The 272472-nt window shown below is 44.6% G+C and overlaps 6 protein-coding genes, 1 long non-coding RNA gene and 1 pseudogene across 7 annotated transcripts; 6 read left to right on the top strand and 2 right to left on the bottom strand.

Annotated features, from left to right (window-relative positions):
* Positions 1 to 34166: 34166 nt before the first annotated feature.
* Positions 34167 to 35909, top strand: LOC136470433 (putative plant UBX domain-containing protein 14). Its single transcript, XM_066468285.1, has one exon. The coding sequence runs from the start codon at positions 34167 to 34169 to the stop codon at positions 35802 to 35804; it is 1638 nt and encodes a 545-aa protein (XP_066324382.1). The 3' UTR covers positions 35805 to 35909.
* A 13345-nt stretch (positions 35910 to 49254) lies between these two features.
* On the top strand, positions 49255 to 50896 carry LOC136474407 (salutaridine reductase-like). The gene is made up of 5 exons (XM_066471987.1): positions 49255 to 49354; positions 49499 to 49742; positions 49845 to 49910; positions 50016 to 50210; positions 50323 to 50896. Exons 1-5 carry the CDS (start codon positions 49320 to 49322, stop codon positions 50707 to 50709), a joined length of 927 nt encoding a protein of 308 aa, XP_066328084.1. The 5' UTR covers positions 49255 to 49319; the 3' UTR covers positions 50710 to 50896.
* A 55369-nt stretch (positions 50897 to 106265) lies between these two features.
* LOC136474410 (uncharacterized) lies at positions 106266 to 108282 on the bottom strand. Its single transcript, XR_010762920.1, has 2 exons — positions 107480 to 108282; positions 106266 to 106502 (listed from the first exon to the last, which is right to left on the bottom strand). It is a non-coding gene; the product is annotated as an uncharacterized lncRNA (long non-coding RNA).
* Positions 108283 to 109160: 878 nt separating this feature from the next.
* On the top strand, positions 109161 to 110876 carry LOC136474408 (salutaridine reductase-like; annotated as a pseudogene).
* An 8769-nt stretch (positions 110877 to 119645) lies between these two features.
* LOC136470432 (uncharacterized mitochondrial protein AtMg00810-like) lies at positions 119646 to 120047 on the top strand. The gene has a single exon (XM_066468284.1). The coding sequence runs from the start codon at positions 119646 to 119648 to the stop codon at positions 120045 to 120047; it is 402 nt and encodes a 133-aa protein (XP_066324381.1).
* A 5908-nt stretch (positions 120048 to 125955) lies between these two features.
* LOC136470431 (uncharacterized) lies at positions 125956 to 126708 on the bottom strand. Its single transcript, XM_066468283.1, has one exon. It carries the CDS (start codon positions 126706 to 126708, stop codon positions 125956 to 125958), a length of 753 nt encoding a protein of 250 aa, XP_066324380.1.
* A 2072-nt stretch (positions 126709 to 128780) lies between these two features.
* On the top strand, positions 128781 to 242711 carry LOC136470430 (probable indole-3-acetic acid-amido synthetase GH3.9). The gene is made up of 5 exons (XM_066468281.1): positions 128781 to 129164; positions 130956 to 131021; positions 236263 to 236690; positions 236743 to 237651; positions 242486 to 242711. Exons 1-5 carry the CDS (start codon positions 128781 to 128783, stop codon positions 242709 to 242711), a joined length of 2013 nt encoding a protein of 670 aa, XP_066324378.1.
* Positions 242712 to 247072: 4361 nt separating this feature from the next.
* LOC136470429 (cytochrome P450 CYP94D108-like) lies at positions 247073 to 248692 on the top strand. Its single transcript, XM_066468280.1, has one exon. It carries the CDS (start codon positions 247073 to 247075, stop codon positions 248690 to 248692), a length of 1620 nt encoding a protein of 539 aa, XP_066324377.1.
* Positions 248693 to 272472: the final 23780 nt, after the last annotated feature.

Genomic DNA, 272472 nt, shown 5'->3' with positions numbered 1-272472 from the left:
TATGGTAATTCTGTTTCCATTCTTGCATTAAGTTTTGTTACATTTCTGTTGTTTACGGATTTCACCGCTTGGTTAGAGTGCTCTAGTCTTCTTTCATCGGGATCCAGATTAGAGTAGTAAGCGCATAGATTAAGCGTGGTGCTTAGGCTATACCTTACCTGTGTTTGCGGCTAAGTCTCCGAATAGATAGTGGGAGGTGGCAAGTGATGACAACCTTGTCCATCCTCTGTATTCCACCACGATAGGCTTAGTTATTAAATCGTATGGCTCGTGGCAGACTTTGTCTAGTTAACACTCCTGGTTGGTAGGCGGGCTGTGCCCCGAAGTAAACAACTGATATTTACCATTCCTTGTTAAGTAATAGTTACAGAATAACCCATGGTTTTCCACTCCTTTCCTCCCCAACATCCATAGGAATCCATTAGTTCTAGATTTAGATCACTCCTTGTTCCCTGTGGATTCGATACCCAGGATTACTCCTTGGTGAAAAGCTACTCTCACAACCGTGCGCTTGCGGTCTATTCTGTGTGCCACCCCTGGTGTCAACAATTAGCGCATAGAGAGTAGCAAGTGTGCATCCACTATTCTCATTAGGCTTGGTTGGGTCAAGTGAGAGTTCGTGCTTGTTACTCTTGGTGATCACCATCACCTAGACGACTCGATGGTGATTGAAAGCTTGCTGATCATGCGACAGAGCTTATGGATGACCCAAGTCATGGTGTGAGCGGTTGTTGGCGATTTACCATGACAGAGCGTCAAAGAATCAGCCCGTATAGTGCACTCGGTCCTTGCGCGGATCGAGGGGAGCTACACCCTTGCGCGGGTGCTCCAACGAGGACTAGTGGGGAGTGGCGACTCTCCGATACCTCGGAAAAACATCGCCGTGTTCCTAACCATCTCTTTACTTTAAGCATTTATATTTGAACAATTTTAATTGTGTTTTACATTCCTAGAATTATCATGATAGAATAGGGTTGGAACTTAGGGTGCAAAACTTCGTGCGGTAGAATAGAAATCACATTTAGGCACTAGGGGTGAAATGAGCTAAGCGGTAGGTTTTAATTGTTGCGAGCAATTTTAGATTAGCACAATTCACCCCCTATTAGACATCTTATCCTTTCACCATTGTTTCCCACAACCACAAGGTTTTGGGATGGAGTTTTTAATGAGGCGCATACGCGTAGGTTGCGAAGGGCGATCCTCACGATCAGGGTTCTAGTTCTGCTTGCACCTCATCTAGTACGAGCATCTATTAGGTTATGTTGTACCATCCATAGCCCAAAAGTTAAGGGGCTACTAGTGTGGGAGCCCATGAGATATATGGGACAAATCTCCCCTTAGAAGAGGCCCAACTAGTAGCTAGAGTCAACTTGTAAGTAGCCATTTCCTATATAAGTGTCAAGGGCATTAGGGCAAGAGACCTCACCTCTCACTCATTCTCACTTATTAAAAAAGGAAATGGGAACATGACGAAAAAGGAAAGATAGCAGTCGTGCCGCATGCGGTCTGATCGTTCATCGGATTCCAGCCGCATGATCAACCGCTAAAATGGAATTGGGTTAAAGTTCCAATGTTCCTAGTTGGTTTGGTTGGTTCCTGATCTACTATTCGTGCCGCCACATTTGCTAAGGAGATCTCGTGAATTGATACGATATCTTAAATTACGATGAAGTTATGCCGTGACCGGTCGTGCGACCATCTTCCTTCTCGTGCCACTCTGCTTGCGCCACCCCTGCCTTCCACGCCCACTGCCCCCGACACGTGGCTGCCTCACCGCCCATCACCCATCCCTGCCTTGGCCCTATCCTCCCCTAACCTTCGCAGCGACGCCTCCGCTACCTCTGTCCCTGCCTCTTAACCCTGCCCTCCCCTAATCATAGGGCAGGTCGCCAACAAGCTCCGCCACGACGCCCCAGCGGCCAGCCCCGTCCAACCCACCATCTCGTGGGTGCCACCACCGCCATGCACTACATAAAAACGGTTTGTAGCAGCGGGGCAAATTTTTTGTAGGGGCGGCTAGTGATGGAGCTGCCCCTACAGTGGTGTGCTCGGGAGCTCAGAGACTAGCCGCCCCTAGAAATAGAATAGCAAGGGCGGCTGGTCATACGAGCCACCCCTATAAATGGGTCAGATTTATAGGGGTGGCTCACTCAGCAGCCGCCCCTGGTATAGCTATTTGTAGGTTCAGCTGGTGATTGATCCGCCCCTACAAATGCCCGCGTATAAATACCTCCAATTTGTAGGGGTGGCTCAATCACCAGCCGTCCCTATAAATGACCCACATATATAGCAAACTGTAGCACCTTTTTTCTCCTCGGGTCACTCACTCCAACCCATGAAAGAAAGGTGGGGAGGCTTTGGACACCTCCCAAAAATTACTCTACTAAGGGGGAAGGTTTTGATCTTAAATCCTTTGATGGAGAGGTTGTAGACGGTAAGAAAATGCTATTCCACACTTTTTTGAAGTTTTAATGGTTGGTTAGTGAGTAATTAGAGTTTTGCTTTTCTCTCTCTTCTATGGTGATTGAGCTACTTATGAAGCAAATTAGACTCAAGTTTTGAATGTACTAGGGTAAATTAGGGAGGGGAACAAGATCATACCCTTATTTGGTCCATGTTTCTTGATTTTAGTGAACAATTAGTTAGTTTTATGGATCTTTCATGTGCATGTAGATCTAGATCTAGCGTTTGGTTTTTTTTATTAATTTTGGTTTTGTAAATTTGTGTTTGATGAAATTGGACTAGGGTTTGCATGAAAGATATTGGGTAAAATATAATTGTTGCTAATTGTTGTCTTTGAAATTATATATTGTAATCAACAAATATGTATTTTAATTATTTATGGATAAATGGGCCATTAATAATTTTTCTTCTACCATGGTGTGTTTGTATGCTTCATATAATTATATTTGATTTATATTCATATATATCTGAAGTATATATAATTATTCTCAAGTAATTATTAATTTGATCCATTTTTATATATATCTGAATAAGTAGTCCTTTAATGTTTGTTTTGTTGTTGTTGTAAAAGATGGAGTATAGAAACTCTTGGATGTATGGTTTGTTAAGGTTCAAGGCAGGTTTTCGTGAAGAGGTGGACAAATTTATTGAAGCCGCAAAGAAGCATACAACGACATTGACAGAGAATAAGGATACAATTATTTGTCCCTGTAAAGATTGCAAGAACCGTATGGCATGGATAGATGTGACTATCATCAGATCACATTTGATTATGCGAGGATTTGTTGAGGACTACACAGTGTGGATTCATCATGGTGAAACAGTTATTGTTAACGGCGAGGATGAGGAGGAACACGACAATGAAACCCTAGAATCTCTATCCCAATATTCAGCAGAGCTTGATGCATGAATGGATTCAGAGTTTGACAATGAATAAGCTGGTGATGCTGGTGGTTGGGATGGTAATGATGAAGGTGGTGCCAATAATGATGGTGGAGCACGTGTTGGGGATGAAGATGATTTGGAGGACATGATTCGAGCCCTTGGACCAGAGATTTTACTAAATAGCTTGAAAGGTCTAGAAAATTTGAAAAGGGTGACAAAAGCATCGAAGGAGACTGTGTATGGTGTTGAAAAGGGCTGTCTAACACATTAGACATTGCTACATTTTGTGCTTGAGCTACTCATCCTGAAGGCTAAGTACGGCTGGTCAGACTATAGTTTCAATAATCTGTTGCATCTCCTGTCATGGATGCTGCCACAACCAAACTCAGTTCCCGCCAACACATACCAAGCGAAGAAGGTCATAAGTCCATTGATAATGGGGGTTGAAAAAAATCCATGCATGCCCCAACCACTATATACTTTTTTATGGTGAAACATTTAAGTCACTGGATAAATGTCCCTGGTGTGGGGCCAGTCGGTACAAGAACAATGACCTTTCCGGTGGGGACAAAGCCTCCATAGGAAAAAAGACGAATCAGAAGGGTACAAAAAGGTGGTACAAGAATCTCAGCCCCCAGAGGACACTCCATTAGGCAACGATGCAAAGCAGAGAAGAATTCCTTCCTTGGTAATGTGGTACCTACCAGTGACCGACCGCTTGAGAAGTATCTTCCTAAACCCTAAAGAAGCCGCACTCATGATATGGTGGGATGATGAGCGCAAGGTGGATGATGATAAGATTGCACAGCCGACTGATTGTAGTCAGTGGCAAAGGTTCGATGAGAAGCACAAAGAATTCAGCGATGACCCAAGGAATGTATGTTTTGGCTTGAGCACCGATGGAATGAATCCCTTCAATGAGAGGATGAGCGACCACAACACTTGGCCAGTGATCTTGACCATGTACAACATCCCAACATGGTTGTGTCAGAAGAGAAAGTACCTTCTCCTCACTATTCTTATTTCTAGTCCTAAACAACTAGGCATTGATATAGATGTGTTCCTCGAGCCTTTGATGCAAAAAATGGAGAGGCTATGGAGGCATGGGGAGCCAATGTACGATGCATTCTGAAAGGAGGACTTCATATGTAGAGCAATAATATTTGTTACTACCAATGATTACCCCGCGCTGTTTGCTTTGTCTAGACAGATCAAAGGGAAGACGGGATGCTTGGTTTGCTTAGATGGTACTACATGGGTGTACCTGGATGCATCCAAGAAGATAGTTTACCTAAGGAACCGACACTTCTTAAAGACAAGTCACAAGTACCACAGCAAATTGTTCTTTAGATTTTATGACAACACCCCGGAGATTGAACCCCCTCTGGAGAGACGTCATAACGGAGAACATGTGTACAAAATGATAAAAAAACATACACATCGTCTATGGAAAGAAGAATCTAGATGGGACAAACAGAGATAGAAGCACACCTCTTGTCGAAGGCGTACCTTTCAAGAAACAATCGATCTTCTTTCAGTATCTGCCTTATTGGCCAGACTTGGAGGTCCCCCATGCCATTGATGCTATGCACGTGTAAAAAATGTCTTTGAGAGTCTCATTGCTACCTTGATGGACATAGGCAAGTCAAAGGATGGTCTAAAAACACGTAAAGACATGGTACAGCTAAACGTGATTCCACAGCTTCACCCGGTACCTAAGGCTAATGGAAAATACACTCTGCCCGTGGCGTACTTCAACCTAACACCAGACGAGAAGGGAGCTATATGCACTTTCCTGAGGGGGGTCAAAGTCCCGACTGGGTTTTCAGCAAATGTGAAGAAGCTAGTGTCGATGAAGGACTTGTCAATAACACACTGCAAGACTCACGATTGTCATGTGATGCTGATAGTGTTTCTACCTATTGCAATCAGGGCTATAAAGCCAGAGTTCTTGAAAATGACCATCACCTGCATGTGCTACTTCTTTTCGAAGATCTCATAGAAGACGATTGGCAAGCAAGAGCTAAGTGACCTACATGAATTTGTGGTGGAGACACAAAATCAACTAGAGATGTGTTTACCTCCTACTTTTTTTTGATATAATGCCACATCTCATGATTCACATGGTTCATCAGATACAGGCACTGGGCCCTTGCTACTTGCATAAAATGTGGTCCTATGAGCTGTTCATGTCGGTTCTAAGTCGATACGTGCATAATCGAGCATACCCAGAGGGCTCCATGATAGAGGGTTATAATACTGAAGAAGTCATCGAGTGCTGTCAAGAGTACCTAAAAGTATAGAAAGGGATTGGTAAACCCGATTCTTGTGACAAGGGTAGGCTAGCTGGGAAGGGCACCAGTGGTAGAAAAGTGTTCATCGACCATGATTACAAAGAGGTGAGTCAGGCGCATTATAGTGTCTTGTAGAGTACACAATTGATGCAACCGTACATTGATGAACACTTGGCTATCATTATGGTGGTGAGAAATGGCCGTTCGGATGATTGGGTCATGAAACAACACAAGCAACGACTAACTACATGGTTGAAAAACCAAAACATACTGCTTGGAGAAACCATAGACTCTATTACCATCAGTAGGTTGGCAGAGGGGCCATTGAGACAAGTGACATCTTGGAATGCTTATGACATCAATGGGTATACGTATTATACCCACGCAAAGGATAGTAAATATGTGAACCAAAACAGCGGCGTTCGAATAGAGGCTCTTGATGGATTGGGGCAAAAGATCTAATACTTTGGCATCATTGAAGAGATATAGGAACTTGACTATGGAAGGGATATAACGGTGGCCATGTTTCGATGCCGCTGGATCAAACAACACCAAATGAACAAGATCGGATCGAGAGTCCTAGACCTCGAGAATCTAGGCTACCAAGATGACCCTTGGGTGCTCGCTTCACGTGTCGTATAAGTTTTCTATATGTCTGACCCACAAAGTTACCTCCCCCGAAGAAGAAGACAAAGCATGTGGTTGCCTCCGGGAAACAGCACATTATTGGAGTTGATGGCGTGGACGATGTTGAAGCTTACAATAACTACGGTGAGATGCCGCTATTCACAGACTTTCCTAAGAAGATCAGTGTTGTGGAAAAGAACTTACCCAAAGACATATTGCCATGAGAACGAAAATATGTCAAGGGGAAGGTCGTTACACTAGGCTAGCTAGTTGTTGAGCGTGGAGTGTTTTTGTTAGTATGTGTTTGTAAGACTTTATTTATACATGCGTGTGAGACTATATATTTATGTATGTGTGTAAGACTACATATTTTTGTATGTGTGTGAGACTATATTTATGCATGTATGTGAGACTACTCTTTGCAACATCTAGATGAATCTATTTCAACATCCACTCTATTACTACTAAAACTTTATGAAATCACTTAACACTGTTCAAATTTTGTCAAATAAAAAGATGACCAAAATAAAAGTTATAGATAGTGATGTGTTCAACAACTTTTATATTCATCACCTTTACAGCTGAAATAATGTATTGGTTGAAAATCAGGTTTGAAGCTGTCATTTTTTGAAATTCAAAATTTGAATTGTTCAAAATTAGTGACAAAGATAGATGACTAGACTAAAATGATAGAGCATAATTTTAGAAAATTTTAGGGAAAAAACCATCACATTTGGAGTTAGTTTAAGGGAGAAAAACTAGTTACAAGTTTCAGCCATAGATTAAAAAGAGAAATCACACTTGTTCATCATTGATCATCATGAACAGTTGTGATTTTTCTTTTTAATGTCTGGATAAAATTTGTAAGTAGTCTTTCTCCCTCATACTAATTCCAAATGTGATGATTTTTTTCCTAAATTTTTCTAAAATCATGCCCTATCAAGTTATTGTGTTGATTTGGTCATTCTTTTCATTTGACAAAGTTTGAGCACTTTAATTTTTCAAATTTTAAAAAATGACAAGTTCGAACGAGATTTTCAACCATTAAATGATTTCAGCTAAAAATGTGATGAATACCAAAGTTGTATAACCCATTAATATCTACAACTTTTATTTTGATCATTTCTTCATCTGACAAAGTGATAGTAAACATTGTTTACAAATCAACATGTTTCTCGTATAGTTCATGAAACTATGAGTCATATGTGAATTTGTGAACAATATTTATAATACTTTGTCACATGAAGAAGTGACCAAAATAAAAGTTGTAGATAGTGATGAGTTCAACAACTTTTATGTTCACGACTTTTATTGTTGAAATCATTTAAGATTTGAAAATTTTGTTTGTAGTTGCCATTTATTGAAATTCAAAATTTCAACTACTCAAATTTGGTCAAATGAAAATATGATCAAAATAAAAGTTGTACATGTTGATGAGTTCTACAACTTTGGTATTCTTGAGTTTTTCAGCTGAAATCATTTACTCTTTCAAAATATTGTTTCAAGTTGAAACTATTTGAATTTCAAATTTTGAATCGTTCAAACAAAGTCACATGACAAGATGACCAAAATAAAAGTTGTATATATTGATGAGTTATACAACTTTTATGTTTACAACATTTTCATTTTATTTCATTTAATGTCATAAAATTATAGTCAAAGTTTTAAAATTTAAATTTTTAATTTTTGTTTTTTGTTTTCTATATTGTTTTGACTACAATTGTTTTTATATATATTTCTGCATATATAGAATAATACAAAATATTATATTTGTGCATATATATAATTTTTTATATTACTTTGTGTTTTTTGTGACATAAAAAATACATAATTAATAATTTAATAAAATAGAAAATATTTGTAGGGGCGGCTGGATCAGGAACCGCCCCTACAAATTGTCCTAAGTATAAATAAAAGGGCGTATGGGTGAAAATGTGTTGGGCGCTATCTTCTTCCTCCCGACGTCGTCAGGCTGCCCATCTCCACGGTGATCTCTTCTTCCCCGCAGCCGCCGCCTCCCGGACCTCTCCCGACACCTGTGCCCCCTCTCCGCACCCGCGTGCCCCATCTCCACGGCGGCTAGGGTTTTAGAGCCCTCGGTCGCCGCCTCCTCCCCATCTCCGTGTCATCCACATCCATGACCCGGTCCGCCGCCGCTTCGTTTCTGACCTTGAGGTGCCATGGGCCTGCTCCTCGCCCTCCTCTGGCCCAGGTGCGTCGGCGTCCGTGCTCCCTCCCACGGTGAGCGGCCACGGTGCCTGAGCTCTCCGGCATCCGCACTCCTTCCCTAGCGTCCACATGTCCAACGGTGGGTGGCCCGGCTGCCTATGCTCTTCGACGTCCGCGCACCTCCACCGATGTCCGCGCTCTTCCACAGCTTCCCCTACACCTGACAGGTAATTTAGATCCACCTTGTGTTAATTTAGCTTTTGTGTTAATCAACCTTGTTGGCTTTGTGATAGTTTATTTATTTACTTAAAAGCAAATTCCAAGTATAAATAAATGGGATTAATGTGCAACGGATTTATTAAAACTTAGTGTTGACTATTAAGTTTTAACATGGTGTGTGTGCGCCATTGCATGTGATTGGTTATATATCGTTGCTTCCTATTCCGCTAAACATCATGGTTCATAGAATCTAGAAGTATTGAGTCGGGTTTTGGTGGGGTTTTCCATTGGGTGGTGGCCATGTGTGGATGGTGCTTCCGTGCGTCAGAAGTTAATTTATAGCCCAAACCATGAGTGGTGTGATGTTTGGTTCTAGTGCAAGCGGAAATGCCCTTTTGATCATTGCTTTTCTCGAGTCCTATAGATATAGATCGACTAAGACTGGTGACTTAGTTTTTGTAGGATCCTATTTTTCTGATGATTGATGCATGTGTCACGTGTGTGCTTCTATGTGTACTGTCGAATCTAGTTTATGTACCAATTAGGGACAATTAGGTGGCTACCACCTTTGCATCCCATTCACTGAACAACTTGTTATCTGCTAGTTCATGGATTTTGCAGCTAGACCTTTGCTTATGTGCTTTGGTTATGCTCGTGGTCTGAATTCTGGTGTCTCTGATGGAGGATCGTTCATTCTTATGGTCTAGTATCTGCATCATAGTACTTTATGTGATTTCCGTACTTTCTAGATTTGGAGTTGTACATATTATTAGTGGGTCAGAGGAAGTATGTTTCAGTGCTCTCGGATTTCCTTACTAGTCTTATGTCACTGAGTTTTGATACGTCAATATAACCTTTAAGAATATGCCTACTTGTCCACCCCATGTTTTCAAGCTAATTGCAACTTCCTTTTTTTTGGATTAGTGGTACTTTGATCTCGTATAGTTTATGCAGCATAAGGTTATTTGTAGCTAAATGCATGTGCACTTGGGTATTTTATTATACAGGAAGCTGAAATGCCTTGTTAAATGTGGCCCCTTACATTAGAAATTTGTAGCTAAATGCATGTGCACTGGGGTATTTTATTATACAGGAAGCTGAAATGCCTTGTTATCTGTGACTTGCTTTCTAAAGTGCTAGATTCACTAGATTGGTGTAATAGTTTTAGGCCCAGAAGTTGTATACTGTCTACAGTAATTGGTCATTATTTATGGAATATGAATAATCTGTAGTTAGTAGTCTCCACTTGCAATTGAAATCTGAGAGTATGATCAAGAATTAATAGTGCTGCAGTAGCATGTTGTATCAGCTTCAGCAACCTTAAGGAAATAATAAATTGCATTGACTAAAATGTTTGATGTGAGAGAAGTATTTTACATATCATACTGCTAGAATATAGACGTGTTGCTTTCTGATGAGAACATTGTTATTTATTTCGTTTGTGTGCCTGTTATCAATTGGTATAGGGAGGTTGGTTGGGTCCTTTCTTAAACAAAACTTCGTAATTTCGTTGCTGTTAGTAATGGAATCTGATCCTGTGTTTCTTAATTCTAGTATCTAATGAAATACTACAATGCTGGTATATTGTTACTTTATAGTAGTTAACGGTTAGAGTTTCAGTTTCTTAATATTGTTGTATTTGTTTTCTTTTGTGTAGTGCAGCAGCATGTGTTAAGTTTTGTTAATTATCATATTTTCATCTAGCTACTGCTCTACCCTACTCTATACTACTACTGTTCTACTACTACTCTGTACTACTCTAGTGTTGGCAATCTAGTTATCTAAGTGGCTACTACTACTGTTCTACTACTACTCTATACTACTCTAGTGTTGGCTGCTGCTCTGCCCTTTTCCCTATACTACTAAGTGGCTCCTGCTATACTACTATCCTACTACTCTACTACTCTCAACTGCACTACTAAGTGGCTCTGCTCGTGTGCTACTCCTGCTGTACTAGTGTTATACTACTACTCAACTACTCTCTACTCTACTACTACTGTACTACTCTCTACTCTACTACTACTGTACTACTCTCTACTCTATTACTACTCTACTATACTATTGTCCTACTACTGTCCTAGACTACTCTGTTGAACTACTACTACTCTACTTGCTACTGCTAGCTACTCCTACTACTACTAGCTGGCTGCTACTCTACTCTCTTCCCTAGCTGCTGGCTGCTACTCTACTCACTTCCCTATATTACTAAATGGCTGCTACTAAGTGCCTGTGGGGTGTACGACCTCGGATACCCACGACAGGCCACATGGGCTGCGCCCCTAGGGGTGGCCTAGCCCACAAGACAAAGCCTTGTGGGGCATGACTCTGCTCGGCGCCTACCGCAAGACACCAGGAAGATATTCTGAAGATCTCACGCTCCTCTGTCGACGATACCCCTCGGAGGACTGCCGACGATATTCTGTCGACAGTTGGCACGCCAGGTAGGGGTGTGCGTGTTGTTTCCTTGTCGAACAAGATGGCTTTTTCTATAGGCTCTTCGTCCCTTCCGCAGCCCGGCCAGATCTTCATGGTTGGATCCATCTCGTGGGTCATCAACGCTAACGGAGTCGGAGAGCTCCTCGAGCCGGGGCAGATCGGTTCTTCGCCGACCACCCCTGCGCCTGCAACTACAGATCCGATCTCGGAGCCGATTCTGAGGTCTCCTTCAGCAATGACTCGCCGTCTGCTTCCTCGCTACCAGAGGAGGCAGATCAACAACGACGATTTGATCAAATCCATTGATTGGGTCGGACTAAAGCTTGCTGATTGTCTCTCCATCGCCGAATCAGCTCTGGATACTCTGGTTCAGCGCTGACCACCCACTGATCCAGATCTATCGGAGGCTGCTCGGGAAACTATAGGGGTTAGGCCCTACCCTTCGGGTTCACCAATGCCACTGCCACCGCTTACCAACACGCCCTGAGGGCCAAACTCGCTGACCAGGTAGACTGCACCTGTCTACTTGCTGACCAAGTCGCCATCCAGCTTCTGCCAGCCGTCAACACGCTGCACTTAGGCCAAAGCCCCGGGGCGCCCCTCCAGACCATATCAGAAGAAACTTTGGGCTCCGAGTCTCAGGGCTCTACGGAGACCCTTGCCGAAACCTTCTCCGAGCAATTTCTCCTTACACCCTTTCAGGGGGCACGATCTTCAACGTTAGCATCAACAGCCCTCCTCGGAACGGTGAAACCAAGGAGGAGCACGTTGTTCGGGAGAACTGGAACGTCAACCGTGCATAGCGGCAAGAAAATGAGGCAGCCATTGCGAGGGCCGAGGGCTGCTCGGAATAATTGGCTCAATTCTCAAGGAAGACCGCTCCCGCTTCACCGTGACCTCGATGAAGAATTTCTCCGCATTGACGGCCACGACGTCTTCAAGACTCCAAGCGCCAATTTGGTAGTAGCCACCAATGAGCTCGCTCGTTTCCCTCAAATTCCCGAGCTCACCAAGATCACCGCCATGCTTAAAGCGACTCACTGTTAGGTCAATGGGATTCGTGAGGATTAGAGACCTTCGTGCTCCACGAGCATGATTCACCGATCAGCTGTGTCGAGATCCAATCATCGCCCCAGTCAAAGCTGTTTCGCTGACCAGTCACTACCTATCTAGGGGGGAACCGGGGGCATCGCACCGAACACTATCGCCAACACGACCAGGAGGTTGAACAGGACGCTCGAGTGCATCTCAGCAACCTCTAGGATGTATGATGGCATATTGAGCAACGTCGCTTTGGTTGCCATGAAGATGAAGTACGTCACCGCCAGGAGTACGAAAAGGAGTACGGCAACCCGGGCTCAGCCCTCGAGCCTATCCCCAATCGCAACGCCGTAGACGACGGTGTCGACAACCCTGAGGGGCCTCTAGCTTTCACAAGGGCACTCCAAACACTTCAGTGGCTCCATGGTTTTAAGATCACCGGGGTCAAGCCCTATGAAGGAAGAATGAACCCGACTCAGTGGCTGTAGGCTTACGCCACTGCTGTCCACGCCACCGGAGGAGACACCCGCGTCATGGTGAATTATCTCCCCGTCATGCTCATGCCACCCACCATGAGCTGGTTTACTAGCCTTGCACTAGACTCCATTGGATCTTGGGAAGAGCTAAAGAAAGTCTTCACCGACAACTATATGGCCACGTGTACTCGACCCGGCATGAAGCATGATCTTAGCCACATCAACCAGAAGCCATCCGAGCTCCTCCATAGCTACAGCCGATGTTTCTCCGAGATGAGGAACTCTATCCCCAACATCACGGAAGCTGAAGTCATCACCGCCTTTATCCGAGGACTCCACCATCGTGAGCTTCGCTCCAAATTCAACCGCAAGCTGCCCACCGGTATCGGTGAAATGATAACTACCACCAACCAGTACATCGATGTCGAGGAAGCCGAGGTGCACTTCAATGAGGATGCATACACTCATCGCCCGTCTCACCGCTACGATGATCGCCCCGACGACTGGCGCCACAGCGACCGCCGCCCCGATGATCGTAGCTACCATCGTGACAGCGGCCATGATCAGATAGGAGGACATAGGCCTAGCCAAAATCGTCACCGCCAGCCAGAACACATCGTCGCCGTCGTCAGTCAACCTCACGCCAAGTGCAACTATGATGAACAGTACCAAAAGATCCTCGACGGCCCATGCCCTCTTCACAAGAACGCCAACACACAAGATGAAGGACTGCATTGGCCTGGCTAAGGAGTTCCAGGACAAGAGGCTCTATGACGACGCCAATGATAGAGCCGGAGGTCGCCGACCACCTAGGGGCAAAAATAATGCCTTTCAGGACCACGATAAGGTGGTCGCCACCATCTTCGGGGGCCTCGCCTCCACTGAGAGTAGAAGAGAACAGAAGCTCACTGCTCGACGAGTGCTCACCATCGCTTAAGAGGAAACCACCGCCGACCCCAGTTATCACCCATGGTCCGAGGTCCCCATCACCTTCAGCAGGGCCAACTAGTGGGCATACATACCCTACATAGGTCGTTTCACCCTTGTCCTTGACGCAACTGTCTAGAAGGTGCTCTTCAGAAAAGTCCTCGTTGACGGTGGCAGTGCTTTGAACCTACTCTTTGCCGGGGCCCTAAGGGAGTGGGGCCTTGCGATAACAGATCTCACACCCTCAGACTCCTCCTTCTGGGGTGTGTTTCCTGGAAGGGCATCCAGACCACTTGGAGAGATCATCCTACCAATACAGTTCAGCACGGCAAGCAACTACCGCGTCAAGCATATCAATTTCTACGTTGCTGACTTCGACACTGCCTACCATGCCATACTTGGCCGATCAGCTCTGGCCAAGTTCATGGCCGTATCACACTACGCATATCTGGTTATGAAGATGCCTTCGCCTGTAGGAGTCCTGGCTCTACGGGCCAACCTCTCTGTTGCCTACGCCTGCGAGACAGAGAGTCTCACTCTCGCCAAAGCCACCGACCTCTCCATCTAGATGGCTAGCATGGTCGCCGAAGCCAAGACAGCGCCCGTCGATGACATGGAGATCCTAGAGCTGGAGCTTCCCCGCGCCTCCGCCAAGTCTAAAGAAATCAAGGAGGTCGGCCTCGGCCTCGATGACATCTCCAAGACTGTGAAGATTGGGGCTCACCTTGACCCCAAATAGGAAAGCATGCTCGTCTCCTTCCTACGTGCCAACGCCGATGTGTTTGCTTGGAAACCTGTAGACATGCCGGGGGTACCACGGGAGAAGATCGAGCACTCCTTGAATGTCTTGTCGACCGCCAAACCGATCAAGCAGAAACTCTGTCGATTCACGCCAGACAAGAAGGAGGCTATTAGGGTAGAAATAAAACGGCTCTTAGCTGTCGGGTTTATAAAAGAAGTGTACCATCTAGATTGGTTAGCAAACCCTGTTCTCGTTCAAAAAAAGAATAAAGAATGGAGAATGTGCGTTGATTATACTGATCTTAACAAACACTGTCCTAAAGACCCCTTCGGCTTGCCTCGGATAGACGATGTTCTAGACTCTACCGCCGGCTGTGAACTACTCTCCTTCCTTGACTGTTACTCCAGCTATCATCAGATCTCCCTCAAGGAAGAAGACCAGATCAAGACATCGTTCATTACGCCTTTCGGTGCATACTGCTACAAAACTATGTCCTTCGGACTCAAGAATGCCGGGGCTACCTATTAAAGGGCCATCCAGATGTGCCTCAACCAACAGATTGGCCACAACGTCAAAGCCTACATTGATGACGTGGTCATCAAGACCAAGACAGCCGACAACCTTATCACCGACCTCGAAGAAACCTTCGCCAACCTGAACATGTATTGATGGAAGCTGAACCCTTCAGAGTGTGTCTTTGGAGTTCCATCTGGTATACTAATAGGCTACATCGTCAGTGCTCGAGGTATCGAACCTAACCCTGACAAGGTCTCCGCCATCACCAATATGAAACGACCGACATGCGTCAAGGATATACAGAAGCTTACAGGCTGCATGGCTGCTTTGAGTCATTACATATCATGCCTCGGCGAAAAAGGGCTACCATTCTTCAAACTCCTCAAGGCCTCCGAGCGGTTCTCCTGGTCGGAGGAAGTAGACTCAGCTTTTGAGCAGCTCAAAGTGTTCTTAACAAGGCCTCCGATCATGATGGCGCCATGTCCAGATGAGACTCTGCTAATATACATCGCCGCCACTTCTCACATCATGAGCACAGCTATTGTCATCGAACGTGAGGAGGCCGGGCATGCCTATAAAGTACAACGTCCGGTTTACTTCATCAGCGAGGTACTTAATGAGCCCAAAACTCGTTATCCTCAGGTACAAAAGCTGTTATACGCCATTCTTATTACGTCGGGCAAACTCTGACACTACTTCGAATACTACAAGATCACCGTGGTCACTGAGTTCCCTCTAGGGGACATTCTCCACAACAAAGAGGCCAATGGCCACATCATTAAGTGGGCTATTGAGCTTGACACATATTCTATCGAATTCAGAAGTAGACCTACCATTAAGTCATAGGCGCTCATTGATTTTGTCGCTGAATGGACCGAGATCCAAGAGCCCATCGCCGCTACTTGCCCTGAACATTGGGTGATGTACTTCGACAGCGCCCTTAACATCAATGGTGCTAGTGCACGCATTCTGTTCATTACGCCAACCAAGGATAAGCTACGCTATGTTCTTCGGATACACTTTTTGGCCTCCAACAACGCCACGGAATACAAAGCATGTCTCCATGGTCTCTGTATAGTCGTCGAGCTTGGCATCAACCACCTCATGGTGTACGGGGACTCCGTGCTGGTTATCAACCAGCTCAACAAGGACTGGTCCTGTTCCAATGAGAAGATGGATGCATACTGTGCCGAAATCAGGAAGCTCGAAGGAAAATTCTACAGCATCGAGTATCACCATGTGGTACATGACCAAAATCAACTCGCCGATCACTTATCGAAGCTGGGCTCTTCTCGTGCCATGATCCCGCTGGAGGTCTTTGTTCAAGATCTCCTAGCGCCATCCATCAAAGAAGATAAGGAAGTCAAAGAGGTTCCCCCTGCCGAGCAGTTGGTACTTACCGTACCTTCGCCGATCACCGATTGGAGGGTGCAATTCATCAAGTACCTCACTAGCGCCGAGGTACCCGTCGACAAGACTGAAACTGAACGCCTAGTTCGTTGAAGCAAGCTTTATGTGCTAGTGGATGGCAGCTTGATGAAGAAAAGTGTCAAGGAAGGGATATTGTAGAAATACATCACCCAAGAGGAGGGAGTAAAGCTACTTCTCGAAATTCACTCTGGTTTCTGCGACAACCACGCGGCCTCGAGAACACTGGTTGGCAAGGCTTTCCGAGTTGGTTTTTATTGGCCCACAGCCATCACTGATGCAGAAGACCTCGTCCGACATTGTGAAGGATGCCAATTCTTCGCTAAGCAAATACACGTGCCAGCGTAAGAGCTGTAAACCGTCCTAGCTTCCTGGCCCTTCACATGCTGGGGACTGGACATGATTGGGCCTTTTAAACCAGCACCAGGTGGTTTCCGGTACATATATGTCGCCATCGACAAGTTCTCCAAGTGGATTGAATATAAACCGCTCGTCTCGACTACTGCAAAGAAGGCAGTTGAGCTCTTTGAAGATATCATCCACAGATTTGGTCTACCAAACAACATCATCACCAATCTCAAAACTACGTTTAGTGGCCATCACTTCTGGGACTTCTGCGAAGACCTGTAACACCCCGGTGTTATGCCTACAGTTAGGCATTGCTAATCATACATATCATGCATCATCAAGCATCCTAGTCATACATACGTAATCTTGCATATAACCACTGAAACATTACTTCGAAACATACGAAACATGTTTGTGAAAAGTAAATGATGCATACACTTATTAGAATTGTTTTGCCCTGAAATTTTCTTGCTAGGTTAGTAAAACATGTTTGGCTGCTATTGTAAATCAGCTAGCCATAATTAGTTCAATTTTTGGAGCAATGTTTGTATTCAAAGTAATTCAAAATTTTGCTTTCAAAATAATTCTCCAAAATGAGGGTTTTGAATTAAAATTGACTTTGATTTTATAATTCAAAATCTAGATAGAATTGGACTTTGGTCATAAAAGCAAAGTTGTAGGGAATTAAATTCTAAGCAACTTTCATTTTTGGTACATTTTCAAAAGAGGTCATTTTCTTGCTCAAAATAATATTTGAAAATTGTTATTTGAAAATTTATTGAAAATGGAAATTTAAAAAAATGTTTCTGTTTTCGCGGGCCGCCGCCTCCTTTAAGGCCCAGCGGCCCAGCGAAGCCCCCGCGCGCGCCTCGCCCCGGCCCAGCCCAGCGCCGCGCTGGCCTGCCTCCGCGCGCCTGCTCGCTGACGCGCCGCGCCGCGCGTCCCGACCGCGGCAGAGCTCGCCCGCCGCGTGGCCGCCCTGCGCTGGCGACGCACGCCGCGCGGCAGCCGTGGCCTGGCACCGCGCCCACGCGCCCGCCTTCACCTACTGGTGCCCGCGCGCTCGCTCACTCACGCCCGCACTTCCTCTCCTTCTCCTCCCGAGCCACGAGCCCCGAGCTCCGCCCTCGCCGCGCCCGAGCTCCGCCGGCGTCAAACTCCCGCACCACCGCGCCATTCTCCAATTCCTCGCGCCCGCAACTCCGCCTCGCCTTCCTTAAAGTCACGCTCGAGCTTGCTCCGCCTTCTGAGCACAGGTCGGGCCTCCCCGCGTCTCGCCGCCGACGACCATGGCGCCGCTGTGCTCGGCCGCCATGGAATCCGTCTTCCTTCTCCCCTCCAGCCTCGCCTAGCTACCCTACCGAGCTCGCCTTCTCCTCGCATGTCTCCTGCGCTCGCTCGCTGGCGCTGCCGTGGTCGGAGACGGCCGCCGGCCGCTGGCCGAGCCGCGTCGTCGCGCCAGCGCGCGCTCTGGCAAGGCGCTCTACCTCGGCTGGCCAGGCCGAGGGTTGACGCCCTGTTGGGCCGTCTTCCTTCCCTCGCGCTTGGGCCACGCAGGCCGGTGATGGCCGTGGGCCAGCTATTCCCTTCGGGCCGGCCCAGTAGAGTTTTAAAGAATTGATTTTCATTATTCTTTATTATTTGAAATATGAAATGGTTTGAAAAATATTTGGATGGTCAAACTTGCTCCAAATTTGTTGAAACAAATTTTTCTAGGTTCCTTATCCTCAGATCTACTTGGGAAAATTATTGCATATCATTTTTGGGCTATTTTTCTGTAGGATTTTATTTAATCATGGATATTGCTAATAACTTGAAAAATATGTAGAAAAATCTATAGGCTTCAGAAAAATATGATTTCAAGGTTGTTAATCTTATTATGTAATGTACTTCCTAGGAAAAATATATTTCATGCATGTGCTGTGGAAAAATTTTGAGGTGTAGTTCAAGTACCTTTACTGGCTAAATTTTGTTATTTTTGCTAGAGAGCAAAATTTGTATAAAACATGCATGTGGTAATTTTTGTACAGTTATTATTGACTGTTTAGAACTTAGGAAAAATACTAAATCTGTTGGTTGACACTTTTCATAGTACAAAGTAATTTCATGCTCATTTTTATGCTATAACTTGTCATTTTTGTGTAGGATAGTTTACTTATCCAAATGCCATGAAATTTTTATGGTAGTCTGTTTAGGGTAGTATTATGCTACTGTAATTTTCTCAGATTTTTAGGAGCATCAGAAATATATGTTGCTATTCAAACCTATTATTAATTAGGGTTTAAGCAAGTGTTGCTTTAAGTGTGATTAAGAAATTAGCAAAGCTTTGGTGTATCTTTGAAGCATTTAATAAGATGTGTTGACTTAACCTATTAGTAGTAGAAGAGAATGCAGTAGATGACATGTGCTTGTAGTATATTTTCTTGGATGATGTGACTACCTTGCTTTTCAACATATCCATTGCATTCATCTCATTCGATGCACCGATTGCATAGGCACTTACACGCATTGCATCATACAGGATCGCAAACCGAGAACCCAGTCGTCATTCTCGAGGAGTCCGAGGAGCAGTTCGAGGTGCAGCAGCAGGAAGTGACGGAAGCCGAAGAGGACGTTGAGGAACTTCCGGAGTGCCCCGATCACCGCCCGAGCTCCTTCGAGAGAGGCAAGCCCCGGAGCATTTTTCTCCCGGTTTGCAATGATTTAATTAAATGCTTTACTTTAATTGATGCATTACGTTCAGGAGTTGTTTGCAACCGTTGCTGCATTATACCTTGTTTACCTTTGTTATACTATATCCTTGTTACCCTGGTATCCGCAGTCGAGTCAATGCTTAGCTGGCTTAGACCGGTAGAAGTCGGGTGATTTCCTGTCACCTGCGAGCTATAGGTGGTTACCTGGATCTGCTTGGATGACTATGAAGTCATGGTATAACTAAGTGTTAAATGAAGTTGAGACCGGACGGAGACTTGCAGAGTTTTGGACTGTAGTGTTTCCGTCTGTGTCGATTAAGGACCGACCGTTGTTGGGCCTCGAGTCATGTTGAACGCATGCCTTACATTTAGCTGGCCGGATAAAGTACCTTCCGACCGCGAAGCTGGGAGATTTTTCGGGCCGAGTGGATTGCCCGCAGCGCACTGTGCCGAAGCAGGTGTGGTAGGACACGGGGGCGGGATGATAAGGCCAAAGTGCAGTCGGTCGGCCCCCGGGTACATGTGGTTCCTGGCAAACTCGAGATTCCTAGAAAGTTGACTCGGTGATCAATATCTCACTTTAGCGGGTGAGTGAGGTTTGTGTAAGGAACAAATCACCAGCTGGTTAGGAAACGATTCGAATCGCCATCGCTCCTGGATAGTGAGCACTTGACTTGAGTTACTTTATCGTAGTAAATGTTATGGAACACTTGGACAGTTATAATGAATATGACAGTATGGAAGTTGTTTAATGATCATTGCTTATCATTATCTGCTTAATCACATGTTTACTCTAGTATAGGTGCAAATCTAGTTGACAGGTTAATAATAATTAACTTGGCAATAATGCTTTTAGAAAGGTTCTTGAAATGCTAAAAACGCTTCTTTTTGCAAATGAGTCAGCTACCCTACTATAAAGCCCTTCATAATCCTTGGTGTCAATTATTTTCGGTTATGTCGGGTAAGTCTGGCTGAGTACATTCTCGTACTCAGGGTTTTATTCCCACTTGTTGCAGATGGGCAGATGTACTATGGCTACTGTATCAACTGCCTGTATCCTGCGATGGGTGATGCTTAGGACCATGGGCATGGTCGTTCCTTATGTCTCATCTGATGCTTTTGTTGGAGATGATCATTCGCTGGCACTATATTTGAACTCCGTGTGAGTGTGTGTGGTTTTAAACAAATGACTTCCGCTACTTTTGTTCGAACTTGTTTTGTAATAACTATGTTTAAACTCTGATGTATCTGTTATGCAAACTTTTATGTAATATGTGATTGGTGACCGCTAAACTTATTACGATCATGGCTAGGACACGAGTTGGTTTGAAATCCTTCGTGATTTCACGGACTACCGGGTTATACGGGCTTAAGTTTGCTCAATCGTCTGCTCTGGTGGATGATTTTCTTACTTAATTTCGTATAATTGGTCGGTTCTGTTACAAGACCGTTGCATCTCCGTCAAATATGTCTCTGTTGCCCATCCAAGAGCCAACGGCCAGGTCGAATGGGTGAACGGCATGATCCTTGATGCCCTCAAAAAGCGACTGTATCAGAAAGAAGAAAAGCACCTGGGCAGATGGCTCAAGGAGCTTCCAGCTATAGTCTGGGGACTATGTAGTCAAGCTAGTCATAGCACCGGCGTGACTCCATACTTTTTGGTCTACGGCTTAGAAGCCATACTACCAGCGGACATTACTTGCCGAGCACCTAGAGTGGAAAACTATGATGAAGAGCAGGCCGAGGCTATTTGGTCTAAGGACGTCGACAGGGCCGAGGAAGAATGCCTAATCATTTGTGTCTGTATAGCTAAATATCTAGAAGGCTTGCGGAGGTACTACAACCGAAACATCAAAGGTCGTTCATTTGCTGGCGGCGATCTCGTTCTCCGTAGAAAACAAAAAACTAAAGGGATGCACAAGCTCTCTTCCTCTTGGGAAGGGCCTTATGTCGTCAAAGAGGTTACTCGACCAGGTTCTTATCGCCTAAATGACTTAGAAGGAATCGATGTTCCCAACTCATGGCACATTGAACACCTTATACGTTTCTATCCTTGAAACACTCCAGATATGTACTCTCCAATTTTATATTTAGTAAAGTTTTGTTCTCCATAACTTGTCTCTGTTTTGTCTCTATTGTGGTTTAACATCCACTTGCGGTCACCGAGCTCCATGCTACTTCATAACGAACACCAATACGTAATCGCCATAACTGCGCTGACCACGTTTCTCCAAAATCGCCGAACACGATTTCTCCAAACATAATCGCCAAACATGTTTTCTCCAAAATCGCCGAACACGATTTCTCCAAACGTTATCGCCGAACATGTTTTCTCCAAAATTGCCGAACACAATTTCTCCAAACGTTATCGCTGAACATGTTTTCTCCAAAATCGTCGAACACGATTTCTCCAAACGTTATCGCCGAACATGTTTTTTCCAAAATCGCCGAACACAATTTCTCCAAACGTTATCGCCGAACACGTTATCTCCAAATCGCCGAACACTTTTTTCGATCAGAGAGCAACATCCTTTTTTCTGTTCTCTTCGGAGATGACCTAGTCTCTGATCTCTCCCTACACGTGCTATGAGCTCCGCGCTCTGCGTTATGGGTGGTCGGCTGTGGTTCCTTGGTCACACCTGTTTGTCCTACACGTCTACGGGCTCCGCGCTCAACGTTATAGACTATGGGTCAGCCAAGGCCGAGAGTTCAACATAGAATACATTGCTCAGATGCCGCTTATGCTGCCTTTATCTCCAAGTTCGTACAACAACTACCGAGCAGCACACTTTCCGTGCTGTTTTTTTATAGAGAAGACCCAGTCACCGATCTCTCCCTACACGTGCCACGGGCTCCACGCTCTGTGTTATGGGTGGTAAGCTATGGTTCCTGGGTCACGCCTGATACTCCTACACATGCACGGGCTCCGCGCTCGATGTTATGGACTATGGGTTGGCCAAGGCCATAAGGATCAGTAGCAGACCAACTGTTCAGACGTTATTTGAACTACGCATAATCGCCTCAGGATTGAAACTACTGAGGTTTTTTCGTCGAAATACAAGCAAACTGCATATATTGCATATACATGCACTTTATAACATTTATTCGATAAATAATTGTTTCTTGTGCTTTCGCGCTTTCTAATTACACTGTCAAGGGTTTACAGATGATAATATATTAGCAGATTACTAAGCTCTGCCATTACCATCCGTCTCACCAAATAGATCTATATCGCCGGCCAGCATTAGTGTTGCATCCTCCACCTCATCCTCTAGCTGCTGGGTCCCCGCGTTGCTCAGTCCTTCAGTGAACCCACCCCCTATTGACTGAAGATCGATGGTCGGGTAATGGGACCGAACAACCGCGAGGACATGGGTAGCGAGGTCATAATGGCATCACGGTTGAAGGTCTTGAAGTTCTCCCATGCTGCTTTGCACCTATGGATGACGGTGTCAGGACATTGCTGCCTGCCGTCGTGCTGAGTGGCTAGTTCTAGGTCGACGCAGTCAAGCACCGGCTTAATTGCGGCGATTATAGCATCGAAGTTCTCCTTTTGGACCTTGGCCTCCTGCACCAGCATGTCAAACTGTGCTTTGGCTTTATGACGATAGCCTGCAAGCGTTACAATGATCCATTATACAAAGAAGCTACTTCAACAGTAATTCCGATCAGGAGGAATTCACCTTTCAGCTCCGAAGCAAGTTTGTCCGCCCGCTCTGTTTCCTTTGCCTTCTCCCGGCGAAGTTGATCGACAGCCTAGTGCATTTGGCCGAGCTTAGCGTCTTGCTCTACAAGCACAACAGTTATCACCAAAATGTGGCTGTTTAGCAATACAAAAGTACATTCGTTGATATCCCGTACCTACTTTATGTTTGGATACACTATTGAGTTGTTCGGTTTTCCTCTCCAGCTACTCGGAAGCACTTTTCAGTTGGCTGGAGACGGCAGCCAACTGCTTGGACTGGTGCCGCACCTGCTCAGACACCGCAGCCTGCTTTTTGATCAAGACCCCCTTTTGGTATTCCAAGTCCCATGCGTTGGACTCTGCACGGTCTTGTTCGCGTTGGGCCCTCTAGATATTCTTCTCCGAGAGGTTCCTGGCCTCTTTGAGTTTTTTGTTCTCCTCAGCAAGGGGCTCCATTCGCTTTATCAGCTGGCGGCGCTGCTCGGTAACTCAAGATATTTCCTGCAAATGAACGATGACAGTATCATTATCCAATTCCAATAAACAACCAGGACCTTTCCAGAGGTAGTATTAACCTTGATCTGTTTCATCACAACGGTAAGGGCAGTCTCTAGTCTCCTGAACTCCTTGGTGGTGTCCTCCTCTATGACAATCACTATTTCATCACTGCGCTTTTGGAGGATCCAGACTGCTTGGGGTCGAGGCTCGTCATGCACGATCTCCTCCACCTCGTCCTCCTCTATTGTAGCTAGAGGCACCACCTAGGGGCTCGATGGTTGGATAGCAGGTCCGACCATGCCCTCCAAAGCAACAGGGACTACCGTCTGCTCCTTCAGCGCTGCAAGCTTTTCCACTCTAGATTCTACCGTTGCTGAAGGTGCTGTCGCCGCCTCGTTTACTATTGTAGACAGTTGTTCGCTGCAACCAAGCCCACTAGGGGCAGCGATTGGCTCCCCTGCATGCTCCCGAGCACTTGGGGACTCCAGGATGGGGTCTACTGGCATCTCCCTCGCTCCAGGGCTAGTTTCTGGTTGCAGCTCAGTCTGAGCAGGCGGGGCTGGATCTGTTGTTCTCCTTGCACTATATCAAATCAGTTATTCAGTCACCACAGAAGTAAAGAAAATACAGCAAAGTAACTTCAGCACAAGGACACTTATGGTTTGGCCTGACGGTTCAATTTCTTGAACCGGCGGTGCTGGCCTGAGCCTCTGGGCACAGCTGCAGGGTTGACTCCTATGCTCGGTGGGGGAATTCTCGGCTCTTCCTCGGCCGGCCTTGTTTCTGCCTACTGCTCTAGGTCTGCTTCCGCTTATTTCTCGGGGACTTCCGTTGCTCGCCCCACGGGGACTTTCATCGTCTGCTACGCAGAAATTCCCTCTGCTTGCTACTCAAGGACTCTCCTTGTTGGCGCTTCATGGACTTCTTCGCCTACCCCGAGTTGTTCCTCCGCGCGTGGGCTGCGTGGAGGCTTTTTTGTGCTCGAGGGAGGGTTCGCGATAATCTCATCGTCATCAGACCAATCGAATATTGCGGTCCTTCATGTTCGATTGGTCTGATCATCATCAAGTGAGATGCCGCCTGGTTTGCGGGGAGCAGTAGCCGCTATTTTCCTCTTCTTCTGGGCCGGCTAATCTGCCGCTGGCCTCTTCCCCTAGATTTTCGCCGACATCGGGTGAGGACTCTCCATCCAACCAGTATCCATACCTCCGGATTCCGAGGAGACGCCAACGAAGATTTCTGCAGGTTGAACTGGTCATCGTGCATCCACTAACGGTGGCCAATCGTTTCTCAGCATGCCCGAGAAATACACTGCCCTGTCCTGCGAATGGATCTTCACATGTGTAGGATCAGTTTATTGCTCGGCAATGACAACATATAAAACAAAAACTTCTCAGAAACACATAGTCAGGATATTCACCTGAGGAGGTAGATTCTTGTAGTTGAAGGGCTTTGTGTACCCTGACAACCTAAATGAGGCCAGCGGAGCGAACAGCTCGGTAGTCCGCTCTTCAACGACATTCCTAGATAGTATTTCTAGCCTCTCTTGGGTACTGTCGGTCTCCCCTTTGAATTCAAAGCCTGGGTGCGCCCTATCTTTATAGGGCTAGACGCGGCGCACTATGAAACTTGCCGCCACCAATCCGCCATTGGTCTTCACACCCTTTATTAAGCCGAGGAGTTCATTCACTTGCTCCATATTGTCATTGCTCGGCAGCTCCGACCAACTCCTCTGGCTTTCTAGGATGTGGTCAGCGTTATAGCGAACCACTGGGTGGCTTTGTTTTATGTAGAACCATCTGGTGTTCCACCCCTTCAGCGACATGTTAAGTGGTACAGTAAGGTATTCACTTGTCATTCCATCCTACAGCTAGAGATACACCCTGTCGACCACCTTGGAACCAGCGCCGCCTCTCTTCTTCAGCCAGAATAGGTGACAAAAGATTAAGATTCCGAGGTATGCCTCACTAAAGTGGATGAAGATTGAGATGTGCAAAATGGTATTGGGGTGGAGATTGCATAGAGTAACCCCCCAGAGCTCCAATAGATCCCTTAGAAATGGGTGAACAGTAAACCCTAACCTGTGCCAGAAATAGTCCTCGAATACTACTGCTTCGTCAGTATGAGGTGTTGGAAAGGACTCACCAAGGGCTGGCTACCATCCGGCGGTAGCACGGTCGGGGAGAACACTGGCTTTCACCAATCGGTTTAGCTCCGCTTCTCCTGTTCACAATAGCACCCACTCCTTATCGTGTCGGGCCACGGCGTCCGTCTTCTTGGGACTCGTCTTCTTCGATTTCGCAGCTCCTTTCTTCGGCGCCATCTCTCAGATCTGGTTAGGGTTTGGCAGCGGAAGCAAATGTGGTTGCAGATTTGGTGGAGCAAGAGATGAGGAGGAAGATGAAGTGGAAAAGGTGGGAACGGGGTATGTGGCGGCACTATTATATAAGATTTTCCCCAATGTTCCGCATTCAAGGGTTTTTTTGGAACCGTTCCCACGATCTGCGCTGCTCTGATTTCTTCGATGTGGCATATGGGCCGTTACCTAGGCTTCTACGCAACCGCAGCCCATGTCGCTCATTTATCACTGCCATTAGTTGCTACTTGCCAAAATATCGCCGACTTCTTTGCCATTTATTGAGGCTCAGTAACAGACACTGTACAACCGTTACTCCGGTTTTTTCTCCATGGTTTGATTTCTCCGTTGTCTCCACCTACAGCTCGGGGACTGGCTGCCTACTCCGCTGATCTTTGATTGTTTTTCTAGTTTTTGACCCTGGCACCACATGACTACATCATCTGCTGTTAGGCTCGAGGACTAAGTGGGCACACATCACCTTGCAGTGAATGTGCTTTCTCTCTTTTTGGGCCATGCCCAGGGACTGGCTGCCTGCTCGGCTGATTTTTTTACTATTCTTCTAGTTTCTGACCCTGGCACCACATGACTACATCATCTATTGTCAGGCTTGGGGACTAAGTGGGCACACTTCACCTCGCGTGAGTGTGTGGAATTTTTTCTCGACGACTACATGCCTATAGAAGAATATTGACTCCTACTGCTTTGTTCGGACTCTAAGTGGGCACACTTGGTCCACTGCGAAGCAATTTTCGATTTTGAACTTGAGCTCCTTACACCCTTATGGCAAGCCGTACTTGGGTCACACTGCTCGGTGATAGGTTACGCTGCTCAGCGATGGTTCACACTGCTTGGCAACATGTTACACTGCTCGGTGATGGTACACGCTGCTCGGTGATGGTTCATGCTGCTCGACGATAGGTCACGCTGTTCGGCAATGGTTCACACTGCTCGGTGACGGTTCACGTTGCTCGGCAATTCAACACGGTGGTTGGACCATGAGTTTGACTGCTCGGCATTATCCACACCTACTCGACGAGCTCAAGATGGCGTTGCACAACGGGTACAAGGCGCTCGGGGACTAGCTGTGGGTTGTACGACCCTGGATACCCATGACAGGCCACATGGGCTGTGCCCCTAGGGGTGGCCTAGCCCACAAGACGAAGCCTTGTGGGGTACGACTCTGCTCGGCGCCTACCGCAAGACACCGGGAAGATATCCTGAAGATACTACAATATCTGTTAGGATATGTATGATTCTAAGATTCCTGTAATCAGTTATTACTTTCTGGTTATCTCTCAGATCTAACCGACTTGTAACCCCGCCTCCCGGACTATATAAGGCGGGCAGGGACCCCCTCTAAAATCACGGCATATCATACGATAGCTAATACAAACCAACAGACTATAGGAGTAGGGTATTATGTCATACTGATGGCCTAAACCTATCTAACTCGTGTGTCTCTATTACCTTCTTGTTCTTGATCTCACGCTCCTCTGCCGATCAATCTACCTTCATGGGATACCCCTAGGAGGACTGCCGATGAAATTCTGTCGATAGTGGCTCACTTCTACTACTCTATCTACGACTACTACTGTATCTAAGTGGCTGCTACTCTTAACTACTGGCTGCTACACTTCTCTACTCCTCCTCTACTCTACTCCTCTACTATTACTCCTCCTCTACTCTAATCCATTATTTACCACATCTAAGTTACCAGGTTTTGATCTGCACGGGTCTTCCAACCATGTGGCAGCAGTCAACTCCTATCCTCTATGTTTGGGAAGCAGCAACTACTTTTTTACACCTTTTTCCTCTCTATGTTTGTTAAGCAGCTGTTGCTTTTTTTTTGCCAAATCTCCCCTCTCCTCCCCTCTCCTTTGTTTTGCCAATGATGAAATTGTCTAAGTCCATACATTATATGGAATATGACAGATGATCAAGAACTTGTGAGGAACTTGGCATCATTAGTAGCCACCCCTACATTACCTTCTCCTCTCTTCTCTGTTATGATGTCTTGATGCTCCAAGTTCAAGATCAGATGATGATTGACATGTTTCTGAGGCCTCTACTACTGCTACTACTCATTTTTTGATATATTGTTGTTTTATAGGACTACTTTGGTTTATAGACCTTTTTGATTTCTTATACCTTCTCGCGTACCTAAAAGCACACTTTCTTGCATCTATTAGAACAAAGCACAAAATAATGTCGTGAACACCAGATAGTGCAGCCCGATGCCCCGAGCATGATGAGCAGCCAACCTATGAGGAGCAAGCACTAGAGGACCAGCTTACTCAGGAGCAGTTCGATAACGAGGTAGAAAAGGATCTAGAAGTGATGCTTACTCAGGAGCAGTGTGATGAGGAGAAAGGGGAGCAGAAGGAAGAGCAGGAGAGGCTGCTGAAGGCGAAGAAGTTGATGATGATGATGATGATGATGAGGACTCAGAAGAGGGAAATGTAAGTGCCAATGATCCTTTCCCACGTGAAGCCAGAAGGAGGCCAACGAAGGAAGATTTGGACAAGGATTTTGACCCGAACGAGGAGGTAGAGAAAAAGCCTTAGCTTGTAAATTTTGCTAAAGCTTTGGCTATGTTACCTCTGCTAATACTTTGACTTGTCGTATATACAGGTCCATCCTAAAACTCAGAAAAGACGATGTCAACGTCCGTGACATCTCGCTGGACAAGACGGACTAGAGGAAAGAAGAGTAGAGGCAACAGCCGCAGAGACGGATCACGATGCCTCTGCTCCACAACCTCAAGACACAACCATGACTACCAAGCCTAAGAAGAAACAAGGGGATAGAAAAATAAATCTATATCTAGATAAGGCATGCTATGTGATAACGGAGGTCGGGCCAGCAGGGGAGATCCTTGAGCCAAAGGAATTAAGAGGACAATTCTGTAATACGATCGGGGCCCTAGTAAGAGATAAATTGAACCTAGCAATCCCTAACTAGAAAGAGGTACCAGAGAACAAAAATAATGAGCTATGGGATAGGCAGCTGAAGCTCAATTTTAGATTTTCGGAGGATAAGCACGAACTGGTAAAAAAAATGCTTTCAGGATGATGGGAGAGTCATTCCGACGTTGGAGGTCAGAGCTCAACAAGAAGTATATCCAAAAGGGGTTAACTCCCTTCAACGAGTTCGACAAAATAACTCCTAGTCAATGAGAGAAGCTCGTGGCTCAAAAGACTTCACCAGAGGCATTGGAGCTCAGTGCCTGTAACACCGAGCTGGCGAAGAGGAACAAACACCACCATCATCTAGGCCCCAGTGGCTACTATGCCAAGGAAGAGCAGTTTAGGAAGATGGACGAAGAGGCCATAGCTGCTGGGAATATTGATGTGTCGAATTTGAAGGTACGCTCATAGAATTGGATATATGCGAGGAGTACAGAATCATCCGGGAGTAATCTTAAGTTTGATAAGCCAGAGACCCAAGAGGCAGTATCAAGGATACTGAAGACAAGGAGACGGGCTCATTCAATCCTTCCAGAGAGAGGGACGAGCTTAGCCTTGGCTTGAAAAACAAGGAGCACACAGGCCGCACCATGAGGCTAGGGAAAAGGATGACCTGGAAGCAAGGATTCAAAGAGGATAGGAACATGTACAAGAAACATGGCAGAGACCGGGAGACTAATCTTGAGCTCCAAGTGAAGGCTCTAGTTGCGAAGGCGTTGGAGGCGCAAGGACTGTCTACAGAGCCATGGATATTAATGATGCCGCTAGGAGAACTAGCATTAGTTAGCAGCCCTCTGAAAGTTCCTAGCAGCCAAGGTTCCACTACAGCCACAACCCCCGTCGATCACATACAGGAACCAACTAGTTGCACCTTGGTGTTTCTCAGCGGTCGGCAGAACACTGTGATTGAGGTGACAATGGGTGTGGCACATCCTTCCGGTGGCTTACACCATAATAATAAGATACCGCCGGACTACACTAGGGTCAAGGTGCATATCGTAAAGCCCGAGTTCATACAGTGGAGGATAGACTACGCAACTTCTGAGGGACTGGTGTTACTCGAAGACGTTATGGGGCAGTTCATCCTCTGGCACAAACAGGACATTATATTGACTGCTTCTTCGCCGCATCCCTCTCCCAAATTTGGAGCGAGTTGTTGAGGTCAGGGAGATATTTTCACCGTCTTGTGACCACCACATTCCTGAGATGCCACATTCTTCCCCGCCTCCTAGCGAGCATGTGCCTGATGAGATGCCACAACCTTCTCCAGCTCGTACCGAGCAAGTGCATGATGAGATGCCACAGTCTTCTCAACAAGCATAGCCGATACATGAACAATGAGTACCTCCTGAAGAAGGTGATGCACAAGAAGATGAGGATGTGCCTGAATGGGAACTTCGAAAGAAGCATCCAATCACCATAAGGCCAGTTTTTGTTCCGATGAAAGACGTCTCGTCGGTGTCCAAGTGGTATTCACATGACCAGTTCAAGCCTAAGAACCAAGTTAAAGAAGTCCCATAACAGGGTTCTGAGGAGGTCGTCACTAGCAAACTCTACCAAAGTGCAAAGCAGTATCCAAATGTTGATGCCATCAAATGGTCAAAGGATTGCCCGAAAACATATAAAAGAGGCAAGCCCTTCCTACCAAACCGGGACATCCAGCGCCTACCACTTGGAATGAGAAGGTTCTATGATTGGTACTTGCGTGTTCTCCCAACGAGCATAGACCTCATACAAGCATGCTTCCCAGCCGGCACATTTGGAAGCCTAGCCAAGAAAATTGTCTTTGACTTCAATGACATGCAGACATGCTTTCACCTGGGAGAAATGGAGATGAATCTAAGTCACACGTGGTGCCTGTAAGTCCTTGTCCTCCTGATATGATATGAATGTAATCTTTGAATTTTGTTGTAACTAACCCACGCCGTGATTTGTAGAATGCAAGTGCACATTGTCAAACAAATGCCAAGTGTGAAAGCCGGGTATATAGACCCTCAAGCTATAGCCCAAACAAATTTTAATTACCCTAAACAGTGGAAACTAGATGCCAAAGAGCTAGCTGTTGCAAAGACTCTTCGGAAGAAAGTGCACATCCGTACGGCGAAACTAAGGGAAGAGTCCCTTAAGGTTGCGGCATATATTGCCCTGGCTTTCAAAATTCTCCAACTGCACTCTACTATATGGCTACCATACAACTTCGAGTAAGTTCAACACTATACTTAAAGCTTTGTTCAATATATTTTATTCGATGCAAAAGAGCTTATCTAATTCTATGATTAAATCCATGCAGCAACCACTGGATTTGTATAGCCGTCGATGTCGAGAGGAGCATGGTATGGATCTTTGATTCAATAGATAGGGACCCAGTGACATACAAAGACTTCATATCGATTCTCAAGATGTATACATATCGACAATTCTCATTACCTTATATATTTGTATACATACTTGTAACGTTCACTTTTGGATACTAACAAGTTGTATTTGCTAAAATAATTCGAATATGGCATTTAGGTTCTATGTCACTAACCATCACGGAAGGCATGATCCAGCAAGGAAGGAAAAGCTGGCTATAAAAACACTATGTGCGGTAAGTGTAACTTACTTCTTTAGTACTCCATTACATGGCTGTCAAAAGCATTACTTAACATTTTCATATGCAAAACACACAGTGCCCCAAGCAAAAGCCTGAGAGTGTACATTGTGGATACTATATATGTTCTATGATGAGTAACACCGGTGCCTACAGAAGACACCCCTTAAGGGTAAGTGTAAGGAAAATGGACCCTTGGCCCATTTACTTTTGATTTTGGTGTTTGATGTCCAACACAACCAAATTGGACTAATGAATTTGCAAGTGTTTGTTTTGTAGTCCAATAGGGTGTAAGACATGACTTGGACGAAGGCGACGTGATGATCTGATGATCAACACCTCAAGCAAAGTCCAAGCATGAAGATAGGAACCAAGCCGTACGCAAGATCGCGAAGAAACGAGCTCGCAGAGGCGACCGGACGCTGGACCGGATACTGGAAGCACGACCGGACGCTGGACCGGTGGCTCGGCAGACAGGCGACCGGACGCGAGGACCGGACGCTGGCGGCAACCGACCGGACGCAGAAACGCAGCGTCCGATCGAGTACAGAGAGGTTCCAGGCGCGCGAAACTGCGACCGGACGCGTCCGGTGGTGGGTGACCGGACGCTGGCAGCGTCCAATCGATAGTTCGCGGCTGCAACGGTCGGGACGACCGGACGCGTCCGGTCAGGACGATTCAGCGTCCGGTCAGTAGCAGATTTGCGGGAGTTCGACCCCAATGGCTACTTTCTCAGTGGGGCTTATAAATACAACCCCCAACCGGCCATTTGAGATGAGAGGAGCTGAGGAAACATACCAAGGGTGTTGATACACCATTTTAGTGATCTCCACTTGCATAGTGCTTAGTGTTTCATCAGGTGATTAGCGTAGGTGCTTTGCGAAGTGCTTAGGTTGATTAGACCACCGCTTATGCGCTTGCTCTAGGTGTATGCCTAGTGTTTAGTGAGGTTTGCATACCTCTTGCCACCCCGTGCTTGCGAGCACAAGAGTTGTACATCGGAGAGGCTTGAAGTCTTGCGAGATCGTACCAACCGCGTTTGTGGTGCGGCCGCCACCGTGTACCGAAGGGAACAAGGCCCGCGGCGTTTTGGCTGAAAGCTTGATAGTGAAGACGGCGGGGAGCATCTGGGAGAGGCTTACCGGAAGGCACATCGGAGACCCACTTGCGCGTGGGGAAGGCCCGAGGCTATCTACGGAGTTACCCGACCGGGAGCTTGGCCCTTGCGATGGATTCCTTGCGAGGGGCTCCAACGAGGACTAGGGGGAAGCTTGCGCGCTTCTCGATACCTCGGTAAAAATACCGGAGTCGTCGACGGGAGTTTGCATATCTCTACCTTGCTCTTTAAGCTTCCGCATTTACATTGATCATATTATTATCATTTACGGTAGAGATAGCAACACACTAGCAAAACCGTAGTTGCACATCTAGATAGATTATCTTTTGCATAGGTTTTGCTAGAGGTAGAAAAAGAGGCCATAGTTTGGAGTTAGATTTTTAAGTTGCCTAATTCACCGCCCCTCTTAGGCGTCCACGTGTCCTACAGTAAGTTTGAACCTCTTTACCCGTAGTATAAAAAAATCGTACATGGTATGAAATACTAAACATAAACTTATTCTCTTGTAGTGGAAAGAAGAGAGATAAATGAAAAGAGACCCATACAAGGATGATCAACTCTTAGAGCTCGTCGGCGACCTTTGCAACTTCATATTGGACCAGATTGTACACGTCAAAGGCGCCTACTATGACCGAGAGTCTGACTTAGATAGTAATCCTCAGTACCAACACCTTCGTGAGACTGAAAGGCTAGCTCTAGGACGTTGATAACAATGTGTATGGAATTTAACATTGGTTTTACCTTGTGAATTATGTCTATTTAATGATGGATTGTACATATTCTTATGAATTGGACTTGTAATTGTAGTTTATATAATACTCTTGTGCTTGTAGTCTAAGGGGTTCGGAACGCTGGTCGCGGGGCGTTCGGCAACGCGAACGCAGTTCAGAACGTTGGTCACGGGGCGTTCGGCAACGTGAATGCGGTTCGGAACGTTGGTCGCGTGGCGTTCGGCAACGCGAACGCTGGATGAAATACGCGGAAACAAACAGTGTTCTGGTCGAATTTGAATTGTAAATTTGAATTTTTTTTACGGAAAAACGTACTGTAGGGGCGGTTCTAGAATGAACCGCCCCTACAAATAGATATTATTGGGGCGGCTGATACTACAGCCGCCCCTACAAATTGATTTATAAAGACGGCCTGAGAACCGTTCCTATAAATATATGATTTGTAGAGATGATTAAAAACGTTTCTGTAGTAGTGGTGTCACGTCCCCCCCCCCCCCCCCCCCACCACACACACACAAAACCTGTCTAAGCCCGCTGTAGATGGACAGAGCACAATGGTTGCGTAGTAGAGTTTATGGTTGAATTGATATACCGTAGTAGAGTTTATGCTTGAATTGATATACGGCCGAATCGGAGTGCGTTTGGAACTGTATACAGTGCCAGTATCCGTTTCCCTGTTATAACCGTGTCGAAACACGGTTGGGTAGTTGGGTATCGGCTACCGTCCGCTATCCCTATCCGATCACGTTACATTTTTTTAGGGGAATCCGATCACGTTACATATCGATGAAACCGTGCGAGCTGAGACTTGGCTCAATAAAAGGAGAAGCCCCTGTGTGACTTCGCTCCCCGCTGAGAGCCCTAATAATAAGTTTGTAAGAGGAGACGAGCGCCGCCTCCGCCGCCGGCCAAGCCCATCGATCAAGATGGATAAACAGATGGTGTCTACGTTCATGGAGGTCACGTCTTGCGAGTCCCAGGCGGACGCCGTGCAGCACCTTGGCTCGTGCCATTGGAATCTGGATGAGGCCATCAATCTCTACTTCAGTAACGCCAGTGGCAGCACCGAACCGCCGCCAGGTTCGTCCGCCGATCCAATCTTGTCTGAGGAGAACGCCACCGAGCCGCCGTCAGGTTCTTCCGCTGATCCAATAATCTTGCCTGAGGAGCACGTGCCGACGAAAGAGGACAAAGACCACGGCGATGCAATCGACGGCGACTATGAAGACGACGTGCGCGCTCCTCAGTACTATGGCGACCGCAGCACCGCCGTCGACGCCCCCTTCGTCATGGAGGTGCCATCTCTTTCACTAAGTGAAATAGTCCCCACCGGGTGGGGAGAACCCGGAGTGGAAAACGTCGACGGCAACCAGCAGCTGTCCCACGACGACGATGCTGAACAGGACGACAACATCAGCACGAAGGAAGACGACGGCGGTAGCATGCATAGCAGCAACGGGGAGGAATACAACGATGAAGACTACAGCAATATGAGCTACAGTGAGGAGGAGGATGATGATGATGCCTACTATGCCTCTCTAGCGGAGGAAATAGACGGGGATCGGCCGGCGGTGCAGCCGCAACCAAAGGAGTCGCTGCGAGAGCTGTTCCGGCATCCGTACGAGCTGATGTACCGCGGATCCTTCCACGACGCCAAGGTGCACGCGGCCAGGGGGGACCGGTTCCTGCTGGTCAACCTGCAGACATCCACAGGCGCCGGCGATTTCCCGTCGAAGATGCAGAACCGGGACCTGTGGGCGGACGAGCTGGTCAAGAAGGTGGTCGAGGACAGCTTTGTGTTCTTCTTGCTTCAGACGTTGAACAGCGACGCACACTTGGACGAGTGCGCGAAACTGGCTAGCTTCTACAAGCTCGAGAAAGATCAGCTGCCGGCCGTGCTTGTCCTCGACCCGATCACGGGGCAGTTGCTAGCTAAGCGGAGCGGCGCCATGATGCCTGACGAGTTCATGCAGTTTGTTGATGAGTACATTAAATCGAAACCGAGCGCGATATCCATGCCCAAGTTCGTCGAGAAAACGCCGGTGTTCCCTGCACCTGTGGCTGTGGCTGTGGATGCAGGCGGCGAGCAAGAGTTGGCATGGGGATCTGCCGCAGGAGCCGTCGAACAAGAGCCGCCAGCAGTGCCCGAGAGCCCTGCTGCACCTGCTGACGATGAAGTTGGCGAGCAAGAACAGGAAATTCCTAACAACTCTGCAGCTGCCGGCGGTGCCTGCAGCGAACAAGAACCAGTACCGGTGCCTAATAATACTACTGAGTTGCCCGCCGAGATGGTCGATGCCGCCGCCGACGAGCCCATGGAAGACGAGGAGATGTACAAGCTGAGGATTCGGTTCCCCGACGGCACCATGGTCGCCAAGGAGTTCGGCTGCAAGAGGAGGGTCGCGTCGCTCTTCGCGTTCTGCAGATCGGCCCTTCACGGTGGAGGGCAGCATGCGGAGGAGAAGAAGGCGATCCGGATCATGAGATTCGCTGGCCGCGCCTTGGTGGCGATACAGGACGACGATGCTGGTGCTACGTTTGAGGATCTGGGCCTCAACTTCGCAGCCGTGTCAGTTGTTTTCGATGTCTAGCTGGGTCTTGAGAACCGCAATAACATTAGTCGAGTAGTCGACGTTTTCCTCGGTAAGAACTTGTGATACATTTGTTACAATTAGTCGAGTAGTTGACGTGTTTTCGATTTACTATTGATGCTATATTTGCTTGCTAAGTTCGTATTCACCTGTGTCCTTTCTTTTTGAAAGGAAGGTCCGCTCTGTCTGCTGAGTCGAGCATGACCTCGTTATCGCCGTGCGCATTTCATTACTAGCTGTTTTTTGAGCACGGCGTCGCACACAACGCGTGATACCCCGATACATCTCCTCTCCTGCAACTAAATTTAACAAAAATAAGATAATTTTTTGGTACGACTTTTTTTAGGGGTTGCTTCTCCCTTCCGGCCATACGATACCCCGCGTGATAGAAAAAGAAACTGTCATCCCTATAATCTCCGTCTGCTTTGAAAGAAACAAATCGATCATATGAGGTCACATGCATGAAAGCAAACAATAATCATGTATGGAAGGAAACAGTCTTGCATGGAAGGAAACAATAATCATGCATGGAAGGAAACAATAATTATGCATGGAAGAAAACAATCATGCATGGAAGAAAACAATCATGCATGGAAGAAAACAATAATCATGCATGAAAGAAAACAATAATCATGCATAGAAGAAAACAATAATCATTTTACTCTTTTTTCAAATAGTGGTCTTCATTTCGGAGCCCTTCACGCAGTTTAATAATGGCTAGGGAGCTAGGCTTGCGAGAACTTACTCTTAATTGGGTTACGAGCTAGGGATATAGCACTTTAATAGGTGTCTTGGTTGAGTTCTACAATTGCAAAAAATTGATGGTGCTGATAAGATTGACAATCATGTAACTCTGCAGTACCTTTTTTTTTCAAAAAAAGAAGGACAAATGCTACTTATGGTTGAATCCATGTTCTTTTTGTTGTTTTGATTTGATGCCCACAGCTCACAGCCCATATGTTAACTTTCAGATGTGTTTGTAAAGAATCAAAAGGAGTTGACCTAATGTCAATCTTTCTCGTCATCTTTTTTATTCTTTATATTTATACGAGATAGCGTGCTCGTGCGTTGCAATGGGATAACTAATAATTTATACTAAAAACACATAGATCGCACGATAAGATAACAATACTGTAAAAATTAAATACCAACGTTAAAGTGACATTTAATCCAAAAGCAAAGTTTATAAATTTAACACAGTCACGAAGTGCGCGGCGTTGCAGGCTCACAAACTCTACTTTGTAGACCTTTCTGTGATGCAGCTAAGATAATATTTTATATTGACAGGAAGAAATCTCCGATATCCATTTCTTTCATTGTAATCCATTTATCTAGACAATGTTTGAGGTAAAGGCACGGTTACAGTTTTTAGTAGCTTTGCGATATTGTCCGAAGCTATGAGATGATTGATGTCTTGCAATGATCCTTTCATTAATTTAGTTTTCTATCCATGTTTAATTGTTTATTCAGTCTATTTTATAGACACGCCGGTAGATAATGGATGACAAAATTCAAGCATCCATAATTTATCTCTTTGACTTTGAGCATGAGTTTTGTTTTTATTTTTTAATTAATATATTGTTATTTTGTTTTTACCGTAGCGTTAGCACGAGCATACATGAAAAAGGAAGATGTCTTTACACTGTAGAAATCTTTCAAGAAGATCATGCATAGATTATTCTTGTATTGAATATTATATATATACAATAACCTAAATATTCTAATTAAACTACAAAATTTTAAATTAGGATACGAGGTAAGACATGCAAACAGATATTTCAAAACTACCTGTAGAGTCCAAAAAACTTAATAAATAAATTCTTCTGGAGGCAATGCAAATTCTCTCTAATATTTCATTTGGTGTAGTTAGTGTTATCATAGTACCCGTATGTATTCATGGAAAATAAATCGTGGACAAAATGTAGACACTTTTTGGTGCGACATTCCAACATAGGTTCATCATCCTGCCAATATCCTTGAGGCAGATCACATAATGAATAAGAGTCCCTCTATAAAATTGCTCACAAGAGACTCAAACTTATATCTGATCATGGTAATGTTGAACTGCTTTGCATCAAAAACATCGGCAATGATAAACGGGAACATAGGTTTTAGTATGCATAGTGGAGGAAAACTCAACCTTGGTCTTCTCAGCAGCTTTTCTGAGCCTTTACAGTGCTAACTTGTCCTTACTCATATAGTCAAGAGGCGCACCATAAAATTATGCACCACTAAGAAAAGTGTCACATTTGGTTGCCTTAACCTAAAAAATGTGTCGAAATTAAGAATTACAACACCTAATTCAATATTTTAGAACAGATACTCAAGTGGATACCTTATTCTACAATATATGTCTGTGTGGAATAGTCCTAAAGCCACACATATTTATACGATGAGTATAACATACTTTGTTTTAAAATTTTATGAGAGATTTTTTAAGACACGCAGTATTATCCATATGACAGGCACTAATATTTACATATATACTCGAACCTGTGTGTACAAGATTATATAGGGATGTAGCGGAACTTATTCATAGATTTATTGGCGCATGAAAGAAATAGATATCGGAGAATTCTTTCTGCCGATATAAAATATTATTTTAGCCATATCATGAAAAAGTCTATACAGTAGAGTTTGTGAGCCTACAACGCCACGCTCTCTGTAACTATGTTAATTTCACGAACTTTGCTTTTTGAATTAAATGTCACTTTAATGTCGGTATTTAATTTAACAGTATTGTTATCTTATCGTGTGATCCGTGTGTTTTTAGTACAAAAGATTCAGTTGTCCCATAGCAATGCACGGACACGCTACCTAGTAATCGATAAAGATACATGCCAGACGTCCGGACGGACGGACGTGGTCCTCCACTCAATTTCAGCATCCGCTCATTCCTCCCACCCCCTTCCGCCACCGCGGCATCTCCACACCCGCAGCACCCACACCGTGACACTCCTCTACCGAGCCGCGCTCCCTTGCCCTGCTCCCACGTGCGTCGCACGAGCCACACCCCCCGTTGCCTCCCTCTCCCTCCTGCTCTGGCGTGGCGGTGGCCCCGGTGCGAGCACAAGCTCTGTTCAACACGACCACCCCTGGCGACCCTCTTCCTCTTCTCCGGCTAGTCACCCCCGGCCTCAACTCTGATGCGGGGATGGGCGCGACCCCGGCGGCGGCCCCAGCACGGGAGCAGATCCAACGCGGGCGTGCAGCCTTTCTCCGGCATGGGACGCACAGATTCGGCATGGGTGACCGGTGCAGCCTCCCCCTCCCCTATGTTCCTCAACCTCCGGTGGCTCCTTTCCCCACCCCAGCGTCCTCCTCCCCCACCCTGACGGCGCCCCTCCACCCACACCGGCGTCCACCCCACGCGGAGCCCCTAATGCCCGCACATCCAGCGGCCATGTCACTCCCCGTGCCAGGCTCTCTCTCTCTCCCCCTTTCTTGTAATTGTATGTTTCAATTATTTCAGGCGTTTCAGAGGTACGTTGCATTTGTTTCATATTAATGTTGCAAAAGTAGATGTGGGATGTTGCACATGTTGCATATGTTGCAATTGTTTCGGAGGCATGTTGCAAGAGTATGTTTCGAGTGTTTCAGATGTTTCAGTGGTATGCTTCATCTGTTTTTTTGGACGCATGTTGCAATTGTGTTTATCTAGATGTTGCATATGTTCCACATATATGTTTGCATGTGTTTTATTCGGATGTTGCGTATGGTTGCAATGGTTTTCAAGTGTGTTTTAGGTGTGTTTTTCAAGTATTTCATAAGCATGTTTCCACTGCCTTCAGACGTATGTTGCAACCGTTGTATTTGGATATTTCAAAATTAGATCGGGTGTTGCATCTCTCCTCCCACCTTCTGCTGCATTGTCCCTCTCGGAGCTGACAGGGCATCTGTACAGAGGGATGGGGTGATGGGAGCGGGACGAGGGAGCTACCGTTATTTTTTATTTAAGCGTATGTCGCGGTTGGGAGCGAGATGCAGGCACGGGCGAACGGGAGCCGCATCCGGACGTAGGCCTAGGGCCGGACGTTCGGGCGCTAGGCTTGCCATAATGTCTCTAAGGCCTTTGGGCTTTCTGGCAGCTTTTAGACGTCAGCTCTGAGACTTTCCAAAAACCAAAAATCTCTGCCAAAAGCCAAAAAGGGCTTTTGGCTAGTGAGAGTTTTTTTTCTTTTAAAAGGTCCTAAAGCTGAAGTACAAAAGCTTCGAAAAAGCCGAAACGAACATGGCCTAAACCCTTAAACCAACAATTTTCTGTGAAACTAGTACTAGTTCAAAGATTGCTAATAATTTTGCGTGCCCCCATGCGTGCATGTCTAAGTAACAATTGACCCAACATAAGATAAGATTGACAATTTATATAATGTAATAGTCCATTGACATAGGTTTAAAGCATAAGCAACATATCGTTCTCAACTATGCTTCTGTAAAAGAATTAAACTCTGGATTTCCTTTTTTTCATAGTAAGAACCCTAAAGCTGATCCTCGTCTATTGTTGTCAAAACAATAATATAAGCCAATGTTTTTCATTTGGTAGCAACTAATAACAAGAATTGCACTCTTTGATATAAAAGATCCCTGACATATAACGAGGATAAAATGTATTAGATGTATGTGGGGGAAAAGTAGAAGAATTAGACAAACTTCACTATTTGTTGCTGCAAAAGGATCATTAAATTCAAAGAAGATCCAAACCAACCAAAACCTGATATGCACCATCTCGCACTGCACCAAAACTTAACAACAAATCCAGATAAGGCCTTGTTTGGATGTAGTCGGATTCACATCAATCCATATATGCTGAGGTGGATTGGAGTGGAACTTGAACTAAATTCCACCCCAGTCCACCCCAACACATGTGGATCGAGGTGAATATGACCGCATCCAAACAAGACCTAAGGGGAGAAACTAACAACAAATCTAGATAAGGGGAAACCCCATCTCATGTCAGTTAATGGGCCAAACAATAGCATAAAGGAATTATGTAGGGTTTGTCCAAAGCTAGCAATCACAGCAAAATTGACCACTAATCAAACCAACCAAGAATGTCGAATTTTGGTTCACCAAGCCAGCGACCAAGGAGGCATTCCGCTCCGGTGCAGTGCTAACATATTTCGTTTAAATCTACATAGAAAAAACCAGAGGGAAAAACAAATCCTTTGTACGACAAATGAATGGTAGATATCTTTACAAAAGAAACATGAACAACCAAGATTATAATGTGCATAAGATTTTTTACCTACGATAAAGTGTATGAATAGAGCTTGGGTGAGGAACATCCCGGGAGTTATCACAGTCCAAGTGGTCGTCGAATACCCAGTGCCGGCCCTTGAAGGGTGCACGGGTGCGATGGCCTAGGGCCCACGAAAGGGGGGGCCGCCCAGGACCCCACGTATACACTATACATGCAGACAGTCACTGTAGGCCACCAGTGTCAGGCCCTTTAGCGGTCAGCCCAGGAGGCCAAGACGGCAGGAGTCCCCCACGTATTAACGTATACAGCATGATAGGACACGCACTCATTACTGTAGGCCAGGCCACCAGGCCCTTTAGGCTTTAGCGGTTGCCTTTAGCTTGTACGCGTCGCGAATGCTCGCCCTGTCGCCCAGGACCTGCGCCGCCGTCCGTGATCTGTCTCGTCGAGTCGCCGATTACCGTGCCGCGAGTCGGCGAGTGTGAGGCTGCGACCTGCTCCTGCGAGGCTGCGACCAGTACTGCCTGTGACGCCGACACGCCGACTAGTGCGACGATCTAGGTATTTTTTTCAACCGTTTTTAATCTAAATTAATTACTTCAGACTTCTATTACTCGGTACTCATATAGTCGTGCTTTTGTTCTAATTTAGGTGTCAAAAACTTAAAATGTTACCTAAGAAACATTTGTCGGGGTCTCAGAAAAGAAAACGAAAAAGAGTAGAAGATCAATTTATTGAATCTCAAAAAGGTGCTATACATAAGTTTTTTTCAGCTTCAAGCAGTGTTGTGCCTGATGATAATCCTGTAGATGCACTTGATATTGAAGAACAAGGACAACAACAGCAACAAGTTAATGATAATTTAAATGAACAAGTTGATGACATTGATGATGCTACAGAAAATAAAAATTTATAGCCTTTCTCTCAACCTGAAAATTCAATTGATGATGTGCAAGAAGCTTCTATTCATGATGTCTTTGATCCTAAAACTTGGGGAAATCTTGATAATAAGGGTAGAGATATATTGATTGAAAAGGGACCGGTGAGAGAATTGAATCTTGAGTTCCCTGCAGATGCTCTTAATAGACATTTTTCATATGCTTACTACTCCAGAAAGTTAAGCAATGGTGAGGTGGTTGATAGAAAATGGTTGGTTTACTCTAAACATATGGACAAAGTTTTTTGTTTTTGCTGCAAATTGTTCAAATCAAGTCAAAGCAAAAGTTTGCTAGCACATGATGGATTGAGGGATTGGAAACATCTTAGTCTTAGACTCAAGCAATATGAGAATAGTGTTGAGCATATAACAAACATGAATACTTGGAATGAACTTAGGCTAAGGTTGAGCAAAAATAAAACAATTGATGATGATTTGCAACGAGAAATTGCAAAGGAGAGAGAGCGTTGGAGACAAGTTTTAGTAAGAATTGTTTCTGCTGTCAAGTTTCTTGCTAAGCATAATTTGGCTTTTCAAGGGAAAATGAGAAATTATATCAAGATAGCAATGGCAACTTTCTGGGCACAATTGAAATGATGGGTGAATTTGATCCTGTGATGCAAGACCATATTAGGCAGATTCAAAATAGTCAGATTCATCATCATTATCTTGGGCATAAAATTCAGAATGAGATTATTTCTCTTCTTGTAGATTGTGTGAAACAAACTATACTAAAGATCATCAAAGATGCCAAATATTTTTCTGTGATTTTAGATTGTACTCCAGATGTGAGCCATGAAGAACAAATGACTCTAATTATTCGGTGTGTCAATATGTCGAGGAATATTCCAAGGGTAGAGGAGTTCTTCCTAGAGTTTTTGAAGGTAGATGACACATCAGGATTGGATCTTTTTAATGAATTAAAGAATGTATTGGTCTCTCTTGATTTGAATATTGATGATGTGAGAGGACAAGGCTATGATAATGGTTCAAATATGAAGGGTCCTCACCAAGGTGTTCAGAAGCGCTTGCTTGAAATTAATCGAAGGTCACTATACATGTCGTGTGCATGTCATAGTCTGAATCTTACTCTTTGTGATATGGAAAAATCTTGTAGGTAAACTATTATTTCTATTATACATTGTTTTCATATAATATGGCATGATTTAGGAAAAGTTTCGAACTTACTATTTGTTAAATCTTGCAGGCAAGCTATTTCTTTTTTTGGTCTCGTCCAACGTATATACATATTGTTTGCAAAATCTACCAAAAGGTGGAAGATTTTGGTGGACAATGTCCCAGGATTGACAGTTAAGTCATGGTCTAATACATGTTGGGAAAGCCGGATAAAAAATGTTCAAGCTATCAGATTCCAAACTCCTCAGATAAGATCAGCTTTAATAGCGCTAGAGAAGGCTTCAACTGATGACCCAATGGCAGTTAGTGAATGTCAATCTTTGGTGAGTGCACTGGAGAATTTTAAATTTTTAGTTGGTTTGGTTATTTGGCACGATATTTTATTGTCTATAAATAAGGTGAGTAAGAAGTTGCAATCTAAAATTGTGAGTATAGATGATACTCTCAAACATATTGAAGGTGTCATATCATATTTTAAGAAGCATAGAGATGAAGGTTTCACTTCTAGTATGGATACAACAAAAAACATTGAATCTGAAATGGATATAGAGCCAAAATTTCGTACAAAACGTCAAGGAAAAAGAAAGAAACATTTTGATGAACAAGATGATCAAGATGAGAAAATACAACGGTCTGCTGTGGACTCATTTAGAGTAGAGTACTTCAATGTTATGATTGATGCTACAATTGCTTCATTGACTAGTAGATTTGAGCAGATGAAAAATTTTGATAATGTTTTTGGGTTCTTGTTCAACTCAAAAAAATTGAAATCTTTGGATGAAGTTGATCTTTGGCTGCACTGCAAGAATTTTGTGGAAACATTTTCTTAGGATAACTCATCCGATGTTGAGATCAATGATTTTTTTTAGAATTAAAGGTGCTACAAGTGACTTTGCCAGATTCTTTGATGTCAGCGCTTGAGATTCTGGAGTTTGTTATAGCCGCAGATTGCTATCCAAATGTTTCATTTGCCTATCGAATCCTCTTAACTGTACCCGTGACTGTAGCTTCGGCGGAAAGAAGTTTCTCAAAATTAAAGTTGTTGAAGAACTATTTGAGATCAACTATGCCACAAGAAAGGTTAAATGGATTGGCTATGTGCACCATCGAGAGGGATATCTTGGACACTATTGATCTCAATACCGTCCTTGATGATTTTGCATCAAGAAATGCCCGAAGAACTATCTTTTTATGAGAAGGAATGTATATTATGGAGTTCTATTCTTCGTTAAGGTAATCATATTAGTTTTAATCTATATTGTTTCTCGATAATTATCAAACATATTAAATTAAAAATATATCACTAGATTTGTTTTCTCTTTATATGAAAAATTAGCACTTATATATATTATAAAATTTATATATAGTTTAGAGGGGTCCTCGCGACGAGTTCGCTAGAGACCCTCCAAAACCTAGGACCGGCACTGCGAATACCTTCGCCTTGGGGTGGTGTGCTGGAGGCCGTCGTGCTACGGCAGCAGGCTGAGGACAGGTTCTGTTGGCGCTTTAGCTCTGATGGTGTCTATTCAGCGTCCTCGGCCTACAAGGCGATGTTCGTTGGTTCCTCGACGCTGAGGAGTGCAAAGGAGTTATGGAAGACCAGTGCACCTCCAAAGGTTAAATTCTTTTTCTGGCTAGCAATTCATAACGGGTGCTGGACGGCGAGTCGAAGGAAGAAAAGAGGGCTGCAAGACTGCGATCTTTGTGCCCTTTGTCATCAGGAGCCGGAAACGATGTGTCTATATGCAAGAGGTTTGGGCAAGGCTGCGTTCTGCACTGGGCTTCCAACAGCCAGAGCAGGTGGCATAGATGGTCGTCGATCACTGGCTTTCGGAGAGGAAGCTGATGCCGAAGGATTTGAGGAAGGCGTACGATTCATTGTTCATGCTTGTCTTCTTGTTAGTCTGGAAGGAGAGGAACAGCCGTGTCTTTGACAGATTTGGAACCATTCCGGCTTGGCTATTGCCGAAGATTAACCTTGAGGCAGGACAGTGGGTGGCAGCAGGGTTTAGGAGGTTGATGCCGCTTTTCGTTTGTTGGTCGCAAACTGTGTAATTTCGACTTTCGCAAACTTTGTGCGTTTCTCCTTTCTTTTGTTTTCTTCCTTCCTCAGCAATCCGTGGCTTGCCTTGTGTATTTGTGTTGCTACCGTCTTAATGAAAAATGTGCTCGTTGTGGCCGCGAAAGAAAGATAAAGTGTATGAACCTAGGTTGACATAATCAGATACTTTGGTTGCTACCTTCCCCCTAAAATCATCACAATGCATAATAGGAGACACCAATTTCTATACAACATGACAATGCGCCACAACTAATTTCATAGCCACCAAATGAGACATAATCTACTCACATCATTCTGTAGCCCAAAAAATACAACAATAAGGAGAAAATAGAACAACAACCATTGGCCCTGAAGAATCACAGTAGGAGGCCCGTGAAAATAAACGTCCGGGGTGGATCTGACCGACACTTTCCTAGGCCCCAGTCTCGGACCTACATGCAACGCAAGCGCAAGCGGCTTGGCCCCATCGCCGCCATGCCGCAGCGTGCAACAGGCCAACAAACCATGGGGGCCTGGCCCCATGCCGCTCGAAACCACCTAGGCCCTGTTCGCTTGGAGAAATTATGAGGAATCTGAATGAATCTAGAGAAATTTGTGAGAGTATAAATAGTGAAATTCAACCATGAACAGTGAAAATCCGACTGATTTTTGTACCAGCCGAACAAGTTTCTACAAAGCAGCACCTGTCTGCTTGAGTGCTTGGGACGAGGAAAAAGGACGTCGGCGCCGCTCTCGTCCGCCTAGCGGAGAAGCTACTTGATGCGGCGGCAAAACCTGGGAATGGTCTGGAATCCAGCCCAAAACTGCACCAGACCAATTCTCTGAGGTCACGTGCATCCAGTCCACCCCACCCCACTGTTTGTGTTCCTTGACCCAAATCCAACCAAACCCACCTTCTAATTTAAAATCAAACCAAACTGCACCTACTACTCAGACTGGTTTGAATCCATCTCAAACCTGTTTTCAAGCTTCCGATCAAACGTTTTATGCCTTGGTTTACTAACCTGCTACCGTACATATGAATGTGAGCATGCATGTTAAGACATCAATTCTCATACTGTCATACAGATAAATTGAATAGCGTCTATTTACCATTGGATCACCTAAGTTTACTTACATTATAAATTTACAAAAAAACAAATAGACCTAATTAATTGAGTGAGTATTTAAATAAAAAAACAAAATGTGAGGGGAATCTAGATAATTTAAAGAACATAAATGTGAGAAGAATATTTAAACACAGCTGCTAGTGTCCGGACGTCCGCCCGCTCGGACACTAGCATGGGACTCCTGCCAGCTGTATACTCGGGACGCCTGCGGCAGTCGAACACTTGCATGCGATGCCTATGACATCTATATATTCACCTATCACATTGGATGACAGCTAGTATATTTTAAAATTTCCACAAACATTAATATGGTGTTGCAAGCAACACCCATCATTATATCTTTTGTGGCGCCGTTTTGCTCAAGTCTGCTGAAACATTGATGCTATGTTGCAAGCGTTGAACTTTAATTGGGCTTGGCCAATTTTAATTCAATTAAAATCAAATAAATCTAAAGGCCATATTAAATGATAGACACAACGAGCGAACGCCCCCAGCAGCGGGCCTGCGTCGCCCCGGACATCGCCCTCGTCGCCCCGGACATCGCCTGCGCCACAGGCCGCTTCCCACACGTATCCCATGTGCAACACCCGTTCTATTTTAAAACATCTAGATGTAGCAGTTGCAACATACAAAAGAAGACAGATGAAACACTTGAAACAAGCGTCTGAAACACTTGCGAAAACGCCTAAAACATTTAAAAACCATTGCAAACATATGCAATATCCAGATGCAACAGTTGCAACATACAAAAGAAGATAGATAAAACACTTGAAACAAGCGTCTGAAACATTTGCGAAAACGTCTAAAAACACTTGAAAAACATTGCAAATATATGCAACATCCGGATGAAACACTTGAACCATATGTATGAAACACCTGAAACACTTGAAACATATCCTTGCAACATGGATGCATATGCAACATCTAGATTCTACTTTTGCAACATTCAGATAAAACACGTGCAACATATGTCTAACACAGATGAAACATTTGGAACATACACTTCAAACATACGTGTATAGCTATTACAACATGTCCAACATTTCGATATGCATTGCAACATCGATATACAACACTTGCAACATACCTCTAAAGCATACGAAACACTTGAAACATACTCTTGTCACATGCGCTTTTAGCTTAGCATCTATCTGCTGCTTGGACGAGCAGAAGCTCGATGCCGCGGAGTGGCGCGGGGGGATGCCTGCGGGCGGGCGACAGCGCGGCTGTGCAGCCACCGACGAGCTGTTGCGCGGCTCCCGGCGACAGGGCTGGCGGGTGCGGTCCACCACGGTGGAGGCGACAGCGCCGCTCGCGGCGAGTGTCCCCCATGCTAGGAAGGTGAGTGGCGGGAAAGCGGCGTGGTGGAGTCAGCCGCGAAAGACGCATGCGTGCAGTGAAAGAAGGCCGCGACGAGAAGGAATGGGGAATCGACATTTTTTTATGGAGAAACCGAGAGCATGCTCCGTATCAAACTCCGTAGGCCCATGAACGGCACGTCCGGAGCATCGGACGCCCTGAGGAGAACATTTCCGTAGATATTTTTTTATAGAGAGGTGGGCTAAAAGACACTTAGATCCTAGCATTATCTTAAACTTTTGTAACTTGGCTAGGAAAACAATGAAATTATGTTATCCTATATAAATGAACTATATATTATGAAAGTATTGCTCGTAATAAGTTTAATTATAAGGTTAACTTTAAAAATATCAGATATTTATGGCTAAAGTAAAAAAATTGACTTAAAACAAACCTAAATGTCTTCAAATTTCCTAATGTAGTTGGTATCTAGTATAACTCGTCTACAAGTTTGTGGTAAGTGCCATGATGTTCTTTTGATATGCGCGAGGGCAAGTATCATATTTGGTACATGGTCTAGTAGTAATATATAGATACCCACTCCGTCCCAAAATAGAAGTCGTTCTCGCTTCTCGAGAAGTCATCATTTTTCAACTTTGACCACTTATGTGTAAAAGAATATTAATATTTATAATACATAATTAATATCATTAGATAGATCGTTGAATATACTTTTATAATAAACTTATTTAGAGATATAAATGTTACACATATTTTCTACAAAGCTAGTTACAGATGAGAAAATTTGATCCACACACATCACGTAGCGACCTCTATTTTGGGACGGAGGAAGACATGGAGTAGGTTCTAGTATAAATAATCTATATTTCTGTTTGGCTATAGTGATAGCCAACTAGCCAAAACAGTAGTTAAATGTGATACGACTAGTGGCACAGAAATGAAAAAAGCCAGAAGGAACCACAGGAGTCAAAAGTAACGTCACAGCCACGCACGGACGGGTCGTCCGATGGAACGGACGCCCGCCTCCGAGCATTTCCGATATTTAAAGACCATAAGCTGCATGGCGCCGACGGTGAGGGGCCAGGTGGCACAATTGCAGATCTCATTTCTGTTCGTGTCGCCCAGGACTCGGCCCATGTTTTTTTTGAGAGGAGGACTCGGCCCATGTTGAGTGTTCAACCTTTGTGATAGGGACGGGCTGAATTTTGAAAAAGGAGCGCGGCGTTTTTTGGGAGAGCCGTCTCTTCCCGTTAACCCGTTTCCTACCCGTGACGATGGAAGATGTCCTTTTCTCAATTCCCGACCTGACGAATGGTGCCTCCGATGATCCCGTCGATTGTCTCGCTCGCACGGTTGTACTCGCGGCCCGTAGTCCCTCGATGAATCAAATGCCCCAGGGAAGAAGCAAACCGAAGTTGCCAATTCAACATCAACTTTGACAACAGATTCATGCATCATGCATGATGCTAACGAGAAGTTGTTTTCGCCCATGTGCCCAGGTAAGCTCGCCCTGCCCCAACCATCACCTGCGGACCTGCCAATTGCCCGAGTGCTTCTGACTTCCAGTGCCTTCTTCTGACCCGCATCCTCTCGTCAACAGACCACATCAATACTAGTACTGGGATTCATCATCAGTATATAAACGAACCAGAACCACCTGTCTGTCAGCAAACACAATCGTTTGAAGCCTGACTGTCCGTCGCTGCTCGACTACCCCTGCTCTGCTCCTGCACCAGGTCAGCTGAAAATCATGGAAGGAGCCGTTCCCAAGCCATCGGAGAAGAGGTGCACGCAAAGCACGCCTTTAGTTTCTGGCCGATCATTGATAGATCGGCAGCAGCTTGAGTTCTGCATCTTTCCGGCCTGCTGCATGTTTTGATGTGCGCTTGCCCTTACCTCTTCGATGGTTTATTTTCTTGTGGACGTCAGGGTGGCCCTGGTCACCGGCGGGAACCGGGGCATGGGGTTCGAGATATGCCGGCAGCTGGCGTCCAGCGGGCTCACCGTTGTCCTGACCGCGCGGAACGAGACGAGGGGAGCCGAGGCGGTCGACAGGCTTCGCGGCCTCGGCCTGCCGGACGTCGTGTTCCACCAGCTGGACATCACGGAGCCCGCCAGCGCTGCTCGCTTGGCTGATTTCGTCAGGAGCAAGTTCGGCAGGCTCGATGTGTTGGTACGCCTGGCTCCCTGCTACTCCTACCTCTGACGGTCGTCTTGGTGTGCATAAACTGGTTGCTTGCTCGACGTGATGCTCTAATCGATTCATACTCTGCAGATCAACAACGCAGGAATACTGGGAGTGACGATGGAGGTTGGAGATGAGGCAGCCATCAAAGAAATGGTACGTATACCGAGGGGGAAAATGCTGGGCTAGCATGTTACTCCTACTAGTACTATCAGTACATTTGGTGTTAGACACTTACGCAGTTTGGCTGCATCGAAACAGATGGTAGGCAAGGACCAGAACGAGATTGCTCAATGGCTGAAGCAGAGGACCACGCAGAACATCGAACAAGCAGAGGAATGCGTCAGAATTAACTACCACGGCACCAAAACCGTCACGGAAGCTCTCCTTCCGCTCGTGCAATCCTCCTCTGACGGAAGGATCGTCAACGTCACTTCAGCCTTTGGGCTACTCAGGGTACGTGCCCTGATCATACACAACAGATCATCACAATTGTAAGAGGGGAAAATCTGTAAAACCATCCAATCCAATGCAATCTTCTTCATGTATCCTGCTCTTTTTGGTGCAGCTCTTCAGCGGCGAGGAGCTCCGGCAGGAGCTGAGCAGCATCTGCACGCTGACCAAGCAACGGCTGGACGAGCTGTCGGCGCTGTTCCTGGAGGACTACAAGAGCGGCAAGCTGGAGCCCCGTGGATGGCCGACTGACCGGGTGTACGCGGCGTACCAGGCGTCCAAGGCGCTCGTCTCCGCCTACACGAGGATCCTCGCCAGGGAGAACCCGGCGCTGCGGGTCAACTGCGTGCACCCGGGCTACGTCGAGACGGAGATGAACTGCAACACCGGTAACCTGACGGCCGCGGAAGGCGCCCGGGTCTCCGTCGCGGTCGCTGTCGCCGACCACGGCGGCGTCACCGGCGCTTACTTCGACCGCACTGAAATAGCTTCATTCGTGTAATCCTGGAATACTAGGTGTAAAGAAGAACACGTCTTATCTTAGCTTGTTCGGTTGGCCAGTTTGTATTGGTTTGTGAAGAAATATGGTTGATTGATTTGGGTAAGAGAAAAATAATATTTTAGCTGTAAGAGAAAAATAATGTTTTAGCTAGAAATTTAAGAAGTCCTATTGATTGGTTTGTGTTAGAGAAAAATAGTGTTTCTGCTGGAAATTTAATCGTTTACGACAGCCACAGCCAAACGAACGCGGCTGCTCCTCGTTTTTTCGGTTCACCTCCTGCCGCTCCGTCACCCCCGCTTTGCCCTTCCTCACCGTGATGGCCACCCCCGCCGCCGCACCTGCACCCCACCTTGTCCTCCCCCACCGTGACCCCCACGCCCCACCTTCGGTTGTGGAGCCATGGAGCACGAGGCGGGTCTCCGGCCGCTCACGCAACCGCAGCGGTGACGGGCGAGGGACGGCCAGGGGCCGCTGTGTCGCACGGAGGGTCGGAGGGATGCTCGGCGAGGCTGAGGCCGGCGACGGCGCCGGCATGGAGGCAACGAGCTGCCACTACTGCGGAACCGCGGCAGCGGCGGTCTGCATCGAGTGCCGCGCCGCCGGGGTCTGCTCCACCACGCCTGCGCCCCGCTCTGTGCCGAATGCCTCGCCGCTGGGGCCGTCTTCCGCCGCGCCTCGTCTTCCGCCTTCCTCTGCTCCAACTGCGACTTCGGGAGGCACATGTCCACGGCCGCTGCGCCGTGCTGCCGAAGATGGTGCTTGGTGGAACATCTAGGAGGACGAGGAACCCCAGGTGCTGAGCTTGGAGAATCTGAATATCGGATAACGCTGTCCTCGCGACCTCGCCCAAGGTAGTAGCAATGCGCATGCACTGCCTTGTCCCCTTAATTCTCTGCTCTCATTGCCCACTGAATTTTAGTCATGCCTACATTTTACTCTGATTTCTGTGATGTAAATTCTCGACTGGTTATCAGTCAGGTTGGTTCACATGCCTCTGCTCAATGATGGTTGTAGATATGTTTGTGTGCTAAATCATATGAATTTTTGTTGTTATTTCGTTGCTCAAATGGACTAGATTGATCTGGATCGAGGCACTCACTGAATGTACATATGTGAAAATACATGTATAAGCAACAGGGTAATAAAGAACTGAACTGCATCAACCTGCTTGTAGACCATTCAGGTACCGTTTAGTTTTTTCCATTTTGCAAAAATTTTCAAGATTTCCCGTCACATCGAATCTTTGGACGCATGCATGAAGTATTAAATATAAATAAAAAATAAAACTAATTACACAGTTTAGACGAAATGCACGAGACGAATCTTTTAAGCCTAATTAGACTATGATTGGACACTAATTGCCAAATAAAGTGCTACCGACGCACGGGCGAGCGCGAGCTCCACCGTCGCGCGGCGACTGCATAGCACTCCCGAGGCATCACCGCGGTGGCAACCAGACCATCTGTACCTGCTACTTGGCCTTCTACAGCTCTACACTCGGAGGAGTTAAGACGACAGAGAAGCCCTCGAAGGAAGCCAAGGGATCGGAGCAGGGGTGGCGCTCGTGGATGGCGCATCGCCTCGCGCGGGCGTGGATGGGCTCCGCCGCTGCCACATAGGGGGGCGAGCTCCACCGCGGCCTTGCCCTCTCCTTCCCGACCACCGGTGAGCCCTAGGCGAGAGGAAGAAGAAGTAGGTCGTGAGGCTGACGAGTGGGGCCCGCATCTAAGTGAGAGAGACTGACGAGATGGTAGATGATGACAAGCCCATGGAAGGCGAGAAGATGTACAAGCTGAGGATGGATTCGTTTCCCAAATGGCATCATGGTCACCAAGGAGTTCGGCTGGAAGCGGAACGGTCGCATCTCTCTTCGTGTTCTGCGGATAGGTCTTACGTGGCGAAGGGCATGCAGAGGAGAAGAAGGCGATCTGAATCATCAGATTCGTCTGACGCGCATTGGAGGCGATGCAGGACGATAGTGGTGCGCATTTGAGGATTTGGGCATGAATTGCGCAGCCGTGCCAGTTTTTATCGATGCCTAGCCAAGTCTTTAGAACTTCAATAACATTAGTCGATTAGTCAAAGTCTTTAGAACTCCAATAATAGTCAGACCACACTGCTTTTAAAAATACTAATCCTTCTACATGGCTTCAGTTTTTCAGTGGTGAGGAACTTAAAAAGGAGCTTAACAACGTTGATAACCTATCAGAACAAAAATTAGATGAACTGTCAAAATCGTTCCTCAAGGACTTCAAGAATAGCCAACTAGAACCCCACGGGTGGCCGATTGATGGAGGGTACACTGCATATAAAGTGTCCAAGGCTCTTGCCAATGCTTATTCGAGAATCATTGCAAAGAAGCACCCAACACTATATGTAAATTGTGTGCATCCCGGCTATGTCAGTACAGACATCAACTTCCACACCGGAGATCTCACGGTCGAGGAGGGTGCAAGAGGAGCTCTGATTCTTGCTTTCATACCGAAGGGAGGCATGACCGGAGCATACTTGGACTACACAGAGGTTGCATCCTTTGTGTATCTCTTATGTTGGTGATCGGCCATAGGATGGGCCCCTCATGTTTGTTTCAAACACACAAAAAGGGTTAGCCACAGAACACAGTTATTGCAATATATAGTACTCCCTCCGTCCAAATTATAAGTTATTCTAAAAATCTTAGAGAGTCAAAGCATCGCAAGTTTGACAAAATTTATGTAATAAGATGATAACATTTAGGGTCCCTAACATTTATGATACCATCTAAGTATCATTAGATCTTCATCAATTATATTTTCATGGTATACCTATTTCATGTCATAAATCTTTGTATTTCTCTCTATAATTTTAGTCAAACTTGAGATATTTTGACTTTCCAAGTTTTTTGGAATGACTTATAATTTGAAACGTATGGAGTACTAGCCTATCAACTTATGCTTGTACGATATCGATAATTGAATGAAATGAATGTATAAGAGTATAAGACAACTTCGTAACAGAATCACCATACAAATGTTCGACATTTAAAATGAAGACATAGTTTTTTACATGATTGCACTCTTATGCTGCACAAACATAATTGAAACTTTATTCTTCAAAGGTTGGAGAAACATGACTTCATCTCCAATTAAAGTGATATTTGTTTAGGAAACTACTTTATGTACAATTACTTTGGAAAAAGTTTTATTCGGACTTTGTATTTAGTCATGTGATTTTTGGGTCCAGTTTCGATTCAAAAGTTAGACCCGCATAGGCAATGAGGTAACCAAAGCCTTAAATGAAGTCCATGCTGGAGTGTGTGCTACACACAAAACTAGATCCAAAATATACTACTAGCTAAAATATTTTGGTTACTATTGACCTACAATATTTGATGATTCCATGAGATTTGTAAAAATATGCCATGAGTGTCAAATACATGGTAATTTTATACATCAACCACATTAACCTTTGCATCCGACTAATATGTCATGACCTTTGAAATTTAGAGTATGAATGTAGTGGGGCCGATAAATTCTCCATCGTCTAAGGGCCACAAATTTATCCTTGCCATGACCGATTACTTCTCTAAATTGGTAGAAGCCATATCACTAAAAGAGGTCAAAGTAGAAAATGTAGTTAACTTTATAAGAACCAACCTCGTATATGTCACACCCGGTTTTATAAACAAAACCGAATGCACATCACAAGTATGCTAGGATCTATTTATTCATACCTACGACAACAATATAGTGATACAAATCAGTGTTTATTACAAAAGTGATTACATATTCCAAACTGACCAGAAGGTCTAAAATAAAAATTACATCAAAGTATGAGTGAAGCAGGGTGTCCATCCCCGTAGGCAGCCGACCGGGGGTACATCAGCCTAACAACGACACCATCTTCAGAAAACACCATCTTCTAGTCCGAACAACCGGGGATATATCAGTTTTATACTCTGCAGAAGTTGCACACTTTCACCATGAGTCATGTTTCCCTATCACACTTCACACTACCTAGTGCTTAGCGGGGTCACACTATAAGGCCTTTACAAAGCCCCTCCAAGCCTTTTTTACACCTCCACTAGTGTCAGATATATGGGCCAGGGGTACATGCACCGCCCATATATGTGACCAACACCAGGCTATTGGCCCGACAACCGCCAAGGAGGAGGCCCGTGAGGGCTAACACGATCGACCAACGTGGAGATCAAGGTAAACCAAGGCAGGCGGATCTAGACGATAGCTATGATCAATTTGTTGCGCATATCGTGTAACAAACTAGAAAACTAATCTGTTAGCCCGGTTGCCCTCTCTATAGCCCTACCCCCTCTGCCTATATAAAGGAGGGTAGTGACCTTAGGCTCGGGATCCATCTTCCGCCGTTCTAATCTACCTCGTAGCTAGGAGCAACAACCCCTATAATTGAGTATATGAATACAAGAGCACCAGCACCACTGGAGTAGGGTTTAGCGTGCCACCACGCCCCGAACCAGTATAAATCCTTGTGTCTCGTGTACTACCATCTAGATCTGTCTACATGATCACGTTGCTAGGCATTGCCGGAGCAGAATCATCCAACAGTTGGCGCGCCAGGTATGGGCCTTTCGCATAAAAACTAATCTTGTGTTTCAGATGGGAATCGTCTTCAACTTTGGCGACGAACCAGAAGAAGAGCAGCCGAGCAAGAAGATCACATTTGGCAAGCTTGACTTCATCGCCAACCAGTTTGGGGACCTATGCCTCTAGGAACCCGAAACAACCGGGGAGGGAGAACAGCCCCTCTAGATCCGTGCTTTCACCGCCGGACTGGAGGAGGCTATGGATGCAGGACCAGCCACCCTTACGAGACACCTAAAGCGTTATGCCCATCTCTTTGTTGAGGATGGGCGAGAAGGTGAGCCTGTCTCCACTTTTCATATTAGCAAAACCATGGATCTCACCCCCGCTTCAGATCCGATACCGACACCTCGTCGTTTTGCTTCCCAATATCTGAGAAGATCGGGACACATGATGACAACTTGTTGTGAGACACTCTCATAGGCTACAGCGAAACTCTCCGAACCTCCCACGGAGGAACACCAGCTTACAAATCCGACAGACCAGAACGAGATCGACAACGCCCCTTGTAACACCTCTGGTGTTACGAACCTGCTTAGCACCTAGGTTAAGGCCTCGAGAAATCTAGCCGAACGAGTTTTCAAATTTTAACGAGTTAAAACACACATGAAACGAAAAACAATTTCTGTAAACAGAAACAACATATAACGTGTGTATAGTGTTTATGTAAAAATGATGAGCAAATAGTGTAGATAAGAGTGCAACTTTAATTTTTGGGAAGTGAATATTGTTAACTAGCGTTTTTGGGAGCTCAAACATCGAGTCCGAAATTTAAACTAGATTTTTTCGTTTAATCGGCAAGAAATTGAACTTATGTTTAAAATGCCATTTTGGTGAATTATATAGAGCAAAATAGTTAAAATGGTGCTTGAATGTTTTGCTCCTATGGGTTAGTATGAAGTATGGACTATTGTGTGAAATGCTTATTGGTTGAAATTAATAAGGTTTAGACATATTAAAAATTATGATGAAAGTGTTAATGGTTGTTAGTTGTAACCGAACCTTGCCCTTTTCTAAGTCTAGAAATGATAGTAGACAATGTCGTTTTGACATTCAAATTCTAACAAAATTGTTTAAACACTAACATCATGTTCTTGTACTGTTGGTTGCCTCTAAGTGAGTACTTGATCATGGCTTAGGTGGTAGTGGTGTTAGGTGTCATGTTGTCCTCTTAAAAATTTCCCATGCTTCGCTAAAACGTGTTGAAACCGCGTGTTGGCGATCCGTTCGCAAACTGGTGTTCAGAGCGACGAGCTCATTTTGGCACCCATCTATCTCTTTCCCTGGTTGCTCTCTGGTCATGGCGATGGCGTTGCTAGGTCGTTGGCAATGTGGAGTTTACAATAGGGGAGTTAGTTGAACCTCAACTGTGATTGTTAGTAACTTTTGCTACGCTTTAAAATACGTGCATGTCACCTAGGGTAGCCGTTCGGACTGTGTTCGCGGTCATCGCGGGCACAACGCGGTTGGCGTCAGGGTCACATCACAACCAAGCCATGGCCGCCAGCCCGCACATGCGCCAGGCCAATGCCACGCTGCACCTAGGCCTTGCGTGGCCCGACCCGGCTGGCGGTGGTCTGGTCCCACTGCTGCGGTCTACGCGCGCCAACGACCAGCCATCGAGCCGTGCGTGGGGTCATGGTGGAGCTACAGCCATCGCCGCCTTGATGACATGGCGCTCGCCCCACCCTTTGTCCTAGCTACCGCGTCGAGCCTCTGGACATGTGGCGCTGCCGCCGCATCTAGGTCAACGACCCCGGTCACCATGGTGATGAGATGTCTCCCTGTCCTGCCCCGCTAGCCGATGCCGGTGCAACCTGCTCAGGTCTGCCCGCTCTAATTCAAGCGCGTCGCGCTAAGCCCTCCCTAGTCTCATCACCTGTGCACACGTGCTCATACTACAGCTATCGGTCGAAGCCGCCGTCTTAATCCACTCAAGCTCACTCATGTGCCTCTCCACGACAAGACCATAGTGGGAGCACCACGTGCTCTGCCTTTTGATTCACTTAGCTCGAAGCTTTGCAGTTCAATTCCTTGCACCAGCAAGTGGCCTAGGGACTCGACTAGCCAGGCGACCCCTATCAAGGCCTTGCCGTGCCTCAGCCCGGACAAACTTAGTGTTTCCACGGCTGCCGGTCATCTTGCCATCGTGGATGGCACGTTTGGGGGGTAAGTCGCTATGGTTGATTTTCGCAGTTCGTGAAGCACTCCTTGGCGCACTCGGGCGACCACACGACCACCGCGCCGCGGGAGCCCATGCGCATGGAGAACACCGGGCCATGCCACGCGGCGAGGCCGGCTAGCGCCTCGTGGAATGGCGTCTTGATGATGTGGAGATGGCGGAGGAACGGGACGGCGGGAGGGCTAGGAGGCAGCCGCTGTGCAGCCTTCCCCTTGCCATTATTGCCCTTGCGGCCGTTGCCGCCAGCACAACCGACGAGGTAGTGGAGCACGAAGAGGAAGGCGAAGGAGAGCACGGCCACATAGGCCTTATCCATGGCTGTGGAGCAGGAGATGCAGTGGCTGAGGCTAACGAGCTTTGATTGACTGACTGATTGAATGATTGGTCGAGCGCTGCTTGGTGTTTGTTTGTGTCACCATCCTGCATGGCTGTAGATATATATACACACCACTCACACCTAGGCTGTGTTTAATTCGTGAAATTTAGGAATTTGGATACTGTAGTGTTCAATCATGGACTAATTAGGCTCAAAACGTTCGTCTCGCGATTTCCAACCAAACTGTGCAATTAGTTTTTTTCCGTCTACATTTAATGCTCCATGCACATATCGCAAGTTTCAATGTGATGGCTACTGTAGCACTTTTTGGGAAACTTTTTGGGAACTAAACACAGCCCTAAACGATCAAAGATGTGGATGTACGACGACTTGAAGGAGAAGATTGTGATAGAAATATTGCAGACGCAATGGCTGACATTTGGGAGGAGGGTCAGGATCTCGGTGATCTTGTCAGGGAGACTATGTGGGAGAGAAAGCGAGACACCTGGATGCGCCTGTTAGCATGGGCGCCTTGTCTAGTTGTGTTTTCCAGGATGGCGCCCACGATCGGCCGGCACGCACAGATCTCGCAGTACGAGTTGGCCTTTGCGAGCCCATGAAGAAGATGCCGTCGCCGTCCGAACCATAGGTGGTGGTCGCCGTCCGAACCGTAGGTGGTGGTCGGTCCCTTAGTTTGGTCAGAACGGGTTCCTTTTTGCTCAGTGCGACCGTGGGTGGCCTCTGATCGCCGCGCCGTCATGCATGAGAACGCCGAGGACCGCCCCGTTGCAAAGACGACATGGCTCACGGTGATTTGTGCAAAGCTTGAGTCTGCTGTAATAGTGCTTCGTTGTTCCGCTTAAATATCTAAAAGCCCGAGCCCTCTTTTGCAAAAGAGCCACGCGCGCGGGCTCCCCTGCCTTGGGCCGTTGCTGGGCCGGTTGCTGCGCACGCCCGCTCCCCACGTTGGGCCAAGCCGAGCTGCTGGGCCGAATGGTTGCCACTGGCCCTTTTCCTTTTCTAAGCATTTTATAATTTAGTTTCTAAGATAAAATTGTAAATTCAATATAAAATTGTGTAGTTAAACGAAAATTGTGAAACTAATTTTGTTCAGTTCATAAAATCATGATCTATCTGCTAGTGTATTTTGTTCACATAGTTTCATAGAGTTTTCAAGAGTAATCTAATTAATTTGAAGTACTTAATATTGTTAAAACATCAACTTGTAGGAATTATTGTGAGAAATTGGTAGTAGTGTTGGCTCTGGAATTTTCACAGCAAATTTCTAACATTATTAGGAGCCCACTGTAATTTTTGTAGCTCCATAATAATTAGTTTGCTAAGGTAGCTAAATGAGCCCTAGTTCGAATATATATTTAATCAATAAAATACCAAAACACTTTGGGGTTGTAGAACTAAAATATTTTTCTAGAGACAAAGCCTTACTTGATGACGTGGATACGTAGCCTAGTGCGTTAGTCATTAGAGCTAGCTCATTAGCTTGCAGAGCGTTATCGTATTTTTAGAGTTGCAATTGTCGTTGGTTAATTACGTATATCATAATAGAAATAACAATGGATCATGGAGTCGACCAGTGAAACAACAAAGTTGGTGCTTTGGTGATCATGTCACCACGGTGGAATGCTAATCCTTGGTTATGTCTTGCCTAGGCAAGCCCCGGTGCATAACCTCTATTATTCAGCACTTTATTTCATGTTTGTGCATTAAGTTTTGAGGAGTTGAATGAAACTCACTTGCATATATATATATATATATATATATATATATATATATATATATATATATATATATATATACATACATATCCTATGAGTCTTACTAGTATGGAAGGATCATGTAAATTGCTATGCTATAGGATCCGGTAGAAGTCGAGTGATTATCTGTCACTCGCGAGAGATAGGAAAAACATCATTATATACTATCACCTGAAATATATATGGATGATAATTGAAGACCGGACTAAATGATACTTTGGATCTAGACTTGGTTAGGCATTCGAGCGAGGCTCAGATTGCACTTGTTCCGCCTGCGTCGATTGAGGACCATTCGTTGCTGTGGATGGTAGTCAGGTCACAAACTTATTATCCTGAGCACATACTTGCTTATGGGAGCGGGAAGACTTATCACTCTCATGTCATGGGTTTTGGCTCTTTCCGAACCAATTTTTAGGGGTGGGTATTAGGTGAAGGTCTGAGCACCATACTAAGACCAGGTCTCAGGTGTTGGAGGCTTGTAGTCCAAGTTTGGACGGAACCTGGACCCCTTGATAGGAGTGGGATGAGTTGGTTCCGTTTGTGCCTGGGGTACAAGCGGGGCGTGTGTTTCGGAATACCCAGGTGGGATACATTGATTCACGAATCACCGTTTCTTTGAGATGGTACTGACTTGGCTATCGTCTAGCACCGTAGTAAGAATTAGAAATTGAAAGGTGATAAATTAGTTCTGATTGCTTATCCACATGCTTGAAAGTAGCATAGGTGCTTACCTAGAATGATTAGCTAATTAAATAAAAACAACTGCTAAAAACTTGGAACATAAGGATGCACTATTAGTAATGCTTCCTGCAAGGGCAATTGTAACACCCTTGGTGTTACATTGTACTATTTTTGCTAAAACGCTGCATGAGCATCATACTTATATGCAAATGTGTGTAATATGAATTATAAATCAATGTAGGATACTTGAAACGTTTATCCAAAATAAGAAACAAATGTTATGTTTCATGTCGCATAATATCGTTTAGTATTCTAAGCGAATTTTTTATCGAACAAACATGCGATAGAACATTTATGCGAACTTTGATAAAGTTTGTAGTATGTACTTCGTAGGTGACGATGAATTAGGTGCGGTCGAGGACGAGGTTCGATAGATAGTATATCGAGTAGGTCAGAATTGGAATTCAACGCGAAACCGTTCGAAGTTTAAGTCATTTCGCGTAAGTTTGAAAATGGGTCGACGAAGTCGCGTTTGGCAATTTTTTAGAGCGATTAGCTTAAGAAGTGGCATGATATCGTGGCTTAGATCGATAGCTCTTTGTACCCACTAGAGTATAGAAGAAGTGGTTTGACGTTTGGACCTTCGGGTAGGATTTTTTTGATAGCTTTAAAAAGCGTGCATGTCACCTATTTTGAACAAAGCCAGCACTCGTCGCGGTCACCGCCGCTGCTTGCCTACCCAGCGTGTGCTATCGCTCCGGCCACGTCCTCACTGCTGCCCTTGTGCTATCACCTCACGCACGTGGTCCTTGCGCTGCTGGCCATGGCCGTCGGTAGCCTCGCACTGGCGCGCGGTTCACACCACCACTGCTGATGCGCCCCATCCGGGACATCGCCCGCGCCCTGCCTTGCGCTGGCCGAACACGCCACTGGGTCCCGCGCTGTAGCTTAGGCGGACATATCTACCCAGCACTCAACATGCACGCACGCAAGCACACTGCGCCCAGGTCCTGGCAGCTCTGCCTCACCATCGCGTCTCACGACACCCTGGTCGCGCTACGCGCCATCCATCGCCATGCCCAACACTGCTCCCGTTGACTCATCGCAGCTGCATGCACGTGGGACAGGTGCCTACATCGCCAGTGCATCCGTGTCCGCTGCCACGCTACGCCACGGCCTCCCCTGCCCTGCCAGCCTTTGCGGCGACAACACCAAACCAGCATGCCTAATTTTTCCTGCTCCTCTATCACCGGGCTGTGCCATGATAGTGCGCAGCGTCAGCCAGAGCAGGGGATTGCGTATGCCTTGGGATGGAGTGAGTACTTAATCACACGTCGAATGCGTCCGCTGCGATGGCCGGCCGTTGCCCAGCCTAATTTGGATGGTTCCGTCGCCGTCAGCCGTTTTAAGACCCGCAGCAGTGCCGTGAAATTCCCCTTACCCATGTCCACCACTGTCCAATTCCTTGACACTAAAGCTTCGCCCCGTTCCACTCTACCACGTGCGTGCCCTAGTTCGCACTGTTGTGGCTTGCCCAGCGCTGCCACCACAGTCGCACCATCGCCGCTATCGCAGAGTCCACCGGGTGTGCGTGGCTAGGTCCACTCGAGCAGCCTCCGGTCTGGACACCAAGGCCAGTAAGCTCGGGGTGAGTCACTATTGCCTATCCATGAGTTGGTTCGCGTTGTCGATGGTGTGGCTCACGGGAACGCATCCGCCGTCATAGGGAGAGAACCATCGTCAGGGAGGGAGCTCGAGACAGCGCCCCTGTTCGCCATATCACTTCCAGTCACTGCATGTTGACATCAAGGCAATCATCGGCCCTTAGATAGGAGTTGGAGGGTCGGATGGGGCCGGCGTAGCCGCCCTATGCTCGCGCCATCGCGCTGGTGCGCGCACGGGTGCTGGGGGACGTCGCTGCGGTGAAGAAGGGAAAGGAGAGGATGGTAGATGTAAAACCTATGACTCGGCGTAATAGTGCTCGGGTTAGTTGTGTGAATAGGGGAAATCACGGGGGCTTCTTCGCTAATGCGCCAGATGCGCAGCTCCGCTGTGGGCCGTCTGCGTTGGGCCGCGTCGCGTGACGTAGTGTGGGCCACACCGGTGGCTGCGTGCGCGCGCGGGCAGGAAGCCGGGTTGGGCCAAGCCGGCGCTAGCGTGGACCGTGAATTCGAAAGCAGTTTCATCTTTCCAGTGAATTTGTTAATGTTTATTCAATTTAGTTTTCAAGCTGAACTTTGATAATTTGTAGTAAATTGTGTAGTGGTCCAAAAATAGTGAGACCAATTTTGTTAGGTTCACAAAAATACCATCTACTTATTAGTACAGTTAGATTATAGTTAGCTAGGACGATGGTAGGTTCATAAATTCAAACTAGAAAGCTTAATATTATGTGGATTAATAATTGTAGGAATTTTCGTGGTAGATTGGTGATAGATATGACCATGAAAATTTTATAGTAGGCTCACTAGATTATGAGGTGCTTGCTGTAAATTTTGTAGTCCTAGGGTAGGTTGATAAGTAGAGTAGCTATTATCCTTGCTTTATTGTATATAGCGTAAATTAGCATTAGGAGTAAGGATAGCTATAGTTGCTATAATAATGAATGCCATACTTCATAGTTGTTATTGATAGCAATAGATAACTTAATACCGTGTTCAGTAGCACTAGCATAGTAGTTAGATAGAGGTACTTTATTTTAAGAGCTGTTGTTGCTAGATTACTAAGTATTGCATCATTATTTCATGCATGTAGATCATGAGCTGGTAGAATTCATGCCCGTCGACGAATAGGAGTATGATGAGGTCATCAAAGAGTACGAGGAGGAGATCCTCATGCAAGAGGGAGCCCCGGAGCCGTTTGGTGCTGACCTTACTGACCCATCGCCTGCCCAAGGCAAGCCCCGGTGCATAACCCTTATTTTTATGATCACTGAATATATATATGATGTGTATTTACGTTACAAGCATTTTATGGAAACTACATGCATAAATATATCTACCCGTGAGTTCTATTAGTATAGGTCGAGTAGATGCTATGCTTAGGATATCGGTAGCGTGAGTAACCTACCGTTACTTGCAAATAGGTGATAAATATGATCACTCATGATAAAATGGTGGAAAGGAAAATGGTGACCGGGCAGAGATATGGTTTGGGTACTGGTGGGTGTAAGGGGTTGTGTCCTACGGCCAATAGGGCATAGCTCGGTTATAGTTTTTCCCTATCTGTGTCGATTAAGGACCGGTCGTTGCATAAGGCATCATGGGCAAGTCACAGATTTATTGTCCTGAGCGCATACTTGGGTATGGGTGTAGGGAAGACTTGTTGCTCTCTTGTCATGGATCCAGCTCATTCTAGACCGACTAATGGGAGGAGGGGATGGTGGAGGTCCTTACACTGCACTAATTCTGGGACTCAGGAGTGGGGGCTTGGAGTCCAAGTTTGGGCAGGGACTTGGACACCCAGGACAGGAGGGCGATGGGTTAGTCCTGCTTGTGCCTGGTGTACAAGCGAGGCGTGTGTTTTCGGGGCACCCAGCTGGGCACATTGATTCATAAATCACCGAGCGATCTGGTACAACTTGTTTCGTGTCTAGCACCATAGTAAGAACTGAAAGATGAAAGGTGATGAAATGAAACTGATTGCTCAACTCTTGCTTGAAAGTAGAACAGGTGCTTACATAGACTGATAGATAATAACTTAATACGGCTGATCATAATAACATAAATAAGGACTCACTATTAGTATTTGTTTTCTGCTAAAAGAAAACCAGCAAACCATAAAGCCTATCATATTCCTTAGAGTCAGGAAATTATTCCCACTAGTCGGATAAGTCTTGCAAGTACATTGTGTACTCAGAGTTTATTTACCCCTATTGCAGGTGATGCATGAGAAGTACTCTTGTGTGGAGGATTCTTCTGGTGGGCTCAGACGGATCCTCATTCTTATCGCTAGATGTTTATTTTAAATTTCACTATTTATCATTCCGCACTCTGATATTTTGTATTGTAATAATGTACTTTTAAGAAACTCTGATGTATGAAATGGACAAGTATTGTAACTCGTTCTCATTATTGGATCCTTGGGAAAATGTGGATCTTTCGGGTTCTCCCTTGGGGTGTGCCCGACAGATACCGCCTGCTGTAGCTTGCTTTCGGAGTGCTTAGTGTCTGGTGGAAGACGAGCACCTCTGTAAGCGTGTTATTTCGGGTGATTCTGCCACAACAATCAACCAGTAAGCCAAATAGCCTTGCATATCCTTGTAGTCTTTTACTTTCTTCTGTCCGGTAAGTCTCGCTGAGTACAATCGAGTACTCAGGGTTTTATTTCCCCTGTTGTAGGTGATAGATGGATGGTAGATGACTTTTGTGTGTGAAAACCTCCTGGTGGGCTCAGAGAGGATTTCTTTCGTGCTACGCTCATAGTGTTGTTTATAACCCTCACTAAAGGTTTTATAAGAAAACATGTATAAACTGCTAGCATATCTTGTATGTAGATGGTTACTTGTTAATGCTTCACACATCATTAAATAACTTTCTTTTTTGCTGAAACTCTAATCACATGTGTAATTCTATTATTGTATTAAACAATGTAAGAAATGGCTAAAGATGTTGTAATCTTTATACTCTCATTTATGATCCTGATGAAAAAATGTGGATTTTTAAGTTCTCCCTCGGGGTGTACTCGACAGAACTGCATAATTTTATGTCCTCGCTTGGGTTCCAAAGTGTCTAGTGGAAGACAAATACCCTTGAGAGAGCATTAGATTAGGCGGTTCTACCACACCCCTGATCAACAAAATTGGTGGGATGACGCCGACGTATCCGGACTCATCGACCTAGAGGCCTTCCACCGCTTTCTCTATAGCTGCTACCAGCTACTTGAGAATCTGGATTCTGATTGTGACGACAATGAGGTCATCTCAGGCACATCGGGCTCTACTTCCAAGCCATCACCGGACAAGCACCTAAAACTCTAACAGTCCCCTTTGGCAAAAGGGTGAAACCCTCCCCTAGTTGGGAGGGATAGCGGGACAGGGCAACCGATTACTCGAGCATCGACCCTGCATTGAGAAACTCCTGATTCCAACAACACGTTTTCATCAAGCGGTCAACGACTGCAAAGAAGTTGGGATCACCACTCTTCCTTCATCAGAAAAGAGGACCCCGATGAATAACAATTACGAGTAGATCTGTTTGAGCGAAACTCATCCGACCATGGGTGCCTTCTGAACCTATCAAAAGTTAGAAACTCTACAAGCTGATCTCAACATATGACTGCATGACTGTACCAGTCCACTTGTCACATCTCTCCAACCTAAGGGATCAATTGCTCACGACCTATCGGTTGCTCGGGTTGGAAACCCAGAACCGGACGGACCCTCCACTTGTGACATGAGGCTTCGCCTGCACGAAGAGGGTGACAAAGAATGACGAAGGTAAAGGCAGCGATGTCACCTCCCTCAACTCTGACTCTATTGCCAACTCTTGCCCTAGGAGATACACTCCAGCAGCGAGAACCCACCGATGCTTGGAGAGATAGCCAACAACCATCAGTTATGTCAACTTCATCTTTACCTCACTACTTTTTCTGTTTGCATTACATTCTATGAGAATATATACACCAATACCCCTTGAGTGCCTCAAGAAGAACTCCTATGGGATGCTCAAGGGCTGACTGTTTTGAAATACCCAGTCACGGGTGACCACAGTTATTACGATAATGGGTTATGCTAACCCATTAACACGATCACAGACTGGGGAGACGGTCACCACGGACTGCATGCTTACATTTTTTTCCTATTGTCAATCGAAGTCTCATAGAACTTGAAATGGTGTGAGCAACCCAACAAGGTCTTGCGTGGATTTGTTCGAGACATTTTGTCTTGATGAACAATCCTTAGGTGGTCAGGGATTAAAGCTTACACTAGCATCAAATGCTAAAGACAAAGAGAGACAAAAGACAGGAAAAGAATGTGAAAGCCGTGCAGAACATAAACTCTCTATGGGACACACCAGGCATTGTTCTCCTTAGAGTAAATTGGGTGCACCACCCCCACTACTAACAAGAAGCCTATTTCTTCAGTCGAAGACAGCCACAAGGCTAAGCCTCGACATGTCAACGACACTACTCATGATTGAATTCGGGCTAGCCCCGATCCAATCGAAAGTCACCATGAACCAAAGCAATACAACCCTAAAACTTGAGAAGCTACCTCCTCAAAACAATCAAGGGGTAAAAGCCTTGGTTTCATGTGACAATACCAAGAAGCACCTCGATCCTAAAACGCCCCACAATGAGATATTTAGGGGTCATGGAATTAACATCGGCACAAAAACATTAGTGTAGCCACGCTAATCGGTCGATACACCACCCGAGGCATGACTATGACTAGTCAAATGAGGATATAAACGCTCAGGGGCTAAACGTGCAAGAACAATACTTGTTCCCAAACCAAAGGGCGATCTCAAATCGACGATCTACCTTACTCAAAAAGGGAAAAGCTGATCAAGGCCCCGATGGGTGTTGTGCAGCTTCAACTCTTGGATGCTTTATGCTAACCCAACCGAGCGTTCGGGAGCTACTACCACACACAATTATCACATACAGAGAACTCGACTTGCAAAAACACCAAGAAACTGCAAGATCCAAACTTGATTACACCTTCCTTTTACAAAGATACACGATCTACTCCTAAAGGGGAGCGTCCTTGATGATCCGCTCCACGTCAACGACAGCGGCGATCGCCTCAGTGTTACCGCTAAACTTGGCAATCAACCGCTCGACATCAATGTCATTAGGAAGCTCCTTTGCCACCAAAAACCCAGGTGCTATCCTACGTAGATCCATCTGGCAGTGAAGAGAGAGATAGGCCGTAGTCAAGGCTTCCACGGCCCCATGGTGTACGCCATGAGCCACCACCTCCTTGATCTACGTCAAGAGGTAGCGGAGCTGATCAAGAACGCTCATCCCCACTGGCAACACCATTGTGATTATGGCAACCATCGAATCATGAAACTCTGAATAGCGCTCACCGTTGGACTTCCCTAGGGCAGTTGAAGAGCGCACCCAAGGAGCCACCTCGTTCTGCCCTTGGGCGACCTCCACCAACTGCCCAGCTAGATCTTCGTTGACCTGCCATAGTCCCACCACCTCGACCTATGTGGCAGCTAACCGCTCCCAAACGCCTAGAGAGAAGAAGGGTAAAACTCAGAGCTACCCCACCGAGATGCAGTTTGAACAAATCCCAAAAGGAAACAGAGTTCAACTCACTGGCAAGCTCTGCCTGGGTCACCACCGCTACGGCCTTAGCCTCAACAGCCTCTCCATTCACGGCGTCAAGTGCCGCCTTTGTGACTAAGGTATACTCTCTCAATTGCCTCTCCTCCCGAGTGACATCATGAAGTGCTTCACGTGTCACATCGGCCATCGGCACTACGACAAAGGATAGCTCCTCCATCGCTGCCTTGCCTCGATGGAAGCTACGACAACAATGGAGCACCCCCACCAATGGGGGGCCTTGGAGCAGGATGTGTAACACCCTAGGTGTTTGTCACCAGTTGAGCAATGGGTTTGAGCTCAAACATGACATGTTAAGTGGTGATGAAGGTGTCAAGATCAAATCTACAAGAGTGAGCTCCAACGTAAACTTGGGCAACACACCTTTGCTTGCATATTGGCCCTTTTTAGATATACACCTAAGTAATGTTGAGGGTGCTTCTTTCATGTGCCTCACATCAATTTTCCACCCACATGGATGATTGGAAAAGTTTTGTGAAGTTTGGAATCGAGAAGTCACATGAAATGATAAGTTATAATCTTTCTCGGATTGCTTTATTAGGTGAATGAGAACATGTGAAACATGACTTGTTATTTTACGTTTTCCCCATATGTATGCTTATGATCATGTGTGATTGAGTGCATCTGGTTGATGTTGGTCACTAAAATACCTTAGCTACACTTAGAAGGCCTATTGGAGCAATGTTCATGTGGATCACTTCACCTAATTAAGCTCCTAAGTGATGATATGCTTGGTTTGACCTAGGATTTACATGTGATCCAATGTATGAAATGATTGTGGAACCATAAGAATGCTTATAACATGTTTAGAATGTCACTAGGAACTATTTTGGTATTCATGACTAAAGCTAGTTTGTTCTCTAAGTCATACCTATAGTGTGAAGTACCAATTTCATGTGGTATGTTTGACTGGAGTTGAATTGCATTTTAGAAACTTTGCATGGATGTGCACCCTAAACAAAGTTGTAGTACTTGAGAAGTGTAACAACTTTTATTTTTGGGTCATAGGCTAGTTCAACTCCTAACATGTTAAAATCCCGCCAGGGACCTTGGGTTAAAATTCGAAAGAAAGTAGGGGCACAAATACACATCTATGACTCATTTGAATAGTGCTCATAAGGACCTCTTCAATGGATTTTAATTTGTGTTAACTGCAGGGTCCCTGATGCAAGATTTACATTCCTTTTCTTTTGATTTTGGCAGATTTGGATTATCAACTTTGAAAACTCATAGTAATTAGTAGAAAAATCGTAAAATAGTAAATGAGGACTTTTTGGAATCCTTGTGAAATTATATATGCATTAGATCTATAATATGACTTGTTTTAGTTTAAATCTTTTGCTGTAAAAAGAGATTTATGAAGTTAGGTTCTTAATACTAGTTGTGTCTTGTCTTTTTTATAACTGCTGTTTGTATGCTCAAATAAATATGAAATTTATATGGAGTGCTAATAAGGTGATGATTGATGCCTGGTAAAAATTTCAGGGGTTTAGAATTGATAGTTTAAGATATATAAAAATAACAAATGCCATGTGTTGCTTTGCTCCTATTCTAAATAGGCCTGCATGTTTGAGTTAATTGGCTTAGTTAAGTTATGAATCATGACTTTATGATAATACATGAGTTGTATTAATTTTCTTAATCTTTTCAAAAAGCTAAATATCATAATTTTTGGTTAAGTAGATCTTGAGTTATAGTTGCTTAAATCTCTATGGTTGTTTCTGCATAAACCCAGATAGGATTGCTTTGTTGGTACTATAGGGCCTTTTTAATAGTAGAATTAGCTCTAGGTGTTTATAACAAAGTTGTTTGGAATTTTCTAACATTTCTAAAAAGTCTAGAGCCACCTTTATTGGACATGCAGAACTCTAGTTATAGCTATTTAAAGTGGCATGTCAGATTCTATCTATGTTTTGGACAGAGATGCATTCAGTGGATTAATTGACCTTGTTAGCTGTAAAATCATATCAAGATGATAATAAGAAAGTTGTAGACAACTTACTAATCTACCTTGTGTTAAATTTTCACAGTAATTGGACTTAGGGTCTAGCTGTTACAAGTTTGCTGTCCAAAATATTTACTTTCTGGATAGATTTGATTCAATGATTTGTTTGCCCCATATAACTATTGAATCACAGTAAGAGTCTTAAAAGAGAGTTGTAGACAATTTCTAAAGCTTTCTAGAATGTCTAGAACCATATGATTTTGATGTATATAACTCCAGTTATGAGTAAAACAAGTAGCTTCTGTTTTGTGGTGTAGTAAATGAATTGTTGAAGTGTTGATTAAGTAATCAAGAAGAGATATGCACTTACTCAGTAAAATGCGATGCACTTGTTATTACTTAACACCATGCTATTAAGAATACTTACAAGAATGCATTCATCATGTGTCATCATACTATACTTGTTAGCATGTATGCATTCACAATATCTTATGCCGTATTCATGCATATAGGATCGACAGAGGAAATAACGTTGCTGGAATTCAACGAAGGAGAGGAAGGAGACCAACAGGAGATTCCTCAAGCCACAGCTCCTAAAGAAGAGGAGCAGACCCTAGAAGAGCTTCCAAAGTGCCCTGACCACAGTCCCACTTCCTTTCAAAAAGGCAAGCCCCGGAGCATTCTAAGTCTCCCAGTGTTTTATAAAATACTACTTGAGTCCTTTATGATTGATGCATTAGGCTATAAGAGTTGACTAGAAACACTTGATGCATGGAACTACCTTGTCTAGATATATACACCTTAACCCTGTGTAAGGTCTAGGAATGAATATATGCTTAGCCATGCTTAGACCGGTAGAAGTCGGGTGATTTCCTGTTACCAGCGAGATAAAGGTGGATACCAAAGCACGGTTGGTTATATTTGCTATCGTGGAAAAGAACCATGGGGTAATGTAAATGGAGGCCAGGCGGAGTCTATGGCAGGTTGACTCATGTGATTCTGTTTGTGCCAATTAAGGACCATACCGTTGTTGGCACTTCTAACAAGATTGAACGTATGACTATCACTTAGCTAGCCGGATAACTCATTTCGACCACGAAGCCGAGTAGCTCAACTCAAGCTGGGCCCCGCTCTATAAGAGTGCACACTCTGGATGGTAGTAAGGATGTGTGGGGAGCTAGACGTGAGCCCAAGGGTAGGCTGGGCCTGAACATCCTGGCAGTTGGCTGTCCCGGATTGTGCAGCGCTAGGCGAACCCACGAAATATGTACTTGAGTTGTACCAAAGGTGACCTAAGGTGACCATTGATCTGGTCTGCCTAGGTTTATGTTAGGAAAAAGTTCCCAGCTGGTTGAAATCGATTTGAATCGCCGTCTCTCCCAGATAGTGAGAAACTTGGCTAGCTCCGACATCATAGTAATTGTATTATGGAATATGATGGTTTGGATAAACATGGAATTACTATACCTGCTATGGTTACTATTGTATGCTCTTAAAATGATGTATCACATGTTTCTCACAAGATAGTTGCTAATCTAGAGATGGATAGTTATAATTAATTTGATAACAAAACTATAACTGTATAACTGAGTTAATCGCTTTTTATGCAAAATGTTGTCAAGCTACCTCCACTTATATAGCCTTGCATAATCCTTGGAGTCAATTTATTTCTGGTTTATGATGGGTAAGTCTAGCTGAGTATATTCTTGTACTCAAGGTTTATCCCACCATGTTGCAGGTGAAGTTCTTGGCCTGCTAAAGATGGTGGCTAACCGCCGATGGGCTCGGTGACTCTATATTATTTCTCATCTATATGCTTTTATCTGAGGATGTCACTTATGCTAGCAATGTATTTGGAACCTATATTAATGTAATCATTTGAAAGCTATTTGTTTTCACTAATCGGTTTTGAAACCCCAACTTGTAATATTATTTGTGAACCCATTTGCAATATTATTTCTGCTGCAACTCTAAGTATGTGATGTGTATTTGCTTAATCATGCAATCTTGGTTGTGATGTTGATTTACTAAGGTCCTGCGTGACACTCGGCGGACTACCGGGTTTATATAAGTGAAAGTATGCGCGTGTCAACGTGTTAGCGGGGACAACCGTACTTTATCTTGTATAAATTAGGCGGTTCTGTCACAGCTGGTATCAGAGCAAGATTAAGCATAATACTATCATGTACTTAGTTTTCAAAACAAAGTTTTATTTTAAAAAGCCTATTTTGACTTAAACTTTAGCTACAAGCAAATTTGTCAAAACTAATTTTCAACACTATGCTAGCGACATCCTCCTTTATGCCCAGTTAAGGACTACTAGGTGGCAATAAGTAAACTAACACTAACTATGGGGGTTTACTTCTTGTAATTTTTACTTTCGTCGTCCATACGGCATGCTATTGTATGGATATCATTCACTTGAATGGTAATGTATGGATCAAGTGCCTCTACACCTAGGTAAGTGTGAGTTGTGAGAGCATGACCATCCAACTATCGGTCTAGGGGAGAGTTAGTTGTGGTTACTGGAATATTTACATGTTACACGCATGTATATATGAAGGTACTTAATTGTGGGTATATCTATCAGGTAGCTATGGATACCGAAGTATATATATCTAGGGATGTATATATAGAGAGTATCTTAGTTTACTGCTTTCATTGTGTGCTTATTTATCTCTTGTGGGGATGGGCTGCAATGAATTTGCTTGTAGGTACGCTAACCACGAATGCGTAGATCGAATGTAGCTGATGACTAGCTATATATCGAGAGAGTACGTGATATGCCACTGACATAGAACGTGATTGCCGCCTTAGGCTAGCAATTTTGTGAGGATAAATAGGATGAGCATGCATCATGATTGTGCTTGTGCATAAATATGCTTCCATCACCTTGTTCTAATACTAAGTAACTTGTGATCATGTGAGGTTACTATCTTCCCTGTGTGAAGCTAGACAAAATGCCTTGTTCCATGTCTCTTGAATAGCTATGCTTGAAGATAGGGTGTGATTAGCTTTGCCTTGTATGTTTGCTTCCAAAGGAAATAGATGACATGTTAATAGTTAGCAAAAAGTTCACCTCTTTGAAAACTAAATTGCTAAATGTAGGTAAAACTTGTTTTGTAGAGATATCCACCTACTCTATAAAAAGGAAATAAAGGATAATAGTACCTTACCACCATGTTTTGCATGATATGTGTAGTGGTGTTGCTGTAGGTGACTGCTTGTTATGTATGAGCCTTGTGCTTAGTAATAGTCGCTTAAGCTAATTAGCTTGAGTGTTTCAAAATGCTTGCTTAAGACCATGATGTAGGTGTGAATGCTCGTTATCTAGGTAGTGCCGTAGTTGTCACCCTTTTGTCCTCGATAAGCATACGAGTGTTGAAGATCGCTATCCTAGAACAGCGTCCAAGTTTTGATAATCTCATGATTATCGTCTCCAATTAAGTTCTCTCTTAGGAGCCTGAGCCTATTCATGTGGTTGCTAGCCCTTGAATGTTGCGCTACGAGGACCTTTATCCATGCCTTTGCTTGACCCTAGGCTCAAGCTTAGTTCCCTTGAATGCCTACATATGTTGTGGTTGTCTCGCTCCTGTGTGGGAGGACCCTGCTCAAAAATCCTTGTTAGAGCTCATTGCTTCTTCTTCTACTGATGATCTAGTGCAACACTAATCGCTATCTACCCTACCTTAGAACCTTTTCCTCGCAGATCATGTCATGGCTTTATCAACTGAATCCTTAGTCAATGCCTTGGCTCTGTCCCTCGAATCTCGTTTGTTTTGTCTCCAACTCTTCCAAGTCTTTGGATGTTATCAGTCTTGATCTCATGTTGCTACTTGGCAAGACCAAATCCTATGTTCATCTCTACCTGGTAATCACCTTGGTGGACACAAGGCGTATATGAAAATTATGCAAGAGTCCCCTGCTTAGTTGTCTTCGGCAATTAAGCTATGTTCTCTTGCACTATGTTTTGATCTTCATATCACCTCCTTGTTGATTCCTAACCTTGTGACTATCTTTGTTTGCTATCCCTCCTTCGCATGGTGCTTGCTCCTATACAACCAAATTTGTACCATGTCAAAATTCTTGTGGGTTGTATGTTTAGTAATGGTGTTATGAGTAGCAACTATGGTGCCATGACGGAACCTAGGGCCTCCTTGTGGTTGGTCGGCACATGGTTGTGCTGCTGGGTGCACGCTGGTATCGAGGTTTCTAGTCATGATCCATTGCAGAACTACACCGATGTGTTATTTTCACATGAGCTCTTCCTTAGTTATCTCTCCTTATCTTGTCTAAAGATCTGTACGTCGAACCAGATACAATAGGACTTCCTTCTGAAGTCGTCCAAAGGATAACCTTTGAAGAATAGGTCACTAACAGGAACATAAACAGACTGCAAGAGATGGTAGACAAGTGACTCTACTTGACGGTCCCTATAATGATGTCGATCATCTAGTGAGCAACTTATGTCATCCCTGTTGGATCAGAAGGCTATACAATATTTAAAGCTGGACAAGTTATCAGTCAAATGATAAATGGACCAAGATATTATGTCCTATAATCAGTCACCTAGTGCTTATGAGCTTTCTATCTTAGCCTTGATCTTTAAGTGCAAGATGATCAACCGACCTTCTTCGGTGTGACCCCTTTCTGCTGACTTCAATGGCGACCATTTGTTTATGCTTTGACCACCATTCTTATTATCAAGAGTGGAGAATTGGAAGCTTTTTGGTGTTGAGAGACAACTACTTAGTTACCGATAGGAAAGTTCGTCTCCATCTAGGTAACGACTCTTTGGTAACTACGAAGGTCAGGTCTCACAGAACAATGCTAGGCAAAGAAACAACAAAGCCAGTCAGCAATGCTAGTACTACTTTCTTCTCTAGACCATGTGTCATCAAGTCAATTCCATCTAGACAATCACACAGATAGTGCAAGATGTTGTATCAGCTAAGTAAAGAGCTAAAGAAAGGACGTCCCTAGTCTCGGTCCGCATCATTATGTATATGGTGCTATCAAAGGATTGTTCTGGATTCTATGGGATGAAGCACAGAAGGGTAATCAGAGATGTTTCCTTATCATGTAGGATTGCCCCTCCATGTGAGTATGCATTGTGCCCTGCAAAAATAGCCCACCAGTCCAATGCTTGCGCATCGTCGAGTTGGTGCCTACATCAATGGTTGAAGTTGTTCCCTAGGAAGCATGTAAGGATAACCCTAGCCTCCATCCTCAGCGAGAAAGCTACCACTGTCATAAAGTGAATTAAAGAGTGCAGAATAAACTCCACAACGCGTGAAGCAAAGAAAAAGAAGAGCGAGGAATTTGTCAAGGTTTATGGCACTCCACTAGTTATCTTAAGCCAGTGATTAGTGGCTCAAACATGGTTCACACCAAACTTGGTAATCTCATTCCTTGATTAAGGTACTTTGATGTCTTAAGTTGGTTTGAGGATTGGTTGAGTAAAGCATCGGATTTGAGAAATGTTTTGATAGTTCGGTCCCAAAATTTCAGAACCGAGCAGTTTTGGTAGATAATTTGTTTGGATAGTCAAACGGTGTTCGTTTGAGCTAAATTTTGGTCAGTAGTTAAAGGACTCTTGGATCTAAATGCCTACCAAAATTTGTGCATAATCGAGCAGTATTTTATAGGATATGAACTGATTACAAGAGGTACAGAATCTATAATTTTCTCGTTTGACTACTATCATTCTTTGTATTGGATGATTGTGTTTGCAGTTCAGGTCATATTGGCAATGTGATGACTATTAATACTTTAGATGCCCTAGAGAAGACTCCTGGCACCCCTTTTTGCCTCGCTTTTGCCCTCTCATATCAACAATGCTGGAGCAGTCAAGGTGTTCTACAAGTCAATTTGTGCTTTTGCGAATCGAGAACAATTTGAAAAGTGTCAAACAACAGATTTCAGGTTTTGCTTATGAGTTGTTGATTGACATTAGAAAGGAAGCTTCAATGTCCAATGAAGTTCAACAAAGTTAATTTTGTGACAGTGCAAGTCAACCCAACTCACTGCGCCACTGCACCATGAAGGCAAATTGTGCTCAACCTGCTTAGTAGTGTACTGTTTTTCTAGTTAGTGTATACTTGCAACTCTCGTTGACCTTCAGACCTCGCTATCATCCTTCTTCAGCAAGGATCTCCAAGGCAGACTTGTCCTTAGTACATTCCATGTGTTTTTACCCATGAGGTTGCCTCAGATTCAACCTAGATAACTGTTGCCGCTTGGATACAAGGATTCCCTCAAATAATGATCGTCAAAAATGCTGAGTCAACAGAGTCAGCTATCACATTCACCGCTCACTCAACAAACCCAAACAATATAGTGTTATCATTAGAGAAAGAGAACTACACCCATGGAACATTATGTAGTTTTTTGTCGGTTGACATCTGAGTGATTGAACGGTTACGACCAGCATAGATATTGTCTGTTGGCTACTCGGTTTCTCACAACCTCAGAGGATGCTTACCCCATCTATAATCACATTCCTTATGAAAGGTTGTACTCAAGCCACTTTGGTAGAGAACTACTTTTTGAACTTTGTGAATGAACATGGAACCATTGGAATGAGTAGCTTTCTGAAGCTTGCAGTGTAGTGCAAAGTTCACATGGTCCATGCTATATTCACTAGGGAAATAGAGATTATGGGTAATTTGTTTATGCTCTGTAGTACTCTCCGTATCCCGAGAATGAAGTATTGTGCTGTCTTGGATTCATCCCAAAGTAACAATGCTTCATTGAGGCCAACGAAGGAAGTTCTTCAGACAAAACTTACTACAAAGGGCAAGTATCAGAAAGTGTCTTGACCAAATTAGCCTCTCTGATACTCCAAAGTTATGTACCCTAAGGCTATCATTGACGTTGGAACAAGAATGACATACTTCTCTTTCCTTAAAAGTCTTTCGTACCAAATCTCAGGGCGAGATTCTCGTAAGGGGGGAGGGCTGTAACACCCTAGGTATTTTTCACTAGTTGAGCAATGAGTTTGAGCTCAAACATGACATGTTAAGTGGTGATGAAGGTGTCAAGATCAAATCTACAAGAGTGAGCTCCAACATAAACTTGGGCAACACCCCTTTGCTTGCATATTGGCCCTTTTTAGATATACACCTAAGTAATGTTGAGGGTGGTTCTTTCATGTGCCTCACATCAATTTTCCACCCACATGGATGATTGGAAAAGTTTTGTGAAGTTTGGAATCGAGAAGTCACATGAAATGATAAGTTATAATCTTTCTCGGATTGCTTTATTAGGTGAATGAGAACATGTGAAACATGACTTGTTATTTTATGTTTTCCCTATGTGTATGCTTATGATCATGTGTGATTGAGTGCATGTGGTTGATGTTGGTCACTAAAATACCTTAGCTACACTTAGAATGCCTATTGGAGCAATGTTCATGTGGACCACTTCACCTAATTAAGCTCCTAAGTGATGATATGCTTGGTTTGACCTAGGATTTACATGTGATCCAATGTATGAAATGATTGTGGAACCTTAAGAATGCTTCTAACATGTTTAGAATGTCACTAGGAACTACTTTGGTATTCATGACTAAAGCTAGTTTGGTCTCTAAGTCATACCTATAGTGTGAAGTACCAATTTCATGTGGTATGTTTGACTAGAGTTGAATTGCATTTTAGAAACTTTGCATGGATGTGCACCCTAAAATAAAGTTGTAGTACTTGAGAACTGTAACAACTTTTATTTTTGGGTCATAGGCTAGTTTAGGTCCTAACATGCTTGAATTTGGATCACAAAGATCATTGTATTACTGTTTGAAAACTTGGAAATATTTCTAAGTCTTTCAACGCTTTTTAGTTTTCATGTAGTGTACTTTGGTGCCTCATAGTTTGAAAACTATGGAGTTTTAGATGATGTTGATATTGGCAATGTTGGAGCTTACCTATAGCTCTACAACATTTGTTACTACCTCTCGTGCGAAAACTAAACGGTTTAGGAGATAGAGAGTTGAGAAAATGGAGGTTTAGTCGTGTGTTCAGACATTTTTGAGCTAGCCTGGAAATTTTGAACGTGGCCGAAATGGACAGAGGCTTGCCGCCGTGTGGTTCCTCTGTGCTCTCCTCACTTGCCACCTCGCCCCCCTATGTGCATGTAAACCGAGCGCCCAGTGCCCTCTGCTCCTCACTCGCGCTCGCCACCTCTCGCTCTTCTACACGCTCTCGTCGTCGCCGTGCACGCAGAACGGTGTGCCACCACCATGGCCGAGCAGTGAAGCTTGCCACCACCGCTATTCCTTGCCTCTGTGCTTCCCCGCTCCTAGCCAGCAGCAGCACCACCTCCTCGTGGGTTCTCCGAACCCGTACCACCCATCCCCGGCCTTGCCATCGCCGGGAGCTCCACCGCCTCCAGGCAGTCACCTGCTGCGGTCGCCTATGTGCATGGCCAGGCCACCTCGGGCCACCTCCTAGCCATCCGAGACCACCAGCGTGTGTGTGCGGTCCCCCTTGTGCTCCGTCGCCCCTTCTCCGTCGCCAACGAGAACCCCCACGGCCGGCCCCAACTTCCTCTTCTCCAAAATCCCGCCAGGGACCTTGGGTTAAAATTCGAAGGAAAGTAGGGGCCCAAATACACATCTATGACTTGTTTGAATAGTGCTCATCAGGACCTCTATGATGGATTTTAATTTGTGTTAACTGCAGGGTCCCTGATGCAAGATTTACATTCCTTTTCTTTTGATTTTGGCAGATTTAGATTATCAACTTTGAAAACTCATAGTAATTAGTAGAAAAATCGTAAAATAGTAAATGAGGACTTTTTGGAATCCTTGTGAAATTATATATGCAGTAGATCTATAATATGGCATGTTTTAGTTTAAATAGTTTGCTGTAAAAAGAGATTTATGCAGTTAGGTTCTTAATACTAGTTGTGTCTTGTCTTTTTTATAACTGCAGTTTTTTTGCTCAAATAAATATGAAATTTTTATGGAGTGATAATCAGGTGATGATTGATGCCTGGTAAAAATTTTAGAAGTTTAGAATTGATAGTTTAATATATATAAAAATAACAAATGCCCTGTGTTGCTTTGCTCCTATTCTAAATAGGCCTGCATGTTTGAATTAATTGGCTTAGTTAAGTTATGAATCATGAATTTATGATAATAAATGAGTTGTATTAATTTTCTTAGTCTTTTCAAAAAGCTAAATATCATGATTTTTGGTTAAGTAGATCTTGTGTTATAGTTGCTTAAATCTCTGTGGTTGTTTCTGCATAAACCCAGACAGGATTGCTTTGTTGGTACTTGGGGCCTTTTTAATAGTAGAATTAGCTCTAGGTGTTTATAACAAAGTTGTTTGGAATTTTCAAATCTTTCTAAAAAGTCTAGAACCATCTTTATTGGACAAGTAGAACTCCAGTTATAGCTATTTAAAGAGGCATGTTAGATTCTGTCCATGTTTTGGACAGAGATGCATTAAGTGGATTAATTGACCATGTTAGCTATAGAATCATATCAAGATGATAATAAGAAAGTTGTAGAACTTATTAATCTACCTTGTATTAAATTTTCACAGTCATAGGACTTAGGGTTTTAGAGTTCTAGCTGTTACAAGTTTGCTATCATAAATGTTTACTTTCTGGACAGATTTAATTGAATAATTTGTTTGCCCTATATAACTATTGAATCATAGTAAGAGTCTTAAAAGAGAGTTGTAGACAATTTCTGAAGCTTTCCAGAATGTCCAGAACCATATGATTTTGATGTATATAACTCCAGTTATGAGTAAAACAAGTAGCTGCTATTTTGTGGTGTCGTAAATAAATTGTTGAAGTGTTGATTAAGTAATCAAGAAGAGATATGCACTTACTCAGTAAAATTTGATGCACTTGTTATTACTTAACACCATGCTATTAAGAATACTTACAAGAATGCATTCATCATGTGTCATCATACTATACTTGTTAGCATGTATGCATTCGCAATATCTTATGCCATATTCATGCATATAGGATCGACAGAGGAAATAACGTTGCTAGAATTCAACGAAGGAGAGGAAGGGGACCAGTAGGAGATTCCTCAAGCCACAGCTCCCAAAGAAGAGGAGCAGACCCCAGAAGAGCTTCTGGAGTGCCCTGACCATCGTCCCACTTCCTTTCTGAAAGGCAAGCCCCGGAGCATTCTAGGTCTCCTAGTGTTTTACAAAATACTACTTGAGTCCTTTATGATTGATGCATTAGGTTATAAGAGTTGACTGGAAACACTTGATGCATGAAACTACCTTGTCTAGATATATACACCTTAACCCTGTGTAGGTCTAGGATCGAATATATGCTTAGCCATGCTTAGACCGGTATAAGTCGGGTGATTTTTTGTCACCTGCGAGATATAGGTGGATTCCAAAGCACGGTTAACTATATTTGCTATCGTGGAAAAGTACCATGGGGTAATGTAAATAGAGGTCGGGCGGAGTCTATGGCAGGTTGACTCATGTGATCCCGTCTGTGCCGATTAAGGACCGTACCGTTGTTGGCACTTCTGACATGATTGAGCACATGCCTATCACTTAGCTGGCTGGATAACTCATTCCGACCACGAAGCCGAGTAGCTCAACTCAAGCCGGGCCCCGCTATATAAGAGTGCGCACTCTGGATGGTAGTAAGGATGTGCGGGGAGCCAGACATGAGCCCATGGGTAGGCTAGGTCTAAACGTCCTGGCAGTTGGTTGTCCCTGATTGTGCGGCGCTAGGCGAACCCATGAAATGTGTACTTGAGTTGTACCAAAGGTGACCTAAGGTGACCGTTGATCTAGTCTGCCTAGGTTTATGTTAGGAATAAATTCCCAGCTGGTTGAAATCGATTTAAATCGTCGTCTCTCCCAAAAAGTGAGAAACTTGGCTAGCTCCAACATCGTAGTAATTGTATTATGGAATATGATGGTTTGGATAAACATAGAATTACTATACCTGCTATGGTTACTATTATATGCTCTTAAAATGATGTATCACATGTTTGGCACAGGATAGTTGCTAATCTAGAGATGGATAGTTATAGTTAATTTGATAACAGAACTATGTCTATATAACTGAGTTAATCGCTTTTTATGCAAAATGTTGTCAAGCTACCTCCACTTATACAGCCTTGCATAATCCTTGGAGTCAATTTATTTCTGTTTTACGACGGGTACGTCTAGCTGAGTATATTCGAGTACTCAGGGTTTATCCCACCATATTGCAGGTGAAGTTCTTAGCCTGCTAAAGATGCTGGCTAACCACCGATGGGCTCGGTGACTATATTATTTCTCATCTATATGCTTTTATCTGAGGATGTCACTTATGCTAGCAATGTATTTGGAACATATATTAATGTAATCATTTGAAAGCTATGTTGTTTTCACTAATCGGTTTTGAAACCCCAACTTGTAATATTATTTGTGAACCAATTTGCAATATTATTTCTGCTGCAACTCTGTGTATATGATGTGTATTTGTTTAATCACACGATCTTAGTTGTGATGTTGATTTACCGAGGTCCTACGTGACACTCAGTGGACTACCGGGTTTATATAAGTGAAAGTATGCGTGTGTCAACGTGTTAGCGGGGACAACCGTACTTGATCTTGTATAAATTAGGCAGTTCTGTCCCCATTGGTCAGCGGCTGTGTTTTAGGGTTTTTGCTATTTCTTTCATAGATTTAGATGCAATCTTTGAAAAATGATAAGTTGAGTTGTAGGGATCCAAATCTTGTGAAACAAATTTTGTTGTGTCCCTCATGAAGTGTAGTGTTTTGTAAAAATATAATAGGTACAGTTTCTGATGTTTTTATTAAGGATTAAAAGTGCATTTAGATAAATACTTTTTGTATATTTACAATTTTGTAAATTAGATATCTTGAGCTAGAAAACTCCTAAAATTGTGATTTCAATTTTGTGGGTTTTGTATTGACATACTCTAGCTAGGAAAAATAATAAGCTTGCTGTGAACTTGATTTAAATATGGTCTTTCTATTTAATTATTAATAAATGGCATTTTCTAAGAAAATTTGTAAGGATAAAAATATGTAATATATTGCTATGCAAATTTTTGTACAGTAGTACGACACTAATATGAAGATAGGAAAAATATATAATATGTTGCTTGACACTTTTCTATAGGGTTTACTATTTTCACTAAATTAACCCTTGCTAGCTTATCATTTTTGCATAGGATGTTATAAATGTGCAAATGGTATGAAATTTTCACACTAGCCTGTCGTGAGCATTAGGAGTCTACTATGATTTTCTGAGAATTTATTGTGCACATTTGGTGTATGTTTATTATTTACCCTAATTATTTAATTAAATTAATAAAGGCATTTAAGTAATTAAATTGGGGTTCACCATGATGCTTTCTATGATTCTTGTGAGGCATAGTAACTGTTGATGTTCATAGTAAGGTGTAGAAGCCATTGATTGTATGCAACTAACTAATTATCACTTTATAATTCAAATACAAGGCTGCATGTATAGTTTTGATTGTGTGGATGATTTCATATGGATAATGGTCTTTGCTGTAAAACTTGTTAATAATAAAGTTGTATATAACCTACTAATCTACCTTGTGTTAAATTTTCATAGTCATAGGACTTAGGGTTTTAGAGTTCTAGCTGTTACAAGTTTGCTGTCCGAAATGTTTACTTTCTGGACAGATTTGATTGAATGATTTGTTTGCCCCATATAACTATTGAATCATAGTAAGAGTCTTAAGAGAGAGTTGTAGACAATTTCTTAAGCTTTCTAGAATGTCCACAACCATATGATTTTGATGTATATAACTCTAGTTATGAGTAAAACAAGTAGCTACTGTTTTATGGTGTAGTAAATGAATTGTTGAAGTGTTGATTAAGTAATCAAGAAGAGATATGCACTTACTCAGTAAAATGTGATGCACTTGTTATTACTTAACACCATGCTATTAAAAATACTTATAAGAATGCATTCATCATGTGTCATCATACTATACTTGTTAGCATATATGCATTCGCAATATCTTATGCCATATTCATGCATATAGGATCGACAGAGGAAATAACGTTGCTAGAATTCAACGAAGGAGAGGAAGGGGACCAGCAGGAGCTTCCTCAAGCTGTAGCTCCTGAAGAAGAAGAGCAGACCCTAGAAGAGCTTTTGGAGTGCCCTGACCACCGCCCCACTTCCTTTCTGAAAGGCAAGCCCCGGAGCATTCTAAGTCTCCCAGTGTTTTGCAAAATACTACTTGAGTCCTTTATGATTGATGCATTAGGTTATAAGAGTTGACTAAAAACACTTAATGCATAGGACTACCTTGTCCAGATATGTACACCTTAACCCTGTGTAGGTCCAGGATCGAATATATGCTTAGCCATGCTTAGACCGGTAGAAGTCGGGTGATTTCCTGTCACCTGCGAGATATAGGTAGATACCAAAGCACGGTTGGCTATATTTGCTATCGTGGAAAAAAACCATGGGGTAATGTAAATGGAGGCCGGGCAGAGTCTATGGCAGGTTGACTCATGTGATTCCGTCTATGCCGATTGAGGACCGTACCGTTGTTGGCACTTCTGACAAGATTGAACGCATGCTTATCACTTGGTTGGTCGAATAACTCGTTCTGACCACGAAGCCGAGTAGCTCAACTCAAGCCAGGCCCCGTTCTATAAGAGTGCGCACTCTAGATGGTAGTAAGGATGTGCGGGGAGCCAGACGTGAGCCCAAGGGCAGGTTGTCCCTGATTGTGCGATGCTGGGCGAACCCACGAAATGTGTACTTGAGTTATACCAAAGATGACCTAAGGTAACCGTTGATCTAGTCTACCTAGGTTTGTGTTAGGAATAAGTTCCCAGCTGGTTGAAAATCGATTCGAATCGCCGTCTCCCGGATAGTGAGAAACTTGGCTAGCTCTAACATCGTAGTAATTGTATTATGGAATATGATGGTTTGGATAAACATGGAATTACTATACCTGCTATGGTTACTATTGTATGCTCTTAAAATGATGTATCACATGTTTGGCACATGATAGTTGCTAATATAGAGATGGATAGTTATAATTAATTTGATAATAGAACTATAACTGTATAACTGATGTTAATCTCTTTTTATGCAAAATGTGTCAAGCTACCTCCACTTATACAGCCTTGCATAATCCTTGGAGTCAATTTATTTCTGGTTTATGATGGGTAAGTCTAGCTGAGTACCTTCTCGTACTCAGGGTTTTATTCTCATTATTGCAGATGGCATAGTATATCATGGATATTGTAAGAGTTGCTTCTATCCCGCTGTGGATGAGGAGTAAGCCTTGGGTAGGCTTCTTTACTAATCCCTCTATATGCTTTTGTGGACTGTGATCGTATGTTGGCAAATGCTACTTTTGAACTTAATTTGCTTCCGCTATTATCTATCAAACTTGGTTTGTAATAACTTTATTTCATACTCTGATGATAGAAATGTATTTGTGAACTTTATGTAATAAGTGACATGTATGTTGAATCATGTACGATCTTGGTTGTATGTGGATCGTTTATTGAGACCCATCATGGGACTCGACAGACAACTGGGTTTATATGGGCTCAAGTATGACAGTGCGACCGCTTGTGGGCTGCCATTGTACTTGTGCTCTTATAAATTGGTCGGTTCTACGACAGGGTGTATGTGATATCCGGCCCAGTTTGGAATTTGGCCCATAGTGGCCCATATGCAAGTTAATGAGATATTGTGGAGAGTTTAGTCCTACCTTGGTTGTTAAAGGTGGGATAGACCAATATATAAGGCTTCTAGAGTCCATCCCACCATCCCCGGGTTAATCCTTTTACGCGAAGCGAGGATGAAAGCATAAGTGGGATGGTGGTAGGTGTGGTTCGCTTAGTGTGCAGAGTGGATTTGAGCCGTTTGGTCTCTAGGGCGTTACAGGACGCACCGTCGAGATGGCTCTACAAGCAGATGACTTACTAAAATCACCCTTCTTCTTGACAAGACCAAGGGACGGATTAATACTCACCTGAGTCACACCAACTCCTCGTGAAGAAGAACAAGGCCCTAGAACATGTGCTTCCCAGCAGCCCCCTCCTATACAAATATACTAGAACGTAAATGCTCAAGTTGTAAACCCAAGCAGAATTTGGTTTGACCCAAATCTTTCATTTCAAACTCTGTCTTTAAATGATGACGTGCTTCATTAATATCGGGTCCATTGCCAATGATATTAAGATCATCAACGTACACCGATATGATACAAAATCATGTTGATGATTTTTTAATGAAGACACATGGGCAATCATCATTATTTGTGTATCCCTTTAATTTAAGGAATTCACTTAACCGATTATACCACATTCAGCTCGATTGTTTCAAGCCATATAATGAGTTCTGCAACTTGATGCAATACATGTTGCGATTTTCCTTAGGATTCGATATACTAATTCCATTAGGAACTTTCATGTATATATTAGAATCCAATGACCCATACAAATATGCGGTCACTATGTCCATCAACTACATAGATAGACGATTTTGTACTGCCAGCGATATTAAATATCAGAATGTTATTCCACTCATTATCAGAGAATAAGTTTCATTGAAATCAACGCCAGGTCTTTGCGTAAAACCTTGTGCCATAAGCCTTGCTTTATATCTCACCACTTCATTGTTTTCTTTCTTTTTATGGGCGAAAACCCATTTGTATCCCATAGGGAAGATACCTTGGAGTGTATGCATTATAGTCGAAAACACTTCCCTTTTATAAAGCGAGGCAATCTCTGTTTCAATTGCTACCTTCCACTTATCCTAGTCCGAGCGCTTCTTGCACTCAGTCATAGACTTAGGATCTGAATCAGTTTGAAGGATATTTGTAATTTGTTCAGAGAAATAAATGTTGACTATTATGGACTTATGATTATAAGACTCTCCAGTTTCTACAAAATTTATAGCAATTTTGTCTACCCTTAAAGATTCATCATGACTTCTTGGTTCCGATGGATCTAGGGTCTTCTGATGTTCTAGCCTCAGTGTTTATGCACATAACTGAGATAGATTGTGGATCACTTCTATCCACAGGACATTGTATGTCCTCTAGGTGTCTTTCAACCAAAGGTTGAGTTGCATTTCCAGTCTTCTTTTGCTTGCCAGCAATCACATCTTGCCTCTTGGAAGTCCTTCTCCCCCTCTTGTTGCCAATTTGAGGGTGAGTGGTTTTATTTGGTATCTCCACTCTTTCGGGCACATTCCTTGCAGGATGGAGAGACTTTGTAACACCTTTATAATTAGAGAAAGTGTCTAGCAGATTGTTCGCAATATTTTGCAAATGAATAATTCTTTGAACTTGTAGTTTAGTTTCTGTAGTACGTGGATCAGAAAATGAAATGCCTTCTGCGTTCCAATCAATTTCATGGCATTCTTTTTGGTACAATTCTCCCTCTAATGTTGGGAAATGATCCTCATTAAAAATACAATCAGCGAACCAGGTTGTAAATAGATCCCCTGTCAGAGGTTCTAAATACTTAATAATCGACGGAAATGAATATCCCACATAGATCCCCAGTTTCCTATGTGGGCCCATCGATGTCCGCTGAGGTGGTGAGATGGGTACGTATACAGCGCACCCAAACTTGCGCAAATGGGAAATACTCGAAGGATTCCCACGTACTAACTATAAAGGGGATGTATCATGATATATAGTTGGTCGTAGTTGGATCAGGTCGGTAGCGTGCTGGACTGCATGACCCCAAAACGATGTAGGCAATTTGCAATTCATCAACTAAGGTCTTGCAATGAGCTTGATTTGTTTAATCAACGATTCAGCCAAACCATTTTGAGTATGTACATATAGAACAGAATGCTGAACCTAAATTCCCAATGCCATGCAATAATTATTAATGGCACGGGATGAGAATTCAGCAGCATTGTCCATTCGGATAGATTGAATCCGATGTTCAGGATAATGTGCCTTCAACTTAATAAGTTAGGCCATTATTTTGGCAAAAGCATGGTTACGTGTCGATAAAAGAGACACGTGAGACCATATAGTAGATGCGTCTATCAATACCATGAGGTACCTAAATGGCCCCGATAATGGTTGGATTGGACCACAAATATCTCCTTAAATTCTTTCAAGGAATTTGAGTGGTTCAGCTCGAATTTTAAGATATAATGGTCTTAAAATTAATTTTTCAGTTGCACAAGCAGTGCAATAAAATCTTTATTTGGGAGAAATTTTGCATTTTCCATATCATGACCAATGGCATTGCCGATAATTTTCTTCATCATCCCTATTCCAGGGTGCCCAAGTCGATCATGCCAGTTTCGGAATGTATCGACATCTTGAAAAATTATCTTATAAGCAACATATTCTATGGGCTTTATGTATGTAAAGTACAATCTAGTTTGGAGTGAAGAAATCTTTTCGTGGATTTATTTGCCATATCTAGTAAGTTTGGTAAAGAGAAGAAATTCCTCTTTATTATCCATATGTGTTTCCACATGGAAACCATTCTTACGGACGTCTCTAAAACTTAGAAGGGTACGAGTCGAGTCGGGATACAACAAGACATCCTCCATCACAATTTATGTACCCATAGGGAGAGTAATAATGGCTCTTCCTAAACCAACTATTAATGCATCGTGACCAGCGATGGTCATAATATTTCCTTCTCTTTTCTTAAGAGTCTAGAAATATTTCATCTCTCTAAATATAGAGTTTGTGGTACATGAGTCCACAAGGCATAATTTTTCCTCCTTTGGATTGAGATCAACAGACATCTATATGTAAAACAAATGTAATTAAAATACTCAAATATAACATATAGAATTATATATATAATATATTCAATATCAAGTACAAGAGTATGATATTACAATAACAATGAGTTGGTACAACTTAACAACAATATAAAGAAGTTTGTACAACTCTCAAGCACACTAAATAATGCAACCCAAAACAACTATATGTTTGTATGATTTAAACTTTTACAACATTTATCAAGTGAGATATCAAATGTTGGACCGATATTACTCTAAATCTCTAAACGTGTCTCTAAAACCAAAGTCTAGGAGCATGTTGTCCATCAATGGAAGGTTCTCTTCAATGTTCAGAGAATTGTTGTTCACTTGTTCTTTTGGCGCCTGATTGGAACAACCCTCTTTCGGGACAGACTCAAATGCAAGATTGAAGTGTGCCTCATATCTTGTGTCTCCTGCTGGCTTGACTTCCTTTAAGGACTTTTGGTACAAAGCAACCAGATGCTTAGGTGCATGGCAATTCTTGGCAAAATGTGAAAAAATCTCCACATCTATGACACTTATTGTCATTTTTTGATTTCGCATTATCCCTCTTCCTCTTGTTTGAATTAGGCCTTTGTCTCCTGTTGTGTTTGTGTTTACCTGTTTTATTCTTTGGAAAGGATTTGTTGAACTTATTCCTAGAATTTTTCTATGCGTTGTGAACCTCAGGCAGAGGCATCAAACCAACAGGGCACTTATGATGATTCTTCAGAAGAAGTTCATCATGTTTTTTCTGCCTGAGTCAATGTATGAATAAGCTAGGAATAAAGCTGGTAATTATGAGCCCTGTATTACTGTTGCAATACTCTATCAGACGGAAGCATAGGAGAGAGTGTTTTCTCTATCTTGTCTGCATCTGTTGGCTCTTTCTCACAAAACTTGAACTTAGAACAAATCCTATGAACAATGTGATTATAGTCTGCCACAGATTTGTTATCTTGGAGACGTAAATGATTCCATTCATGATTGGCCTTAGACCAAATAAGTTCTTTTTGTTGTTCATATCGCTCCTTAAGAGCGACCCATAATTCGCGATGATTTTTAATCATACGGTATTCAGATTTAAGGTCCTAATTAAGAATATAAAACCGTAGCAAAGCCAAAGTAGTATAAGTATGCTTATCTTGCAGGACAACCCCAGTTTGTGGTTCCTGAATTATAGTCAAAAGACTATGAGATGCAAGCGCTATCTTGATATCAGAAGCCCATGTAGGGTAATTGCTTCCATTTAACGCGAGTTCCTCGAACTCCTTAGTGGCCATGATCCTACGTGGACAACCATGGATTAATTAATTTACCATATGGTAAATTAAAATCAACATGGTAATGTTGTAATACTAAATGCAATATTTTTAAAGTTTATATCTTATCACAGTTTTGGGGTGTTGTAGGTAATCACAAAGATTGTGTATACCATACAATAAATCATCATAAGTTTTAATATACACAAGACAGATAGTCTCTAAGTCAAAGACAAAGAGTAGATCTTTATGGTAGGCAAATATATTGCTGCCTAAGCACGATATCTAGGTAGGATAATTCATAAGTGAATTAAACACATCCATTGCTTAGGTCTCTACCACCTTGTGTAATAACAAAATAATCTGATGAAAATGGATGTAGACCATTTATAACAAGCCAAAACCATTATTTTGGATAAAAACACAGTATAGATAATCATCAAGTTTCAGAGAAACAAGATGTAGACCTCTTAGTAATGGGTGATTTAATCACTGCTATGGCACGGTCTCTAGACAGGATAATTCACAAGGAATTAAACGCAGCCAATGCCATAGACTCTATTACCTTGTGTTAATTAACCAAAATAATCAAGATATATATTGTAATTTTAAACCTACAGAAATTAAAATTTTCTAATTCTGTGGATAACTTTGTTAAATTGCATCTAAGTCACTAGCTAATTTAACATGTATGTAGTGCAAAAGGGATTTGGGGGCACCAACTTACCCAATTCTATTATAAAATTACAAATACAACATATATGTTGGTGCAAAATAGGGGGGTTTGGGTGCACCAACATATTCCAATTTAATAATCAAAGTTATAAGTGTAATACGTATGTGGTGCAAAATAGGGTTTGGGTGCACCAGCATACTCTAAAAATAAAATAGCATCACATATTGCATTGTAATATAATAAAACCAAACACATTTATATACAATGACAAGGTACAACAGGTATAGAGCAACATCAAATAATATAGTTAAACTGATGTTCTGCAGGGAATTAAAATCTAGCTAAACTCGAAGCTACAATAAAAATACTGCTGTTCATACTAAAATAACAAAGAAAACTATTGTCAGGACACAAAACGGAGCAATTAAGCCCAGGCGAGCAACAACATGCCCAGCAGGGGGGCAGCCCAGCCAGCCAGGCGCGCGGGCGCGTGGGCGGGCCAGCCCAACAGCAAGGGGAAGTGCGGGCGCCAGGCCGCAACCTGGGCCTGGGCCGCCGTTTTGACCCAGCCAGCCTTCCACCACCGCAGGCTATAAAAGGCCGGCGGTTAGGGTTTGGCAAACCCTAACCGCTCGCCTGTCGCCGCCGCCGTTCGCCACTGCTACCTCTATTGTTGCTCATGCCGCCTAGATGCACGTAGTGGCCGTCGTGTGCCTCCTCTTCCTCCTCACACGGCAGGCTCGGGCCGAGGCCCTAACTCTGGCCATGGAGGCTGGCTGGTGGGGAAGAACCTGGCCATTTTCGGTGAGCTCCGTCCACAGGGGCCGTCGTTGCAAGCCGAGAACGGTGGATCCGCCCCCACCAGCACTTCCCAGGCCGCTCAGAGGCGGGGAAATGCCCCTCCTCATCCAAGGAGGACATGAACCCGGCTCCGAAGGCATGAGCGAGTGGGAGGGCATTCCGGCGCAGGCCTTAGGTGGCGGTTGGCCGTCACGCCAGCGTAGGAGCGCGGCCCGGACGGTTGAGGTGGCGGTGGAAGTGCGACGTCGAGGTCGTAGGCAAAGCCGGGCGGCCAAGCCTCCACGCTAGCGCTACGGTTGGGGAGCGAAAGGGCGCCATGGCGCACGGCCATGGAGCCACCGCCTCTGTTACATGGTAGCGCGAGCGGGGACAGCATCGTCTGTGGTGGTGGCGGCAGCAGCGTCACCGCCAGCGCTATGGTTGCAATTTCCGGCAGCGTCCCCATGCGCCTGACGAACATGGCCGAGCCATGCGTCGGGCAGACGCCGGGGGCAAACTACAGCGGGGATGACGGGCGCGGCGACAGACGACAGCCACTGCTCCCTCTTGTGCAGATGCTGTGGAAACGGCGAGGGGGGATGTTGTGGTCATCGATGGCTCGGAGGTCACGGCGGATGGTGCCCCTGAAGCATGATGCGGCGAAGGCCTCCGACGTGGTGGCCATGGTAAATGGCGAACTCCACCGCGTCGGTGATCGAATCAACAATGGCATTCATGGAAGGTATGGGGTTCGTCATCTTCTACCTTGGGTAACAGTGACGCCGGCGAAGTCTCCGGCGAACTCCCTTTTCTCTCTTGGCTTCTCAGCGTCAACGGTCTGAGCGTGCGGATAACGTGTTAGATGAAAAGCGGTCGGTGCAAAATGACCGATTTGTATTCTCATTGATGAACAGTAATGTATATATACAATTGGCAGTTGCCTTGTCAGTGACTCAGATGAAAAGGTGCATATCTATAAAAAGGTGCCTATCTATTGTGTCTACAGGTAGGGATGGCAACGGGTACCCGCGACCCGTTTACCCACGGGTAAAAACCCTATTAGGGTACGGGTTTAGGGGATTTTGCCCCCCACGGGTACGTTACTGGGTGATTACCTCACCCATCGGGTGAAGCGGGTATGGGTGCGTTCTTGTATACCCCAAACCCGTTACCCGATGGGTCCCCCGTTTGTGTATGACACATAGGTCCATCCAGTCATTAAATAGTATATAGAGAAGAAAACCCTAGCGTTCCAATTAATCCTCCTCATTCAGCAGTGCCGCAACCCAGGTGTCTCCGCGTCTGTTCGCATCCGCTTCCTGTGCCGCATACTTGCATGATCATTCTGAAATTTTTATGATGTTAGCTTTGTGAATTGTGATATTGTATTATTGTTAAATGGGGATGGGTCACCCGATGGGTACCCGTTACCCACGCGGGTGATGGGTCTGGGTAAATTTGAGACCCGTCACGGGTGACGGGTACGGGTGACGGGGTGTTTGAACCCTGATGGGGGCGGGTGTGTTCTTCTGCCCCCACCGGGTTTCTCACCCGTTGCCATCCCTATCTACAGGGAACCATCTGCTAATAACGAGATTAACAATTCAATCACTTAATTAATTAATCTCAACAACGTCAATGAAACTTAAAACGAGAAGGGACAAACATTATTTTTTAGTTTCCATTAAAAACAAACAGTGAAACAGTTGCATACCATAATTTTTCTCATTGCTTCCGGCTTACCTTACCTGTTTCACATGAGAAAAAGTAACCAAAAGTGTTGATCCTCGGTAGGGGAACAATTAGGAAATCAACATGTACGTACCTAAACAAATCGGAAACCATGCATGTAAGTATGTTGGAGAAAAATTAAAAGCAAAAAATTGCTGCAAATCAGAAACCATGTACGTACGTATACATTGAGAAAAAACGGTAGAAAAAAATCGTGTAAAGCCAAAATTGCACTCGTGACTCGTTATTGCTTCCGATTATCTGTTCCATAGGAAAAAGAACTACTTACAAAATTAAACCAAAAGTGCTGATCTCCGGACACACGGACGCACATAAATCATAACTGGACTCACGCGGACATCAAAGGGAAAAAACATGGTACGTATATAAATTATACTCGACTTCCACCGTCTACACACCAAGTTAGATAGAGGGAGGTGTCCTTCTGGATGCTCCGGATCAATTGATCTTGATCGGACACAAAATACAATCCAAGATCGGTCACAATTGAAGATGTTGACTTTTATTATTGTGGAAGTAAATTGGGTCCTCTAGGCCGTACGGTTCCATTGCCAATCTTTTTCCTTTCCTTTTTTCGTGAGCACTTGCTCTTTGTACCTTCTGTTTTTCCTGTATTTTCTATACTTTGTTGGTCTTTCAATAAAATCTTGCCCCACCTGTTTCTTTGGAATTGGATTCCTATTCATGTTACCTGGGATTGATGGATGGGCTGAAATTTATAGATATAGATTCGGAATTCTTCTTCTATTCGATTTAGAGCCACGTAGATTCATAGTTTCCTTCAGGACTCCACGAGGCAGACAGCGTGCTGTGTTCGAATCCAGATACAATTTGTTTTTGCATGGTTGTTCCACATCAGGTACTATAAAATCACGTACAATTAGTTAGGGAGGACAGACCAAAATAATGCTATGAAAAAAACGGCGGAAATTTTGCATCTTTATTATTAGGGACAGATTGGTGGCTTCAACCGAGATTAAAGGTGTCATCAACCGGAAATAAAGGACATTTAGTCCCGGGACGTGGCTTCAATCGGGACTAAAGGTCCCTACCCTATATATAGGGCCGGCCTTCTCTCTTTTCCTGCCCTTTACGATCTTCGATCGATCGATCTCCTCCGAGCCACCGCTGGCGCGCTTGCTCGATTGTCGTCCCCATGCCACCGTCCGCCATTGTCCTCGTCGCGACCGTCCACGTCATCCACGTCGCGGCCCCCTACCCCACCGGTGCGCCTGACCAAGCTTCTCCAACACACGCCGCACCATCTGCACGCGCCTCACTAGCCCTGTCGTCGTCGTCTCCTCTCCTGCCCCGCCGTCTACTCCTCACCGGCCCCGCAGTGGATCGGCACCTCACCGACCCAAGCGCTGCCACCGCTGTACGTTGATCCCGCCCGAACCCAGCTCGTGTCCACCTTGTGCACCCTCTTGTTTTCGCCGTCGTTGCTGTCTACCCGTAGGTCCACCGCCGCGCCCCCCCTACCCCGCCCGTGCGCGCCCGGCCAGTCAGCCTCTCGCTCCCATGCGCGCCGCCGCCGTACATGTCGTCGCTGTCCTCCGGCGCGCGGGGGGCTGTGTGAGTACACTGTGTGTGTGAGAGTGTGATGATGATGATGTGTGTGTGTGTGAAAAATTAAAATAGATAGAATATATATAGAAAATAGATGATTATTAATCGCATGGTTGTAGAATTTTGATATATTGACTTTAATGATATATTGTATATTGTATATATGCCTAAACCCTAAACTCGGCCTAAACCCTAAACGGCACAACCAAAAGCACAATAGTGAAGTACATTTCTTGTGCTATGTTTTTCACATTGACATAATTTGAAGTTTATGAGTAAAAACATTATCTAAAAAGCCCCCAAAAAATACTAAACAATTAAAAGCACATTAAGGGTTTTGATAATTCTAAGCATTTTCTCCACATTTCTCCAACATAGACCCTAATTATTTGTCACACCTGATTTTAAGGACAAAATCAAATGCAAATCATATGTATGTCGGGATCAATTTATTCATATATATACACTAGTAGAGAAACGACCTTTGATCCCACCTCAAAATTTGGCTTTAGTCCCGGTATTTTTCGCGCCCGGAACTAGAGATACCTTTAGTCCCGGTTTATAGCTCCAACCGGGACTAAAGGACCCTGCCCAACGGCAGGCTTTTGCTGTAGGGGACCTTTAGTCCCGGTTGGAGCTACCAACCGGGACTAAAGGTTAACTTTTACTCCCGGTTGGTCCCTCCAACCGGGAGTAAAAGTCTACTCCCGGCTGGAGGCTCTGTCCGGGACTAGAAAGGGACCTTTAGTCCCGGTTTCTGTCTCCAACCGGGACTAAAGGTCCCCTCCTATATAGCCCTTGTTCCTCCCCGAGCCCGAGCCACTTCGAGCTCAGTGTTCTTGCTTCATCGCCGGCCTCTCTTCTTCCTCATCACCGGTGCATCACAAGATTTCTTCCATTCCTCCATCGATTCTTCGGTTCCGAAGGTTACCAACTTTATACTCTTATGTTTCATCAGTAGCTTATTTCATTTTGTAGACTAGATATATATGTGGTTTTTTTATGTTAGATTTTTTTTATTTGTAAGCCAATTAAGCTCAAAATCACTTTAAAGTTTGCGTATTTGGATGAAGGAAGGTTAAAGTAGTTATTCAAAACTAGTATTGAGTTTTCAATTCTAGCATGCATAGCACACTTCATGGTTTGGAGATATAGAGAATTTTAGAGTTTTTTTAATTTTATTTTTTTTTATAAAATGAGAAATTTATATTATATTAAAAATGAGTATAGAGAGTAGATGGCAACTACTTCTGGGTCCTCGGCCTCTCATCGGGTTCCAAAGCGACTGAGGCCGGACCTTCCTCTCATTGCATGTGGCAAGTGTGAGGAGAAGATTGTGATGGAGTATCGGGTGAGGAAGGAGTGTCCCAACAAGGGCCGTATCTTCTACAAGTGTCCGGATCGCAATGTGAGTTATTTTGTCGCATTTGATGATTATGGTTAATTTATACTTATTTTCATGATGATTGTGATTAAAGTTCTAATTTTTTGTTTTAATTGCACTGGATGTTCAGGCTGGTACTGGGAGGAAGAGTATGTTGAACACGTGCAAAACTCTCTTGCACAGGCGGCTACGGCGGCTGATGAGGCAGTGATCCTGTGGAAGAAGCCCATAGATGTTGAACAAACGCATGATCTATCTATTTTAGTTGGGATTGGTCATGAAATCCTTATGCAGCTGAAGTGCATTTTAGCTTTAGTTTTTTTAGTGGTAGTTGGGATTGTCTACATTGTAGCGAGACTTTCATAAATTAATACCTTGTGTGGTGGCATGCATGTCGTATAATTAACTGATTATGTTTTAGGTTTTAATATGGTATGTATGTCATGTAATGCAGATGAGCCGGCATTGGATGTACAATGCTGATCGCCGCTCCCAAGAGTTCATTGAGGGCGTGCATTCTTTCATACGTGTGGCCGAGGCAAACAATAGCGATGGTTTCATGTGCTGCCCATGTGTCATATGTAAGAATTTAAAGGAATATGCTAGCTCAAGGAGTCTTCATTCACACTTGTTGAAGTCAGGTTTCCTGCTAAACTATATTTGTTGGACGAAGCACGGAGAAACCGGGGTTGTAATGGAAGAAGGTGAAGAAGAACAATGGGACGATGATGACATTATTGCTGAATATGGTGCCTTCAATGATACTACAATGGGGGAAGCTGAAGAAGAGGTAGTGGCAGAAGATGAGCTCACTGATGATCTTGGTCAGGCCATTCGTGACGTACAAAGAGAATGCGAAAGTGAAAAGGAGAAGATCAAGTTCGAGCGCATGCTAGAGGATCACAAGAAATTGCTATACCCAACTTGTGATGCGGGACAGAAAAAGTTGGGTACCACACTAGAATTGTTGCAATGGAAGGCAAAGAATGGTGTATCTAACAAGGGATTTGGGGAGTTACTGAAAATCCAAAAGAAGATGCTTCTAAATGATAATGAATTGCTCGTCACTACGTATGAAGCAAAACAGGTAGTCTACCCTTTGGGATTAGAAATCCAAAAGATACATGCATGTCCTAATGACTGCATCCTCTACTGTGGCGAGGAGTACGAGAAGTTAGATGCATGCCCGATATATCATGCATCGCGGTATAAGATCAGGCGAGATGACCCTAGTGATATTGAGGGCGAACGTCCCACGAAGAAAATCCCTACCAAGATTATGTGGTATGCTCCTATAATACCACGCTTGAAACGTCTATTTAGAAACAAAGACCATGCAAAGTTATTGCGATGGCACAAAGAAGACCGTAAGCTAGACAATATGTTGAGACACCCTGCTGATGGGTCCCAGTGGAGAGCAATCGATAGAGAATTCCCGAAGTTTGCAAATGACGCAAGAAACTTAAGGTTTGCTTTAAGTACGGATGGTATGAATCCTTTCGGGGAGCAGAGCAGTAGTCATAGCACTTGGCCTATTACTCTATGTATCTACAACCTACCTCCCTGGTTATGCATGAAGCGTAAGTTTATTATGATGCCAGTGCTCATCCAAGGTCCAAGGCAACCTGGCAACGACATCGATGTGTACCTGAGGCCACTAGTTGAAGAACTTCTACTTTTGTGGAACAGACCAGGTATACGTGTGTGGGATGAGCACAAACAAGAGCACTTTGACCTACGAGCATTGTTGTTCATAACAATCAATGATTGGCCTGCTCTAAGTAATCTTTCAGGACAATCAAACAAGGGATATAATGCATGCACGCACTGTTTCGATGACATTAAAGGTATATTCTTGAAAAAATGTCGAAAGGTCATGTACCTTGGCCATCGTCGATTTCTTCCTACGAATCACCCCCTAAGAAAGAAAGGCAAGCATTTTAAAGGTAAGACAGACCACCAGTCCAAGCCAGGCAACCGAACTGGTGAGGATGTACTCAATATGGTCAAGGATGTGAAGGTAGTATTTGAAAAGGCACATGGCAGCGAACCTATTCCGAACGACACCGACGATCATGCACCCATGCGGAAGAAGAAGTCCATATTTTGGGAGCTACCCTATTGGCAAGTCCTAGAGGTCCATAGCGCGATCGACGTGATACACCTGGCAAAGAATCTTTGTGTGAACCTGCTAGGCACCATGGGTGTGTATGGGAAGCCTAAGGACACACTTGAAGCGTGACAGGACCTACGATGTTTGAAAGAACGAGACAACCTACATCCAGAGAAGACAGATGATGGACGCCATTACTTAAGTCCTGCCAGCTATACTCTTAGCAAAGAAGAGAAGGAAAGCATGTTTGAATGCCTAGCAAGCATTAAGGTACCATCTGGATTCTCCTCGAATATAAAGGGTATAATAAATATGCCAGAGAAGAAATTCCTAAACTTAAAGTCCCATGACTGCCACGTGCTCATGACGCAATTGCTTCTAGTTGCATTAAGAGGAATTCTACCTCCAAATGTATGTCTAGCCACCGTGAAGCTATGTGCATTCCTCAATGCAATTTCTCAGAAGGCAATCGATCCAATGGATCTAGCTAAACTATAGAATGATGTGGTTCAATGTCTTGTTAGCTTTGAGTTGGTGTTCCCTCCGTCCTTCTTTAATATCATGACACACCTCCTAGTTCACCTGGTCAAGGAGATTAGCATTCTCGGTCCTGTGTTCCTGCACAACATGTTCCCCTTTGAGAGGTTCATGGGAGTCCTAAAGAAATATGTTCACAATCGTGCTCGGCCAGAAGGAAGCGTCGCCAAGGGCTATGGAACAGAGGAGGTCATTGAGTTTTGTGTTGACTTTATTCCCGACCTTGACCTGGTTGGTGTTCCTGAATCGCGACACGAGGGGAGACTAAGTGGAAAGGGGACACTAGGGAAGAAAACATATATTGGTACGTAGGACAATTATTTTAATAAAGCACACTACACAGTTCTGCAAAACTCCTCCTTGGTGGATCCGTATATCGAGACACATAAAGAGTTGCTCTGATCTGAGTTTCCAGGGAAGTCTGAAGCTTGGATTACGCGTCGGCACATGGAAACTTTCAGCGACTGGTTGCGAAAAGAATGTCAGGGTGATGAGAGTATTGATGAGCAACTATATTTGTTGGCTAGGCAGCCATCGTGGCATATCCTCACATACAAAGGGTATGAGATAAATAGGAATATATTTTACACAGTAGCCTAAGATAAAAGGAGCACCAACCAAAACAGTGGTGTCTGCATAGATGCCACCGACCCTAATAGAAATAAGCAAACATATTATGGCCGCATAGAGGAGATATGGGAACTAAACTATGCACCTACTTTTAAGGTACCTTTGTTCAAGTGCCAATTTGTAAAGGCTACTGGAGGCGGGGTAGTAGTCGACAACCAGTATGGAATGATAACCGTGAACCTCAACAATATTGGATACAAAGACGAACCATTTGTCCTTGCCAAGGATGTGAATCAGGTGTTTTATGTCAAGGATATGTCTACAAAACCGAAGAGAGGGAAAAACAACAACGACCCAATCTATGAGCCAAAGCGCCACATAGTTCTTTCAGGGAAAAGAAACATCGTCGAAATTGAAGACAAGTCAGACATATCAGAAGATTATGAAAAGGATGAACGAATTCCACCATCCACAGTGAACAAAGACCCAAGCATCCAGCTAAATGATGAGGACACTCCATGGTTACGACGCGATCATAACCAAGGGATATACGTTAAAAAGAAGTTCACTACTGTGCCCGCTTGATATATTTAGTGATGTATTAGACCTATTATGTAATAATTGTGACTTCAGATTTTTTTGTCGTGTTTTCATATTTTCTACGGTTTAAATGAATTTTCTGCTAGACGGTGGATTTCCCGTGGAGAATGTGTGATGAAAAACCAAATGATCAACGCTAATAAGATGTGAAAACTAATTTTCTATCAAAAAGCAATAGTTTTAATGATTTTAATTAAGTAGTATATTTTTGCATGGTGCAAATTGTAATTATTATTTACACTATGTCAAATATTCATACAGTAAAACAAAAGAGTTTAGGTTACAATTTTTTGTTGTGTATAATAATGCAAAACCAAGTCCAGGATTTTTTATAATTTTTTTCGTAATATTTTATTTATTAGGCAATTAATAACTCTATGCATTTTTATATAAAAGAAATATATAAAAAAGGAAAAAACTTATGGAAACCGGAGAAAGCCAACTGTAGACCACATTTACTCTTGGGCCTAAAATGCCCTTTACTCCCGGGGCGTGGCTACACCCGGGACTAAAGGTGGGTTGCGTTTTTGCAGCCCGCCAAAATGACCTTTACTCCCGGGCCGTGGAGACACCCGAGACCACCTTTAGTCCCGGTTCTAATCATCACCCAGGACTAAAGGTGGGCTACGTTTTCACAGCCCGCCCAAATGACCTTTACTCCCGGGCCATGGCTACACCCGGGACTAAAGATCAGACCTTTAGTCCTGGTTCTAATCATCACCCGGTACTAAAGGGTCTTTAGTCCCTGTTCGTAGCAGCAACCGGTACTAAAGGTCTCCCTTTATAAAACCTCTCTGCCTCTGCCAAGCCTCATCTTCTCCATCAGATCGATCCAGCAGCGCTGCCGCCCCTAGGCCACCCTAGCCTCGCCTCACGCGCGTACGCTGTCACTGGCCCCGGACCCAAGCAGTCTTCTCTAGGTTTTCTCCAAGATCCAGCAGCGTCGTCCTCATCCCCGGCCCACCTCGCCCCCAAGCAGTCTTCGCCGGCTGCTGCTGGACCCTGAAGCTCGGCAGCACCGCCGGCATCATTTTCTTCTTCCTCAGCTAGCATTCCCTGGCTAGACAGGTCAGCAAATCAGTAGACTCCAGCCCCCCCCCCCCCCCCCCCCCCCCCCCCCCCCCCCCCGTCACATTTGTTTGAGAATTCAACAACACATTAAAGAGAAAAAGGAAGATGCAACAGATTTCACACCAGATCGTTTCATGATGCAACCGATAAACTCAATTCTTTGCCAGCTACGTACAATCGGACAATCCAATAATTTTCAATTGGACTTGATGTACGTGACGGCTAGTATTTCTGTATTTTACTAGTACTTCATTCCTATTCTTCCAATATTTTTACCTCATCATTGTGTTTCAATGAATCAGTAGACAATTATATATAGCAATGGGAGAAGTGCCGGTAGCTAGCAACTGCTGAGGGAATCCAGGCAGCTAGGGTTTGCTCTAAATTTCTGACCACACGGGTGAAATGAACATTGATTATTTTTGTGGACCATTAAACATTTCAATTGTCAGACAATACATCCTGTAATCAGATCATGAGGTCAATCAACTAGAAGTGTGTCCTCGCCCCTCCAAGAAAAAAGAAAGTCCAGCCTGCTGACAATGTTATATGGTTTTAAGCTTCTAGTTGGTTGACCTCATGATCTGGCAAATGAAATGTTTAATTGGCAAATGATTGAGATTAAGCTAACCTCCGAGGAGTTCCCTTAGGCCGTTGCATGGTTATATTGCGAGTAAACTAACCGAGCTGCTTCGGTTGTGTTTGGAACCGATAGAGCTGAGCTGAGCACCACTACTACTCCATGCATGGTTTATGACTTATTATGACTAATGATGAGCTTATTATTGAACCAGTGGCTGCAATCATAGAATAATCTAGGATAAACAAAAGGGTTATAGGATCACAAGGAAGCATGCATGTTTTTTCTCAATGGTGGTACAATAATTTCAATCTCGCAGCGAAGTGTCATTCGCCACATGCATGTTTCTCTCCTTACTGTGTTCCTTTGGCATTTTCTATTACCAAATTAGTTCGTGTTGCGAATCTGGATAGGCCAAGATCTAAAATTTTGGCGTTCTTATTGTTGTCCAGCAAAATATTAGCAGGCTTTATGTCCAGATACAAAATAGGTTTCTCGTATATAGTGTGAAGGTGATTGATACCCTCACATGTTCCTTTGATAATTTTGTAACATGTGGGCCACTCAAGATCACAGGAGTCATTCTTATATACCTACGCTGAGGTGCCATTCTTATAAAAGAGGAGTTTTTTTATTGTCAGTTTGCTAGGGCTATTTGATTAATGATACAAGTGGCTTCATGCTTATCTATTTCTCATAGTGTGTCATACTTGTTTATGTTGGGTACTTCTGTAACATGTTTTTTTAGTAAAGTCTAAGTCTCTAACATGTTTTTTGGCTGCACGAGCTGGACCTCACGTTTGACACCTTGGATGTGAGCCACCGCCGCCACCATATATAATTTGTTTATTATGGATTAATTGCTCTAACCTTTTGTAATCAGATGGATGCGTGTGCCGAGCCCTCGTGCCGGCAATCTTGTAATGCGACTAGTTAGAAAATTGTAGAAAATCCATACTAGTTGAACTTGCGGACCGTGTTCAGCTCGGCGAGCATGTTCTCTGCCGAGCGGTAACGGATGTCAAGGAGGAGCTTTGATTCTACGAGGGAGAGCGGCAACGGTCGTGGAAGACCGTGTTCCCTTCCTCATAGAATCGGAGCTCTTCCGTGGCCAAGTACGGTGCCGCCAGGTGGAGAAATGCTCGCCGAGATGATCACGTAAGCAAGGTCAACTAGTATGGATGGTTATTTATTCACACGTCCTGATATCGTCGCAGTAGTCTGTCAATCACCGTACCCAAATGTAGTATATATATAAATATAAACGATAATCGATTGTTATGTGTGTACACTCATATTCTTCTGTTAATTTGTGGAAATATCATGTGAATTACTTACCTACCGCAGTAAAAGACGAGAACACAATGACCATGGCCATGGCCATGAAAAATGCCAATGACACAACACTAGCAACTTTCTCGACAAGCAGAGTAGTGTTAAACGCTCTGGAAACCTTTAAACTTTGTCAGTTAAGATTTCCCCTTCAAACAAGCTAGGCACTTAAATAAGGCTTATGCTAGATTCTATCACTAGTACAGATACAGAAATGATTTTTACAAATGTTACTATCCTTGAGGTGGCATGTCTTGCAGGAGTTCATTTTATAGATATAGTTTTTATTTTTTATAGATATATCTGGTGGTGTAAAAGCTAGATGGCTGCCCCGAGAGACAACATGGATGAAGAAATGATGAATATTATCAACACCGACACTCAATTTGCCGATGGTGTCCAGCAGGATGTAGATGACGGGAGTCAATACCTAGCTCTTGAAGATAACCAAGAAAATATTGTGCAAGAAAATACAGGCGAGGTATATATATTTATATATATATTTGAATATCTATCATCTATTATACGTAGCCCTCTGGATCGACGACAACAACGGCGAAAAGCAAAAAAATTCGAGACCCAAAAAAGCCATTGGAAGGGCGCTACATAATATCGGAATTCAATATCGAGACAGGCGAACCACTTGGTCCACACGCAAGGAAATTCATGCAACACTGTGGGTGCCTTGTAAGGGATAGACTTCTGATCAGTGCCCGTGAATGGAAGCAAAAGATCAATGAGCCTCATGTTAGTTTTGTCTCTGATCTTGATAAGAATTTAATTTGGGATGATATTCTTCAACATTTCACGTTGCAAGTGGATGATTATGATGCTATCAACGATGATGAATTGAAGGAACTAGTTCGAAATTGGGCTATGAAGAAGATGGCCACACAATTTCAGACTTGGAAGAAATCCCTATACACGAAATACGTCAAGAAGAACGTAACGCCCAATTTCAATACTAGTGGCCCGCTCGCGAAGTTGAGGCCCTACTGGAATGATTTTGTACAGTACAAGACATCGGAAGAGGGTGAGGAACGGGTGAGAAGGAACCAAGAGAATGCCCGACGGAAGGTATACCACCATGGCATGGGATCTGGTGGCTACGCGACTGCCATTCCCAAGTGGGAAAAATGGAAGTGGACATTCTTGCTAAGGGTATCACACCAGAATCACTCAATTGGCCCAAACGCGCGAAGAATTGGTTTTTCGCTCATAGGGGAAGACTAGACCTAGAGACCGGGAAGCTGGTTCATGGCTCAAAACTCGAAAGAGCAACATAAAGATTATCTTATGCCCTACAAGCTAAAACTATTGGTGCGTTCAGGCCCAATAGAGAGAAGGATGAACTAACGTATGCCCTCGAGACCGCTGAACACAGTGGCCGAACGAGATGTTTAGGACAAAATATTTCTTGGGAGCATAGTTTCCCTAACGACAGAGATACCTACAGAAGCCAGCAGAGAAGGAAGGATGAGGATGCAGCACGGATCAGTAGGTTGGAGGAATTGGTTTGTGAGTCACAGGAGGCGTTGCTTCAAGCACAGGAGCGTGAAAAAGACATGCAAGCTAGAATGCAGGACAAAATCATAAAGCAAGTGCAAATAGCAATGAGTGCCTAGAGGCAGGCATCAGATCTAGGAATGAACATTAATATTAGCCCCCCTGATCAGTTGAAAAGCAGCTGCGCTTCCACGGAGTTGCCAAATCAAGATGATGCAATGCTACGTTTCCCCGTGGATGACATCACTGCACCATTTACATCATGTGAGCTACATATTCCAAAAGAGAATGCCACAATCATGGTGGCTCTCGGTGTTTTTTCTCCTCCAGATCCTACCAAGACACCAAGAATCCATGGGGCAATAATACCACCTGGATATGTTAGCGTCTCAGTTGATAGAGTTAACAAAGGTTTTAGTGACCTGCCTCTTGACATTCTAGGAGGTGATGGGGAGAAGACTCTAGGAGAAGCAGAGAAAACATTCATACTATGGCGCAAGCGCTACATCATTATTCTCGGGGTCTCTAGTCCACTGCCGCTTCCTCAACTGTCAGACAATAGGTACGGACAAAAGTGAACGAAACAATTTTTTCACAAACTTTCTATTAACATGCATGATTAATAATAACAATTTCTTATACCTAATTATTCTTTTTTGTAATCACACAGCAGGGCCTCCGCCAACCTAAGTCCAATTATTCAATCTCTAGATCATCATAGTGCTCCGGGCAATCAGGTGGCAACGCCGCCACCGCCGCCACCTCCAAGGAGGTCTCCAACGCCTCCAAGGAGGTCTCCAACGCCTCCAACGGCTGCCCCGCCTCCCTTGATGACTAAGAGGAAGCCAGCTCCTAAGAGGTCCGCCCCGCAAACAAAGTCGTTGTCCCACCAGCCGGCAAAGAAGAAAGCCTCATCTAATCCAGTTATTCCTCAAAAACTATCTTTCAAGAAAAGTGAAAAGGAATTAAAAGCTGCAGTAAAAAAAGATGTGGACAGTTTCTTCAAAAAGTAAAAAAGCAACGAGAAGAGAGGGAGACCCCGGAGAAATCATACTTCTACCTACCTCCAGATCTTCTAAGAAATAAGGTGGACTAGAAAAAGCAAGAATTTCAAAAGACCCGGCCAAAATCGGACTACGACCGCTCTCTCACCAAGTCATTTGAGGCGGCGTAGAAAAAGACTAGACCAGGGAAAGGTGTTGCACAACTCGGACAACAATCGCAACAATCAGTCCCCCCTCTTGTCGTTCGTAATCAATATGGTTCGAACTTAGACTTAGACGTCGATTTTGAGGAGCTAGCTCGGTTTTACGAGGGAACTGGTTTGGACCTTGCCCAAGTGTTCGCTGAAGGACCATCTACTCCAAAAGTGGATCCTTGGAAGAAATTTGAACGTGGAAAGAGTCTATACAACCCTGAGGCCTTAGGTGAGCTGGGTACGCAAATGTACCTGCTAAACAAGTGGTACATGGCGGCGTGTGAACGGGGAGAGGCCTTTGTTACTGTCAGAGTTAGAAACCAACATTACTTCCATGGCGATGACGTTATATATGTCGAGTTTGAAGAATTACACCAACTATGCCACCTGGACTCTCTTGACAAAAGTCTCATTAGCTGCTATTGTCTGTAAGTGTGATTATTTTCTACTATTAAAGTGTGTATATATAAAGCTACATGTATATATATACATTATATATCCTCACACTATATTTTTATATATGCAGATATGAGATGACAGAGCTCAGAAAGAGAAAGGATAATGATGTTGGTTTCGTTGATCCAAATGTCGTATTCAAACACCCTAATCCCCCGTCTCAATGGAAAGCTGAACTCGAGAAAAATCTCATGAGGTTCTTAGTGAACCAACAAAACAAGGATATACTCTTCCCCTACAACTTCAAGTGAGTGTTAAATAATTAATGACGATTATATGGACATTTGTTCAATTATTTGCTTACTAGCTAAGCTATCTCCCATATATATACATATATGTTGACTCTAGTTAATGTCGATCATATTTGTGTATAAAAACATATGCAGCAATCACTGGATATTGATGGTCATCGATATGGCCAATAGTCGGTTGAGAATCTTAGACTCGTTAAGAAAAGAGCAAATAGAGTACCAAGACATGATAGATATTATCCAAGGGTAATATGGTCTCTCTAGCAACTATATATACCCCGATCTCTTAACTGCAACAATTATTAAAGACCAAATTAATGTTTTATTTTATTGGACGCAGTGTTTGGAAAAGTTTCATTGAGAATCGCCACATGAAACATTACAAAGCGCCACTGGATGTAATCGCACACAAAGTAAGTACTATCTACATTTATATATATATAATTCAATTAACACCGTGCATGCTTTCAATTCATCGGATCTTTTTTCTCGTAAAGGTGGGTTCTGAGGCAAGAACAGGGGAACAACTACTGCAGATACTATATTTGCGAGTTTATCAGGGCGTACACAAAAAGAACTCCTGAAGAGATCCTCAAAGTATGTTATATAAATATATTCATATATTCACAATTTCTTTTGTTGCTCATATATATAAGTAATCAAGTGACCAACACACACATATATATATATTAATACTTTTCCTTTAACTTTTATTGAAGACTCTATGATTGAACAAAAAATACGACGTGACCAACTGAAAGCAATTCAAGAGACCATAGCAGGATTTCTTAATGACCAGGTCCTCAACCCCGCTGGCGAGTTCTACAATGACGTAAACGAAACATGGAAGCCAAACTAGATGGAGTGATTTTGTTATCCCAAGGATATGATAGAATATACAATGCAACCTTTATTTGTAATATATATATATATACACATACATACATATTATATGTACATAAAATAACGTACAATATATGTACATGCATGTTATATATACGTTAATTTCATACTTTAGTTTGTACAAAATGTTCAAACATTATAAACGTGTAGAATATGTATATTATTAGTAGTGTAGAATGCGTATTCAAAAACCTATTCAAAAACCAAAACGAATCATCAATTGAAAATAGAAACAAAAAAAGAAAAAAAGGAAACCTTTAGTTCCGGTTGGTAATACCAACCGAGACTAAAGGGCCGCCCCACGTGGCCAGGCCAGGAGGCCCTTTAGTCCCGGTTGGTATTACCAACCGGGACTAAAGCTGCAACTTTAGTCCCGGGCACGAAACCGGGACTAAAGGAGGGGACCTTTAGTCCCGATTTGGTACTCCCGGTTCCAAAACCGGGACTGAAGGCGGTTGAGAACCGGGAGTATAGCCCGTTTCTCCACTAGTGATATGATGACTTCATTACAGTATGATTGCAATGTTGCTTACATCATCGATAACATTATTACAAAATGACCCATGGGTCTGAAAGAAAAACTCATAAACTACTAGCGAAAAGGGACGCCATCTCCACAGGAAGGTTGACCGGGGGTACACCAGCCTAACAATGACACTGTCTTTAGGAAACTCCGACTCCATCTTCTAGAAACTCCGTCTTCTAGTCCGAACAACTGGGTGGGGTAGCAAGGAGGACTAAGAGAAGGGTGAGTACATCGAAATGTACTCTGCAAGTGTAGGAAAAATATGACATGTGAGCCAACATAAGGAAAGGCTTACAAGGTTTGACACAAGCACTTAAGCGACACAGCCTATTTTCCTTAAAATCCTTAGCACCTATTTACTAAGTGAATTCTGCCTTCTCCTCGGAGAATCAAACCAACACTTGGATTCCATCCAAGCACCACACTTGGATCCCATCCAAGTTCCATCTGAACCATCCATCCTCAACCACCAAGATCCACTAATCTCAAAGAAGTTCAAGCCGCTCTTGACCGTGAACACGACTGATATACAGTTTTATACAATGCAGAGGTTGCACAATTTCACACTACCTAGGTGCTTAGCGGGGTCACACTACAAGGCCTTTACAAAGTTGCGGTTCCCACCCCTGTGCATTCACTAAGGATTCACTGATTTAGGCCCCCTCTTGTGCCACCTAACTCTCCACAATGCACAGAAATGGGCAGCTAATTACTTAGCCAGGGCCAGAGCCATATAGCCCTCGTGGATGCCCTGTTAAGTCGGGTTATAGGCTTCGAGAACCGGTCCTTAGAATCCAGGCAGAAAAAGCACAAACCCATTCCACCAATTCCAACAATCCACCATAAAACATTTACCCAAAATCTGGCAAAATACCACCACCAAGACTAACCATCCTGCTAGATTCCTATCCACCATGTTGCTAAAAGATTACTAACCCAAAGTTGCATAGATCATTAGTCAGTATTAACATTATAGCCTTCTCAACCCAAGACTGCAAGCTAAACATAGACTTCTACCCATTCAAACCGGGTTTCAAGGATGATATAACAAGTTCTAGTAAACCTTAACATGTGATTCAAATTATGACTCTGCATGCAACTAATGGTCTAACTACTCTGACTCAAAGTAAAACAAATATCGATGCAAGAGGGTCAAGGACACTTGCCTTCAAAAGCTATTCTTTCCTTCTGATCAACACTTATTCTTCTTCGAGAGCGAGATAGCAACCATAGGAACAAGAATGACAAAAGAACCCTAAAAATAGTACATCAATCATAAGAAAATATACTATAAACAGTTCTAACGTGTAGGGCTTGTTTCTACGATCCCGTGAGCGCAAAAACCACTAAAAACGGAGCTACCATTGAAAAGTTACAAGCTTTTGAAGTTTTAGGAGCAAAACTGTAAATAAAAGGATGACTGGTGATGTGGCGATCTCTGATTTGCTGTAGGAGGCTGACATGGCGAGGCGGGTTGACTGTGTTGACCATGGGTCAACACGGAATCTGGACTATCCGTAGAAGATCGGATGGCACTAGGAGCATCTCCCTCCTCTGTTTTGTTGCCGCGCAGGGGAAAAACCACCGCACGGCGGGCTCGCCGGAGCTCGGCCGTACCGGCGTTCCGGTGATCGGAGGTCGACGGCGAGCGGCGGATGAGGGAGAGGAGTACAAGGCGAGTTATCCGGTGATGCTCTCTGTCGGCGGGAGGGTCTGGGCGGCTGGTCCATCGAGAGGAGCGGGGCTCGGCGGCCATGGAGGCACGGCGAGCTCGGAGGGGTCTGTGGCCGTGGATTGATGCCATGGCGTAGTTGGGCAAGCTTGGGGTGTCCTTGCGAATCCAAGGGAGGAAGAATGAAGGCGGGGGAAGCTTTTTCTGTGGAGATCGGGAGCTCGACTCGAGGTCGGCTATGGCGGTGGCGGTGGCGAGTGTGGGCGCTGCGGTGCGGGAGAGAGAGCGCGGAGCCACTGGGAGCGGTGAATCGGATGAGGCGCGCCACCGCGGAGATTGGGCGCCATTTATAGAGGGAAAGAGGGCAGTAGGGGCCGAGTCACGAAGCTCGCCAGCTCGGGTACATGCCGTCCATGGCGGCGGGTGCGGACTTGACCGAGCTGGGGGAGAAGAGAGGAGGGGAGAATCTGGTGATGCGCGGCGCGTGGATCTGGATCGGGAAGGAGGGGAGGAGCTCGGTCCGCGGCTTGCTCGGTCGCGCGGTCGGGCTCGGTCCTTGCGGGTGCCGACGATGGTGGAGGGGAGAAGCAGGAGGTAGGAGGAGGCTCTGACGGGTGGGCTCCACCTGGCAGTCGCTCAGGGACGGGCTGCAGGCTGCCCTACTGGGCCTTAGCCCAAGGAGGCAGGGGCGCGGGCGGTGGGCAGGCCTGGTGGCTGACGAGGTCCAGAAAGAGAAGAGAGAGCGGGAGGGGAGCTGGGCTGCGGCCCAGGCGAAGTGAGAGAGGGCGCGGGAGAACAGGTTGGGCCGGCCTGAGAAGGGAGGAGAGGGGTTTAGCCTTTTCTTTCAATATAAATCTATTTTGAAGTTCAAATTCAAAAACTTTTGAGCCAAACTTGTTTTTCAAATGATTTATGAGTTTTGGAAATTGAAACTATATTTTGGAGATAAAACTTTTGAATTTATTTTTAGATAAACATTTAAATACTTTATTGGTAGAAATAGAATAAAACATATTCAAGGCTTAAACGAGATTTTGAAATTCATTTTTCACACAATAAAAATTAATGCAAGACATTGTTTTAGAAATCACAACTCTTGTCTCTCCACAAACTCTCTTAACATCGCTTTAGAAACAACACACCTAATTCGCACAAAATCAGCTCTCCAGTCATACATGGAAGGAAACGTATGCGGGCAATATGAAAAAGAGTGAGCATTTTGGCATCTCTGTTTTCTTCTAAAATATATATACTCTCATTTAGAAAAATAGCTGTATATAAGCAATTTATATTCCAAGGCAAAAGTACATATGATAAATTTATTCATAGATATTCATTTGATGTGTATCCTAAAGCATTGAGGATTCTTTTCTTTTAGGGTTGCTGTTGTTACTGGAGGGAACAGAGGAATTGGATTAGAAATATGCAGGCAACTTGCTTCCAAAGGAGTCACAGTAGTACTGACAGTGAGGGACGAGAAGAGGGGTGCAGAAGCAGGTAAAAAATCTTGCAGCGCAGGGGCTATCCAACGTCCTGTTTCATCCACTGGAGGTTGGAGATCTCTGAAGCGCAGTACGTCTTGCTGACTTAAATGCCTCTGTTCGCTTGGCTAATAAGCTATGACTGAAAGTACTGTTGGACTGATTTGTTGTGAGAGAAAAATACTATTCATTGGCTGAAAAAAGTACAGGCTTATAAGCCAAACGAATAGGGCGTTATCAGGGAGCAGTATGGCAAGCTGGATATATTGGTATTGCCTCGTGTTTCTTTTCCAACATCACGAGTACATGTGAAGGATGTTGTTTCTGAATTTATCTTAAATCATATGTTGGTAGTCACTAGTTTGATACTTTGATTCTTTGCAGGTCAACAATGCAGGAATTGTCGGGACAACAACCGAGATCAGCGACCCAGAATCTTTTAAGCAAGAGGTTAGCTAGCTAGTTTATGTAACTTCATAAGCATTTCAACTGTCACTTCCAATTAGTTATCTTTAGAAAGTTCTAATATATTTATCTTCTTGATATATAGCTTTCGACACTAGCTAACAACTGTTTTCTGCATGTAAATAGCTTGCAGATATGGATATCATGGAAAAGCTTGAATGGATCAGGAAGCACACTACGGAGCCTTACGACAAAGCAAAGGAGTGCTTGATTACAAACTACCATGGCACTAAAATTGTCACAGAAGCACTTCTTCCTCTCCTACAGTTCTCATCCCATGGAAGGGTTGTAAATGTATCATCTCATTTTGGACTGCTCAGGGTAATGCCTTGAATAAATGGCAAAATACAGATACTAGAACTTGATTTAATAGTTAGACCACACTGCTTTCAAAAAAATACTAATCCTTCTACATGGCTTCAGTTTCTCAGTGGTGAGGAACTTAAAAAGGAGCGCGTTCAGCTGGCTGGCCGACTGGGGCTGGGCTGGCCAGCGTACTCACAGCGATACTGTTCATGTGAACAGTGTTTCCAGAAACAGTGTTTTCCCTCATCAATCAGCCAGAACAGTATTTTGGCTTATTTTTCAGTCCTGCCGAACAACCCCATTGACAGCCTATCTGTACAGAGATTAGATGAACTGTCAGAATTTTTCCTTAAGGACTTCAAGAATGGGCAACTAGAACCCCATGGGTGGCCGACTGAAGGAGGGTACCCTACATATAAAGTGTCCAAGGCTCTTGCCAATGCTTATTCGAGAATCATTGCAAACGAACTATGTGTAAATTGTGTGCATCCCGGCTATGTCAGTACAGACATTAACTTCCACACCGGAGATCTCATGGTCGAGGAGGGCGCAAGAGGAGCTCTGATTCTTGCTTTCATACCCAAGGGAGGCATGACCGGAGCGTACTTGAACTACACAAAGGTTGCATCCTTCGTGTAACTCTTATGTTGGTGATCGGCCATAGGATGGGCCCCTCATGTTTGTTTCAAACACACAAAAAGGGTTGCCATATAACACAATTATTGCATATATATAGTACTAGCCTATCAACCTATTGTACGATAGCGCGATAATTGAAAGAAATGAATGTATAAGAATATAAGACAACTTTGTAACAGAATCACCATACAAATGATAGACATTTAGAATGAAGACATAGTTTTTTACATGATTGGCCTCTTATGATGCACAAACATAATTGAAAATTTATTCTTCAAAGTTTAGAGAAACATGACTTCATCTCCAATTAATGTGATATTTATTTAGGAAACTGCTTTGAGTACAATTACTTTGCAAATTTTTGTTCGGGCTTTGCATTTAGTCATGTGACTTTTGGTCCAGTTTTGACTCAAAAAGCTAGACCTGCATAGGCAATGAGGTAACCAAAGCCTTAAATGAAGTCCATGCTGGAGTGTGTGCTACACACGAAACTAGATCCAAACTACACTACTCGCTAAAACATTTTGGTTACTATTGGCCTATAATATTTGATGATTCCTTGAGATTTGTAGAAAGATGCCATGAGTGTCAAATACATGGTAATTTTATACATTAACCGCATAACCGTCTCATGCGACCAATAATATGTCATGACCTTTTGAAATTTAGAAAATGAATGTAGTAGGGCCGATAAATTCTCCGTTCTCTAAGGGCCACAAATTTAACCTTGCCGTGACTGATTACTTCTCTAAATTGGCAGAAGCCATATCACTAAAAGAGGTCAAAGTAGAAAATGTAGTTAACTTTATAAGAACCAACCTCGTATAGATATGTTTTGGCTCAAATGATATCTAATAATGGTCTAGCAGCTGAGCCCCATGGTTGACATATCAGAAAATGCCATATATCCTCTCTCTCTCTCTCTCTCTCTCTCTCTCTCTCAAACACAAAAAACTATAATGGGGTCCCAACCCATGAACCGAAATTGCAGGAGATTGGACCTCCACATTTGTTTTTTCTCAAACCAAACATTATCTTAGAAAAATATATAGAAATATTTTTTGGATATTTTCCTATATTGACATACATAGGTAACTTAGATTTGAAGGTTACTTTAGTTTTTCTAATAATAGCGGAGGTGGCTAATGTAGAAGCAAACTAGAGAACTGTTTTATATTATTTTTCATAATGGCATATAAGATTAATTTAAATGAAGATTAGATATTACTTTATATTATTTTACATAATAAGAATGGTAAGCAATTGAGATCAAGATTTAGGGATTACCATTTTTTAGAATTACACATAACAATGCACACGCTCACAACGCACGTACACTCACCTCTATGAATACACACACACAAACTCTATTCCTATGAGCATCTTCGAAGACTGAGCCAACAAAACCTCAAAATTGCCTCGCTATCCACAGGAACGTCGCCTACCATTGAAAGCACAAAAAGCTCTTAAATCCTAAAAGATTCGCTCCCACTAGGAGTCAAACCCAGGACCTGGGTGCTATTGAGGCTCCTATAACCCGTAGGCTACATGCCCTTTCGCATTTAGGGAGTACCCTAGATTGTTTTTATAATGCTAGAGACATGCGTCTTTTTGAGAGAAAAAAGGCTAGATCCTATGAGCAACGACTATTATTGCGGATGATGACAAAGTCTATTGAACATATGGTTTTTTAGATAATTTCTAACATTTGTTTTTTTTTCATAGCACGCTTAGTGAGGATTGACCTAGAGTTTTTTTAGTCTTCAATTAGTACGCCTATATGTTACTGTCTTTGTCTTAGAAAACTTGATGTTCTAGGATTTAAAACATGTCCTGAAAAACTTGTTTTAACTCTTGATAATAGATTGGGTCAACTTGAGATTGCGGCTGCATGCCTCTAAGGGTGTGTTTGGTTTGAGGACAAGGTGGATGGGATATGGCCATCCATGGAATTCGGGATATGGATATCCATGTTGTCTGTTTGGTTGGATGGATAGGGTGAGTCATTTTTCTGTTTGGTTGGATGGATGAGATTGCATGAGATTAGAATACTTGACTAATTATATCTATTATTTAAAAATAATAACAACTAATTATACCCTAATAAATATGCACTGACACTAATCTTGTCATTATAATCACTAATTAAAAATAAAATATGTTAATTAGAACTATATTACTCTAATTGTCACACAAAACATGCGCTAATCAACATGTGGATATCCTCACCTGCCAGATTTTTGCGGGCCAGGATATCCAGCATCTACCCAGAATATTCCATGTCGTAGATATCCATGTTCAGCTTGTCCATCCAACCAAACACCATGTATCCATAGATATCCATGTCCCATCCATGGATATCCATGGAACCAAACACACCCTAAGCATTTCTTTCCTTAATTAATATGGTTCACCGTCAATTAATAGGGGTATGTTGTAACTTCCATTAAGCACTAATCTATCCTTAAAATTCTAAGACATGGAAGGAGAAAGTAAAAATTAAAGCTGAGAGTTCGTTAAGACCTCTGACTAGTAATGGTAAAATTTATTTTTAGAAAAAGCCCCTAAATTTCCACTATGGAAACTTTTGCTATCCTGCCTGTGGCGCTTTCTTTTATCTCGATTGTGATGAACTGTCCATGTTTACCTGTCTGATCTGTATCTGTGCTGCTCGGTTCCCTCACCTGCTTATGCTAGTCATAACAACAGGTCCTGTTCCACTATTTTATCTTGCTATTAAATGAATACTCGCAATTGGAACATCTTATGTTGGAACATTCGTGGCATCAATGCATCAGAGAAATGGGATGCGGTGCGAGATAAGATTGAAGAAAGCGCTTGTTCAGTTATCTGTCTTCAGGAAACAAAGAAAGAAAATTTGATATTTGTTTCATCAGAAAGTTTGCTCCACGCCGTTTCGACAAGTTTGATTTCATCCCTTGAGTGGGTGCTTCTGGAGGCATTCTGGTCCTCTGGAATAGTGCTATTTTTTGGGCCTGGTTATTGACAAAAGAAGCTTTTGGCATCACAGTAAGTTTCAGTTCAGTGCATGACAATCAAACCTGGAAGCTAACAACTGTTTATGGACCATGTGATGGCCCTGCACGCACAGAGTTTGTCAACTGGTTCAGGGATCATGATATCAGTGACTCCGAAAACTGGATCTTCCTGGGCGATTTCAATTTTTATAGATCATTAAGTAATCGCAACTGGTGGTAATCTCGCTGACACGCTTATCTTCAATGAAGCAATTGGTGATTCGGGGTTAGTTGAGTTACCGCTGAAGGGGCGCGCCTTCACCGAGAGTAACATGCAGTACAACCCATTGCTGGACCAGCTTGACTGGTTTTTCACGTCCATCAACTGGACCCTAGACTTCCCTAACACAGAGGTTCTCCCCCTAGCTAAGATCACGTCCGATCATATACCATGCAAAGTGGCGATCAGTATAAAAATACCCAAGACAAGTATGTTTCGTTTCGAGAACTTCTGGGCAGAACAAGATGACTTCTTGGACATAGTATTTCACTGTTGGGACTCTGTGCCTATGTTGACTGATAGTGCCCAAAATATTTGGGCGAAGTTCAAAGCACTGAGAGCCAGATTAAAGGATTGGAGTAGGCATCTCTCCAACCTAATACTCTTAATCAACAACTGTAATAGAGTCATTTGCTTCCTTGATACACTGGATGACATAAGAGGTTTCTTCAACCCTGAGGCCAATCTGAGGGCTGCACTCAAGAGACAGCTGCAAACTTGGTTGCACTATAAAAATCTATACCGGAAAAAGCGTTATACGGTGAATCAAATCAGGTTCGGTGATGAATATACAAAATTCTTTCGTGGCATGGCAACAGTATCATACCGTAGAAATACCATCTCACAGATTATGAATGAGCAAGGAGTTTGGATACAAGACCATGACAGTAAAGCAGGCCTTCTTTGGAGCTCGTTCAGAAATCGCATGGGCACCACGTCCTCGCCCACTATGCTCTTCGACCTTGCAAATTTGGTCACACCATCAATGATCTAGATATGCTTGCTGCACCCATCCTTGATGAAGAGGTGGACTCGGTTGTAAAATGCATGCCCACTGACAAAGCACCAGGACCTGATGGGTTCAATGGTTTTTTCTGAATAAATGTTGGCAATTCATTAAAGGTGATTTCTACTCTGGCCAAGCAAATCTGGAGTGCATCAACACCTCCTGTTAGATAATCTACTGCTTCCTTGTATGAACATACAGCAAGAGAAGGTGGCCCCGAAAAGGCTCCCTGCTGTGGTACTGTAGCCGCTGTAGAAGGCAGGCGCTGAACGGCTCTCCTGCCTCACTGTAGCCACATGTAGGGACATGCGCAGAAGTCAGTCCTACTGTGTTATCTAGTGACTGTAGCAGCATGTTAGCTGTACTAGGACTAGATGGATAGAGTTGTATAAATAGTTTGCCACTGCAACTCAGTAAAGAGAGTTCAGATTTGCCATCTCCTATACAGGGCTCCGGCCAACACTGGTGCTTGTACTGTGTGTGTATGCTCTGTTCTCCCTCTTCTATCTCTAGCCATAGTGTGTGTAGTCGGACAATGCTTGTTCGTGGTCGGCATAGCTAGTGAGTGCTCGGCACCACTAATGGGTGCTCGGCCAGACTAGTGAGTGGTCAACTCACTTGAGTCGATGATCTTGTGGGCCAACAAGTGATATCAGAGCCGTACAAGCACTATCGCCGGACTAACCGCTGGTGATGATGGACGGTTCGAAGATGGGGGACAGCAGTGGCACTACTGTGGTGGCCTAGCCACGACAGAAGGTCGTTGTTCGCACAGTGCGGGAGGTTAGTGGCACTAGTTGGCCGACGCTGACTCGCACCAACTATGGAGAGTGGTTGGTGACTATGAAGGTCAAGCTCAGAGCCTGACGGCTCTAGAATGCTGTTGACAAGGGCACCGACAATGAGGAAGATGACATGTCAGCGTTGGAAGTTATCCTCGCTGCTATACCGGCAGAGTACAGGGAGCCGTTGTGGGCAAAGACCTCTGCTAAGGAGGCATAGGAGGCTATTGCGGTGATGCACGTCGGTTCCGACCACGCAAAGAAGGCGACGGCCCAGCTTTTGAAGCAGGAGTACGCCAACCTCAAGTTCAAGGATGGTGAAACGGTGGAGGATTTCTCCCTCCGCCTGCAGACGCTCATCAGCAAGCTGAAGAGCCACGGCGTCACCATTGATGAAGAGGAGGCGGTCTCTAAGTATCTCCTCAGGTCCTGGGTTCGACTCCCCGTGGGAGCGGATTTCAGGCTGAGGTTAAAAAAATCTCCTCGCCCGTCCCCATGTGCCAAAGCGCAATGGAAGGCTCCGGCCCGGTTCTCACAGGGTTACAGCGCCTCCTGCGTCAGGATGGGGGCAAGGGTTCGAGGGTTTTCTTGATCTGTGTGAGAAGATCTTCTTCTTAAACGGAAAACCCAGGGGCCGTCATAAGCCCCCGTAGGTCGAGTTTTTTTTAAGTATCTCCACTCCGTGCCAACAAAGTACATCTAGATCGCTCTCTCCATAGAGACAATGCTAGACTTGTCCACCCTCACCATTGAGGATGTGACAGGGCGTCTGCAGGCGGTGGACAAGCGCCTGGAGCAGACGACAGCAACGAAGGACAGCGGCAAGCTGCTGTCGACAGAGGAGGAGTGGGCTGCTCGGAGGAACTCTGGGGTAGCCTCCTACAGCCACGGTGGCGATGGCAAGCGCCGCGGCAAGGCTTCTTCGGAGAAGAAGAAGTAGGTCGATCCCAACGCCTGCCGACGCTACGGGAAGACGGCCATTGGGCATGGGAGTGCCCAAATCGCAAGCAGGAGAAGAAGGCTAAGGCTCATCTAGTGCAAGTTGATGATGATGATAAGGCCACTACCCTGATGGCGATGTTCTGTACACTACACGACATCGAGGCCGAGGAGAAGGTAGAGGCGACGACGGTGGAAGGACCTGGGAAGGCCCTAAAGGTTGTCATCCTCGATGAACCACGTGCCCAAGTCCACCTCAGATGTATGGGCGCCGACCAGGAGCAGCGGTGGTACCTAGACTCTGGCGCTAGCAACCACATGATAGGCTCCAAGGCAGTCTTCTCTGAGCTCGATGATGATGTTACCAGTACGGTGAAGTTTGGTGATGGCACAAGTGTGGCAATCCAAGGGCATGACACCATCATCTTCAGGTGCCAGAATAGGAAGCACCATGCGCTAACGGATGTATATTACATCCCTCAGCTGTATTCAAGCATCATCAGCATTGGTCAGCTGGATGAGCGCGGTAGTGAGGTACTGATCAAGGACAGAGTCCTTAGGATCAGGGACCAGGAGCAGCGACTTCTTGCCAAGGTGAAGAGGTCCCAGAACCGGTTGTACCTGCTTGACCTAAAGGTAGTGGAATCGGTGTGCCTAGTGGTAAGGACTCCGAGGAGCCATGGCTGTGGCATGCCCTGTTTAGACATCTCAGCTTCGACACACTTGGTCAGCTGGAGAAGATGGTCTGAGGGCTACCCCACATCAAGCACGGAGGCGAGCTATATGACAGTTGCCTGGTCGGGAAGCAGAGGAGGCTACTATTCCCAAAGGTGGCCAAGTATCGCGTGAAGGACGCTCTTGAGCTCGTCCATGATGATCTCTGTGGGCCGATCACACCTGCTACAAATGGTGGTCGATGGTACTTCCTCCTGCTCATGGATGATTGTAGTCGCTACATGTGGCTGCAACTCCTAATGAGCAAGGACAAAGTGGCAGCGGTGATCAAGAAGTTTAAGACGTGCGTGGAGGCCAAGAGCGGTAAGAAGCTTCGCACGCTGAGGACTAATCGTGGAGGTGATTCACTTCGATGGAGTTCGCTGCGTACTGTGTGGATCAGGGTGTGGTGCGACACCACACCGCGCCGTACTCACCACAACAGAATGGCGTGGTGGAGAGGCGGAACCAGACGGTGGTTGGTATGGCTCGATCCATGATGAAGGCCAAAGGCATGCCGATAAGGTTCTAGGGTGAGGCGGTGACTATGGCGGTGTTCATCCTCAACCATGCTTTGACCAAAGCCCTGATGGGCAAGACGCCGTTCGAAGCTTGGTATGGGCACAAGCCGAGCGTGTCCATCCTCCGGACATTCGGCTGCATCAGCCATGTCAGGAAGATGAAGCCGATCCTCACCAAGCTAGAGGACAGGAGCACACCGATGGTGTTCCTAGGCTACACGGAGGGTACCAAGGCATATCGGCTCTACGACCCACACGGAAACAAGGTACTTTGTCTCGTGCGACGTAGTGTTCGACAAGAAGGCGGTTTGGGACAAGAAAAGTCCAAGCACGGGGGAAGCTGGCGGCTTCACTAGCACTTTCGTTGTCGAGCACCTGGTCATCCACAGTGGTGGAGATGCTGGGGAAGAGGTGCCAAGCACTTCGAGAGGGGTGCCGAGCACTCCAGTGATAGAGCCGAGCACTCCTAGGGCAGTGCCGAGCACTTTAGAAGGGATGTTGAGCACTCCGAGAGGAGTGCCGAGCACTCCTAGAGGGATGCCGAGCACGCTAGGAGTGGTGCCAGGAGGTTCTACAGTGGTGGCGACCACTCTAGGATGGGTGCTGAGCACTCCCATAGCGGAGCCAAGAGGTTTTGCAATGGTGCCGACTACTACAAGACTGAGGCTGAGCACTCCTATAGTGGTGCCGAGCACTGTAGGAGTAGTGATGAGCTATCTAGAAGAAGTGCCGAGCACTACAACCTAGAGTACCGAGCACTCTAGGTGCTATGCCGAGCACTCCGGTGGAACATGGAACTCTATCAACACTGATTGAGTTCGCCTTACCTCCAAATGATATCACTGAGTTCGTGGATGCCTTCCATGAAGGTGAGGAGGTGCGGTTCCACAGGCTAGATGATATCATCGGTGGCATAGGGCCCTCAGGCCTGGCTGGTCGGCTGCTCAATGATCAAGAGCTGCTGCTCGTCAGCATAGAGGAAGCACCCACGTTCATGCTGGCCGAGAGCGACGGAAACTAGGTGATGGGCGATGCTGGAGGAGATGAAGGCGATCAAGGAAAACAAGACATGGCAGCTCGTCGATCCACCTCTAGGATGTCGTCCGATCAGCCTAAAGTGGGTGTACAAAGTCAAGCGGGACGAGCTCGGCGCCACTATCAAGCACAAGGCGCGCCTCATTCGCCCAAGGCTTTAGTTCAGCGAGAGGGCATCGACTTCAGGAAGTCTTTGCGTCGATAGCGTGCACGGAGTCTGTCCATTTGCTACTAGCTTTGGCAGCAGCAAAGGATTGGCGCGTCCATCACTTGGACGTTAAATCGGCCTTCCTCAATGGTGAGCTGGCGGAGACAGGTCTTCGTCAGGCAACCTCTGGGTTTCACCTATCAAGGGAGAGGAGCATAGGGTGCTCCGACTGCACAAAGCGCTCTATGGGCTACAAGCAGGCCCCATGAGCAGTGGAATGCCAGCTTGATGCCATGCTGGGTGAGCTTGGGTTTCAAGTGGTGCGCAACCGAGCACGCGCTCTACACGCAGGCGACTGAGGGAAGGAAGATCTCATTGTCGGCGTGTATGTGGACGACTTGATCAGTCACCGGCGGCATGCACGGAGGACATCAACAGCTTCAAGCATGAGATAGGTGGCTCGTTTTCGAATGAGCGATCTTGGCGCACTCTCCTACTACCTCGTCATCGAGGTGAGACAAGGGAAGGAGGAACTCATGCTCGGTCAGAGCGTGTATGCCTCGAAGTTGTTGGAGTGGAGCGGACATGGCTGAGTGCAAGCCATGCATGACTCTGATGGAGGAGCGGCTGAAGCTGACAAAGGCCGACACGACGGCGAAGGTGGATGCGACACTCTATCGGAGCATCATCAGCGGTTTGCGCTACCTAGTCCACATGAGGCCAGACATTACGTTCGTCATGGGCTACGTCAGTTGCTTCATGGAGGATCCCAAGGAGGATCACTGGGTTACGGTGAAGCAGCTATTGCGCTATATCAAAGGGACGGTGGATCAAGGGATCATCTTCCCCAAGACCGGTGGGAGTAGGCTGCAGCTCATTGTGTTCAGCGATGCAGACATGGCGTGGGATATCGACGGGCGACGAAGCACCTCTGGCATGCTCGTCTTCCTCGGATCAGCTCCAATTTCATGGCTATCACTGAAATAGAAGGTGATGGTGCTGTCTACGTGTGAGGCAGAGCACGTAGCGGTGGCCACAGTGGCGTGCCAAGTTGTGTGGCTGCGTCGGCTGCTGGGTGAGCTGACCAGTGTGGAAGCTCACCTACTAGCACTGATGGTAGACAACCAGCCCACCATCGCCCTCACGAAGAATTTGGTTCTGCACGACCGGAGCAAACACATCGATGTGAAGTTCTACTTCCTCAGGGACTGTGTCGATGGAGGGTAGATCGTCATCGAGTTCATCAAAACTGGTCGGCAACTCCGTGGACGTTCCTCACCAAGCCGCTCAGACGCCTTCGACTCACTGAAGCTGAAAGGAGATGATCAGGCATGGAGGAGGTACAAGGGATAGCAGTAGGATTAGGGGAAGAATTGTTAGATAATCTACTGCTTCCTTGTGTGAACACACAACAAGGGAAGGCAGCGTCGAAAAGGCTCCCTGCTGTGATACTATAGCCGTTGTAGAAGGTAGACGTCGAATGGCTCTCCTGCCTCACTATAGCCACAATGCAGGGACAGGACGTAGAAGTCAGTCCTGCTGTGTTATCTAGTGACTGTAGCAGCATGTTAGCTGTACTAGACTAGATGGATAGAGTTGTATAATAGTTTGCCACTGCAACTCAGTAAAGAGAGTTAGATTTGCCATCTCCTATATAGGGCTCCTGGCCTAACGCTGGTGCTTGTACTATGTGTGTATGCTCTATTCTCCCTCTTCTTCTATCTCTAGCCATAGTGTGTGTGGTCGGACAACGCTTGTTCATGGTCGGCATAGCTAGTGAGTGCTCGGCACCACTAGCGGGTGCTCGGCAAGACTAGTGAAGTGGTCGACTCACCTGAGCCGGTGATCCTATGGGTCAACACCTCCTACATCACTATGGTGCCAAAGAAAGATAGCCCTGAGACTGTCAGTGATTTCCACCCTATTTCAATTATGAATATTACTCTCAAAGTCATCACCAAAATTCTTGCGGACAGACTGCAGATGGTCATTTTGAGGATTGTCCATCGGAACCAATATGGATTTATCCGATCGTGCATGATACAAGATTGTTTGGCTTGGAGTTATGTGTATATACACCAATCTCACCATTCACTGAAGAGGGATTATAATTCTCAAACTAGATTTTGAGAAGGCGTTTGACATGGTGGAACACTCAACAATCATTCAGATTATGCTCCATATGGGTTTCCCTAGACAGATGGTTACTCTAGGTTCAGGCCATCCTTTCATCTGGATCAGTCTACTATGTGCTCCTTAATGGAGTGCCCGGCAAGTTCTTCAAATGCAAGCGAGGAGTTCGACAAGGGTGATCCACTATCTTCTCTCTTATTTGTGCTTGCTACAGAGCTTTTGCAGATTCTAGCCAACCGAGCTGCTGCCATGAATTTACTTAGACTACCTATCCCACAACCGAATGATGACTTTCCTATGATTCAGTAAGCGGATGATACTCTTATGCTCCTCCAAGCTGATGCCAGATAGTTAGTCTTTCTCAAAGCATTATTGCACAGTTTTACGGAATCGATAGGACTCAAAGTTAATTATAGTAAGTCCCATATGTACCCCCATCAATATTCTCAATGAGAGAATGGCACACCTTGCAAACACTTTTGGCTAGTGATATAGGCACCATACCTTTCACTTACCTAGGATTACCCATGGGTACGACCAAGCCCCACATTGAGGACTTCACACCGATGATGGATAGAATTGAAAGAAGATTATCTGCGTGCTCAACTTGGCTCTCCTATTCCAGGTAGGTTGGAAATGGTCAACTCTGTAATATCCCCGATCACCACATATGCTATGTGCACCATTAAATTGCCCAAGGGTGTCATTGATAATATTGACAGAGCAAGGAAGTAGTGCCTCTGAAGAGGCAATGATCCTGAGAAGAAGGGTGGAAACCTTGTGGCGTGTCCAACTGTGATGAAACCCAAAGAGAAGGGAGGTCTAGGGTGTGATCAATCTTCACCTACAGAATGATGCTCTTCTCCTAAAGCAGCTGAGTAAATTTTATAACAAGGAAACATCCCATGGGTACTAGCTGGTTTGGAGCAAATATTATGACACCAAAGTACCCCATGCTGCAAGGGAAATGGGCTCTTTTTGGTGGAAAGATGTATTGCGCCTCAATGTCATCTTAGAAGAATTGCTAAGTGTGAACTAGGGGAAGGCTCCTCAGTTTGTTCTTGGGAAGATCAGTGGTCTAAGTCAGTGCTATCTCAAAATTACCCAAGATTGGCTTCCTTTGCAACAAATGGTGATATTTCAGTAATGGAAGCGCTATGCAGGCTGATGATCTTGATAGTTTTTTTTCTCCCGCTCTCAGCAGCAAGCTTTTCAGGAGTTTGCGACCTATAGGTCCGGCTGCAACTGAATCCCATATGATGATACTACTACTGATCAGTGGGTGCTGACCTAGGGTAGCAAATACACTTCGAGGCGCTTCTACTCCCATATTTTCAGCATTGTGGAAGCCCATCTGATTTTCAAAGCGGTTTGGAAATTAAAATGCACCCCACACATCAATTTTTTTGCATGGCTAGTTCGAGTTGACCGGTTGAACGAGAAGGCATCTGCACATCCAAGACAACATCTTACGTGTCATATGTAATGATGGGGAAGATGAGACCATTGAGCATCTATTCTTTGCTTGTCCGTTCGCACAGGAGTGCTGGGGGATTCTCAACTTCGTCTGGGATGGCTCACTACAGCTCATGGATAGGCCACTGGTGCATGGGAACTCCGTTCACAACCTGTCTTTCTTCACAGAAGTGTTGATAGCAGCGTGGGGACTATGGAAGATGCGCAATGACAAGGTTTTTCAGAGGCGACAACGGAGTCCGAAAGCCTGGTTAGCTAATTTTAAAAATCAATGTTTTTTTCGAAATCGTGCATAGCATGTGCTTCATTAAGGGGAGATAGATGTTTTAGTACATCTTGACCCAACGATGGCGAGGTGTCGCGTTTTGTACAAGGAACACACAACACAAATCATCGGCTTGAACGGTGCTGCCACTACTTTGTACTAACTAAGTAAACTTCCTTTTGCGACAAGCAGATATATAGCGAGGTTAAACCCCTATGGCGTGAACAGTGGTGCAAGCGAATGGAATCATGCACTGACCCACTCGGCTCCCTCCTGTTGTATCCCTTGCATCACCTGTGCAACTGATGAAGGTGCTCCACCAAAGGTCCTCCGATTCCGCTCCTTCCAAGTCTCCCATGAGACAAGCAACACCAAAGAATCAAATCCCTTTCTGAACCCTAATGATATCTCCCTCCTCGATGCCAGCCACTAGTTCACCAAATCAGCATCACCGTTTGGGCAGAGGAACTGGAACCCAACCCTTTGGAGCAGTCGATGCCATAGCTCTCTGGTGAACACACAAGCAGCGAACAGATGATCAGCCGTTTCGGGCTCCTGTGAACATAGCACGCAGTCATCGTTTGCTTGCAGCCCATGGTGTCGTCTCCTCACCACTGTCCAGAGTCGCCTGTGGAAAGTGAGCCAAAAGAAAATTTTGACCTTTGGTGGTGCGGCCGTCGCCCAGAGCTCGGCTGCCCCAATCATTTGGACACATCCATGGAAGAAGGCGCGATACGCTGAAGAACTGGAGTATACGCCATCAGTCGTCAGGTTCTAGACCAACTTGTTGGGGACGTCCTGCTGTAGCTAGGTGCCATCCACCATTTCCCACACCCTGTAGGAATTGGGTGATGAATGTGGCCGACGTCGCACCGGAGACATCTCTCGTCCACTGCCTATTGGCTAGAGCAGTCGCGGACGCAGCGGCGACATCTGTCGGCTGGGCACAGACTGCGAACACAACCGGTGCCCAGTGACATATTGGCACCAGCAAGGAGCCAGTCATCGGTCCTAGAATCTTGCGGTTGCTCCGTCGCCCTAGGATGATTGAGGTGGCGGTGTTGAACATGTGGGCGACGCAGTGCTCCGCCATCGCCAGGCAACAACGCCCAAGCCGAAGTCTGGGCGCGTGTGTCGTAGCCACTCCCATCTCAATCTGAGAGCGTAGCCGAGTATCCTAAGGTCCTGGCTGTCCGAGGCCACCAAGGTCCCTGGGAGCACATACCACAGTCCAGGTGGACTTAACATTTCCCACCGGCAACCGTAGTGCTCCCTGCCCATATGAAAGCTCGCCTGCACTTGTCAATGGCAGCGATTGCCCATGCTGACAAGGTGCAGCAAATAGCGACATGGACTAGGATTGCCGATAGTGTCGTCTTTGTTAGCGTAGCCCTGCCCGCCGCATTGAGCAGCCCCGCCTTCCATGTGGGGATGCGCGCCGCGACGCCGTCAACAATGGCCTGCTCGTCCTGACGCTTTAGCCTAGAAAGTGATAGAGGTGTTCCAAGGTATTTAGTCAGGAAATCCTGCAGCCTTCCCGAGAAGCATTGCTGCACCACCTGGATCTCCTCCGCCGAGTAGCAGATCGGCATGATGGTACACTTGGCCACGTTGGTCACCTACCCGGAGGCACCTACGAATAGGTCAAGAAGCTGTCTAATGTAGGCACAATCCAGCGCCGTCGACGCCAGGAAGAGCACAAGGTCATCGGCATAGATAGATGCCCTGTGCCTGATGGCGTTTCCAGGCAGCAGCGTTAGCTGACCCTGCCTGTCCGCCTCTATGATCAGGGCGTTCAATACTTCCATGACAATGCCGAACAGAAACGGGGATAGGGGGTCGCCCTGTCTGAGACCATGGGCGTGGTAAATGCACTTTCTAGTTATGCCGTTCACCAACACTTTAGTGCTCGTCGAGCGAAGCATTGTCGATATCCAATCTCTCCAGCGCCATGGGAATCCCACGCGCTCTAGGACCTCGAGTAGGAAAGGCCAGGCCATCGTATCGAACGCTTTGGTGAGATCGATCTTGATCAGCATCGTGGGGCACTTCCTAGCACACAACCAATGGTAGGCAAGCTGGACCGACCTGAAGTTTTCGTGTATAAACCATCCACAAATGAAGGCTGACTGGTTGGCCTTTATGATCTGGGGCATATGCGGTGCAAGTCTCATTGCCATGCCCTTAGCAAACAACTTGCCGATGGAATGTATTAGGCTTATGGGCTAGTAGTCCTTGAGCCTCTCCGGTTGCTGGTTCTTGTGCAGGAGGACCATGACCGCCTCATTGACATGATGGAAGCTTTGAAAGTCCATGTCCCATAGCGCCCCAAACATCCTGACAACATCGGGGCCAATGACCTCCCATGCCTTCTTGTAGAACGCCCTAGAAAACCCGTCCAGCCTAGGAGCGCGATTGGACGGCGTTTCGTGGATGATCCGCGCCACCTCTGCTGCGGTGAAGGGGGCGGCCAGATGGTTAAGATCCAATGTTGGTAGGTCTAGTCTGCCCAGATCAATTCCGATGCAGTCGTCAGAATGGCTTCCCGATGATGTCGTTGTAGTAGTTGAACACAATGCCTGCCTTTGCTTGCTCTTCCATGAACGTGTTTCCTTCATGCATGATGGCGAACATGTAGTTCTTACGATGTCATTTACATGCCTGAAGATGGAAGAATTTTGTGCACGCATCACCTTCGCGCAGCCAGCGTGACCGCGCACGTTGTCTCGCCATGGTCCGCAGCATCGATGCCAGCCCAAGGACGCCAACCTTGAGCTCGCAGTGCCATTCTTGTTCACCAGGAGAGAGCGCCCTGGATTCCTAGGTGGTATCTAGCTCATAGATGATGACCCTAGACGCCGCAAGTTGCAAGCGCACGTCTCCCACCTTAGTCGCACGCTAGCTTTTGAGCGCACGTGCCAGGTGATGAAGCTTGAGGTCCAGTGCGCGACATGGGTCGATGTTCGGGTTCTAGGGTCCCCAAGACGTGTGGACCACATCAATGAAGCCATGTAATTTCGTCTAGAACTGCTCGAACCTAAATCTGGGCACCACCCAAGGCTCAGAGGAGAGCACGAGGAGTAGTGGCGCATGGCCCGAAGCATCAGAAGAAAGGCACCGTAACTGATGGCTGTGGTATTGCTTGGTCCATTGAACAGATGCAAATGCCCGGTCTAGGCATTCCAGAGTCGGTCGTTCCTGGCCGCTAGACCAGGTGTAGAGGCGGCCATTTAGATGTAGCTCGTCGAGGTGTAGGTCGTCAATCACAGTCCGGAAACGGCGCATGATGCTGTGATGCAGCCTACCGTTGTTCTTGTCACTGGCCTTGTATATGAGGTTGAAGTTGCCAACAATGAGCCACGGCCCCTGACATGCGCTCGCCACGGCCCGCAGCTCCATTAGGAATTCCGGCTTGTCCTCCCTGTTCGTCGGCCCATAGACAGTGGTGAGCCACCACGGTTCGCCCATACTGTGCAACGACTTGAGACGGATCGTGACCAAGAATCGCCGGATGCCTATATCAGACGCATCCCAAAGATCACGATGCCACGCAACAACAGCGCCACCGGCCACGCCAGTAGCAAGGAGAAAGGAGTAGTCAAAGCCTTGGCCTACAGTTTCATTGTTCAAGCTTGCATCATATGCCGCAATTTTAGATTCTTGCAGGCAAACAATAGAAGCACACTGTTGTGCTACTACATCACATACAGCAGTGCGACGCGCCCTGGAGTTCAGGCCCTGCACGTTCCACACAAGAAGATGGTTGTTACTCATATCGTTACTAGTTTGGCGACCTGCATGCCGGCGAACATTACTGCATCGGCGGCGAGTACTCCCCGGCGTTGCCATGCAGCGGGAATAGCACCCTCATTGCGCTCCTTCTGGTGGACGGGGCAAGTTCCTTGAACGCCTGATGGAAGTCGGCGTCGATAGTCGCGTCCGGCGTCGTGTTGGCTGGCATCGGGTGGCCATTCCATTTATTTAGCAGCACCCGCTTCACCTGTCTCTCAGGGTTCAGGTCGCGGAAGGCATGTTTGGCCACGAGACAAGTGCTCTGCCGCGAGAGCCAATCATCGTCGCATCGTCTTGGCACGTAGGCGCGTGGAGTGTCCTAGATGATCGGTTCCAGCACAGGCAGACGGAGAGAGTTGACGAAGGCCATCACGGATGCCGCCGTAGGCGCTGCCACTTGTGTAAGTGCCATGGCTTCCTTTGTAGTGGCTGGCTGGGTAGCTGACCCATCATTGGCAAGGTCGGATGACGGTCGTACACCAGTCGTTGCACGGAGCTGAGGCGCATCATCACCGTGCACAGGCATGCATGTGTGGGACTAGTCATCATCGGCGTTCATCTCATTGAGCCGAGGCACCGCGACGTCGTACATCGGTTCGTGCAAGGCCAAATTTACCTAGGCCATGTTACTGCTGTCTGCCCGTATGGCTGGCCCAGCCAGCTCTGTATCGATTAGAGCGGCCCACCAATCTAGAGTAGCTTGGCCCGCAGATGAATGCTTGGGCCCTTCCCCGGCCTCATTGGCCCAACTTAAGGTATGGGCCTCACCTGTTGCCTGCTGTAAGCTACAGCCGGCGTGCAGTAGAAGGGGCGTGATGTCTAGGAAGTGCCCCACCTCCCTTGATTGGTGCACGTCGTTGTCCCGGCAGACTGCAAGGTCAGCAGAAGCGAGGAGATTGGCCCGACAGGATACGCGGATAGGAGAGATCTTGGGCGTGCCTAGCGCAGACATCATTGGCCATCTTGACTAGCTAGCAAGCGTGCGCTCGTGTCCCAAGAGGGGGCAGGGCTCAACAACAGCGACATGACGATTCCCCAATGGTGTCAGCGATCATAGGCTGGCCCACAGACAAAGGTCAGCGCACCGCTCTGACAAGTTGTCCGGGATCTCGCGGCCACCCCTAGTCCGAGCGCGACCCATCCTTGCACGTGTTAGGGGGCAGAGGACCTGGCCCACACGTACGGAATTCACCGGAGGACCTCGCCACCGGTAGTCCTGGCCCGGGTGACCGCGGTTGTGGTTGGATTCCGCGGAGCCGTCATCGTCGCTGTCGTCGGCATATGGATAGTAGATGTCGTCGTGCGGGTGCGGCGGTTCGTCGAACCCATCGCGAGCGCCGCCATTGTTGTCGCCATGGTGACCGCCATGGCCGTCGTCGTCGTCATCGTTGCCATGGCCGTTGTCACCACCCAGATCATCAGGTGTTCCCGGGGGCGTGCTCCAGTCCTGGTACGCGATGGCCCGTGTGCGCACAAGGTATCGTAGCCCCGGATCCACCGTGCGCTCGTCCTCCGCGACCCCCGCCACCCGCGGCTCTGGGATGAAGATAATCTTTTCTTCCTCAATGAAGTTCGGATGCTAGCACCACGCCATGACGAAGAACTCGTGGTCATCATCTGCCGGCGTGTCATGTATCCGTGAGAGCTCCACGCTGGTGCAGCATGGTCCAAGAATGACATGTGCCACAATGGTGTTCCTTGAGTGCAGCGGTACCCTGGCAATGGCCACGACCACGCGGAAGCAGAACAATCCACCACTCGCCTGCGATGTTCTGTGCTACGGCCGCCACACGAGCGGCACCTGTCCGGAAGGCCACGATTCCAGAACGCGATCGCGGTGAGCCCGATGGTGGAAGCACGCCACGAAGTCTTCTAGCGCGTGGTGGCGGACGTCGACCTCATCCACAGTGATGCCGAAGCGATTGAACAGACATGTGTACACCATACCAGTGTAGACGTCGGGTCTGGTACCCCCCACCATGGCCACGAGCGCGTTGTCGAGCGCCTCTTCGGCCGCCTGGATGGCCTCAGTGCGCGGTACCACGACCAGCGTCATGCGCGGGCGCCTAGGCAGCGCCGCCGCCCCCACCATCTCCACGGCCGCCGAGCCAGCGGAAGGCGAGCCATCGTCATTGGGTTCCCCCAAGTGTTGCGGGGGTGGCGGTGATGGTGGCAGTGGCGGTGGCGGTGGGGGTGGCGGCGGAGGTGTAGGAGGCCGGTGTGGCGGAGGCGGTGGTGGTGGTGGCGGCGGAGGTGGAGGAGACTGCCTCGGCGGCGGCGTGGGAGGGGAGCAGCAACGCGGGACGGACGTGCACTGCCCGGTGGACGCAGAGCAGGGCGAGGCGGTGTCTGCCGAGTTGGCACGGTGGCGTCGGCCTGATGCTCCGCGGCGCACGCTCTTCCTTGGGATGGAGCGCGGCGGAGACCGTCCCCGCTTAGTATGCGGCGGTGGAGCGCGCAGGGCGCGTAACACCCATGTACGAGTCGGTCGGTGGCAGTTCGCCGCGGTGTGACCTTCTTCGCCGCAGTTGTAGCATCGCGACCGGTACCGGTAGGTCGCCCGCACATGGCCGGGCCGCAGACAGTTGAAGCATAGTCCATTCAGCTCTGGCAGGACCGGCCGTGGCAGCTCTGGCGAGATCTACAGTTGATTCAGCCCTGCACCCCTTCGCAGCTCCTCCAAGTTGCGCTTAGCTACGCGGAGGACCTCGATCTCGTCCGTTGCGTCAGGGATCTCGGGCGTGAGGTTTCCCCTACGGGCTGCGGGCATGCTATTTCCTGGCGGGCGACAGTTGGGGAGGCGCATCCCTCCACCTCGTTCTCCATCGAAAGCACTTCGCTCTTCTCTGTGCGGTGCAGACCAGCAGCCGTCTGGCGGGGAGAAGGCGTGGGGTCACCAGCGAGAGCGCATCGCGTAGCGCCGTCGCATTCCGCCACTGGCCGCTGTGAGGGCGCCTCCGCTGGTCGCTGTTGCGACCACTTCCAGGTGGCCATACACATGCACCCCTTTCATCTAGATGGTGTCTATGGGATCCAGGAGGCTATACACATGCAGGTTTGGCGTGCGGATGGTGTCCACCTTATGTTCAGAGTCAAAAATAAAGAGTTCCAGTCCATTTTAGGTTAAGAATAATAAAATAAGCTAAGATGTAAAAGGCTTGTTTTTAGGTGTTAGGAGTCGAGTCAGCGTTATAAGTTCGTTAGGTTGCAGCTCAAGGACGAGCTGCATGTCCAGGTGGGGTGTAGCGTTAGAGTATGTCATGAGCCTATTGGGCCTGGGCTGGCGGTATAGCCCACTAATGTTAGCTAGGGTTAATTAGAGATAAGAGTCGCTTGCTTAAGGGTCAGGTAAGTCTTGCTTGGGATTCAAGTAAACCTCTCTATATAAGGAGATGAGATGTATTAATCTAATCAAGCAAGAATTAAGAAGGAAATCCCTTCCCTCTTGCTCGACCGTGGGCAAGGCCCTTGGCCGGCCTCCAGCTTCCCTCGTAGCCCCAGCCGCCATAATTACGGCTGTGAATAGTACACACCTTACTGTAGCACCGCATGTACTGTAGCTCGCCCGTCATCGCCTCTCCCTTAGCTCTCTCTCCCTCTCAATCCTAGCAGCCACATAACACCTCCTTTTTGGTTTAGGCTCCAGCTTTGGCTCCTCCGAAGAAGCCCTTCCAAACAGTTTAGTAGAAGGAGTTGTTTGGAGCCGTTTTTCGGTGAAAGAGGAGAGCCGGAGCCCTTCCAAACACACCCTTAATTTTAGTACTCCATCTAAGCTATTGAGATTGTATTTCCAATCCAAAAGTACATACGATAATAAATAAACTTAATAGACACTTTTTGTATGTATCTAAAAACTTTGAGGACACTTTTCCTTTCTTTTTGTTCCAGGGTGGCCGTGGTTACCGGAGGGAATAGAGGGATTGGGTTAGAAATATGCAAGCAGCTTGACAGCGATGAAAAGAGGGGTGCAGAAGCGGTCAAAAATCTTGCATCGCAGGGGCTATCCAACGTCCTGTTTCATCAACTAGAGGTTGGAGATCTCTCAAGCACTGCACGTCTCGCTGATTTTATCCGGGAGAAATTTGGCAAATTGGATATATTGGTACCGCATTCATTTCATAATGATAATATCCCTTTCCAACGTCAGTACGTCACTACACAACATGTGAAGGATGTTGCTTCGGAATTGATCATGAATCATTGGTAGTTGTTGCTTTGATTATTTTTAGGTCAACACTGCAGCAATTGCCGAGTCCAAAACAGAGATCAGCAATCCAGAATCTTTTAAGTTAGAGGTTAGTCTGTAACTTCATAAGCAATTTAATTTTACTTTCAGTTATTATGCATGTCTACTTAGAGAATTATATATTTATCCTCTTGATACCTCCTACAATGAAATGGACTCACAATTTTCATTGCATGGAAATAACTTGTAGGCATGAATGCCCAGGAAAAGCTCGAAAGGTATCTAAGGTTATATCTTTTATACTAATACGCTAAGTATTAAGCATTGTCTATTGATATTACCTCTATTTGTGGCCATATGTGTGATTTGACATCATGTGCTCACATATGGTATGTATCTGGTTTTGTCCTTAAAACCAGGTGCTACATTGGTCCCTCTAACATCATCACACACGGGATCTTCAACCCCTTCTTTTTGCCTGTCTCTAAAAACTTTGAAAGGGTGGTTGTAGATGCGTTTGTTTATCATAAATATTGCAAATCTCATTGTGTTTTGGTATGAATCTTGAGACAGGAACACGAATATTGGTGTTAAAGGGGAAACCACTTCACCAAAATAAGATGCAATTCGAAGGTTTCCCTAAGACGAGCTTTTGTCCTAAAACAAGCACTTCCGGAAGATAACCTGAGTTTTTACCTTTTGCTATTATAAAAAAATGATGATGCCTTTGTGTAATGAGCAAAAAGATATAATTATGAAATTATTCCTTCAGGTATTTTTGTCACTAACCATTTCAGGTTTGAAGCAAAAAGAATGAAGGATGAAAACGCAAGGTATACCTAACCAAATCAATGCAACATTGAATCACATTCATGGGAGAATATTATCACCCAAACTTGGTTTTGTGTTTTGCAAAATTCAAGTGTGGGGGATGAACTTCTCTGAAAAATCTCATGCCATGTTGCTATTATATCTTGGTTGTCCCTATCTTTAGGCCATGCTCATCTTGCTAAGTCATAATCATGCAAATAAAAATTTAATAACCAAAATACTCATGGTCCGCTGGTTCACCATAAATGTTCTTGCTTCTATTTTGTATGAATCTCTTTGTTCACTCATGCTACCTTTTCTACACCAACATGCTTTGGTTTGATTCTTGAATCAAAACATACTTGTATAGAATTTGGCTGTATATATGGACTAACTCTTGCAGGAAACTTTCAAATTCAATTTGGGGAAGTCCCGAGACGAATTCACATCGGAGATGAATCAAGGCATATGATGAACTCCAATAACTTTTGTGCAAGGAAGGCACAACTCATTCTTCATGGATGAAAGAATCAAAAGTATCAAGGGATGAATGAATATAAGCTACGCCTGTTCATGGTTTGACATGAATCTACAATCCCAAGCCAAACCACCACTGCAGCTATGGAACAAAGAGAAGAAGACGAGTGCCATAAAACAAGATCTACAATAAAAGCACTCACTCATAGGAAGTAGACAAACAAATCAACAGGCCACAAGCAATGTCAAAAATAACCTAGCATTGAGCCTTCCCAAGACTCAAACTAGGAAAGTGATGATAAGCAGGGTGCAATTCACCTCGTATTAGTCAATCTGGTGCTTGCTTCCATCATCTTTGAAGACACCGACTCACACAGACCATGATGACGAGATGCCACTACATCATGGCATGCATCCTCGTGTCAATAAATGTCATATCAATGAAGGTTTTGACAATGGTATCTAGAAAGGTCGTGGTTACATGATGACATCCCAAAGTCATTGGAGAAGAAGCTTTTACACAAATACCAATGAATGTTTCTCCCTCGACCATTAAACGGCTAGCATATTGGTAAGAGTAACTCTCCGCCACGCAGCTAGAAGACAAAGACCATCATGAAGGAAGTCAAGTCTGCAGCTCCAATGAACACCATTTCATCAACCAAGAATCAACAAAAATCAAGAAAGGTTGATGAGAGAAGAACATATAACCGTCCGCATCCTCGTCTCCTGGATCGAATGGTGCAAAGAATAATGCAAGGAGAGGTCCTGCTCAATAGACCTGAAACCATAAGCCCTCATTAGCAGGAGATCATTTGTGGAAACAAATCAAGGTTTGAGGCATAAAACAATGAGTGGAGAGGAAGGTCCAATAAAAAAATGTCAAGATCAAAGAGCAAAAAGATGGCATGACAATGAGAAAGAAAGAGTGCAATCTAGAAGACAAGATGCTCAAGATGTGAGGTTAACCGAATAAGGAAAGCTCAAGCAAAAGGGAAGGACCACCACAAGTCATCTACCCTTCATCACATAGTGCCATCACGCTCCAATGACAAAGGTAACATCTTAAGGTAAATGGTCATTGTGGGGGTATTAACCCCTATACCCTTATGGCTAAGCTTGGGTCGGCCTAGATCGGTGGGTTCGGTCCACCAAAAGACGACGTGCGGCCCGGCCAACTTGATCGGAGTCCCGCGCAAGGAGTCAAGGTGAATTTGGCGATCAATCAAGATCCTGGTCGGTTATAATAGGAATCCTTATCCGGCCACATATGGCAATTGTAACTGACCAGGATTAGTTTCTAGATCTGTAACCCTGCCCCCCGGACTATATAAGGTGGGCAGGGGACCCCTCTAAAAAACATCTCTCATTGACATACAGCAAAACAAATCAGACGCAAGACGTAGGTATTACGCCTTCTTGGCGGCCGAACCTGGATAAAACCTCGTGCCTGTCTTGCGTCACCGTCTTGTTTGTGGCTTGCGCATCTGTCTACCGACAATCTACTACCTTGGGCATACCCCTTGGTAGACTGCCGACCATATTTCGTCGACAGTGGCGTGCCAGGTAGGGGTCCCCTCTAGGGGTTATCCCCTTTGGGGGTTGTGCGTGCTGATCTTTCGGTGAATCAGATGGCGCTTTTCTTCATCAACGTCATCCGTGGCGACTCAGCTGATCGCGGCGACTCGTCGTCTGAGCAACGTGGTCGGGCGCGGCGTGCACTAGGCGCGCCACCCTGCTCCTCATCATTGATCTACACCTGGGCCACGAACCGATCTACTACTGCAAGTATTCTTCACCCGCGTGAAGACCAGTACGACCCACAAGCAGTATGGCGATGGTCGTCGCTCGTCAACAGATCCAATCGGCTAGGAGTCTTACTGCATGGTTGCATGCATGATGCCTTGGCCTCCGTAGCCTCCGAACTTGCATGTGCTTACATATACACACATCTACACGGAAGGAAGCCAACAACTCCGTCCGTTATGGAGTCGACTAAAACTCCAGATAGCAAGCTAGCCAAGAGTCATGCATATACGCGTATACGTCTACACAAAAGCATACATGCAAGCCATCTGATCAGGCAGAAGAGGTCAAGACGACTTGTCTATTTGCCGAAAAAGCTAAACAAGGATGCATGCACATATGGGAGCTCCGACCACCAGACCACGACGACCACGTCCCGAGCGGCTCCACCGAGCTCCGACCACCAGATCACTAGACCACGTCGCAAATGATGATCGCCGCAAAGAATGGCGCTACGACAACCGCGACCATCGTCGTGACGACAAGCAGAAAGCTCGAGGACCGAACAACTTCATCGCCATCGACCAGCTTTCTATCCAAAGATAAGTACACTTCTAATATTTATATTTAATATAATTTTCATTACAACATTCCTCCACAACGTCCTTGTCATAATTATTCTTCAAATAACGTTTGTCCATGTATACAATCTTAAATATAATATACAGCTATACTTAATGCAAATCCTCGACCAGTCATGTTGACGCTCGATGTTTCCAGAAAAGGCCCTGTCTCCGGCTCCTCCCTACACGTGCACGAGCGTCTGCCCTCTGCGTTATGGGTGGTCGGCAGCGGCTCCTTAGTGACGCTTTGTTCTTCCTACACGTGCACGGGCTCCACGCTCCGTGTTATGGTTAACGAGCTAGCTAGGGCTGGAGGCTCAGCTACATACTAACTGGTCGGACGGTTTATATTAAGTATAAACACAAACTTCATATTAACACTGATGTTTACAAAGCACCAACTGCTTTATCACATCATGCTCATTTGCAAATGACTGCTGAGCGTCATACGCTATTTCTTCACCGTTGATTTTTTTCTCCATAATTTATTATTTTGTACATCATGTACTGCCATTCTACATATTTATGTTGCAGTAATTTTGAGCTATGCTCGGGGACTTCGTCGCTCGCTTCTTGACCTACGCTCGGGGATTGCCTCGATCACTCTCCGACCACGGCTCGGGGACTTCATCGCTCGCTCCTCGACCTGTGCTCGGGGACTGCCACGACCACTCTCCGACCACGGCTCGGGGACTTCGTTGCTCGCTCCTTGACCTGTGCTCGGGGACTGCCTCGATCACTCTCTGACCACGGCTCAGGGACTTTGTCGCTCGCTTCTTGACCTACGCTCGGGGACTACCTCGATCACTCTCCGACCACGGCTCGAGGACTTCGTTGCTCGCTCCTCGACCTATGCTCGGGGACTGCCACGACCACTCTCCGACCACGGCTCGGGGACTTCATCGCTCGCTCCTCGACCTGTGCTCAGGGACTGCCTCGATCACTCTCCGACCATGGCTCAGGGACTTCGTCGCTCGCTTCTTGACCTACGCTCGAGGACTGCCTCGATCACTCTTCGACCACGGCTCGGGGACTTCGTCGCTCGCTCCTCGACCTGTGCTCAGGGACTGCCTCGACCACTCTCCGACCATGGCTCGGGGACTTCGTCGCTCGCTCCTCGACCTGTGCTTGGGGACTGCCTCGATCACTCTCCGACCACGGCTCAGGGACTTTGTCACTCGTTCCTCGACCTGTGCTTGGGGACTGCCTCGATCACTCTCCGACCACGGCTAGGGGACTTCATCGCTCGCTCCTCGACCTATGCTCGGGGACTGCCTCGACCACTCTCTGACCATGGCTTGGGGACTTTGCGTCTCGACTACATGTGACTGGCAACTCGCATATAGTTGGGATATTTTTTCTCACTTAGACCTTGCTACAAGGCTCATACCTCGCCTTCCAGCAAGCTTAGGGACTACATCGGTACGATGCACCTGCCGATGCATCTCCTGTATGATGATTGGGTTCTCAACTTAACTAGGAATTCTTTTTAGACCCTGGCACCACGTGCCTACGTCACCTACTACCAGGCTCGGGGACTAAGTGGGCACACTTCACCTTGTGGTGAATGTGTTTGTTTTTTGACCCCTATGCCTCTGATGATCAAGGAAGCTACGCTTCAAGACGCACTTACATTTCTTTTCAGAAATACAAGTGGGGACACTTCACAGGATGGAAATCTTTTTCTTTCTTCTTAAGAGCACCATACATTCTTCGGACAACCTACTTCTCCGGCGACAACGGTGGTCGGGGATGTCAAGAACTCAAGCCTCACTGTTCGGAGAAGGTTGAAACAGCGTGTCGCATCAGAATACATGGCGCTCGGGGACTAGCTGTGGGGGTTATACCCTCGGGTACCATAAGATGGTACATGGGCCGCACCATCCGAGGTGGCCCGGCCCGTAAGATCGAGGCGTGCATAGCAAGATTACAAGTTGTACTAGATATTGTAATAGTACCAAATATGATACTTGTAACCCTCCGTCCTCCAGAGTATATAAGGAGAGGCAGGGGTCCCCCTTAGGGATAGATCATACAGATCATAACAGACAATCCATCTAGATCTCAATACAATACACCAAAGACACAGGATGTAGGGTATTACGTCGATCAGACGGCCTGAACCTGTCTAAATCACTGTCTCTGCGCCTTGTGTCACCATCTGGTTCCTGATTACACGCATCGTCTATCGACAATCTACCACCACGGGCACCCCCCTTGGTGGACTGCTGACCATATTTCATCGATAGTGCGTGCCAGGTAGGGGGTGTGCATACTGCTCTCCAAGCAAACAAGATGGTCATCATCTCTGGCTCCATGGCTACGCCGAATGGCCTCACGTTCACCATTGGCCAGATCACCTGGACCACCGGCTCCGACGACTTCATCGCCATGACCCTAGAGGAGGCGTGGATTTAGTCTGCGCCGACCACTGCTTCACCTGCATCGGCTACGGCTCCGACCACGGTGGATACGGCTCCGACCATGATGGATACGGCTCTGACCATGATGGATACGGCTCCGACCATGATGGATCTGGCTCCGACCATGGTACATCTGGCTCCGACCACGCCTGCATCACCTTCAGCCACGCTGACAACTCGTCATCCGCTTCCCCGCTACAAAGGGAAGCAGATCGATAACACTGACCTGCTCGACTCCATCGATCGGGTCGGCACCAAACTCGCTGAAACCCTAGCTCTAGTAAGTATGATTCAAAGTCAACCTAATGAGCAGGTAACTGCTCCCCACAACAGATCTACCCGACCAGCTCAGACCAGTCGTCCTGCACGACTTGGTACAGATCTTGTGGTCATATCTACTCCTAAAGGGCGCTCTGCTCGTCGCTGGCCAGCCTTCGCGACGGGTCTCCGGCTCTCCGAGTACAAAGCCTCGACAGAGAACCACTAGGTCCAGCCCTACGGCCTGTGAAACGCTGCCTCCAGCTATGCCTACAACCTACAACGCTGCTTGGATCTATGTTTTATGCACCGACCTCAGCCGAAGCCACGTAACTTCGTCAACATGATCCGGATTGAAGATTATCAAGAAGGATCCATCCACACAGTCCAAGAGGGTGACTCCAGCTCCTCGTCTGGCACCGCATCTAATGCATCTGTCCACACCGAGCTTCAGCATCATGAAGATGAAGGCATCAAGTATGATCTGGATATCCAAGACCACGCCTCGGGGTTCTCACAATTCTCGTCTTTCCCGCCAAGATGAGGGGATTTGATCCATGTTGTCAGCAATGATGAACCGCTAGCAGTTGGCAAAACAGAACAAGAAAGGACTACACGCGAAGCACACAATATTGACCGGTTTAATCGCCGACAAATCGAAGCCGAAGCAGACCAGGAGGCACGACGCATAAGGGTCCAGCCACGTGACCTCAACGATGCTTTCAATAGGGTGGGGGACAAACAGGTCTTCTGGACTCCAAGTGCCAACATAGCCGTCGCTATGGTGACAATGCAACGGCTACCCAACACCCCGGAAACCCAAGCAGTTTGTGATGAAATACAAGCCTATCTGACGGCTGTCATGGCCCAGACCGCGGAGATTGTAAACCAAGCTCGGGCTCTATCCATCTCAGTAGAGTCAAGCCACAGCCGCCAGCACCCAAGTTGCTCACAGCCACTCAACCAACGTGGCTCGCGCAACAACGACCCATCAGACAACCGTCAAGGTGGAAACAGTGGCCATGATGGTGGCCAGGATGACAACCGCCGTCGGGACGACAACCACCGTGATGTCTAGGATGATAACCGCTGGGACAACCGCGACAATCGCCGTGATAACCACAGTCGCAGGGCTAATCCAGATGGCAATCGAGATCGCCGCGATGGCAATAACGATCTCCGCCATTACCTCGATGGACGCGATCTACGTGCTCGCATCAACCAGAGAGCCGACGATCGAGCATCCCACAAAAGTTATCGCCGTATGGAATATGACACTGCCCACGGCCTGCCGGGTTTGAAGCAGTTTACTCCACACCTTCGCCAAGTCATATGGCCCAAGAATTTCAAGCTCGAGAAACTTTAGAAGTATGACGGCAAGGAAAACCCCGAATTATGGGTCATGCTCTATGAGACTACGTGTAGATCAGCCATGGCTGACGAGCACGTCATGTCTAACTATTTCCCAGTCGCTGTTGGCCATGCGGGTCACCAATGGCTGGTCAGCTTGCCGGCGAACTATTTCGACTCTTGGCAGGAGCTCAAGCAAGCCTTCATTGATAACTTCATTGCTACTTGTGAACAACTAGGCAACAAATACGATCTGCAACGGATTCGAGATCGAAAAGATGAGCCACTGCACGAGTACGTCCGGCGTTTCTCGGAGATGCGCATCAAGGTCCCATCAATCTCCGACAACGAGGCAATTGAGGCTTTCATCACTGGCCTCTGCTTCCACGACGCCCTAAGGGACAAGCTCCTCCGTAAGAGACCTGAATCGGTCATAGCGCTCCTGGCCACCGCTAAGAAATATGCGGACGCCGACGACGCAAAAAAGATAATTATTAAAGAAGCAGCAAGGGTTCCACGCTCCGACCACCCCCACACCGCGACGACTACTGTGACAACCGTGGTCGGAATGACAATTTTGACCACCACAACCAGCGCAACGACTCCCGCGACCACCGTGACCAACGTAATCAGTGGCGTAACCGCCGTGACGATTACAGGAGCAAGCGTGCTCAAGAAGACGACGGCAAGGTCAACACCGTTAAAAAGGGTGGCGGACGTGGTAACTATGAAGACGACTACGCCAAAGCATTGAAAGGGCCCTGCCAGCTCCATCCTAAGTCAAACCATACCATGGAGAATTGCCACGTCCTCAAGTCTATCTACACGCATCAATAGGCTCCGGATACATCTGACAAGCCTAATGACATAGGGGAACAGCGCAACAAGGATAACAATGACGACGATGTAGACCCTCGTCACAAGTACGTCAAGCCAACCGATCGTGTGCGCAACATCATCGGAGGCAAAGTGTCCATCGAGACCAAACGAGAACGCAAGCTGCTCACCCATGCTTGCTTGAACGTGGCCAACACCGACAATCTCCTCACCGATCCGTGGCTCCCTCCGTGGTCTCACCGCGAAATCTCCTTCAGCAGAAAGGACCAATGGGCCATAATACCTGAGCCAGGGCGTTTTCCCCTGGTCCTCGATCCTTGTATCAACAAGGTTCAGTTTGACAGAGTACTGATCGACGGCGGCAGCTCCATCGATATACTGTTCAAGAACAGTCTGCCCGCCCTGAAGATAGCTCAGGCGGACCTCAAGCCGTACGAGGCACAGTTCTGGGTTGTTCTCCCCGGACAGAGCTCTACACCTCTCAGGCAGATCACGCTACCTGTGTAGTTTGGGACCCCGGACCACTTCCGCACCGACTACGTCAACTTCGTGGTCGCCGACTTCGACGGCACCTACCATGCTATTCTTGGTCGACCGTCGCTCACCAAGTTCATGGCCATACCTCATTACAGGTATCTGGTGCTCAAGATGCCTACCAAGAAAGGAGTTTTAACCCTCCGAGGCAATGTGTACGTAGCTTATACCTACGAAGATGACAGTTTTAAAATAGCAGAGGCTCACGACCTCTCTATTCGCATGGCCGAGACCGTGCTCGACGCCAAGAAGACCTCGACCGACCACCAGGACATCCCAGAGGTCGAGGCTCCATGCAAGAACATCAAGTCCAAGGAGCACAAGGTGATCCAGCTGGTCGACGGTGATCCTAGCAAAACAACCCTTATCGGGGCCAACCTGGATCCCAAATAGGAAGACGCGCTCATCAGGTTCTTGAGGAGCAACGTGGATGTGTTCGCATGGAAACCTGCTGACATGCCCTGGTGTACCTCGGAACTTGATCGAGCACTCCTTGAATGTCAATGGTAAGGCCAAACCTATCAAGCAGAAGCTACGACGGTTCGCTCGCGACAAAAAGGAGGCGATTAGGGTAGAAGTTACATGGCTTTTGGCAGCCGGATTTATCAAAGAAGTGTATCATCCGGAGTGGTTAGCCAACCCGGTTCTTGTACGCAAAAAAATAATGAATGGAGAATGTGCGTTGATTACACTGATCTCAACAAACACTGCCCTAAGGACCCCTTCGGCTTACCTCGCATAGACGAGGTCGTAGATTCAACCGCCGGTTGTGAGCTCCTTTCCTTTCTCGATTGCTACTCTGGTTATCACTAGATCGCTCTCAAAAAGGATGACCAGGTCAAGACATCTTTTATCACGCCCTTCGGCCCCTACTGCTACACAACCATGTCGTTCGGGCTCAAGAACACCGGGGCTACCTACCAACGCGCTATACAAGCTTGCCTCAAAGACGAGATAAAAGATGACCTCGTCGAGGCTTATGTTGATGATATAGTTGTCAAAACCAAGGATGCTCATACCCTTGTTGACAACCTGGAACGCACCTTTGCAGCCCTTAATACATTCCAGTGGAAGTTAAACCCAAAGAAGTGCATCTTTGGTGTTCCTTCTGGCATACTACTTGGCAACGTCGTCAGTCACGACGGCATATGCCCTTACCCGGAGAAAGTCAAAGCTGTCTTGGACATGAAGCCGCCCAAAAAGGTGAAGGATGTTCAGAAGCTTACCGGATGCATGGCTGCCCTCAGCCGTTTCATATCAAGATTAGGCGAAAAAGGATTACCGTTCTTTAAACTACTCAAAGCATCCAAAAAGTTTGAGTGGTCGGAGGAAGCAGACACTGCCTTCACACAGCTGAAACAATACCTTACGTCACCTCTGGTCCTCACTGCTCCAAGAGAAGACGAAATACTCCTGCTATACATTGCGGCTACTAATCGAGTGGTCTCCACGGCCATGGTGGTCGAGCGAGACGAGCCCGGCCACGTCTACAAGGTACAGCGACCAATCTATTTCATTAGTGAGGTACTCAATGAGTCCAAGACCAGGTACCCATAGATTCAGAAGTTGATCTACGCCATACTGATAACATCCTGAAAGTTGAAACACTACTTCGACGGATATCGTGTGGTGGTCATGACTGAGTACCCTCTGCGAGACATCATTAGCAACAAGGATGCGAATGGGCGCATCATCAAATGGGCAATGGAGCTATGCCCCTTTTCCTTGGAGTTTGCAAGCCGCACTACAATCAAGTCTCAGGCACTCGTTGATTTCATCGTCAAGTGGACAGACTTAAGCATGCCTGCCTCTCCCGGATCCGACGAGTATTGGACGATGTACTTCGACGGCTCTCTCAACATTGATGGTGTGGGAGCAGGAGTCCTTTTCATGTCACCATCCAAGGAGCAGCTCCGGTACGTCCTCAGGATTTATTTCCCAGCATCTAATAATGCCGTCGAGTACGAAGCATGCCTACATGGTTTGCGCATTGTGGTTGAGCTTGGCGTTAAATGTATCTACGTCTACGGAGACTCTGCTCTGGTCATCAACCAACTCAATAAGGACTGGGACACAACCAGCGAAAAGATGGATGCATACTGCAAATTGATCAAAAAGCTGGAAGGCTGGTTCTATGGCATCGAGTACATACACGTGGTTTGGGACAAGAATCAAGCAGCGGATGCACTGTCAAAGTTAGGATCATCCCAAGCAAAAATCCCACATGGCGTATTCGTTCAAAACCTGCTCACGCCTTCCATCGAAGAGGAAGATTCCACGGCAGACAAGCCTCCAGACCAGCAATTGGTGGCTACGGTTCTGGCGTCAAGCACCGCCGAGCCCCCTCCGACCACTCATGAGCCCGACTGGAGAATACCTTTCATCAAGTACCTAACAGATGGCAGCGGTTACACTGATCAGACAGAGAACGAGCGCCTGATGCGTCGCAGTAAGCAGTACCTGCTTATCGATGGCAAGCTATGGCGCAAGAACGCAAAGGAGGAAATCTTGATGAAGTGTATAACCCAGGAGGATGGCGAACATCTCCTAGACCAAATCCACTCTGGCTCCTGCGGCAACCACGCGGCCTCAAGAACGCTGGTCGACAAGGCTTTCCGAGTAGGGTTCTATTGGCCATCAGCAGTAGCTGACACAGAGAAGCTAGTCTGCCACTATGAGGGTTGTTAGTTCTTCGCCAAGAGAATCCACGTACCAGCACATGAGATCCAGACAATACTAGCCTCCTGGCCCTTCGCATGCTGGGGACTGGGTATGATCAGGCCCTTCAAACCGGCTCTAGGGAAATTTACATGCGTCTTTGTGCTGATCGACAAATTTTCTAAGTGGATAGAATACATGCCTTTGGTACAGGCATCCTCAGAAAAGGCTGTCACGTTCCTCGACCAGGTCATCCATCGTTTCGGCATACCCAACAGCATCATCACCGATCTAGGGTACTCAGTTCACCGGGAACGCTTTTTGGGACTTCTGCGATGAAAGGAGCATAGTAGTAAAATACGTCTCGGTGGCGCACCCTAGAGCTAATGGACAAGTTCGAGCGGGCAAATGGCATGATCTTGGACGCGTTGAAGAAGAGGATGTATAGAGAAAATGACAAAGCTCCTGGAAGATGGCTCAAAGAGTTACCAGCCGTGGTCTGGGGACTCAGAACTCAGCCCTAGTCGTAACACCGGATGTCTCGCCATACTTTATGGTTTACGGCGCTGAGGCAGTCCTCCCTGCAGATATAGCTTTCAGATTCAGCACGGGTAGAGAACTTCGATGAAGGCAAGGCCAATGAAGTATGGGAGCTAGAAGTGAATAGCGCAGAAGAGAAGCGGCTCGATTCTTGTGTACGTACGGCCAAATACCTTGCTGTTTTGTGTAGGTACTACAACAAGAACGTTAAAGAGCGGTTCTTTGTGGTCGGGGACCTGGTCCTAAAGTGGAAGACGAACCAGGCTGGTGTCCATAAACTCGCAACCCCATGGGAGGGGCCCTTCATGATCAAGGAGGTCACATGACCAACGTCTTACAGGTTAGCTCACCTGGATGGTACGGACGTACCAAACTCATGGCACATCGACAAGCTTAGACGTTTCTATGCTTAACTACTGAGATATGTACCCCTCTTGTACTTTTGATTTACTTCAATAAAGCTATTATGATTTCTCCGACCACTCTAATGTGTCACTTTGACTTTTATGGTTATTCTAACTTAGCCAGTAAAAGCCGACCACCGCTCCTTCTACGGTTTTCGGAGCAGGACCTGTCTCCGGTTCCTCCCAACATGTGCATGGGATCCGCTCTCTATGTTACGGGTGATCGGTAGGTCCCCCTTGGTTTGACTTGTCCATGTCTGCGTGTGCACAGGTCACGCACCTCACACTCCGACCACATGGCAAACTAGGGCCGCACAAACTTTTGGGATGATGTGTCGAGCAAAATGGTACAACTAAACAGAACATTATCATGTTCTCACTTAGTTACACCAACATAAGTTTCAAGCTTAAATACGTTTTATACAAAGCAAACAAGCTTATAATGATATATAGTTACGTTATTACAAGCTTGCCTGAAGAGGCCCAAGTTTACAATAACACAACTATGTCCTCCTTCTACAGCTCTAAGCCTATTACATTGGCTGGTCGGGGCGCGCGGCACCTACTGCTCGCTGCTTCTGATATCCTACTCGAGTCTCGAGGACTCTTGTGCTAGTCGAGCTGAAGGGGATGGCCCCGCCGATGCCTAGGCTGGTCGAGACCGCAGGCTTCATCGGTTGGCTTGCAACTGATGGCGTTTCCAGCTGACTTGTCGATGGCGTACCCTGTACAGGTGCTGTCCCACCTCCACACAGGTTAATGTCGCCAATTATCTTTGACAACAGGTCTAGCTGGGCGATCTGAAGCTCCTCTGCCTTGTCTGGGTCTACCTCCTTTGGGTATCCAGCCTCCAGGTGCTTGAGATCGATCAGAGGGTAGTGGGCACACACCATGCTTAGCACATGGGCACCCGTGTACTCACCCGCCTCCTTCACGAACTCTTGGAACCATCCCCATGCTTGTCTGCATCTCTCGACCAGTCCGAGCTGGGGCATCCTTCGCTCTTCCTCTGTGAGCGCCGGGTCGATAAGGTCGAGGACGGGCAAAATGCCAGTTGCCACTTCCCTGGCACCGGTTCTTCCATGTATCCCAATCCTCGGTGGCCTCAAGGCATCGTGCTTTCCAGCCATCATGCTCTTTCATCATGGCTTCTAGATGCCTCTTGGCATTGACTTTTAAAACTGCACACCATACAAGACATCAAATGTAATGGCACGACAAGATAAGGCAGGGCAACAGAATGAGAAAGGTGGTCTGGAATACTTACTCTTTAGTTTCTCCTTCATTTTGGTGGTGTGGTCCTGGAGTTGAGACTGGTTGCGCGCCAGTTTCTCGTTGTCCTCCTTTAGGCAACCACACTCTGTGGTCACGCAGCTATTCTCCTCTTGGAGGCGGGTTACCTCAGCTTCTAAGCCTGCATTACAGCTATCACTACCAACAACGCAACAACACGTGTCATACACTTGCTGTGATAAAATGACAACTTACTCGTTTTTTCCCGCTCTTTGTTATTGAGCTAGCCGACTAGGTTCTGGTTCTGTGCTTCTCGCTCTGTCCTCTCCTGATTGGCGGCTTCAAGTTGGTGGCGCAAGTGTTCCACCTTGGCCGCCAGTTCTCTATTGTTCGCCGTGATTCCCTCAATCTGGTCGAAGCACCTCTTTTGGTACTTTGCGGTCTTCATCAAGTCCTGCATATAAATAAGCTAAGTCAGACAGTTCGAACTACATAACAGGGTCAAGTGGTCAAGCCAAACATACCTAGACTTCTGTCACTAGATGCTTTGCCGCTCGTTCAACTTTTAGGGTCTCTTTGACCTCTGGGATTTCTTCATGCATAACCCACTCGTCATTCCGCCAGCGCGACACATATACATGTTGTCGTTTGTCTTGGGGATGACCTAGGATCTCTTCGACTTTGTCCTCTTTGGCCTCTTGTTCAGGGGGCGGCGTTGGTCTGGAGTCTATAGTCTCCGCGACCACTATGGCTTTCCCGCGAGCCGTAGCATTGGCAAGCGTGCTCTATGCCAACTCCGGTTGCTGCTCCTCGGCTTGGTTTGGTTCCCTTGGCGCCAAGGTATCCGCCTCAGCAGGGTTAGTGCTCGGAGCACTTGTACTTTGCTCGGCTATCTTATCGACCAGTTGCTCGGGGACTGTCGTCTGGCCGCTCGTCTGCTGAGGTTCCGGCAGAACTTCTTCTACAGGTTCCTCCACAGTCGGCTGCTGAGCAGTTCTTTCCGCCAGTACTGGCAAAGCCGTGCCACACCCGGCTAGCTGGTCGGGATTTTCGGTGGACACCGACCTAATATACCAGATAAAAGTTCAGAAGATAATAGTATTCAATACAAATTATAAGCTTACATCAAAGTTACAGATACTTACAGCTTGGAAGCACGGAATGACGTGGCGAAGGAGCGTCTCTTCGACCGTGCCTGCTCCACGTGCTCGGCGGGTTCCACCGGGTCTTTTTCCACCACCGGTACTGGCGCCGGGGTTTGGTGCTCGACACTTCCCCCGCTTGTCCTCTATGTTGCAGTGGTCGGTGATGCGATCACTGCTGGCACAGAGGAGCCACCTTGCTCTGTTGATCCCATTTGTCTCCTCCTCTTTCGAGGGATGAGTCGGAAGATGTCCGCATCCTCTGTTTCATCGTCTGAAAGGGGGAAGATGGCCTAGCGACGTTTGTTGGCAGCCGGCCGCTTGCCAGCAGCCCTAGCCGTTGCATCCTCCCTAACCTCGAGTACCGCCCAGTCGACGTCTTCGGTCCTAGCACTGGTCTAGGCGGTTGAGCCGGCAATTTGCGGCCAATCCACACCAGGGGGCAGAGACACGAACACTGCTGCCTGGTCACGACCATTACTCTAGAAAACATAAAGGAGACAACAGCCAATTTTTTGTTACAACATAATTCTACAGGTACAAGGAAGCATCATTTACCTTTGGGGGAGGTCGGGCCAGCTTGAAGGCGTGCTCGATGTCGTTTAACCTGACATAATTGGGATCGGCTAGGTTGAATAGCTCCCCAATTCTGGCCTTGACTTCTATCTTGTTGAGTGCCTCTTTTCTGGTCCTCGTTGGATCTACGCTCCCTGGTACTCGAAGCCAGGATGTACCCTCTTCTGGCAGGGCTAGATCCTTCGGCTGATGAAGTTCCCGACCATGCTTGGACCATCCAGCTTTCCCCACGGGATCATCCCGAGCAGTTCTGCGATCTGCTCCAAGTGCTTGGGCTTCTCCGACCAGCTGGACTTCTTCTCTGGAATCAACCCCACGTCGCATAGGGTGATCGTGTTCGGCTCTTCGTGAATGTAGAACCACTTCTTGTACCATTTGTCCAGTGAGGTGTTCTAGGGGCAGTGCAGTTACTGGGCCTTCATACCGTCACGTAGATTGAGGTATACGCCTCCGGCTATCTTCGAGCCGCCGCTCCCTTTCTTCCGCAGACAGAACAGATGGCAAAAGAGGTCGAAATGGGGCTGGAAGCCACCATAAGCTTCGCAAAGATGGATGAAGGTGGAGACAAGAAGAATCGAGTTGGGATGTAGATTGCAAATCCCAATCTCGTAATACAAGCAGAGCCCCTGAAGGAAAGGGTGCACTAGAACCCCAAAACCCCGCTTGAAGAAATCCTCAAAAACCACAATCTCACCTGGTTGTGGATCGGGGAAGCTTTCTCCTTCCGACGCACACCATCCCGCGAGTGCCTTGTTGTGGAGCACTCCCATGGCGACGAGGTCTTCGATGGTCTGCTCATTGCTCCTTGACTTCCACCACTCCTTCGCCATGACTCCGCCTTTCTTCTGGGCGTCTCTCTTCACCATTAATCTGCCCTTGCTAAGAGGGTGGATGCGGTGGAGGGGGGATTGGCGATGATTTTCAGAGGTATAGGGTTCGGCAAGAGGAAGAAGAAGGTTGCGGCGGCGAATGACAATGGGGATCGGTAAAAAATAACTTACCAGTTCTATATTATAAATAACCAAGAGCTTCGTTGTTTCATCCGCCTGAGATTCTTGGGAGACGTGCGCACGCGCCGCAGATGGTTGTTTTCACAACCTCGAGATCTACGCCAATAAACATGCCTCTTCGTTTCCAGTGTATGCGCCTCTTCGTTGATAATGTGAGAGGGCCCACACTGACGCACCTCCATACAGGCGCCAAGCGACTGTTTGCCAGAAAGAGTAAGAAGGCAGAGTGATGTGTTATATCCGTCTGCTTTTTTGACCAGACGTGGCAGATTGGACTTGAAAGAGTAAGGAGATAAATAAATACACCAAATAATAATACAAACGGTGTTCATTTTTTTTGCTGCATGTCTTGTGCTCAATGATGGACCAGACCACTACCGTGCTCGGGGACTGCCCAGACCACTGCCATGCTCGGGGACTGCCCAGACCACTGTTGTGCTTGGGGACCACCTAGACCACTGCCGTGCTCAGGGACTGCTCCGACCACTACCGTGCTCGGGGACTGCTCCAACCACTGTCGTGTTCGGCGACTGCTTCGGCTACTAATGTGCTCGGGGACTGTCCCGACCACTACTCGAAGATCGCTTTCCTCGGCTACATGTGATTTACTCACATACAGTTGAGAGACATTTATTTAGACCTTGCTACAAGGCTCATATTTCGCCTTCTAGCAAGCTCGGGGACTACATCGGTACGATGCACCTGCCGGTGCATCTCGTATCGCCTGCACGACGATGGGATTATTAACTTCAATGGAAATTCTTTTTTAGACCCTGGCACCACGTGCCTGCATCACCTACTACCAGGCTTGGGGACTAAGTGGGCACACTTCACCTTGCGGTGAATGTGTTTGTTTAATCGAGCCTTATGCTTTGACTGATTGTAAGGATTACTATCGTGCTCGGGGACTGTCCCGACCACTGTTCGGAGATCGTTCTTCTCGGCTACATGTGATTTGTACTCACATATAGTTGAGAGACATTTATTTAGACCTTGCTACAAGGCTCATACTTCACTTTCCAGCAAGCTCGGGGACTACATTGGTACGATGCACCTGCCGGTGCATCTCGTATTGCTTGTACGACAATTGGGTTCTCAACTTAACTGGGAATTCTTTTTAGACCCTGGCACCACGTGCCTACATCACCTACTACCACGCTTGGGGACTAAGTGGGCACACTTCACCTTGCGGTGAATGTGTTTGTTTTTCGACCCCTACGCCTCTGATGATCAAGGACGCTACGCTTCAAGACGCACTTACATTTCTGTTCAGAAATACAAGTGGGCACACTTCCCAGGACGGAAATCTTTTTCTTTTTTCTTAAGAGCACCATACATTCTTCAGACAACCTACTTCTCTGGCGACAACGGTGGTCAGAGATGTCAAGGACTCAAGCCTTACTTGTCGGAGAAGGTTAAAATGGCGTGTCGCAGCATAATACATGGTGCTCGGGGACTAGCTATGGGGTATTAACCCCTATACCCTTATGGCTAAGCTTGGGTTGGCCCGGATCGGTGGGTCCGGTCCACCAAAAGATGATGTGCGGCCTGGCCAACCTGATCGGAGTCCCACGCAAGGAGTCAAGGTGGATTTGGCGACCAATCAAGATCCTGGTCGGTTAGAATAGGAATCCTTATCCGGCCACATATGACAATTGTAACTGGCTAGGATTAGTTTCCAGATCTGTAACCCTGCCCCCCGGACTATATAAGGCAGGCAGGGGACCCCTCTAAAAAACATCTCTCATTGACATACAGCAATACAAATCAGACGCAGGACATAGGTATTACGCCTTCTTAGCGGCCGAACCTGGATAAAACCTCGTGCATGTCTTGCGTCACCGTCTTGTTTGTGGCTTGCACATCTGTCTGCCAACAATCTACTACCTTGGGCATACCCCTAGGTAGACTGCCGACCATATTTCATCGACTGTCATTATTTAAAAAAAACTTTTCCTTGATCCTGGTATGCACATAAATGGAGAATCAAACATGTTTGAGTTACAACTTTACTTGATCTAACCTGACTAACTCAACATGTCTTGTTCTTTAAGTTTGTCCATAGCACCACTTTCTTGGTCTCATAGTCTTAACCAAATAAGCTAAAAAAATATTGCATATCTTACCTCTAGAAGATGATAGTCATAATCATGTAAAGTTTCATACATTATGTAAAAATGGACAATCCTTCCATAGGATAAGCAACTTGACCCTTTTTGCCAAATGTATTCAAATGCTATATTCATGCTCATCTCATGCTTTTGATCCTACCACCCATGTTGCAACAATAACATCAACCTTATTCTGTTCAATATACCCAAGGATAGTGAAGAATGGATAAAGTTTTGGTTATGTTGGTGTTTTTCCACCAACAAAACCCATGCACTTGATCTCTACCTTGTCTTTGTGAACCGAACACACTTCGAGCAAAGTGTGGGGGAGTTAGTCGATTCCCCAATTTCTACAAGTGAAAGTTTTGAGTTTGCAACAGTGAAGCACTCTAAACGAGATGCTGCGAGCTTCCACTACTAATGCTTCACTTCAAAACACTGGTTTAACATTTCCTCTTGTCTTCTTAGTACATGTACATGCTTTTATGCAATCTAAAAAGAACCAAGACCACACTTCGATTAACACTTTGAAAAAGTGACATGTTTATGATATCCTTGAGATAGAAGCTTGCATAAAGTTTGTTCCATGTTAGCATTTCTTAACGTCATTACTAAGAATAGAGATAGAATCTATCCCCGGCAATGGTGCCAGAAATGCATGTTGGCATTTCCTAGCATCGCTACCTAGGATTGAGGTCCTAGATAAAGACACTAGAGAATGTCAACCGACAAATCTTAACATTTATGGATTTAAGTCCGCAAGTGCATAGAAATACCGTTGTAGCATTTCACCCGAAAATATTCAGAGTATCGTTATTTATATTGTCCCAAAGGAAGGCATGGTGTAAAGTTTCTAGTATGGATATGAACAAGAAGACATACTTGTAAAGTGGACCATAGTTTATAACAGGGGTAAATATGGTATGGTTTATAGATAGTGTGACACACACACAAGCCTACCGCAGGGGTAAAGAAGGAAGAAAGAATGAATAAAGAATAAAAGAATGAGCCTACAGGAGCAGGCATATCTAAATATAGTTATGCAAAGAACAGTGTGTAATCATACATATACATGAGTAAGAGTTAGATCTAAGTGTGAGATGAGTTAGGAGGCCATCGAGTACTGGTCTGCTAGCAACCTCATGTGACAATTTAGACTCCTATACCCGACCCAAACGTGGGGGATTACAAAGGACGGACAGGACAGTCACCACCTACCACCTACCCCTCAACCATGGAGTAGGAAATGCATTCACTTGTTTCTATAAACCTGAGCACCACGCTCGTGTATAGAGAAACTACCCAAGTCCCCTCGAGACTCTGACCCTATGGATCGACAAGTAAAAGACTTGGGCACACCTGAAGGCACGATGAACCGGCACCTCAACTTAGCTCTATTCTTTCTCATATACATGATATGAATGATTAAGCATAAGGTTCTATATGCTAAGATCATAACATAGAAACTATACACTAATTCATATGCTAAGATCATAACATAAGAACTATACTCTAATTCATGAGCATAACTATATTGATAAAGTGAGGACAAGACTTTGGAGAAATGATTCATCTTATTCATACCAAGATTCTTCTCCAAGGAGTCACGCCCTCCAAGGTAGCTTTGCCTTGCACTAAAAGCTACTAAGGAAAAAGTAAAAGGTGTTTCTCAAGAGAGGTGTGTAAACTCAAATGTGGTGTGTGTTGAATGGGAGCACTACCCCTCCTTTTATAAATGGTTGAGGTCGATTTGGTTCAAGGTAAAATAGGAAACTACCCTAAACCACCTCTGCATGGCATTGATGAACCACTAGAGCAAGGTGGGGCCAGGCGGCGTTGGGGGCAGTGCGGCTGCACCCCTGGTATGGCCGCACCTGGGCCGGCCTGCCTTGCCACCGCCTTGTGCTGGTGAATCCCTGGCTGGGCCTGGAGTGTAGGTACATTGGTGGTTGGCCCAGATTGGCGAGGTAGGTGGGCTGCTTTGTTTATTTGTGCTTGTAAAGTCTGCGTTACGCCTTTTGGGTTGTGCACTTTTGATCATATTTCCACTGTATTCTTGTACATGTCCTACAAAATAGTATTCTTGCAATACAAGTGGAACTTTGTAAATATGAATAATATATGTGTGTAAATCATGTTAGTTTTCTCCTTTTTGGATCTTAGTTGGTGGCTAGATTTGGTTGATAAGAACCGCCAACAAAATCCCCCAAGCTTACCATTTGCTCATCCTTGAGCAAAAGTTGAGACATTGGTTGTTGATCAGGAGTTGCTATTATGCTTATTACATTTCATAAGTGCCATGTCTATAACAAAGTTTTCTTCCTTAATTCGAATAAATTGGCATTTTATCCACCCTTTATTATCTTGTTACCTACGGGGCTTTTTAGCCTTCTCCAAGTCATGGGTGGTTGCAAAACAGAACGGTTTTCACAGAACTGCTTATCATTCATTCTTTGATCAACTTTCTTTCTAGAGGTTTTAGAAATTTTGCAAAGTAAATTTAAGTTCCTCAAATGATACACTCGATCGCTCAATATGTGTATGATCCTTACCAAAGGCTTTTGATGTTTGCCTTTCTTTTCATCCTATTTCTAATGGCTTATGTGGAGCTTGGGTAGGTATGAAAAGCGAGGCATACTTGCATCACATAATGTTGCTAAGTCAAAAACCGGACCTCAAGGAGATGTAAGTCATACACTTTGATCAAGAAGTGCAAGTGTGTGGAAATTTAAGCTTTTTATTTGGATTCCTTTGTCATGCCTCTCTCTCTTTTGCTTTGGTTTTGAAAATATGGGCTATCTTTTCTCTCTTTTTTTCTCTCATGCTTTTTTAGCATGGATATTTATTCTCTATATATTTTTTTCTCTCGTGCTCTTTGGCATGGATTTTTTATTTTTCTCTTTTAGCATAGCCCATATTTTCTTTTGGCAAAAGAAGAACTTAGAGAGAGATGGTCATGACTCATTGGTGGAGTTTTTATTTTTGGGTGGACGGATGGCATGTTTTTGCGTAACTCTCAGTGTAAGAGTCAACATTTTTATATCTGGGTGTACGTGAATCTTGATCATGGGTGCTTGACGAGAATCTCAACAAGGGTCACAACAATTTTACAAAGCTCAACATGATAACAAGCAACATAAGAGTATAAGTTTTTGCAATGTATAATATCATATGGCTTTGGTAGGATATATTATCATTGAGGAACTTTGAATTTTAGTATTTTGAAAATGAAAACTCCAGATACCAAGTTTCTCTTAGAACAAAGTCATAGCAAATTCCGTTTGTACCATATCATATCCTGCAACAACTTAGACTAGATCATGCATTTGCCATTCACAAGTTTCAAGATTTTAGGATGAAACATTTTTAGCCAATAAACTCAAATCTTGGGGAAAGCTAAGTTATAAACTAGGCATAGACGAAATATAAGATAGAGCAACTATTCATCATTTCAACAAGGATGAACTGAACATTTTTACAACACGTATATGAATGGAATAAATATTTTTTTGGTCTTTTTGTCATATATTTTTTTATAAATGCAAGAAATACTTTGGAAATAAAACATGAATGCAAAGATACAAGTCACCTCTGGTGTGGGGGTCCTCCCCAAGCTAGCATGTGGCCTATGGTAATTCAGCTGCTTTTATTATAACCAAGAGGCAAACTTGAGGATAGATATTTATTTTATTATTATTATTTTAATTGAGGTTCACCAAAATTTTATGTCCATTGTCATCTTCAAGACTTACCCTTATGATATTGGTAAATTTCTGAAGGGGTTAGTCCATAAAAACAACCCAAAATCTATTTTAGTAGTTTTGGTTCAATGATCAAACTAATCATCAGATTTAATTTGATCAAGGTAGGCTAAACAACCTAAGCACCACGCTTAAGCTGAAGAGCCTATGGAAGAATGATGGATCACTCATCATTCCCCAAACTAAAACATACATGCATTGAGTATGGCAAGATAACCTAAGATTCATCCAACGGAGATGAAGGAGTTTTCAGGAAATCATAGTTGTATCCATATATGTATATATTTATTTATTTATTTATTTTTCACAAGATAAATTAAACATGAAATTTTAAAAATTAAGATAACTACCGATTACCTTCGGCGAGGGCTCACCTTTTTAAAGTCAGTTGAGCGGGAGAAATGGATGGGCGTGCCTGCTTGGGTTTCCACACCATTTTGTTGGATTTTTGTGGTGTGGAAGCGGGCTTTGGAGCTTCTTCATTTTGTTTCCACACCATTTTGTTTCTTTTGGGTGGTGTGGAAGTGACTTTGGTCTCTTTTGGAGCTACCTTTTTCTTTTGCTCCATAGTCTTGGTCTATTTTAGAGCTGCCTTTTTCTTTTGCTCCTCAGTCTTGGTCTATTTTGGAGCTGCCTTCTTCTTTTGCTCTGGCTTTTTCTTTGTTTCTTTTGTGACCTTGGAGAGGTTATCTATAATTTGTGGTTGGATTTCTACCTCTTGGATACCTTGTGGGTTCGGCCCATATTTAAAACGGATCATGGAGCATTGCTCCTGATGTCAGGGCCGAAACTCAAACTTCTCCTCCTTGCCATTGATATTGAAGTGGATTTCTTCGGCTCCAACATCAATCTAAGCTCCCACGGTGCTTAGGAAAGGTCGCCCAAGTATGAGCGGCAATTCCTTTGTGATTTTCATGTCAAACACCACAAAATCGATGGGGATGAAGTAATCTTAGATTTTCACCAGAATATCTTCGGCAATTCCCGCTGGGTAGCGGACCGATGAATCAGCCAGCTGGAGCGTCATCGGCATGGGTGCTAGATGTGTATAATTGAGTTCGTCGAAGACGACCTTGGGCATAACACTTATGCTAGCTGCAAGGTCACATAAGGTATGGTCAAACCGCTGGGCCCTGATTGAGCATGTGATAGTGGGGCACCCAGGGTCCTTTTTTCAGGCAGACAGTTGAGTATAGCAGTGCTACATTCTTTCGTCAGCTTCACAACCTCCGTGGATGGTAGTGGTCGCTTGTTTTTGATGATGTCTTTGATGTACTTGGCATAAGAAGGTACATGCAAGAAGTCCATTAATGGAATGCTTACATGTATCTTCTCTATCATCTCAATGAAGTGAGCGAATTGCTTGTCCACGGCTTGCTTTTGGTTTGTTGTGGGAAACAGTAGGTACGTAGTGTCTATGTATTCCAGTGGAGCCTATGGTGCCATTTCCTCTTCTTCTTGATCTTTTTGTGTTTTCTTTGATGAAGATCCTTCCTCCTGGTGCTCTTTTGTTTTTCCTGCTGAATGGTTAAGATTTGGTGGATCATGAGTGGACTTACCACCCCTCGTGGTCACTACTTTGACATTCTCAAGGGAATTCTTAGGTTGCCCTGGGATTTTCCCATTATTATCAACAGGAATAGCAGCAACAATTTGAGCTAGTTGAGTTTCTATCATTTTGTTAAAGCTCAATTAATTTTTAACAGAGGAAGTTAAACCTTCAATTTTAGTATTTATATTTTCAAGCATTTTATCATTTGACATCAACTTTTTAATCAAATTTTCATTAATTTTAGCTTGGCCTAAGACCAAGTCATTCAAGGAAGGTTGTTTCGAATTGTAATTGGAGTTATAGTTCGAATTACCTCCTTGCGGGTGCGACTGGTTGTTCCACCCATTATTACCTTGCTGTGGGAACACGTTGTTGATATAGGCAACATCTTCGTGGGTCTTGAGGCAATCATTCCCCGAATGTCTGACTTTTCCATAGACCTCACACGTCATTTGCGAGTCCATGGCCTTGACGGTGCCGTACATTGCCTCCTTTTTGGTGGCACGCTCGTCAAGTCTTTTCAATAATAGATCCATTTTTGCGGCAAGCATGTCCATCTCCTTCACGGTATGCATGCCTTTTTGTTGTTTAGTGGATCTTTCCTCCCCCCTAGCTTTGATTGGACACCATCTTCTCGATGAGAGCCATAGCTCCATCGACGGTGAGGGAAAGAAAGGCTCCTCTAGCAATGGCATCAATGTGCCCCCTTGATATGGGTGTTAACTCATCGTAGAAGTTCTGGACCATAAGCCAACTTTCTATCCCTAGTGTGGGCATGCCTGGATGTAGTCCTGCAACCTCTCCCATGCCTCAGGAACTGATTCCATCGTGTTCTATTGGAAATTCGAAATTCTTCCCCTTAGGGCATTGGTTTTGCCCATAGGGAAGAATTTGGTGAGGAATGTCGTGGGGCATTTTGCCCACGCGTTGACAGCTTCCTTGTCCTTGTAAAACCACTACTTCGCCTTCCCCATAAGGGAGAAGGGAAATGGGCAGAGCCTGATGCTTTCTGGTGCAACGTCTTTGATGACGATGGTGCCGCACAACTCAAGGAAGTGTTGCAGGTGTGCATTTGCGTCCTCACTTGGCAAACCACAAAATGGGCTTGCCTACACCATCATAATTAGCCTGGTGTGGAGTTCAAAGTTCTTATCACCCATGTTGATAGCGGGCCCAACGGGCACGTTAGCAACGGCGGGGATGGAGAACTCGCGGAGTGTCTTTTAGGCCATAGTGGGAGTAGCGGATGGTACAGGAGCGAGAGGTCGTTTGTCGGTGGAGTGACAAAAGAAGAAGTGGCACATGACCGGTTCTTCCTTAGGAGTGCCTCTGGATTTTCGATATAATTTTTTAGCAAAGCAAAACCGCTCATACACTATCCTATTTTCATCCACAATAGGAGAAAACATCGAAGATTAGCCTATCATGAACAATGGCTACTGTACATGCATATCATCATGACCATGTCCAACTAGATTCTTTTAACCTATGCCTTCCCCGGCAATGGTGCTCAAAATGCTTGTTGGCATTTCTTAATGTCATTACTAAGGATAGAGATAGAATCTATCCCCGGCAATGGCGCTAGAAATGCCTATTGGCATTTCCTAGCATCGCTACCTAGGATTGAGGTCCCAGATAATGACACTTGAGAATGTCAACCGGTAAATCTTAACATTTATAGATTTAAGTTTGCAAGCGCATGGAAATATCATTGCAGCATTTGACCTGGAAGTATTCAGGGTGTCATTATTTATATTTTCCCAAAAGAAGGCATGGTGTAAAGTTTCTAGTATGGATATGAACAAGAAGACATACTTGTAAAGTGGACCAGAGTTTACAACAGGGGTAAACATGGTATGGTTTATAGATAGTGTGACACACACACAAGCCTACCACAGGGGTAAAGAAGGAAGAAAGAATGAATAAAGAATAAAAGAATGATCCTACAGGAGCAGGCATATCTGAATAGAGTTATGCAAAGAACAGTGTGTAATCATACAAATACATGAGTAAGAGTTAGATCTAAGTGTGAGATGAGTTCGGAGGCCACCGAGTACTGGTCTGCCAGCAACCTCATGTGATAATTTAGACTCCTACACCCTACCCGAATGTGGGGGGTTACAAAGGATGGACATGGCTGTCATCACCTGCCGCGTACCCCTCAATCGTGGAGTAGGAAATGCATTCACATGTTGAAAGGTCCTTAATGGCTAGAGGGGGGTGAATAGCCAATCAAAATTTCTACAAAACACTTAGAGCAACTAATTAGACAATTAGATAGCGAAGCTTTTTGCTCTAGCTCTACTAAGTGTTGCATGCCACCTATCCAAGCAATTTTAGTGAATTATAATCTCTATGGCACACAATGCTATGTCACTACTAAACACTAGTGAATTAGCAAGAATAAAAAAGGAACTACACAAGATATTGATGATGAAAGTAATGCACAAGAGATAGAGAGGATTACCCATACCGGTAAGAGAGAATCAATCAATGAATACCGAATGAACCAAGGAGACCAATTGAGACAATAATTTTCTCCCGACGTTCTTGTGCTTGCTAGCACGCTAGTCCCCATTGTGTTGACCACACACTTGGTGGTTCGGCGGCTAATAGGTGTTTCACAAACCTAGCCCAACAAATGGGCACCACAAGAACCGACCCACAAGTGAGGGTAGCTCAATGACACGAGCAATTTACTAGAGCTACCTTTTGGCTTCTCCGCCGAGGATGGCACAACACCCCTCAGAAATCACCGAGAGATGGCCATGAACAATCACCAACTCATGCCAATGCTCCTCCATGGCTCCAAGCCATCTAGATGGTGGCAACCACCAAGAGTTACAAGAAAACTATAGCAAAACAATCCCCAAGTGCCATTAGATGCAATCACACAAGCAAATGCACTTGGAATCACTCAATCTCACTTTGATTTGCACTATCAAGCAAGGAGATGAGTGGGAGGGAGTATGCTTAGCTCAATGGGATGTCAAGGATGTCAAAAATGCCAAGAGAGACCTTCCTAAGCCGGCCAAATTCTATTTATAGAGCTCCCCCACAAAAACATACTCGTTGGCCCCTTTAGTGGGCTGACTACGCGTCGACCGAATGCCCTGTAGGGTGCACCGGACGTGTCCAGTCACCAGTGTCCGATGTATCGCCCGAGGACACATGTCTCGACTATTTGAATATTACCATTGGTGCGCAACGGCTCCTTCGCTCACGCTTACTGAACTCGCACCGGACACATTCGGTCACTTGACCAGACTCGCAACGCTTCAGCGTCTGGTCCAATTCAGAGAGGATCCAAAACGAGATTTTGACAACCAGACGCATCTGATTAGCCTAACCGGACATGCTTAGCGTCCGGTCGCACTTAGCCTGAACTCCTAAGTGCCATGTCATCAGGACCAGACTCACCACAGGCACGTCCGGTCGAACTTCGCCACCAGCATCAGGTGCAACTCAGAGAGCATCCAGAGAGCTCCTGGAGCCACCAGACACATCCGGTCACACATGACCGGACTCACTCCGAGTCTGGTCAGTCTTTGCGGACTGACCTAGCACCTAGGGTTAGGCACCAGACGTGTTTGGTCCCACGGGGACCAGTGTCTGGACACTTCTGTGAAACCCCAATCTTCTCCATTTTAACTTCTATTACTTCACCCTTACTTCCATGTGCCAAACATAATGTGTACCACCTTTGTGCATGTGTGTTAGCATATTTTCAAAGCATTTTAAAGGGTGTTAGATTAGCACACTAGGTCCTAATGCAAATGCATGTATGAATTCACCTAGTGGCACTTGGTAACTGCATTAACCGAGAATCTCCCCTCTTAATAGTACATCTATCAATCCTAAATATGATCACACTCTCTATAATGTCTTGATCACAAAACCAAAAATGGCTCCTATGGTTATACCTTTGCCTTGAGCCTATTTTTGTTTTTCTCATTCTTCTTTTCCAAATGTGAAGCACTTGATCATTATCTTTTGGTCATCACCATCTCCATGATCATCACCATCTTCATGATCACTATCTAGCTCCACCACTTGGATTGGAACACCATAGCTCATCTGCTTACTTAGACATAGGGTTAGTGCAACAGGTTTCATTAATTAACCAAAACCAAACTAGGGCTTTCAATCTCCCCCTTTTTGGTAATTGATGACAACCTTTTCATAAAGATATTCAATTGAAATCTTTTGGATTCATGTTGCTTGCCCAAACATTTTATCATGTGTAAAGCATATGGACAAGTTTCATAGACCCGAATTGGTAGCATTAGCTCCCCCTACATATGTGCTAAGAGTTTGGATTGAAAGCTTGCACATATGCATGGATATGAATTGTGGGAGAGTGAATGACTACCAAATGATGCTAAGGTGTAAATAATGGACCTTTGAAGCGTGATACCAATTGGAGTTGCCAATATACACCATCCTTAGCACCATGGTTAGCTAGATACCACTTGTAAAATCATTAGTAAAATAAATACAACATATCTAGCTACCTAAGCATACTAGTATTCAAAACATCAATCAAGTTCTACTACTAGCATACACCACACAAGCATTAGTCTTGAATTTTAAAACTTGTGTAATGCAAGCAACCATATGTAAGTGCACATCCAAATGCAACAAACAAGTTTATGAGCTTGCTCCCCCTACTTGTGTGCTTAAATTTTAATTGATCTCCTTCTTTTGTCAAATCTCTCCCCCTTTGTTATGCAAACTTTAGAATGGAATCTCCCCCATATCTTTGTGACTAATCTCTCCCCCTTTGTCATTAATTGCCATAAAAGACATGGCTCAAATTTTAGGTTGAGTTAGTCAATCAATGGGGTGATAGGGATCATTATTCCAATTTGGTTCAATCTAGAGCACTTGCTTAAGATATTTAACTCAGTTTGAACCAATGGCAAGCTTCTTCACACCTGTTGTAAGGGTTATCTTGACAATGTTGAGTTAAACACTTTTAGCTCATTTTCTAGACCAAACAAGCCCACAAACATGTTATATGTTACCACTAGATCATATTTAGCACTACGCCAGATTTGGACATCACTGCCGGATTTGTGAGAACCGGCAATGATGTACCTTCACTGCCGGTTATGAGCTTGAAAATAAGAAAATGATTGGGGCTGGGCTAAAACCGACAGTGAAGCACCACATCACTGTCGGTTTGTGGCTTGAACCAGCAGTGTTTTGGTGGCCACTTATCACTGTCGGTTCAAGCCACAAACCGGCAGTGATTTGGCCCTATCACTGTCGGTTCTACCCAAGAACCGATGGTGATAAGCCTATAGCACAAAAAGGCTACAGCCGTCCTCTTCTTCCTCCTCTCTTCCATCCTAAGAATAGAGACGCGCGTTTGGGCCCTTCCCTCTATTGTTGCAGCTGCTCTTCACCATAAAGCTAGCGCTTGGATTTTGAAGAATGGCTTGATCTTTTTGCTTTAAGGTTAGTAACAAACATCCACTCCTTTGATTTTGTTGCTTAATTAACTTTGTTTTGATGGCTACAGTTGCTTGATTCTCATTCTAGTTCTTTCTCCATTCCAGAGAGCACTTTTCCAATTGGACATTTGTGCAAGGCTCAAATTGTGGTGAATCCATCATCCAAATGGTTGGTGTCTATGAACACATTTAAATTCCTAGCTAATTATTCCATGGTGGTCAAGATCATCATTGTTAGTATGTGATGCTATAATTACTTCTTAGAAGTAGAGTAGAATAGATGTTCTTCATTATTGTGCAATAATTGTTTTTACTACGATTTTAATTTACAGGGCCAGGGCTACTAATTTCAATTTTCCAATAATTAGTGTACAATAATGTTTTCCAAAAATGGTACTTTTGAGCTACAATTATTGTTCATGAAGCTCGATTTCTTATTAATTCTTTGTAATTACTATCTCAGTATTTTTTTGTGCAGAGATGGATCGAGAGTGGATGCATCTGTCCTAAATGGATAAGCGGTACATGCATGGAGTTAGCTAGTTTATCACCGATGCCAAAGCTCATGCTGGGAATGGGAACCCTGTCTTTTGCCCATTCAAAGATTGCAAGAATCAAAGGAACTTTTGTCAAATTGAGTCTATACGATCGCACTTTATTACCAGGGGGTTCATGCCAAACTATACGATATGGACTATGCATGGTGAGGTTGGTGTGAATGTTCTATAGGAAAACGATGACGATGTGGACATGCCTGATGTAGCCATCCACGATGCTGATGAGGAACCCAGTGTCAATACGAAACCTATGGCCATAGTTAATAATGTGTTTAGGAACACGCTAGCTGACGACACCGAGGATAACGATGGCATTTCTCAACTGCTACGTAATGTAGAGACTAGATGTCTTAGTGAAAGATAGCTGAGAAAGCTAGAGAAAATGAGATTAGATGGCAAAACACCATTGTATAGGAATTGTCCAATGAGCAAACTGGAAGCCGACATCATGCTGTTAGAGTTCAAATCGATAAACGAATTGAGCGATAAAGGCTTCAATCAGTTGTTAGGTATAATAAGAAAAATGCTCCCAGAAAAAAACGAGTTGCCAAAAAGACATACTTGGCCAAGCAAATGATCTGCCCCATCGGCCTCGAGGTTGAAAAAATCTACGCGTGTTCCAATGATTGCATATTATACCATGGAGAAAAATACAAAGACTTGGACAAGTGCCCCAAGTGTGAAGCTCCACGGTATAAGGAAGGGCTGTTAGATGAGGGTACCAAGACCAAAGGAGGTCCCATGAAGGTCGTTTGGTATTTCCCTATAGCTCCCCGGGTGCATAGGCTGTTTGCATGTGCAAAGTCAGCCAAGCTATTGCGCTGGCATGGCAAAGAGCGTAAGAAAGATACAATGATGAGGCACCCCGCCGATGGGCATGACCGGAGGACTATTAATACTATGTTCTATAAGGACATCGGTGGAGAGGTAAGGCACCTTTGGTTTGCTTTGAGCACAGATGGGATGAATCCTTTCGACCAGGTTAGAAGCAATCATAGCACCTAACTAGTGACGCTCTGTATATACAACCTTCCACCTTGGGTCTATATGAAGCGGTCATACATCCAGATGCCACTACTAATCCAAGGGCCAAGACAACCTAGGAATGACATCGATGTATTTCTAGAACCAGTGATCAATGAACTAGTGGAGATGTTTGAAAAGAGTGTGCCGGATGTTTAGGACGAGTACAAAAAGGAACATGTCATGATCAAGGGAGTACTTATCGCTACAATCACAGACCTACCAAGTCGAGGTTCGTTGTCCAGAGAGAAGACAAAAGGCTATACTAGATGTGTCGAGTGCTTGGATGACACCAATGCAGTAAATCTGCCAAATAACTCAAAGATAGTTTATATGGGACACCGTAGGTTCCTACCTAAGGATCACCCTTACCACAGGAATAGAAAATATTTCAATGGTACTATTGATAAATGCTTAGCTCCAAAATATCAAGATGGGCCTACGATAGTTCGAGAACTCAACAAACTAGAGGTTGTCCTTGGGAAGGGGGACAATGCAGTAGCAACGCCTGAAAATTGGTTTTCTAGAAACTACCTTACTGCCCATTTCTGGGTGTATGCCACTATCTTGATCCCATGCACATCACTAAAAATGTGTGCGCTAACACTCTTAACACCTTGATGGACATCGGGGGACATCGAAGGATTCACTAGCCACACACCTGGACATGCAACACTTGGGAATCAGGAAGGAGCTACATCCCATGGAGCTAGAGAATGGCTAGTTCGAACTTCCGGTTGCATCATGGACATTGAAGAAGGAAGAAAAGCATGCGCTTATTTCTTTCTTCAATGAACTCAAAGTCCTGACAAGCTATTGTGCGAACCCGAAGAGGCTAGTGAACATGAGAGAACTCAAGTTCAATGATGGCCCTATGAAGGCCCATGACTGTCATGTCATTATGACTCAGCTGCTCCCTATTGCCCTGCATGGTATCCTCCCCCAAAGGTCCATGCCCCAATCATAAAGCTTTGCTCGTTCTTCAACGCGATCTCAAAAAAGGTCATTGATGTGTCCACGCTAGAGCAGCTACAGCGGGACATAGCTGAAACTCTCGTTAGGCTTGAGATGCATTTCCCGCCGACTTACTTTGATATCTCATTGCATTTGCTCATTCATCTTGTTGACCAAATTAGAGCCCTTGGCCCAATGTACCTGCATCAGATGTTTCCTTTCAAAAGATTGATGAAAGTTTTTAGGAGATATGTTAGGAATAGATTCAGGCTAGAAGGGAGCATGGTTGAAGGATGGTCAACGGAGGAGGCCATTGAGTTCTGCACATATTATCTGGACATCAAAAGGGTCGGAGTTCTAGAATCTCAACACGATGGAAGACTACGTGGCAAAGGAATGATCGGGGAGAAATCTGTTATAGTAGATGACCATGTTTCTTTCAGATAGGCATAGTTTGCTGTTCTCCAGCAAGCCGAGGGTCTGATGCCATATAGTGATGAGCACAAGCAATTGCTGCAAACTCTGTATCCGAGTAGGTCACAAGCTTGGCGGGATAAAAAACATAAGGAGGAATTTATCAAATGGTTGCGATGTCGCTTGCTTGGAATAAAGTTGGGTAATCAACTAGATGCCTTAGCCAAGGGACCTTTAAGTACATATCTTAAGTACCAAGGGTATGAAATCAATGGATTCATATTTTACACAAAAAAGCAAGATGGAAAGAGCACGTACCAAAATTGTGGTGTTCGTTTTGATGCTCATGATGAAAACGGCAACGTGCAGGCGACATACTATGGTTTCATAGAGGAGATATGGGAGCTAGCCTGTGATCCATTGAAGGCAGTCTTTTTCGCTGCCAGTGGGTCCAGCTCGAGGAAATCAACACTAACAGCGAAGGGTTCACTACCGTTGATCTCACTAAGACCGCATACAGAGATGACCCCTTCATCCTTGCAAGAGATGTTATGCAAGTCTTCTATGCAAGGGACAACAAGACAAAAGGAAGGCTAAAAGTAGTCCTAGAAGGGAAAACGAAGATTGTCGGTGTTGATGGAGTGACATACGAAGAAGACTACAGGGGCTATCAGGAAATGCCTCCATTCGGGGCGAACGTACCCCTACCTATCCTTCAAGAGGGTGATGAACCTGCTTATGTACGGCTGGATCACAATGAGGCCCTCATTGTTGATGCACCTAAAGATAGTTAGATTATTGTTAACTATGTAATCATTATGCAGACGTTGTATCAGTAATTCGCACTGAATATCTAATTTATATTTTGTGCGTATCTCCATAATTTAATTGTTGACTATGTAATCAAATATTGAAATGATGTTCACAAACACTATTATTTGATAATTATAGACCATTAATTAATTATCATAGAATTAAATAATCAAGACACAAATTTTTGTGGTATTTTAGAATATAAACTAACTGCATTATTTCTATTAATAAATAAATAAAGAAAAGCAAACTAACCGAACTCCCTATCCTAGCTCAGAGGTTAAGGTCGTGCACTCTGTGCTCTGAGACCCTCGCTTAAATCTTAGGTGGGCCAAACTTTTTTGATTTTGTATTTATTATTTAGTAGTGCATTATGACGGGATAAAAGAAAAAGAACAACTAATTCTAACATAATCCCTATTCTTGTGTAGAGGTTAAGGCTCCAAACTAAGAACCCTGAGACCTGGGTTCGATCCTAGGCTTGGGATTTTTTTTATATTTTTTTTATAAAAAGGCTACGAGACAGTGATTTTTTAATATTTTTTTACTAAAGGGATACGATGGCGGTAGGGCCCTTCACTGTCGGTTTTGGTTTTAAAACCGGCAGTGATAGCGCTGCGATGGCAGGCTCCAAACCGACGGTCATTTTTTATTTTTTTTACTAAAAGGTTGCGATGGCAGTAGGGTCCTTCACTGTCGGTTTTGGTTTCAAAACCGACAGTGATAGGTTCTATCACAGTCAGTTGCTCAAACCAACACAAAAGGCCCCATTCACTGTCGGTTTTTAAACTAAGACCGACAGTGATGTGTAGATGCTCCTCACATGCCAATAGTGCTACCACTGACCACAATAGTAGGAAAACTACTCCCACCTACTCCGACAACTTTAGTTCAGAAACAAAAATATACCACGAATGCTAGCCCCCTATAAAATGGCCCTCGGCCAGGAGCTAGCCTCTCCATGCATGTTTGTTTCAGCCAGGCCTTATTAGCCATGATATAATGCTTTTCTCTCGCAACAAACCACAGATATCGTTATGTGTCATAGTCCACCAAAATGGTGCACACAAGAGGTACTAGAAGAATGCTACTGAAGATAGAGCAATGCTAAAGATTGGAGATGCCACGAGGTTCACAGAGCCATCCACTACGGTGCGCATCTGGAAAAAGGCCATGTATAGATAAGGCAGATTCATCGATGCCACCTTGTCATATCCAACCGGTATAGCTCATAGACCACCTCGGTGCTGCTGTTTGCCCCTAGTTGGTGCTAGAAGAATGCTATTGAGGTGGTTACATTATAATGTGTTGATACACATTGATTGTAACATTGACCTGTACGCAAATATGTCTTTGTTATCGGATATGTAATTTTAGTGTAAGGTCTTTGTTATCGTATATGTAATTTATTTCTAATATTTTTGTTATTTTTTGATGTATTTCATTACTATGTAAATAAATATATCGTTGTTGTTAAAACTTTCCCACTGTACTATCTAAATAAATATATCCTTTACATATATGCACCTTCACTGTTGGTTCTACTTACAAACAGGCAGTGATATTAACTTTCACTATCGGTTCTATTTAAAAACCAGCAGTGATATTAACTTTCACTGTTGGTTCTACTTAAAAACTAGCAGTGATGTCCATGCCCCCTATATAAAACAATCCGCTAGCCACATATATCGATCCCACCCACCCATGAACTCTCACAGTCTCATTTCTCATGTTTCTCTCTCACTTCTCTAGAAATCCACTCTCTCTCTACGTGATTTGGTCATGGCTCCTACATTTTCAATGGTATTGATATGTTGTCTTCTCCAATATTCTATCTATATTTATTTGATCTATATTTATATTCATGTTTCTTTGCAATCTACATTTATATATATTCTTATTCCTTGCATTCGATCTATATTTATGTTGCCACATTTTACTTGGAAGAATTTTTTGTGCATATATTTTATGTTCATATTTTTTGGCATTTTATCGATCAGGTGGTATGAACAATGGACCTCCCCCACCACAAGAACTAGGTTTCCATCCTGGCAATGAGTCATTCACTCCTAATGTGGTCATTCCACGATTCCCTGTTCTAGCTATTGTATGAAATATTTTCCAACATCTTTTGTTTTTTTATGCTAACAAATAAGTGTAATTAGTTTAATATCATTGTTGCATACATATATGTCACAGACTATATCCCCAATAGATTGGCTGTGAAAAGCACTTAGCTGGTTCTTTATCTTGGACATCGTCGAGAACACGGCATCTAATGCAAGTGGTCGGCTATGGACGTGTGAACTCAGTTTTTCCATCCCTTTGAGGGGTGCAAATCATTGGAACCATATCCACGAGATGGGAAGACAGAGCCCGGATGTGATAAGCACCCAATTCTGTGTCGTGCGCATCTATTTAGAGGCACTTCGATATGTTTGCTATGATGTGCCTGATTTCTCGTACTTCAAGGCACTTGCTTTGAATGCTGGTGATATCCCCATCCCGCAAGCAAGCAAATGGTTTGCGAGGTACAACCATGCGGATGTGGTAAAATGGTCACTTATACCTGAGTCATGGCTATTTGTTGTTTATTATTGTAATAACATTCTCTATTTTTTTTCTTTTTCTCCCCATGCAGATTGCGCTCCAAGACCTTACCTATGCTGCATGTGGCTTGTGGGCCATTCTAGACTAGGCTACGGAGCAACTCGGGTACGATTGGGACTTCTGCAATGGTAACCTTAGCCAGCTCACTATAGAAGGATGCCAGTACTGCATAAAGATTACTAACAGGGGCAGTGATTGTTCAATAGGTTACATCTATGGCCGACCATTCTTTCGGTATTGTGAGGCACGAGAGAGTGCACTCATACGGGCATTGGACTTCATCGATACAAGCGGATACATAATCCATGACATCAATTACCATATATGGCTACAGAGGCATGTTAGTGTGCGTGGCCTGATCGAACCCAGTAGTGATTCCGATAGTAATTAATATTTATTAGGTTGTTTTCAAGGTCATAGTTTAATTGGGTTCTAATTTTAATTTGTACGGCTTTGTGTGTTAATTATTGTCATGCATGTAATTTATGTAACATTTGTTGGGCAACTAGAAATATACATTTCGGTGTCGTATTCCTCTCAAACTTTTTTTAGGCTTGCACGTGCCACGTGTGAAGGAAACACCTAGTTTGGGATTTTCCGGAGATGGTTTGCTACTTTCTGAGGCTTAATTGAATTTCTACACGACGACACCATTTAATTATAGGTTGAACTGAGTCTACCCACGAAAAGATCCGGAATGGTGCTAAACTTTTACACAAGCTCTAATGTGCCCTAGGGATAAGAATTTTATGGAGGTCGATGAAAAAATCTATTGGGTCCAAGATGAAATTCACCCTCTTTTGTCTCATTCGGCACAGAGAAAAATATAATAAATAAAAAAACTTATCAGAAAACCTCTGATCCCATGTGGGGTCTTAATTTGGGTGTACATGCTTGCCAAAAAAATTTCAAGCCATTTTGACATAGGCGGAGTATACATGCTTCACATAGGTACATGTGCCTTTTCATCAAACCATGACTATACACATAGGTTATCAAGGTTTCTGTGGTTCATAGGCATCCCGGTGTCGTATTCATCTCAAACTTTTTCTTAGGCTTGCACGTGCCACGTGTGAAGGAAACATCAAGTTTGAGATTTTTCAGAGATGGTTTGGTACTTTTTGAGGTTTAATTGAATTTCCACACGACGACGCCGTTTAATTATAGGTTGAATTGAGTCTACCCACGAAAAGATCTGGAATGGTGCTAAACTTTTACACAGGCTCTAATGTGTCCTAGGGATAAGAATTTTGTGGAGGTGGATGAAAAAATCTATTGGGTCCAAGATGAAATTCACCCTCTTTTGTTTCATTCGGCATAGAGAAATATATAATAAATAAAAAACTGATCAGAAAAACCAAAGATCCTGTGTGGGGTCTTAATTTGGGTGTACAAGCTTGCCAAAAAATTTCAAGCCATTTCGACATAGAAATACATATGCTTCTATTTATTCAGTATATACTTTTTTTAATATATATAAACATCACTGTTGGTTTCAAAAAACCGACATTGATGAGAAGAAACCGACAGTGATGCTGGTTATCACTGTCGGTTTATTTTGAAAACCGGCAATGATATATAAAAAATTAAAAAAATGTGCTAGCCCACGGGTTCGAGCTCGGGTCTCGGGCTACAGAGTTTAGAGACTTAACCGCTGCGCTAGTATAGGATGTGTGCCAACATTTATTTATTTTTTCTTTTTGACCTTTAGGTCGCTTAATAAATTAAAAATTAAACCCAAAAAAATTGGACCTCCTAGGACTCGAACACAGGTCTCGGGGGCTAAGTTGAGGGGTGTTAACCGGTGAGCCAGTCATAGGAATTCGAAAGAAAATGAAACATTATCCTACTTAACACATAACGGTTATACCACATCAGTGCCGGTTTGAGGAATGATCCGGCAGTGATGTACACCCATCACTGTCGGTTTAGACTTACAACCGACAGTGATCATCCATTTCCTAAAGTCATTAAAAAATTTATAAAATTGACCCAAAAATTTTGGGAAGCCTGGGACTCTAACACTAGTCTCGGGGGCTAAGTTGAGGGGTGTTAACCATTGAGCTAGTTGTAGGAATTCAAAAGAAAATGAAAAGTTATCCTACTTAACACATAACTACTACACCACATCACTGCCGGTTTGGGGAATGACCCGACAATGATGTACACCCATCACTGTTGGTTTCGACTTACAACCGGCAGTGATGAGATACTGGTATAAAAGAGGCGTGGATTGCAATTATCCAAATTCATTTCAACCCCACGCCAAACCTTCCCCCCTCGCCACCGGAGCACCACCCCGTGCCGGAGCACCGCTCCACGCCGTCCACCGCCCCACGCCAGAGCACCGCGCCGTCCGTGCACTCGTGCTGCCGGAGCACCACCCCGCACTAGAGCACCACCCCAAGCTGGAGCACCACGCCATCCGTGCCCTTGTTCCTCGTCCACAACGCCGGCCGTGCCCCTCCTCCTCCACGCCTGCACTCCCACCGCTGAGGCCTTCAGGAGTGCGCAGATAGCTGCTTTCCCACCCCCACGATGAGTGCGTGGCTCACTGCCCACTATGTGTCTGATGAAATGTCCCATGGTGTTGCTGCTTACTTGAATCTATAGAGGTGTTGCTGTGAATCAGTAGAGGTGTTGCTGCTTACTTGAATCCAGTAATACTTATTTTGGGGGAACGTTTGTGTAACACATTTTTACCAATTCACTTCTAAGAAGAAAAAAGTTGACTTATGTCTACATTAAGTGACAGTATGTGATTATGTTGCTTGGCTATTCGTGAACTACTGGTTATGGACAAGGGTTTGCCTCCCTATTATTAGAAATCTAAAGAAGTAAATTTTGAAAGGATGCCATGTGCTGTGTTTGTCAACACAACAATTCAGACCTAAACAGGGACGCAAGTGAGGTTATAGTTATTCAAATATGTTTCAATTTATTTGGAGGATTTGTTCATGTTGAACACACATGAAATTATCTCATGCTTGCTGAGGATCTGGTGTAATAGAAGAACCTGTGCATTAGCATCCAACCTAATGTGAAGTTTGTGAATACTAAGGCAAAATCAATGGTTCTAATTTGTAAACAAGGAACAAGAGTAGTGTAAATTCGAATTAAGTGTCACTAGTAGAGATTTGCCATATAACTTGAATAATAACTCTTGTTCAGTGAGTTACTATTACCACATGCCTAATTTACTTAAATGTATAGGCAACCATGGCATGGTACGTAGTGCATGTTGGTCACATGCCTGGGATTTATCCAACCTGGGAAGATTGTTATGCTCAAGTCAATCGCTACCCTGATAATTTACACAAAAAGTACAACACAGAAGCTGAAGCTTTGAGAGCCTACTATAGTCATCCGGCCTACCTTGCAAACCATGGGCAACCGGCCTACTATGGTCCAATGAATTCAAACCATGGCCATCCGCTGGCACTGGAGATTGAAGAGAAGCCACCCGCTAGAGATGTGAAGATTAGGAGAATTGATCCTTGGTCTTGGAAAGATGTCATGCTTTTATTTATGGCTATGGTCATTGCTTTTCTTATTTGGAAGTTGATGTAGGCTTAGTTTCGTAGAACAGTAGGTAGACTTTGTTGTATGTGATCAATCAAACAATAAATTTGTTCTAGGTGAACATATGCTATTATTTGACTTTGTTGTATGTGGACTTATTATTAGACTTTGCATTAAACATATTATATATATATGAACATACGCTATTAGTAGTTGTCCGCAACCAAAACTAACCATGATCGTGTCACAGCCATGACTCGTCCTCGCCTGTTACCCCATCGCCGAAGAACAGATCGGCAACAAGAAGCGGCTAATATCGCTAGGATAGGAGAGCCGCATGATCCGACAAACGGTGATGGTGTCAATTAGGACGGTGATAACGAGCAGCCATGAACCCCGTCTGGCCTACTCGATCTAGGTCAAAATGACCAAGATGGCCAGGTAACTTTTGTATCATGTGACTATGTAGCCACACATGCTAATCAATTGAGAGGGTCATAGCTTACTTGGTGTCTCCAGTAGGAGCCTCCGTCGGCCGAGGAGCCAGAGGGTTCAAGTAGCAGGAATGCCAGATCCAAGCGAGGCGTGTCAAAGATTCCTATTGGTAGGAATGCACACTAGCACATCACTGAGTTTGATGAATTTGGGGATCCACTCTCACCACCTATGGCTTTGACCAAATACAAGACTATCCTCGAGTTACTTGTTAGGGACTTCATCCCGATTAGGTACAAGAAGTGGATTGGGAAAGATGATGACTCGTGGAGGGTTCCCGAAAGTGAGAAGGACTACATATGGGATATCAAGATCCCAGAGTATTTCACTTTCTCAACGGAGTGTGACAAGGAGTTAGTCAAGAAAAAAACAAAAGAAATCATGGGGACATGCTTCAAGAATTTTAGGGGACATTGTACAAGAATTTTGTCCTCCAAAATAAAGAGTCATATTTTAATGGTGGACAGTTTAGCAAGCAGAAGGACTTCTGGTAGGATTTCAAGGATTATAAGTTATCCGAGGAGTACTTAGAACTGAGTAGGAAGAATAAGGAGAACTCGTAGAAAGCGATGAATCCTCATCATCTCAGCTCTCGTGGCTACGCCAAAAAGATGCCAGAATTTGAAGCAGAACTTCAAAAGATGGATCGCCTTGCTGAGGAAGGCGTTTAGGTTGTGACCACCGATTAGGAGCCAAGATCAGTAATATACTATATGGGGAGGAATGTACGCCACACAGAGGACAGGAGCTTTAGCTCCACAAATTAACCCATGAGCAAACTCATCCAGAGGATCTCCTAAGTAACTGAGGAGGTGAGGCAAGGGACTCGCACTTCTAATACGGAGAAAGACGTGCTCACCCAAGCACTCAGAACTAAGGAGCACCCTGGTCGCACTAGAGGAACTAGTGTTGTTCCTTGGAAACTAGCATTCCTCCAAGAATCTAACACTTACCGGAGCTGCTCGAGGGGTAGAGCGGATTAGGAGGCAGAGTATTTGAGGCGACTAAAAGAGATGGAAGAAAGAATGGACACACGGATTGAGGCGACTGTTGAAGCATGAGTCTAGCAAATGTTGTTGTCCAAGGGGTTAGGAGTACCTCAAAACCCTACTCCTACTTCCTTTAGCCCATAGTTTAGGGGGGTCACAGTAGCTACAGATCAACCCAGCTCGATGAAGAAGATGCAAATGTGCCTCATCCGGTGGATGGCATCACTGAACCCGTCAATGTCAAGTTGTACATCCATCAGGAATGGACAAAGGACAAGGTGGCGCTCGGCCAGGCCAGGCCTATGGGAGACGGGACCATTAATGGCTACCCAATTCCATACGGGTACGCTCGTGTCACCATTGATAGAATACTTGATAAGAAGTATAACAAGATACACATTGAGTACCCTGTAGTGGAAGGTAGGCCAAAACTTGGTCATAACAAGGGCTCTCAAGTGGCCTGGCGCAAGCGCTTCATTAAGCTTGACCACCAATTGCCCACCCACGATGATCACTCACCATCTCCCAACAGAGATCACTCCCCTCCTCATCCCTTGCCATCACCCCTGAGAAGACAGAGGTCTCCTTCTATTCCTCCACGTCTGACTCCATCTTCATCAGCCTCGAGAAAAGAGAAGACTCCTCCTCCATCTTCATCAGCCCCAGGAAAACAGAATTCTTGTCGTCATCCTCCTCCTCCTCCACCTCAGCCTAAAACAAGATCAAAGGCATCCTCACAGTCACAGAAAAGGTCCTTGGATTCGGTCGCTAATGCTCCCAAAGTGGACCAACAAAAAAGAAAAAGGTTGTTCAGTGGCAGCGTTACAAACTTGATGGAAGGAAAATTTACAGCACACATCTTGAAGGAAGATTGTATTAGTTTCTTCAATCTATGTGCCTCACTACCTCTGTTTTTGTTGAAGTCCGAATTCGAAAGGCAAACACAGAATTACTATGCTACAACAAGAGCTGATGAAATACACAATGAAGATTTAAGGAAGATACAGAAGTTCATCGAAGACAACACCGAATTAACCATGGAAGAGGTTGCGAATATCTATTATGATGTACAAGGGATGGGAACACCGGCAATGAAGTATGAAAGGGGCAATCTTTTGGTTCCCAATCACGAGTATAAAAATTTGACCACATATATGCGCCAGTTGCATGAATATTACATGGCTCAAACAACAGAGACGGAGGACTTTGGTTTTGAGGTTATTATCCGTTCGCCACATGTTTTTCATGATCCTGAAGAAAAGAAGTTCGATGTCGAGTGGGAGTGCTTGTTCCAGCTATACCAGAAACGCTCTCTCGGTACACAAATATTGACACTGTGGACTATGTAAGTACGCTACACACATGATATTACAATTAACTACTCTCTCGGGACACAAATTGTTAACTTTTGAGCACTTCCCATGATTTTATGTAGGTGTATAGTAAATTTTTGCATTCTAAAAAGCAAATGGGATAACATAGGCTTCTTGGACCCCTTGTGAGTCAATGAGAAGACATGTCTAGGCCTCCATGGATGTGACGTGGAAGACCTAAAATAGAGATTGATTGTTGTTTTCGATGAATTCAAGATGAAGAACAAAACCCACATACTTCTAGCCTACAACTGCGAGTATGTGTTCTCGGCTTTTAATTTTATGCTTCTTTTTTCGTTTAAGATTATTCGATAATTAGGATTCTGTGATTGCAGCCACCATTTCATCTTCATTTGTGTTAATCTTGAAAAAATCTAATCGAGGTGTGGGACTTGAAGAAAAAAACATTTCATCATCTGGATGCACTGGTGACAGTGCTGAATTAGTAAGCGATCCTAATAACATATTATTTTCTAATCACACATACCGCTTTCTAACGTTTTTCCTTTTAATGTTGCTCAGTGTCCGAAAGAAGACATATCGGTGGGACGTAGGTCCCATTCAAGGTTGTCAAATGGAGGGAAAGTACCTAAAACAGTCGGCGGGAAACAATGAATGTGGGTTTTATGTAATGTGGTCAATGCTTCGCTACATCGGCGGGAAATCAGAAGAAGCCGATAAGTTGGTGTGTATAATCTCCATTTCATTTATGTTTGTAATCATTCAACAAAATGATTTACTGATTCCTATTTGGGTATCATCTTTTTTGAACGACAACGCAAGAAATATAACCATGAAAGGCTGTTAGACATGGAGATCGTCGCACTGCAATCGGAGCTGGCAAAATTCATCTTAGCCGAGGTATTGGAAAAAGATAGAGTATTTTCCATTGCACAATCCATGAAGTTCAAAGACCAGTATGGCCTAGAGTGGCTCGCTAGATTATTGTAAGAAGTCCGAGAAGCATTGCACAATCTGTGAAGTCCGAGGAACATTTCTTTTTTATTTTGAGGGATCGAGATCTTGATAAGAACAAATGGCGCTAGAAATGCCTATTGGCATTTCCTAGCATCGCTACCTAGGATTGAGGTCCCAGATAATGACACTTGAGAATGTCAACCGGTAAATCTTAACATTTATAGATTTCAGTTTGCAAGCGCATGGAAATATCATTGCAGCATTTGACCTGGAAGTATTCAGGGTGTCATTATTTATATTTTCCCAAAAGAAGGCATGGTGTAAAGTTCTAGTATGGATATGAACAGAAGACATACTTGTAAAGTGGACCAGAGTTACACAGGGGTAAACATGGTATGGTTTATAGATAGTGTGACACACACACAAGCCTACCACAGGGGTAAAGAAGGAAGAAAGAATGAATAAAGAATAAAGAATGATCCTACAGGAGCAGGCATATCTGAATAGAGTTATGCAAAGAACAGTGTGTAATCATACAAATACATGAGTAAGAGTTAGATCTAAGTGTGAGATGAGTTCGGAGGCCACCGAGTACTGGTCTGCCAGCAACCTCATGTGATAATTTAGACTCCTACACCCTACCCGAATGTGGGGGGTTACAAAGGATGGACATGGCTGTCATCACCTGCCGCGTACCCCTCAATCGTGGAGTAGGAAATGCATTCACATGTTGAAAGGTCCTTAATGGCTAGAGGGGGGTGAATAGCCAATCAAAAATTTCTACAAAACACTTAGAGCAACTAATTAGACAATTAGATAGCGAAAGCTTTTTGCTCTAGCTCTACTAAGTGTTGCATGCCACCTATCCAAGCAATTTTAGTGAATTATAATCTCTATGGCACACAATGCTATGTCACTACTAAACACTAGGAATTAGCAAGATAAAAAAGGAACTACACAAGATATTGATGATGATGAAGTAATGCACAAGAGATAGAGAGGATTACCCATACCGGTAAGAGAGAATCAATCAATGAATACCGAATGAACCAAGGAGACCAATTGAGACAATAATTTTCTCCCGACGTTCTTGTGCTTGCTAGCACGCTAGTCCCCATTGTGTTGACCACACACTTGGTGGTTCGGCGGCTAATAGGTGTTTTCACAAACCTAGCCCAACAAATGGGCACCAACAAGAACCGACCCACAAGTGAGGGTAGCTCAATGACACGAGCAATTTACTAGAGCTACCTTTTGGCTCTCCGCCGAGGATGGCACAACACCCCTCAGAAATCACCGAGAGATGGCCATGAACAATCACCAACTCATGCCAATGCTCCTCCATGGCTCCAAGCCATCTAGATGGTGGCAACCACCAAGAGTTACAAGAAAACTATAGCAAAACAATCCCCAAGTGCCATTAGATGCAATCACACAAGCAAATGCACTTGGAATCACTCAATCTCACTTTGATTTGCACTATCAAGCAAGGAGATGAGTGGGAGGGAGTATGCTTAGCTCAATGGGATGTCAAGGATGTCAAAAATGCCAAGAGAGACCTTCCTAAGCCGGCCCACAAATTCTATTATAGAGCTCCCCCACAAAAACATACTCGTTGGCCCCTTTAGTGGGCTGACTACGCGTCGACCGGAATGCCCTGTAGGGTGCACCGGACGTGTCCAGTCAACCAGTGTCCGATGTATCGCCCGAGGACACATGTCTCGACTATTTTGAATATTACCATTGGTGCGCAACGGCTCCTTCGCTCACGCTTACTGAACTCGCACCGGACACATTCGGTCACTTGACCAGACTCGCAACGTCTTCAGCGTCTGGTCCAATTCAGAGAGGATCCAAAACGAGATTTGACAACCAGACGCATCTGATTAGCCTAACCGGACATGCTTAGCGTCCGGTCGCACTTAGCCTGAACTCCTAAGTGCCATGTCATCAGGACCAGACTCACCACAGGCACGTCCGGTCGAACTTCGCCACCAGCATCAGGTGCAACTCAGAGAGCATCCAGAGAGCTCCTGGAGCCACCAGACACATCCGGTCACACATGACCGGACTCACTCCGAGTCTGGTCAGTCTTTGCGGACTGACCTAGCACCTAGGGTTAGGCACCAGACGTGTTTGGTCCCACGGGGACCAGTGTCTGGACACTTCTGTGAAACCCCAATCTTCTCCATTTTAACTTCTATTACTTCACCCTTACTTCCATGTGCCAAACATAATGTGTACCACCTTTGTGCATGTGTGTTAGCATATTTTCAAAGCATTTTAAGGGTGTTAGATTAGCACACTAGGTCCTAATGCAAATGCATGTATGAATTCACCTAGTGGCACTTGGTAACTGCATTAACCGAGAATCTCCCCTCTTAATAGTACATCTATCAATCCTAAATATGATCACACTCTCTATAATGTCTTGATCACAAAAACCAAAAATGGCTCCTATGGTTATACCTTTGCCTTGAGCCTATTTTTGTTTTTCTCATTCTTCTTTTCCAAATGTGAAGCACTTGATCATTATCTTTTGGTCATCACCATCTCCATGATCATCACCATCTTCATGATCACTATCTAGCTCCACCACTTGGATTGGAACACCATAGCTCATCTGCTTACTTAGACATAGGGTTAGTGCAACAGGTTTCATTAATTAACCAAAACCAAACTAGGGCTTTCAATCTCCCCCTTTTTGGTAATTGATGACAACCTTTTCATAAAGATATTCAATTGAAATCTTTTGGATTCATGTTGCTTGCCCAAACATTTTATCATGTGTAAAGCATATGGACAAGTTTCATAGACCCGAATTGGTAGCATTAGCTCCCCCTACATATGTGCTAAGAGTTTGGATTGAAAGCTTGCACATATGCATGGATATGAATTGTGGGAGAGTGAATGACTACCAAATGATGCTAAGGTGTAAATAATGGACCTTTGAAGCGTGATACCAATTGGAGTTGCCAATATACACCATCCTTAGCACCATGGTTAGCTAGATACCACTTGTAAAATCATTAGTAAAATAAATACAAACATATCTAGCTACCTAAGCATACTAGTATTCAAAAACATCAATCAAGTTCTACTACTAGCATACACCACACAAGCATTAGTCTTGAATTTTAAAACTTGTGTAATGCAAGCAACCATATGTAAGTGCACATCCAAATGCAACAAACAAGTTTATGAGCTGCTCCCCCTACTTGTGTGCTTAAATTTTAATTGATCTCCTTCTTTTGTCAATCTCTCCCCCTTTGTTATGCAAACTTTTAGAATGGAATCTCCCCCATATCTTTGTGACTAATCTCTCCCCCTTTGTCATTAATTGCCATAAAAGACATGGCTCAAATTTTAGGTTGAGTTAGTCAATCAATGGGGTGATAGGGATCATTATTCCAATTTGGTTCAATCTAGAGCACTTGCTTAAGATATTTAACTCAGTTTGAACCAATGGCAAGCTTCTTCACACCTGTTGTAAGGTTATCTTGACAATGTTGAGTTAAACACTTTTAGCTCATTTTCTAGACCAAACAAGCCCACAAACATGTTTATATGTTACCACTAGATCATATTTAGCACTACGCCAGATTTGGACATCACTGCCGGATTTGTGAGAACCGGCAGTGATGTACCTTCACTGCCGGTTATGAGCTTGAAAATGAGAAAATGATTGGGGCTGGGCTAAAACCGGACAGTGAAGCACCACATCACTGCTCGGTTTGTGGCTTGAACCGCAGTGTTTTGGTGGCCACTTATCACTGCCGGTTCAAGCCACAAACCGACAGTGATTTGGCCCTATCACTGTCGGTTCTACCCAAGAACCGACGGTGATAAGCCTACAGCACAAAAAGGCTGCAGCCGTCCTCTTCTTCCTCCTCTCTTCCATCCGAGAACAGAGGCGCGCGTTTGGGCCCTTCCCTCCATTGTTGCGGCTGCTCTTCACCATGAAGCTAGCGCTTGGATTTTGAAGAATGGCTTGATCTTTTTGCTTTAAGGTTAGTAACAAACATCCACTCCTTTGATTTTGTTGCTTAATTAGCTTCGTTTTGATGGCTACATTGCTTGATTCTCATTCTAGTTCTTTCTCCATTCTAGAGAGCACTTTTCCAATTGGACATTTGTGCAAGGCTCAAATTGTGGTGAATCCATCATCCAAACGGTTGGTGTCTATGAACACATTTAAATTCCTAGCTAATTATTCCATGGTGGTCAAGATCATCATTGTTAGTATGTGATGCTATAATTAGTTCTTAGAAGTAGAGTAGAATAGATGTTCTTCATTATTGTGCAATAATTGTTTTTACTACGATTTTCAATTTACAGGGCCGGGGCTACCAATTTCAATTTTCCAATAATTAGTGTACAATAATGTTTTCCAAAAATGGTACTTTCGAGCTACAATTGTTGTTCATGAAGCTCGATTTCTTATTAATTCTTTGTAATTACTGTCTCAGTATTTTTTTGTGCAGAGATGGATCGAGAGTGGATGCATCTGTCCCGAACGGACAAGCGGTACATGCATGGCGTCAGCCAGTTTATCACCGATGCCAAAGCCCATGCTGGGAATGGGAACCCTGTCTTCTGCCCATGCAAAGATTGCAAGAATCAAAGGAACTTTCGTCAAATTGAGTCTATACGATCGCACTTGATTACCAGGGGGTTCATGCCAAACTATACGATATGGACTATGCATGGTGAGGTTGGTGTGAATGTTCTGTAGGAAAACGATGATGATGTGGACATGCCTGACGTAGCCATCCACGATGCTGACGAGGAACCCGGTGTCAATACGAACCTATGGCCATAGTTAATAATGTGTTTAGGAACACGCTAGCTGACGACACCGAGGATAACGATGGCATTTCTCAGCTGCTACGTAATGTAGAGACCGGATGTCTTAGTGAAAGACAGCTGAGAAAGCTAGAGAAAATGAGACAAGATGGCAAAACACCATTGTATAGGAATTGTCCAATGAGCAAACTGGAAGCCGACATCATGCTGTTAGAGTTCAAATCGACAAACGGATTGAGCGATAAAGGCTTCGATCAGTTGTTAGGTATAATAAGGAAAATGCTCCCAGAAAAAAATGAGTTGCCAGAAAAGACATACTTGGCCAAGCAAATGATCTGCCCCATCGGCCTCGAGGTTGAAAAAATCCATGCGTGTTCCAATGATTGCATATTATACCGTGGAGAAAAATACAAAGACTTGGACAAGTGCCCCAAGTGTGAAGCTCCACGGTACAAGGAAGGGCCGTCAGATGAGGGTACCAAGACCAGAGGAGGTCCCATGAAGGTCGTTTGGTATTTCCCTATAGCTCCCCGGGTGCATAGGCTGTTTGCATGTGCAAAGTCAGCCAAGCTGTTGCGCTGGCATGGCGAAGAGCGTAAGAAAGATACAATGATGAGGCACCCCGCCGATGGGCATGACTGGAGGACTATCAATACTATGTTCTATAAGGACATCGGTGGAGAGGTAAGGCACCTTTGGTTTGCTTTGAGCACAGATGGGATGAATCCTTTCGACCAGGTTAGAAGCAATCATAGCACCTGGCCTAGTGACGCTCTGTATATACAACCTTCCACCTTGGGTCTAGTATGAAGCGGTCAGTACATCCAGATGCCACTACTGATCCAAGGGCCAAGACAACCTGGGAATGACATCGATGTGTTTCTAGAACCAGTGATCGATGAACTAGTGGAGATGTTTGAAAAGGGTGTGCCGGATGTTTGGGATGAGTACAAAAAGGAACATGTCACGATCAAGGGAGTACTTATCGCTACAATCACCGACCTGCCAGGTCGAGGTTCGTTGTCCGGAGAGAAGACAAAAGGCTATACTGGATGTGTCGAGTGCTTGGACGACACCGATGCGGTAAATCTGCCAAATAACTCAAAGATAGTTTATATGGGACACCGTAGGTTCCTACCTAAGGATCACCCTTACCGTAGGAACAGAAAAGATTTCAATGGTACTATTGAGAAACGCTTAGCTCCAAAATATCGAGACGGGCCTACGATACTTCGAGAACTCAACAAACTGGAGGTTGTCCTTGGGAAGGGGGACAATGCAGTAGCAGCGCCTGATGGGAGCGTTTGGAAGAAAAAATTAGGTTTTTTGGAAACTACCTTACTGGCCATTTCTGAGTGTACGCCACTGTCTTGATCCCATGCACATCACTAAAAACGTGTGCGCTAACACTCTTAACACCTTGATGGACACCGGGGGACATCGAAGGATTCACTAGCCACACGCCTGGACATGCAACACTTGGGAATCAGGAAGGAGCTGCATCCCATGGAGCTAGAGAATGGCCAGTTCGAACTTCCGGTTGCGTCATGGACATTGAAGAAGGAAGAAAAGCATGCGCTTATTTCTTTCTTCAATGAACTCAAAGTCCCGACAGGGCTACTGTGCGAACCCGAAGAGGCTAGTGAACATGAGAGAACTCAAGTTCAACTATGGCCCTATGAAGGCCCATGACTGTCATGTCATTATGACTCAGCTGCTCCCTATTGCCCTGCGTGGTATCCTCCCCCCAAAGGTCCATGCCCCAATCATAAAGCTTTGCTCGTTCTTCAACGCGATCTCAAAAAAGGTCATTGATGTGTCCACGCTAGAGCAGCTACAGCGGGACATAGCCGAAACTCTCGTTAGGCTTGAGATGCATTTCCCGCCGACTTACTTTGATATCTCATTGCATTTGCTCATTCATCTTGTTGACCAAATTAGAGCCCTTGGCCCAATGTACCTGCATCAGATGTTTCCTTTCAAAAGATTGATGAAAGTTTTTAGGAGATATGTTAGGAATAGATTCAGGCTAGAAGGGAGCATGGTTGAAGGATGGTCAACGGAGGAGGCCATTGAGTTCTGCACATATTATCTGGACATCAAAAGGGTCGGAGTTCTAGAATCTCAACACGATGGAAGACTACGTGGCAAAGGAATGATCGGGGAGAAATCTGTTATAGTAGATGACCATGTTTCTTTCAGATAGGCATAGTTTGCTGTTCTCCAGCAAGCCGAGGGTCTGATGCCATATAGTGATGAGCACAAGCAATTGCTGCAAACTCTGTATCCGAGTAGGTCACAAGCTTGGCGGGATAAAAAACATAAGGAGGAATTTATCAAATGGTTGCGATGTCGCTTGCTTGGAATAAAGTTGGGTAATCAACTAGATGCCTTAGCCAAGGGACCTTTAAGTACATATCTTAAGTACCAAGGGTATGAGATCAATGGATTCACATTTTACACAAAAAAGCAAGATGGAAAGAGCACATACCAAAATTGTGGTGTTCGTTTTGATGCTCATGACGAAAACGGCAACGTGCAGGCGACATACTATGGTTTCATAGAGGAGATATGGGAGCTAGCCTATGGTCCATTGAAGGCAGCTCTTTTTCGCTGCCAGTGGGTCCAGCTCGAGGAAATCAACACTGAACAGCGAAGGGTTCACTACCGTTGATCTCACTAAGACCGCATACAGAGATGACCCCTTCATCCTTGCAAGAGATGTTATGCAAGTCTTCTATGCAAGGGACAACAAGACAAAAGGAAGGCTAAAAGTAGTCCTAGAAGGGAAAAGGAAGATTGTCGGTGTCGATGGAGTGACGGACGAAGAAGACTACAGGGGCTATCAGGAAATGCCTCCATTCGGGGCGAACGTACCCCTACCTATCCTTCAAGAGGGTGACTGAACCTGCTTACGTACGGCTTGATCACAATGAGGCCCTCATTGTTGATGCACCTAAAGATAGTTAGATTATTGTTAACTATGTAATCATTATGCAGACGTTGTATCAGTAATTCGCACTGAATATCTAATTTATATTTTGTGCGCATCTCTATAATTTAATTATTGACTATGTAATCAAATATTGAGATGATGTTCACAAACACTATTATTTGATAATTATAGACCATTAATTAATTATCATAGAATTAAATAATCAAGACACAAATTTTTGTGTTATTTTAGAATATAAACTAACTGCATTATTTCTATTAATAAATAAATAAAGAAAAGCAAACTAACCGAACTCCCTATCCTAGCTCAGCGGTTAAGGTCGTGCACTCTGTACTCTGAGACCCTCGCTCGAATCCTAGGCGGGCCAAACTTTTTTGATTTTGCATTTATTATTTAGTAGTGCATTACGACGGGATAAAAGAAAAAGAACAACTAATTCTAACGTAATCCCTATTCTAGCGTAGTGGTTAAGGCTCCAAACTAAGAACCCCTGAGACCTGGGTTCGATCCTAGGCTCGGGAATTTTTTTATATTTTTTTATAAAAAGGCTGACGAGACAGTGATTTTTTAATATTTTTTTACTAAAGGGCTACGATGGCGGCAGGGCCCTTCACTGCTCGGTTTTGGTTTTAAAACCAGCAGTGATAGCGCTGCGATGGCAGGCTCCAAACCGACAGGTCCATTTTTTTATTTTTTTACTAAAAGGTCTGCGATGGCAGGCAGGGTCCCTTCACTGTCGGTTTTGGTTTCAAAACCGACAGTGATAGGTTTCTATCACAGTCGTTGCTCAAACCTACACAAAAGGCCCCATTCACTGTCGGTTTTTAAACTAAGACCGACAGTGATGTGTAGATGCTCCTCATCATGCCAATAGTGCTACCACTGACCACAATAGTAGGAAAAACTACTCCCACCTACTCCGACAACTTTAGTTCAGAAACAAAAATATACCACGAATGCTAGCCCCCTATAAAATGGCCCTCGGCCAGGAGCTAGCCTCTCCATGCATGTTGGTTTCAGCCAGGCCTTATCAGCCATGATACAATGTTTTTCTCTCACAACAAACCACAGATATCGTTATGCTGTCGTAGTCCACCAAAATGGTGCACACAAGAGGTACTAGAAGAATGCTACTGAAGATAGAGCAACTGCTAAGATTGGAGATGCCACGAGGTTCACAGAGCCATCCACTACGGTGCGCATCTGGAAAAAGGCCATGTACAGACAAGGCAGGATTCATCGATGCCACCTTGTCATCTCCAACCGGTATAGCTCGTAGACCACCTCGGTGCTGCTGTTTGCCCCTAGTTGGTGCTAGAAGAATGCTACTGAGGTGGTTACATTATAATGTGTTGATACACATTGATTGTAACATTGACCTGTACGCAAATAGGTCTTTGTTATCGTATATGTAATTTTAGTGTAAGGTCTTTGTTATCGTATATGTAATTTATTTCTAATATTTTTGTTATTTTTTGATGTATTTCATTACTATGTAAATAAATATATCGTTGTTGTTAAAACTTTCCCACTGTACTATCTAAATAAATATATCCTTTACATATATGCACCTTCACTGTTGGTTCTACTTACAAACAGGCAGTGATATTAACTTTCACTATCGGTTCTATTTAAAAACCAGCAGTGATATTAACTTTCACTGTTGGTTCTACTTAAAAACTAGCAGTGATGTCCATGCCCCCCTATATAAAACAATCCGCTAGCCACATATATCGATCCCACCCACCCATGAACTCTCACAGTCTCATTTCTCATGTTTCTCTCTCACTTCTCTAGAAATCCACTCTCTCTCTACGTGATTTGGTCATGGCTCCTACATTTTCAATGGTATTGATATGTTGTCTTCTCCAATATTCTATCTATATTTATTTGATCTATATTTATATTCATGTTTCTTTGCAATCTACATTTATATATATTCTTATTCCTTGCATTCGATCTATATTTATGTTGCCACATTTTACTTGGAAGAATTTTTTGTGCATATATTTTATGTTCATATTTTTTGGCATTTTATCGATCAGGTGGTATGAACAATGGACCTCCCCCACCACAAGAACTAGGTTTCCATCCTGGCAATGAGTCATTCACTCCTAATGTGGTCATTCCACGATTCCCTGTTCTAGCTATTGTATGAAATATTTTCCAACATCTTTTGTTTTTTTATGCTAACAAATAAGTGTAATTAGTTTAATATCATTGTTGCATACATATATGTCACAGACTATATCCCCAATAGATTGGCTGTGAAAAGCACTTAGCTGGTTCTTTATCTTGGACATCGTCGAGAACACGGCATCTAATGCAAGTGGTCGGCTATGGACGTGTGAACTCAGTTTTTCCATCCCTTTGAGGGGTGCAAATCATTGGAACCATATCCACGAGATGGGAAGACAGAGCCCGGATGTGATAAGCACCCAATTCTGTGTCGTGCGCATCTATTTAGAGGCACTTCGATATGTTTGCTATGATGTGCCTGATTTCTCGTACTTCAAGGCACTTGCTTTGAATGCTGGTGATATCCCCATCCCGCAAGCAAGCAAATGGTTTGCGAGGTACAACCATGCGGATGTGGTAAAATGGTCACTTATACCTGAGTCATGGCTATTTGTTGTTTATTATTGTAATAACATTCTCTATTTTTTTTCTTTTTCTCCCCATGCAGATTGCGCTCCAAGACCTTACCTATGCTGCATGTGGCTTGTGGGCCATTCTAGACTAGGCTACGGAGCAACTCGGGTACGATTGGGACTTCTGCAATGGTAACCTTAGCCAGCTCACTATAGAAGGATGCCAGTACTGCATAAAGATTACTAACAGGGGCAGTGATTGTTCAATAGGTTACATCTATGGCCGACCATTCTTTCGGTATTGTGAGGCACGAGAGAGTGCACTCATACGGGCATTGGACTTCATCGATACAAGCGGATACATAATCCATGACATCAATTACCATATATGGCTACAGAGGCATGTTAGTGTGCGTGGCCTGATCGAACCCAGTAGTGATTCCGATAGTAATTAATATTTATTAGGTTGTTTTCAAGGTCATAGTTTAATTGGGTTCTAATTTTAATTTGTACGGCTTTGTGTGTTAATTATTGTCATGCATGTAATTTATGTAACATTTGTTGGGCAACTAGAAATATACATTTCGGTGTCGTATTCCTCTCAAACTTTTTTTAGGCTTGCACGTGCCACGTGTGAAGGAAACACCTAGTTTGGGATTTTCCGGAGATGGTTTGCTACTTTCTGAGGCTTAATTGAATTTCTACACGACGACACCATTTAATTATAGGTTGAACTGAGTCTACCCACGAAAAGATCCGGAATGGTGCTAAACTTTTACACAAGCTCTAATGTGCCCTAGGGATAAGAATTTTATGGAGGTCGATGAAAAAATCTATTGGGTCCAAGATGAAATTCACCCTCTTTTGTCTCATTCGGCACAGAGAAAAATATAATAAATAAAAAAACTTATCAGAAAACCTCTGATCCCATGTGGGGTCTTAATTTGGGTGTACATGCTTGCCAAAAAAATTTCAAGCCATTTTGACATAGGCGGAGTATACATGCTTCACATAGGTACATGTGCCTTTTCATCAAACCATGACTATACACATAGGTTATCAAGGTTTCTGTGGTTCATAGGCATCCCGGTGTCGTATTCATCTCAAACTTTTTCTTAGGCTTGCACGTGCCACGTGTGAAGGAAACATCAAGTTTGAGATTTTTCAGAGATGGTTTGGTACTTTTTGAGGTTTAATTGAATTTCCACACGACGACGCCGTTTAATTATAGGTTGAATTGAGTCTACCCACGAAAAGATCTGGAATGGTGCTAAACTTTTACACAGGCTCTAATGTGTCCTAGGGATAAGAATTTTGTGGAGGTGGATGAAAAAATCTATTGGGTCCAAGATGAAATTCACCCTCTTTTGTTTCATTCGGCATAGAGAAATATATAATAAATAAAAAACTGATCAGAAAAACCAAAGATCCTGTGTGGGGTCTTAATTTGGGTGTACAAGCTTGCCAAAAAATTTCAAGCCATTTCGACATAGAAATACATATGCTTCTATTTATTCAGTATATACTTTTTTTAATATATATAAACATCACTGTTGGTTTCAAAAAACCGACATTGATGAGAAGAAACCGACAGTGATGCTGGTTATCACTGTCGGTTTATTTTGAAAACCGGCAATGATATATAAAAAATTAAAAAAATGTGCTAGCCCACGGGTTCGAGCTCGGGTCTCGGGCTACAGAGTTTAGAGACTTAACCGCTGCGCTAGTATAGGATGTGTGCCAACATTTATTTATTTTTTCTTTTTGACCTTTAGGTCGCTTAATAAATTAAAAATTAAACCCAAAAAAATTGGACCTCCTAGGACTCGAACACAGGTCTCGGGGGCTAAGTTGAGGGGTGTTAACCGGTGAGCCAGTCATAGGAATTCGAAAGAAAATGAAACATTATCCTACTTAACACATAACGGTTATACCACATCAGTGCCGGTTTGAGGAATGATCCGGCAGTGATGTACACCCATCACTGTCGGTTTAGACTTACAACCGACAGTGATCATCCATTTCCTAAAGTCATTAAAAAATTTATAAAATTGACCCAAAAATTTTGGGAAGCCTGGGACTCTAACACTAGTCTCGGGGGCTAAGTTGAGGGGTGTTAACCATTGAGCTAGTTGTAGGAATTCAAAAGAAAATGAAAAGTTATCCTACTTAACACATAACTACTACACCACATCACTGCCGGTTTGGGGAATGACCCGACAATGATGTACACCCATCACTGTTGGTTTCGACTTACAACCGGCAGTGATGAGATACTGGTATAAAAGAGGCGTGGATTGCAATTATCCAAATTCATTTCAACCCCACGCCAAACCTTCCCCCCTCGCCACCGGAGCACCACCCCGTGCCGGAGCACCGCTCCACGCCGTCCACCGCCCCACGCCAGAGCACCGCGCCGTCCGTGCACTCGTGCTGCCGGAGCACCACCCCGCACTAGAGCACCACCCCAAGCTGGAGCACCACGCCATCCGTGCCCTTGTTCCTCGTCCACAACGCCGGCCGTGCCCCTCCTCCTCCACGCCTGCACTCCCACCGCTGAGGCCTTCAGGAGTGCGCAGATAGCTGCTTTCCCACCCCCACGATGAGTGCGTGGCTCACTGCCCACTATGTGTCTGATGAAATGTCCCATGGTGTTGCTGCTTACTTGAATCTATAGAGGTGTTGCTGTGAATCAGTAGAGGTGTTGCTGCTTACTTGAATCCAGTAATACTTATTTTGGGGGAACGTTTGTGTAACACATTTTTACCAATTCACTTCTAAGAAGAAAAAAGTTGACTTATGTCTACATTAAGTGACAGTATGTGATTATGTTGCTTGGCTATTCGTGAACTACTGGTTATGGACAAGGGTTTGCCTCCCTATTATTAGAAATCTAAAGAAGTAAATTTTGAAAGGATGCCATGTGCTGTGTTTGTCAACACAACAATTCAGACCTAAACAGGGACGCAAGTGAGGTTATAGTTATTCAAATATGTTTCAATTTATTTGGAGGATTTGTTCATGTTGAACACACATGAAATTATCTCATGCTTGCTGAGGATCTGGTGTAATAGAAGAACCTGTGCATTAGCATCCAACCTAATGTGAAGTTTGTGAATACTAAGGCAAAATCAATGGTTCTAATTTGTAAACAAGGAACAAGAGTAGTGTAAATTCGAATTAAGTGTCACTAGTAGAGATTTGCCATATAACTTGAATAATAACTCTTGTTCAGTGAGTTACTATTACCACATGCCTAATTTACTTAAATGTATAGGCAACCATGGCATGGTACGTAGTGCATGTTGGTCACATGCCTGGGATTTATCCAACCTGGGAAGATTGTTATGCTCAAGTCAATCGCTACCCTGATAATTTACACAAAAAGTACAACACAGAAGCTGAAGCTTTGAGAGCCTACTATAGTCATCCGGCCTACCTTGCAAACCATGGGCAACCGGCCTACTATGGTCCAATGAATTCAAACCATGGCCATCCGCTGGCACTGGAGATTGAAGAGAAGCCACCCGCTAGAGATGTGAAGATTAGGAGAATTGATCCTTGGTCTTGGAAAGATGTCATGCTTTTATTTATGGCTATGGTCATTGCTTTTCTTATTTGGAAGTTGATGTAGGCTTAGTTTCGTAGAACAGTAGGTAGACTTTGTTGTATGTGATCAATCAAACAATAAATTTGTTCTAGGTGAACATATGCTATTATTTGACTTTGTTGTATGTGGACTTATTATTAGACTTTGCATTAAACATATTATATATATATGAACATACGCTATTAGTAGTTGTCCGCAACCAAAACTAACCATGATCGTGTCACAGCCATGACTCGTCCTCGCCTGTTACCCCATCGCCGAAGAACAGATCGGCAACAAGAAGCGGCTAATATCGCTAGGATAGGAGAGCCGCATGATCCGACAAACGGTGATGGTGTCAATTAGGACGGTGATAACGAGCAGCCATGAACCCCGTCTGGCCTACTCGATCTAGGTCAAAATGACCAAGATGGCCAGGTAACTTTTGTATCATGTGACTATGTAGCCACACATGCTAATCAATTGAGAGGGTCATAGCTTACTTGGTGTCTCCAGTAGGAGCCTCCGTCGGCCGAGGAGCCAGAGGGTTCAAGTAGCAGGAATGCCAGATCCAAGCGAGGCGTGTCAAAGATTCCTATTGGTAGGAATGCACACTAGCACATCACTGAGTTTGATGAATTTGGGGATCCACTCTCACCACCTATGGCTTTGACCAAATACAAGACTATCCTCGAGTTACTTGTTAGGGACTTCATCCCGATTAGGTACAAGAAGTGGATTGGGAAAGATGATGACTCGTGGAGGGTTCCCGAAAGTGAGAAGGACTACATATGGGATATCAAGATCCCAGAGTATTTCACTTTCTCAACGGAGTGTGACAAGGAGTTAGTCAAGAAAAAAACAAAAGAAATCATGGGGACATGCTTCAAGAATTTTAGGGGACATTGTACAAGAATTTTGTCCTCCAAAATAAAGAGTCATATTTTAATGGTGGACAGTTTAGCAAGCAGAAGGACTTCTGGTAGGATTTCAAGGATTATAAGTTATCCGAGGAGTACTTAGAACTGAGTAGGAAGAATAAGGAGAACTCGTAGAAAGCGATGAATCCTCATCATCTCAGCTCTCGTGGCTACGCCAAAAAGATGCCAGAATTTGAAGCAGAACTTCAAAAGATGGATCGCCTTGCTGAGGAAGGCGTTTAGGTTGTGACCACCGATTAGGAGCCAAGATCAGTAATATACTATATGGGGAGGAATGTACGCCACACAGAGGACAGGAGCTTTAGCTCCACAAATTAACCCATGAGCAAACTCATCCAGAGGATCTCCTAAGTAACTGAGGAGGTGAGGCAAGGGACTCGCACTTCTAATACGGAGAAAGACGTGCTCACCCAAGCACTCAGAACTAAGGAGCACCCTGGTCGCACTAGAGGAACTAGTGTTGTTCCTTGGAAACTAGCATTCCTCCAAGAATCTAACACTTACCGGAGCTGCTCGAGGGGTAGAGCGGATTAGGAGGCAGAGTATTTGAGGCGACTAAAAGAGATGGAAGAAAGAATGGACACACGGATTGAGGCGACTGTTGAAGCATGAGTCTAGCAAATGTTGTTGTCCAAGGGGTTAGGAGTACCTCAAAACCCTACTCCTACTTCCTTTAGCCCATAGTTTAGGGGGGTCACAGTAGCTACAGATCAACCCAGCTCGATGAAGAAGATGCAAATGTGCCTCATCCGGTGGATGGCATCACTGAACCCGTCAATGTCAAGTTGTACATCCATCAGGAATGGACAAAGGACAAGGTGGCGCTCGGCCAGGCCAGGCCTATGGGAGACGGGACCATTAATGGCTACCCAATTCCATACGGGTACGCTCGTGTCACCATTGATAGAATACTTGATAAGAAGTATAACAAGATACACATTGAGTACCCTGTAGTGGAAGGTAGGCCAAAACTTGGTCATAACAAGGGCTCTCAAGTGGCCTGGCGCAAGCGCTTCATTAAGCTTGACCACCAATTGCCCACCCACGATGATCACTCACCATCTCCCAACAGAGATCACTCCCCTCCTCATCCCTTGCCATCACCCCTGAGAAGACAGAGGTCTCCTTCTATTCCTCCACGTCTGACTCCATCTTCATCAGCCTCGAGAAAAGAGAAGACTCCTCCTCCATCTTCATCAGCCCCAGGAAAACAGAATTCTTGTCGTCATCCTCCTCCTCCTCCACCTCAGCCTAAAACAAGATCAAAGGCATCCTCACAGTCACAGAAAAGGTCCTTGGATTCGGTCGCTAATGCTCCCAAAGTGGACCAACAAAAAAGAAAAAGGTTGTTCAGTGGCAGCGTTACAAACTTGATGGAAGGAAAATTTACAGCACACATCTTGAAGGAAGATTGTATTAGTTTCTTCAATCTATGTGCCTCACTACCTCTGTTTTTGTTGAAGTCCGAATTCGAAAGGCAAACACAGAATTACTATGCTACAACAAGAGCTGATGAAATACACAATGAAGATTTAAGGAAGATACAGAAGTTCATCGAAGACAACACCGAATTAACCATGGAAGAGGTTGCGAATATCTATTATGATGTACAAGGGATGGGAACACCGGCAATGAAGTATGAAAGGGGCAATCTTTTGGTTCCCAATCACGAGTATAAAAATTTGACCACATATATGCGCCAGTTGCATGAATATTACATGGCTCAAACAACAGAGACGGAGGACTTTGGTTTTGAGGTTATTATCCGTTCGCCACATGTTTTTCATGATCCTGAAGAAAAGAAGTTCGATGTCGAGTGGGAGTGCTTGTTCCAGCTATACCAGAAACGCTCTCTCGGTACACAAATATTGACACTGTGGACTATGTAAGTACGCTACACACATGATATTACAATTAACTACTCTCTCGGGACACAAATTGTTAACTTTTGAGCACTTCCCATGATTTTATGTAGGTGTATAGTAAATTTTTGCATTCTAAAAAGCAAATGGGATAACATAGGCTTCTTGGACCCCTTGTGAGTCAATGAGAAGACATGTCTAGGCCTCCATGGATGTGACGTGGAAGACCTAAAATAGAGATTGATTGTTGTTTTCGATGAATTCAAGATGAAGAACAAAACCCACATACTTCTAGCCTACAACTGCGAGTATGTGTTCTCGGCTTTTAATTTTATGCTTCTTTTTTCGTTTAAGATTATTCGATAATTAGGATTCTGTGATTGCAGCCACCATTTCATCTTCATTTGTGTTAATCTTGAAAAAATCTAATCGAGGTGTGGGACTTGAAGAAAAAAACATTTCATCATCTGGATGCACTGGTGACAGTGCTGAATTAGTAAGCGATCCTAATAACATATTATTTTCTAATCACACATACCGCTTTCTAACGTTTTTCCTTTTAATGTTGCTCAGTGTCCGAAGAAGACATATCGGTGGGACGTAGGTCCCATTCAAGGTTGTCAAAATGGAGGGAAAGTACCTAAAACAGTCGGCGGGAAACAATGAATGTGGGTTTTATGTAATGTGGTCAATGCTTCGCTACATCGGCGGGAAATCAGAAGAAGCCGATAAGTTGGTGTGTATAATCTCCATTTCATTTATGTTTGTTAATCATTCAACAAAATGATTTACTGATTCCTATTTGGGTATCATCTTTTTTTGAACGACAACGCAAGAAATATAACCATGAAAGGCTGTTAGACATGGAGATCGTCGCACTGCAATCGGAGCTGGCAAAATTCATCTTAGCCGAGGTATTGGAAAAAGATAGAGTATTTTCCATTGCACAATCCATGAAGTTCAAAGACCAGTATGGCCTAGAGTGGCTCGCTAGATTATTGTAAGAAGTCCGAGAAGCATTGCACAATCTGTGAAGTCCGAGAACATTTCTTTTTTATTTTGAGGGATCGAGATCTTGATAAGAACATTTGAACTATAACCGTAACATTTGTAATGTTTAATATTGATGGACCTATCGTCTATGTAGTGTATATAAAGCGAAACCTGATTCTATGAAAAATATAAATTAAAATAAATTATAAAAACAATAAAATGCGAACGTGACATCAATGTCGGTTAGCAGAAAACCGGCAGTGTTGTCGTAAACATCATTGCCGGTTAGCAACAAACCGGCAGTGATGGCACTGCTGGCTGGAGCCAGAGGCCGGCAGCGTTGGCTTAGCCATCATTGCTAGTTCTTGTCACAAACCGGCAGTGATTCTTACCACAACACTGCCGGTTGAAACACAAACTGATAGTGTTGGTGGAACTGAACTCTACCAGGTGGTCTTATGAACCGGCAGTGTTGGTAGAGCTGAACTCTACCGGTTGTGTAAAGAACCGGCAGTGAAGTTGAAGAACACTGCTGGTTTGTAGGAATCAACAGTGATAGCTTACCCTCATCACTACTGATATGGTTGTGCTGGTTCAAAATCCAGCGGTGATGGGGTATTTTGAACCGTCAGTGAAGTACTATTCTAATGTAGTGAAGTATAGAAGCAATAGTGGCATCATATAAGCATCAAATTCATTTGATTTTCATGAATGAGCCTAATAAACCACTTGGTATGCCTAAATGCACTAATCAGGTCCATAGCAACATATGTATGCATGCCAATCAACTTTTACCTTGTCTTGCTCGAAGGAGAGGCATGTCATATGTGTGGGGGTGCATCAACTCATATTGGAGAAGTCAAGTATGTTCAATTCATTCCTAATCTTGCAAAACATTTTCTCATCAAGTGGCTTGGTGAATATGTCAGCAAGTTGATCATCGGTGCCAACACTCTCAATTGCAATGTCGCCTTTCATTTGATGATCTCTTATGAAGTGATGCCTTATGTCAGTGTGCTTAGTTCTTGAATGTTAAACCAGATTGTTGGTAAGCTTGATTGCACTTTCATTGTCACATAGCAATGGCACTTGTTTGAATTTGACTCCAAAGTCATCCAAAGTTGCTTTCATCCAAAGTAATTGAGCACAACAACTACCGACGGATATGTATTCGGCCTCGGCGGTAGATAGTGCTACACTATTTTGCTTCTTTGATGACCAATATACAAGTGACCTTCCTAAAAGTTGACATGTGCCCGATGTTCTCTTTCTATCCACTTTGCAACCGCATAGTCGGAGTCCGAATAACCAACTAATTCAAAGTTACACCCCCTAGGATACCACAACCCAACATCTTGTGTATGCTTCAAGTACCTCAATATTTTCTTTGCAGCCTTTAAGTGACTCTCTCTTGGTGAGTCTGGAAACCTTGCACACATGCATACACTAAACATCACATCCGACCTTGAAGCGGTCACATAGAGTAAGCTTCCAATTATTGACCGATATAACTTTTGATCCACCATATTGCCACTAGCATTACTATCCAAATGTCCATTTGTTCCCATGGGTGTGCTAATTCCTTTGGCTTCTTCCAATACAAATTTCTTGATCATGTCCTTGATGTACTTGCCTTCACTTACAAATGTACCATTTTTCATTTGCTTGATTTGAAGACCAAGGAAGTAACTAATCTCTCCAATCATGGACATCTCAAACTTGCTTGTTGATTGGTTGATCCAAATATGATATCATCAACACATATTTGCAACACAAACAAGTCTTTGCCTATCCTTTTGGTGAAGAGGGTAGTGTCAACCTTACCCATTTTAAACCCTTTAGAGAGGAGAAAGTCTCTCAACCTCTCATACCATGCTCTAGGTGCTTGCTTCAAACCATACAATGCCTTCTTGAGCTTGTAAACATGGTTGGGTTTCTTGTCATCTTCAAAACTGGGAGATTGCTCAACATACACCAACTCATTGATTTATCCATTTAAGAATGCACTTTTCACATCCATTTGATAGAGGTTGATGTTGTGGGCACAAGCATAAGCTAATAGGATTCTAATTGCATCCAATCTTGCAATCGGTGCATAAGTTTCTCCAAAATCAAGACCTTCAATTTATGTATAGCCTTGTGCAACTAATCTTGCTTTGTTTCTTACAACTATGCCATCTTGATCTTGCTTGTTGCGAAAGACCCATCTAGTACCAATCACAATAGGTTCTTTGGCCTCTCAATAGGTTCCCATAGTTGATTGCGGGTGAAGTTGTTTAGCTCTTCATGCATAGCATTTACCCAATCAACATCCATCAAGGCATCTTCTATCTTAGTTGGCTCAATGGATGATACAAATGAATAATGTTCACAAAAGGATGCTAATCTTGATCTAGTTTGCACACCACTTTGAATGTCACCAACTATTTGATCTATGGAATGATCTCTTGCAATATTGGTTGGTTGGAGCACTTGAACTTGATTGCTTGTACTAGCTTGATCATTGAATTGAGATGAACTAGCCGTATGTTGATCTTGCCTTTGAGAACCACTAGCTTGCACAATGGGAGAAGTGAGCACTTGATCTTTGTCATCTTCAATCTCAATCACTTCTCTTGGCCTAATATCACCAATATCCATGTTCTTCATTGCATTTGCCAATGGTAGACCTGTCACATCATCATGATTCTCATCTTCATCTTGAGAGCCTTTGGTTTCATCAAATTCAACATCATGGACTTCCTCAAGTGTACCACTAGCCAAGTTCCAAACTCTATATGCTCCACTTGTAGTGGAGTAACCAAGTAAGAAGCCTTCATCACATTTCTTTTCAAATTTGCTCAATCTAGTGCCTTTCTTCAAGATATAGCATTTGCAACCAAACACTCTAAAATATACAATGTTGGGCTTTCTTCTATTCAATAGCTCATATGGTGTCTTCTCCACCATTGGATGACAATAGAGTCGGTTGCTACAATAGCAAGCCGTGTTGATAGCTTCGGCCCAAAATGAATGACTCATATTATACTCACTAAGCATAGACCTAGCCATATCAATGAGTGTTCTATTCTTTCTCTCAACAAGGCCATTTGATTATGGAGTGTATTTGACCGAGAATTGATGTTTGATTCCAAACTCATCACAAAGCTCATCAACTCTAGTGTTTCTAAACTCACTTATATTGTCACTTCTCACTTTCTTGATGGTGGTTTCAAAATCATTGTGACATCTCTTAACAAAAGTTTTGAATGTAGCAAATGTATCACTCTTGTCACTAAGAAAGAATACACATGTATATCTTATGAAATCATCCACTATTACAAAGCCATATTTATTTCCACCAATGCTAGTGTATGTGGTTGGTCCAAATAAATCCATGTGCAATAACTCAAATGGTTGGCTAGTGCTCATCATGCTTTTCTTAGGATGAGTGTTACCAACTTGTTTATCGGCTTGACAAGAGCTACAAAGCTTATGTTTTTCAAATACCACATCTTTTAAGCCTTTTACTAGATCATGCTTAATCAATCTATTTAATTGTTTCATTCCAACATGACCAAGCCTTCTATGCCATAACCATCCCATGCTAGATTTAGTGAATAAGCATGTTGTCAATTGTATCTCACTAGCATTGAAATCAACTAGATAGAGGTTCTCATATATAAAGCCTTTGAAGATCAAGTTTGAACCATCTACACTAATGATCTCAACATCATCTATTCCAAATATGCACTTGAATCCAAGATCACATAATTGATCTATGAATAGTAAGTTGAAGTTCAAGCTCTCTACTAGCAAGACATTTGATATGCTCAAGTCATTGGATATTGCAATCTTACCAAGCCCTTTGACCTTGCCTTAGCCATTGTCACCAAATGTGATACTATCATAACCATCATTGCCACTTGAATTGATTGAGTTGAACATTCTTGCATCTTTGGTCATATGTTGGGTGCACCCACTATCAAGCACCCAATGCCTTCCTCTGGCTGTATAATTGACCTACAAAAGCAAATCAATTTCTTTTAGGTACCCAAACTTGTTTGGGTCCTTGAAGGTTAGTCACTAAGCTTTTGGGAACCCAAATTGCCTTCTTCTTTGGGCCAACAATGGGAGAACCAATAAACTTAGCCTTCACACCATTGGTACCCTTAGTAAGCAAATAACAAGAATCAAATTTAATTGAGGAAACATTAGTATGTGATTTCTTGTTTTTGCATTGTTGCTCTATATGCCCAACTTGCTTGCAACTATGGCAAAACCAACCATTGCTCCTCACAAAGCTAGCTTTGGGAGTAACAAAGGTTGCCTTGCCTTTCTTGGGGGTATAGCCTAATCCCTCTTTGTTAAGAGAGAATCGTTGGCTACCCAAGCACTTTAGCAAGCGGGCATCACCGCTATAGGCATTGCCTAAGGCATGTGTGAGCTCATTGACCTCCTTCTTGAAGGTCTCATTTTCCACCATTAGTGAGGTATCACAAGTGAAACCATTACTCAAACGTGAAGTAGTAGTGGAAGTGCTACATGTAGAGTTAGTGGGAGCAACCATGATAGGAGTATAGAAGGATTCATCAAGAATATCACAAGTTACTCCTATGTCACATGTTACAACAACATTTTCCTTGTTTTGTTCAAGGAGAGAGGAGTGAGCCTTTTCAAGCTTCTTGTGAGCTTTGCCAAGCTTCTCATGGACTTCCACTAGTCCCTCATGAGCTACATTGAGCTCATCAAAGGATTGCTCAAGAGCTTTAAGCTTCCTTTGCAATTCTTTGCACTCCTTTCTCTTCATCTCAAAACAAGTAGGAGCTTGTTCTAACATGTCCATGAGGCCCTACTTTGAGTGATCCTCATCATCATCACTCTCACTATCACTACTATCACTCTCATCACATTGTACCTTAGTGGCCTTAGCCATGAAGCATGTTGATGGAATGTCGAAGAGAGAAGGCTTGTTGTTGATGGCAATGCTTGCAAGTGCCTTCTTCTTGGATGTCTTCTTCTCATCATCACTAGAATCATCATCATCCGAAGAAGCATCACTATCCCATGTTACAACATAAGAGCCACCCTTCTTCTTTGTGAAGGATAACTTCTTCTCCTTTTCTTGCTCATCATTATCGCTATTGTAGGGACAATCCACTATAATGTGATCTTTGCTCTTGCACTTGTAGCATCTTCTCACATAATCCTTGTTTTTTAGATGGTCTCTTCTCTTTCTTGTACCATAGACCTTCTTCTTCATGAATTTACCAAACTTGCGCACAAAGAGAGCTAAGACCTCATCATCAATGTCACTCATTTCCTCATCATCACTTGATTCTTCTCTCTTGGCTTTGCCTTTCTTGCTCTTGGATGAAGTGGCTTTGAATGCCACACTCTTCTTTTTCTTGTCTTCTTCCTTGACCTCCTCATCACTACCATCATTGTATTGGTCTTCGGTCATGACATCACCAAGCACCTCATTGGGAGTTACATTTTTCAAGCCCCCTCTAAAGATGATGGTGCGCAAGGTCTTGAATCTTTTAGGCAAGCAACTTAAGAATCTATAAGTGAAATCTTCATCTTGTACTTTCTCACCCAAGCCCTTGAGATCATTGATGATGACTTGTAATCTATAGAACATCTCTATAATAGATTCATCATCCTTGATCTTGAAGTTGGTTAGCTTGTCTTTGAGCAAGTAGAGCTTGGCACTCTTTACCGTTGAAGTGCCCTCATATGTTTCTTCTAATCTCGTCCAAACCTCATGTCGGGTTCATAAACCCGAGGTCCCTCATGGACCAGTCTTCCTAACAAAAGCTCAGCCCAAGCAGACAAATAGGCAACTCATGGCCCGACCCAAGTATCTGAACGATAGGCCAGAAAGGGTAATCCAATCACCGACTAGAAGGTCTAGCCGAGGAGGAAGGGCACCCACCTTCCAGCTCAGTGCTCACTACTCTTCTCTGATTGGTGCAACCAGAGCCGACTGGGACCAACCAACTAGGGACGCCCACTCGGAAAGGACCAAGGAACGAACGCAGAAAGCAAGGCAGGATGCACAAGTTAAACCACGATACCAGGGATCGTACCCTGTATGCCTACAGAAATAGTACTCTGCAACCTCCCTAACACACAGTGTTGTAGGCGTTGACATTTTCCCTATAGTATTGTGGACACCATTAACTCCCATACGGTAAGGCTCCCCCACATGCCTCTGGGCATCGACAGTATTATGGGCGCCAGCATTTGCCGTGCCAAGTGAACATGGTGAAACTCCTCACATGCCTCTGGGCATCAACAATATAGCAGGTACCGACATCTGCCATACCAGAACAAAACGACGCAGCCCCCCACATGCATCCGACATCCAATAGTGTTGTGGGCGCCTACCATCATCCTATACCTACCGGCATGGGCAACAAGGTTTAGAAGCATACATACTCTCTCCCGCTCACTTGTAAGGCATCCCCTTTATCTATAAAAGGGGATGCGCTCTCTCCCAAGAGACTCAGTGGATTCTAGTTCATACAAGTTAATCTAGATCGATCAAGTTCATTAGCTCACAACCATAGAACCGCTAGGTTTGGACCTCAAGCACTCGCTTGAACACTTAGTTCATAGAGGAGCCGACTGGACCTCTTGTACACCCCATCTTTCTCCTTCTCGTTTGTAACCCCACTGCAAACTTTGAGCACCTGGAAGGAATAAAGTCACCGACTGACTCAAACTGGACGTAGGGCACGTTGCCTGGACTAGTATAAACCCTGTGTCATTGAGTGCTAGGCCACCTCCGATCATAACGTATGGCAAAACTACAAATATTCACTTGTTGGTCACTTCCTACACCGACACCTCACTTGCTTTCTCAAGGTCTTTGATTTGCTCAAACACCTTTGGATCAATTGCAATGTATATGGTGTTTAGAGCCATAGTGTTGCATTGCTTATTTTCTTGCTTTCTTGGAGTTGGATTTGTGGGATCAAGAATCACAAAGTCATTTTCCATTACATCCCACACCTTCTCATGAATTGACCCCAAATGCATTTTCATCTTTTTCTTCCAATAATCAAAAGATGTGCCATCGAAGTGCGATGGTTTACCCCCAACATGGTTGAACATAATTTGAGCCATCTTTTAGACACCGAAGGTTGTTAAGCCTTAATCAAATGGTGACCACGGCTCCGATACCACTTGAAAGGTCCTTAATGGCTAGAGGGGGTAAATAGCCAAATAAAATTTCTACAAAACACTTATAGCAACTAATAAGACAATTAGATAGCGAAGCGTTTTGCTCTAGCTCTACTATGTGTTCAAGCCACCTATCCAAGCAATTTTAGTGAATTATAATCTCTATTGCACACAATGCTATGTCACTACTAAACACTAGTGAACTAGCAAGACTAAACAATGCACTACACAAGATATTGACTATGAAAGTAATGCACAAAAGATAGAGAGGATTACCAATACCGGCAAGAAAGAATCAATCAATGAATACCGAATGAACCAAGGAGACCAATTGATACAATGATTTTCTTCCAAGGTTCACATGCTTGCCAACATGCTAGTCCTTGTTGTGTCGACCACATACTTGGTGGGGTGTTTCACAAACCTAGCCCAACAAATGGGCGCCACAAGAACTGACCCACAAGTTAGGGTAGCTCAATGACACGAGCAATTTACTAGAGCTACCTTTTGGCTTCTCCATCGAGGAAGGCACAATACCCCTCACAAATCACCAGGAGATGGCCACAAACAATCACCAACTTGTGACAATGCTCCTCCACTACTCCAAGCCATCTAGGTGGCGGCAACCACTAAGAGTGACAAGAAAACCGCAGCAAAACGATCTCCAAGTGCCACTAGATGCAATCACACAAGCAAATGCACTTAGAATCACTCAATCTCACTTTGATTTGCACTAACAAGTAAGGAGATGAGTGGGAGGGAGTATGCTTAGCTCAATGGAATGTCAAGGATGTCAAAAATGCCAACCGAGACCTCCCTAAGCTAGCCAAATTCTATTTCTAGAGCTCCCCCACAAAACATACCCGTTGGCCCCTTTAGTGGACTTACTGCGCGTCGACTAGATGCCCTGCAGGGTGCACCGGACGTGTCTGATCACCAATGTCTGGTGTATCGCCTGAGGACACATGTCCTGACCATTTGAAAGTTACTGTTGGTGCGCAACAGCTCCTTTGCTCGCGCTTACTAAACTCGCAACGGACACGTCGAGTCACTTGACCGGACTCGCAATGCTTCAGCATCCGGTCCAACTCAGAGAGGTTCCAAAATGAGATTTTGATGACTGGACACGTCTGATCAGCCTGACCGGACACACTCAGTGTTTGGTCGCACTTAGCCAAAACTCTCGAGCACCACGTCATCAGGACCGGACTCGCCACAGGCGCGTCCGGTCGAACTTCGCCACCAGCGTCCGATGCAACTTAGAGAACATCTAGAAAGCTCCAAGAGCCACAGGACACATCCGACCACACATGACCAGACTCACTCCGAGTTCGGTAAGTCTTTGCAGACTAACCCAGCACCTAGGGTTAGGCACCAGGACACGTCTGGTCACGGGTCACTTCTATGAAACCCTAATCTTCTCCATTTCAACTTCTATTACTTCACCCTTGCTTCCATGTGCCAAACACAATGTGTACCACCTTTGTGCCTGTGTGTTAGCATATTTTCAAAGCATTTTCAAGGGTGTTAGATTAGCACACTAGGTCCTAATGCAAATGCATGTATGAATTCACCTAGTGGCACTTGATAACCGCATTAACCGAGATTCTCCCCTCTTAATAGTATGGCTATCAATCCTAAATGTGATCACACTCTCTATAGTGTCTTGATCACAAAACCAAAAATGGCTCCTATGGTTATACCTTTGCCTTGAGCCTATTTTTGTTTTTCTCTTTCTTCTTTTCCAAATGTGAAGCACTTGATCATTATCTTGTGGTCATCACCATCTCCATGATCATCACCATCTTCATGATCACCATCTAGCTCCACCACTTGGATTGGACCACCCTAGCTTATCTACATACTTAGACATAGGGTTAGTCCAATAGGTTTCATCAATTAACCCAAACCAAACTAGGGCTTTCACCTGTTTCTATATACCCGAGCACCACGCTCGTGTATAGAGAAACTACCCAAGTCCCCCTGAGGACTCCGACCCTATGGATCGACAAGTAAAAGACTTGGGCACACCCTGAAGGCACTAATGAACCAGCACCTCAACTTAGCTCTATTCTTTCTCATATACATGATATGAATGATTAAGCATAAGGTTCTATATGCTAAGATCATAACATAGAAACTATACACTAATTCATATGCTATGATCATAACATAAGAACTGTACTCTAATTCATGAGCATAACTATATTGATAAAGTGAGGACAAGACTTTGGAGAAATGATTCATCTTATTCATACCAAGATTCTTCTCCAAGGAGTCAAGCCCTCCAAGGTAGCTTTGCCTTGCTCTAAAAGCTACTAGGAAAAAGTAAAAGGTGTTGCTCAAGAGAGGTGTGTAGACTCAAATGTGGTGTGTGTTGAATGGGAGCACTACCCCTCCTTTTATACATGGTTGAGGTCGGTTTGGTGCCAAGGTAAAATAGGAAACTAGCCTAAACTGCCTCTGCATAGCATTGATGAACTGCCAGAGCAAGGTGGGGCCAGGCGGCGCTAGGGCGGTGCGGACCCAGGCCAGGCCTACCTCACCACCGCCTTGCGCTGGTGGATCCCTGGCTAGGCCTGGAGTGTAGGATGCGTTGGTGGTTGGCCACATTACATTCCTTGCAATGTGGGCTGCTTTGTTTATTTGTGCTTGTAAAGTCTGTGTTATGCCTTCTGGGTTGCGCACTTTTGATCATATTTCCACTGTATTCTTGTATGTGTCCTGCAAAACAATATTCTTGCAACACAAGTGGAACTTTGTAAATATGAATAATATATGTGTGTAAATCATGTTAGTTTTCTCCTTTTTGGATCTTAGTTGGTGGTTGGATTTGGTTGATAAGAACCGCCAACATTCCATATACATATACTTATGCTTGTGGGAACATATATTTATAGGACAATCATATTGACTAAGTTGTTGTGGAGTGTGATATAGTTCTGGCTTAGAAATCATACCTTTTCTATTCAAGGTACTTGGAAGAATTTGTCTTTGACAAAATATCATAAAATCATAGTGTCACATACTCCCCAATGGTGAGAAATTCCTACCAAAGCCATATATGATATCTTATATGTTTTAAGCTTTCTACATAAGCTGCTTGCTTTGTGTTGAGTCTTGTCAAGATCTTGTTGACCCTTGTTGAGAGACTTATCATGCTCCCAAGATCAAGATCACGTGCACACCACATATATGTGCTGCTTCTACACTAGAAGTATGCAAAAACATGCCTCTCATTTAGATCCACCTAAAAATGTTCTACTCCTACACTGGGAGTAGGCAAAAACATGTCTTTTAGGTTCCATCAAAATAAATGCTCCATGCTCTAAAAATATGATCTCTCTAAATATGTTTTTGGTAGAAGAGACCAAAGGCTATGCAAAAGTATGAGAAAATAAAAATAAAAATAGGGACACATGAAGGTCCCAAATGTTAAAAAAAGAGAAAAAATGTGGGCACATGAAGGCTCATGAATAAAGTAATGATAGCCATGTCTCAAAATAATAAGATAAAGAGAGAGATCATATCTAAAAGAGGAGCATAGTAGAATTAGGTTAGCCACCACATATATATCCACACACATGCACATCTTGATCTAAGAGTATGAAACTTCTCTCCTTGGATCCAAGCTTTGACTCGACAACATATACAAGGTAAGTATGCTGCATCCTTTGTTCACACCCAAAACTCCACATAAGCCTTATAGAGGTAGGATGAAAAAGAAGGCAAAATAATGCTATGCCTTGGTAAGGAATTATACACCATTGAGCGATTTGAGAGTACCATTTGAGGAGTATAAAGTGGACTATGCTTTTCTTTTGAAAACTTTAAAAACTCCAAGTTACTAAGATGAGAATTTAGGAAGATGACTTCGCTTCGAGAGCTGTTCCATTTTTCAACTGCTCAAGGATATATGTTAGCCAATGCCACATATCCCACCTATGTAAGGAATGTTTTGGAATATGTTTTTGTGTTGGTTGTATATCTTAAGATGTTATGTTCATGTTTACTTTTATCTCACTCTTTACTCGAGGATGAGCAAAGAACAAGTGTGGGGGAGCTTGTTGACAGGTCGTTATTGCAAACATAAACCATCAACTTAACCTACATTTATCCTCGATCTTAATCACCAACATAGGTATAGAGATCTATACTAAGTATTTCCATGAGTTTTGGTGAATCTATGAATGCAAGAGGATTTAATCAGAAAATAGACCATGTGGACCATATCGTCAGAGCAAATCACGATCATCCGTGACAAAACCAACTTAAAGGACCCCTAATCCACCGTCCAAGGCAAATCGCCGCAAAACAACCCAAACAGGCATGGGGTGGGGCTGGTCAGCCCCACCTGTAGGCCAGCTGGCCTACCAGGCCCACCTATCGGCCTCTACTTCGTAGGTCGGTTCTCCACCGCCTTTGAGAGTCCATCTTCACTGTGTATCAAGGTCGGTTCGTATTGAGGGTCGAGATGATGAGTTGCCATAGATTCAGGGGCCCACAGGCTACCTAGTGACCCCTATAAAAGGACCCCCATACCTCCTCCAAAAGCGATCGCAATCAAGAGAAGAATAGTCCTCCACATTAGGATCTATCCTTTGTAAATAGAAAATAGTGAGATATAGAGTAAGGGAAGAGTTTGGAGGAAGTGTTGGCCTATCGGTGCTCTCTCTCTATAGCTTGTACCTTGGTAGGATCCAGGTTCTACCTGAGCTTGTTTCTGAGACATCTCTGGTAATTGATTTCTGATTCAAGTAAGTATTGTGTTTATATTGTTCATCAGGATCGTGACTCTTTTGAGTGCTTTAATCATGTTCTAGAAGGATTAAAGTGGTAATCGTTAGTATAAGCATGGTGCTTAGACTTTCGGCTACTCGTGGATGCACCCTGCATTCTGGATCGGTGGTAGATCACGAGGGTGATAGCCTCGTTGAGTCCTCTTTAGTCCACCTCCCATCTGAAGGCCAAGTAGGACCCGGTTGCGACGGAATAGCGTACTATGTTTGTGCTTTTCCTTAGTAATGTCCCCAGGTGAACACTAGAATACACAACTTACTTAAGTTATAAATAGAGAACCTTAGTAGTTCTTTTTATGCTCCTATTTATCCTTAGCCTTGTTGCTACCCTAGGTTAAGTTAGACTTAGTTAAACTCACACATTTCCCTAAGTTCGATATCCTAGAATATTTCTGGTGAAAAGCTACAACAGATATTCGTGTGCTTGCAGATCTTTTTCTACGTGCCCCCCACAGGTGTCAACACTCATTCATCCAAAGTGTGACTAAGGTCGATGAGGACATGATGGAAAGCTTGTTTGATAAAATTTCAAATAGATCTGGTCCCAGCACAATATCACGTTGGCAAGACCTCCAAATGATCAAGACATGCTATCACTATTTCTGCCGAGAGCTACGTCATCGTCATGGCCTTGTTATTCACCCTTGGGACCCTAGCCCAAGTTGGAGCATGCCCCAAGGAGATGGATAACACACCAAGGAAGCCCTTAGACGTCCTTCCCCTTGGCCACCACCTTATGTGGTCAGCAAGGGCATCCAAGCCAAGTTGGAGGCCCAATCCATGTGAAGTTCGAGTCTATCTCGGGCTCTAGGAGCAGTCTATAGTAAAACAGACGCCCAAGTTGCATACGAATTCCATTTTCAATGAAACACATATGGATGGAAAAATAATTTGATAAGAAACCAATGGAAGTGGTCCCATGTCAAAATTCCTTCGAAATCAACAGGAATCGTCGAAACAAGTTGACGTCCAGAATATGTCAAGGTGTTGCATCACCATCTTTTGGGCCATTGGGCCTTGTAATGTGTTGGAACACCTTATGGACGTGAATAGGGGTCCTTGGATGCCCCTTAGCCTATATATTCAGTAGCCGCCACCTACGTTAGGGTTTGGGTTTGCTTTATATTAATTTGTCTTTAAACAGTCACCGCTATCGGTTTGTGAAACCCCATGTTGAGATCTTAATCATACATCTACAAATTGTTCACTTTACTTGAGTTGCATTTTATCTTGTTCTTGCTTGTGTTCTTCGATTCGCAGTAGGGATTAGCCTTCTTGGTGAGGTCAATCGGATTGTGATATGGTTTATAACCAGAGGAGACTGTGGTGCTAAGGTTGCAGGGTTTAGGTCTGTGTGATTTGAAGCCAGATCGGTGTGTTGTCTCCGACCAAATTCGATAGTTAATCTTGAACCTGACAGAAGATCGAGAACCCCAGTCCCCATCAGAAGTCCAAATGGACTTCGAGTAATTTGGAGACTTGGCAAAGTTTGGGTGTATTTCATGGGGTGTATCATGATGGACAAGGTTATTGCCAAGTGGGTTAGTAAAGATTATGGACCCAAATTCCCCTTCCCATGTTAGGTAACTAGATTTAAATTCTTGCAATTTCAATTAGCATCTAGTTCCTTTTCATGCCTAGGTTTGCATTTGCATGTTTAAAATTCTTGTCAAGCATACACTAGGTAAATTATATGGTAGGATTGCTCAGTATCACTCTCACCCATGGAGCAAACCTACATGGTTTAAAATTGTTTAGGAGCATGGCAGATGGCTCATTTTTCAATTGGTTTATCTTATATGTGCCAAAGTCCAAATTATAGATAACTTTCCCTAAATACCAACTACAAGTGTTGTTCACCTTCATGTGACTTCATCTTTCAATTGGTATTTTGACCTTAAATGTCAAATGTGCATGTCTTAAATGTCAAATGTGCATGTCTCCTGTAAGTATTCCAAACTTGTATGCACACTTTTAGGGCAAGGTTATTCTACAAGTTGGATGCTTTGAGACTAACACCCTTTTCAAGCTTATCATGTGTGTAGTAGTCTCATTGCGAGGAAAATGGAGTCCCTGAAGATAAGCATCATGCCTTCAAAATCCACCTCCCATTACAAGTGGAGTCAATCCAATTGAGTTTCTACATATGGTATTCCTAACCCGATATCATTATGTTAATATTCAATTTGGTACTCTTATATGCTTTGACCATACATTATATAGATTAAACTCCCTTGTTCATTAATTTGTCGGTTATGCATATGCTTTCCATCTACCATATGTATGCATACACTTAGGGGAGCTTAGTCTATGTAATGTGAGGGTCAACTTTTGTGATCAATTCCATTCCACATACCAAGGATCACAAAATTTGACCCTCCCTTGTGCTACTAATGTCTTCCTTTTCGGTGTTTGATTCTGAAGGGAGAGAAGTTGTAGGACCAAAAGCAACCCAAACCCACAATAACACCAAATCCACAAAATTAAAATTTTTAGAAGATACCGTGATACAAGTGGAAGCATTCAATTGGTATCAAGCATTCAAGTGGCTTTGGTTATGGGATGATCAAAGGGGGAGAACCTCTTTTGGGAATGGTCCAAGAAAGGGAGGATAGTGAATTATGGAGTTAGGGGAGGCTTAAATCCATAATACCACACGGGGACATGTGCAAGGGAAAGATAAGTCTTCAAAGATCCCTACAAGTAAGATATCATCATATAAACTTGCCTTTGCATTGCATTCTAGCAAGTAAATATGATTTTAATTTGGTATCTATTATTATTTGCTTGTTTTGGTCATGTTGTCACCAAACACCAAAAAGGGGAAGATTGTAAGAAAATAGACAATCGGCCCATTTACTTTGGATTTTGGTGTTTGATGAGCAAGAAAACCAAACTGGACTAATGTATTTGCAAGTGTTTGTCTTGTAGTCAAATAGGGTTCACAAGTGGCTTGGACTTAGCAACAGTGTGATCCGAATGATCTACACCATAAGCCAAGACATTAGAAGCAACATAGAAGACCCACAAGACATGCACAAGTCCAAGGCACGAGATGGAACCAAGCCAAATGCAATAAATCATGGAGAAAGTGACTATATATGGGTGTCGGACCAAGCGTCGGACCAAGTCATATATAACGTTGGACTATATATGACAGATACATGTGAGAGTCAGACCTAGCGTCAGACCAAGTCATATATAACGTCGGAATATATATGATAGATACATGAGAGAGTAAGACCTAGCGTCGGACCAAGTCACATATAATGTTGGACTATATATGATAGATACATGTGAGAGTTGGACCTAGCATCAGACCAAATCATATATAACGTCGGACTACATATGACAGATACATGTGAGAGTCGAACCTAACGTCGGACCAAGTCATATATACGTCGGACTTATATGTGATAGTCCAATGGTTTTAAAATTAAAGGTTCAATGGTCACCTAGAATTCGACCGTTGGGAGTGCCGGTGATGGGGACAGGGTTCCCGATCTTCCATTAGGTTCAAGATAACTATCGATTTGGTGGAGAGCAACACACCGATCCGACTTCAGATCATAAAGACCCGAACCCTGCAACCTTAGCACCATGTCTCCTCTAGTTATCAACCGTGTCACAATCCGGTTGACCTCACCAAGAAGGCTAATCCCTGCTATGAATCGAAGAACACAAGCAAGAACAAGATAAAATGCAACTCAAGTAAAGTGACAATTTGCAGATGTATGATTAAGATCTCAACGTGGGGTTTCATAAACCAATAGCGGCAACTGTTCAAAGATAGATTAATCTAAAGCAAAACCCAAGCCCTAACATAGGTGGCGGCTACTGAATATATAGGCTAAGGGGCGTCCAAGGACCCCTATTCACGTTCATAAGGTGTCCCAACACATTACAAGGCTCAACGGCCCAAAAGAAGGCGATGTAGCGCCTTGATAGATTCTGGACGTCAACTTATTTTGACGATTCCTATTGATTCCGAAGGAATTTTGACATGGGACCACTTCCATTGGTTTCCTTATCAAATTATTTTTCCATCCATATGTGTTTCGTTGAAAACAAAGTCCGTATGCAACCAGGACATTCATTTTACTATAGACTGCTCCTGGAGCCCGAGATGGACTCGAACTTCACATGGATTGGGCTTCCAACTTCACTTGGACACCCTTGCTGGCCTAATAAGGTGGTGGCCAAGGGGGAGAACGTCCAAGGGCTTCCTTGGTGTGTTCTCCATCTCCTTGGGGCATGCTCCAACTTGGACCAGGGTCCCAAGGGTAAATAACAAGCCCATGACGACGACGTAGCTCCCGACAGAAATAGCGATAGCATGTCTTGATGATTTGGAGGTCTTGCTAATGTGATATTAAGATGGGACTAGATCTATTTAAAATTTTATCAATCAAGCTTTCCATCGAGTCCTCATTGACCTTAGTCGCACTTCGGATGGATGAGTTATGGCCTTTCCAATGAAGCACTGTCGGACCGCCGATGAAGTGAAAGTTTTGATGGACTTGCACTTTGAGACACATTTGTACCTACAAGAGAATAATGATATGTACATGTGGAACCAAGTGAATTGTACCAAAAATCACTACACAAATGTAGGAATGAGCTCACCTTATAATCAATGGTCGTATCCGAAGGTGTCTTGTCCTCATCAACTTCTCACTTCCCTTTTGAGATCCAAACCTTCTTGGTGCTCTCATGTTGGAAATAATCTCATCTGGCACCCAGATGCGTTTGGCCCCATTTGTATTGGCTTGCTTGTTCACCTTGATGGCCACCACTTTGTATTGGCTCGCTTGTTCACCTTCATGGCCACCACTTTGTCATTCTTCTTCTTCTTCAAGAGAAAAGGTGTGGAGGCCTTCTTGTTCACCTTGTTGGTGTAGGTGTTGGAGAGCTTGCTTGTTTGCTTTTTTCTCTATCTTCTTTTCCCTCTGCCATTCTTCACCTTGCACTCATAGGACTTATGGCCTTCCTTATGGCACACGTACCAAACCATGGTTTGTCCCTCATCAAGTTTCTTCACTCCCTTGATGGTGTTATCTTGATGAGGTTGGGTTTTCTCAGTCTTGCCATTCACTTGAACCAAGTCCTTGGTAAGGCGAGCCACTTCTTTCTTGAGTTGCTCATTCTCCATTGTGACATCTTGTGTACATGTTTCTACAATGACATTCTTAAAACAAACTTGATCGCAAATGGGTGAGTCCAATTCAAATAGATCATCACAAGAAGTAGATGCATCCTTTTTAGGCATGTTAAAGATTGAACTTTTCTTTTTAGGTGCCTCGGTGGGGGTTGTACTGATGGCATCGAGATTAGCAACTTTATTAGTTAGCTTATCACAATGTTTCCACATGGTTTTCATTTTAGCAAGCAAACTTTTATAAGCATCTTGCGAGCTAGCTAACTTTTCTTTTAATTTCTCATTTTTCTTAACAAGTTGCTCATCATTGATTGTTGCATTTATTTTTGCTTGCACTAGCCTCTAGTTGCTCAATTTTAGTAGATAGCTCCACATTAAGATTGGCAAAAATTTCATATTATTCAAGCAAAGCATTATAAGATTGTTGTGAGCTATCTAACGTTTCTTTCAAAACTTTTAGTTTCTTTTGTTGGCTAGTGCAAGCCTTAGATATTCAAGATTATCTTGCGCAAGTTGATCATAAGAAGGCAATTCATCATTATCATCACTATCACTAAAGGATGAGCTTTCATTACCTCATGCCCTAAGGCACACATGTGAAGTATTTGATGATGAGTGCTTGCGGCCATGCCTATTGTGTTGGGCTTCATCTTCACTTGATGAATCATCCCAAGTCTTGATTGAAATGAGGGCTTGGCGTTTACATGCCTTCTTCTTTTTCTTGCCTTTGGGTGTGGGCTTGTGAGTTGGACAATCTTCCACAAAGTGCCCTCTCTTGCCACATCCATAGCATCCTTTCTTTCTTTGTTCTCTTCTTTGATTAGTAAAGATGCAATCTTCAATTTGGATGGGCACACCCTTGACATTGAGCTTATGGATCAACTTCTCCACTCCTCATATGAGCTTGATTGTTTCTTCATCATCAATGGAGGAGTTGGAGGAGGAGGCTTGATCATCATCACTTGATTCATCATCATCATCATCATCTTCATCTTCACTTGAGGGGCTTGAGCTTGAGCTTGTCTCAACTTGCTTGCCCTTCATCTTGTTTTGCTCACCGCATGTGAGAGCAATGCCTTTGCTTGATGAAGAGTATTCTTCTTGACCTATCTTGCGTGACATTTCATATGCCACCAACTTGCCAATGACAATGGTCGGGGTCATGTTGCTCAAGTCCTCCATGTTGTGGAGGATGGTGATGACGCTTGCATATTTGGAAAGTGGTAGCACTGAGATGATCTTCCTCACAATATTTGCATCATCAAGCTTTATCAATCCTATAGAATTGAGCTCAATGATAATTAGATTCAAACGAGAACACATATCACGAACAAGCTCATTTTCATTCATTTTGAAAGAATCATAACTTTGTTTAGCTAGGCAATGTTTTTGCTCACAGACATTACATGTGTCGTCATGGAGCTCATGCAATTTTAACCAAATTTCATTTGTCGTTTTTAATATAAATACTTGGTTAAAATGTCCATGCTAAAAGATTCAAACAAGTAATTTTTAGCTCTAGCATTGAAATGAATTTCTTTTTCATCACCCATAGTTGATTTCTCGAGATTCTTAAGGGGTTTCATCCCATCGCGGGTGACTCTCCAAACACCCAAATTGACCGCCTCAAGATAGCAAGCCATTCTAGCACTATAGTAGGAGAAGTTAGTGCCGTCAAAGTGTGGAGGCCTAGAGGTATCCATCCCAACCACTCTAAAAGGCGGCTCAATGGCGGTGAGCCAAAGGTCCAAATATGAGCCAACCAGCTCTGATACCACATGTAAGGACCATGACGCCTAAGAGGGGGGAATGAATTAGGCAACTTAAAATCTACTTCTAACTATGGCCTCTAATTCCAACCTAAGCAAAACCTATGTAATAAATAAACTATCTAAATGTGCAACTATGGTTTTACTAGGTATGTTGCTATCCCTACCGCAAAAGAGTTATGCAATCTAGGTTCTAATCCTATCAACTAAGCTAGGAAAATAAAGCACATTACCAAGGTAGCAAATATAAATGCAGAAGCTAAAGAAGAGGTAGAGATGTAAACTTCCATCGATGACTCCTATATTTTTACCAAGGTATTGAGAAGCGTGTAAGCTTCCCCCTAGTCCTCGTTGGAGCCCATCGCAAGGAATCCCTCACAAGGGTCAAGCTCCCGGTTGGGTAACTCCGTGAATAGCCTTGAGCTTTCTCCACGTGCAAGTGGGTCTCTGATGTGCCTTCTGACAAGCCTCTCCCGGACCGTTCCCCGCCGTTTTCACTATCAAGCTTTCAGTTGAGACACCATGGGCCTTATTCCCTTTGGTACACGGCGGCGGTCACACCACAAACACGGTTGGTGTGGTCTTGCAAGACTACAAGCCCCTCCGATATACAACAATGGTTCACGCAAGCACCGAGTGGTAAGAGGTATGCAAACCTCACTAAACACTAGGCCTAACACCTAGAGCAAGCGCATAAGCGGTGGTCTAACTAACCTAAGCACTTCGCAAAGCACCTACGCTAATCATTAAGTGAATCACTAAGCACTATGCATGTGGAGAGCACTAGAGAGTGTATCAACACCTTTGGTATGTTTCCTCACTCTTCCCCACCTCATTTGGCCGGTTTGGGTCCTATTTATAGCCCCTAATGCAAATACAGTTGTTGAAAGCTTGGTACAGAATTCTATGGACCGTCGAACCATGGCTACAGGACCGTCGGACTATTACTGTTCATAGGGTCCGACGCTCCCAACGGTCGAATTCCAGGTGACCCTTGAGCCTTTAATTTTAAAACCGTCGGACTATCACATATTTTTCCGACATATATATGACATGGTCCGACGCTAGGTCCGACTCTCACATGCATCTTTCATATATAGTTCAACGTTATATATGACTTGGTCCAACGTTAGGTCCGACTCTCACATGTATCTGTCATATATAGTCCGACATTATATGTGACTTGGTCCGACGCTAGGTCTGACTCTCACAGGTATCTGTCATATATAGTTCGACATTATATATGACTTGGTCTGACACTAGGTCTGAAGCCCATATACAGTCGCTTTCTCCATGATTTCTTTCGTCCGATTGTTCTATCTCGTGCCTTGGACTTCTGCATGTCTTGTGGGTCTTCTATGTTGCTTCTAATGTCTTAGCTTATGGTGTAGATCATCCAGATCACACCATTGCTAAGTTGTAACACCCTAAAATACTAAGTTGTAACACCCTAAAAATTTACACTTTCAAAAACTAGGGTAATTGATTTAATTATGCAATTTATTGAGCATTCAAACTTAGAAAAATAAATATTTTTATGGAATTAAAATCAAATATAAGGTTAGCCACATGTTTATGCATTCATGCTGGTGCATTTTTGCTTTGAGTGGTTTTTACCAAAACTTAAAAGGATTCAAAAATCCTTTTGAAAAATGATTTAGAAATCATTTTGTAAAAAAAGGGCCAACCCCTTCTGTCCCTCCCCTTTTCGGCTTGAGGCGCAGCCCGTTCCGCCCCGCCGGCCTAGCTCCCATCCCCCGCCGCACCAGCACCACTCCCGTGGCCCGCCATCGCCAGCGTAGGCCCAGCAGCAGCGATGCCGCAGCCCATCGCGCCTCCCGCGCCGCAGCTGCTGCCCAGCGAGCCCCGCCTACCAGCCGCACCCTCTGTGTGCCTGAACCGCTGACTGCTCGGGCCCATGCATTAGCCTCTCCCCTCCCCTTCTTTCCCACACCGCGTGATGCCGCGCACACCCGCGCCGAGCGAAGTCGTCGCCCTGCTCCGCTCCTCCAGCACGACCAGGTAGCGTCGCGTGATCACGCCCACCCCGGATCCACGCCCCTCACCCCGTGTGCACCACTGCCGCTACGCGACCCCTTCCTCCTCGCTCGCAGCCGCTCACTCCCAGTCGAGGTCGCGTCCGCCATAAACGGCGAGCCATCGAGCTTCCACCCGCCCCACTGCTCGCCCTTCCCCATTTCAGCCCCTTAAGACGTGCCCCTCGGCACCACAGCCTCGCTCCGCTCCCTTTCTGCCCCTCCCCACTCTCCCTTCCCCTTTGAAATGCCGCCACCACTAGCTCTCCCGCCTGGCATCCATCGCCGCTGTTGTTTCGCCATCCCCAGCACCCCTTCGGTCGTTTCGAGCCGCTAGGTGAGCCCGCCATGCTCCCCTCTACCTCCCTATAACCTTGGGTCGTCTCTCCGTGGCCCCTACGGTCATTTCTGCGCTCGCCGGTGACCTCCTCGCGGCCGTTCATGGCCGGCCGCCGCGCTCGGCATTGTTCTAGCCGGCCGTGCCCCCCAAATCTCCCCAGACGTCCATCTCAAAATGAACGACCGAGATTAGAACTTACCCATTCGCGGGGTAATTTTTCTAAAGAACCCCTCCCTTTCTTCCTTTTTAAACCCGCAGTCCAAGGCGCCTTCAGAAACTAAGGCATATTGCAATTCCTAGAATTTATAGAAATGCCATCCACTCCTTTAAAACCCCATGTCTTCTCCGTTTTAGCTCTGATTTTAGTGGTTTTTGCGTCTGTATGTACGTAGTGACATGTAGAACAGTTTTATAAACTTTTCCACAAGTTTTTCCATTGCTGGTGTACTGTTCCAATTAGATTATTGTTTGCTTCGTGCATGATTGTCTGTGGTGATTGTATGTTGATGTATCAATCGAGTACAGATGGTGAGCAATACGTGGGTGTGATAGAACCGCCCGAAATAACACACTTACGGAGGCGCTCGTCTTCCATCAGACACTAAGCACCCCGTAAACAAGCTATAGCGGGCAGTTTCCATCGGGCACACCCCAAGGGAGAGCCCGAAAGATCCACATTTTTTCCCAATGATCCGATAATGAGAATGAGTTACAATACTTAATCCATTTCATACATCTAGAGTTCTTAAAAATTATATTATTATATTTCCAAAGTCAGAGTGCGGAATATTAAACAGTGGAATAAAAATAAACATCTATCGATAAAGAACAAGGATCCGTCTGTGCCCACCAGAAGAATCCTTCACACAACGAGTGCTCCTCAAATTAACCTGCAATGGGGGTAAATAAACCTTGAGTACACAATGTACTCGCAAGACTTATCCGACTAGTAGGAATAATTTCCTGACTCCAAGGGATATGCAAAGCTTTATGGTTTACTGGGTTTCCTTTTTGCAGAAAGCAATACTAATAGTGAATCTTATTTATGTTACTATTAGGAGCCATTATTAATTTATTGTCTAGCCATTCTATGTAAGCACCTATTCTACTTTCAAGCAAGAGTTGAGCAATCAATTCCATTTCATCACCTTTTATCTTTCAGTTTTTACTACGGTGCAAGACCGTAGACAAGCCGTACCAGAACGCCGATGATTCATGAATCATTGCCCCCAGCTGGGTACCCTGAAAACACACGCCCCGCTTATACCCTAGCCATAAGTAGGACCAACCCATCATCCTCCTGTCATGGGGTCTAGGCCCCCGTTGAAAGGTCTTAATGGCTAGAGGGGGGGTGAATAGCCTAATAAAATTTCTACAACAACACTTAACAAAATAGTTAGACAATTATGAGGTGAAGCAAGTGTTGCGCTAGCCTACTCAAAATGCAAGCCACCTACCACAATTCTAGTTTAGATAGTGTCTGATTCACACAAGAGCTATGACACTACCCTATGTTAGTGTGCTCTCAAAGGCTAACTAAAGAGCCACTACCAACCAACCAAGCAAGCTCTCACAACTAGCTACACTAAAGAGCTTATCAACTAGTTTGCGGTAAAGTAAAGAGAGTGATCAAGAGGGTTATACCACCATGTAGATGAAAGAACCAATCAATCACAAGGATGAATAACAATGAAGACCAATCACCTCGGAATCAATGATGAACACAATGATTTTTTACCGAGGTTCACTTGCTTGCCGGCAAGCTAGTCCTTAGTTGTGGCGATTCACTCACTTAGAGGTTCATGCGCTAATTGGCTTCACACGCCAAACCCTCAATAGGGTGCCACACAACCAACACAAGATGAGGATCACACAAGCCACGAGCAATCCACTAGAGTACCTTTTGGCTCTCCACCGCGGAAAGGTCAAGAATCCCTCACAATCACCATGATCGGAGCCGAAGACAATCACCACCTCCGCTCAACGATCCTCGCTGCTCCAAGCCATCTAGGTGGCGGCAACCACCAAGAGTAACAAGCGGAATCCGCAGCGAAAACACGAACACCAAGTGCCTCTAGATGCAAACACTCAAGCAATACACTTGGATTCTCTCCCAATCTCACAAGGATGATGAATCAATGATGGAGATGAGTGGGAGGGCTTTGGCTAAGCTCACAAGGTTGCTATGTCAATGGAAATGGCCAAAGATATGAGCTTCAACCGGCCATGGGGCTTAAATAGAAGCCCCCACAAAATAGAGCCGTTATATCCCCTTCACTTAGGCATAACGCGGGCTGACCAGATGCTGCAGTCCAACTGACCAGATGCAGCACCGGACGCTCCGGTCGTGAATACCGGACGAGTCCGGTCAGCATACCGGACGTGTCCGATAGCTCCCAGACTGCCACGTGTCCAGTTCAAACCAACGTAGCCATTGCTAACCAATCTGCCGATGACCGAACGCTCACACCGGACGCACAGAGACAAATGACCGAACATTGAGCCATAGCGTCCGGTGGAGTATAGTAAGCATCCTTGCTTGACCGGATGCGTCCGGTGATACCGGACCGGATGCAGCCAGCGTCTGGTCGACTGTCCTGTCGTATGCTGCTTTTTCTGATTCACATCGGACGTGTCTGGTGTGGCGACCGGACGCGTCCGGTCGCTAAGTCTATCGCCAAAATACCGGACGTGTCCGGTCACATACCGGACGTGTCCGGTCACTCTGTAACCAGCGCGACTAACTCTTCTTCGACTCAATCTTCTTCACCCTTGCTCAAATGTGCCAACCACCAAGTGTATCACCTTGCGCACATGTGTTAGCATATTTTCACAAACATTTTCAAGGGTGTTAGCACTCCACTAGATCCTAAATGCATATGCAATGAGTTAGAGCATCTAGTGGCACTTTGATAACCGCATTCCGATACGAGTTTCACCCCTCTTAATAGTACAGGCTATCAAACCTAAATGTGATCACACTCTCTAAGTGTCTTGATCACCAAAACAAAATAGCTCCTATGGTTTATACCTTTGCCTTGAGCTTTTTGTTTTTCTCTTTCTTCTTTCCAAGTCCAAGCACTTGATCATCATTATGATATCATCGTCATCATGCTATGATCTTCATTTGCTTCATCACTTGGAGTGTGCTACCTATCTCATGATCACTTGATAAACTAGGTTAGCACTTAGGGTTTCATCAATTCACCAAAACCAAACTAGAGCTTTCAATCTCCCCCTTTTTGGTAATTGATGACAACCCTTATACAAAGATATGAAATAAAATTCAATTGAATCCATGTTGCTTGCCCAAGCATATTTACCATGTGTAAAAGGATATGTACAAGTTTTATGAACCCCAAATGGTAGCAATTGCTCCCCCTACATTTGTGCTAAGAGTTTGGATTGTAGCTTGCACATATGCTTAGATAGAAAATATAGGAGACAATGTCTACCACATGATACTAAGGTATAAAAGATGGGCCTTTGAAGCGTGATACCAATCGGAGTGCACCAATATACCATCCTTAGCACCATGGTTAGCTCAATACCACTTTAGAAATATTTGGAAGTGAAATCACTAGATATCCTATACATGCTAGTTTTCATTTCATCATTTAAACCGACAACTAGCATACACCACACAAGCATGGATATTTTAAATTTAGAACTTATGCCATGCAAGCAAACATATGAAATGCACATTCAAATGCACCATACAAGTTCATGAGCTTGCTCCCCCTACTTGTGTGCTCAAAATTTTAGTTGATCCCTTTCCTTTATCATATCTCTCTCCCTATGTCATATATCAAGATATCTTTATGTTTCTCTCCCTTTATGATATTTCTCCCCTTTTTCACTATTTCTACTACTATCTTTGTTTCTCTCCCCCTTTTTCATCAATGACCACAAGGGTTCTAAATATAGATAGTATTACTTGTAGGGTCAAGATTATCAATGTCAATCAATGGGGTGAGGGATCATTTTCCCAAATTTGGTCCAATCTAGATCATTTGCCAAAGATATTTAACTCGGTTTGATCCAAGGATAAGCTTCTTCACACCTCCAAATAAGGGTTATCTTGTACCATGTTGAGTTAAACACTTTAGAGCTCATTTTCTAGATCAAACACTAGGTTTACAAGCCCATAAACATGTCATATGCCATCACTAGATCAAGTCAAAGCATAGAAGCAATAGTGATACCATATAGACATCAAAATTATTTGATTTTCATGAATGAGCCTAATAAAATAGAACCACTTGAAAGGTCCTAATAAGATTGAAAGGTATGACTAGATGCACTAATCATGTCCTTAGCAAGGATGTATGTCATGCCAATCAACTTTTACCTTGGATTGCTCGAAGGAGAGGCATGTCATATGAGTGGGGAGTGCATCAACACATATTTGAGAAATCCAATATGTTCAACTCATTCCTTAGCTTGCAAAACCTTTTCTCATCCAATGGCTTGGTGAATATATCGGCAAGTTGATCTTCGGTGCCTACACTCTCAATGCAAATGTCCCCTTTTTGTTGGTGATCTCTTATGAAATGGTGGCGGACATCAATGTGCTTTGTTCTTGCATGTTGAACTGGATTGTTGGTTAACTTGATTGCACTCTCATTGTCACATAGCAATGGCACTTTCTTGAACTTGATCCCAAAGTCACTCAAAGTGGCCTTCATCCAAAGTACTTGTGCACAACAACTACCAGGCGGATATGTATTCGGCTTCGGTGGTTGATAATGCAACACTATTTTGCTTCTTTGATGACCATGAAACAAGTGATCTTCCCAACAATTGACATGTGCCCGAGGTGCTCTTCCTTTCAACCTTGCATCCCGCATAATCCGAGTCAGGAGTAACCAACTAGCTCAAACTTTGCTCCTTTGGGATACCACAAACCAACATTTGGTGTATGCTTCAAGTACCTCAATATCTCTTTTGTAGCCTTCAAATGACTTTCTCTTGGTGAGGCTTGAAATCTTGCACACATGCATACACTAAACATGACATCCGGCCTTGATGCGGTCACATAGAGTAGGCTTCCAATCATAGACCGATACAATTTTTGATCCACCATATTTCCACTTGCATCACTATCCAAGTTGCCATTGGTTCCCATTGGTGATGCTAATGACTTTGCTATCAATCATGCCAAACTTCTTGATCATGTCCTTGATATACTTGCCTTGACTCACAAATGTACCATTCTTTAATTGCTTGATTTGAAGACCAAGGAAGTAACTCAATTCTCCAATCATGGACATCTCAAACTCATTAGCCATCATCTTTCCAAACTCATCACAAAATTCTTGATTGGTTGATCCAAATATGATATCATCGACATATATTTGCAATACAAATAGATCTTTTCCAATCTTCTTGATGAAAAGAGTGGTGTCAACCTTGCCCATTGTGAACCCTTTAGAGAGTAGGAAATCCCTCAATCTCTCATACCATGCTCTAGGTGCTTGCTTCAAGCCATACAATGCCTTCTTCAACTTGTACACATGGTTGGGCTTCTTGTCATCTTCAAAACCAGGAGGTTGCTCAACATATACTTCTTCATTGATGTAGCCATTGAGAAATGCACTCTTAACATCCATTTGATAGAGCTTGATGTTGTGGGCACAAGCATAGGCTAGCAAGATTCTAATTGCTTCCAATCTAGCAACCGGGGCATATGTTTCTCCAAAGTCAAGACCTTCAACTTGTGTATAGCCTTGTGCTACCAATCTTGCTTTGTTCCTTACTACTATCCCATCTTGATCTTGCTTGTTTCTAAAGACCCATTTGGTTCCAATCACATTGTGTCCCTTTGGTCTTTCTACTAATTCCCATACTTGATTTCTTGTGAAGTTATTCAATTCTTCATGCATAGCATTCACCCAATCAACATCCTTCAATGCTTCATCTATCTTCTTTGGTTCAATGGATGACACAAATGAGAAGTGTTCACAAAATGATGCCAATCTTGATCTTGTTTGTACACCTCTTGAAATATCACCAATGATAGTGTCCAATGGATGATCTCTTGCAATATTGGTTGGTTGGAGGATTGGAACTTGATTGCTTGCACTTGCTTGATCATTTGGTTGAGATGATGTACTAGCCACTTGATCTTGTTCATTATCATGAGATCCACTTGTACTAACTTGATTTGTATCATCTTGCACATTTGAGTTAGAGAGCACTTGCACTTGATCATCTTCATCATCATTCACTTGCCTAGGCCTCAATTCACCAATATCCATGTTCTTCATGGCATTTGAAAGTTGAATGCCTCTAACATCTTCCAAGTTCTCATTCTCTACTTGTGAACCCTTGGTTTCATCAAATTCAACATCATGAACTTCCTCAAGAGTACCACTATCCAAATTCCAAACTCTATATGCTTTGCTTGTAGTGGAATAACCAAGTAGGAATCCTTCATCACATTTCTTGTCAAACTTGCCCAATCTAGTGCCTTTCTTCAAGATATAACATTTGCAACCAAAGACCCAAAAATATGCAATGTTGGGCTTTCTACCATTCAAGAGCTCATATGGTGTCTTCTCTTTCAATGGGTGACAATAGAGGCGGTTGCTACAATAGCAAGCCGTGTTGATAGCTTCGGCCCAAAAAGATTGACTCACATTGTACTCACTAAGCATAGACCTTGCCATATCAATGAGTGTTCTATTCTTCCTCTCAACAAGATCCATTTGATTGAGGTAGTGTACTTGGCCGAGAATTGATGTCTAATTCCAAATTCATCACACAACTCATCAATTCTAGTGTTCTTGAACTCACTACCATTGTCACTTCTAACTCTCTTGATGGTTGTTTCAAACTCATTGTGAATGCCCTTGACAAATGATTTGAATGTTGCAAATACATCACTTTTGTCCACTAGAAAGAATACCCATGTGTATCTAGTGTAGTCATCCACTATTACAAAGCCATATTTGTTTCCACCGAATGCTAGTGTATTGTGTTGGCCCAAACAAGTCCATGTGCAATAACTCAAATGCTTTACTAGTGCTCATCATGCTTTTCTTAGGATGGGTGTTTCCAACTTGTTTGCCGGCTTGACAAGAGCTACAAAGCTTATCCTTCTCAAACACAACATCTTTCAAGCCTCTAACCAAGTCATGCTTAACCAATCTATTCAATTGTTTCATTCCAACATGACCAAGCCTTCTATGCCATAACCAACCCATACTAGACTTAGTGAACAAGCATGTAGATAATCTAGCTTCACTAGCATTGAAATCAACCAAGTATAGATTCTCATATCTAAAGCCTTTGAAGATCAAGTTAGAGCCATCTACACTTATGATCTCTACATCATCTACCCCAAATATGCATTTGAATCCAAGATCACACAATTGTGCCACGGATAGCAAATTGAAGTTCAAGCTCTCTACTAGCAACACATTGGATATGCTCATGTCATTGGATATTGCAATCTTACCAAGCCCTTTGACCTTGCCTTTGCCATTGTCACCAAATGTGATACTATCATAACCATCATTGCCATTGGTGTTGATTGAGTTGAACATTCTTGCATCACCGGTCATGTGTTGAGTACACCCACTATCAAGAACCCAATGCCTTCCTCCGGCTTTGTAATTGACCTACAAAAGAAGATCAATTCTTTTTAGGTACCCAAACTTGCTTGGGTCCTTGAAGGTTAGTTACTAAGCTCTTTGGAACCCAAATGGCTTTCTTCTTTGAGCCCATCCATGGTTTACCAATGAACTTAGCCTTCACACCATTTGTACCCTTAGTAAGCATATAGCATGAATCAAGCTTAATGGAGGATACATTAGCATTTTTGCTCTTGTTTTTGCATTCATGCTCTTTATGACCAACTTGCTTGCAACTAGTGCAAAACCGACCATTGTTCTTCACAAAACTAGTCTTGTGAGGAGCAAAGGCCGCCTTGCCTTTCTTGGGGGTATAGCCCAATCCCTCTTTGTAGAGAGAAGCTCTTTGGCTACCCAAGCACATAAGCAAGCGGTCCTCACCACCATAAGCCTTAGCTAAGGTGTGAGTGAGCTTAGTGACCTCCTTCTTGAGGTTCTCATTCTCAACCACTAGTGAGGCATCACAAGTGAAACTATCACTACTAGATGAGGTAGAAGTGGAAGTGCTACAAGAAGGGTTAGTAGGAGCAACAATGATAGGCATAGGATAGTGATTCATCAATTATATCACAAGTTAAACCTACATTGCAAGTTTCAACATGCTTCTTTTTATTTTGCTCTTTAAGCGAAGAAGAATGAGCTTTTTCAAGCTTTTTGTGAGCTTTGCCAAGCTTCTCATGGGCTTCCTCTAGCTTCTCATGAGTTGCTTTGAGCTCATCAAGGGCTTGCTTAAGGGCTTTTACCTCCTTATTCAAGCTCTTGCATTCCCTTCTCTTAATGTCAAAGTGTTCTTTAGCATCTTCTAGCATGTCAAATAATTCAGTCCTTAGTAGGTTCATCATCATCACTATCACTATCATTTTCATTTTCATGTTCATTATCATCAATATGTTCTTCATCACTTTCATCATCACAAGATTGTACCTTAGTGGCCTTAGCCATGAAGCATGATGAAGATTCGAAGAGAGAAGGCTTCTCATTGATAGCAATGCTTGCAAGAACCTTCTTCTTGGTGGTCTTGTTATCATCACTATCATCATCATCATCACTTGAGGAAGCATCACTATCCCAAGTGACTACATATGAACCACCCTTCTTCTTCTTGTATGCCATCTTGTCCTTCTTCTCTTTCTTTTCCTTCTTGTCCTTCTTCTTGTTCTTCTTGTTGTCATCATCATTGTCGCTATTGTATGGGCATTGAGCAACAAGATGATCTTTGCTTCCACACTTGAAGCACCTTCTTGACTCTTCTTTGTTCTTGAATGAAGATTTCTTTCTTCTTGCACGGTAGCCCTTCTTCACCATGAACTTGCCAAATCTCTTGACAAAGAGAGCCATCTTCTCATCATCATCATCATCCCAAGATTCATCTTCTTCACTTGATGTTTCTTGCTTTGCTTTGCCCTTGGATGATGTGGCTTTGAATGCCACGCTCTTCTTCTTCTCATCCTTCTTCTCATCTTTCTTCTCCCTCTTTTCTTCCTTCTCATCATCATCTCTATAAGCATCATCGGTCATGATATCTCCCAAGATTTGGTTTGGTGTCATTGTGTTCAAACCGGTCCTCACTAGTAAGGTGACCAACATGCCAAATCTTGCGGGCAAACATCTCAAGAACTTATTGGAGAAGTCCTTGTCCTCTATCTTCTCACCAAGTGCTTTAAGATCATTGACAATCACTTCCATCCGATGGAACATGTCCGGCACACTCTCATCTTCCTTCATCTTGAAGCTTGCAAACTTCTCTTTGAGAATATATGCCTTTGCACCCTTCACTGGCTTGAGTGCCCTCAAATGATTCTTCCAATTTCTTCCAAGCTTCATGAGCCATCTCAATATTCTTGATTTGCTCAAATGTTCTCACATCAATTGCATCATGAATGGCACTTAGAGCAATGTCATTATTTTGGAGAAGCACTTCTTCGGCCGCGGTGGGATTTTCTGGATCCTCAATCTCAATTTTGGTTTCTACCACCTTCCACACTTTCTATTGATTGACTTGATATGTGTGGTCATCTTTGACTTCCAATAAGAATAATTTGAGCCATCAAATTGGGGTGGCTTCTTGGTGTTGTTGATTTGAGCCATTTTAACACCGAAGGTTGTTAAGCCTCAAATAACGGTGACCTCGGCTCTGATACCACTTGAAAGGTCCTAATGGCTAGAGGGGGGGTGAATAGCCTAATAAAATTTCTACAACAACACTTAACAAAATGGTTAGACAATTATGAGGCGAAGCAAGTGTTGCGCTAGCCTACTCAAAATGCAAGCCACCTACCACAATTCTAGTTTAGATAGTGTCGATTCACACAAGAGCTATGACACTACCCTATGTTAGTGTGCTCTCAAAGGCTAACTAAAGAGCCACACCAACCAAGCAAGCAAGCTCTCACAACTAGCTACACTAAAGAGCTTGTCAACTAGTTTGCGGTAAAGTAAAGAGAGTGATCAAGAGGGTTATACCGCCGTGTAGATGAAAGAACCAATCAATCACAAGGATGAATAACAATGAAGACCAATCACCTCGGAATCAATGATGAACACAATGATTTTTTACCGAGGTTCACTTGCTTGCCGGCAAGCTAGTCCTCGTTGTGGCGATTCACTCACTTAGAGGTTCACGCGCTAATTGGCTTCACACGCCAAACCCTCAATAGGGTGCCGCACAACCAACACAAGATGAGGATCACACAAGCCACGAGCAATCCACTAGAGTACCTTTTGGCTCTCCGCCGGGGAAAGGTCAAGAACCCCTCACAATCACCACGATCGGAGCCGGAGACAATCACCACCCTCCGCTCAACGATCCTCGCTGCTCCAAGCCATCTAGGTGGCGGCAACCACCAAGAGTAACAAGCGAAATCCGCAGCGAAACACGAACACCAAGTGCCTCTAGATGCAAATCACTCAAGCAATGCACTTGGATTCATCTCCCAATCTCACTATGATGATGAATCAATGATGGAGATGAGTGGGAGGGCTTTGGCTAAGCTCACAAGGTTGCTATGTCAATGGAAATGGCCAAAGGTATGAGCTTCAACCGGCCATGGGGCTTAAATAGAAGCCCCCACGAAATAGAGCGTTATACCCCTTCACTGGGCATAACACGGGCTGACCGGACGCTGCAGTCCAACTGACCGGACGCAGCACCGGACGCTCCGGTCGTGAATACCGGACGCGTCCGGTCGGCATACCGGACTGTGTCCGGTAGCTCCCAGACTGCCACGTGTCTAGTTCAAACCAACGTAGCCGTTGCTACCAATCTGCTCGACGACCGGACGCTCACACCGAACGCAGATCACAAATGACCGGACGCTGAGCCGCAGCGTCGGTGGAGTACAGTAAGCATCCTTGCTCGACCGGACCGTTCGGTGATACCGGACCGGACAGCAGCCAGCGTCCGATCGACTATCCTGCCGTATGCTGCTTTTTCTGATTCACACCGGACGCGTCCGGTGTGGCGACCGGACACGTCCGGTCGCTGAGTCTGTCGCCAAAATACCGGACGTGTCCGGTCACATACCGGACGCATCCGGTCACTCTGTAACCAGCGCGACTAACTCTTCTTCGACTCAATCTTCTTCACCCTTGCTCAAATGTGCCAACCACCAAGTGTATCACCTTGTGCACATGTGTTAGCATATTTTCACAAACATTTTCAAGGGTGTTAGCACTCCACTAGATCCTAAATGCATATGCAATGAGTTAGAGCATCTAGTGGCACTTTGATAACCGTATTCCGATACGAGTTTCACCCCTCTTAATAGTACGGCTATCAAATCCTAAATGTGATCACTACTCTCTAAGTGTCTTGATCACCAAAACAAAATAGCTCCTATGGTTTATACCTTTGCCTTGAGCTTTTTGTTTTTCTCTTTCTTCTTTCCAAGTCCAAGCACTTGATCATCATTATGATATCATCATCATCATGCTATGATCTTCATTTGCTTCATCACTTGGAGTGTGCTACCTATCTCATGATCACTTGATAAACTAGGTTAGCACTTAGGGTTTCATCAATTCACCAAAACCAAACTAGAGCTTTCGCCCATCCAAACTTGAACTCCAAGCCTTCGCTTCTAAGTCCCGGACTTAGTGCGGTGCAAGGACCTCCACCATCCCCACCTTCAATCAATCAGTCCAAAAAGAGTTGATACCCACGACAAGAGAGCAACAAGTCTTTCCTGTGCCCATACCCAAGTATGTGCTCAGGATAATAGAATTGTGACTTGCCTAGAGCCCATTGCAACGGCCGGTCCTTAACCAACACAGACAATGAAAAAGTGTAACAAAACTATGCCCTGTTGGCCATAGGACACAACCTCTTACACCCACCAATACTCAAACCATATCCCTGCCTGGTCACCATCTTCTTTTCCACCATTTTATCATGAGTGATCATAATTATCACCTATTGCGAGTAACGGTAGGTTACTCACGCTACCGATACCTTGAGCATGGCAGCTACTCGACCTATACGAGTAGGACTCATAAGTAAGTACATCTATGCATGTAGTTTCCATAAAATGCATGTAACGTAAATGCACATCATATATATATATATATATTAAGTGATCATTAAAAATATGGGTTATGCACCGGGGCTTGCCTTGGGCAGGCGGTGGGTCAACAAAGGCAGCACCAACAGGCTCTGGGGCTCTCTCCTACATGAGGATCTCCTCCTCGTACTCCTCAATGACCTCCTCATAGTCCTATTCATCTACGGGCACAAACTCTACCAACTCGTGATCTACATGCATGAAATGATGATGCAACACTTAGTAATATGGCAACAACAACTCCTAAAATACGAATACATTTGTCAAGCTACTAAAGGAGCTCTACTGACTAAGATGCTAAGTTACCTACTATTACCACTAACAAGTATGAAGCATAACATATATTATCTTAGCAACTAAAGGTATTCTTACTCTATATATGATAAAACAAGGAGTACTAGCTATTCTATTTATCAACCTACTCTAAGGCTACAAAAATTACAGTGAGTACATAATAATCTAATGAACCAACTATAAAAATTTCATGGCTAAAGCTATCACCGATTTGCCACAAAAATTCCTACAAATATTAAGCTAAATAATACTAAGCTTTCTAATTTGAATTTATGCATCTATCATTATCACAGATAAATGTAAACTAACTATACCAATAGATAGATAGCATTTTTGTGAATCTAACAAATTTTGTTTCACTATTTTTAGATACCTACAACATTTACTATCATTTTTCAAAGTTTAGCTCAAAACTATATTAAATAAATATTTGTTAAGTCACTGGAAAAATGAAAAACTGATTTCTACCTGTGCGGCCCACGAGCGACCGGCTTGGCCTGCCCGGCACAACGCGCGCGCGCATGCGACGCACTGGCACGGCCCAACGTAGGCGCGGCCCATCCGTGCGACGACATCCCGCGACGGGGATGCCTGCGCGCTTTGGCTATTGTGCGAAAATAGACCTGACCTACCAACGAATCGCCCTGAGACCCACGGCACTATTCCTCCAGTTAGCTACTTCGTAGATAAGCCCTAGGAACAACCTGTCTTCGCAACGACGAAACCCTCGGGCAACCCGCACGCACCGGCATGGCGGCGTTGGCACCAGGCGATTATGCCGGCCAGACCAGCCCCTCCCCATCCCCAAATGTGAGCTGATGCTCACCTAGGCGTAAACTTGAAGCGATGGGTGGCGAAGCGGTGAACAGAGATGTTGTCCTGAGCTCCCTCCACAATGGCGGACTCCTCCCTGCGATGGTGGCCATGTTCTCGTGAGCCAAGGCACAAACAACATGAACGAGCTCAAGAATGTGCATCAGTGACTCACCCCAAACCTACCAGACATGGTGGATTGACTGAAGACGGTTCGAGTGAGTCCAGCCACACGCGCGCAGCAAACATAGCGATGGCCGCAGTGGCACAACTGCATCAGCGACGCTGGTCTGACAATAGCCGGGCAAATTAGGGTGCGCACAAGATAGAGGAGAATAGGGCAAAGACATAGTGCCAACTAATTGGACGGAGGTGGACGGGGTAAGGTGAATTGGACGAGCGCTGCCGCGGAGTCTTAAGATGGTCGACGGCGAAGGAATCGTCAAATCGGTGCTCGACACCGGCTGGCAGAAGCAGTGGGAGGGCTCGACACGTAGTTGGGTTCCTACTCAATCCTTTGGCGCATGCAATTGCATGGATTTGACTGGGCTACGAGCTATCCTTGGCGTGGCTCAGGCGACTCTGGAGCGACACCATTAAAGGCAGAGGTGACCGGGGGCGCAGAGCGATGCTTGCCATGCAAATGCAATGGACAAGGGCACACACAGGGAAGACACACATGCTCATATGAGTTGGCATGGCTCGGGCAGCTGCAGCGCATTAACTTGCAACCTGATGATGACATGGCCATGTGCCGACGCAGTGGCTCAGGCGGACGCGACGTGAGCAGTGCAGCGCACGCGGGCGATCCAGCAATCACGATCGTGACTAGCAGCAGCGTGATGACGAGATGCAATGCAGCATAGGCAATGGCACGGCGAAGAGGGTGGCAGCAGCATGGTGATGAGATGGTAGCGCAGCGATGCAAGCGGTGAGAGCGCACACGGGCGACCTAGCGCTCGCGACCGAGGCTAGCAGTCACGCGAGGACACCACGGGGTAGACAACATCGGACCGACCAGCACATAGGGCCTGCGACGACAGCGGCGGTGGCAAAGCGGCTAGACCCGCCGGCGCAGCGTGCGTATGCGTGTGTGAGACGTGGGCCAGGGCGCTGCAACGACGGTGCGGGCGGCAGCAGCCAGCGACGCAACGCCAGCGGCAGTCCAAGCCAGCGCGATGGCACGCGTGCGGGCTTGCGTGTCAGGTAGCAGGTGCGGCGACACCGAGTGTCGGCACGGTGGTCGCGCCCAGGCGCTGCAACCGTGTCATGCACGCTTTTTAAAGCTGCTAAAAAATCCAACTCGATGATCTAGTTGCTAAACTACCTATTTTATGCTCGAGATGGTATATCAAGCTACTAAAACAAGGCCTAAGACAATACCACTACCAAACCCGATTCTTCTATAAAAATTGTTGAACTTAGCTTCGTCGAACCATTTTTCGACTTACAAAAATTGACTAAGTTTTTGTTTGGATTCACGTCAACTTTGATTTCCAAGCTACCAACTATGCTAGCTAGTGATTCCCGTTCTTGACCGCAAGTATTTCACCGCCACCTACGAAGTTTGTACCACAAACTTTATTAAAGTGTCGGGTATGCGTTCTATAGCATTTTCGTTCAATAAAAATTCATTTAGAACTCTAAGCGATATAACGCGACATGAAATATTACATTCGTTTGGCGTTTCCGATAAATGTTTCAAGTCACAAGAATTTATTTACACACTATAATTCATACACTATCACATAAACATGATGCACATGCAGTGTTCTAGCAAAAGATTTACATTGTAACACTGAGGGTGTTACAGTGGGTGAGCAGGACCAATACTTTAAAGACCAGGACCAGTAGGGAAACTTCGATCAAGACAAGTATAGTATGTGATCATCCTTGTTGTCCTATTCATCTTAATTATCATTTAATCATATGCATGTGTCTACCTTGATAATCCCAGTTACTTTTCCATGTTATTGATATCTTGCTTCCTTGTCAGCTATGGGGATACTTGCATATGGGTAGCTGATGCTATTGTAATTAATTATGATCATTAACTATAACTTGATTAATGGAATATGCAACGAGAAAATAAAAAATGCTTTTTAGCAACCAGAATTAAAGGGTGAGAGCATTTGGCTTTATATATGGTGCTCTCATCCTCCCTAAGGACTTATCTGTAAGCAATCACTCGTGACTTACAGTACAACCATGAGGGCTATATGGCTCTGGCTTTAGTCAAGTATGAGGACATTTTCTAGCTTGTTAGTGGTTATTGAAAGGCGCAAAAGGGGTTTGCCAAGCTAGGTATAGTGCGGCCTCTATTCCTAAGAGTACTTCTACGTGAGTGTGCCTTTCGAAAGGGGGGCTCTATATCCCCCTTGCCATTGAAACCTAGTGTCCACTAACTTGTTAGAAAAACTTTTGAAAGACTTCATAGTGAACCATGCCAACCTTCCTTGGAAGTGGGTCAAGAGGCTAATCTCCTCGGGCGAAAGGTGAAATCACGACTCATGGTGAAAGTGTACAACCTCTGCAGAGTGTTAAAAACTGTTATAACAACTGTGCTCATGGTCACGAGCGGCCTGGACTCCTTACGAAATAATGATACATGATCGACGATGTTTTTAAATGCTATCTCATTAATTCTTATTATTTTGATGCTACTGATTAATTGGGGCACCGCTATTTTGATGCTACTAATGATAAAATTTGACACATTAAAGTGCTTAACACTGTAAAGCTATGTCTCAGCCTTTTGAGCCTCATGAACCCCATGTTATATTTTTTAAGTATGAAATATACTTATGTTTGTTTATTTTCAATACTTGAAAAAAAATCCTGGATGGGTAACAGAGTACGGAGGTTATGATGATTTTCCAGAAGACTACTAGACTCATGGTTCACTAGCCAACAGTCCCTGTGGAGTTGGAGGCTCTCGTGGAGAGTAGTTATCACGTTATTCTGTTTATTTATTAGAATTGCTACCTTTTTCATGAGATATTGTTTGCTATGTAATAAACACCTGTGATGATACATTGTAATTTGTCATTTTATGTGTGTGACTTTTCTGGGCACACATAGAATTCTACATTCGATTTTGTCCTTAAAATCAGGTGTGACATAAGTCCAACACTACTACACAAACTTTAATGGAGGCGGGCGTTTTTGATTTTCCGCGGCGGGCAAAGCCATCCGCCGCGGCCTAGAGGCCATGGTAAATCATGGCTTAACCGCGGCGGGCGGCTTTGCCCACCGCGGTTAACCGATTTACCACGGCGGGCGGTGTAACGTGCCCGCCGCGGTAAATATACTTCAATATATTTCTCCATGCTCACTAACACAAGCCTCTTAACGGTCTCCGTATCTTCATCAGGGCATCCTTCAAGGGGTATGTGTTGTTCTTTGAGCCACTCTACGAAATTGCTCTTGTGATGGTTCTAGACCCATGCCTCCGTACGTTGTCCATCATTAGCGGCGCGGATCTCTTCCAGGTTCTTTTCAATATATTTCTCCATGCTCACTAACTGATGAAGGATGCTGTAATGAGCTTCTTGCACCATTCGGTTTGCCACATCGGTGCGCACTTTTCGGCCTGTGCACCCCATTCCTAAGGTTTTGCCTTCGTGGTGATGGACAGGCAACCCAATCACCCTCCCATCTCTTATGTACCTCATACACCAGTTCACGGCCTCCTCCGTTGTGTATGACTTGATCATAGAGCCCTCCGGGTAAGTGCGGTTATGGACGTATCTGTTGAGGGTGGACATGAACCGCTCGTACGTCCACATCTGGTGTTGGTACACGGGGCCTAGTTGATGGATCTGATCGACCATATGCATCATTAGGTGTGGCATAATATCAAAGTAAGATGGTGGAAAGCACATCTCGAGCTGGCAAAGGGTCTCCGCGATGAACTCCTTCAGGGAAGGCAGCTCAGCCTTATCAATGACCTTCTGAGTGATGCGATTAAAGAAGTATAACATCCGTGTGATGACCATCTTCACGTACTCTGGATGGATAGCCCTAATCGCAATTGGTAGGAACACCGTCAACATGACGTGGCAGTCGTGTGAGTTGTAGCCGGTCATTATGAGGTCTTTCATGGAGACCAGGCTCTTGATGTTGGAAGAGAAACCAGTCGGCACCTTGATACCCCTAAGCAACTTAAGAAAAGTCGTCCTCTCGTCTTGCGTTAGGTTGCAGGCCGCACCCGGGATATCGACTTTACCGTTCTGAGGCGGTCCCGGGTGAAGGTCCGGCCTGATGCCCAGATTGACAAGATCCGTTCGTGACTTAATACCATCCTTTGTCTTGCCCTTGATGTCCAGTAGGACACCGATCGTGCTTTCGAAGACATTTTTCTCCAGGTGCATGTAGTCGATGGCATGGGGTGTATTCAGTGTTTTCCAATACGACAGGTACTTGAAGAAAATTGACTTCTTCTTGAAAGGAACGGCGGAGGGGACTTCCTCCATCTGGTCCCACTTTCGCTTCCTTGTCTGCTTGCTCCCCTCTTTAGGCGGCTTCTTCTTCTTTCCAAACTCCACCTGATCCATGTCCTTGACCATCTCATACACCTTTGTCCCCCAACTAGTCTGTGTCGGTTGATCACGCTGCGGCTCGTCCTGATTGTCAAAGTATTTGTTCATAATACTTCTTCTATACCTGTGATTTTTTGCGAGGAACCATCTGTGCCTCGTGTACACCATCTTATTGGATCCCTTAAGGTAAGTGTAGTAGGTCCCGTCGATGCAAACTACGCAGCCGGTCTTCCCTTTGATCTGCCCCGACAGTGAGAAGAGACCGGGGTAATCGGTGATGGTGACAAAGATGATTGCTTTTAGTATGAACTTCTCCTTGCGGGATGCATCCACCATCTGGACCCCAACATCAAATAGTATCTTCATTTCCTCCATGAACGGCTCCAGGAACACATCTATATCATTGCCGGGCTGCTTCGGTCCGGAGATAAGCATGGTCAGCATAAGGTACCTACGCTTCTGACATAGATGGGGAGGTAGGTTGTACATGGTGAGCACGACGGGCCAAGTGCTGTGCGAGCTGCTAAGCTCACCGAACGGGTTCATCCCATCGGTACTTAGCGCGAACCTAACATGCCTGGGCTCCTTGCCAAACTCCGGGTAGGCCTCGTCGAAATCCTTCCACTGCTTGCCATCGGATGGGTGCCATAGCTTGCCATCGTCGTTCAGGCGGTCAGCAGATGCATGCCAGGACATGAGCTTGGCATCGTCTGGGTTCCCGAATATTGCACGCAGGCGATCGGTCACGGGCAGGTACCACACCGACAGTGCTGGACTTTTCCTGTGCGTGTAACCCTCTTCTTCATCGTCCTGCTGAGCCGAGATCTGTTTGGCCACACTGCTCTTCTTTGCCCCCTTCTTGTTCTTCTTCCGACCACCCCGCAAGCCTCCCTCGTCTTCTGCATCCACACGACAACCAGCATTTTTCTTGTACCGACTAAAGCCGCAGTGCGGACAACTCGTCAAATTCTCATACTCATTGCCCCAATACAGGATGCAGTGGTTAGGGCATGCATCAAACTTTCTAAGCTTCATCGCCACTGGCCGGATCAGCTTCTTGGCCCGATAAGTATTGGCGGGCACCTTGTTAGCCGTTGGGTACGTGGTGGCAAGGTAGCTTAACAACTCATTGAAGCTAGTGTCAGACCAACCATGACGAGCCTTCAACATCAACATATGGAGGTTAAAACGGAGCGCCGTGCACTCCTTTGGACAATCGCCGCCGTCCTTATAGAGAGGATCAACTGCCGCCTGTTTCAACTCTCTGAAATTCTCCAACTACTTTGGGCAACCCAACACAACATCGTCTTCATCGAAGTGTTTGACTAGATCTTCAACAAGCTGCACATCCTCGGGTTGGCTCACAGTATCCTGACCATCACCACCGTCGCCGGCTTCATCGGCCATGTCTTGCATTACATCATCCACCGTGATGTAATCACGACAACTGTTGTCACTGTCGGCTGGCGCAGCTGCTGCGGAAGGATCTTTATTCACCGGTGGTGCTGTCGTCGTCGGCATCGAAGAGGTAACTCCAGATGCAGCGCCACTCGCACCAACTCTTTCGCCGTGAAATGTCCAGACTGTGTAGCCCTCGATGAAACCATACATGATCAAATGAGTTTGCACCTCGCTGTCTCGGTGGGCTTTCAGGTTCTTGCAACGAGAACATGGACATATGGTTGTCATCCGCTTTAGTCTCTCACGGTGAGCTTTACCAGCCGCAATAAACTTCCTTAATTCAAAGAGGTACCGCGGATCATTCACTCTATCGATCCGGTACATCCATTCCGATCTATCCATCGTATCTGCGAACATTATCCATCACAATCAACATTAAATAAAGAAGAATTAGGAGAAATTGATGATTTTTACGTCCAAAATCATGAAAAAGAGAGGAAATGACGATGTGAAAGATGAAGCATGCATCTATGATGAATCTAAAGTTAAAGAAATACATGACATCATTTTTTCCATTAAAATTGATCTAGATCTAGATCTAGATCTAAAGAGAACTCTAGGTGATGGAAATAGAGAGAGAGGATGGAAGGAGAGAGGGAGAGCCTTTATGAACCTCTTATGATGTCCTCCTCCCTCAAATCCAAGCCCTTCAACTCAAATCAAAAGTTTCCTCAAATTTTAGGGCAAAGCCTCCCCCCATGAGTTTTGAGAGAGGAAGACCCGTGGAGAAGAAGGAGGGTCTGAGGTCTGTATTTATACAGGCTTTACCACGGCGGGTAACATAAAACGCCCGCCTCGGTAAATCAAGTCTTTACCGTGGCGGGCAGTTTAAAGAGCCCGCTATGGTAAACCGTATTAACCGCGGCGGGCTATTCATACCGCCCGCCGCGGTAAATAACGATTTCCTGCGGCGGGCAGGTAAGGTTGCCCGCCGCGGTAAACCAATTTTCCGCAGCGGGCGCCCCGGCCACCGGTTAACCGTGGCGGGCAAAAAAGGTGCCCGCCACGGAGCGTGTTTTGGCCACGCTGCGCAAATTGATTCCTGTAGTAGTGCAAGCCGCTTGTGCACCCTATTTGATTACAAAACAAACACTTGCAAACACATTAGTCCAATTTAGTCTTGTTGCTCATCAAACATCAAAATCCAAACTAAATGGGCTGATGGTCCATTTTCCTTACAAGTATCAACTTAACATGTGGATAAAAATGTCAACAACCAATAAGATCAAAAGCTGATTCATGAGATAAAAAGGATGCAATAACCAGAGCCGTAATAACTTAAGCTATGAGATCAAAAGCTGATTCATGAGCCGTAATAACTTAAATGCAAATTAAAAGATCCATAGAGGTACAATGCAAATGATGAAAACACAAATAGTGTAATTGATAAGTTATCACAATCACATAGATAGTATATAGTATATAAATGGTTAGAAATGAATGAGAGAGAGAGAGAAATATAATCAATTTTGATGGGCTTGTATAAAGAAATTAGAGACCGCAACAATAAACAATTTTGATTTGGATATATGTCCCTCTAAATTTATCTATGAATTTCAATCTCTTAAAAATACAAGAACGGTTGATGGACTACTACCCTTCCTCATCAGCTTAGTTTTCTTATTTAATTAGTAGGTGCACATGCAACTCATCAGTACTTTGTGCTAGTTTGCGCACGAATTTCAGTTGTGTTCTAGTTTATGTCCTCCAAGGTATATATAGTCTAAACTGTGGTACTGGTAACACTGGTTCCAGGGTTATTTTTTTCTTAATTTCCATCCTAGTGAAACAACTCCATTCGGTTAGTGTTTTGTCATATAGAGTTGTTTGGTGGCGACCCACCCACTCTCTTTAATGTGAGTAGAAATGCCTAAAAACATATTTTCAGTGAAACTATACATACTTGTATTACTTATATATATATCCTGATCAAAATTGTTCTCTCTGTTGAAAAGTAGGCAACATTGCATTGGAACCTTCTCCACCAGCTGTTGAATTCGATCGCTTTATTTAGAAGCAAGATGGAGAACATATATAGCTAGAACTGCTGAAATGAAAAAAAAATATACTCGTACGACTTGGGTCGCAACTGGGTTGTTGGATGCGTGAACTGCATGCCTGCCTGCCTTGTAGCGTGGAAAATTCAGTGGATTCTTGTAGAAATTACGATATTCTTGTAAATTCATAGTGAAAGTAGTGTACTCAAAACACAAAGTCCTCGTCCAGGCAATATATACATGCCAATTAAGCTTCTTCACAACACCAACTGCTCTGACCTTGAGGGCTTACATACTTGTCCTATTCACAACAACTCTTGGATAGCCTACCGTTCGGCTTGCTGAAACTTAGCTGAAATTGGCTGAAAAATACTATTCTGGCTCAATTATTATAAAAAAAATACTATTTTGACTAAAAAAACAAACCGAACAAACCGCTTCGTGGGTAAGCGGAACGGACCTATACGTGATCTTGGCCGCGTTTAGTTGAGGCCGGATTCGGCGCCGGCCGATTTCGGTCGCACTGTAGCAACACTGTGGCGTTTTGTTTTTATTTGGTAATAATTGTCCAATCGTTGACTAATTAGCCTTAAAATATTCATCTCGCAAAGTACAACCAAACTGTGCAATTAGTTTTTGATTTCATCAACATTTAGTACTTCATGCATGTACCGTAAGTTTGATGTGATGGGAAATCTTCTTTTTGCATAGTGCCAAAGTTTAGATTTTTGATGAACTAAACATGGCCCTTGATGGATACCGTAGTCAAGTATGACCATTGTTTCTTCCGTGCCAGCCACTACTACTGCAGTCATTTATCTGAATTATTTCCATGACGGTGATGTGAGTAGATATGTAGCCTTGGCCTCTGAATGCTTCCGATCGACTGTGGTAGCGCAGTGTGCAGAAGGAGCCTCGCTCTGTGACAGGGTGTCTGGTTCTATGGACTTTTGTTCATGTCGTATCGGATATTCGACACTAATATAGAGTAATAAATATAAATTAATTATAAAATTAATTATATAGATTGAGACTAATTTGCGAGACAAATCTATTAAGTCTAATTAATCAATGATTTAACTACGTGGTGCTGTAGTAAATATGTGCTAATGATGAATTGATTAGGCTTAATATATTCATCTCGCGAATCAGTCACGGCTTTTGCAATTAATTTTATAATTAGCAATCACGTTATTCCGCTTATTTATTAGACATGCTACCTTTTTTATGAGATATTGTTCGCTATGTAATAAACATATGTGACATATATTGTAATTTGTCATTTTATGTGTGTGACTTTTCTAGGCACACATAGAGTTCTACATTCGATTTTGTCCTTAAAATTGGGTGTGACAAATTGATATCAGAGCTGTGTTAACTATATAACGCAAGCCTGGTAGAAACTCATCGTTATCGGGTGTTCGGCTTATCTAGTTTGTGGCTTATTTCGGCTGATTTCGACTGATTCAATAGTATTCTGTTAGAGAGAATAAGCTGAAAGAAACTGAAACAAGCTGAGACCCCTCCCCAAAACAGCTAGCGTTTCGCAGTCCTAGATAGATTGAGGGGGTGTTTGGTTCTTTAGTCGTTCCTAAAATTTATGTCACATCGAATGCTTAGATACTAATAAGAAGCATTAAATATAGATTAATTACAAAAACAATTACATAGATGGAGGCTAATTTTTGAGATGAAATTTTTAAGCCTAATTAATCTATCATTAGCGTATGTTTACTGTAGCACCAAGTTGTCAAATTATGAACTAATTAGGCTTAAAAGATTCATCTCGTAAATTAGTCACAAATTATGTAATTAGTTTTGTAATTAGTCTATATTTAATACTTCATGATGTGCCAGGAATTTTAGGAGTGCAGCAAACAGCCCCTGAACCAGTCACTGGCAGCAGTGACGACGGAGACGACGACGGACGACGACAGGCTCCGGTTCATCGAGGAGGTGGCCGCCGACGTGGACGCCGTGCAGCAGCGCGTGCTGGTGGAGATCCTCGCCCGCAACGCCGATGCCGAGTGCCTCGCGACGAGGTGCGGCCTGGGCGGCGCCACCGACCACGCCACCTTCCGGGCCAAGGTCCCCATGGTGACCTACGAGGACCTGCAGCCGTACATCCTGCGCATCGACCGCTCGTCCATCCTGTCCGGGTCCGGCCACCCCGTCTCCGAGTTCTTCACCAGCTCCGGCACCTTCGGCGGCGAGCGCAAGCTGATTCCCACCGTGGAGGATGAGCGCGACCGCCACCAACAACAGCGCAGCCTCGTCAGGGCAGTCATCAATCAGTAAGCACTAAGCACAGAGTCACAGATAAGAAGATGGTGCACGACATGATCGATGCTTGCATGCACTGGATGCCCTCCGCTTCTTCCAGCGGAACTGGGCGCAGCTCGCCGCGGACATCGATGCCGGCACGCTCACCGACCGCGTCACTGACCCCTCGGTGCGTCAGGCGGTCGCCGGCGTCCTTCGACAGCGAGACCCCGAGCTCGCACAGTTCATCCGTTCCGAGGGCTCCAGAAGCAACGGGGCCGGCATCATCGCGCGTCTTTGGCCAAACACCAAGTACATCGAAGCCGTAGCCACGGGCTCCATGGCGCAGTACGTCCCAGCCCTGAATTACTACAGCGGCGGACTCCCGATCGTCTCCACCTCGTACGTGACCTCGGAGTGCAGAATCGGCTTCAACCTCCGACCGATGTGCGACCCGTCCGAGGTGTCCTACACCATCATGCCCCACATGGCCTACTTCGAGTTCCTCCCGACGGACGCCGCCGCCGCTTGCGCGGACGCCGTCACGGCGAGCCAGCTCGTGGAGCTCGCCCGCGTGGAGGCCGGGCGGGGGTACGAGCTGGTGGTGACCACGTACCCCGGGCTGTGCCGGTACCGCGTCGGCGACGTCCTCCGCGTGACGCGGTTCCACAACGCGGCGCCGGAGTTCCGGTTCGTGCGCCGCAACAACGTGTTGCTGTCCGTCGACGGCGACAAGACGGACGAGGCGGAGCTGCAGCGTGCGGTGGAACGCGCGTCGTCCGCGCTGCTCCGCCCGCTTGGCGCCGCCGTGGCGGACTACACCGCCCGGACGTGCGGCGAGACCGTGCCGGGGCACTACGTCGTCTACTGGGAGCTGCAGCTGCTCGGCGCCGAGGAGTCGTCGTCCGCGGACGTCGTGGTCGACGGCGACGTGCTGGACCGCTGCTACCTGGAGATGGAGGAGGCCCTGAGCTCGGTGTACAGGCAGAGCCTGTTAGATATTTAGGCATTTTCAACGGCGATTTAATGTGGAAAATAGCAATATACAAAAGGTCATGTATGTGCTTGTGTGATCTACTTGTGACAAACATGTTGATGATACTAAAAACCTTACTGGAAAGGTGGATTCACAGATACATACCCAACGGCAGAGCCGGATGCACTCGTAGACATAGTGCCTGTTGATGCAGTCGTTCCGTTCGATGCAGTGCAGGTGGAAAGCAGTGCCGATCACCGGAGGACTAGTGAGTAGTCGTGCCGCCAGCGACACTCCATAAAAACGTGATTGCCACCCTTCACCCGAACAGGCGAACTCGAAGACAACAGACGTTCCGGAGGCCTACTCTCCCAGAGCTTGTGCGTGCAAGAACCAGGACAGAGAAGCTTTGTGGCTGTGGAACAGTGGTTGGATTTTGCGAACAAGAAGATAGACGAGAGAGAGGCACTTTTAAGCCATCCCATAGGTAAGCGAAGGGACGCAGGAGGAGATCAGGAGACAGGAGACGAGAGAGTTCTCGCCATGAACGCCAGCAACGGAAACGGACGAAACTTCCGTCATCAAATCGCCATTATATCAAAAACAGAAGTAACTCCTATGATTATGCGATTTGATTGACAAAACACTATACGTCCGTCCATCCGTCCGCTCGCTCGCCGCCTGCCTGCCCATGGCCTCGGCCCGGCGGTGGCGGTGGCGGCGCGCGCGCGTGTGGCACGCCAGTGTACTTTTCTCAACTTCTCAATATAGATAGACAATGTCCAACTATATAAATTGAGTCATCGTCTAGTCAAAATCTCGTATGGTGCTAAGTCATAACTAGCACACTATTTATTACAATCCATAGAGTTTTATTGGATTTATTAAACATTATATGGGCCAAGCCCATAATATATCCAACAATCCTCACCAAACTCTAGGATATGTAACAAACAACCTCAGAAACCACAGTTCTTTGATATACCAGAGTTTCGACGGAGACTGTTAAGTTGAACATCCGTCTAGAACAAGAGTTCCACACATTCACAACTGAACAATGGACTTTGCCTTGAATTGATAGTTTTGTGCGAATTGAGTTTCACTAAAGTTCTTTCATGGTACTAGATTGCTACAAGCGTCTCCTCTGTTTGAAGCATATAAGTCACACTTCGAGGCCTTTCATGAGTATCTAGAGATTACCCACATCTCATAGACTGTGACTAGCAGTTGAACTCATATAGGTGTGTTCCTTTTAGGATGTTCTGTAGGACAACAACCCTGCTTTAATAAGCCACTCGGATCACATTAAGGTGTTAACCAGTCTGCCATACAGCATAAGAGAAACAGTGCATCTCAAACTATTTAGGCCTTAAAATAAGGGGTTTCTCCATCAGTCAACCACTAGCTTGTTTCACCATCCTATTTCACAGGATCTTCGATCACATAGGATAGGTTACCACTATGGAACGACTTCAAGTGGGTCTCAAGCCTATCTCCCTTGATGCACCTTCTATCACATTGCGTGATAGACCCTTAGTAAACTGATCTGCTAGATTCTCAGATGTATGGACATAGTCCAATGCTATTACTCTAGAGTTTCTCAGTTTTCTGATAGATTTTAACCGCCTTTTCACATGCCTTGTAGACTTCATGTTATCCCTAGAACTGTTTACCTTGATTATCACCGTCTGATTATCACAGTTCATGAAAATAGCTGGTATTGGTTTTTTAACTACCGGCAAATCCATAAGGAGTTCACGAAGCCACTCTACTTCAACTGTGGCGGTATCTAATGTTGTGAGTTCTGCTTCCATTGTTGACCTCGTTAAGATGGTCTGCTTGCAAGACTTCCAAGAAACAGCGCCACCTCCAAGTGAAAACACATATCCACTCGTGGCGTATATCTCATCAACATCAGATATTCAGTTCGCATCACAATAACCCTCTAGTACCCTCGGGTACCTGGTATAGTGAATGCCATAGCTCATAGTCCCTTTTAGATAGTGCAATACCCTCTCAAGAGCATGCCAATGAACATCTCCCGAATTTGAAACAAACCGGCTGAGTTTGCCCACAGCAAATGAGATGTCAGGCCTTGTTGCACTAGCTAAATACATAAGTGAGCGAATAATTTGAGAATATCTCAATTGATCCCGTGCTATTCTTTGATTTTTCCTTAATAGCACACTTAGGTCATAAAGAGTTGGAGCAGGTGTGCAGTCACTATACCCAAAGCGACTCAACACCTTTTCCACATAGTGGGATTGCACAAGTGTTACCCCACCATTTCCTTCTCTCAGTAGCTTTATGTTAAGAATAACATCAGCCTCTCCCAAGTCTTTCATTTCAAAGTTACTAGATAAAAAGTCTTTCACTTTCTTAATCACATTAACATTGTTTCTAAAAATTAGTATATCATCCACATATAAGCACAATATCACACCTTCTCCTCCACCATACCGATAATAAACACATTTATCAGCTTCATTCACAACAAAACCGACTGATGTCAAAGTTCTATCGAATTTCTCATACCACTGCTTAGGTGCTTGCTTTAAGCCATATAAAGATTTCAATAGTTTACACACCTTTCCCTTTTGACCATTTGCTACAAACCCATCTAGCTGATCCATATAAATCTCTTCCTCAAGCTCTCCATTCAAGAAAGTTGTCTTAACGTCCATTTGATGAATGAGAAGACCATGTGAGACAGCCAAGGAAAGTAGCACTCGTATAGTCATTAGACGGGCAACTGATGAATAAGTATCAAAATAATCTTCACCTTCTTTCTATGTATAGCCTTTCGCTACAAGCCTCGCCTTGTACTTTTCAATAGTACCATCAGGCCTAAGCTTCTTCTTGAACACCCATTTATATCCCACAAGTTTGCACCCCGTAGGGACGATCAACAACCTCCCAAGTTCCGTTGGACATAATAGATTCCATTTCACTCTGAACTGCTTCCTTCCATAAGTCAGCACCAAGAGATGAATATGCCTCTTCTATGATTTTAGGAGTATCATCCACTAGGTATATAATATAGTCTTCACCAAAAGACTTTGTAGTCCTTCGTCTCTTACTCTTTTGAGTGACTATATTATTATCCTCTTTTTGGGTTTCCACTTACCATCCGGACAATCCTTAGCATAGTGTCCAGGATTGCCGCAAGTGAAGCAATTTCCCTTTTTCTTGTTCTTCTTCTTCTTCTTCTTCTTCTTAAAAGGCGTAGTGTTCTTTTGTTTGAGATCTTGCTAGAATTTCTTCTTGTGGGAGTTTTGAGAATGTTTCTGTACCACATGGGCACTACAACCTACCTCAACAACTTTCTTGCCACGGACGTCTTTTGCTCTCGCCTTCTCTTCAACATCCAAAGAGCCAATGAGATCGGCAATGCCAAATTCCTGTCTCTTATGTTTTAGAGAAGTAGCAAAATCTATCCAAGCCTGTGGCAATTTTGCAATGATGCGACCTGCCACAAACTGCTCAGGCAATACACAACCAAATATTTCGAGTTCTTTTGCTAGAATTTGTATTTCATGAGCTTGTTCGACTACAGAACGGTTGTCAACCATCCTGTAATCATGAAACTGCTCCATGACATACAACTCACTACCAGCATCAGATACTCCATATTTGGCCTCAAGTGCATCCCACATCTCTTTACCAGTCTGTAGTGGCACATATGCATCCACTATGGAATCTCCTAGCACGCTAAGAATTGTAGCCTTGAACATAGTATCAGCGTGTTGGAACGCACGCTCCTCATCAGGAGAATACGGCCCAACAGCCCTAGGTTCAGCAACAAAATAGCAGTGCATAGCAGTCAACCATAGAATGCACTTCTGCCACCACCTCTTGTAATGAGTGCCCTCAAAGATATTTGGTTTCAACATATTCGCAAAACCAGCTACCGAGAACTGCCTATCACATTTTTGGATTGTTAGATATTTAGGCATTTTCAACGATGATTTAATCCAGAAAATAGCAATATACAAAAGGTTTGTGAGATCATGTATGTGCTTGTGTGATCTACTTGTGACAAACATGTTGATGATACTAACGAGCAGGATTATTACCAGAAACCTTACTGGAAAGGTTGGATTCACAGAGACATACCCAACGGCAGAGCCGGATGCACTCGTAGACATAGTGCATGTTGATGTAGTCATCCGTTCGATGCAGTGCAGGTGGGAAGCAGTGTCGATCACCAGATGACTAGTGAGTAGTCGTGCCGCCAGCGACACTCCCCAAAAACGTGATTGCCGCCCTTCACTCGAGCAGGCAAACTCGAAGACAGCAGACATTCCGGAGGCCTACTCTCCCAGAGCTTGCGCGCACAAGAACCAGGATGGAGAAGCTTTGGGGTTGTGGAACAGTGGTTGGATTTTGCGAACGGGAAGACAGACGAGAGACAGGCACTTTTAAGCCATCCCACGGGTAAGCGAAGGGACGTAGGAGGAGATCAGGAGATAGGAGACGAGAGAGCTCTCGCCATCAACGCCAGCAACGAAAACGGACGAAACGTCCATCATCAAATCGCCATTATATCATAAACAGAAGTAACTCCTGTGATTATGCGATTTGATTGACAAAACACTATCCGTTCGCTCGCCGCCTGCCCGCCACGGTCTGGCCCGGCCCGGCGTCGTGCGCACATGTGGCACGCCAGTATACTTTTCTCAACTTCTCAATATAGATAGACAATGTCTAACTATATAAATTAAGTCATCATCTAGTCAAAATCCCGTATGATGCTAAGTCATAACTAGCACACTATTTAATATAATTCATATAGTTTTATTAGATTTATTAAATATTATATGGGTCAAGCCCATAATATATCCAACAGAGCCCGACGGATGGCACCGTCGAGCCGCTGGAGATCCAGGTGGTCCGGCCAGGAACCTTCGAGGAGCTCGCGGACCATGCCGTGGCGCGTGGCGCCTCCATCGGCCAGTACAAGGTGCCCCGATGCGTTACCGCGCCGCCGGTCATCGAGCTGCTCGACTCGCGCGTCGTCTCCAACCACTTCAGCCCCGCATTGCCGCACTGGGTGCCTAGTCAACGGTTCCAATAACCAGACATGGACAACAGGGAGAAATGCTGATGAGCATGATGCCCTGCTGCATAATGGGGAAGCTGGCAAAAGTCCGAAAGCACGCAATCTAATAAGGATTTTTTTTTTGTTCCCGTTTGGCTTGCTAAAACTTTGACTGAATTGGTTGAAAAATATTATTATGGCTGAATTGTTGCGAGAGAAAAACACTGTTCCAGCTAAAAAAATAAGATAAATAGTGCGGATTATAAGGTATGCCGAACGTGGTCTTTTTTGGAAAAATATAATAAGGGCTGAATTATTTGATCCACGCTATTATAATTGTCACTGTTTATCTTTCAAGAAAAATAATGATCACGTGTTTTAGTTCTACTGCACTATTATTTGTCATATTGGAATGTCGCCTTTACATTTCACCATGTACCTCAGCCGTGCTACTTTATTGGCCTAGTTCAGCTTTCCCATATTCGGCTTGTTCGGCTTATTTTTTCAGCTGGAACAGTATTTTTCTCTCATATCAATTCAACCAAAACAGTATTTTTCAGCCAATTTCAGTCAAGATTCAAACCAGAAAGAGGTTGTCTACCCACCGCTCGGGCGTTTTAGGGATGCCTGACACCCGAGTGGTCCATGCCCCTGAAACACTAGATCGAGAGTGCAATCAAATGAACCAAAAAAATATCTAAATAATACAAAAATATTAAAAAAACAAAAATAAAGTCAGATTATTTCATTGAAAGCCAAATTGGAAAATTTAACCAAATAAAATATACAGAAATAAAAAAAACAAAAAAAAATATCAGATAACTGTTCGAGTAATTCTGACTATTCTTATTTACGAATAATCAATTTGCACTAATTAAATATAAAATTTACACCAAAATGAAAATAGTAAAATATGGTACAATAAAATATAATCCATCCCGACTAAAGGAATAAATCTGTATGCATACAGACGTTAATGGCAGGGCCTAGCGGCTGCTGTTTAAACGCAAAGCGGCACAGGGGCCGAGGTGGACGGGTGTGGCCAGGGCCAGCAGTCGCATGAAAGATGCGCTCTGCTGCTGACTGCCTGCCTACGGCCTACCGCGCCGCCGCGCGCACTGCTGCATCTGCATGTGAGCAAGCTACGGCCAACTCGACGTGCAGTCGCATGCGAGTGCTCCCCCGCTCCGTGTGCGTGGCACAAATTTGATTTAATTTGCAAAAAATACGTATAATATTTATATCTTTAAATAAAGTTAATAAAAATGAATTTAATAATATTTTTTAATATACATTTAGTTACAGTTGTTTAACACTGGTCTGTATTACTGACGGAAGTCGAGCGCGCGCCGGTTGAGAAACACCAGACGTGGGCGCACAGATCAGATCAGATCCGACGTCCACGAAGTCGAGCGCGGGAGAAACACTCGAGCAATATCTAGCTTTCTCGTCTAGAAAAACCTAACTTTTTTGTCAACAATATGTGTTTGTTGAGATACCACTTACTAGTTGTTTAAAAAATTAAAGCGTGATTAATTCATCAGTATTGTTAGTTACTTAATTAGTTGGTCCATATCAAACTATCAATGCCACAACAGGTTATTGTCGAGTTATTTGTTGGTGTTGACCAGGCTGTTACTGAGATATTTTGCAAGCAAGTTAGGGTGCGCCTTTCCATTATGCTTGTTGAAATAAACAATGATGTTGTTTATAAGAGTACCTTCAGTGACAAATTTTGCTGTAGGACATCCAACTTCAACGGAATTGGTTTATTTCACACCGCCAACTTCAATATTGCTACGTACCATTATAAAATCGTGGTCGTTTGTCAGAAGACACCGCACCCATTAAAGTATTAATTTCTCAAATCTAGAAAAGTGAAAGGAGGGGGAATAGACGATTTTGCCCATGACTCATATAACTTCTCCCTCAAGGCTTGCGCATGGTAGGGAGCTCCCCGGTGGTGCAGCTAGCCTAGGGGCGCGCTACCCGATGGCGCGGCCATCGTAGGGGCGGATGAGGTGGGCAGGGCACACGGCGGCCGCGCGTGTTGTGGGATGGCATCAGGAGCCACAAGGCACAGGGCAGAGGGTCGAGGTGCTCGTTGCTGACCATGTGGCCAAAGAGGAGAGGACGACACCGTGCGGTAGGCGTTGGAGAAGGACAGAGGAGACAGAAGGGTGGAGTCAGGAGGTGGAAGACTTATCGTGCCTTTCTCTCTCCCAAACCATAGAAAATAAATATTTAAATGATTGTGTTGTCCTGTGGCAAGTAACATGGTTTTCATATTGGTACAGGGCCAATTATCGAGTTGGCGGTGTCCAACGGCATATTCCACGTTTGAGCGGTGTCCCTGAGCAAAATTTACCTTCCTATAATTAACTTGCTAAACCAATAAATTTAACGAGTTAACAAAATAAGTAGTAACATCAATTTATTTTTCTCTCTAGCAGTTTACCATCTTAGCTTTTTAAACAATTTTGCATTAGAAACCCCAAACTATTTCTAACCAACCAAACCTCTTTTAATAGCTCTTATCGTTTTCTCACTTGAAACCTTTTACTTTCTTAATTTACTCATTGCGTCTAATTTACTCTGATCTCCCGAGAAAAATGTTAGATGGGGAGCAGATATAGAGTTCCTCTCGACTGCGGAAACTTATGAGCTAGAGATGATATTTGACAACTTTTTATTTTTAAGGAGCTCTTTTACCAAACTGTTGGATGAAACTTTTTTTCCTTTTTCTAAAAAATCAAACTACGGAGATGTTTTACAGAAATCCTGGAGATGCTCTAAGCTCCTCAAATTGGTGCTGGTACCTTCATTGCAACTACTAGTGTTGAGAGAGTCCTTTGCTAGCTCAATGAATTATGTGAAGGATAATTTGAGAACTAAGATGGAGAATCAATATTTCGATGAATGCTTGGTTGCATTTATAAAGCATGAGTTACTTTTTCAAGTTAAGGGTAGTGATACTTCAGGGGGCTTCCAAGGTACTCCCTCTGCTCAGAAATGGCTTATCATTTTTTAATAGGGGAAGTACGAAGGAGCGCAAAGTTAAAGTTAAATTGGAATTTCTTTAAATATTTTGAAGTTTCTCTTTGTTTTGTGGACATTTTAGTCTTGATCATATGTACCTTTAATCAATACTAGAGTAAATTACTCACTCTGTTCTAAATCCTAAGTTGTTCTAAAAATGAAAAAGTCCATTTTACCTCCCTTAACTATCATTGAAGTCTAGGTTTTCTCCCTGAACTCCAAAACCGGGTAAACCACCTCCCTCAACTTATAAAACCGTTCATTTTACCTCCCTGACCCAATTATAGGTGGTTTTCAAAGGCGATTTTGTCTTTTTAGTTTAAAAATAAATCCAGTAAATACCTAATGAGGTTTTTAAACCACAAAAAATGTCTCTAAGCTTCTAAAAATTCTCTTGAAAGTACTAAAGATGTATTAGGACACGAGAAACACAAATAATATATTTATATCTTGTGAAAATATCTCTAGAATCTTTTAAAAATTTGATTTAGCTCTAAGAAAATGGGAAAAACATGCAAAAAAAATCTGGAAAACCGCCTTTGAAAACCACCTATAACCAGGCTAGGGAGGTAAAATGAATGGTTTTAAAACTTGAGGGAGGTGGTTTACCTGGTTTTGGAGTTCAGAGAGAAAAACTAGACTTCAACACAGAGGTAAAATAGATTTTTTCCTTCTAAAAATATGACTGTGCTCCTGGCACTGTCTGACTAGGTGTGGAACTGTGGACTTTGTTCGCGTCAGCCCACGGCCTGTGCAAATGTTATCTGGGCCTCCACCACCACCAAGTCCCCTGTCCCAAGATAAGGAAGCTTCCACTGAAACATTTGTTATCCTCAATTCGATTAAAGAAACACCCAGTTGACCTTCCTTGCTCTGCAATGCACTGCAAGGTCGTATCTTGGTCAACAAGCACAAACACCTTGGCATGTGCCCATCCATGGCCATGTCAGGCACACTCTTCAGAATATTTTTAGGGTGTGTTTAGATCCAAAAATTTTTGGGTTTTGGGTACTGTAGCGCTTTCGTTTTTATTTGGTAATTAGTGTCTAATTATGGACTAATTAGGTTTAAAAGTTTCGTCTCACGATTTCTCATCCAACTGTGCAATTAGTTTTTTTTCGTCTACATTTAGTACTCCATGCATATGCCGCAAGATTTGATGTGACGGGTACTATGCAAAATTTTTTGGGAACTAAACGGGGCCTTAGCTAGCATCCACCATCTTGAGTTCAGAGTACAAGTTTAGGTTGGACACTGCAACTTCCCTCACTGCACTAGCAGAGTGCGGACGCAGTGTATATAACTCCTCTCCGCTCCTCCATCAAATGTCAACAGCAAGAGCTACGAAGACAACGGCAATGGCAATAGATTCCTCTTCCTCCTCCGAGCTGCAAGCCAGCGCACTCTCCCTGCCCGTCCTGCTGTTCGTCCTCTACATCTCCTACCACCTCATCACGCGAGCCCTGACGACGACCAAGAAGAACAAGCCCACCACCCACGGCCTCAAATCGCACCCGCTCCTGGGCCACCTCCCGGAGTTCCTCAAGAACCGCCACCGCTTCCTCGAGTGGTCCACGGAGCTCATCGTCGCCAGTCCGGACCACCGGATGGGGTTCTGGATCCCCGGGATGCGGACGGGCATCGTCACCGGGAACCCCGCCGACGTGGAGCACGTCCTGCGGACCAACTTCGCCAACTACCCCAAGGGCGAGCACGCCACCGCCATGCTCCGCGACTTCCTCGGCCACGGCCTCTTCAACTCCGACGGCGAGCAGTGGCTCTGGCAGCGCAAGAACGCCAGCCACGAGTTCAGCAGCCGCTCCCTGCGGAGGTTCGTCGTCGACGTCGTCAGCGACGAGGTCGCCGGCAGGCTGCTTCCGCTGCTCCGGAGGGCCGCGGACGGCGACGGCCGCGTCGTCCTCGACCTGCAGCACGTCCTGGAGCGCTTCGCGTTCGACACCATCTGCATGGTCGCGTTCGGGCACGACCCCTGCTGCCTCTGCCTCGCCGCCGCCGACGGCGGCGGTGGCGGCTGGGCGGACGCCAAAAAATCCGAGTTCATGCGCGCGTTCGGCGAGGCGCAGGACCTCATCATCCGCCGCTTCCTGGACCCTGTCGAGGTCTCGTGGAAGGTCAAGAAGTGGCTCAACGTCGGCATGGAGCGGCGGCTCAAGAAGGCCATCGCGGACGTGCACGCGTTCGCCATGGGCATCGTCCGCGCCCGGCGCCAGAGCGCGAGCGCTTCGGTCGACCACCACAGGGACGACGTCCTATCGCGGTTCGCGGCGAGCGCCGAGCACAGCGACGAGGCGCTGAGGGACATCGTGCTCAGCTTCCTCATCGCCGGGCGCGAGACCACGTCGTCGGCGCTGACGTGGTTCTTCTGGCTTCTGTCGTCGCGCCCTGCCGTGGCGGCGCGCGTCCTCGCCGAGGTCCGCGCGGCGCGGGAGGCGTCCACGGGCACGCGCCCCGGGGAGCCACTCGGCTTCGACGCGCTGCGCGGCATGCACTACCTGCACGCCGCGCTCACCGAGTCGATGCGGCTGTACCCGCCGGCGCCGCTCGACTCGCAGTCGTGCGCCGCGGACGACACGCTGCCCGACGGCACGCACGTCGGAAAGGGTTGGTCCGTCACCTACAGCGCCTACGCCATGGGCCGGCTCCCGGCCATATGGGGCGACGACTGCGCCGAGTACCGGCCGGAGCGGTGGCTCGGCGACGACGGCGCGTTCCGGCCGGAGAGCCCGTTCCGGTATACCGTGTTCCATGCTGGGCCCAGGATGTGCCTCGGGAAGGAGATGGCGTACGTGCAGATGAAGTCCGTCGTCGCTAGCGTGCTGGAGGAGTTCGTGGTCGACGTCAGGAAGGAGGTCGCCGGCGGCGGTGTGCCGGAGCACGTCCTCTCCGTGACGCTCAGGATGAAAGGAGGCTTGCCGGTGCAAGTGAGGAGAAGGGAGCTGGCTGGAAGTGCTGAATGACGATCCAGAGCATACATGTGTCACATCTCATAATGCTATCGTGTGTCTATTTGGTTTGACACAAATAATAACGTTTGTAAATATGTTGTCCTTTTGTTTTTTTTTCTCCTGCTGTCTACATCTATTTTTTGAGTTTCATTTTGCGATTGTAAAGCTATATTCAGTCAATAAAATGAATGATTGACTACTTACTTTTTGATATGGAGAGAGAGACATAGACTGCTATTTTAGGATTGATAGCGGCATAATCTTTTGACATGGCACGGTGTAAAAATTTTTGAGTCTCACCACGTCTAGGACTTAACATGATGGATAGCACGGCAAGAAACATAAGCATGATTACAACGTTTCTATGCAATTGCCTAGTGTTTAGTATCATACCTCTCCTATATATTTTTTGAATGGACTAGGAAAATAAAATGGTGAAAACAAGTAAAGATATTCTAATGGAAGTGCTTGGACCGTGTCACGACACGAAAGCCGGGCGACATGCTATGAGTCGTGCTTGTGCCAAAGCAAGGACTTATCGTGCCGGCACGGCGCTGCACGACGCGCCTCACATGTCTAGATCAGATCATTACTCAGAAGCGGCACATACTTGCAAAGGATTAACAAGCTTAAAAGACACCTTAGTAATCAGTAAATGCATTTGGCAGCTTATTTGCAATATTTTGCAAACCAACAATTCTTTAAACTCAAAATTTAGTTCATTTAGTACGTGATCCTGAGTTTGAAATGTATTATGCATTTCAAATAATTTCCTAGCATTATATATGGTACTTCAAATCCTCCCTAATGCCTGGAAGCGCTCATTGTCAAAATAAACCAGCGTATAGGGCCGTAAATAGATCCTCCATAAAAGGTTCTAGGAGATTGAAAACTCACATTAATCCCTAGTTTCCTGTGTGTGTCCAACAATGTACGTTGAGGTGGTGAGATTGGTACGTATACAATGTAACCCAATCTTACGCAAATAGGAAATCTTCATGGATTCCCACGTACTAAATGCATATAGAGGATATGCAGTTAATCATAAGTCAGGAGTGTGTAAATTTGCATGACCCCAACGCGAAGTTGGCAATAGCAATTCACTAACAATGGTCCTACTATAATCTTGGTGTCTTTCTCATAGATTCCACTTATCCTTTTGGATATGTAACTAAACTCTTGTTATACCAAATAATCGTCATTGTAGGCACAAAAATTTAGTAGTGTTCAGGATAATAAGCTCACAACATGAGCCATTATTTACCAAATGCATGTAACACCCTCGGTATTACATTGTACAGTTTTTGCTAAAACCATATCATGAGCATCATGTTTATGTATTATTGCATGTGGTAAAATGAGAAATTAAATTTTATTGCACTAATTCTCAAATTGAGCTCTAATTTATTCCTTGTCCAAGTATTCTCCCGCAACTCAACTCACTATTGTCATCTTGATCCAACTTCATCTCTCGCTATTTCATCTCCTTCTTGATCCCCGAAGCACGCCCTCAGCACACTCGTAGAGCAAGCCCGCGTAGCACGCTTGCAGTACTCTTCACTGGCAAGTTTCACCACAGTGTCATTACTTCGCCGTGTCATGAATGGCGAGTTAGGCAGCAACCTCTAGCGTGTTGCACGCGCTCTTCAGCAAACGAAGATGACCGACCGTAGTAGCTCGTAGAAATTCGCATGTCATCCATTATTTCTAGACCCACACTAATGTACCCAAATAGCATTCACTAGGATCCATCCGGTCATCACGTCCAACAAGCATCATGAAGTCCAAGTTGCCCTTCCAGCCGTCATCTCTCTCCATGTGAGAGCTCCATAGCCACAAAGTCAAATGACAAATTATTGTCATTCACTAATTATTAGCATACCACTTGGCAAGATTTATATCTCCATCAGTCTCGCGACGCGTCACTGTCCTCTCTTGTTGTTCTAATCACCCACGCCTTTACTTCGCTTGCTAATCATCTTACAAAATTATCAGCGCACGTCGCGCTGCCGCTGCCATAGTGTGTCGCTCACGCCAGGCATTTTTCCCAGTGCCAGCTCCACCTCCAGCCCCGTGTCTCCTGCCTATAAAGGACACGCCGCGCAACCCTCCCATCACGTCGAGCTCCAGAGCCGCGCTCCGCCGCTCACCATCTTACTCTCCAAATCGAGTTCCTGTGTTCTTGCCTGAGAAAGCTGCGCTCCATCGACCTCCCTCCCCGAGCTGTAATCGGCCGAGGTAGCCAGCCTACAAAAATCCCCTCCTTCTCCTTCTCCATTATTTCCTTGACCTGTGGTCTCCTTCTCCCTTCTTAATCCAATTAGCACATATGCACTGTTTAATGCCAACCCAGTTGACACGTTGAAGGACCAAAGACCCACTCAAGTCCATCACATGAAATCCAAACACTGTTCACCATAGAAAACACTATTCACAGCAGAAAATATTGTTCATCTGAGCAGCATGTCGTGCACAAGCCGCGCTTGATTACCTTTAAGCAAGCTAGTTAGCCACTAATCTTACGATGCGTCGCTGTCGCGCCTTCGCTTCTCCTGCCTATAAAAGGGCGACACTGAGCTCACCACCGTACTGCGCCGCTGCTCGCTCCTCTCGCCTCTCCAGTCTCTCTCTCTCTCTCTCTCTCTCCGAGCTCTAGCTCGCCCTGTCGATCTCCCTCTCCGAGCTGTAATCGACCAAGGTAGCTAACCTACAAGGATTCCTTCATTCTCCTTCTCCATTATTTCTAGACTCACGGTCACGTGCTGGTCAACAAGTCCAATAGCATGATTAGCCTCCTCCAATAATATCATTTTATTCATCTCTAGAGCTCATTTGAATTTATTTATTTATCACTACTACAGAATAGACTTGTTGTCCCGAGCGGTAACAGCCTTTAGTCCCGGTTACCGCGCCAGGACAACGATCCCGGGACTAAAGGTAGAACCTTCAGTCCCGGGTCATCGAGCCGGGACTAAAGAGGGACCTTTAGTCCTGGTTGGTAACACCAACCAGGACTAAAGGCCCTCCAGCCGAGCAAACCTGGCGCACCCTTTAGTCCCGGTTGGTAACCCCAACCGGGACTAAAGGTTCCTTTTCTTTTTCTTTTTTTTTGTTTAATTTGTTTTCAGTTCAGTTACACGTATTTGTTTAATATATAATATGTTTTTATGTACGTATTCTACGCTGCTAATATAAATACACGCATGCGTATAATTACATCTAATTCTCATCTTGAGCATTATTATATTCGAATAAAGTATGAAACTATATATATTATAGATATATATATATGTATATATACAACACTTTCATAATCTTGTTCTCGAAAATAACGATATCAATAAACATTTAATTTACATCATTTATTCCTTAGGATCAAAGTAGAACTCGCCGTTGGGATTTAGCACTTTTTCTAGAAGATATCCTGCTATTGACTCTTGAACTGCTTTCAGATGGTCTTTTTGCATGACCCTTCGTTTCAACCATTCAGTCTTGCATTTGAAATAAAAGGAAAAGTATTAATACACATATATGTATATATATTCATTTAAAAATAAATAAAAATTGATATATACGTACTCTGAGGACATCTTCAGGAGTTCTTCTTATGTGCGCAGTGATAAATTCACAAACGTAGTATCCACACAAGTTATTACCTGGTTCCAGCCACAAACACCACTGTACGAGAAGAAGATTATTCTCATCATCTCACACGTAAATTGAAGTACGATATAGTAATTAAACACGTGGGGAAGTGTATATAGTACAACTTACTGGTATTTCAACTACATTAAGTGGTGCCTTGCAATCCTTGCGATGTTGCCGAATAAACTCTTTCCAAACCCTGTGCGACCAATAATGTACGATCGTTAATAAATTATGGCAAAGTCTATTCAATAATAGTTGTGCGCGAGAGATCAAAATTACCCCTGGATAATGTCTATCATATCTTGGTATAGTGCCCGTTCTTTTCTCAACGAGTCAAAGATTAGTAACCGACTTGAGTTTAACTCAATAACAATGAGTATCCAGTGAAAACTGCATTGGTTTATATACACACGTACATGCATATAAGTTGTATTGATATTACATAAAATGTGTAGACTACATTATTATTAACACTTACTCAAAGTTGTACGGGAAAAGTATTGTTGTCTTGTCGTGCTGCTTTACGAAGAACATCATGATATTCTCCTGTGCTTCAGATACCCATCGCTCCTTGACAATAATACCGGTTTTGAATACGATATAAGGATCAATGAAGCCAACACTGGTGTCTTGTATTCTTTGGAGCTCTGACATCTGGAATCTGTATATAAATATAAGTTACATGTGAGGATAATTATATACACGTACGCATGGAAGTGAGTTTATTAAATAAAAGTAAGAATCACTTACAAACAAAAGGAGCTAATGATTGATTTGTCCAGAGCGTCCATGTGGTATAGTTGATGCAATTCTTCGAAACTAATATGTAAGATGTCATCACCACGGAAGTAATGATGGTCTCTAAATCTGACAAAGATCCACTGCTCACCCCTGCCACACGCCTGCATGTACCACTTGTTGAGCAAGTACATTTGCATACCCAATTCATTCAGAGCCGCAGGGTTGTACAGACTTTTGCCATATTTATAAGTCTTCCAGGTATCAACTTCCAGGTTCTGGATTGGAGCTTTGCCCGTCAATTGATCCAAGGTTAAACCAGTATCTTGAAAAAAAGCATTAAGGGCTTGAACCAACACTTCTCCAGAGTTGTCTGGTCGATAGACTTCTATGTTGGAACCATATTGATTAGCAACAACAAGATTTTGCATTGGTTGCTTCTGTTGTCTGAGCTGTGGGACATCCTTCCCTGATGCTCTTTTCCTTTTCTTATCTGCATCATGTGACTTCACGAGGGAGCGGTCATAGTCTGATAGTGGCGAAGGCTTATGAAGTTCAATCATCTTTTTCTTGTGAGCATCGACCTTCTGCCTCAACACATCTCGTGGTATGTAAAAGTACGGCTTCTCCTTAAGCTTCGCTTGACTCTTGTTTTTTATATCTATAAAAAAATCTTTCACTTTTTTGTCTTCTTCAGCTGCTATTTGCTCATCAGTCTTTTCAGGAAGTATTTCTTGAGAAATAACTCTTTTTCTCGGGGTCTTCTTTGCCGCCGGGACCTTAGACGTCTTTGTAGTGCGTCGCTGTGGAGGGGGTGGGGGCGGTGTTGGAGACCGGCGTGGAGGCGATGAGGCCGGTGTTGGTGGAGACCGGTGTGGAGGCGTTGGAGATCGTTGTGGAGGCGGTGGGGCCGGTGTAGGAGTTGGAGATTGTTGTGGAGGCGATGGGGCCGGTGTAGGAGTTGGCGATCGCCGTGGGGATGAAGTCGTCTCACCCCCCGCGACGCTGTGATGAGATGGGGAATGAATGATTAGGCTAGGCTGGGGGGAGACCCTGCTACAAAAACAAGTTGTGTGTCAATTATTTTTGAAGCCAATAGAAAATTAATGGAAAATAATATTTCATTCACTTTCATTCATACCTAGGGTGAGGTAGGGGAAGCGGTGGTGCCCCAGGAATGATGATGAAGCGTTTGCGCCATTGAATAAATGTCTTCTCTACTTCTCCTAGTGTCTTCTCCCCATCACCGCCTTCAATGTCAAGAGGAACATTGCTGTAACCTTTGAGCACTCTATCGACCGAGACGCTAGCATATCCAGGTTGAATAACTGACCCATGGATTCTTGGTGTCTTCGTTCGGTCTATTGGAGATACAACCCCGACAGCCACCATGATTGATGCATTATTACCATCTGGAATGTGCAGCTCACATGTTGTTAGAGGCTCAGTAATGTCATCAATAGGGAAGCGTAACCCAGTGTCGTCTTGAATAACTGGCAGCTCCGTAGAAGCACAACTGCTTTTCATCTGACCAACGGGGCTAATGGTGACTCCCGGCATTGATTGCGATTGCATTTGACTCATTGCTAGCTGCACTTGCCTCTTGATCTCCTCCTGCATTCTTGCCTCAAGAGATTTTTCTCGTTCATGTGATTCAAGCAATGCTTGTCGTGACTCATCAACAAATTGCTCCAATGCATGGATTCGTTCTGCCTCCTCATCCTTCTTTCTCTGGCGGCTTCTCTAGGTATCCTTGTCTGCTAGGAATGCGTGTAGCCATGGAACCGCCCCATAGCCTCTTGTTCGACCACCGTGTTCGGGATTTTCTAGGGCATATGTCAATTCATCCTTCTCTCTGTTGGGCTTGAAAACACCACTATCAGCTTCTTCCCTAGCACGAGCTAGTCTCTGTGTTGCTCTCTCAATTTTTTGGCCGAAAATTAGCTTGCCAGTGTCTGGGTCTAGGCTTCCCCCATGAGCGTAGAACCAATTCTTCGCGCGTTGAGGCCAGTTCTTCTCTATTGTTTCAGGTATGATTCCCTTGGCAGTAATCTCTGCTTCTAGGTTCTGCCACTTGGGAATAGCACTCTTATAACCACCTGATCCCATGCGATGATGGTATTGCTTCTATCGGGTATTCTGCCGATTCCTCATCACACGTTCCTCACTATCTTGGGATGTCTTGTATTCTACGAAGGCATCCCAATGGGACTCCAACTTGACAAACGCCTTAGCATTGAAATTCGGCGTAGCATTCTTCAAGATAAACTTTTTATACAATGTCTTCTTCCAACTCTGGAACAATGTTGCCATCTTCTTCATTGTCCAATCCCTCACTAGCTCCTTCAAAGCATCATCTGCTTGTAATGTGAAATGCTGAGTGATATCTCTCCAAGCTAGGTTCTTGTCACGATCAGATACAAAACTAATATTAGGAGCGGATATCTTCTGTTTCCATTCACGAGCACTAACTGGGATCCTATCCCTTACAACGAACCCACATTGATTGACATATGTCTGAGCATGTGGTCCCAATGGTTTGCCGGTGTCGGTGTCGAATTCTGATATTATGAAACGGCCCTCTAATGGCTTTTTTGGCCCTCGGACTTTCCTACTTTTGTCGGTGGTTGATATAGATCCAGAGACTGGCTACATGAGTAGAAACACAACGATTAACAACAAATATACGTACGCATGCATCTATAAGAGATGATAGATAATCTAATATACCTCGCCAGTATTTTCTTGCGCGACAATTTGTTGATCTTCAACCACCGGCATATTCAGGATATCCTCATAATCAGCAAAGTACTGACTCGTGTCATCTATATCCACATTGGTGCTGGCGTTGATAATATCCGCCATTATGTCATCACTCAAGTTATCATCCGGAGCAGCCATTTGTATCTTCAAGATAACACATAGATAGAATTACTATGGTACATAACATAAGTACATGTGATAACACATATAGAATTACTAAATCCAATTAAATATAATAACACATAATATTTCATCAATATGGAAATAAGTACATGTATATATATACACATAGAATGATACAATATATTTTCTCTCTCTCTCAACACATAGAAATAAGTGCATATGTCTATATCTCTAGATATGCATGTGATACACATAGAATGTCTCTCTAGATACAATTTTCTCTCTCTCTCAACACATGAAAATAAGTACATGTATATATACATATAGAAATAATTAAGTACATATGTATACATATAGAATCTCTCTCTAGATATATAATATATATAGAGAGATAGAATATATAATTACTAAATCCAATTAAATAAATCTAACATGAAATTAGATAAACTAGTAATAGATAATACATTTTACATATATCAAAAACTATAATAAAAAACTATCTAAAAAAACTATCTAAATAAAATACTAATTAAATTTTAATACATTTAAATCTAATATATCAAAAATTATCTAAAAATAACTAAAAAACTAACAATAAACTACATGTACTTATTTTAATCTAACATACAGCCGAGACTTTGTAAAAAAAATCTAAAAAACATGGCCGATCAAGAGCAGCAAATCATATCGAGTTCGACGGAGGCCGTACGGCGTGGGCGCGCGGGAAGCGTCGGCGATGGAGGGTGGAATCGAGTGCGGCGGCGGAGACGGGATGCGGCGATGCGGGCCTGGAGAATGGCGCGGCCGGGCGGGGGTAGACGACGACGGCGGTGCGGCAGAGACGAGCTCGACGACAGCGGATGGCGCGGCCAGGCGGGGCTGAGCGACGGAGGCGAGATCGAAGATGAACAGAACAGATGTTCGATATATATAGCCCGCGACCCTTTAGTCCCGGCTGGTAACACCAGCCGGGACTAAAGAGCATTTAGTCCCGGCTGGTAATACCAATCGGGACTAAAGGTCCAACCCTTTAGTCCCGGTTGGTCTTACCAGCCGGGACTAAATGTCCTTTAGTCCCGGCTGGTGTTACCAGCCGGGACTAAAGGTATTTTTTTGGCGGGCACCGAATTTGCCGCCCACCCTTTAGTCCCGGTTCTTGGTCTGAGCCGGGACTGAAGCCCTGAAAATTTTGCCAACCCGCCCGCGTAATTGGAAAGTTCTGGGATTTTGATTTTGTTTAATACTAGGTTAATCAATTAATTCCATAGCAACTTCAATACTTTGCAATATTTATTTTAAAAAATACTATTGATTAACTAATTATTTATTGTAAATAGGAAAATTTTGTAACCTAAAGTTTTTAATTTCTTTTATGAATATAGAATATAAATGTTACTAATACTAAGTATTTTGTTAATGCAAAAATATATTTGTAACTTAAAATTAATAAAACTAATATTATTCGATAGGAAATTTATTATCACATTATTGTAACGTCAAATGTTTCAATTTTTTCTCGGTTTTTGACCAAAATTGACAGGAATTTTTTGTTGAACCTATAAAAATAGAGAGAATGTAGTATTTTTTGTTCTACAACTTTTTCAAGTGAAAAAATGGCCTATATAAGGATTGTATATATTGATGAGCTTAACAAACTCGGTATTCCAAACTTTTCAATTTGAGACAATCTAGGGTCCCGAAAACTAGTTTGTAGGCGTCGAAATTTAAAAATCACAAATTTGAACCGTCCAAACTTTCTCAAATGGAAAGTTGACCAAAACAACAATTGTAGATCGTTTTGAGTTTAACAAACTTGGTATTCAAAACTTTTCAGTTTGAAGTCATTTAGAGTTCATAATACTAGAGTCAAAGTGTTGTTTTTTTATTTGACCAAATTTGACTTGGTCAAACTTGCTCAAATGAGACACTAAATGACCCCAGATGAAAAAACTCTGAATACCAAGTTTGATCATCTCAGCAAGATCTACAATTGTTACATAGATTATTTTCCCATTTGAGAAATTTTTATCAAACACTAGTCACAACTTCTTGAATCTCATATATACTTTCTAAAACTATGTCACACACTTGTGAAATTTGAACTACATTTTGTTCAAGCTTTCTCAAATGAAAAAATGGCCTATATAAGGATTGTATATATTGATGAGCTTAACAAACTCGGTATTCAAAACTTTTCAATTTGAGACAATCTAGGGTTCCGAAAACTAGTTTGTAGGCGTCGAAATTTAAAAATCACAAATTTGAACCGTCCAAACTTTCTCAAATGGAAAGTTGACCAAAACAACAATTGTAGATCTTTTTGAGTTTAACAAACTTGGTATTCAAAACTTTTCAGTTTGAAGTCATTTAGAGTTCATAATACTAGAGTCAAATGAGACACTAAATGACCTCAGATGAAAAAACTCTGAATACCAAGTTTGATCATCTCAGCAAGATCTACAATTGTGAAGTCATAACATATTACATAATATCCGTCTCTAAAACATAATATATTAAACATGCATCGTTGTATCATGCGGGCACAACAGTGAATTTCTTCTTGACATATGACCCTTGGTTATGATCTTGTCGTAACCATGGAGTGTCTTTATCATTTAACATGATGCTTGGATCTTTCTTCACTATGAAGGGTGGAATTCGGATATTTCTTTCGTAATCTTCTGACATGTCTGACTTGTCTTCAGTTCCCACTATATTTATTTTCCTAGAAAGAATTATGTGGTGCTTTGGCTCATTGATCATTGAGTTGATGTCTTCATTTTTTCCTCTCTTTGATTTTGTAGACATGTCTTTCACATAGAACACCTGACTCACATCAGTAGCAAGGACGAATGGTTCCTCTTTGTACCCAATATTGTTGAGGTCCACTGTTGTCATTCTATACTCTTTGTCGACTGTTACCCCTCCTCCGGTCAGCTTCACCCATTGGCACCGAAACAAAGGGACTTTAAAATTAGGTGCGTAGTCTAGTTCCCATATCTCTTCTATGCGGCCATAATATGTTTGTATATTCCCATTTGGACCTGTTCCATCTATGCGAACACCACTATTTTGATTGGTGCTCCTTTTATCTTGAGCAACTGTGTAAAATGTATTCCCATTTATCTCGTACCCTTGGTACGTGAGGATATGCCACGATGGCTGCCTAGCCAACAAATACAGTTGCTCATCAATATTGTCATCGTCTTGACATTCTTTTCGCAACCAACCACTAAAACTTTCCATGTGCTGACGCCTAATCCAAGCTTCAGTCTTCCCTGAAAACTTGCATCGTAAGAACTCCTTATGTATCTCGATGTACGGATGCACCAATGATGAGTTCTGAAGAACTGTGTAGTGTGCTTTATTGAAATAATCGTCTTCCATGCCGATATATGTTTTCTTCCCTAAAGTTTCTTTACCACTGAGTCTCCCCTCGTGTCGTGATTCGGGAACGCCAATCGGGGCAAGGTCAGGAATAAAGTCAACATAGAACTCAATGACCTCCTCTGTTCCATAGCCCTGGGCGATGCTTCCTTCAGGCTTAGAACGGACTTTCACATATTTCTTCAAGACTCTCATAAACCTCTCGAAGGGGAACATGTTATGTAAGAACCTAGGTCCAAGAATACTAATCTTCTTCACCAAATGAACTAGGATGTGTGTCATGATATTAAAGAAGGATGGAGGGAACACCAACTCAAAGCTAACAAGACATTGAACCACATCATTCTGTAGAGTAGCTAGTTCCACTAGATTGATTGCCTTCTGAGAAATTGCATTGAGGAATGCACATAGCTTCACGGTGGCTAGACGTATATGTGGACGTAGAATTCCTCTTAAAGCAACTGGAAGCAATTGCGTCATAAGCACGTGGCAGTCGTGGGACTTTAAGTTTAGGAATTTCTTATCTGGCACATTTATTATACCCTTTATATTGGAGGAGAATCCTGATGGGATCTTGATGCTGCTTAGACATTCGAACATGCTGTCCCTCTCTTCTTTGCTAAGCGTGTAGCTTGCAGGACTTAAGTAATGATGTCCATCATCTGTCTTCTCTGGATGAAGGTTGTCTTGTTCTTTCATGCCCTGCAAGTCCTGGCGTGCTTCAAATGAATCCTTTGGCTTCCCGTACACACCCATGAATCCTAACAGGTTCACACAAAGATTCTTTGTCAGGTGCATCATGTCGATTGCGTTACGGACCTCTAGGACTTGCCAATAGGATAGCTCCCAAAAGATGGACTTCTTCTTCCACATGGGTGCGTGTCCCTTAGCATCTTTGGGAATAGATTCACTACCTTGTCCCTTTCCAAATACTACTTTCACATCCTTGACCATTGCGAGTACATCTTCCCCGGTTCAGTTATGAGGCTTCTTCCGATGGTCTGGCTTACCTTTAAAATGCTTCCCTTTCTTTCTTACTTGGTGATTCAACGGAAGGAATCGACGATGGCCAAGGTACATGACCTTTCGACATCTTTTCAAATATATACTGTCAAGGTCATCAAAACAATGTGTGCATGCATTATATCCTTTGTTTGTCTGACCTGAAAGATTACTTAAAGCAGGCCAATCATTGATTGTTACGAACAACATTGCTCGTAGGTCAAAGTATTCTTGTTTGTACTCATCCCAGACACGTACACCTGGTTTGTTCCATAAAACTAGAAGTTCTTCAACTAATGGCTTCAGATAGACATCAATATCGTTGCCAGGTTGCCTCGGACCTTGGATGAGGATCGGCATCATAATGAACTTCCGCTTCATGTATAACCATGGAGGAAGGTTGTAGATACATAGAGTAACTGGCCAAGTGCTATGACTAGTGCTCTACTCTCCAAAAGGATTCATACCATCTGTACTTAAGGCGAACCTTAAGTTTCTAGCCTCATTTGCAAACTCTGGAAATTCCCTGTCTATTGCTCTCCACTGGGACCCATCAGCTGGGTGTCTCAGCATATTATCTACCTTACGGTCTTCTTTATACCACCGCAACAACTTTGCATGGTCTTTATTTCTGAACAAACGTTTTAAGCATGGTATTATAGGAGCATACCACATAACCTTGGCAGGGATTTTCTTTCTAGGACGTTGTTCACCCTCGACGTCACCAGGATCATCGCGCCTGATCTTATACCGTGATGCTTTACATACCGGACATTCATCCAAATTCTCGTATTCATTGCCATGGTAGAGGATGCAGTCATTAGGACATGCATGTATCTTTTGGATTTTTAATCCCAATGGGCAGACAACCTTTTTTGCTTCGTACGTAGTGGTGGGCAATTCATTTGGCTTCAGAAGCATCTTCTTTATGAGGTTCAATAAATTCCCAAATGCCTTGTCGGATATACCATTCTTTGCCTTCCACTATAGCAATTCCAGTGTTGTACCCAGCTTTTTTTGCCCCTCTTCGGCCGTCGGGTATAGCAACTTCCTATGATCCTCAAGCATGCGCTCGAACTTAACTTTCTCTTTTTCACTTTCCAATTCTTGTTGTGCATCACGAATGGCATCGCCAAGAGCATCACCGAGATCATCTTCTACCGCTACCTCTTCTTCATCTCCCCCTATTATAGTATCATCAAAGGCACCATACTGAGCAATAATGTCATCAATGTCTAAATCTTCTCCTTCACCTTCTTCCATCATTACCCCGCTTTCTCCATGCTTAGTCCAACATATATAGTTTGACATGAAACCTGACTTAAGCAAATGTGAATGAAGACTCATTGAGCTTGAATATTCCTTTAAATTCTTACATATGGCACATGGATAGCACATGAAACCATCCCGCTTATTTGCCTCGGCCACACCTAAGAAATAGTGCAAGCCCTCAATAAAGTCTTGGGAGCAGCGATCGGCATTGTACATCCAATGGCATGACATAATCTGTATTACATGACAAATTATGAAAACCTTAAACATAATTTAGTATTTTATTACACAACATAAATGACACACACATGGTTGATTAATTAACTAAGCCTGGCTACAACGTAAGCAATCCCAACTATCACTAAACAAACTAAAACTACAATGCACTTCAGTAACATAATTATTTCGTGATCGTACGCAACTAAAACAGACAAATCATTCTTCTGTTGAATATCAATAAGCTTCTCCTGCTGGCTCACTGACTCATCAGCAGCAGCCGCTACCTCAAGCGCACCCAAATTCTACACGTATGTAGCATAATCTTCCTCCTAGTACCAACCATCGCATCCATTGCCCTCCCACTGAAATTAAAGCCAAAAAATATTTAGTCAAAAATATTCAAGAAAAGCAGGTCAATTAGCCATAAATAAAAAATGCGTCAGAAACTCACATCGCTATTCGGGCACTTGTAGAAAACACGACCCTTGTTGGGTCCCTGTCTCTTGACTCGGTACTCCATCACAATCTTCTGCTTACACTTGCCGCAGATAATGAGAGGGAGTTCTGGCCTTAGTCGTTTCGCAACCGAACGAGAGGCCGAGGATCCGGTACCAGTTGTCATCTACTTTCTATACTTATTTTTGCAAACTAGTGTAAATTTCATATTTTCTAAAATGATATATTTAACCTAAACTAGTACGGATTTCACATGTTTCAATAAATAACCATCCGTACTAGTTGACCTTGCTTACGTGATCATCTCACGAGCATTTCTCCACCGGACGGACACCGTACTTGGCCAAGGAAGAGCTCCGATTCTACGAGAAAGGGAACACGGTCTTCCACGATCGTTGCCGCTCTCCCTCGTAGAATCAAAGCTCCTCTTTGACGTCCGTTACCACTCGGCAGAGAACATGCTCGCCGAGATGAACACGGTCCGCAAGTTCAACTAGTATGGTTTTTTACAATTTTCTAACAATTTTCTAAGTTTTTCATTTCATGGAAAAATTAATTCTAAGATCACGTAAGCCACCGGGGATGAGGATGGCGCGTGCTCCAGCGAGGCGTGATTTTGATGAACTAATTTAACTTTTGTTTATCCAAACATATATGCAAATCATCATGTGATTTTGAGCTAAAAATGACATATAAAATCATAATAGAGTCCAACATATAAAGTTACACATGCATCTACATCGTAAAATGAGATAAGCTACTGACAAAACATAAGAGGATTAAGTTTCTTACCTCCAAAATCGAAGAGCAACACCAATAGAGGGGGAGAGAGCAAGAACAACAGCAAGCTGAAGAACAGAGGCAGTGAGTTTGAATGCAATGGCTCAGGCTCGGGAAGGAAGAAATGAGCTGAATTATAGGCCGGGATAATTAGTCCCAGTTAGGGGTCCAAACCGAGACTAAAGATTAATCTTTATTCCCGGGGCATCACCCAAACCGGGACTAAAAGCTTTAGTCCCGGTTGGTAATACCAGCCGGGACTAAAGATCCCTGCCCCGCGGAGGACCGTTGGGCAAGGACCTTTAGTCCCGGTTGGTATTACCAACCGGGACTAAAGGGTCCTTTAGTCCCGGGGGCAAAAAATGCCGAGGCTAATGCTAAATTGGGACATCGTTCTAAAGTCTGTTCTCTAGTAGTGTATTGTGAAATAAATTTTGTTATATTCCTAAATTCCTGATCTATCTGTTGGTATATTTTGTTCATATGGTTCTATGATGTTTTAGGGTTACTTATTAATCTAGGTTGCTTGTGATTATTATGGTTATTTAGAGAATGACTTTTTGTGATGCATTGGTAGAAATGCTGGCCCCGAAAATTTTACAGTAGACACATGATAATATTAGATGCTCTCTGTAATTTTTGTAGCCTCTGAATAGCTAATTTATTAAGGTAGCTAACATACCCTAATTTAAAGCATATGAAATCATTTAAGAAATTAGTTGGTATGAGATCAGTAGAGCTAGCTTGTTAGCATGATAAGCGTGTTCTTATTTTAAGAGTTGCGGTTGTCTAAATATTCATTATTGCATCATCATCGTTGTATGCATATAGAGAACAAGCCACTGGAGATCGTGACCTTCGGCGAGCAGGAGTACGACGAAGTCGTCGAAGAGTACGAGGAGGAGATCCTCGGGCAGGAGGACGTTCCGAAGCCGCCCATCACTGACTTTGCTGACACCGCGCCTGCCCAAGGCAAGCCCCGGTGCATAAACCTTATTTTGAATAATAACTGGATATATATATACATATATTATGCATTTACATTACAGGTATTTTATGAAAACTACATGCATAAATATATCCACCCATGAGTCCTACTAGTATAGGTCGACTAGCTGCTATGCTCAGGATGTCGGTAGCGTGGGTAACCTGCCGTTGCTCACAAATAGGCGATAAATATGATCACTCCTGATAAAATGGTGGAAAGGAAAATGGTGATCGGGCAGGGATATGGTTGGATTCTGGTGGGTGTAAAGGGTTGTGTCCTGCGGCCAACTAGGCATAACTCGGTTATACTTTTTCTCTGTCTGTGTCAATTAAGGACCGGTCGTTACATAAGTCACGAGGCAAGTCACAGATCTATTATCCTGAGCGCATACTTGTGTATGGTGCAGGGAAGACTCGTTGCTCTCCTATCGTGGATTCAGCTCTTTTTGGACCGACTGATTAGAGGCAGAGATGGTGGAGGTCCTTGCACCGCACTAAGTCCGGGACTCAGGAGTGGGCGCTTGGAGTCCAAGTTTGGACGAGGACCTGAACACCCAGGATAGGAGGGTGATGGGTTAGTCCTGCTTATGCCTAGGGGTACAAGTGGGGTGCGTGTTTTCAGGGTACCTAGCTGGGGGCATTGATTCGCGAATCATCGGGCGATCTAGTACGGCTTGTTTTTTTGGTCTAGCACCATAGTAAGAACTGAAAGATGGAAGGAGAAGAAATGGAACTGATTGCTCAACTCTTGCTTGAAAGTAGAACATGTGCTTATATAGACTGGATAGATAATAACTTAATATGGCCGATAATAATAACATAAATAAGGACTCACTATTAGTATTGTTTTCTGCTAAAATAAATCAGCAAACCATAAAGCTTCTCATATTCCTTGGAGTCAGGAAATTATTCCCACTTGTCGGATAAGTCTTGCGAGTATATTGTGTACTCTAAGTTTATTTACCCCTGTTGTAGGTGATGCATGAGAAGTATCTTTGTGTGGAGGATTCTTCTGGTGGGCTCAGACGGATCCTCATTCTTATCGCTAGATGTTTATTTTAAATTCCGCTGTTTATCATTCCGCACTCTGATATTTGGTATTGTAATAATATACTTTTAAGAAACTCTGATATATGAAATGGAAAAGTATTATAACTCGTTCTCATTATTGGATCCTTAGAAAAAATGTGAATCTTTTGGGTTCTCCCTTGGGGTGTGCCCGATGGATACCGCCCGCTGTAGCTTGCTTTCGGGGTACTTAGTGTCTGGTGGAAGACGAGCACCTCTATAAGCGTGTTATTTCAAGCGGTTCTGCCACAATGGCTGAGTGTGGATACTTCACACACTTTAGATCATCTTATAGATGTATCTTCACAACCATGAAATGCCTGAACTGTCCGTACAATCTTTGTATCGGACCCACACATATTCTCTTGAATATGATCAAGGAATCTAAGACATTTAATCTGATTTTAAGATAAGAGGGTCTTAAAATCTATTTTTCTGTGGCACTTATCGTATCCACACTTTGGGAAAATCATGACCAAAAGAATTGCCAATAATTTTCACTCATCCCTTCGAATGGCCAAGATGATCATTCCAAATCTAGAATGCATCAATAGTGTGAAAAATTATTTTATACACAACATGTTGTATAGGATGGATGTATATACAATACAACCAAGAGAGAGTTCTCTCATTTACTTGTATGCCATATCCATTATTGTCATGATGTATTTTCAAATCAAAATACATCCTTATGGATATCTCTATAATTTGGTAAGATATGAATGTAATTATGACATAATTAAACATCCTCAATTGCTAACTTAGTATCCATAGAAAGAATGATAGTGGCAAAATAGACCAAAATATCATTGCATCGTATCAGCGATGGCCAAAATTATTCCCTCTTCTTGTCATAAGAACCAGGAACATTTTGCTTCCCAAATTATAGAGTTTGTGGTACAAATATCCACTAGGCCCATATCATTCCACATTGGAATGATTCTCGTACAATCTATATATGACAATAATTCAATGAAATTCTCGTCTAATATATAGAAATTCATAAATATTGTTGAGTATCAAATACATCAATATGATACCCACAATAGCTATGCATTGACAACAAGTATTACAACATATTCTGATGGACATTATCAAATAATATCAATGGACCATGAGATTATTCCAAATCTCAAAGCAAGTCATTCAAAGCATATTCGATGATCATGTTGTCCATGTATTTGAGGTTCTCTTATGAGAAAAGAGGAGTGTTGTTACGCGATCCCATAAGATACAACAAAAACAACCAACCTCCTAGGTAGCTTCAGATTTAAGATTGAAACGTACTTCATATCTTATGTCTTAGCTCCTATTTCATCCATTATAGACTTTTGATATAGATCAATTACAAATTTAAGAGTACGACATTGTTTAGTACTATGCTAAACACAACCACATATATGACATTACTTTGTCATTATTGGGTTCACATTGTCATGGCTCATTTTGCACATTAGGCCTTTTGCTTCCGCCATTAGAAGCGAATTGTATGAACAATATGATCGTAGTCTTCCATAGTTTAAAAACTAGAGACTGATCCACTCATAATTAGCCTTAAGCTATATGAGTTTATTTATTGTTCATAATACTCCTAAAAAGTATGCCATAAAGTATGTGCATTTCCTTCCATAAGACATTCTTATCGAAAAAGCTTTATGGATGTAGTGCCTTAACGATAATAAAGCACCATTACTTTGATCTATAACAAAAGCAACCTCTAATTGGGTTCATTAAATGCTTCCTTTAGTCTATGGAGCAAAACTATTGTTAATGTCCATTGTCTATGTGGGATAGTGATTCCATCGAGAGTGAGTTCAACAAACTCCTCTGAAGTTAGTACCCACAGCATGTGACAAACCATTGATTTAATTAATTTACACCCAAGGTAAACTAAAAATCACTATGATTATGATGTAGCTTCCAATGCAAAATGTAGGGGTTCCATATCTTATCAATTAATTTTGGATAGTTGAAGGTAATCACAAGATGTGTAGACCTCACAAACGATCATTATTAATGTTGGTATACACGTTGTAGATAATCTCTATGTCTAAAACATAGAGTAGATCTATCTGTAGTAGGCAAATAAATTGCTGATATAGGCATAGTCTCTGGGCTAATATATTCGTATGAATATACCGTAGCCAATGCCTAAGACTCTACCACCCATGTATAGCCTTTAATAATGAATAATGGTAGTCACCATAAATGTGCACCATTCTTATATGTCCAAAACACTTACTTGGGACAACACAATGTAGGTAATCATCAACTTTAAATAAACATGATGTAGACCTCTCAGCAATGGGCGAATAATCGCTACCATAGGAACGGTCTCTAGGCCGAATAATTCAATATGAATTAAGAACAACCAATGCCTAGGACTCCATCACTTGTGATAGGATCCCAAATGTATCCAAGATATGAATATAATAATTTTGCATAATCCATCATTAATTAAGAAATGTTTTGTCAGGTACCACAAAAGGGGTCCCCTAAGCAAGAACCGAAAAAATTGCTTAGACCTTGTAAATATCGAAGCCAAGAGACAACCACCGGCAAACCCCCACCATATCCGAGGCCCGGCTAGACCACCCGGCCCACCTCGAACAATATCTGGGCTCACCCGAAGCGGGCTCGGCCCAAAACAAAACCATGAGGCCTTGGACGAGGTACCGATTCTCTGACTCGCCCGAGGCCCCGCGCCACAAGGCCTCGGACGAGGTACCGATTCTTCGACTCACCTGAGGCCCCACGCCACAAGGCCTCGGACGAGGTACCGATTCTCCGCCTTGCCTGAGGCCCCATGCCACAAGGCCTCAGACGAGGTACCGATTCTTCGCCTCGCCCGAGGCCCCGCGCCACAAGGCCTCGGACGAGGTACCAATTCTCCGCCTCGCCCGAGGCCCCACGCCACAAGGCCTCGGACGAGGTACCGATTCTCTGATTCGCCCGAGGCCCCGCATCACGAGGCCTCGGACGAGCACTCAGTTACCGACTCACTCGAGGCCGGCTCAGCATCAACCCCGTCACCGCTGCCTTGACCGACTTCTCTAACAGGACATCACGTCCAACCAACGCGTCAACCACTCCCACGACGTCAGCCGAACGGTAGCATGATACAGCGGAGTGGCCGACGAGACAGGAGTCACATCGATGCTATGCTGTCTAGGACAGGACGGGGCAGGGGTTACTGGCCGCTGTGCTCGGCACTATGCCCACGGCTGACACCCATGCTACACTATGCTGCCTAACCCCTGCTCCAAGGACAGCGTGGCATGGAAAGTCAAGTCCGTGTCCCTGTAGCCTCGGAATCAGCGTACAAGACCAACTGCTCCCTTCGAGCCTCGGCTATCCACTTCCGGGCTCCTGTAGCCTTGGGACTTGCGCCCACCGAGCCCCCCCCCCCACCACAATGGTTTAGCCTCTGCACCGACTGAGCCTCGGCTCTCCATGTTGTCAGCACTCTAGGACCGGCACGTCGTCCGCAGTACGCGCCATGCCCTACGTCAAGATGCAGGAGCTCCCACATCGCACAGGATCAGGCGTGACCGGTGCGTCGCTCCAGTGCACCAAGGACAAGGCCGCTCCACCAACCATGCTGCCATAATGACGAGCTACAGGGCTTGGACATAACGCCTCCATTCACAAAATGCCATGTAGCAAATACATGTACCGCCCCTGTGCCTCCCTTCAACTATAAAAGGGAGTGACCAGGGCCACTTCTAGGGGGGATCACACACACACGTGCGAGCAACGCACAACGCTCTATAACACACACACTTCCTCACCGCAAGAGATCAACATCTCAAGCAACCCACGCCACTCTACGCAGAGACCTAGGACTAGCTCCTCTCTCGCTCAGCTTGTAAGCCCCTACTACAAGCATCTCGGTGCAAGGAATACAAGATCGCTCTCTCAGACTGGATGTAGGGCACCTATTGCCTGAACCAGTATAAACCTTGTGTCTCTTTGCATCACCATCCGGGATTAGGGGCACACAGTACACTTTCACTAGTCGGTTGAGGACCCACCAGACCAAAACACTGACAGTTGGCGCGCCAGGTAGGGGATGTGCTGCGTGTCAGCTTAGTCATCCCAACAAGTTCTGGATGGCAGACCCCGTGCGACCACTACATCTCGGCACAGTGATCTAGTTTGGGAGCCTAGAGTTCATGTCTCTAGGATATGAGTACGCTATGGTACTCCTCCCACCCAGAGCCCCATCGACCAACGATGACATCACGCACCAGCAGCCCAGGCGTAGGCAGCGCCCAGGCCGCTGCTCTCGTCGTGCTCGCTAGGCATGACGCGGGCGGGACCACCCCGACACCGTGCGAGCTCAGGGCGACGCACCGCGCTCTGCCAGTATCCCATACCCGGCTATTGGTATAGAGTCCCTAGTTGGGGACCTATCTAGCTTAAGCCTAGGCAAGGGAAAGACGCCAGCGGCGCGCAGCAATGCCCTGTCATCAAGCTCTACCCCGCCACCTCCTGAGGGGTCGACTCTGGCGGAGCGGAGCCCGGCGACGACACCATCCCCGTACCCCTTTAGGTTGGGCAATGCCGCTGCCGCCTACGCTTCTGCTCACGCAGAGCCCCTAGGACGCCACCAACATTTTGCCCTCGACGTCATCGCCACAACCCTGACCCACACCCACGCTGACTCCTCAAAGGAGGACAAGTGTGGGCTAGAGCGGACTTCTTTGGGCTTTGCGGCCCTAAAGCCATGCGCCGCTTCATGGCTACGAGCGACTACTGCTTCGGTTACTCTGACTTCGATGATGAAGACACTTACGATGCCACTCGTGAGTGCTTCAACGTTGAGCTCGAGGTGCCAAGCGCGAGCGATGAGGACGAAGGGGCAGGTAATCGCTCCCCGCCCCACGAGGAACTTCGATGCCTAGACCTAGAGCAGCTCCATGAGCTTTAGGCCAAGGTTGAACAAGACTGACTCCTTCTACAGCAGCTCCGAGATACTCTCGAGCAAGAGCAGCGGGGTCGCGGTGATGGCGGAGCAGCCCGGCGGAGGGCTCGCGACATCAACCACCGCATCAATAATGACGAAGGGGGCGAGCAACCCCCTATCTTCAATCATGCTAGCCAGAACATCGCGGCAACAGTGATGCTACTCCAGACAATGCCCGAGCCCTCTACCTTAGAGGGGTGACGGGTCCACAGCGAGCTCCGAGACCTCCTCGAGACCGCCGTGGTACAGCAAGCCGAAAGTTCCACCTCTCGACGGTGCGGGGGCGCCTTGGAACTACCCGCGGCACCGCCTTGGCAGGATAGAGCGGCCTCGGTTCATCCCGAGCTTGCTTGGGCACCGACAGCCAACAAGGCCCCCTCGGTGCACGACTACCTCAGCGACCGACGCGAGGTGCAAGGCGACCACGATGTGGTCAGTAGGCAACGGCGCCATGACAATGATGGGCCATGGGGTTCACACCATTCTTCCTGGTCTATGGAGCCGAGGCCATCCTCTCCACTGACTTGGAGTACGGTTCCCTGAGGCTACAGGCCTACAACGAGCAAAGCAACCGCACTACCCGTGAGGACGCCCTCGACCAACTGGAGGAAGCCCAAGACGTGGTGCTGCTACACTCGGCCAAGTACCAGCAAGCCCTACGACGCTATCAAGCCTGGCGCATTCGAAGCTGAGACCTAAAAGTGGGTGACCTAGTGCTGAGACTGAGGCAGAGCAATAAGAGCCGCCACAAGCTGACCCCGCCACGGGAAGGGCCGTACATCGTCGCCCAAGTGCTAAAGCCCGGGACCTACAAGCTAGCCAACGAGAAGGGCGAAATCCTCACCAACGCTTGGAACATAGAATAGCTACGTCGTTTCTACCCTTAAATTCCCAAGCATTGTATATATTGTTTCTTGAAATACAATAAAAAAGCATTCTTTAGTTGTTCTAATTTTTTGAGAAACCCCCCGAGCCCATTGATGGGGGATCGGCGTTGTGATAACGCTATAAGGGAGACTCGGCTCTACCTCTGTAGAGGTGCCCACCATGGGGCTCGAACAAGACTTGGCTCTGCCTCTGCAGAATCGAGCCTCTCTCAGGGGCTAGAAGGGGGGACCCCCCCTAAGTCCCAGACACTGTTTTAGTTGTTTTTTGAAAAAATTTCTACGCCAAACCCTCTTGCGTACTCTGACAGATCGATTGTAAAAAACCTAAGAACCGAAAGTCTATCTCAGGGCCAAAAGGCCAGCCGAGCCGCGAGACGGCCTACGCCTCTGGGCTACGGCAACTCCCTCACCACCTTTTGCTCGAAGGGCAGCTTAGGCTCCGAGGAAGTTTTTTGCAAGAGATATGTTCAAAGACGAGACAGAGGGCAGAGGCTCAGAAACACAATAAAATGATTAAAAAGCATATACACACAAGTACTTTAAAAAGGCCTCGATGGCCACAAGCGTCATGGTACAATGATGTAAGTCCTAATCTATTTACATGGCCCCTTTGGCCTAGGTCAAAACTTAGGGTCGCCAGCGTCGGCGGTCGGCGTAGGAGGAACCACCTCCTCTTTGAACAACCTGGCCAGTGCCGTGCCAGGGGCCTCAGCCGCCTCCACCAGTTTCATGACCTCCTCCTTGGCCTTCTCATCATCCTTAGCCACGACGTAACCGTCGCTGATGGCCTCGAGGTCGATGCCGGCATAGTGCGAGGAGACGATGGCTAGGGCACGCTTGACGCCCGTATGCAGCACCCCTCGGAGCCGCTCGTGGACTCGGCCGCTCAACGCGATCAAGCGGCTCCTGAGGGAGCTGCACGACTCGACCCCCCGACCTCCAGGGCCTCGCAGGCAGTACGGGCAGCGCTCTGCAGTGCGTTGTGCTCTCAGATCTCGGCCTCGAAAACTGCCTACACTGTGATGGAGGCCTTAGCTGCCCGGGTGACCTCCTTCTCCAACCCTACGCCAAGACAGGCGGGATGGGGTTAAGTACGAAAGAAAACAAGCCGAACAGGGGCGCAAGCCTATGAGACTCACCCTCGACTTTCTCCCTCCAGTTTTGGACCTCAACCCGAGAGGCCTCAGCCGCCTTGGAGGCCTCCCTCTCCAGCTCTGCGTCACATCGGGGGGTTAGGGGTCGAATGCAAGAAAAACAAATAAAACAAGGGGCGCGGCTCAACAGGACTCACCCTCGGCCTTTTCCTTCTAGGCTAAGGCCTCGACCCGGGAGGCCTTGGCCACCTTGACTGCCTCCGCCAGGGCACCTTTCATCTGCATGTGCACGCCCCGCTCTGCCTCCAGCTGCTCGGCGATGGCCTTGGCAGAGGCCACCTCTTGTTCGGCCTGGGACCTAAAGGTGTCCCGCTCACCGGCCACCCAGGTCAGCTCCTC

This window comes from Miscanthus floridulus, chromosome 8 (assembly GCF_019320115.1).
Source record: "Miscanthus floridulus cultivar M001 chromosome 8, ASM1932011v1, whole genome shotgun sequence".
Lineage (NCBI taxonomy): Eukaryota > Viridiplantae > Streptophyta > Magnoliopsida > Poales > Poaceae > Miscanthus > Miscanthus floridulus.
This window is presented reverse-complemented; position numbering and strand designations above follow the sequence as displayed.

Excerpts from the sequence above, each read along its gene's own strand:
- LOC136470433 (XM_066468285.1), top strand. The coding sequence starts at position 34,167 with ATGGAGGTCACGTCTTGCGAGTCCCAGGCGGACGCCGTGCAGCACCTT.
- LOC136474407 (XM_066471987.1), top strand. The coding sequence starts at position 49,320 with ATGGAAGGAGCCGTTCCCAAGCCATCGGAGAAGAG. Across the intron at positions 49,911-50,015 it reads AGGCAGCCATCAAAGAAATG|ATGGTAGGCAAGGACCAGAA; the intron begins GTACGTATACCG and ends GCATCGAAACAG. Across the intron at positions 50,211-50,322 it reads CAGCCTTTGGGCTACTCAGG|CTCTTCAGCGGCGAGGAGCT; the intron begins GTACGTGCCCTG and ends TTTTTGGTGCAG.
- LOC136470432 (XM_066468284.1), top strand. The coding sequence starts at position 119,646 with ATGGCTGAGTGCAAGCCATGCATGACTCTGATGGAGGAGCGGCTGAAG.
- LOC136470431 (XM_066468283.1), bottom strand. The coding sequence starts at position 126,708 with ATGAGTAACAACCATCTTCTTGTGTGGAACGTGCAGGGCCTGAACTCC.
- LOC136470430 (XM_066468281.1), top strand. The coding sequence starts at position 128,781 with ATGCGCGGGCGCCTAGGCAGCGCCGCCGCCCCCACCATCTCCACGGCC. Across the intron at positions 131,022-236,262 it reads CAGAATCTTTTAAGTTAGAG|GAGTGCAGCAAACAGCCCCT; the intron begins GTTAGTCTGTAA and ends CAGGAATTTTAG. Across the intron at positions 236,691-236,742 it reads GTCAGGGCAGTCATCAATCA|ATGCTTGCATGCACTGGATG; the intron begins GTAAGCACTAAG and ends ACGACATGATCG.
- LOC136470429 (XM_066468280.1), top strand. The coding sequence starts at position 247,073 with ATGGCAATAGATTCCTCTTCCTCCTCCGAGCTGCAAGCCAGCGCACTC.